The sequence below is a fragment of the Rutidosis leptorrhynchoides genome, chromosome 2 (genome assembly GCF_046630445.1).
Source record: "Rutidosis leptorrhynchoides isolate AG116_Rl617_1_P2 chromosome 2, CSIRO_AGI_Rlap_v1, whole genome shotgun sequence".
Lineage (NCBI taxonomy): Eukaryota > Viridiplantae > Streptophyta > Magnoliopsida > Asterales > Asteraceae > Rutidosis > Rutidosis leptorrhynchoides.
Window position 1 is genome coordinate 474057918 of NC_092334.1, and position 288358 is coordinate 474346275.

The 288358-nt window shown below is 33.6% G+C and overlaps 1 protein-coding gene across 1 annotated transcript; it reads right to left on the reverse strand.

Annotated features, from left to right (window-relative positions):
* Positions 1-65017: 65017 nt before the first annotated feature.
* On the reverse strand, positions 65018-70081 carry LOC139892594 (protein BONZAI 1-like). The gene is made up of 15 exons (XM_071875704.1): positions 69893-70081; positions 69183-69230; positions 68956-69104; positions 68825-68873; positions 68586-68642; positions 68237-68425; positions 67951-68147; positions 67761-67863; positions 67552-67666; positions 66801-66877; positions 66576-66713; positions 66297-66461; positions 66082-66195; positions 65865-65958; positions 65018-65626 (listed from the first exon to the last, which is right to left on the reverse strand). The coding sequence occupies exons 1-15, from the start codon at positions 70040-70042 to the stop codon at positions 65532-65534; spliced, it is 1740 nt and encodes a 579-aa protein (XP_071731805.1). The 5' UTR covers positions 70043-70081; the 3' UTR covers positions 65018-65531.
* Positions 70082-288358: the final 218277 nt, after the last annotated feature.

The window sequence follows — 288358 nt, forward strand, 5'->3', positions numbered from 1 at the left end:
TGAGAATACATGCAGTTTTGAAAATGATTTACAAAATAGACAAAAGTATTGAAACTACATTCTATGTTGAATCGTTATACCGGATATCGCCCTTGTTGAAATTAGTAGCCTAAGAATTGGTGTTTATTATAATCACTGTTGTAAACGGCGTCCGTTGTGTCCGTTGCGACGCCCGTTGCGGCGTTTTGGTGACTAAAACGTTTCAACCCCGTCCCGTTTTCTTATAAGCCGGTCAACGGTCAAACGTCAGGTCAAATGCAGGAAAAATTGGGTCAACACCGATCAAAAGTCAGAAATTCTGTTATAATCAGTCATAAGTCGGTCAAATCAATCAAAATTGACTTAGTTTTGTATTCCATTTTGTATTATATTAACGCTAATAGCAATTATAGGTACAAACTTATCAACGAAGGTTTTTTAGCTCTATAATGTGTGTAAATATATATATTTATATATATAAAAGTCAACATTAGTCAACATCCGTTTCGACCCCGTCTCGGCCCCGTTTTTTCTATTGCGACATTTTGAGGTCGCTACCGTTTCGGACCCGTCTCGCGTCTTTTTTAACCTTGATTATAATTGCCACCAATTGACGCGAATCTTAAAGATAGATCCATAGGCTTTGACACGCCCCAGTCAGAGAATTTGAACTGCTTTAGTACTTCGATATTTATAAATGGGGATATTCTAGATGCATTTGTTAATGTCGGTTACCAGGTGTTCAACCATATGAATGATTTTTATGCAGATTGCATGTTATTGAAAGATGAAATCTTGTGGTGTATTATTACAATTTGATATATAGGTTAAACCTATAACTCACCAACATTTTTATTGACATTTAAAGCATGTTTATTCTCAGGTGATTATTAAGAGCTTCCGCTGTTGCATGCTAATTTTTGGACAAGAGTTGGAGTCAGCATGCTTCTATAATATTGTTTAAAAACTGCATTCGAAGACATATATATTGTTGTGTAATATTATTGTAAACCATTATGTAATGGTCGTGTGAAAACGCTAGATTTTAGATTATCATTATTTGATAATCGTCGTAATATTTTAAAGGTTATGGTTTGTTTTAAAAATCGAATGCAGTCTTTGAAAAACGTCTCATATAGAGGTCAAAACCTCACAACGAAACAATTAATATGGAACGTTTATAATCGATATGAACGGGATATTTCAGTTGGTATCCGAGCGTTGGTCTTAGAGAACCAGAAAATTGCATTAATGTGTCTTACCGAGTTTGTTAGGATGCATTAGTGAGTCTGGACTTCGACCGTGTTTTCTTTAAAAACGATTGCTTAACACTTTTTGTTGGAAACTATATATTATAAACATGTAAATATTATGTGATATATTAACCTCTTAATGTGTTTGATATGGTGTGATAGATGTCTACCACTAGTACAAATTCCATCGACTCACCTAATAATAATGAAGAGTCGAATATACTTTGGGAAGATTCACAAATTCCCGAAGAGGAACCGGAAGAGGAGGAACCGGAATAGGAGGAACCGGAAGAAGAGGAACCGGAAGAGGAGGAACTGAAAGAAGAAGACGTTTCGGAGGAAGAAATATTGATACCTACTGTAAATCGACTAAATAAAAGAAAATCCTTAACCAACGAACCAAAGTCAATAATGGTCAATGGTGTTTCCGCCGAGGAAGCAAAATATTGGAAAGATTACCAATTTTCCGATGAATCGGATCCCGATGAGGATTCCGATGATGTTATAGAAATTACCTCGACCCAATTTAATAAAGCAAAAGAAAATAATAAGGGAAAAGGTATAAAAATAGAGAAACCTGATTCTAACCCCGATGAACTTTATATGTATCGGCAACATCCGTATTTCCTAAATTGTAACAATAACCCGAGAACCTCTAAACCACCAGGTTTTTCTAAACCATTGTGGAAAACGACGGCTCGTATTAGAGGAACACCATATATCCCTAGAAAATTAGGAAAACGAACCAAGTCCGAAGAAGAAGAAACCAGTGATTCAGATTAGAGGGTTGTAATCATGTTGTGTATTATATGTATTATAGTGTGCTTGTACTTTTATGTTCTATGTAAAAATTGCTTGTATTGTTTTTTAATTATCTTTTACAAATCTAATCTTTGTCTATTTTACAGTATAAAAACAAAATGGACGTTAAGGGTAGACAACCGAATATTTTAGAAGACCTACCAGAGGATATGATTGAGGAAATCTTGTCTAGAGTCGGTCAGAATTCATCAGCACATTTATTTATGGCGAAATTAACTTGTCAAACATTTGAAAGACTTTCCAGAAATGCCTTAATTTATAAAAGGCTTTCCTTTGATAGGTGGGGTATATCACATTGGGGAGACCGTAAGTTACGCCGTGTTTTCTTTAAAGCGTTAAATGTGGGGAACCCAAATGCAATTTTACGCTACGGGTTAAGAACCTATTTTGACTCAACATATCCCAACATAGGATTTCGTGAGTTAGAAAGAGCTTCTAACATGAAACATAAAGAAGCATGTTATACTTACGGGTTAGTGATGTTCGCTTCTTACCAAAGTGAGAAAAAGAACATCGGATTACAACTTTTAAATAAAACCTTTCCATAAGTGACGAATTCAGTAGTTGGGGGTGAGAAACAAGGTTTTTAGATTATTACGAGGCTGTTAGACATTACGAAACCCTCGTCCTTTTGACGACATTACAACATGCTGCCTAGCCAATGGTCATAACGGTTACCTTCCACAAGACCAAGGATGGGAAGTCATCTTAGTAAAACCAGAATGCATGACTTGTTTCTGGACTTATGAATTACGTGTCTTTATTTCTTTTGCTGAACAATTTGCGTATTAACTAGAATTGCCTTTATAGCTGCCGAGTAGCAAAGTTATTATGTGCTATATTTCACCCTATATGTATAATAGCGGTATTGTAAGTTTGTAAAATATTGTATAAAATTTGAACGCAAAATTTTATTATAATCAGTTTTTTCATATGGAATTGTAGTAGTTGAATTGTATATTAGCTACTAAGTATGAACTTAACGGGTAGGTACTACCCGAATTAAAACTATAAAACGTTAATATGAAGAAAGAGCTTTTATAAATGAGTTCATACTATGCTACGAAATACTATTGACTACTCTTAAAATTCTGTATGATTAACTTAATTCTTTTGGCTATTTTTGAAGGAAATGGTACCGACTACTCGTCAGAATTTGAACATGAGCGAGGAAGACTTCCGTGTTTTCCTTGCTGCGAACATAGCCGCAGTTCAGGCTGCAATGCAAAATAACAACAATAACTCTGGGTCTAGCAGTGGAACTAATTCCACAAGAAATCGTGTAGGATGCTCCTACAAAGAATTCACTGCCTACAAACCTTTGGAATTCGATGGAACCGAGGGTCCAATCGGATTAAAACGGTGGACTGAAAAGGTTGAATCGGTGTTTGCCATAAGTAAATGTACTGAAGAAGACAAAGTAAAGTACGCTACGCATACCTTCACAGGTACTGCGTTAATATGGTGGAACACCTACCTCGAGTAGGTGGGACAAGATGTTGCTTACGCACTACCGTGGTCAGCCTTCAAGCATTTGATGAACGAGCAGTACCGTCCCAGAAACGAGGTCAATAAGCTCAAAGTAGATCTTAGAGGGTTACAAACATAAGGATTTGATATTACCACGTACGAACGACGATTCACAGAGTTGTGCCTATTGTGTCCAGGAGCGTTCGAAGATGAAGAAGAGAAAATCGATGCATTTGTAAAAGGGTTACCAGAAAGGATTCAAGAAGATGTGAGTTCACACGAGCCCGTCTCCATACAAAAAGCAAATCGAATGGCTCATAAACTCATAAATCAGATTGAGGGAAGAATTAAAGAGCAGGCGGTCGAAGAAGTCAACACAAAACAAGTCAAGAGGAAGTGGGAAGAAAACAGTGACAAGAGTCACCAACAAAACAACAGTAACTATCGCCTCAACAACCAACACAGCAATCACAACTACAATCGCCCCATTTTTCGCAAAAACAAACGCAACAACAACTATCCTAACAACAACAACAACCACAATAACCGTCCTAACAACAATAACAATCGCAACAACAACCAAATCAATAACAACAATGGCAACAACAATCAAAAAAATAAATGTCTAAGGTGTGGAGGGTATCATCCAGATAAGTTCTGTGTTGTAGTGTGTACCAAGTGTAATAGAACCAGACATAGTGTAACGAAGTGTGATGTCTATGGACCAAAGGCATATAAAAATAACAGAACAAATAATTCTATTATTTGTTACGGATGCGGAAAGCCGGGCCATTTCAGCAAAGCATGCCCTAATCAAGGGAATAATAAAGGGCAAGGCCGTGGATGAGTCTTCAACATTAATTCGGCAGAAGCGCAGGAAGACCCGGAGCTTGTTACGGGTACGTTTCTTATTGACGATAAATCTACTTATGTTTTATTTGATTCGGGTGCGGATAGAAGCTATATGAGTAGAGATTTTTGTGCCAAATTAAATTGTCCATTAATGCCTTTGGATAATAAATTTTTACTCGAATTAGCAAACGGTAAACTAATTACAGCAGATAAAGTATGTTGGGATAGAGAAATTAAACTGGTTGACGAAAAATTTAAAATTGATTTAATACCAGTCGAGTTAGGGAGTTTTGATGTAATAATTGGCATGGACTGGTTGAAAAAGGTGAGAGCAGAAGTCGTTTGTTACAAAAATGCGATTCGCATTGTGCCTGAAAAGGGAAAACCTTTAATGGTGTACGGAGAAAAGAATAACGCAAAATTAAATCTTATTAGTAGTGTGAAGGCGCAAAAACTAATAAGAAAAGGTTGTCACGTCATTCTAGCACACATCGAGGAAGTTAAACCTGAAGAAAAGAACATCAGTGATGTTCCCGTCGCAAAAGAATTTCCCGATGTATTTTCGAAAGAATTACCGGGATTACCCCCACATCGATCCATTGAATTTCAAATAGACCTTGAACCAGGAGCTACACCAATAGCTCGTGCTCCATACAGACTCGCACCCAGCGAAATGAAAGAATTACAAAGTCAGTTACAAGAACTTTTAGAGCGTGGTTTCATTCGACCAAGCACATCACCGTGGGGAGCTCCTGTTTTGTTTGTCAAGAAGAAGGATGGTACATTTAGGTTGTGTATCGACTACCGAGAGTTGAACAAACTTACCATCAAGAACCGCTACCCACTACCGAGAATCGACGATTTATTTGATCAACTACAAAGCTCGTCAGTTTATTCGAAGATTGATTTACGTTCTGGGTATCATCAAATGCGGGTGAAGGAGGATGATATTCCAAAGACTGCTTTTAGGACGTGTTACGGTCATTACGAGTTTATGTTTATGCCGTTTGGATTGACTAACGCACCAGCTGTGTTCATGGACCTCATGAACCGAGTGTGTGAGCCATATCTTGACAAGTTTGTCATTGTTTTCATCGATGACATACTTATTTACTCGAAGAATGATCAAGAGCACGAAGAACATTTGAGAAAAGTGCTAGAGTTGCTAAGAAAAGAAAAACTGTACGCTAAGTTTTCAAAGTGTGCATTTTGGTTGGAAGAAGTTCAATTCGTCGGTCACATAGTGAACAAAGAAGGTATTCAGGTGGATCCAGCAAAGATTGAAACCGTTGAAAAGTGGAAAACCCCAAAAACTCCGAAGCATATACGCCAATTTTTAGGACTAGCTGGTTACTACAGAAGGTTCATCCAAGATTTTTCCAGAATAGCAAAACCCTTGACTGCATTAACGCATAAAGGGAGGAAATTTGAATGGAAGGATGAACAAGAGAAAGTGTTTCAATTGTTAATGAAAAAGTTAACTACGGCACCTATATTGTCATTACCTGAGGGGAATGATGATTTTGTGATATATTTTGACGCCTCAAAGCAAGGTCTCGGTTGTGTATTAATGCAACGAACGAAGGTAATCGCTTATGCGTCTAGACAATTGAAGATTCACAAGCAGAATTATACGACGCATGATTTGGAATTAGGCGCGGTTGTTTTTGCATTAAAGACTTGGAGGCACTACTTATATGGGGTCAAAAGTATTATATATACCGACCACAAAAGTCTTCAAAACATATTTAATCAGAAACAACTGAACATGAGGCAGCGCAGCTGGATTGATTGTTGAATAATTACGACTTTGAGATTCGTTACCACCCGGGGAAGGCAAATGTGGTAGCCCACACCTTGAGCAGAAAGGACAGAGAACCCATTCGAGTAAAAGCTATGAATATAATGATTCGCACTAACCTTACTACTCAAATAAAGGAGGCGCAACAAGGAGTTTTAAAAGAGGGAAATTTAAAGGATGAAATATCCAAAGGATCGGAGAAGCATCTTAATATTTAGGAAGACGGAACCCGGTATAGGGCTGAAAGGATTTGGGTACCAAAATTTGGAGATATGAGAGAAATGGTACTTAGAGAAGCTCATAAAACCAGATACTCAATACATCCTGGAACGGGGAAGATGTACAAGGATCTCAAGAAACATTTTTGGTGGCCGGGTATGAAATTCGATGTTGCTAAATACGTAGGGGAATGTTTGACGTGTTCTAAGGTCAAAGCGGAGCATCAGAAACCATCAGGTCTACTTCAACAACCCGAAATCCCGGAATGGAAGTGGGAAAACATTACCATGGATTTCATCACTAAATTGCCAAGGACTGCAAGTGGTTTTGATACTATTTGAGTAATAGTTGATCGTCTCACCAAATCAGCACACTTCCTACCAATAAGAGAAGATGACAAGATGGAGAAGTTAGCACGACTGTATTTGAAGGAAGTCGTCTCCAGACATGGAATACCAATCTCTATTATCTCTGATAGGGATGACAGATTTATTTCAAGATTCTGGCAGACATTACAGCAAGCATTAGGAACTCGTCTAGACATGAGTACTGCCTATCATCCACAAACTGATGGGCAGAGCGAAAGGACGATACAAACGCTTGAAGACATGCTACGAGCATGTGTTATTGATTTCGGAAACAGTTGGGATCGACATCTACCGTTAGCAGAATTTTCCTACAACAATAGCTACCATTCAAGCATTGAGATGGCGCCGTTTGAAGCACTTTATGGTAGAAAGTGCAGGTCTCCGATTTGTTGGAGTGAAGTGGGGGATAGACAGATTACGGGCCCGGAGATAATACAAGAAACTACCGAGAAGATCATCCAAATTCAACAACAGTTGAAAACCGCCCAAAGTCAACAAAAGAGCTACGCTGACATTAAAAGAAAAGATATAGAATTTGAAATTGGAGAGATGGTCATGCTTAAAGTTGCACCTTGGAAAGACGTTTTTCGATATGGTAAACGAGGGAAATTAAATCCAAGGTATATTGGACCATTCAAGATTATTGATCGTGTTGGACCAGTAGCTTACCGACTTGAGTTACCTCAATAACTCGCGGCTGTACATAACACTTTCCACGTCTCAAATTTGAAGAAATGTTTTACTAAAGAAGATCTAACTATTCCGTTAGACGAAATCCAAATCAACGAAAAACTTCAATTCATCGAAGAACTCGTTGAAATAATGGATCGTGAGGTTAAAAGACTTAAGCAAAATAAGATACCAATTGTTAAGGTTCGATGGAATGCTCGTAGAGGACCCGAGTTCACCTGGGAATGAGAAGATCAGATGAAGAAGAAATACCCGCACTTATTTCCAGAAGATACGTCAACACCTCCAACTACTTAAAATTTCGGGACGAAATTTATTTAACGTGTAGGTACTGTAGTGACCCGAACTTTTACATGTTTAAATATATTAAATGAAATTGTTATTTACATGATTAAGTGTTTCTAACATGTTAAGCAATCAAACTTGTTAAGACTTGATTAATTGAAATAAGTTTCATATAGGCAATTGACCACCCAAGTTGACCGGTGATTCACGAACGTTAAAACCTGTAAAAACTATATGATGACATATATATGGATATATATATATATATATATATATATATATATATATATATATATATATATATATAGTTAACATGTTATTATGATAAGTATGTATCTCATTAGGTATTTTAACAATGAGTTATATACACAAAAATGAGTCTATTGAATTAAGAAACTCGAAAACGATATATATAACGATTATCATTATAACAACGTCTTACTAAATACATATGAATCATATTAAGATATTGATACACTATGTTTAATCATGATAAATGATAAGTAAACATATCATTAAGTGCGTTAACAATGAACTACATATGTAAAAACAAGACTACTAACTTAAGGATTTCGAAACGAGACATATATGTAACGATTATCGTTGTAACGACATTTAAATGTATATATATCATATTAAGATATATTAATTCATAATATTATTATGATAATATAATAATTTAACATATCATTAGAGATAATAAACAATGGGTTAACAACATTTAACAAGATCGTTAACTTAAGGTTTCAAAACAACATTTACATGTAACGACTAACGATGACTTAACGACTCAGTTAAAATGTATATACATGTAGTGTTTTAATATATATTCATACACTTTTGAAAGACTTCAAGACACTTATCAAAGTACTTCTACTTAACAAAAATGCTTACAATTACATCCTCATTCATTTTCATCAACAATTCTACTCGTATGCACTCGTATTTGTACTCGTACAATACACAGCTTCTAAATGTATTTACTATTAGTATATACACTCCAATGATCAGCTATTAGCAGCCCATGCCAGTCACCTAACCATGTGGGAACCATCATTTAACATCTAGTATGAAATATCTCACAAAATAACAAACTAATGGAGCCTATATGATTCATCCATATTCACGTGAATGAGGGTGTCCACAAACACTTTCATTTTGCAACTTACATGCATCAAACTACTCTCTCTCAAGTGTTCTTCCATTTTTCTAAGTGTTCTTCATCACCTTCATCAAAATCTACATCAATCTAGTTTATAAATCCATACATAAACCAACTTACAAAACAACAACTCAAGAACACATCAAGAACACTTCCAAGTTTGCTAGCTTACTTCCAATCTTGCAAAACCATTTTGAGTGTTCATCCAATCTCTAGAAATCTTTCTTATTTATAGTAAGATATCTTTCTAATACAAGGTAATACTCATATTCAAACTTTGATTCAATTTCTATAACTTTAACAATCTTATTTCGAGTGAAAATCTTACTTGAACTTGTTTTCGTGTCATGATTCTACTTCAAGAACTTTCAAGCCATCCAAGGATCCTTTAAAGCTAGATCTATTTTTCTCATTTCCAGTAGATTTATCCACAAAACCTGAGGTAGTAATGATGTTCATAACATCATTCGATTCATATATATGAAACTATCTTATTCGAAGGTTTAAACTTGTAATCACTAGAACATAGTTTAGTTAATTCTAAACTTGTTCGCAAACAAAAGTTAATCCTTCTAACTTGACTTTTAAAATCAACTAAACACATATTCTATATCTATATGATATGCTAACTTAATGATTTAAAACCTGAAAACACGAAAAACACCGTAAAACCGGATATACGCCGTCGTAGTAACACCGCGGGCTGTTTTGGGTTAGTTAATTAAAAACTATGATAAATTTTTATTTAAAAGTTGTTCTTTTGGGAAAATGATTTTTCTTATGAACATGAAACTATATCTAAAAATCATGGTTAAACTCAAAGTGGAAGTATGTTTTCCAAAATGGTCATCTAGACGTCGTTCTTTCGACTGAAATAACTACCTTTGCAAAAATGACTTGTAACCTATATTTCTGACTATAACCTGATACTTTTTCTGTTTAGATTCATAAACTTTAGTTCAATATGAAACCATAGCAACTTGAATCACTCAAAATGGATTTAAAACGAAGAAGTTATGGGTAAAACAAGATTGGATAATTTTGCTTGTAGTAGCTACGTGAAATTTGTAACAAATCTATACAAATCATATCCTAGCTAACTTATATTGTATTATACATGTATTCTAATATAATATGTAATCTTGGGATACCATAGACACGTATGCAAATGTTTTGACATATCATATCGACCCATGTATATATATTATTTGGAACAACCATAGACACTCTATATGCAGTAATGTTTGAGTTAGCTATACAGGGTTGAGGTTGATTCCAAAAATATATATACTTTGAGTTGTGATATAGCCTGAGACGTGTATACACTGGGTTGTGGATTGATTCATGATAATATATATCGATTTAATTCTGTACATATAACTGTGGACAACTAATTGTAGGTTACTAACCAGGACATCAGATTTAATAAACTTAAAACATTAAAACGTATTAAAAAATGTTGTAAATATATTTTGAACATACTTTGATATATATGTACATATTTGTTATAGGTTCGTGAATTGACCCGTGGCCAACTCTGATTTTTCGACGAAGTGAAAATCTGTGAAAGTGAGTTATAGTCCCATTTTTACTATCTAATATTTTTGGGATGAGAATACATGCAGTTTTGAAAATGATTTACAAAATAGACACAAGTATTGAAACTACATTCTATGTTGAATCGTTATACCAGATATCGCCCTTGTTGAACTTGGTAGCCTAAGAATTGGTGTTTATTATAATTACCACCAATTGACGCGAATCCTAAAGATAGATCTATGGGCTTTGACATGCCCCAGTCAGAGAATTTGAACTGCTTTAGTACTTCGATATTTATATATGGGGATATTCTAGATGCATTTGTTAATGTCGGTTACCAGGTGTTCAACCATATGAATGATTTATATGCAGATTGCATGTTATTGAAAGATGAAATCTTGTGGTCTATTATTACAATTTGATATATAGGTTAAACCTATAACTCACCAACATTTTTGTTGACATTTAAAGCATGTTTATTCTCATGTGATTATTAAGAGCTTCCGCTGTTGCATGCTAATTTATGGACAAGAGTTGGAGTCAGCATGCTTGTATAATATTGTTTAAAAACTGCATTCGAAGACATATATATTGTTGTGTAATATTATTGTAAACCATTATGTAATGGTCGTGTGAAAAAGCTAGATTTTAGATTATCATTATTTGATAATCGTCGTAATATTTTAAAGGTTATGGTTTGTTTTAAAAATCGAATGCAGTCTTTGAAAAACGTCTCATATAGAGGTCAAAACCTCGCAACGAAATCAATTAATATGGAATGTTTATAATCGATATGAACGGGACATTTCATTTAGCAAGTTCTGAAAATGCAATAACAAACAAAATATCAGCAAAAAATTACTTAAACTCCCAAGATACAATCTAGTAAGTTGTATAGACATATATAAATTCTATATAGTTGTACATTTATTTATTTATATACAAATCGCTTTTTTTCTTTCGTTCGTTTCACAACGTAATAGAGGTAAGAAAAAGTTGATAACCAGCATGGTTTTAAAAAAAGTTCGAGAAGTACGCCTCGAGGCGCGCATCAGTGCGTTTTTCTATTTTTCTGTTTCAAAACGTACGCCTCAAAGTCTAATTAAAACGTACGGCTCAAATGAGAGAGGCGGTGCGATTTTTTACGCCTCACTGGTTACAAAAAAACGTACGCCTCATGAAAAATAGCGGGAAAATGGAAGATCAGGATGAGCTGAATAGATGGAAGAAGGACTATACTTACCGGGTTAAAATGTCAAAGAAGTTGCAGTGGAGATGAAGAAGGACGTATAGAGAAGCCATTGAAGAGATACAGATGAAAGATGAAAATAATAGATGGAAGAGATGAACCTCGTGAAAATAAAATACAAAAGTAGCGGCTGAGTTAATTTAGGGTTTTATTCCCTTTTTATCGTCACTCAACTTGCATAAAACCTCCCTCAAATTTTTATTGCCATACATTTTAACCTCTCAAGTTTAATTTGCATTTCAACCTCATTATTAAATATTCAACAAATACAACTTAACCCTTCCACTTATAAATATTTTATTTAAATAAATTAGAATATTTATTTATATATTTATATATAGTATAGTGAACTTATAATTTTTTATGTATATTTTAAACTCCGCCTCGAATGTACGCCTCGGTTCGCCTCGAGGCGTACGCCTCGCCTCAAAGATGGAAAACGCCTCGAGGCGCGTTTCTATTTTTTTAAACCTTGATAACCAGAACCCGGCTTGTCAATGCATGACCCTCGAAGACCCACGGATAGATTTTGAACTAACCAAGCCACCCTAGTACCCCACTCGCCATCTATCGCATCAAATACTTGAACTTAAATAAGTAAATGGATAAAATGTGTATAGATTATACATACATATATGGAATTATTTGAACATGTGTTGGTTAATTTTGTATTATTGCAAAACAACCTCGATCTGTATCTAGATACCAATTGGTAACCCACCTGCAAACCTAAAGATAAGATATGATATAGCTTCATCGAATACTAATATGTAACGATTATTTTTCCTACTATGCCACTAAAACCAGTAACATGATAGACTTTTGGTTATGTATTATGGCAAATTTTCACCTCTGCCGAAAACCAACTTCACCAGAACCCACTTGGACTACCAAATTTTCAACATGAATTCCAATACCAACTAATAATTATTAAAAACCACCAACTCAAAACATAGAAGAGACATAATAACCAACGATTCATAACTGAACCCACAAATACACACACCATTATACATTCTACAATCAGGCAACAAAAAAATACAATCTGTGTAGCAACAAAGAGAAAGAATGCAGCGAAAAAAACTTACTTGTAATAGAGTAGACAGCGCTGAGAATTTGTCTTCCATTTCCCAAATCGATGCCATGAAATTAAAAATCCTAGGGTTAAATGATGATTGCAAAGACTTAAATGTGTCAGTTGATCATACAAAACCCAAAACAATAGAGTTAAAACACAATCGCTGATAGGCAATCAAAATCCCTAAGGTTACATGATCACCGCGACAAAAAGTCAAAAAAAACCAAAACCCTAGGGTTAAATCGAAGCAACCGCCAGGAAGAGAATGAACCATCAGATGAAGTGATGGTTCTCACACGAAATCGATTAAACCGATGATCAGTTCGCAGGTTTTGCAGGAAGATGAAGAACCCTAGGTTTGAAGGAGAATCGCACACAGAAGAGGAGAGGAGAGGGAGCGATGGTGGGTTTTTTTTTGTTTTTTGTTTTTTTTGAGTTTAAGTAGGTAAGGGATTGTCATTTTGGGGTTGTTTGTGAAGGAAACAACAAAAAAACTGGTGGCTATTAGTATATAAGGTTAATATTTGAGATAAAGTAAAAAAAATTCCTTTGCCCCTAAAATTCGGGTTATTAATCCCCAAATTATAGCATTCGCCCTACAAAGAAAACTTCGAAATAGTAATTAATAACTATTATACTCCTGATAGCTGATCAAACCAAAATTGTTCGGCTTGAGCTCAAGTAAATAAAAAGGAGAATTTAAACTTTGGAAGGGGTTCCTTCGATTAAATGGGAAATGAATGTGGTGGTGTTGTTTGTCTTTTGCCGATCCTCCAAGGTAAACTACGAAAGAAGAATAGTATGTGCGAGTTGATCAGTAGATTGATTGATCCCCCTTCAAATGAGACCTATGAGTGCTATATATAGATTGATAATTGACGTTTATGCATGATAACCACTATAATAGCACCCACGATCCATAACTGCCACTAGAACCTTCTAACCATTCCTACAACCTACTCCACGTTCTCCATGTTCCTGAAATGTAGGGTTATAGTCCAGTTCAGCAATAACAAGTCAACCCCGTTGGTACGCTACGCTACCAGTCGCGTGGGGTTGACTTGAATACACAAGACTTCGTTTAGCTGGACATTACGTTGTTTCTCGTGCCACAGCCATACGTTCCCTACAGGCTCATGTGCTAAATGAAATGTCCCGTTCATATTGATTATAAACGTTTCATATTAATTGATTTCGTTGCGAGGTTTTGACCTCTATATGAGACGTTTTTAAAAAACTGCATTCGTTTTTAAAACAAAGCATAACCTTTATTTTATCGACAAGGTTAAAAGGACACCACCTAGATTATCAGAAATGATAATCTAAAAATATCACACTTACACAATACCAATACATATTGGTTTACAATATTAATATGTTACAACCAAGTAAATCTCGAATGCAGTTTTAAACAATATTATACAAGCATGCTGACACCAAGTCTTGTCCATATATTAGCATGCAACACCGGAAGCTCTTAATAATCACCTGAGAATAAACATGCTTTAAACGTCAACAAAAATGTTGGTGAGTTATAGGTTTAACCTATATATTATCAAATTAATATAATAGACCACAAGATTTCATTTATTCAATAATCCTACACTCGCAAGTGTATAAAAATCATTCTATGACGAACACCTGGTAACCGACATTAACATAATGCATATAGAATATTTCCCGCATACTCGCAAGTATGTCATAAATTGGCAATCACAATCACCATATACATCGAAGTATTAAAGCATTCCAAATTTCAGAATGGGGTTTGTTAGGCCCATAGATCTATCTTTAGGATTCGCGTCACTTAGGGGTCATTTCCCTAATTCTTAGGCTACCAGACTTGAAGGGGCAATATTCGGTTTAATAATCCAACCATAGAATGTAGTTTCGCGTACTTATGTCTATTTTGTAAAACATTTAGAAAGCTGCATGTATTCTCATCCTAAAAATATTAGATTTTAAAAGTGGGACTATAACTCACTTTCACAGATTTTTAGTTCGTCGGGAAGTAAGACTTGGCCACTGGTCGATACACGAACCTATAACAAATATGTACATATATATCAAAGTATGTTCAAAATATAATTAGAACATTTTTAATACGTTTTAATGTTTTAAGTTTATTAAGTCAGCTGTCTTCGTTAGTAACCTACAACTAGTTGTCCACAGTTAGATGTACAGAAATAAATTGATATAAATTATCTTGAATCAATCCACGACCAAGTGTATACACGTCTCAGGCTAGATCAAAACTCAAAGTATATATATTTTTAGAATCAACCTTAACCCTGTATAGCTAACTCAATCATTACTGCATGTAGAGTGTCTATGGTTGTTCCAAATAATATATATACATGGGTCGATATGATATGTCAAAACATTTGCATACGTGTCTATGGTATCCCAAGATTACATAATATATTATAATACATGTATAATACATTATAAGTTAGCTAGGATATGATTTATGTAGATTTGTTACAAATTTCACGTAGCTACAACAAGCAAAATTATCCAATCTTGTCTTACCCATAACTTCTTCGTTTTAAAATCCGTTTTGAGTGATTCAGGTTGCTATGGTTTCATATTGAACTTAAGTTTATGAATCTAAACAAAAAAAAGTATAAGTTTATAGTCGTAAATACAGGTTACAAGTCGTTTTTGTAAAGGTAGTCATTTTAGTCGAAAGAACGACGTCTAGATGACCATTTTGGAAAACATACTTCCACTTTGAGTTTAACCATGATTTTTGGATATAGTTTCATGTTCATAAGAAAAATCATTTTCCCATAAGAACAACTTTTAAATCAAAGTTTATCATAGTTTTTAAATTAGCTAACCCAAAACAGCCCGCGGTGTTACTACGACGGCGTATATCCGGTTTTACGGTGTTTTTCGTGTTTTCAGGTTTTAAATCATTAAGTTAGCATATCATATAGATATAGAACATGTGTTTAGTTGATTTTAAAAGTCAAGTTAGAATGATTAACTTTTATTTACGAACAAGTTTAGAATTAACTAAACTATCTTCTAGTGATTACAAGTTTAAACCTTCGAATAAGGTAGTTTTATATATATGAATCGAATGATGTTATGAACATCATTACTATCACAGGTTTTGTGGATAAACCTACTGGAATTGAGAAAAATATATCTAGCTTCAAAGGATCCTTGGATGGCTTGAAAGTTCTTGAAGCAAAATCATGACACGAAAACAATTTCAAGTAAGATTTCTACTCGAAATAAGATTGTTAAAGTTATAGAAATTGAATCAAAGTTTGAATATGAGTATTACCTTATATTAGAAAGATATCTTACTGTAAATAAGAAAGATTTCTTGAGGTTGGATGATCACTCAAAGTGGATTTGCAAGATTGGAAGTAAGTTAGTAAACTTGGAAGTGTTGTTGGTGTGTTCTTGAGTAGTTGTTTTATAACTTGGTTTATGTATGGATTTATGAACTAGATTGAGCTAGATTTTGTTGAAGATGATGAAGAACACTTAGAAAAAAGGAAGAACACTTGAGAGAGAGTATTTTGATTCAAGAAAATTGCAAAGTGAATGTGTTTATGAGGTATCTCATTCACATGAATATGGAGTCTCCATATAGGCTCCATTAGTTTGTATTTTTGTTAGATATTTCATGCTAGATGTTAAATGATGGTTCCCACATGGTTAGGTGACTCACATAGGCTGCTAAGAGCTGATCATTGGAGTATATATACCAATAGTAAATACATTTAGAAGCTTTATATTGTACAAGTACAAATACGAGTGCATACGAGTAGAATTGTTGATGAAAATGAATGAGGATGTAATCGTAAGCATTTTTTTTTTAAGTAGAAGTACTTGGATAAGTGTCTTGAAGTCTTTCAAAAATGTATGAATACATATTAAAACACTACATGTATATACATTTTAACTGAGTCGTTAAGTCATCGTTAGTCGTTACATGAAAACGTTGTTTTGAAACCTTTAAGTTAACGATCTTGTTAAATGTTGTTAACACATTGTTTATTATATCTAATAAGATGTTAAATTATTACATTATCATGATATAATGATGTATTAATATATCTTAATATGATATATATACAGTTAAATGTCGTTACAACGATAATCGTTACATATATGTCTCGTTTCGAAATCCTTAAGTTAGTAGTCTTGTTTTTACATATGTAGTTCATTGTTATTATACTTAATGATATGTTTACTTATCATTTAACATGTTTATATATAGTGTATCAATATCTTAAAATGATTCATATGTAATTAGTAAGACGTTGTTATAACGATAATCGTTATATATACCGTTTTCAAGTTTCTTAATTCAATAGTCTCATTTTTATGTATATAACTCATTGTTAAAATAATTAATGAGGTACATACCTATCATAATATCATGATAACTATATATATATCCATATGTATGTCATCATATAGTTTTTACAAGTTTTAATGTTCGTGAATCGCCGGTCAACTTGGGTGGTCAATTGTCTATATAAAATTTATTTCAATTAATCAAGTCTTAACAAGTTTGATTGTTTAACATGTTGGAAACACTTAATCATGTAAATATCAATTTCATTTAATATATAAAAACATGGAAAAGTTCGGGCCACTACCGTACCTACCCGTTAAATAAATTTCAGCTCAAAATTTTAAGCAGTTGGAGGTGTTGACGTATCTTCCGAAAATAGGTGCGAGTATTTCTTCTTCATCTGATCTTCTCATTCTCAGGTGAACTCGGGTCCTCTATGAGCATTCCATCGAATCTTAACAATTGGTATCTTGTTTTGCTTAAGTCTTTTAACCTCACGATCCATTATTTCGACGGGTTCTTCGATGAATTGAAGTTTTTCGTTGATTTGGATTTCGTCTAACGGAATAGTGAGATCTTCTTTAGTAAAACATTTCTTCAAATTCGAGATGTGGAAAGTGTTATGTACAGCCGCGAGTTGTTGAGGTAACTCAAGTCGGTAAGCTAGTGGTCGAACACGATCAATAATCTTGAATGGTCCAATATACCTTGGATTTAATTCCCACGTTTACCAAATCGAACAACGCCTTTCCAAGGTGAAACTTTAAGCATGACCGTCTCTCCAATTTCAAATTCTATATCTTTTCTTTTAATGTCAGCGTAGCTCTTTTTTCGACTTTGGGCGGTTTTCAACGGTTGTTGAATTTGGATGATCTTCTCGGTAGTTTTTTGTATTATCTCCGGGCCCGTAATCTGTCTATCCACCACTTCACTTGTAAGACCCTAATCTTCATTGTACAGCAGAGTAAATAGGGCACATGAAGTGTGGGTGACCTTGTATATTAAAACAGAGGTCAGAGGGCGAACTGAGTAGGGTGCGCTCAGCGCACACTTAGGGGTGCGCCTGGCGCACTCCTCACTGTAGCCGGGTTCTGTTTGTTTTATTCAGATATTTTGTTGGGCATTTTAGTAATTTCACTTGTGGACGAGTTGGAGGCCAGTAGGTCAGATCTTGGGGTATCATTCACTCCATTTTCAACAACCTTATCTTCTTCACTTTAATTTTGGAGAGAGAGTGTGATTTCTTGAGTGAGAAAGCTTAAATCCAAGAGGAAGAAGTTGTTCTCGGGCCAAAGTGCAGGTATTAAAGTCGTTCATCTACTCGCTAGCTACGTTGTGGTTGTAGTGGTAAGCTCTAATCTTGATTTCCTTACTTTGATTTTGTGTAGGGTTAGGGTTTGGGTAAATGAAGAACATAAAACCCATATTTGTTGATTTTGGGTGTTCTTGGGTAAGATGGAGTCATGAGGACTCAATGGTAACTAACTTAGGGTTTCAAAGTGTTAATTGATGTTATGAGTCCTAATTGGTTAGTTAATTACTAGCACACCTAGCTAATTGGTAAATGGGTGTTAGTTGGGTTAGTGGATGACCCGAAATGGGTGTGTTGATTTTAAATGAGTCAAAGGGGTTAATGATTGACCTAGTTAGGGATTATGGGTATGAATTACCCTAATTGTGTTATAATTAGTGTTGATAGACCTTAATCACTAGCTTTTAAGTGATTGACGATGGGCTTAACCCTTAAGGGGCAGTTTTGGTGAAAATTGGGCATTTAATGCATTTAAGTCATTAAATGCACTTGAGTGAATTGTTGGCGTTTAGCCCAACAAGTTTGTTTGTTGATTGAGTACTTATTGTATTAGGTACTCGGCTTTGAAGCATTCGGAAGTATAAAATCATCACCAAATCGTTGAGGTGAGTGGAATAATTATATATGTATGTATATGATTTATTTGCTTATGGGGTATGGGTTAAAGTTCGATGTTAACGATACCATATCCTAGAGTATATTGTTGGTACGTTTTGATGAGGGTTTAAGTTCGATGTTGACGATACCTCATGTATGGATTTAAAGTTCGATGTTGACGAAGCCATACCGCTATTGTAGCGAAATTCGATGAGGGTTTTAAGTTCGATGTTGACGATACCTCATATGTTGGTTTAAGTTCGATGTTGACGATACCACATTTATTGGGACGAATGGGAATTAAGTTCGATGTTGACGATACCATTCGATGAGCTAGCCTTGGGATTCGAATAATAATGGATGTTGTGAACATCAATGCTTATATATTGTGTTGTAGCATATTGTATTGTTGCGTTATATGATATTGTTATACTAGCTTGGGTTATCGAGGACTTAGCGTTATACATTATAATGGTATGCTAATTATGTTGCTAGTAGGTATACGGATTTGTTGTAAGTGTGTGCAAGTAAGTAAGTTATATATATATATATATATATATATATATATATATATATATATATATATATATATATATATAATTATTGCATTCACTAAGCTTTAGCTTACCCTCTCGTTGTTTATCTTTTTATAGGCTCGAGCGTTGACAAGGGTAAGGGCGTACGGTTGGATTAGAGATTCCCGCTTGTTTGATAGGGGACGCTTTTGGATGTGATAGCTTTTGGAGTTTGACCGAGATTTGGGTAGTTTAACCCCAAACACCATGCTCTTAGTGTCGTTTGGAATTTAAACTAATGTGGTCGAAATTCGTGTTTCGTATGAAACTCGTATAACGGCCGATGTGGGCCGCGTTTTGTAAAACTCATTTTATTATTGAAACGTGTGAGTTTTAACAATTATAACATGTTGTGAAAAGCGTTTCGTCTAAATATGTCGGGAAGTGGGAGATCTTTAATTGAAAATTGATAAAATCGGACAGAACTGATTGTGGGCCTGTACGCGTGGCGCACTCTACTGATAAAAAAAAAATTTTGTTTCGCGTATTCGGTTGGTTATTGGTTTGGGTTGTTACAAGTGGTATCAGAGCATGGACTAAGGGATTTAGGCGACTTGAGATAGGTGCCTAGACTTAGACTTATTTGTGTATGCGCTTTATGCAGGACTTGTAGGAGACGGGTCGGACCGGGAGTTGATTAGTGCTTAGGTTTATTTGAATTAACCTTGCACTAACTGTTTTGTGTTGTTTTAGCGATCATCAAGCGAGATAGGCGTTGTACTAGCAAGTTAATGCGACGTGCTCGCGTAACAATGATTAGCTACCATTGTTACGGGTTCAAATCGTGTCAAACAAGCGATGTACGACGATTGTTGAGCAAGATGGGGTAGTGTGGTGTAGATTTATATACATATGTGTTAAGTCCTTTCGTTTTGTGCTTAAGTTACTTCGTTTTATAGAATGAAGATGAGAAATGGACACGACACCAATGACGGAAGTACGAGTGAGGACGTCGAACTCACGGTCAAGGTCGAGACCATCTTTAAAAGGCTAAAAAAGGACTTTCTTGACGATGTTTGAAAGGTTTTCCAAGAGTCGGTTGATGGACAAGTGACCGAAATGATAAATGAACGAATGAAAGCCGCAATAGAGGAGGCTTTAGAAGCTAAAAACATTTATCCTCGAGGCGAAGGGGGTGAAGGTAATGGTGGGGGTGGAAGGCGGGACTTCCACTACAAAAATTTCAAGGATACTCAACCTCCGATGTTTAATGGGGTGAGGGATCCATTGAAAAGCACTTGTTGGATTTCCGATATCGATGGAGCTTTCCGTACAGCGGAATGTCCTCCCGAGAAGAAGACGAGCTATGGGTCTAGCATGTTGCGCGAAGAAGGCAAGTTGTGGTGGGACGATAAAATCAAATTATATGGTGAAGTGCAATGCATGAGCTTGACCTGGGAGGAGTTTAAGAAGGAATTTTTCCAAGAATACTGAACTTCTTCCGATCTTGATAGAATCCAGGACGAGTTGCACAATTTGCAACAAGGTTCAATGGACTTGGTCACTCTCAAGTCTACCTTCTTGGCAAAGACTCGTTTTTGTCCGGAATATGTTGGTGACGATCACAAGCTAATGAAAGATTTCTACCGTACCATGAATGATGAGAATAAGGGTAAGATTAGTCGAGGAGCGGCTAAGTCTTTTGAAGAGTTATTTGAATTGGCTCGGGGTTTTGAGCCGGAGGTTCCAAGAAAAAGCGATTTCACTTTTTCTAAAAGAAAGTTTGAAGGTTCTAGTCATTCTAACTTTTCCAACAAGAAGAACAAGAGCAAGAAGGGTTCCGAAAGTGTAAATAGTGTGAAGAAGGGAGGTTTCGGGAACTTCATCCCTACTTGCTACAATTGTAGGGTACGAGGTAATTTGGCTCGGGATTGTACCAAGCCTCCTTCAACAAACAAGCTCACTTGTTTTAATTGCAACAAAGAAGGACACCGAAGGTCAGAGTGCCCTGACTTGAACACCGATCATGTTAAACGGTTGGAGAAAGCGGCGGGCACAGCTAGGGGTTGCAACTATTTGATGACGAATGAGGAGGCCAAGCAATCCAACGAAGTCGTTTCAGGTACTTTCATGGTTAACTCTAATCCGGCACGAATCCTATTTGATAGTGGTGCCAATTTATCGTTTGTTCCTACAAGATTCGTGCCTAAGTTAAATAAACCGCTAGTTAAGTTAAGTTGTCCGGTAGAAGTTGAAATAGCGGCTGGCAAGACGGCGCTAGTGGTTGATGTGTGTAAAAATTGTAATGTTGTGTTTGGTGCCGAAAATTTTAAAATCGATCTTATTCCGATGACTTTGGGTGATTTTGATATCGTCGTTGGTATGGATTGGCTCGATCATAATAGAGCCGATATTGCATGCCATGATAAGTTTATTCGGGTAAAAACCTCAAGTGGGGGAGAGTTAATTATTCACGATGATAAACGAAGAAGACTTGTGCCGATATGCACTTTTGCACGGGCACGTCGTTTCCTTGTTAGTGGTGGCATGGCTTTTCTAGCCCATGTTGTTGATACTCGAGATGAGCCACCCTCCATTCGTGAAATTTCGGTGGTAAATGAGTTTGAAGACGTTTTTCCGGATGAGTTACCGGGTGTTCCGGCGGAAAGACAAGTTAAATTTCGCATTGAGTTGGTTCCGGGGGCTACCCCCATTGCTAAAACTCCTTATTGTTTAGCGCCGACGGAAATGCAAGATTTGTTAAATCAAACCTAAGAGTTACTTGAGAAGGGTTTCATTCGACCGAGTGCTTCACCGTGGGGTGCTCCGGTTCTATTCGTGAAGAAGAAAGATGGTAGCATGCGGATGTGCATCGATTATCGGGAGTTGAACAAAGTGACGATCAAGAATCATTATCCTTTGCCTAGGATCGACGATTTTTTTGACCAACTCCAAGGTGCAACGTATTTCTCTAAAATCGACCTATGGTCCGACTATCACCAAATGCGGGTCCGTGAGGAAGATATCAAGAAAACGGCTTTTCGAACGCGTTATGGGCATTTTGAGTTTGTGGTAATGCCTTTTGGTCTTACGAATGCACCGGCGGCATTCATGGATCTTATGAACCGAGTGTGCCAACCTATGTTAGACAAGTCGGTAATTGTGTTCATTGACGACATACTTGTCTATTCGAAGAGTATGAAAGAACATGAACTTCATTTGCGGTGTGTGTTAGAGACGTTGCGGAAGGAGAAGTTGTATGCTAAATTCTCCAAATGTGAATTTTGGCTAAGGAAAGTTCAATTCCTTGGCCATATTGTGAACGAAAATGGTATTCAAGTAGATCCGGGGAAGATAGAGACGGTAAAGAGTTGGGGGCAACCGACTACGCCTACGAAAATCCGAAGTTTTCTCGGATTGGCCGGTTATTATCGTCAGTTTATCCAAGACTTTTCTAAGATCGCTTCTCCATTGACAAAATTGACGAGGAAGAACGCGAGGTTTATTTGGGAGAACGAGCAAGAAATTGCCTTTCAATTGTTAAAAGAAAAGTTGTGTCAAGCTCCGGTGTTGGTGTTACTGGAAGGTGCGGAAGACATGATGGTTTATTGTGATGCTTCGCTAAATGGGCTCGGGTGTGTTCTAATGCAAAGAGGTAAAGTTATCGCTTACGCCTCTCAGCAATTAAAGGAACACGAGACGAGATATCCGACTCATGATCTTGAGTTAACGGCGGTTGTGCATGCGTTGAAAATTTGGCGCCATTACTTGTATGGTGTCAAGTGTACAATTTATTCGGATCACAAGAGTTTGAAACATCTTTTTGATCAAAGAGATTTGAATTATCGTCAACGTAGATGGATGGATGTGGTGAAAGATTGTGATTGTGAAATACTTTATCATCCGGGCAAGGCGAATGTGGTCCCGGATGCGTTAAGTCGAAAGAGTCACCACCCAGCGTTACGATTAGGATTGTTACGTATGATTATTACTGACGATTTTCTTGAAAAACTTGGTGTGATTCAAATTGAAGCTTACGTTCACAACAAGCATGCGGAACGAATTGTGGGACAATCGGAATTCATTACTATGGGTTCGCGTGGTTTTTTGTCTTTTCAAGGAAGAGTGTGGGTGCCTAAGATGGGGGATTATCGACGAGTGCTACTTGATGAAGCACATAAGTCAAAGTATTCCATTCATCCGGGCGCGACGAAAATGTATCTTGATTTAAGGAAAGATTATTGGTGGCCGGGCATGAAACGTGATGTTGTAAAGTATGTTGAGCAATGTGTCACGTGTTTGCAAGTTAAAGCCGAACACTAAAAGACGTATGGTAAGTTACAACCGTTGGAAATTCTAAAATGGAAATAGGAGTACATGACCATGGATTTCATTACAAAATTACCAAAGACGGCGAGAACCCAATTTGATTCGATTTGGGTGATAGTTGATCGATTGACGAAAAGTGCCTTGTTACTTCCCATTCAGGAAGCGATATCATCGGAGACTTTGGCTAAATTGTTTATCAAAGAGGTAGTCGCTCGACATGGAGTTCCTATATCTATTATTTCGGATCGAGATACTCGTTTCACATCTCGGTTTTGGGAAAAGTTTCACGAAGATATGGGTACACAATTGAAATTGAGCACGGCGTATCATCCTCAAACGGACGGTCAAACCGAACGTACGAATCAAACTTTGGAGGATATGTTACGGGCGTGTATTATTGATTTCGGTGGTAGTTGGGATGAGCACTTACCTTTGGTGGAATTCTAGTACAATAATAGTTATCATACTAGTATCAGGATGCCACTTTATGAGATGCTTTATGGGCGAAGGTGTCGAACTCCGATTTGTTGGGGGGAGATTGGTCAAAAAGAAATCGGGAGTACCGATTTGGTCTTAGAAACGAATAGCAAGATTGATATGATTCGGGATTATTTGAAAAAGGCTCAAGATAGGCAAAAGTCGTATGCCGACAAGCGTAGACGAATGATCGAATTTCAAGAAGGTGACATGGTGATGCTTAAGGTTTCGCCATGGAAAGGTGTTATTCGGTTTCGAAAACGGGGAAAGGTAGCTCCTCGATTTATTGGGCCATTTAAGGTTTTAGCTCGTGTTGGTGAAGTTGCGTATCGTTTGGAATTACACGAAGAGCTTGCGGGGATCCATAATACATTTCATGTTTCCCATCTCCGTAAGTGTCTTGCGGATGATTCATCTTGGGTACCGTTAGACGAAATTGAGCTAAACAATAAGTTATAATATATTGAGGAGCCGATTGCCATACTCGATGAGAAGGTCAAAAGATTGAGACATAAAGAGGTTAGGACTTTTAAAGTTCAATGGCGTCGTAGTAAAGGTTCCGAGTTTACTTGGGAGCCTGAAGAATTCGTGTTGGTTTATCTTCCCTCTTGTCATGTGGCTTGGATCGCAAGGACGCGCTCTGATTCAAGTGGGGGAGAGTTGTAAGACCCTAATCTTCATTGTACAACAGAGTAAATAGGGCACATGAAGTGTGGGTGACGTTGTATATTAAAACAGAGGTCAGAGGGCGAACTGAGCAGGGTGTGCTCAGCACACACTTAGGGGTGCGCCTGGTGCACTCCTCACTGTAGCCGGGTTCTATTTGTTTTATTCAGATATTTTGTTGGGCATTTTGGTAATTTCACTTGTGGACGAGTTGGAGGCCAGTAGGTCAGATCTTGGGGTATCATTCACTCCATTTTCAACAACCTTATCTTCTTCACTTTAATTTTGGAGAGAGAGTGTGATTTCTTGAGTGAGAAAGCTTAAATCCAAGAGGAAGAAGTTGTTCTCGGGCCAAAGTGCGGGTATTAAAGTCATTCATCTACTCGCTAGCTACGTTGTGGTTGTAGTGGTAAGCTCTAATCTTGATTTCCTTACTTTAATTTTGTGTAGGGTTAGGGTTTGGGTAAATGAAGAACATAAAACCCATATTTGTTGATTTTGGGTGTTCTTGGGTAAGATGGAGTCATGAAGACTCAATGGTAACTAACTTAGGGTTTCAAAGTGTTAATTGATGTTATGAGTCCTAATTGGTTAGTTAATTACTAGCACACCTAGCTAATTGGTAAATGGGTGTTAGTTGGGTTAGTGGATGACCCGAAATGGGTGTGTTGATTTTAAATGAGTCAAATGGGTTAATGAATGACCTAGTTGGGGATTATGGGTATGAATTACCCTAATTGTGTTATAGTTAGTATTGATAGACCTTAATCACTAGCTTTTAAGTGATTGACGATGGTCTTATCCCTTAAGGGGCGGTTTTGGTGAAAATGGGGCATTTAATGCATTTAAGTCATTAAATGCACTTGAGTGAATTGTTGGTGTTTAGCCCAACAAGTTTGTTTGTTGATTGAGTACTTATTGTATTAGGTACTTGGCTTTGAAGCATTCGGAAGTATAAAATCATCACCAAATCGTTGAGGTGAGTGGAATAATTATATATGTATGTATATGATTTATTTGCTTGTGGGGTATCGGTTAAAGTTCGATGTTGACGATACCATATCCTAGAGTATATTGTTGGTACGTTTTGATGAGGGTTTAAGTTCGATGTTGACGATACCTCATGTATGGATTTAAAGTTCGATGTTGACGAAGCCATACCGCTATTGTAGCGAAATTCGATTAGGGTTTTAAGTTCGATGTTGACGATACCTCATATGTGGGTTTAAGTTCGATGTTGACGATACCACATTTATTGGGACGAATGGGAATTAAGTTCGATGTTGACGATACCATTCGTTGAGCTAGCCTTGGGATTCGAATACTAATGGATGTTGTGAACATCAATGCTTATGTATTGTGTTGTAGCATATTGTATTGTTGCGCTATATGATATTGTTATACTAGCTTGGGTTATCGAGGACTTAGCATTATACATTATAATGGTATGCTAATTATGTTGCTAGTAGGTATACGGATTTGTTGTAAGTGTGTGCAAGTAAGTAAGTTATATATATATATATATATATATATATATATATATAATTATTGCATTCACTAAGCTTTAGCTTACCCTCTCGTTGTTTATCTTTTTATAGGCTCGAGCGTTGACAAGGGTAAGGGCGTACGGTTGGATTAGAGATTCCCGCTTGTTTGATAGGGGACGCTTTTGGATGTTATAGCTTTTGGAGTTTGACCGAGATTTGGGTAGTTTAACCTCAAACACCATGCTCTTAGTGTCGTTTGGAATTTAAACTAATGTGGTCGAAACTCGTGTTTTGTATGAAACTCGTAAAATGGCCGATGTGGGCCCCGTTTTGTAAAACTCATTTTATTATTCAAACGTGTGAGTTTTAACCATTATAACATGTTGTGAAAAGCATTTCCTCTAAATATGTCGGGAAGTGGGAGATCTTTAATTGAAAATTGATGAAACCGGACAGAACTGATTGTGGGCCTGTGCGCGCCGCGCACCCCTTTCGCGTATTCGGTTGATTATTGGTTTGGGTTGTTACATCACTCCAACAAATCGGAGACCTGCACTTTCTACCATAAAGTGCTTCAAACGGCGCCATCTCAATGCTTGAATGGTAGCTGTTATTGTAGGAAAATTCTGCTAACGGTAGATGTCGATCCCAACTGTTTCCGAAATCAATAACACATGCTCGTAGCATGTCTTCAAGCGTTTGTATCGTCCTTTCGCCTTGCCCATCAGTTTGTGGATGATGGGCAGTACTCATGTCTAGACGAGTTCCTAATGCTTGCTGTAATGTCTGCCAGAATCTTGAAATAAATCTGTCATCCCTATCAGAGATAATAGAGATTGGTATTCCATGTCTGGAGACGACTTCCTTCAAATACAGTCGTGCTAACTTCTCCATCTTGTCATCTTCTCTTATTGGTAGGAAGTGTGCTGATTTGGTGAGACGATCAGCTATTACCCAAATAGTATCAAAACCACTTGCAGTCCTTGACAATTTAGTGATGAAATCCATGGTAATGTTTTCCCATTTCCATTCTGGGATTTCGGGTTGTTGAAGTAGACCTGATGATTTCTGATGCTCCGCTTTGACCTTAGAACACGTCAAATATTCTCCTACGTATTTAGCAACATCGGCTTTCATACCCGGCCACCAAAAATGTTTCTTGAGATCTTTGTACATCTTTCCCGTTGCAGGATGTATTGAGTATCTGGTTTTATGAGCTTCTCTAAGTACCATTTCTCTCATATCTCCAAATTTTGGTACCCAAATTTTTTCAGCCCTATACCGGGTTCCGTCTTCCCGAATATTAAGATGCTTCTCCGATCCTTTGGGTATTTCATCCTTTAAGTTTTCCTCTTTTGAAACTCCTTGTTGCGCCTCCTTTATTTGAGTAGTAAGGTTATTGTGAATCATTATATTCATAGCTTTTACTCGAATAGGTTCTCTGTCCTTTCTGCTCAAGGCGTGAGCTATCACATTTGCCTTCCCCGGGTGGTAACGAATCTCAAAATCGTAATCATTTAATAACTCAATCCACCTACGCTGCCTCATGTTTAGTTGTTTCTGATTAAATATGTGTTGGAGACTTTTTTGATCGGTATATATAATACTTTTGACCCCATATAAGTAGTGCCTCCAAGTCTTTAATGCAAAAACAACTGCGCCTAATTCCAAATCATGCGTCGTATAATTCTGTTCGTGAATCTTCAATTGTCTAGACGCATAAGCAATTACCTTCGTTCGTTGCATTAATACACAACCGAGACCTTGCTTTGAGGCATCACAATATATCACAAAATCATCATTCCCTTCCGGTAATGACAATATAGGTGCAGTAGTTAACTTTTTCTTCAACAATTGAAATGCTTTCTCTTGCTCATCCTTTCATTCAAATTTCTTCCCTTTATGCGTTAATGCAGTCAAGGGTTTTGCTATTTTGGAAAAATCTTGGATGAATCTTCTGTAGTAACCAGCCAATCCTAAAAATTGACGTATATGCTTCGGAGTTTTCGGGGTTTCCCACTTTTCAACGATTTCAATCTTTGTCGGATCCACCTGAATACCTTCTTTGTTCACTATGTGACCGAGGAATTGAACTTCTTCCAACCAAAATGCACACTTTGAAAATTTAGCGTACAGTTTTTCTTTCCTCAACAACTCTAGCACTTTTCTCAAATGTTCTTCGTGCTCTTGATCATTCTTTGAGTAAATAAGTATGTCATCGATGAAAACAATGACAAACTTGTCAAGGTATGGTCCACACACTCGGTTCATGAGGTCCATGAACACAGCTGGTGCTTTGGTCAACCCAAACGGCATAACCATAAACTCATAATGACCGTAACTCGTTCTGAAAGCAGTCTTCGGAATATCATCCTCCTTCACCCGTATTTGATGATACCCAGAATGTAAATCAATCTTCAAATAAAATGACGAGCCTTGTAATTGATCAAATATGTTGTCGATTCTCGGTAGTGGATAACAGTTCTTGATGGTAAGTTTATTCAACTCTCGGTAGTCGATACACAACCTGAATGTACCATCCTTCTTTTTGACAAACAAAATAGAAGCTCCCCATGGTGATGTACTTGGTCGTATAAAACCACGCTCTAAAAGTTCTTGTAGTTGATTTTGGAGTTCCTTCATTTCACTGGGTGCGAGTCTGTATAGAGCACGAGCTATTGGTGCAGCTCCTGGTACAAGGTCTATTTGAAATTCAACGGATCGATGTGGGGGTAATCCCGGTAATTCTTTCGGAAATACATCGGGAAATTCTTTTGCGACAGGAACATCACTGATGTTCTTTTCTTCAGGTTTAACTTCCTCGATGTGTGCTAGAATGACGTAACAACCTTTTCTTATTAGTTTTTGCGCCTTCAAATTACTAATAAGATTTAACTTCACGTTGCTCTTTTCTCCGTACACCATTAAGGGTTTTCCTTCTTTTCGTACAATGCGAATTGCATTTTTGTAACATACGATCTCTGCTCTCTCCTTTTTCAACCAATCCATGCCAATTATCTGTAAGACCCTGATTTCTGTTTCAGACAAACGGGACGCCGTCCAAATGTTGGGAGTCCAAGAATGAAAGTTGGGATGCCGTCCAATGGTTGGGACGCCGTCCAACATAACTACGGGCCAGCTGTTATTTTATTTTAAAAAGGGGTATTTTGGTAAATTCGCATGGGTGCCGGTTTGGAGCCTTCAAGGCTGATTCATTGATCACTTTGGATCATATTTCACCAACCAAAAACACTCTCAAACTTATCTAGAGAGAGAGGAGAGTTTTAGAGAGAGAGAGAGAGGTAGATTTGGAGAAGAAGGAGTCGGATTCTCACAAAAGCTCGGGTTCTAAAGTTGTTCATCTCGCTCCTAGCTACGTTGTGGTGGTATTGGTAAGCTCAAACTCCGAATTTCATTTGTTAGATTTGATATTCAAGTTAGGGTTTTGAGCTAGATTGTTGTGAAACCCTTTTTGATGATGAAGTAGGTTCATGGTGACTAGTTATTCTTGTCACTTGGCGGGTTTTGGGTTGGTTGTCGATTTGGCCTTGATTAGGGTTTGATCTTGAGTTTAATCACTAGGTTTAGTGATTATGGAAGTGTTGAAACTCTTTTGGGTGAGTTTGGCTAACTAATTTTGAAATGGGTCAAAATTAGGGTTTTGGTGTCAAAATGGGTATGACACGTGTTTAACACTTGTGTTCGGGTTTAATTGGCGTGTTAGGACCATTTTCACTCGTGTTAGTGATTATTGGTTAGTTTGGGCGCGGTTTGTGCTTGGAAGTGCATTTGGGTCGGAATTGCACTAAGTGTCATATGGGTTGATTTGTAAGTCAACCCTAATTGTGTTGTTGTGTTTGTGATAATGGAATAGGTACTTTGCATTTGGCGCGTTGCGGATTACTTAGAAGCATTCATCAAGACGACTAGGTGAGTGTTAATATCCTATATGCATATGTATGTGTAGGATGGGTGCGGGTCGGGTGAAGTGATTCTCGGCTATAGAGCTCACTTCACATATAGGTGGATTTGATGGACTTTTGTATGAGTCCAATTGGCACGGTTGTGCGTTTTGGTTGACCACCCTTTGACGAGGTACACGTTTGTGTGTACGTTATCACACGTGGTTGTGATTTGGATGTTATAACCCCAATGGCGAAGGGTTGATATTGTCGTGATGTGGATAACCCCGACGTGGTGGATTTTATAATCCCGTGACCGTGGGTTGAGTTGGTGAAGTGAATCGCGTGTAGTTCGGATTCACGATGACGCGAGTAGTTCGGTCATCTTATCGAAATGAATCTCGTGTAGTTCGGATTCATGGTGACTCGTGTAGTTCGGTCATCTTATTGAGGTAGTAATCTCGTGTGGTTTCGGATTACTAAGGCTCGTGTAGTTCGGCCAACCTCGATGTTGTGAAGATAGTAATCACGTGTGGTTTCAGATTACTAAGGCTCGTGTAGTTCGTCCAATCTTCATTGTGGCATTTGGTATTCGGTAATGGGTTAAGGGGTTAACCTTATTCGTTTTATATTGTTATATATTAATGTATTGTTGTGTTGTAGCTAACCCTCCAGGTGTAGCTTATTGGCGTTGTTCACATCGTTGTTGGTGAACTTACACTTTGTTGATATCTTTAGCTTGTTGCTTAGAGATCGTACGGTATGCTTAGGGTAGTTGCCTTATACATGGATGCTTCGATATGCGGTATTTGATATTTGTGTGGCGTGTCCATTTTATACATATATATGTATGTAGTATACTATCATTCACTAAGCGTTAGCTTACCCTCTCGTTGTTTACATTTTTATAGATTGCAAGGATGCGGTGGCTCGGGTAAGCGCGGGGACTAGTGGACTTGCATAGTTTGCTTTAGAAGACTTGCTTTTGGATTTTGATTAGGATTGGGTAGCGTGTCCCCAATCCCATGCTCGGTCTATGTTTTTTTTGTATAAACTAATGGGTCGAAATAGTCACTTGTGGTATTTTGGGTCGATGTGGGCCAGGTGTCGTAAAACTCGGTTTTTATTGTGAAAAACTCTTAGTTTAAACTATTGTAATATATTGTGAAAGTGTTTTGGTTTAAAAGTGTCGGGAAGCGGGTTTTCGCCCGCGTGTGTTCGAAAAAACTGATCAGAATGTTTTAGTACATCTGGACGCCGTCCCAGATGGCTGGACGCCATCCCAGTCTTAAGTGATGGAGGCCGTCCAAGCTTTTGGACGCCGTCCAGATCAACTGTTCCAGAAAAAAAAATTGTGGCACATTTCCGGAAGGTTAACGGGTTGGGTTGTTACAAGTGGTATCAGAGCATGGTCTAAGGGATTTAGGCGACTTGAGATAGGTGCCTAGACTTTGACTTTTGTGTGTGCTTATTGTTACGGGACTTATAGGATTACGGGTCGGAATGGGTTTAGTTAGTGCCTTGTTTATAGGTTGACTAACGTTTATATTAGTAATGCGGATATTATTAATATATTATTTGTGTTGTGATGATAATTCTCGCGTGTGTTATATCGCGTAGAATTTTGTTTGTGTTTGTTTATAACATCGAGCGAGACGGTCGTTGTACTAACAAGTCGATACGGCGTGTGTGCGTAATAAGGACTTGTAAACCATATTACGGGTACAAATCGTATCTAACAAATGATGTACGACGAGTGTTGAGCAAGATGGGGCGGTGTTGTGCGTATGTTTTTATACGTTCGTGGACTAATCGTTTTGCATTCTTTAGAATGACGACGCGAAACGAGATCGAGACGAATGACGAGGAGTTTAACTCTAGAGTTGCGGCCGCCGTTGCGGAGCAAATGAGTGCGTTTCGAGAAGAAATGGGTAGGAAGTATTCCGAATTTCGGGGTAGTAGTGAAATGGAGCGTTGTCTTAAGAGCTTCATAAGGACTAAACCCCCGATGTATGATGGGAAACCGGATCCTTTGGTAAGCACAACTTGGATCTCGGATGTCGAAGGGTGTTTTCGTACTATTGAATGCCCTCCTGAGAAAAAGACAAGACTCGCTACTAGTTTGTTGTGGGGTAGGGCGAAGGATTGGTTGGATGGTAAGATTGATCTTGTTGGTGGTGAGCCATTTATGGCGTTATCGTGGGAGGAATTTAAGAAGGAATTCTTCAAGGAGTTCCGGACTTCAGCCGATTTGTCGGAAATGCGTAATGAGTTGCGAAATTTGCAACAGGGTTCTATGGATTTGAATACTCTCAAGACGACCTTTATGGCGAAGGCTCGTTTTTTCCCGGAGTATTTGGGGAATGATAATTTGTTGATGCAAGATTTCTATCGAACCTTGAATGATGACTTGAAGAATAAGATTAGCCGGGGTCACGGGAAATCGTTTGCGGAATTATTCGCCGTGGCTAGAGGTTTCGAGTCGTATACGCGATCAAAGATTGGTGAACCTTCAAGTGAGAGAAGGGTTGTTTTGTATGGTGCTCCGAGTAAGAGGACTAAGGGTCCGAGTTTGAGCACGGGTGGTACGCGGACGGGTATACCGGATTCTAGTGCATCTAGATGTTACAATTGTGGCATGAGGGGTCACAAGTCTTGGGAATGTTCGGTACCAAAGGGTGAAGGCACGGTGTGTTTCATTTGCCAAGAGAAAGGACATCGTAAGTCGGAATGTCCCAAGTTGGCGGGGACGGGGGCGGCAAGGAGACGTTAAGGTACGTTTCGTTTTAATAAATATGTCCTTTGATTATTTATTATGTGCCGTTGAGTTTGAGTTGATTAAATGCCTTGTGTTGTGCATATTGTTGTTATGGGTGACGTTCCTAATGGAAGTACCATATGGTGACGTTTTTGGTTATCGGGCGAAGGGCGTAAGACTTGGTGCCACAAAGCATTCCTTAGTATTTGGGAAGCGTTTCTACCAAACCATGGAAATGGGTTTTGGTGTTCGGTTGTTAAACGCGTGTTCGTTTTTTGTGTTGAAGTTGATGAACCATGAGGTTCGTTGGGTGGTTGGAACCCTTGAAATCGAGTGTTTTGAATCTCGATGTATGTTGGTAATGGAGTTTATATGACGCGACATTAGGTGCCTCTTTTATACCTACTAGCGTGGTGTTCAACTCCGATTGTGTTGCGGTTACATTGTACTTAGGGTACCGAAGTGAAACCCTTAGGTACATGAGTGACTAGGTGAAAATTGACAAACTAGAGCAATTGGATGATTGCGAGGGTGTGGTTTGTGTAATCGTGGTACATTTTTCGTTCGAAGTGTTTAAGGATTGATTGAAATCCTTCGTGTGCTCAAGGTTGGAGCAAGATGTGGTGATGGGTCGTGTGTGCCCAATCGTTTGTAAAGTCTACCCTTGGTAGCATTATACGATTGTACGAGTTGTGGAGATGGAACGTAGTTCCAAGTGGGGGAGTTACACTCCCGCACGAGGAGGCCTTAGGTGAGATTTCGGATGACGTTTTAGTAGGTCCGAAAATTGTGTTGGGACCTAGTTTGGTCGGTTTGTGGTAGGGTACAATTTCGGTTAAATTGTACTTATGATTATGGATTTGAATTATCACCGATGTGGTAATGTGGTAAACCTCGTTGAGAGATAATGGACGTGTTTGATGAGCAAGGTGAAATCCCTCGGTTAAGGGATGTGCGTATCGGATTCTCTTCTAGAGAACTTTTGTTTTGTGCCTATGTTTGATATAGGTGGTTCTTGCTCGATTGTGTGGATGGTTAGTGGTATCCGTTAGGGTTCACTATAGTGTAGCAGAGCGCGATGTTACGCTACTCGTCGTTCAAGGACAAAAGGGCGTTGATTGATGAAGCATGACTTTCGGAGTCCGCTGACTTCATCATGGTATTGGTGATTGATGAAGCATGACCTTTAGGGTCCGCTGACTTCATCATGGGAGTATGCGATTGGTGGAGCATGACCTTCGGGGTCCGCTGACTTCATCATGAGCGAGGTGTTATATCAGTGGAGCATGACCTTCGGGGTCCGCTGACTTCATCCGGTGTTGAGATTGGTGAAGCATGGTCTTCGGGTCCGCTGACTTCATCATGGTAGTGGATCGCGTGTGGTTTCGGATTCACGATGACGCGTTTGGTTTCGGTCATCTTATTGTGGAAGTGAATCTCGTGTAGTTCGGATTCACAAATGACTCGTGTGGTTTCGGTCATTGTATTGAGGAGTGGGTCTCGTGTAGTTCGGATTCACAAATGACTCGTGTAGTTCGGTCATTCCTATGGGATAGTGACTCTCGTGTAGTACGGATTCACTATGGCGCGTGTAGTTAGGCCATTCCCGATTGTTGTTGTGGTGAAGGTAGTGAGTCACGTGTGGTTCGGATTCACTAAGGCGCGTGTGTTTTCGGCCAGCCTTCGTATTGTTGGATGTATGAGCATGATGATGTAGCGTGAGGGTACGAAATAGTATTATTTTTACTAGGAAATACTACAAAATATGACACAAGTTTTATTAATTTACGGATGGGATATACCTAAACCTTGCTACAACACTATAGGCAGTGTACCTAATCGTAGAGTAGTGTAGTTTTTAGTAAGTCCGGTTCGTTCCACAGGGAGCTAGTGATTACGTACTATATTTTTATAAAACTATATTTATATAAATATATATATATATATATATATAAGTAGTAATATTATTATAAAAGGGGGGTTTTTACCGTTTAATGACCGATTTGTCGATTTTATATTTTTAAGCGTAAAGATAAATGACAATAATTAAAGTGCGTAAAATAAATAAATGACGATAAATAAAATAACAATAAATAAAATTGCGATAGAATATGAAATAAAAGGATTATGCTTATTTAAACTTCCGTAATCATGATGTTTGACGTTTTGATTTTAATTAATTGTTACTCGGGTTAATTGTCCTTTGTCATGGTTTATTTGATACCTATCTGGTTTTTATCCATAATAGTCCATTGGTCATAAATATAAAGTGCGAGTGTCCTCGTCAAATTACCCTTATACCCGAAGTCAAATATTCCAACTAATTAAGGATTTAAACTGTGACGCAGTTATCACTTCTGTCAACAATTACACCAGTTATCACTGTATGTAATCTACCCCTGTTTTGATTAGATACGAATATTAATTTACCCACTTGATCAGTTTGAATAATCAATTACCTAACCCGAATAATTAATTAAATGATTATAATAGATTCCATATGAACGTCACTAAATAGGACAACCATAATCATTATTAATTATTAGGATAATTAATTTGAAGATAGGTTCAACAGACTCCAATGAGTTGTCACTCAATTAGACAATACCCCCCATCTATTAATAGTCAATAGTCCAATTTCCACAAGTGTCGGTCTTTTGCCCAAACCTTAATTATGGTACAAAGCCTAATTACCCAATTTTAGTAATTAGCCCAACATCATGATTACTTCATTTTAAATAAGCATAATAATAACTTAGCTACGAGACATTAATATAAAAAGGTTGAACATAACTTACAATGATTAAAAATAGCGTAGCGTTACACGGACAGAATTTCGACTTACACACTCAAACGATCTCTATCATAAATCTTATTATTATCATAATTTAAAATTAAAATTAAGATTATTGTTATATCTTATTACATTAACATTATGATAGAGATTTTTAGATATTGATATTGATAATAGATTTTTAGGATAGAAAAAGGGATAAAAGGATATATAGATTTTTTTGATCCGCTTCCTTAATGTATCGATTACATAGCCTTTTATAGGCGAAATTAGAATTGAAATTTTCATTTACGACCCCTGAACTATGCTCAATTAACAACTTTTTATTATTTAATATTATTCTTATTATGAATTATTTAAATATTATATTTTATTCTTGTGCATAGTTGACTCATAATTTTTACACCGTTGCGTCGAGCGTTGAGAGTTGGTTCATGTCCCGGTTTCGGATTTTCGAACGTCCTTTCGTACAATTTTATATCGTGTACTTTGCGTTTTGTAACTTGTACTCTTGTCATTTTTAGACGTTCTTCATTAATAAATTGAACCTTTTGAATTGTATCTTGTACATTTGAGCTTTTTGGACGTTTTGGTCTTTCAAATCTTCGTTTTTGTCTTTAAATCTTCATTTTCGAGCGATTTGCGTCTTTCGTCTTCGCACTTATTTATTTAACTATTACAACTAAAAATAAGGAAATTACATTTAAAAACTTTACATATTGGAACGATATTGCTACTAAATATATGTTCATTTGGAACACTATCAAATATCCCCACACTTGAGCGTTGCTTGTCCTCAAGCAATACAGAACTTGAAATAAAAACATACATGAATCACTTTTTTATTCATCACATTTTGTACATCAGTGATTTTGATATAGCGGTATAAACAATGACAGTAATGATGGTTAAAGGTGGGTGTGTCATCCACAGTTGCCTTGGGTTTAGGTCAACGACACTTGCAATCAAATAGCCGATTTACTTTCGGTTTCCAAAGCAAAGTGCACATTTGAAAGGTGGTTTACAGTCCCACATGACTATAAAAATTTAGATCCTTTAGGAAATAGGATCTTTATGAAAACATTTGATCTTTTAAAAATTCAATCTAGCTTTTACCCTAGATAAGTTTTCTGATTTGATCCACCATTGGTGTTGCAAAATATATTTGTGGATCAATATTTTGGCTAAAAACATTTAGGTTCGTGTAATCCACTGCTATCCCGATATCGAAAAGCACACATCCAGTTTACTTGTTCCGTATATTACCTTTCGGCAAACTACCGTCCGGTTGTAAAGGAAAGCGATGAACAAGAAACTGTTAAGGCAATGTCCCGTGACATGCAGATGATTATGGTCTTTTAACGTGTCGGATGCTAGAACTATCCTTGGTAGGAGCGATAGTAAAGATCATCCTATGATTTTTCGGTCTGGCACAAGGTCCTGTCTCCGACCATGCTATGCAACCACCGTTCTTACGGTTGACACCCGATTTGGTTCAGGTGACCTAATGAATTCCAGGTGAATTCCTAGAATTTTACGTTCAATGGTAATGAACGCATTGAAAATGGTTTTTCAGAAAACAAATCGGTTTGTATTTTTGATCAAAATATTTTCTCGTTCATGCTCGAGTTTAGATATCATCGAATTCCATGAGTTTGAATTCTCAATCTTTAAGGTCAATCTCTAGGATTGAGTATTATCAGTCTTAAAAGCAGATTTTTAATCTTTAAGGAGATTATCCTTTTCTGGGGATCTGATTCATTAGTCTTATCAAGCTAATTTGCACGGTGCCCTCCCCATTTTACAAGACAGACCCTCTCATGGTTAGGATAAGTCTGACCACTTGGCGACCCTGTTTAATGCTGAGGTCCGTGGATTTCCTGCTGATTTTAGTGATGACTTTTCTAGGTTTTTCGTCAACCTACAGCTGGTCTGGACGACAACTTCATGACCTAAATCAAGAAGCGCGTTTCTTTTTCGGAAGACTTTACTTCCTTTTAATGATGGAATTGATTCATCGTGTAGATCCATCTTTCTTTCAAAAGTATTATAGTAAATCGGGTAAAACTGATTAGTATCATCCAAAACAAAAGTACCTGCAATAATCTTGTACAAAAATATGTGATAGATAGTTTTTAATTGAATAACTTGGTACATTCTCCCCACACTTAGTTTCTTTCTTTGCCTTTTTATTCTCCTTTATTCCATTTTAAATGAATTCAAGCATTTTAGGTTGTTTCTCAATTTATGTCCTTTCCGATAATTTCGGTATTATCACCTAGTTTTCACCGTTCATAAATATGTATAAACATGATTTTGACTTCATTTAATTGAAAATTTTTCAAATTTTCACAAAATTTGGCAAATAAACCAAGTATAAACCTGAGAGAATTTATAACCCTTCCCCACACTTAAGATCGTGCAATGCCCTCATTTGCATGAAATCAGACTATAATTTAAATTCATGAGGGTGATTAGCGTAGAAAAGTGATTAAAAATACCGAGTTTGTAATTACAAAGCTCGTCGAATGATAGATGGCGCCTCATCGTTCATTCCTTCATTTGTTATATCATATTTGTTGTTTTGCGTCTTGTCGTCAAAATTAGTACCTTTTGCTTAACTTTAATGACAGTCTTTGAAAGTGCGTTGTTTTACCCTATTGTTTACATGATAAAATACAAACATATATACATATTTTTAAAGTTGGGTTTATTACTCCACGTTCAAAAATTTATAAAATCAAATATTTTTTTTTTTTTTTTTTTTTTTTGCATACTTTAAATCAATAAAATTAAAAATAATGATGACAAAATTTTTCGCCCCGCCCTCGGGTAAAGTAATTTCGGCTCAACGACCTAGTCTTCAACTCACGATGAATTTTAGAAATCATTTTTTTTCAACTTAATGAAATAAAGTAAATTTTTGTTTTTAAAAACTTAAATTAAAATGCATATTAATTTCATAAAAAAACCTACAAAACAAAAATTCAGAATGGAGGGAGAAAACTAGTTCTTTAGTGTCTGCTAGCGGAAAAGACCAATCGGATTCCATTCTCGGAACTACACGAGAACAGAACAACTAACTCTAGATAGCATTTTCTTGTTAGAACATTTGAATCTCCCCACACTTAGGTAGTTGTGGTGTCGAAATTGTGATTAACTTCATTGTCAATTTCTCTTGGTCCATAATCAACTTGCATATCTGTGACTTTTTCTTTAAGCCATTGCCTAGCTTCTTCTGTGAAATCCCATAATTCAACTAGTTTCGCCTTTTCTTTAGGCGACAGATTGGATACTAACCGGTTACATAACTTAAAGTTCCCCTTACTTCTAGCATCGATAGCCCGTTTAAAAAGTTTCTTCATTGAACTGTTAATAATGGGGTCATTTAATTTCGTATCAACAACGGGGTTCTTTGTTATCAAGTCATCATTAGGTGTTACTTCATCTTCCCCACACTTAGGCGTTTTATTATTGTTAAGCACTACCGTTGGAGTTGGTAAAACAACATGGTTCTTACCAATCGTTTTTGCTGGTTCAACGATTTTGGTTGGTGGAGATTTAGACTTTCGAATCATAAAGGTGATCGATTTGTCACCACTTTTAAGTGTCATTCTTCCATTTCCTACATCAAATAACGCCCCGGTGGACGCAAAGAATGGTCGACCTAAAATTAGAGGAATGTTTGGGTCCTCTTCTATGTCAATGACAATGAATTCGACTAGAAAGGTTAAATTACCTACTTGAATGGGTAGGTTGTCAGCAATTCCAACTGGGTGCTTAATGGTTTGATCAAAGAGTCGAACACTCATATCCGTTGGAGTTAACTTACCTACACCTAATCTCTTATATAATGAAAGAGGCATAACACTTACACTCGCACCTAAATCTGCTAGTGCATCATACATGACACAATTGCTAAGTAGACAAGGAACAATAAATTCACCCGGATCACCTACCCTAGGTGGAGGTTTTGGTGGAACTGTCTTTACCGGGTTTACTTCTATGATTTTTGTTTCTTGCACTTTCTTATTCTTCTTCTTCTTCTTTCCAGAGGTATCACAAACTTTATTACCTATCACTTGCTCATACTCAACTCCTTTTATTGGAAACGGGATGGGTGGTTTATATGGTTTCACCACTGGCTTTACATACTCGGGTGGTGGTGGTGTTGTAAATTCTTCATTGTTACTCTCATCTAAAACCTTCCCATCTTCTGGAGCTGGTTTTTCAGAATTTGTTGAAACCATGTTAACATTCTCATTCCGAGGATTTGCTTCAGTATTACTCGGTAGCTTTCCTTGTTCCCTCTCACTCATCATGCTAGCAAGAGTACCTACGTGTTTTTCTAGATTCAAAATGGAAGCTTGTTGAGTTCTTAATGACTGATCAAACCTCTCGTTCGTTTGGGTTTGAGATGTAATGAATTGTGTTTGAGATTCAATCAGCTTTGCCATCATTTCTTCTAGATTTGGCTTTTTCTCTTCGGGTTGTTGTGGTGGTTTATACAAGCCAGGTCTTTGTTGATTGAAAGTGTTGTTTTGAGTTGGTTGGTTATTCGGACCTTGTTGGTTATACGAGTTATTGTCGGGTCCTTTTGGATTGTAAAGAATGTTTTGATTTCGATTGAAGTTTGGCCTTGGCGGTTGATAATTATTTTGATAATTATTTCCAGGCCTTTGGTTCATATAAGAAACATTCTCTCGTTGTTCCATCGTTGGTTCAATGTGACAATCTTTCAATAAGTGTGGTCCACCGCATTGCTCACAACTGATTCGTATTGCGTGAATATCTTTATTCATCTTTTCCATTCGTCTTTCGAAAGCATCTATTTTTGCGGAAACGGAATCAAAGTCATGGCTAGAATCGGCTCTAGCCGCTTTAGATGATCGAAAGATATCTTTTTCTTGGTGCCACTCATGCGAGTGGGAGGCTGTGTTATCAATAATTTTGTAAGCTTCAGTTGCGGTTTTCTTCATAATGGAACCACCAGCTGTTATGTCGATGTCTTTTCGTGTAGCAACGTTGACACCTTGGTAGAATATTTGTACTATTTGATAAGTGTCTAAACCGTGTTGAGGACATCCTCTCAACATCCTTCCGAATCTTGTCCACGCCTCATATAATGTTTCATTTGGCTTTTGCGCGAACGTAACAATTTCTCCTTGAAGTCTCACGGCTTTGTATGCCGGAAAGAATCTTTGAAGAAATTTTTCAACTAAGACATCCCATGTGTCAATCGCCCCTTCAGGTAACGATTCTAACCAATCTTTGGCTTCTCCCTTTAAAGTCCAGGGAAACAACATGAGATATATCTGTTCATCCTCCACTTCTCGGATTTTGAATAGTGTACAGATCCTATTAAAGGTACGAAGATGTTCGTTGGGATCTTCTTTTGGCGTACCACTATATTGGCACTGATTAGTTACCATATGTAGAATTTGTCCTTTGATTTCATAATCTGGAGCATTAACTTCTGGCTTAATAATGGCGTGACCTTGGCCCGTGCGTTTAGCTCTCATTCGATCTTCCATACTTAGAGGTTCCGTTACTTCCATAATTGAATTCGTTGAATCGGTATCACTAGATGATTCTGATTTAATGGTTCGTTCCTCAACAATCTCTGTTTGAATGATTGGTGGCTCCGGAGGAAAGTTTAGTGGTTCAGGATCTACGAACCGTTCCTGAATATTCTCTGGATTCTCAATTGTGAGGTTGGGTTCAAAAAATGGATTATCGAAAATTTGAACTGAAGTACTTGGTCGACTGGATGACGATTCTAAAGAAAAATCAACGGCGGTTATATTTGCTAAATGTCTTGATCTAGTTACAGGTGGTGAATGTATGACCGGCGGTGAACGTCTTGCTCGGTGCATTCACTGAATATCCTATTAGTTTTTAAAATGAAAGAAAAATTATAATAAGTTATCCAATCAATAGACTTTTCTGATTTTGCCCACGTTTCGAATAGCCAAAAGATGCAGCAGAGGGGCAGGATTCGTTTGGTCTCAATATAATTGAGTACTGTTTGGCTCCAATAACCCGGTCCACGTACAAATTCAACTATTACTACGAACCAGAAAATTTTGATGTCAATTAATTTAACCACTTAAAATAAATTTTCGTAATTTTAAGAAATTTAGATAAGAAGTAGAATAAAAATCTAAGTCCTAAAAACTAGAATGGCGAGAAATAAGAAAGAAATAGATTGCGCGTCGAAAAATGTCGAAAAATAAAAGGTCGAAAAATAGGCGTCGAAAAATAAAAATAAGAAAGTAGCGCGAAAAACGGCATCGCAAAATTCTAAAGCACCTAAATCTTAGTCTAAGGAATAAGCATTTAAGGGATTTTACGGCAAAGCCTAAAAATTCTAGAAGTAAAAATAACTATGGCAAAACTAAACTTAATACTAAAAGTTGTAACTATAGTCTAAAAATATAAAGGTAATAAAACTTAAAAAAAAAATTATAATTTATTATATTTTTAAAAATTTTTTTTTTTTAAAATTTTTTTTTTTAAAATTTTTTTTTTTTTTTTAAAAACGAATTTTTTTTTCTTTAAAAAAAACGTTTTTTTTTACAATTTTTTTTTTTTAATTTTTTTTTTTTTTTTTAAAACGAATTTTTTTTTTCTTAAAAAAAACGTTTTTTTTACAAATTTTTTTTTTTAAAAAAAAAAAAAAACGAATTTTTTTTACAAATTAATACTTTTTTTATAATTATTATTTTTTTTTTCAAAACTTTTTTTTTAATTCATTTACTATTCATGAATAGTAAATAAAAAGAAATTAATTAATTTACTATTCACATGAAAGCGACATGATTGAAATTATTAATTACAAGTTACATAATATACCCCTGAAGTATTTAATAAATACGACTTTTTAAAACTTTTACGATTCAAAATATATTCTAAAATATTATTATATTATTATATTCTATTTCAATATTATTATATTATTATATTTTATTTCAATATTATTATATTATTATATTTATTAAATTATTATTATAATTAAAAATATAGCGTTTTAGCGCTCCCCGGCAGCGGCGCCAAAAACTTGATGATGTAGCGTGAGGGTACGAAATAGTATTATTTTTACTAGGAAATACTACAAAATATGACACAAGTTTTATTAATTTACGGATGGGATATACCTAAACCTTGCTACAACACTATAGGCAGTGTACCTAATCGTAGAGTAGTGTAGTTTTTAGTAAGTCCGGTTCGTTCCACAGGGAGCTAGTGATTACGTACTATATTTTTATAAAACTATATTTATATAAATATATATATATAAGTAGTAATATTATTATAAAAGGGGGGTTTTTACCGTTTAATGACCGATTTGTCGATTTTATATTTTTAAGCGTAAAGATAAATGACAATAATTAAAGTGCGTAAAATAAATAAATGACGATAAATAAAATAACAATAAATAAAATTGCGATAGAATATGAAATAAAAGGATTATGCTTATTTAAACTTCCGTAATCATGATGTTTGACGTTTTGATTTTAATTAATTGTTACTCGGGTTAATTGTCCTTTGTCATGGTTTATTTGATACCTATCTGGTTTTTATCCATAATAGTCCATCGGTCATAAATATAAAGTGCGAGTGTCCTCGTCAAATTACCCTTATACCCGAAGTCAAATATTCCAACTAATTAAGGATTTAAACTGTGACGCAGTTATCACTTCTGTCAACAATTACACCAGTTATCACTGTATGTAATCTACCCCTGTTTTGATTAGATACGAATATTAATTTACCCACTTGATCAGTTTGAATAATCAATTACCTAACCCGAATAATTAATTAAATGATTATAATAGATTCCATATGAACGTCACTAAATAGGACAACCATAATCATTATTAATTATTAGGATAATTAATTTGAAGATAGGTTCAACAGACTCCAATGAGTTGTCACTCAATTAGACAATACCCCCCATCTATTAATAGTCAATAGTCCAATTTCCACAAGTGTCGGTCTTTTGCCCAAACCTTAATTATGGTACAAAGCCCAATTACCCAATTTTAGTAATTAGCCCAACATCATGATTACTTCATTTTAAATAAGCATAATAATAACTTAGCTACGAGACATTAATATAAAAAGGTTGAACATAACTTACAATGATTAAAAATAGCGTAGCGTTACACGGACAGAATTTCGACTTACGCACTCAAACGATCTCTATCATAAATCTTATTATTATCATAATTTAAAATTAAAATTAAGATTATTGTTATATCTTATTACATTAACATTATGATAGAGATTTTTAGATATTGATATTGATAATAGATTTTTAGGATAGAAAAAGGGATAAAAGGATATATAGATTTTTTTGATCCGCTTCCTTAATGTATCGATTACATAGCCTTTTATAGGCGAAATTAGAATTGAAATTTTCATTTACGACCCCTGAACTATGCTCAATTAACAACTTTTTATTATTTAATATTATTCTTATTATGAATTATTTAAATATTATATTTTATTCTTGTGCATAGTTGACTCATAATTTTTACACCGTTGCGTCGAGCGTTGAGAGTTGGTTCATGTCCCGGTTCCGGATTTTCGAACGTCCTTTCGTACAATTTTATATCGTGTACTTTGCGTTTTGTAACTTGTACTCTTGTCATTTTTAGACGTTCTTCATTAATAAATTGAACCTTTTGAATTGTATCTTGTACATTTGAGCTTTTTGGACGTTTTGGTCTTTCAAATCTTCGTTTTTGTCTTTAAATCTTCATTTTCGAGCGATTTGCGTCTTTCGTCTTCGCACTTATTTATTTAACTATTACAACTAAAAATAAGGAAATTACATTTAAAAACTTTACATATTGGAACGATATTGCTACTAAATATATGTTCATTTGGAACACTATCAGAGCACCGATGGGAAATTCGAGTACCATCTCCGTGTGCGATTGAATATGCGTTGTCCATGAGTTAGTGTTATATGTCGTTGTACACTAACGGATGTTGTTTGATCTATCGGTTATTTGATACACCGATGGTGGGGTCGTGAGGACCATGTTGTGGTATGATTAGTGATGCGATAGCCGTGTTTCGCTCACGTGTTGTTACGGGTGTGATGATCGTTGATTTTGTACACCTAGGGATCTAGAGTTGCCATGATCGTTTTGGGCGCTATCGGTTTTAACCGTTGGATTATGATGTTACGGTAGTTGCGTATTGGTCGTATTGCGCACTACAAGGGATGTTTAGTGATTGGTGTTATCCGTAAGGATTCGTTTGGATCGGTCTTCACCGTTTCGGATTGTTGACTTTAGGATTGAGACTTGGTTGCTTTTAGCATTGTACTTGGTAATGGTACGCTAGAGGTTTGATATCTCGGTTCGAGATTGGTTGAGTTTTTCTCGATGTGAGGGATGGAGCATGGTCTTGGTGCTCGAAGTGTGATTTGATAAATCGCGTGCGACGATTTCGGTTGTTAAAGGTGATTCATGGGGAAGAGTTGCCTAGGAAACTCGGATTGGGACTATGTTTGAGGACCGTTGAGTGAGGTCTGTTCGGTTACGTGTTGCAGATCGCGAGGACGCGATCGTATTTAAGTGGGGGAGAGTTGTAAGACCCTGATTTCTGTTTCAGACAAACGGGACGCCGTCCAAATGTTGGGACACCGTCCAAGAATGAAAGTTGGGACGCCGTCCAATGGTTGGGACGCCGTCCAACATAACTACGGGCCAGCTGTTATTTTATTTTAAAAAGGGGTATTTTGGTAAATTCGCATAGGTGCTGGTTTGGAGCCTTCAAGGCTGATTCATTGATCACTTTGGATCATATTTCACCAACCAAAAACACTCTCAAACTTATCTAGAGAGAGAGGAGAGTTTTAGAGAGAGAGAGAGGTGGATTTGGAGAAGAAGGAGTCGGATTCTCGCAAAAGCTCGGGTTCTAAAGTTGTTCATCTCGCTCCTAGCTACGTTGTGGTGGTATTGGTAAGCTCAAACTCCGAATTTCATTTGTTAGATTTGATATTCAAGTTAGGGTTTTGAGCTAGATTGTTGTGAAACCCTTTTTGATGATGAAGTAGGTTCATGGTGACTAGTTATTCTTGTCACTTGGTGGGTTTTGGGTTGGTTGTTGATTTGGCCTTGATTAGGGTTTGATCTTGAGTTTAATCACTAGGTTTAGTGATTATGGAAGTGTTGAAACTCTTTTGGGTGAGTTTGGCTAACTAATTTTGAAATGGGTCAAAATTAGGGTTTTGGTGTCAAAATGGGTATGACACGTGTTTAACACTTGTGTTCGGGTTTAATTGGCGTGTTAGGACCATTTTCACTCGTGTTAGTGATTATTGGTTAGTTTGGGCGCGGTTTGTGCTTGGAAGTGCATTTGGGTCGAAATTGCACTAAGTGTCATATGGGTTGATTTGTAAGTCAACCCTAATTGTGTTGTTGTGTTTGTGATAATGGAATAGGTACTTTCCATTTGGCGCGTTGCGGATTACTTGGAAGCATTCATCAAGACGACTAGGTGAGTGTTAATATCCTATATGCATATGTATGTGTAGGATGGGTGCGGTTCGGGTGAAGTGATTCTCGGTTATAGAGCTCACTTCACATATAGGTGGATTTGATGGACTTTTGTATGAGTTCAATTGGCACGGTTGTGCATTTTGATTGACCACCCTTTGGCGAGGTACACGTTTGTGTGTACGTTATCACACGTGGTTGTGATTTGGATGTTATAACCCCAATGGCAAAGGGTTGATATTGTCGTGATGTGGATAACCCCGACGTGGTGGATTTTATAATCCCGTGACCGTGGGTTGAGTTGGTGAAGTGAATCGCGTGTAGTTCGGATTCACGATGACGAGTGTAGTTCGGTCATCTTATCGAAATGAATCTCGTGTAGTTCGGATTCATGGTGACTCGTGTAGTTCGGTCATCTTATTGACGTAGTAATCTTGTGGTTTCGGATAACTAAGGCTCGTGTAGTTCGGCCAACCTCGATGTTGTGAAGATAGTAATCTCGTGTGGTTTCGGATTACTAAGGCTCGTGTAGTTCGGCCAATCTTCATTGTGGCGTTTGGTATTCGGTAATGGGTTAAGGGGTTAACCTTATTCATTTTATATTGTTATATATTAATGTATTGTTGTGTTGTAGCTAACCCTCCGGGTGTAGCTTATTGGCATTGTTCACATCGTCGTTGGTGAACTTACACTTTGTTGATATCTTTAGCTTGTTGCTTAGAGATCGTACGGTATGCTTAGGGTAGTTGCCTTATACATGGATGCTTCGGTATGCGGTATTTGATATTAGTGTGGCGTGTCCATTTTATACATATATATGTATGTAGTATATTATCATTCACTAAGCGTTAGCTTACCCTCTCGTTGTTTACATTTTTATAGATTGCAAGGATGTGGTGGCTCGGGTAAGCGCGGGGATTAGTGGACTTGCGTAGTTTGCTTTAGAAGACTTGCTTTTGGATTTTGATTAGGATTGGGTAGCGTGTCCCCAATCCCATGCTCGGTCTATGTTTTTTTTGTATAAACTAATGGGTCGAAATAGTTACTTGTGGTATTTTGGGTCGATGTGGGCCCGGTGTCGTAAAACTCAGTTTTTATTGTGAAAAACTCTTAGTTTAAACTATTGTAATATATTGTGAAAGTGTTTTGGTTAAAAAGTGTCGGGAAGCGGGTTTTCGCCCGCGTGTGTTCGAAAAAACTGATCAGAATGTTTTAGTACATCTGCACGCCGTCCCAGATGGCTGGACGCCGTCCCAGTCTTAAGTGCTGGACGCCGTCCAAGCTTTTGGACGCCGTCCAGATCAACTGTTCCAGAAAAGAAAAAAAAATTGTGGCACATTTTCGGAAGGTTAACGGGTTGGGTTGTTACATTATCTCATCAAAATTCCCTAACTCTACTGGTATCAAATCAATCTTAAACGTTTCGCTAACCAGTTTAATATCTCGATTCCGACATATTTTATCTGCCGAAATTAATTTACCGTTTGCTAATTCGAGTAAAAATTTATTATTCATAGGCGTCAATGGACCACTTAATTTAGCACAAAAATCTCTACTCATATAGCTTCTATCCGCACCTGAATCAAATAAAACATAAGCAGGTTTTTCATCAATAAGAAACGTACCCGTAACAAGCTCCGGGTCTTCTTGTGCTTCTGCCGTATTAATATTAAAAAATCTTCCGCGGCCCTGTCCATTAGTATTCCCCTTATTTGGGCATTCGTTTCTGATATGACCCGGCTTCCCACATCCATAACTAATAATGGCGATATTATTTGTTTCGACATTATTTGTTCCTTTATTCTTGTTAGCCATTAGTCCGTAAACTTCTCACTTCGTCGTACCATGACCCTTTCTATTACACTTAGTACACGATGTCGTACAAAGCCCAGTCGGATGGTATCCTTCACACCTCTGGCATGGTTTTTGCCTCTGGTTGTTATTGTTGGGATTGTTGTTGTTGCGGTTGTTGTTATTGTTGGAACGGTTATTGTAGTTGTTGTAGTTGTTGTTGGGATTTTTATTGTTGTTGCGGTTAAAGTTGCGGTTGTGGTGGTAGTTATTGCGTTTGTAATTGCGATTATTGTTGTTGTTGTTGTTGTTGTTGTTGTTGTTGTTGTTGTATTGGTGACTCTTGTCACTGTTTTCTTCCCACTTCCTCTTGACTTGTTTCGTATTGGCTTCTTCGATCGCTTGCTCTTTAATTCTCCCCTCAATCTGATTTATGAGTTTATGAGCCATTCGACTTGCCTTCTGTATGGAAGCAGGCTCGTGTGAACTCACATCTTCTTGAATCCTTACTGGTAACTCTTTTACAAACGCGTCGATCTTCTCTTCTTCATCTTCGAACACTCCTGGACACAATAGGCACAACTCTGTGAATCGTCGTTCATATGTGGTAATGTCGAACCCTTGTGTTCGTAACTCTCTAAGTTTTACCTTGAGCTTATTGACTTCGTTTCAAGGACGGTACTTCTCGTTCATCAATTGCTTGAATGCCGACCACGGTAGTGCGTAAGCAGCATTTTCTCCTACCTGTTCAAGATAGGTGTTCCACCACGTTAACGCAGTACCTGTGAAGGTATGCGTAGTGTACTTAACTTTGTCCTCTTCAGTACACTTACTTATGGCAAACACCGATTCGACTTTCTCGGTCCACCGTTTCAATCCAATTGGTCCTTCGGTTCCATCAAATTCCAAAGGTTTGCAGGCAGTGAATTCTTTGTAGGAGCATCCTACACGATTTCTTGTGGAATTAGTTCCACTGCTAGATCCAGAGTTATTGTTATTTTGCATCGCAGCCTGTACTGCGGCTATGTTTGCTGCAAGGAAAACACAGAAGTCTTCCTCGCTCATGTTCAAATTCTGACGAGTCGTCAGTGCCATTTCCTTCAAAAATAGCCCAAAAGAATTAAGTTAATCATATAGAATATTAAGAGTAGTCAATAGTATTTCGTAGCATAATATAAACTCATTTATAAAAGCTTTTTCTTTATATTAGCGTTTTATAGTTTTAATTCGGGTAGTACCTACCCGTTAAGTTCATACTTAGTAGCTAATATACAATTTAACTACTACAATTCTATATGAAAAACTGATTATAATAAAATTTCACGTTCAAACTTTTATACAATATTTTACAAACTTACAATACCGCTATTATACATATAGGATGAAATATAGGCATATAGCACATAATAACTTTGCTACTCGGCAGATATAAAGGCAATTCTAGGTAATACGCAAGTTGTTCAGCAAAAGAAATAAAGACACGTAATTCATAAGTCCAGAAACAAGTCGTGCATTCTGGTTTTACTAAGACGACTTCCCATCCTTGGTCTTGTGGGAAGTAACCGTTATGACCATTGGCTAGGCAGCATGTTGTAATGTCATCAAAAGGACGAGGGTTTCGTAATGTCCAACAGCCTCGTAATAATCTAAAAACCTTGTTTCTCACCCCAACTACTGAATCCGTCACTTGTGGAAAGGTTTTATTTAAAAGTTGTAACCCGATATTCTTTTTCTCACTTTGGTAAGAAGCGAACATCACTAACCCGTAAGTATAACATGCTTCTTTATGTTGCATGTTAGAAGCTCTTTCTAACTCACGAAACCCTATGTTGGGATATGTTGAGTCAAAATAGGTTCTTAACCCATAGCGTAAAATTGCATTTGGGTTCCCCGCCTTTAACGATTTAAAGAAAACACGGCGTAACTTACGCTCTCCCCAATGTGATATACCCCACCTATCAAAGGAAAGCCTTTTATAAACTAAGGCATTTCTGGAAAATCTTTCAAATGTTTGACAAGTTAATTTCGCCATAACTAAATGTGCTGATGAATTCTGACCGACTATAGACAAGATTTCCTCAATCATATCCTCTGGTAGGTCTTCTAAAATATTTGGTTGTCTACCCTTAACGTCCATTTTGTTTTTATACTGTAAAATAGACAAGGATTAGATTCGTAAAATATAATTAACAAACAATACAAACAATTTTTACATAGAACATAAAAGTACAAGCACACTACAATACATATAATACACAACATAATTACAACCTTCTAATCTGAATCACTGGTTTCTTCTTCTTCGGACTTGGTTCGTTTTTCTAATTTTCTAGGGATATATGGTGTTCCTCTAATACGAGCCGTTATTTTCTACAATGGTTTAGAAAAACCTGGTGGTTTAGAGGTTCCCGGGTTATTGTTACATTTTAGGAAATACGGATGTTGCCGATACATATAAAGTTCATCGGGGTTAGAATCAGGTTTCTCTATTTTTATACCTTTTCCCTTATTATTTTCTTTTGCTTTATTAAATTGGGTCGAGGTAATTTCTATAACATCATCGGAATCCTCATCGGGATCCGATTCATCGAAAAATTGGTAATCTTCCTAATATTTTGCTTCCTTGGCGGAAACACCATTGACCATTTTTAACTTTGGTCCGTTGGTTGAGGATTTTCTTTTATTTAATCGATTTACTGTAGGTATCAATATTTCTTCCTCCGGAACCTCTTCTTCTTCCAGTTCCTCCTCTTCCGGTTCCTCTTCTTTCGGTTCCTCCTCTTCCGATTCCTCTTCGGGAATTTGTGAATCTTCCCAATATATATTCGACTCTTCATTGTTATTAGGTGAGTCGATGGGATTTGTACTAGAGGTAGACATCTATCACACAATATGAAACATGTTAAGAGATTAATTTATCACATAATATTTACATGTTACAATTTGTAGTTTCCAAAAAAAAAAAATATTAAGCAATCATTTTTAAAGAAAACACGGTCGAAGTCCAGACTCACTAATGCATCCTAACAAACTCGATAAGACACACTAATACAAATTTTCTGGTTCTCTAAGACCAACTCTCGGATACCAACTGAAATGTCCCGTTCATATTGATTATAAATGTTCCATATTAATTGATTTCGTTGCGAGGTTTTAACCTCTATATGAGACGTTTTTAAAAGACTGCATTCGTTTTTAAAACAAACTATAACCTTTATTTTATCGACAAGGTTAAAAGGACACCACCTAGATTATTAGAAATGATAATCTAAAAATATCACACTTACACACTACCAATATATATTGGTTTACAATATTAATATGTTACAACCAAGTAAATCTCGAATGCAGTTTTAAACAATATTATACAAGCATGCTGACACCAAGTCTTGTCCATATATTAGCATGCAACAGCGGAAGCTCTTAATAATCACCTGAGAATAAACATGCTTTAAACGTCAACAAAAATGTTGGTGAGTTATAGGTTTAACCTATATATTATCAAATTAATATAATAGACCACAAGATTTCATTTATTCAATAATCCTACACTCGCAAGTGTATAAAAATCATTCTATGATGAACACTTGGTAACCGACATTAACATAATGCATATAGAATATTTCCCGCATACTCGCAAGTATGTCATAAATTGGCAATCGCAATCACCATATACATCCAAGTATTAAAGCATTCCAAATTTCAGAATGGGGTTTGTTAGGCCCATAGATCTATCTTTAGGATTCGCGTCAATTAGGGGTCATTTCCCTAATTCTTAGGCTACCAGACTTGAAGGGGCAATATTCGGTTTAATAATCCAACCATAGAATGTAGTTTCGCGTACTTGTGTCTATTTTGTAAAACATTTAGAAAGCTACATGTATTCTCATCCCAAAAATATTAGATTTTAAAAGTGGACTATAACTCACTTTCACAGATTTTTACTTCGTCGGGAAGTAAGACTTGGCCACTGGTCGATTCACGAACCTATAACAAATATGTACATATATATCAAAGTATGTTCAAAATATAATTACAACATTTTTAATACGTTTTAAGTTTATTAAGTCTGCTGTCCTCGTTAGTAACCTACAACTAGTTGTCCACAGTTAGATGTACAGAAATAAATTGATATAAATTATCTTGAATCAATCCACGACCCAGTGTATACACGTCTCAGGCTAGATCACAACTCAAAGTATATATATTTTTGGAATCAACCTCAACCCTGTATATCTAACTCAATCATTACTACATATACATTGTCTATGGTTGTTCCAAATAATATATATACATGGGTCTATATGATATGTCAAAACATTTGCATACGTGTCTGTGGTATCCCAAGATTACATAATATATTAGAATACATGTATAATACATTATAAGTTAGCTAGGATATGATTTGTATAGATTTGTTACAAATTTCACGTAGCTACAACAAGCAAAATTATCCAATCTTGTTTTACCCATAACTTCTTCGTTTTAAAATCCGTTTTGAGTGATTCAGGTTGCTATGGTTTCATATTGAAGTTAAGTTTATGAATCTAAATAGAAAAAGTATAAGTTTATAGTCGGAAATACAGGTTACAAGTCATTTTTGTAAAGGTAGTCATTTTAGTCGAAAGAACGACGTCTAGATGACCATTTTGGAAAACATACTTCCACTTTGAGTTTAACCATGATTTTTGGATATAGTTTCATGTTCATAAGAAAAATAATTTTCCCAGAAGAACAACTTTTAAATCAAAGTTTATCATAGTTTTTAAATTAGCTAACCCAAAACAGCCCGCGGTGTTACTACGACGGCGTATATCCGGTTTTATGGTGTTTTTCATGTTTTCGGGTTTTAAATCATTAAGTTAGCATATCATATAGATATAAAACATGTGTTTAGTTGATTTTAAAAGTCAATTTAGAAGGATTAACTTTTGTTTGCGAACAAGTTTAGAATTAACTAAACTATGTTCTAGTGATTACAAGTTTAAACCTTCGAATAAGGTAGTTTTATATATATGAATCGAATGATGTTATGAACATCATTACTACCTCAGGTTTTGTGGATAAACCTACTGGAATTGAGAAAAATAGATCTAGCTTCAAAGGATCCTTGGATGGCTTGAAAGTTCTTGAAGCAAAATCATGACACGAAAACAAGTTCAAGTAAGATTTCCACTCGAAATAAGATTGTAAAAGTTATAGAAATTGAATCAAAGTTTGAATATGAGTATTACCTTATATTAGAATGATATCTTACTGTAAATAAGAAAGATTTCTTGAGGTTGGATGATCACTCAAAGTGGATTTACAAGATTGGAAGTAAGTTAGCAAACTTGGAAGTGTTGTTGGTGTGTTCTTGAATAGTTGTTTTATAACTTGGTTTATGTATGGATTTATGAACTAGATTGAGCTAGATTTTGTTGAAGGTGATGAAGAACACTTAGAACAAAGGAAGAACACTTGAGAGAGAGTATTTTGATTCAAGAAAATTGCAAAATGAATGTGTTTGTGAGGTACCTCATTCACGTGAATATGGAGTCTCCATATAGGCTCCATTAGTTTGTATTTTTGTTAGATATTTCATGATAGATGTTAAATGATGGTTCCCACATGGTTAGGTGACTCACATGGGCTGCTATGAGCTGATCATTGGAGTGTATATACCAATAGTAAATACATTTAGAAGCTGTTTATTGTACAAGTACAAATACGAGTGCATACGAGTAGAATTGTTGATGAAAATGAATGAGGATGTAATCGTAAGCATTTTTGTTAAGTAGAAGTACTTGGATAAGTGTCTTTCAAAAGTGTATGAATACATATTAAAACACTACATGTATATACATTTTAACTGAGTCGTTAAGTCATCGTTAGTCGTTACATGAAAACGTTGTTTTGAAACCTTTAAGTTAACGATCTTGTTAAATGTTGTTAACACATTGTTTATTATATCTAATGAGATGTTAAATTATTACATTATCATGATATAATGATGTATTAATATATCTTAATATGATATATATACAGTTAAATGTCGTTACAACGATAATCGTTACATATATGTCTCGTTTCGAAATCCTTAAGTTAGTAGTCTTGTTTTTACATATGTAGTTCATTGTTATTATACTTAATGATATGTTTACTTATCATTTAACATGTTTATATATAGTGTATCAATATCTTAAAATGATTCATATGTAATTAGTAAGACGTTGTTATAACGATAATCGTTATATATACCGTTTTCAAGTTTCTTAATTCAATAGTCTCATTTTTATGTATATAACTCATTGTTAAAATACTTAATGAGGTACATACTTATCATAATATCATGATAACTATACATATATATATATATATATATATATATATATATATATATATATATATATATATATATATATATATATATATATATATATATATATATATATATATATATATATATATATATCCATATGTATGTCATCATATAGTTTTTACAAGTTTTAACGTTCGTGAATCACCGGTCAACTTGGGTGGTCAATTGTCTATATAAAACCTATTTCAATTAATCAAGTCTTAACAAGTTTGATTGCTTAACATGTTGGAAACACTTAATCATGTAAATATCAATTTCATTTAATATATAAAAACATGGAAAAGTTCGGGTCACTACACCAAACGTCATGCGTTACACGTGACTAGATACGTGACGAGACATGGCGTGACGTACGTCATTAATAGCATACATGTTTCCCTTGTAATTTTTAGTGTTTTACACTTCTTCTGAAAAGTACATTTTAACATTTTCAAACTCATTTGATCTATCTAACACCATTTGAGTTTGGATCAAACTATTCTTCGTTGTTTGTCCGCCGTTTAGATTTAGGTACTTGTGCCATTACCTTCTTTGTGTTTGGACGCCGCTTTCCGCTGCTTCTAGATGTTCTTGATTTGGCCCCGGTAGAGTAAAGATATTTGCTTGTCATGGAACTGTTGTTGTGGTTCTGGTCTTGAGAAGGTGGAAGTGGTTGCAGTTTGGACGATTTCCTAATTTAGGTTTTACTTGCGGTTTGAGGCGGTAGTCGTCGACGGTTTTTGACTTATTGTGGTTAGATTTAGGGTTTTCGGCATTGTTTGGTCAGCAATTTTACTTTCATATGGAAGTCGAGATTTACGATGAAGCGGGTTTAGTTAGTGCGTGTCAATATCACATATTGTGTTTGTTTATATCATTTGTGTAATGGTTCTAGGGTCATGGTCAACGGTCAAAGGTCAATGTTTTTTATCGGATAGATCGTATGATCTTGTAAAATAAACTAATTAGAGTCTGAATCAAGTTCTCAATCACATCTGTTAGATCTATTGTTATTATTATTTAATTTCCGTTTTTCATCAAAGAAAAATAAACAAATAAAATAAAATCTAACATCATTTTATTTACCTTTTATTTGAAAGAAAGAACAATTCATTTATCCTATTAGGAACTAGATCAAAACTGCTACCACATGTTTAAACCTTGAACGGTTTACCGATTTATCAACTCTCCAAACATTTTATACCAAAATGGCTCAACTAAGATAAATAATTTGTACATTATTAAAACTGATGTTATCAGTACTCCTAAAACTTGACTAGTTAACAATTGTGTCCCTTTAAATAATAGATAAAAAGATTTAAAAGGTTAAACCGTAAATTCAACTATTTTTTGTGGTGTAAATGAATCAATTATGTTAAATCATTGACAATATGACGTTGGGGCTTCGTAAAACTTATTAGCGTACCATTTATTAATTAAATTCGTAAAAATCAGTACAGTACTTTTTATGTCATTTATATGCAAAAATTGACACTGTGTAAATTTGACTTTGTTAAATGTTGACTTTTGCTAATTTGACTATATACAAAATAATCTAGTTTTTCATGTTTTTACTGTTAATTTTTGTGTATTTGCGAATTCATGACTTAGACCAATTTTAATGGGGCCTCACCAATTTCCGTCAGATGACATGGAATCTCATTTGGCACGCATTTGACGCCCCTGACGCCCCATTGGGGCGTCACCCCTGACGCTTAAGGGGCGTTAGTCAAGAATTTGACGGAAAAAAAGGAGGCGTCAGGGATGTGTGGACCAATCAGATTTCAGCATTAATATCTATATATTATCAATTAATATATTTTATATCCAACTACCAATAATATTTTACCACATCACTCATCACAAATTTAACACTCAAACTTAACATTCTCCATTATTTAACATTCACTTCATGACATTGCCACATCATCAAAAAGTACATCATCTGCCTTTGACATCACAGTCAGGGTTATAATTGGTCTTAAAACAAATGAGTCCTACGAAGCCAATTTCCTTGCATTTGAAAAAACAAAATTAAAATACTGCAATAAAGAGGAATTTATATATATGTATAAAATTAGCAAACTGAATTAACCGCTGGGTTATTGGAGTAAAATAATCAACATGGCTGTTTGACCTTGAGTATTTGCAGGCTCTGTCGGATTGAAAACCGTGGTTTGAAGAATTATGGTTCAGGTTTTAAAATCAAAAGAAGTATGAACCCTAACTTTTAAACAACGACCATGCCAAACACTCGAGTCTTCCGTGTCTATCTGTCTAATTTACAAAAGTCAAACTTAGACATGCTGGGTAACTAAAGCAACTCATCTTTGAATATTGGTATTTATGTCGTAGTTTTGATGTACAAAAAACATTTATGTTCATTTTATGTTATTCGATGTTCAATGTTATTCCAAACAAATTTTTTTAGAACGTCAATTTCGGAATCGAATCCTCCCATTTGTCACCCACGCACGCGTTAGGAAAAAAACTCCTCGCATCCATTGCGCAAAGCGTACCCGTAATGCTTTAGGTTAACTGTTTGGCCCAGAGTGAAGGATACCAGAGTCACAACCTTGGTGAAAACTCCCACCTCAGGATTTGAAGTTGCACCTATTTTTTCAAGGATACATGCTCACAACCAAGTCTTTTTACAACTCAACCAATAGTTCGGTGGTCCAAACAAATTGGTTCAGCAGCGGAGATAGTAGCTTTTGGTAAATTAATCAAGGTTGATTAAGTTTTTTTGTTCGTGTGTTTTCGGACGAACTTTTTTTGGTTGTTAGATGGTTCTCAATCTTCCGTTTGTTATTTAGATGGACTCCTTCCTTTGTATTGTTGAGTTAGAGTATGGCGTTCGTCTTTTAGGTTTGTTTCGATTTTGCTTGTCGTGGTGAGCTTCGGTTAGGTTGTTTTGTTCTAATATAGCTCGGTAGTTTAGTTTTGTAAGTTTAAAGGAGGTTTTCATTTTTTGATGATGATTTTCTTTTTGGTTATAAAAGCTTTTCGTTTTTTCGTCAAAAAAAGACTTAGACTACAATTACAAAAATCTGTTGTTAGTAAAAAAAATTATGAAAATTGTGAATTATCATATAAAAATGGTTGAATATGTACATATGTGAAAATTAAGATACAAAATATAAAATAACTGAATTTATCTGCATTCTAATTGATATTTTTACCATTAAATTTGATATAGTTGTCACGTTATTGAATTGAACAAATTGGATGGGAAGTATATTGAAAAGTTAAAAAAAAAAAAAAAAAAGTAGATTTTAAAAATATAAAAAAAGTAGATTTTAAAATATATATATATATATATATATATATATATATATATATATATATATATATATATATATATATATGTGTGTGTGTGAAAGGACCCGTTCATATACATTATAAACGATTCACAATAGTTGATTACATTGCGAGGTATTTGACCTCTATATGATACATTTTACAAACATTGCATTCGTTTTTAAAAGACAAACTTTCTTTACTTCGAACATTGACAGGCATGCATACCATTTCATAATATCCACTATCCAACTATAAATTGATTTAATAATAATCTTTGATGAACTCAACGACTCGAATGCAACGTCTTTTGAAATATGTCATGAATGACTCCAAGTAATATCTCTAATACGAGCAAATGCACAGCGGAAGATTTCTTTCATACCTGAGAATAAACATGCTTTAAAGTGTCAACCAAAAGGTTGGTGAGTTCATTAGTTTAACATAAATAATCATTTCATAATTTTAATAGACCACAAGATTTCATATTTCCATTTCTCGTAAACATACGTCCCATGCATAGAGACAAAAATATCATTCATATGGATTGAACATCTGGTAACCGACATTAACAAGATGCATATATAAGAATATCCCCATCATTCCGGGATCCTCCATCGGACATGATATAAATTTCGAAGTACTAAAGCATCCGGTACTTTGGATGGGGTTCGTTAGGCCCAATAGATCTATCTTTAGGATTCGCGTCAATTAGGGTGTCTGTTCCCTAATTCTTAGATTACCAGACTTAATAAAAAGGGGCATATTCGATTTCGATAATTCAACCATATAATGTAGTTTCGATTACTTGTGTCTATTTCGTAAAACATTTATAAAAATTGCGCACGTATTCTCAGCCCAAAAATATAAAGGGTAAAAAGGCAAATGAAACTCACCTAATGTATTTTGTAGTAAAAATACATATGACTATACTGAATAATGCAGGGTTGACCTCGGATTCACGAACCTATATCAATTATTTATATTAATACACATAATATCAATTAAACAAGTTTATATATTATTATTTTTATAAAAGTCTTACATAAATTTCTAGTATATACTTTGTTTGTATGTATCTTAATTTGTTTATTCAAACAGTAGTTCTATTATACTAAGTTATTATTAGTGAAAATAAATAATGATAATAACATTACTAATATACATATATTAATAAGAACCCTATTAATGATAACAACAATGTTATTAATAATAGTATTTGTAACAATATTAATTTTACTTGTTTATGGTAGTCGTGATATTACTGGTTTACTAATAATAATAATAATAATAACTTTTAAAAAATTTATATTAATAAAGATATTGTTAGTAATGATACCTTTGTTATATAATAATAATAATAATAATAATAATAATAATAATAATAATAATAATAATAATAATAATAATAATAATAATAATAATAATACTAATAGTTACAAAAGTGATATCAATACTAAAATTAATAAAAATAATGATAACTCGTATTATTTTCATAATAATAATAATAACAATAATCCTAATCATAATAATAATAATAATAATACGATTTTGTTTAGTGATAATAATAATAGTATTCGTACTTGTATTTATAATCCTAATAAATGAAAATTTGTATTATCATACTTTTATTAGTAATCATAATATTAATGATTAAATTCTTTTACAATACTTGATAATAATAATAATTCTAATACTTATTGGTAATAATAATAATAACCTTTATGATAAGTGTAATAATAACAATAAGAATATCAATCATAATAACAATACAAATAATAATAATAATAACAATAGTAGTAATAATAATCAATTTAAAACTTGGAAACTACCTCAAAATTCAGGATAAAAAGAAGTCTCAGCTGGGTCTTGAACCCGAGACCCCTCGGTCAAACACAACACCACTAAACCACTCCTGCAATCCGGTTTTTCTGTTTTAAACTCCCAACCAATTTAAATAACCCGTATTCTGTTATCATCCTCATCATTCTATAATTCAGTCGACCCAGTAACTCAACTAATTTCAATTGACGATTTACAGTTTGAGACAAAGCTTGTAATTGAATTGTAATTAATCTGTTAGGAGTACTTGTTCAATTAAACAACAGAAATCGAAATTTTAAAACAAAATTGTCGTTCGTGAACCCAAACAAAACCCAAACATCAAACTCGAATTAGAGGCTGTTTTGGACAATAAAATTAACATAGATTAGGTTTTAAATCGTTCATGAAAACTTTCTGCATCATCAATTAAACATAAAACATCACAGTATGTTCAGATTTCACGAAAAACCAATACGTTGACCTTTATTTCAAAAAGTTTGACCTAGAAATTCAGATTACATAGAAAGAATTTGAAGGTGAATTTTTGCAGGAAGATTACTCAAACGATTTATAACAGAACTACATTTTTAGATTTTGAAAAAAATATAAAATCAAGCTTTTGTGAATTGGAGTTTAAAAGCAGGGTAACCGACGGGTTCTTCCCTATTTTCTTTTTAATTGGATTCATATGAAGCAGATAGATTACTGTATGTGTTATAGTTGATGATAAAAGGTTGAAGGGATTCGTTAAAACTAAAAGGAATCAAATTATATCACAAAACAAATATTGATTAAATCAGACAAGGACAGAAAGAAGAAAAAAAAAATATAAGATATAAAATAAAAAAAATCGAATAACTCTGTTGCAGATTTGTACTGATGAGAATGATGTAAAACAATTTGAGGAAAGAACCAAAAATCAGATATAGTGTAGATAGTGATGTGAAACCGATTTTGGGTTTACTCATCTGTATTTATATACTTTATATTTTATTTATTTGATATTTATTATTAATAATAATACATAAAATGTCAATAATAATTATCTTTGTAATCATTTATAATATAAATACTGGTTTTTAATGTATATCTGCATATATATATATATATATATATATATATATATATATATATATATATATATATATATATATATATATATATATATATATATATATCATTTGTATCTTTATTTGTACATTATTTATATTTATAATTATAATTAATCATGTTAATTATTACTAATGATAATAATATTAATAGGAATAAATGAGTAGTAATAATAATAATAACAATGATAATGTTTTTAATAAGTTTTGTAATAACTAATGATAATAATAATAACAAAAGTGATAATATCAATATTATTAGTGATAATAATAAATGGTATTATTTTCTAACTATAATTGTAATGATTTTAAAATAATAACATTAATATCATAAATTACATGTATTAGATTTTATATCTATAAATAATAATAATAATATTCATAATTATGATGTTAATATTAATGCTAATATTTATTTTAGTGAAAGTAATAGTAACATTATTAATAAAATGACTATATTTTAATCTTGTAATTACTTTTAATATATTAATTATAATTTATAAATTATGTAATACTTATCTTATATAATAACATATTTGAATATATATATATATATATATATATATATATATATATATATATATATATATATATATATATATATATATATATATATATATATATATATATATATATATATTTCAATATAGTAATTTATTAATAGATATCATATATATACAAATTCATTTTAAATTATACTTATTTATTTTGTATCTTATTTTTCATACTCATCTCTAATGTTTATATTATATTTTATAAATTTTAAATTATCATACATACTTACATTATATATATATATATATATATATATATATATATATATATATATATATATATATATATATATATATATATATATACACATATATATACATATTTCATTACAATTAATTGTTCGTGAATCGTCGGAAATAGTCAGGGTCAAATGCATTCATGAAATATAGTTCAAACATTTTGAGACTCAACTTAACAGACTTTGCTTATCGTGTTGCAATCATATAAAGATCAAGTTTAAATTTGGTCAAAAATTCCCGGGTCGTCACAATATATATATATATATATATATATATATATATATATATATATATATATATATATATATATATATATATATATATATATATAGGGCAGGATCAATGGGGAAGTAACCAATCGGGGGGAAGCAGGGGGAAGCAAAAATTATTTTTTTTTTTGTTTTTTTTTTGAAATTTTTTTTTCCGGCATTAAGATCACACGAAAATATAAACATTTAGAAGAGACACCTCGTGATGAATGTTATTATTTAGGCGGGAAAACGATCGACAAAAATAACATTCAAGATAATATTGTTCGTGAATAATATGAACGTTTTTTTTTCATGTTTTGTGAAGTAAAATTTAGCTCGATTTAGAGTTTAGGGTTTAGGTTTTAGGGTTTAGGGTTTGGTGTTTTGGGTTTATTCCATAAACCCAAAACACCAAACCCTAAACCCTAAACCCTAAACCCTAAACTCTAAACCGTTCGTGTTAAAAACTCAATCTAAATCCTAAATCTAAACCCTAAATCTAAACCCTAAACCCTAAATTTCTAAACCCTAATATCTAAACCCTATAAACCCTAATATCTAATCCCCAATAGCTAAAACCTCAAAATACGCTCGAAAAACACGATAATTGTTATATATTACTTTTTCGAGCGTTTTCCCGCCAAAATAAAAACATTTATCACAAAGTGTCTCTACTAAATGTTCATATTTTCATCTCATCTATAATGTTCGTGAACAAAGTTTTTTCAAAAAACGAAAAAAAAAAAGTTTTTGCTTCCCCCCGCTTCCCCCCCCCCCCCCGAATGGTTACTTCCCTCTTGATCCTACCACTATATATATATATATATATATATATATATATATATATATATATATATATATATATATATATATATATATATATATATATATATATATATATATATATATATATATATATATATAAGGGGGCAACGGGATTCAATCCGGATACACCTGGTTCAAAGACCCACGCTTGATCAGTGTTGTAAAAAACTAGATTACTTGCCGATTAAACCCCGATTACACATTTTAGAGAGGAATCCGTTCCGTTATCGAAAATTCATTTAAGTAATTTGTCAGCGTCGATTGATGGGTCAAAATCAAATTTATTAATCAAAGTTGGTCAACACACTTTAGCTATAACATTTTTAATTCTAACAAGCTAAAAAATTCCTTAAAAAAAAAAAAAAAAAAAAAAAAAAAAAAAAAAAAACCAAGAAAGTGAAATTTAAGCCTTAATTATAAACAATAAAAATGAACCTCCAGACTCAATCCGAAGCTGGCATCCGTTGGTTGGGAGTTTTGTCTTTTGATATATAGTATAAACAAGGAAAGCAAACCCTCGCTTCACTGCGGGGTGATTTTGGTCGGTTAATGGTCTGTGATTTTGGTGATTAGGTGTCTGTTAATTAAACGTTTAAAAAATAATAAAATTAAAAAAGAAGTTAAAAAAGGTTGTGAAAAGAAGGGGAAAAAACAATTTATCAATATACCTTCGAAGTTGGGGTATTTTACAAGATTTTCATGGTGAACGATACCAACTCATGGGATTTATATTTGTATATAATATAATATAATATAATATAATATAATATAAATTTAAATATAAATATAATATACCAATTATATTATTATTATACCTACATACTAAAACACACGCCAGATTTCGTGGTTTCAGTTCTATTGAATTATCGTTTTGAGTTTGCATTCACACTAACACTACAACTAAAACACGCGCCAGATTTCGTGGTTTCAGTTCTATTGAATTATCGTTTTGAGTTTGCATTCACACTACAAACGATCCCTCAACTTTGGCTCAATTTACACAACGGTCCCTCAACTTTACACTTTTTCAGGGGTAAAAAACGTAAATATATAATTTTATTAAAATAAAATAAACTAATTCCACCCGAATTTTTAACGGGCCATATCTTCTCGCTCGGTGCGAGTTAAATTTTTCCGAGACCACCGTTTAACTCGAAAAAATCTAATGAACACAACGGGACTAACTACTCGCGAAATGGACATCGTTAAAAAAAACACTAGATAACGGGCCCTATATTCTCGCTCGGTGCGAGTTAAATTTTTCCGATACCACCGTTTAACTCGAAATAATTTTACGAACACAACGCGACTAACTATACGCGAAACAGACATCGTTAAAAAAACACTAAATATTTTCGGCTATATTACATACATATACACAGTGTTGTAAATCTCCCGAGATCTCCCCCGAGATCTCGTTTTTAGAAGGCAACCGAGACGAGATGTTCATCTCCCGAGATTTCTCGGTCAAAAGGTTTAAACTTAGTCAAAGCCAAGATTTCTCGGATTTTCTTGCTAATTTGTAAGATTTTCTGTTAAAATTCGTAATTTCTAAGATTTTCTCGCTCATTTCTCGGATATTTTTGTAAAATCTCGTAAAAACATATATAAATATACATATATCTATGTTTTTATGTATATTTTTATTAAGAAAACTATAAAGTCAACGTAAATCAACGTCCGAGATCTCCCCTAGATTATTCCGAGATGTCGAGATCTCCTTAAAAAAGTCCAAACGAGATCTCCTCGAGATCCGAATTCTCCAACCTTGCATATACATACACGTCCAACAAACAACCCTACTTACTAAATATATTAGGTACCAAACAACGTATATCCAATTTCGACCGCGCGTCGAATACAACCGCAACAACGCGCGGTCAAATTTTTTTCTAGTTAAACTTATTAATGGAAGGGAAAAGAAGAAATATATATTTTGATCCGACTAAACTCCCATTCTCCTCCGTCTATGCAACCACGACGCTCTCACGATGACACTTACCATGCCCGTCGTGACATCGTGTTGAGCATACGACCTTCCCATATAATGGCAAGAAAATGACCCCAATTAGATCGACACAGCCATCAACACGATTTGTGTATATAATAGTGCACCACATCCATGATATTTTCTTACGATACGCTCGCTAACCAATAGATGTAACCAACACAATGCCATCAACTAATCATCCTATCATCACCGAGTAAGTCGTGTAAGAAATGGCCACTATCAATAGTTACTAAGTCGTGGCATCGTGCAGATTTCAAATATAGGTCACTTGTTATCAATGGCCAATATGAAATAACAGACAGAGGTAACTAATACGATGATCACACAGTATTTAGCCTAGTATACGATTTGTGAATCAGAGAACTAGGCATATTCTGTGAAATAAATGGTATAATGCTAAAACAAAATGGAAAGAATATAGAGAAGTTTACAGCTTGATGAACATTACACAAATTCCTATTTCACAACTCTAAAGTTGTACACTCAAAAACGGATACATGATCAAATAGCTCGATGCACTTGTCGGTGGCTCATACTCGATCTTCAAACAATCACATATTGTGGCAAACGCTGAAGCACACTTTAAAATTTGTGGTTCTATCTCTTCACAGTGAAGAGATAGATTTCAAGACTTTGATGTCCTTTTCTCCCTTTTTACTACCCATGAATGATCTAGGTAGATTTGGTGGCTCCTGTTTAACGGACCCCACGAAACGAGCACCAACCAAATCTATCCAAATCGAGAGGATAAACAAAGAAGGAATGCAAAGAAATTGAAAAAATGTACAAGGAAAAATGCTGAAAAACACCAGTAAAAATATATTTACAGGTTTGTATGCAATCATGTATTGGGAAGAATATTTCTACTTCTCATGAAGGTTAAGAATTGTGAGGGTAGTTCTTCCAAAAGTGACTGAACGACAGAGATTCCTCCGCCTGCAATTGAACAACCAAAAGTCAATTATAAGAGACATGTTACCCTAAATCAAAGAAAAAGTCAACCTTCGATCGTGAAAATTCTAAATTTCCAACTGACCATCACAATTTAGCTTATATTCAAAGTAATGATTATACTCAAGATTTGTAGTGAAGTTTCAAACTCAAAAGTAGACCATTTAAGTGCATGACTTGTATATAGAAATTCTTACACTACGTGCATGGTGCGTGTTCTTACCCTGTACTTCTCTAAATGGAACAAATTGGACGATATCACGTGTGGCTACACGTCCTGTGGTACTTTCAAGTCTTTCCTTATCCGCATCTAAAACCTGCTTAACATCAAAATCAAAATCCCTTACGGTAAACACAATCATTGAGAAACTCTGCTATGAATAATAAAACCGCAAGTATAAAAACGTAAATTAAATTAAAAAAAAAAAAAATATTTGTACCTCCATCTCCTTAAAATCGGCTCCACCAACCCCAACAATAAGTATAGATAACGGCAGATCAGATGCACTCACAAGGGCGTCTTTTGTTTCTTGTAGATCTGTGATCACTCCATCCTGTCATATATCCAGATAATAAGTATTGATAGAATCAAATGATTATTTGATTAAATAACAACAATTTGTAATTTAATACCAAATGACGCATAACTTCATACCGTGATGATTAATAAAACAAAATATTTCTTTTCATTAGCAGCTAAAGACTGGCTGGCTATCGATGCTGCAGCAGCAATCACGGGACCAAATAGTGTTGGCCCTGCAAGTGTGACATTATTAAGGGCACTTGTGTATGCCACCATAATTCCGGGTATCCCTTCGACCTACAAATAAAAAATAACATGCCAAAATTACATTATAATTTTAATTTTTCAAAAAAAAAAAAAAAAAAAAAAAAAAAAAATTGTAAAATTAAAATTGCATAATAAAAGTTTCACCTCTGAGTGTCCACTGCTCCCGTTTAGGTTAAAACAGTGAGAGACGGGACCATCAATGGGCCGTGCTCCAAATCCCCATGCATGAAATTTCCTATCAGAATCATAACACTGCAATACCTCTCCGACCTCTAGTATTGCCTAAAATATCATACAAATTATCATCACTATAGTTTTTACATAGTACGCATATTTTGTGTAAAAAGTATGAGGTAATTGGACCACCACCTTCTGGTATGCATTTGGACGTCCAGAATGGTCGATATAATGTAAAGAATCTGGTAAACGAGGATTTCCATTTGAAGCTGAAAATAGAATATAGGAGTAACTGATAATTAATAATTAATAATACAGAGTTAGGCCTTCAGCTACTTAGAAATGTATACATGTAACAAGATAAGGTTTATTGATTTGGCCACAATCACCATAATTGCTTATTATGTAGAATAAAATGTGAGCTAAATAGCTTCTGCACACTCTTGCCTACTAATTATAATCTTTCACAGAAAGGAACACAAATGAATTGCTAGGGACCGTAGATTTATTACAAAAGATACCGGTATACTACTTATACCAATATCAATCTAACAATGTACTAGAACTAAATAAAACAAGACCAACAACAAAGATTCTGTTCTTTAATAAACATTGTAATTGTAATCAACTGATTTATGTAGGTGACTTGAAGGACATGTAGATTCTTATCCACCTTTTGAAGAAACCAACCAGATAAAAAGAAAACTCACAATGAGATGCAAGTGAATTTTATCAAAAACTACATAGAAAAGCTCATGTTTAATCTTCTTCATGACTTAACACTCACAATGTAATTCAAACGCAAACAGAAAATCAATCCAATAGATGTTATTGTTGTTTTATAATTGCTATAGTTATAGTTATAGTTATATTTATAATTTTCCCGTATACACACTATAAGAGTGTCCCGAAACATATAAATTTCTTGAGTAGAATCATATACCAGTGAAATCTACAGCGACCATGAAGCTCATTTCAAAGCCATTATCCAAGTAATCCAGGAAACTATGATGAACACTTTCTGAAAACTTGTCGACATATAGCTGACTCTTCAACACCTGTATACAATTTTTTAAATAATATTATTAATCAAAGAATAATAATATAATTTGCGAGGCATGGTTGTACGTTTGTAAACATGTAGGTTAGGACCTTTGTCTGATGATCTTTTCCAACAGAAACAGGTACAAACATATGCTCTCCCTGCCCATTTAACGAAATCTTTTCCAAATCAACAAGTGACTTCTGAACCTTGCTGAATTTTCCACATAATTTAAATAAATAAAAAATCAGCCTATTAGTGAAAACAAAACGAAAAACACAAAAAGAGGAAATCACTTACCCAAGCAAATCATGCCTCCCATTACTATTGAAGTTGAAACACTCGATAACTAGAGGAGTTTCCTTGCTTCCTACTTGTGAGATACTTATAGAGACGGGTTTCCAAATTGGATTTAAATCATTTTTTAACACCTCTGTTTTGCATATTGGAACAGCATGTCCACCCTCCACACATTTAGATATTACTAAAAAGGGGTCCTGCAAGAAACAAGATAAATGAATCATTGCAGTGGAATCATTATCATAATTACATTCAATAAGTGAACGATTGATCAAATGGCTCGTACACTTTTGGAAAATATTTCCTTGTTCTCAAGATCTGTGCACCTAAATGCCAACTCTGTTGTAGTTTTTGAGACAACACATTCTTCTGCATGAACTGTAAACTGCCCAAGTTTCTTTGGAGGCGTCGGGCTGGTAGAATCAACTTTCCCCACAATATCTATGGCCAATGAGCGATCTCGTCTTGTTACTATCTAGTAGTAATAAAGTCAGCATCTAACAGTTGCAATATAATATACAAATATCTCTGTGTGTGCATGTGTGTGTGTTTAACTTTGCATTTTCTCAATGGTAAAAGTTTCAAACAAGGTTCCATTGGTTACGAATTGTGACAAAACAAAATCATAATAATACCTCAGATAATAAACAGGTAGCCTCTCCCAGAAGTTGCTGTTCATCCAACTTAAGCATCTGTAGTTAACACATTAAAAAAATGGCTTTATGGTTAATTTAAGGTTATTAATAGGGTATCATATCTGTTTGACACAATTACATCGGATATTGACAACTTAATGGCTCATTTTTTTATTTTTAAAAACAAGAGCTTTGAATTCATCAAGGAAGTTATTAGAATAATGAATCATATAGTATACCTTTTCTTCTAGTCCATGAAATTGAGTGTCAACATCATACACACGGAACCTGCGATAAAAGATAATAGTATCTAAAATTCACATATATTAACATTTCAGATGAAATATACATTGACCCGACAAAAACTTACAACAAAGTCTGAACCATCTCAAAATGATATGCGATTATAACTTTCTTAATCCACCGAGGACTTAACGAGTTTAAAACAACTTCCGTTCGGCCAATCTCTTGCAATGAACCATCCCATCCTTTTGTATATATAACTGCCATTGGATCGCTCTATAAACGAAACATAAGTCCGTGAGTTAACAGGCAAACATTCACGTAAATATGTAAAAAGTCCCGCAAACAACCTACCTTGGAAAGCACGTCCCGGTCACGCAAATTTGAAGCAGATAGAGATAACTGCAACAACATTATTCGATGCATCAGAGAAACTAAATTTGACGTAATAAGTACAATTGTATTAACAACCCTAACACAATTGTTATATCAACTGTTATTTACTTTACAACATCTTAAAATACGATTACCGATAGTCAATTAATTCTTCATATACACTCATAGTTTAAACTTAAAATGAACCCTAATGTATGCAATTGAATTTGAATTGGTATACAAAACTCAATTAGCTTTGCTAATTAGCTCCCTAAACATCAATGAACATAAATGCGTATAATCATCTTCTGCTATTGTTAATCATATCGAATTACTCAATTATCTTATTAATCATTCTATATATATAGATACATATATGCAAGGTTGAAAAAGACGCGAGGCGGGGCCGAAACGGTAGCGACCTCAAAACGTAGCAACGGAAGAAACGGGGCCGGGACGGGGTCGAAACGGTTTAGTCACCAAAACGCCGCAACGGGCGCAGCGGAAGCCGTTTAGAACAGTGCATATATGTATGTACATATTCAATTAATACAATAACTTAGGCGTCACGTGAAAATTGCGCCTTCAGGAGAAAATTGACAAACAATTTATACGAAATTACAGAATCAATTAAGAGGATAAATGAAGCTATCTAAATAAGAAGGAATGAAAATTGATAAATTTAAAACCTCGATCTGCGTGTAAAGGCCGTGGTAACCTCGATACTTGAGAAAACCGTCAACGGCGTCGTTTGGACGGTTCGTATCTGGATGATTATTCGAACCGCCGATAGCAGATTGGCCACCATCACCGCCGCCGCAGTTGCAGCAATTGCCCATGGCCGCCGAGTTTTGCGTTTATGCAATTGCTTTTCGGTGTGTTTGTGGAGTGAAAGAAAAACAGAAGAGAAAAAATAAAAATAAAAAATAAATAAAATGTGAGAGTTGTTTTTTTAGTAATGGCCCACTTGTATAGTCTAATGTTGCAAGAAAGCGCGTTTTATTTTGTTTTTTTCAATCTTCAACCTCAACTAGTTTATATTCTAACTGCCATTAATTTAAAAAGTGCTTAACTAGTAACTACTGATCTAACTACTGATATTAAATTAAGATATTCCCTCTTAAAATAATAAGAACTAGAAAAAAATTGGACCGCGCGTTGCTGCAGTTGTTTTCAACGCGCGATCGAATTTGGATATACATTGTTTGGTACCTAATATATCTAGTATGTTGGGTTGTTTGTTCGACGTGTATGTATATGTATGAAATATAGCTCGAAATATTTAGTGTTTTTTAACGATGTCCGTTTCGTGTATAGTTAGTCGCGTTGTGTTTGTAAAATAATTTCTAGTTGAACGGTGGTCTCGGAAAAATTTAATTCGCACCGAGCGAGAATATAGGGCTCGTTATTTAGTTTTTTTTAACGATGTCCGTTTCGCGTATAGTTAGTCCCGTTGGGTCCGTCTGATTTTTCCGAGTTGAACGGTGGTCTCGGAAAAATTTAACTCGGACCGAGCGAGAAGATAGGGGCTGTTAAAAATGCGGGTGGAATAATTTTCTTTTATTTGAATAAAGTAATGTGTTTACATTTTTTACCCCTAAAAAGTAGAAATGTGAGGGGGCGTTGTGTAAAGTAAACCGGATTTGAGGGGCCTTTTATACTGTGAACGCAAACTCAAAACGACAATTGGGTAAAACTGAAACTACAAGTTTAGCCATGCATATTAGTAGAGACCCGTCCTAATCCATCCGGACGAAGTCCATATCGATTACAAACGATTCACAACAGTTGATTACATCGCGAGGTAATTGACCTCTATATGATACATTTTACAAACATTGCATTCGGTTTTTAAAAGACAAACTTTCGTTACATCGACAGTTGACAGGCAGGTATAGCATTTCAAAATATATCCAAATATAATTGACTTAATAATAATCTTGATGAACTCAAAGACTCGAATGCAACGTCTTTTTGAAATATGTCATGATTGACTCCAAGAAATATCTCTAATATGAGCAAATGCACAGCGGAAGATTTTCTTTCGTACCTGAGAATAAACATGCTTTCAAGTGTCAACCAAAAGGTTGGTGAGTTCATTAGTTTAACATAAATAATCATTTCCATCATTTTAATAGATCACAAGATTTCATATTTTCATTCCTCATAAATATACGTCCCATGCATAGAGACAAAAATCATTCATATGGATTGAACACCTGGTAACCGACATTCACAATATACATATAAGAATATCCCCATCATTCCGGGATCCTCCTTCGGACATGATATAAATTTCGAAGTACTAAAGCATCCGGTACTTTGGATGGGGCTTGTTGGGCCCGATAGATCTATCTTTAGGATTCGCGTCAATTAGGGTGTCTGTTCCCTAATTCTTAGATTACCAGACTATAAAGGGGCATATTCGGTTTAATAATCCAGTCATAGAATGTAGTTTTACTCACTTGTGTCTATTTCGTAAAACATCTATAAAAGCAGCGCATGTATTCTCAGTCCCAAAAATATATATTGCAAAAGCATTTAAAAAGGGAGCAAATGAAACTCACGCATATAAATATTGTAAAACAGTTAATAAAGCATTTGCATGTATTCTCAGCCCAAAAACGTAAAGAGTAAAAGGGAGCAAATGAAACTCACCTAATGTATTTTGTAGTAAAAATACATATGACTGTATTGAACAATGCAGGGTTGGCCTCGGATTCACGAACCTATATTATTCATATATATATATTAATACACATAATCGTAATCGAATACGTTTATATATATAACTTATTAATTATATCATTTTTTTATATTAATATTATATTTATGTTTCATATATTCCTTTTATATATAAAAATACTTTGTTAAGTTATATGTGTTAAATATATTTATTTATATACTCCATTTGTTTATCAAAACAGTAGTTCTAATTATACTAAGTTAATATTAGTCATGATAAATATAATGATAATAATAATAATACAACAATAATAATAATAAGAGTAATAATAATAACTACCTCACTAGAAAAAGCTCAAAAAAAAAAAATAACTGCCCATGCCCAGGTTCAAACCCGCAACCTCCTGTTTAGCCGAAACACCACAACCCGTTCCTCTGCCATACCAATTCCGTTTTTGTATTGCAATTTTAATCTATATAACTCATCACATCATTTTCTTTATTAATCCCTTCTCACATCATCTTATCATCATTAATCTTATATTGTAACGTTCAAAAAAAAAAAAAAAATCAAATGAAGTTCATCAGTAGTCCACTTCGGGATTTAGGTCCAATTATTCCAACCAACCACGGCCCACTTAAAAATAAAAACATGCGGCCCAACAAGTCCAATGTGCAGCCCGCCAATTTACTAGGTGCGTCCAAAAAAAAAATATTAAAAGAAAGAATTTCGGTATTCAAAAAGGAACAAACACAAACATGTAGCTACAGCCTGTCATGTTTATTTTTATTATCTTAATAACATCATTATCATCCTCAACAAATCACGACTTAGTAAAAGGAAAGAAAAAAAAACGTGGCCCATGAAGGAATTAAATTGGTTCTTCTTTACAGCTCATACTACTTTGATTAATCTTTTTAATTTTTTTTTTTTTTTAACAAACCTCCATATTAGGAGACCCCTTGGTCGGCCATATTTATGGAATTAGTTCCATTTGCTAACTAAAATATTCATATTAAATGTATTCAAGTTGCTAACTTTTAAAAAGCATCCATACCCACTTGATAAACAAAGGAGTGCAGAAGTACATCTCGAACAAAAAAATAAAAATAAATAAATAAATAAAAATAGAAGGGCAGTAATAGTTCGATCAGATAGGAAATACAGCAGGTTTGTGGGTTTTTGTTTACGAGATGAATCATATCATAATGCGAGAAAAGAAAGAAAGAAAAATACAGTTAAGTAGTAGCAAGGTGGTGTAATGTGGTTGATCATGTGGCGAGTGGTGGTGGGTGTTGATGGTGAGTTCACGATGAAGAGGGTGTGGTTGTAGCAAGGGTGGCGATTTAAGAAAGCAGAAAATATATAGCAGCTGCAATAATAAAAGCGAAATAGCATTTTTCATGATGTTTAGGTTGGTAACCGAAAGGAGTAGTAGTAACACAAATAGGTTTCATCGATGGTTATTTAAATAGAATAAAAGGCGTGTAGCAGTAATGTTAGTGGTGTTCAATTGTATACAGGAAATATAATTAGCTCATGAAGGTTTAAGTGGTGGTGAACGATGGGTTTAAGTGGGTGATGTTTGGAGTAATAACAGAACCAAAACAATTGCAGCCGATGGATATTTGTGACGATAGTTTTATGAATGTTGTGGGATGGTATGGTGTTCAAACGAATTAGAAAGCAGAAACTACATGGTGGAAGTTGCAGTTATGATTATAGTTTGATGATGGTGACGTTGGGTTGTTGTTTGATGACAAAGAATGGTGGTTCTCCTTGATGTATGTTTATATGCATATGTATACTCATATATATATCGATATACACTCTCTGTAACAATTTAAGGTGATGAGGAGAAGAAAGCAAGAATAGCAACTTAAATCAATAATTTGAATAGTTACTAGTTGATAGCTTGATTATCTCGACAAAAAAAAAAAAAATATCACCCTGTCAGAAATAAATAAATAAAGATGATATCTACCCCTAACAGATTTTGTTTTTGTTATAGAAAATGGGATTGAGTTGATAAATCTAGCAGACAGATTACCCAGCTTAAATAGTGATTTGTAAAAGAATTTTGTTTGGTTTATGGGTTAGGTCTTTGATTGGTACGAATGGGATTCCATTTACAGACAGGAACAAAAGAAAGAATCACAATTTGATTGTGATTAAAATAGATTGTACGAATTAATTTATTTTTAATTATCTTTAATTAATATTTAAAATTTAATTAGTAATAATAATATTGATTTTGTTATTAATGCTAAATAAAAAAAAAATACTAATAATAATAATGGTAATAATAATAACAATATCAATTTACATTCAATAACAATAAATCTAATGGTAAAAGTAATAATGAAAATAATAAAAATTTATAATTTTTAGTAATAATAATGGTAATGTAAAAATAATATGATAAGTCTTACTAATGGTAATTAATATATTTTAAATGTAAATTATAGTTTTAATTATTCCCCTAATAATTTTTATATCTATAATTATTATTTTCATTATCATAACTTTTATTATAATTTTTAATATCTATAGTATAATAATTATGTCAATAATACTAATATTGATAATAATATAAATATGATGATATTAGTGTTATTGAAACATCTATAATTTAATTCATACTTAATTTTAATGTATTAACATTATATATTGCTACTTATATATTACAATATAAGATATCTTGTATATTAATATTTATACATTTTGATTTAATATAATATAGTCAGTAATCATTTTCAGACTTCCTATATATATATATATATATATATATATATATATATATATATATATATATATATATATATATAATTAAGCTAATATAGATTTATAATTATGTTTTAAATATCGAGTAGTTAAATATATTAATCATGTATTAATACAATTATCTTATAGTATATTAACTAATACTTTGTAATTGTTTTGCAAATTGTTATATGTATGTATGCTTATCTAATCGTAAATTATTGTTCGTGAATCGTCGGAATTAGTCAAAGGTCAAATGTATGCATGAACACAGTTCAAAGTTTTTGAGACTCATCATTACAGACTTTGCTTATCGTGTCGGATACATATAAAGATTAAGTTTAAATTTGTTCGAAAATTTCCGGGTCGTCACAGTACCTACCCATTAAAGAAATTTCGTCTCGAAATTTGAGTGTGGTCGTCTAGGCTAACAATAAAAATGTTTTCATGACGAATATGAGTTGATAAATAATAAAAATCATTCATATAGTGAACACCTGCTAAACGACATTAACAAGATGCATATATAAGAATATCCCCATCATTCCGGGACACCCTTCGGATATGATATAAATTTTGAAGTACTAAAGCATCCGGTACTTTGGATGGGGTTTGTTAGGCCCAATAGATCTATCTTTAGGATTCGTGTCAATTAGGGTGTCTGTTCCCTAATTCTTAGATTACCAGAATTAATAAAAAGGGGCATATTCGATTTCGATAATTCAACCATAGAATGTAGTTTCACGTACTTGTGTCTATTTTGTAAATTATTTATAAAACATGCATGTATTCTCATCCCAAAAATATTAGATTTTAAAAGTGGGACTATAACTCACTTTCACAGATTTTTACTTCGTCGGGAAGTAAGACTTGGCCACTGGTCGATTCACGAACCTTAAACAAATATGTACATATATATCAAAGTATGTTCAAAATATATTTACAACATTTTTAATACGTTTTAATGTTTTAAGTTTATTAAGTCAGCTGTCCTCGTTAGTAACCTACAACTAGTTGTCCACAATCAGATGTACAGAAATAAATCGATATATATTATCTTGAACCAATCCACGACCCAGTGTATACACATCTCAGGCTAGATTACAACTCAAACTATATATATTTTTGGAATCAACCTCAACCCTGTATAGCTAACTCCGACATTACTGCATATAGAGTGTCTATGGTTGTTCCAAATAATATATATAGATGGGTCGATATGATATGTCAAAACATTTGCATACGTGTCTATGGTATCCCAAGATTACATAATATATTAGAATACATGTATAATACAATATAAGTTAGCTAGGATATGATTTGTATAGAATTGTTAATATTTTCCGTAGCTACTAAAATCAAAAAAATATCCAATCTTGTTTTACCTATAACTTCTTCATTTTAAATCCGTTTTGAGTGAATCAAATTGCTATGGTTTCATATTGAACTCTATTTTATGAATCTAAATAGAAAAAGTATAGGTTTATAGTCAGAAATATAAGTTACAAGTCATTTTTGTAAGAGGTAGTCATTTTAGTCGAAAGAACGACGTCTTGATGACCATTTTGAAAAACATACTTTCACTTTGAGTTTAACCATGATTTTTGGATATAGTTTCATGTTCATAAGAAAAATCATTTTCCCAGAAGAACAACTTTTAAATAAAAGTTTATCATAGTTTTTAATTATCAAACCCAAAACAGCCCGCGGTGTTACTACAACGGCGTATATCCGATTTTACGATGTTTTTCGTATTTTCCGATTTTAAATCATTAAGTTAGCATATCATATAGATATAGAACATGTGTTTAGTTGATTTTAAAAGTCAAGTTAGAAGGATTAACTTTTGTTTGCAAACAAGTTTAGAATTAACTAAACTATGTTCTAGTGATTTCAAGTTTAAACCTTCGAATAAGATAGCTTTATATGTATGAATCGAATGATGTTATGAACATCATTACTACCTCAAGTTTTCTAGATAAAACTACTGGAAATGAGATAAATGGATCTAGCTTCAAAGGATCCTTGGATGGCTTGAAAGTTCTTGAAGCAGAATCATGACACGAAAACAAGTTCAAGTAAGATTTCCACTCGAAATAAGATTGTTATAGTTATAGAAATTGAATCAAAGTTTTAATATGAGTATTACCTTGTATTAGAAAGATATCTTACTATAAATAAGAAAGATTTCTTGAGGTTGGATGATCACTCTACAAGATTGGAAGTAAGCTAGCAAACTTGGAAGTATTGTTGATTTTATGAAACTAGAACTTGTAGAATTTATGAAGAACACTTAGAACTTGAAGATAGAACTTGAGAGAGATCAATTAGATGAAGAAAATTGAAGAATGAAAGTGTTTGTAGGTGTTTTTGGTCGTTGGTGTATGGATTAGATATAAAGGATATGTAATTTTGTTTTCATGTAAATAAGTCATGAATGATTACTCATATTTTTGTAATTTTATGAGATATTTCATGCTAGTTGCCAAATGATGGTTCCCACATATGTTAGGTGACTCACATGGGCTGCTAAGAGATGATCATTGGAGTGTATATACCAATAGTACATACATCTAAAAGCTGTGTATTGTACGAGTACGAATACAGGTGCATACGAGTAGAATTGTTGATGAAACTGAACGAGGATGTAATTGTAAGCATTTTTGTTAAGTAGAAGTATTTTGATAAGTGTCTTGAAGTCTTTCAAAAGTGTATGAATAAATATTAAAACACTACATGTATATACATTTTAACTGAGTCGTTAAGTCATCGTTAGTCGTTACATGTAAGTGTTGTTTTGAAACCTTTAGGTTAACGATCTTGTTAAATGTTGTTAACCCAATGTTTATAATATCAAATTAGATTTTAAATTATTATATTATCATAATATTATGATGTACGAATATCTCTTAATATGATATATATACATTAAATGTCGTTACAACGATAATCGTTACATATATGTCTCGTTTCAAAATCATTAAGTTAGTAGTCTTGTTTTTACAAATGAAGTTCATTGTTAATATACTTAATGATATGTTTACTTATCATAATATCATGTTAACTATATATATAACCATATATATGTCATCATATAGTTTTTACAAGTTTTAACGTTCGTGAATCACCGGTCAACTTGGGTGGTCAATTGTCTATATGAAACCTATTTCAATTAATCAAGTCTTAACAAGTTTGATTGCTTAACATGTTGGAAACACTTAATCATGTAAATAACAATTTCATTTAATATATATATAAACATGGAAAAGTTCGGGTCACTACAGTACCTACCCGTTAAATAAATTTCGTCCCGAAATTTTAAGCAGTTGGAGGTGTTGACGTATCTTCTGGAAATAAATGCGGGAATTTCTTCTTCATCTGATCTTCTCATTCCCAGGTGAACTCGGGTCCTCTACGAGCATTCCATCGAACCTTAATAATTGGTATCTTGTTTTGCTTAAGTCTTTTAACCTCACGATCCATTATTTCGACGGGTTCTTCAATGAATTGAAGTTTTTCGTTGATTTAGATTTCATCTAATGGAATAGTGAGATCTTCTTTAGCAAAAAATTTCTTCAAATTCGAGACGTGGAAAGTGTTATGTACAGCCGCGAGTTGTTGAGGTAACTCAAGTCGATAAGCTACTGGTCCGACACGATCAATAATCTTGAATGGTCCGATATACCTTGGATTTAATTTCCCTCGTTTACCAAATCTAACAACGCCTTTCCAAGGTGCAACTTTAAGCATGACCATCTCTCCAATTTTAAATTCTATATCTTTTCTTTTAATGTCAGCGTAGCTCTTTTGTCGACTTTGGGCGGTTTTCAACCGTTGTTGAATTTGGATGATCTTCTCGGTAGTTTCTTGTATTATCTCCGGACCCGTAATCTGTCTATCCCCCACTTCACTCCAACAAATCAGAGACCTGCACTTTCTACCATAAAGTGCTTCAAACAGCGCCATCTCAATGCTTGAATGGTAGCTGTTGTTGTAGGAAAATTCTGCTAACGGTAGATGTCGATCCCAACTGTTTCCGAAATCAATAACACATGCTCGTAGCATGTCTTCAAGCATTTGTATCGTCCTTTCGCTCTGCCCATCAGTTTGTAGATGATAGGCAGTACCCATGTCTAGACGAGTTCATAATGCTTGCTGTAATGTCTGCCAGAATCTTGAAATAAATCTGCCATCCCTATCAGAGATAATAGAGATTGGTATTCCATGTCTGGAGATGACTTCCTTCAAATACAGTCGTGCTAACTTCTCCATCTTTTCATCTTCTCTTATTGGCAGGAAGTGTGCTGATTTGGTGAGACGATCAACTATTACCCAAATAGTATCAAAACCACTTGTAGTCCTTGGCAATTTAGTGATGAAATCCATGATAATGTTTTCCCATTTCCATTCCGGGATTTTGGGTTGTTGAAGTAGACCTGATGGTTTCTGATGCTCCGCTTTGACCTTAGAACACGTCAAACATTCCCCTACGTATTTAGCAACATCGGCTTTCATACCTGGCCACCAAAAATGTTTCTTGAGATCCTTGTACATCTTTCCCGTTCCAGGATGTATTGAGTATCTGGTTTTATGAGCTTCTCTAAGTACCATTTCTCTCATATCTCCAAATTTTGGTACCCAAATCCTTTCAGCCCTATACCGGGTTCCATCTTCCCGAATATTAAGATGCTTTTCCGATCCTTTGGGTATTTCATTCTTTAAATTTCCCTCTTTTAAAACTCCTTGTTGCGCCTCCTTTATTTGAGTAGTAAGGTTATTGTGAATCATTATACTCATAGATTTTACTCGAATGGGTTCTCTGTCCTTTCTACTCAAGGCGTCGGCTACCACATTTGCCTTCCCCGGGTGGTAACGAATCTCAAAGTCGTAATCATTCAACAATTCAATCCACCTACGCTGCCTCATATTCAGTTGTTTCTGATTAAATATGTGTTGAAGACTTTTGTGGTTGGTATATATAATACTTTTGACCCCATATAAGTAGTGCCTCCAAGTCTTTAATGCAAAAACAACCGCGCCTAATTCCAAATCATGCGTCGTATAATTTTGTTCGTGAATCTTCAATTGTCTAGACGCATAAGCAATCACCTTCGTTCGTTGCATTAATACACAACCGAGACCTTGCTTTGATGCGTCACAATAAATCACAAAATCATCATTCCCTTTAGGCAATGACAATATAGGTGCCGTAGTTAGCTTTTCCTTCAATAACTGAAACGCTTTCTCTTGTTCATCCTTCCATTCAAATTTCTTCCTTTTATGCGTTAATGCAGTCAAGGGTTTTGCTATTCTGGAAAAGTCTTGGAAGAACCTTCTGTAGTAACCAGCTAGTCCTAAAAACTGGCGTATGTGTTTTGGAGTTTTCGGGGTTTCCCACTTTTCAACAGTTTCTATCTTTGCTGGATCCACCTTAATACCTTCTTTGTTCACTATGTGACCGAGGAATTGAACTTCTTCCAATCAAAATGCACACTTTGAAAACTTAGCGTACAATTCTTCCTTCCTCAATACTTCTAACACCTTTCTCAAATGTTCGCCGTGTTCTTGGTCATTCTTTGAGTAAATAAGTATGTCATCAATGAAAAAAATGACAAACTTGTCAAGGTATGGTCCACACACTCGGTTCATAAGGTCCATGAACACAGCTGGTGCATTAGTTAAACCAAACGGCATGACCATAAATTCGTAATGACCGTAACGTGTTCTGAAAGCAGTCTTTGGAATATCATCTTCTTTCACCCGCATTTGATGATACCCGGAACGTAAGTCAATCTTTGAATAAACAGACGAGCCTTGTAGTTGATCAAATAAGTCGTCAATTCTCGGTAGTGGGTAGCGGTTCTTGATGGTAAGTTTGTTCAACTCTTGGTAGTCGATACACATCCTGAATGTACCATCTTTCTTCTTGACAAACAAAACAGGAGCTCCCCACGGTGATGTGCTTGGTCGAATGAAACTACGCTCTAAAAGTTCTTGTAATTGGCTTTGCAGTTCTTTCATCTCGCTGGGTGCGAGTCTGTAAGGAGCATGAGCTATTGGTGCAGCTCCTGGTACAAGATCTATTTGAAATTCAACGGATCGATGTAGGGGTAATCCCGGTAATTCTTTCAGAAATACATCGGGAAATTCTTTTGCGACGGGAACATCATTGATGCTTTTTTCTTCAGTTTGTACTTTCTCGACGTGTGCTAGAACAGCATAGCAACCTTTTCTTATTAGTTTTTGTGCCTTCAAATTACTAATAAGATGTAGCTTCGTGTTGCCCTTTTCTCCGTACACCATTAAGGGTTTTCCTTTTTCTCGTATAATGCGAATTGCATTTTTGTAACAAACGATCTCTGCTTTCATTTCTTTCAACCAGTCCATACCGATTATCACATCAAAACTCCCTAGCTCTACTGGTATCAAGTCAATCTTAAATGTTTCGCTAACCAGTTTAATTTTTCGATTCCGACATATATTATCTGCTGAAATTAATTTACCATTTGCTAATTCGAGTAAAAATTTACTATCCAAAGGCGTCAATGGACAACTTAATTTAGCACAAAAATCTCTACTCATATAGCTTCTATCCGCACCCGAATCAAATAAAACGTAAGCAGATTTATTGTCAATAAGAAACGTACCCGTAACAAGCTCCGAGTCTTTCTGTGCCTCTGCCACATTAATATTGAAAACTCTTTCACGGCCTTGTCCATTCGTGTTCTCCTGGTTCGGGCAATTTCTAATACTGTGGCCCAGTTTTCCACATTTATAACAAACTACATTGGCATAACTTGCTCCGACACTACTTGCTCCGCCATTACTCGTTCCGACACCATTTGTTCCTTTCGTTCTGTTAACCCCTGGTCCGTAGACCTCACACTTCACCGCGCTATGACCATTTCTTTTACACTTGTTGTAAAATTTGGTGCAGAACCCCGAGTGATACTTTTCACACCTTTGGCATAGTTGCTTCTGATTGTTGTTGTTGTTGTTGTTGTTGTTGCGGTTATTATTGTTGTTAGGATGATTGTTGTAGTTGCTGTTGCTGTTGTTGTTGTTGTTGTTGTTGTTGTTGTTGTTGTTGTTGTTGTTGTTGTTGTTGTTGTTGTTGTTGTTGTTGTTGTTGTTGTTGTTGTTGTTGTTGGGCCATTTGTTGTAATTGCGATTGATGTTGCGATTGTTGGGATAGTTGTTGCGATTATTGTTGTAATTGCTGTTGTTGTTGTATTGGTGATTCTTATCACCGTTTTCCTCCCACTTTCTTTTGACTTGCTTCACATTGGCCTCTTCAGCAGTCTGTTCTTTAATTCTTTCTTCAATCTGGTTCACTAGTTTGTGAGCCATTCTACATGCCTGTTGTATGGAGGCGGGCTCGTGTGAACTTATATCTTCTTGGATTCTTTCCGGTAATCCTTTCACCAACGTGTCGATCTTCTCTTCCTCATCTTCGAACGCTCCCGGACACAATAGGCATAATTCTGTGAATCATCTTTCGTACGTGGTAATATCAAATCCTTGGGTTCGTAACTGATAATGCTAAAAACGAACATATATTTCATAGCATTATTCCTCAAAAAAGACAATCTTTTAGTTGCAATTGTTCTATTTACAAGTGATATTCGTTTAAATAATAAAAGGTGAAGACAAAAGACAGATTCGACGAATTGAAGACGCAAACGACCAAAAAGCTCAAAAGAACAAAAGACAATCAAAGAGGTTCCAATTATTGATAAGAAACGTCTCGAAATTACAAGAGTACAAGATTCAAAACGCAAAGTACAAAATATAAAATTGTACGCAAGGACGTTCGAAAATCCGGAATCGGGACAAGAGTCAACTCTCAACGCTCGACGCAACGGACTAAAAATTACAAGTTAACTATGTATATAAATATAATATAATATATAATTAATTATATTAATTATATATATATTATATTTATAAATAAAAACCGTCGGCAGAGAAAGACTCCAAAGATGTGAGCTGTAATTTCATTCTCCGCGACTCGCGGAGTTTGAAGGCCAAAATGGCCGCGAGTCGCGGAGCCCCCAGTTTTGAAACTCCCTATAAAGCAAACCGAAATCTGATCATTTTCATCATCTTTTTTCTCCTCATTCATACGATATATTTATATTTATAATTTATATTTTAATTTTAATTTTAATTATAATTCTAATAATAAGGGTATGTTAGCGAATGTTGTAAGGGTGTAAGTCGAAATTCTGTCCGTGTAACGCTACGCTATTTTTAATCATTGTAAGTTATGTTCAACCTTTTTACATTAATGTCTCGTAGCTAAGTTATTATTATGCTTATTTAAAACGAAGTAATCATGATGTTGGGCTAATTACTAAAATTGAGTAATTGGGCTTTGTACCATAATTGGGGTTTGGACAAAAGAACGACACTTGTGGAAATTAGACTATGGGCTATTAATGGGCTTTATATTTGTTTAACTAAATGATAGTTTGTTAATGTTAATATAAAGATTTACAATTGGGCTTCCCTATAAATTACCATATACATTCAATCGGACACGATGGGCGGGGTATTTATATGTACGAATAATCGTTCATTTAACCGGACACGGGAATGGATTAATAGCCACTAGAATAATTAAAACAGGGGTGAAATTATGTACAAAGGACACTTGGTATAATTGATAACATACACTCAGTCGACATCCTGGTGTAATTATTAAACAAAGTATTAAAATCTTGTTACAGTTTAAATCCCCAATTAGTTGGAATATTTAACTTCGGGTATAAGGATAATTTGACGAGGACACTCGCACTTTATATTTATGACTGATGGACTGTTATGGACAAAAACCAGACGGACATATTAAATAATCCAGGACAAAGGACAATTAACCCATGAGCATAAAACAAAAATCAACACGTCAAACATCATGATTACGGAAGTTTAAATAAGCATAATTCTTTTATTTCATATTTAATTTCCTTTATTTTATATTTAATTGCACTTCTAATTATCGCACTTTTATTTATTGTTATTTAATCGCACTTTTAATTATCGTACTTTTTAATTATCGTAATTTTATTTTATCGCACTTTTATTGCAATTTCATTATCGTTATTTATTTTACGCTTTAAATTAAGTCTTTTATTTATTTAATATTTTACATTAGGTTTTAACTGCGACTAAAGTTTTAAAATCGACAAACCGGTCATTAAACGGTAAAAACCCCCCTTTATAATAATAATATTACTTATATATATGTTTGTATTTTTATATAGTGTTGAGCTTTGTTTAAAAAAAGATTCCCTGTGGAACGAACCGGACTTACTAAAAACTACACTACTGTACGATTAGGTACACTGCCTATAAGTGTTGTAGCAAGGTTTAAGTATATCCGTTCTCTAAATAAATAAATATCTTGTGAAAAAATGTATCGTATTTAATAGTATTTCCTGCAAAAATTTAATAGTATTTTATACCACTCCGCTACCGCATCAAGTATTTTTGGCGCCGCTGCCGGGGAAATCTCTTAAAAGCCAGAAGCGCAACACTAATATAAAAAAAAAATTTAGTTAACTTTTATTAAAATTCGTTTTTGTAAAAATACGTTTTAATTATTCGAAAATATAAAAAGAAAAACAAAAATTTATGTATTTTTAGGAGTTTGATAAATATAAGTTTTATTTTGTAAAAATATGAGTTTTATTTAATTTATTTTATAAATATATTTTATAAATATAAAAAACCGAAAAAAAAAGAAAAATATATATATATATAAATCTATTTTTTTTATTGTTATAAAGTATTTTATTTTTATCTTAGTTATTAAAGATAAGTTTTATTTAGATTACATAAATATTTTAATAAGATAATATAAACAGAAAATATAAAAACAGAAAAAAAAAAAACGTCGAGTTTTAAACTGTTCCAGGGTTGAATTTTGAAACTCTGCGACTCACGGGGTTTGTTGTTTGAAATACCGCGACTCGCGGAGTAATTCTGACACCGACAGAAACCCTACTGCAATTAATCACGGAGTAATTATTAATTAATTATTATTATAAACCCTAATTATTATTATTATTATAATTAGTTTTAGTTTAATTTAAGTTTTATTTAATTTATATTTTAGTTTATTAAGTTTAATTAAATTGTAAAATTAATAGTTTAATAAAATAAATAATATAAAAATAATATTTTTATAAAAATTGTACTTTTTACAACTTTTTGTATATTTTTATATTTTGTCCCTTTTCAATCGTTTTAACGTAATATTTGTATTTTTCGCTCATATTTAATTTTAAACTTAGTTTTTGCTATAGTCATTTTTACTCCTAGATTTTTAGGCTTTGCCGTAGAATTCCTTAAGTGCTTTTTCTTTAGACTAAGATTTAGGTACTTTAGAATTTTGCGACGTCTTTTTAAGTTTTAGTTTCTTTTTAAGTTATTTCCATTTGGGATTTAGTTTTTCTTGTAAGCTTTAATATTTTTAGACGACTTTTACCTATGTATCAATTATCATTCCAATTAGTAATTTCAATTTGCGATTATAATTTTAAGTTAGTTGTAGTAATAAGGTTAGGTTAGTCAAGTATTTTTAAGTTTTATAAGTTTCTTTTATTTTTTCGCCACCTTTTATTTTTCAACCATTTTTCTTTTTCGACCTTTTTCGACGAACTCTTTTTCTTTCTTATTTCTCGCTATTCTAGTTTTAGGACATAGATTTTTATTCTACTTCTTATCTAAATTTCTTAAAATTACGAAAATTTATTTTAAGTGGTTAAATTGATAGACATCAAAATTTTCTGGTTCGTAGTAATAGTTGGATTTGTACGTGGACCGGGTTATTGGAGCCAAACAGTCCTCAATTATATTGAGACCAAACGAATCCTGCCCCTCTGCTGCATCTTTTGGCTATTCGAAACGTGGGCAAAATCAGAAAAGTCTATTGATTGGATAACTTATTATAATTTTTCTTTCCTTTTTAAAACTAATAGGATATTCAGTGAATGCACCGAGCAAGACATTCACCACCTTTTGTACGTTCACCACCTGTAACTAGATCAAGACGTTTAACAAATATCGCCGCCGTTGATTTTTCTTTAGAATCGTCATCCAGTAGACCAAGTACTTCAGTTCAAATTTCCGATAATCCATTTTTTGAACCCGACCTCACAATTGAGAATCCGAAAAATATTCAGGAACGGTTCGTAGATCCTGAACCATTAAACTTTCCTCCGGAGCCACCAATTATTCAAACAGAGATTGTTGAGGAACGAACCATTAAATCAGAATCATCTAGTGATACCGATTCAACAAATTCAATTATGGAGAATCTGGAACCTTTAAGTATGGAAGACCGAATGAGAGCTAAACGCACTGGCCAAGGTCACGCAATTACTCATCCAGACATTAATGCGCCAGATTATGAAATCAAAGGACAAATTCTACACATGGTGACTAATCAATGCCAATTTAGTGGTGCGCCGAAGGAAGATCCAAATGAACATCTACGTACCTTTAATAGGATCTGCACACTATTTAAAATCCGAGAAGTGGAGGATGAACAGATATATCTCATGTTATTTCCCTGGACTTTAAAGGGAGAAGCCAAAGATTGGTTGGAATCGTTACCTGAAGGGGCGATTGATACATGGGATGTTTTAGTTGACAAATTTCTTATTCAATTCTTTCCTGCATCTAAAGCCGTAAGACTTCAAGCAGAAATTGTTACGTTCACACAGAAACCAAATGAAACTCTATATGAGGCGTGGACTAGATATGGAAAGTTGTTAAGAGGATGTCCGCAACATGGTTTAGACACCTGTCAAATAGTACAAATATTCTACCAAGGATGCGACATCACTACAAGGAAAGACATAGATATAGCAGCTGGTGGTTCTATTATGAAGAAAACCGAAACTGATGCTTACAAAATTATTGATAATACTGCTTTCCACTCACATGAGTGGCACCAAGAAAAAGACATCGTTAGATCATCTAAAGCAGCTAGAGCCGATTCTAGCCATGACTTAGATTCCATTTCCGCAAAGATAGATGCTGTGGAGAGACGAATGGAGAAGATGACTAAAGATATTCACTCAATACGAATTAGTTGTGAGCAGTGTGGAGGACCACATTTGACAAAAGATTGTCTCAGTATTGAATTAACAATGGAACAAAGAGAGAATATTTCATACATAAACCAAAGGCCTGGAAATAATTATCAGAATAATTATCAACCGCCAAGACCGATTTACAATCAAAACCAAAATTATAACCGAAATATTCCATACAACAACCAACAAGGTCCTAGCAATCAACAAGTATCCAATAATACTTATAATCAGCAAAGACCTAATTTTCAAAACAAACCACCATAACAAACCGATGATAAAAAGCCGAATTTAGAAGATATGATGACGAAGCTAGTTGAAACTCAAACGCAGTTTTTCACATCTCAGAAACAAACCAATGAACAAAATGCTCAAGCATTTAGAAATCAACAAGCTTCTATTCAAAATCTGGAACAAGAAGTGAGTAACCTAGCAAGGTTAATAGGTGAAAGAAAACCGGGAAGTCTACCTAGTGATACAAATGCTAACCCCCGAAGTGAAACAGCTAAAGCCATTACCACAAGAAGTGGCACAACACTTAAACCACCTGAAATACCTGTAACTTCTGATGAAGCCATTCCTACTCCACAAGAACCACAACCTGATCAAGATAAGGAAAAAGAACCGGTAGTTGAAAAGGTTAATGAAGATAACACAGTTAAGGATAAACCTTATGTTAAACCATACCAACCACCACTTCCTTACCCAAGTAAAATGAAGAAAGAGAAACTTGAAGCCGAGCAATCCAAATTCTTGGATATGTTTAAACAGATAAATGTTGTGACGACCCGGAAATTTCCGACTAAATTTAAACTTTATCTTTATATTATTCTGACACGATAAGCAATGTTTGTTAAGTTAAACCTCAAGGATTTTAAACTATGTTTATACATTCATTTAAACCTCGACCAAATTCCAATGATTCACGAACCATTAAATGAACATATATGAATATGTATGTATATGTGTATATGTTATAAATTAAAAATGTCAACAAAGTATTTAAACGTATAATGCTTTATATGAACGTATTTATTTCAATATGATTATCGACGAAATAAAAAAAATATATATATATTAAATGGTTGAATTATCAGAAACATTGAATTATGATTACAAGTCTCTGTTGAGAGGTCCACTATGATTTGAGAAAATCTATTCCTCTTAACGATATTCGAAATAATTTGTAAAGCTATTTATAAATAAAAATAAAAAGTGTCATTTACGAAAGTTAGACAAAAGCTAGTGGAAAATTGGTTTCCATAATATTCTATTAATCTATTTTCAAACGTACAAAAACATTTTCAGTTTAAAAAGAACTTTATTATTAAAACGTATATAACTTTTATAAATATCTAGAATCACTTTTGACAACTCATTACTTAACCAGTATAATAAATATAACGATATTTATATTTTATTTCATTAAAAATATATAACGATTTAAATTAATATTATATATATTTATACGCGTATTATACATACATAGTTTTTATACTTTTACTATACTTTAACTTTACCTTTACTTTACTTTTACTTTACTTTAACTTTAATAATTCATACTTTAATAATTCACTTTAATAATTCATACTTTAATAATTCACTTTAATAATTTATACTTTAATAATTCACTTTAATAATTCATACTTTAATAATTCACTTTAATAATTCAAAAATCTATTATAAATAGAATTCAATAGGTTTCATTATTTCATAGAAACTTGAAAATATATTCCTCTAAACTCTCTCAATCGATTTATATATATATATATATATATATATATATATATATATATATATATATATATATATATATATATATATATATATATATTTGCTCTGTATTATTTCAAGATATTATTAGTATACATAAAATATTACGACGGAGTAATGTCCGAGTGATTTCAAAATAGTTTTTTGAATGAGTCGAAGCTAAGGAAATTATGGGTTATAGCTATGGAGGTGATGGGTATGGTTCATGGGTATGCTCGTGAGGTCAATCTAGTGTTTATCATCTCCGTTGCGTCTACGTACTTTCCTGCAATATTGAATCTCAATATTGATACGTGAGCACTCATAACTTAACTTTTATATATCAATAGTGTATCCCTGACTAGTGCTCGAGTATATAGGATTATGCATGCTTGTACATTCGATATTGTCTTTAGATAGGTTTGTTGAATCCTGAATTAGATACATATGCTACTGAGATATGGTATATGATATGCATGTCATTGGAAAGCTAGCGAAAAATTAAGAACTTTTCATTTAGATATCGAATGGTTTCGATGAACGGATTAGAAGTTATAGTCAACTGAATTTTAGTATTATTGTTAAAATGATTATTATTACTATCGTCGTTATTATTTTAATAGAAATATCATTGTTATTATAATATATCATTATTACTATTATGTTAGTATTATCATTTTATCATAATACCATTTTTAGTAAATATAAATATTGTTATAGAATAATAATAATTATTATTACAAAATAATACAACTTTTACTTATTATTATTATGATCAATATTATTTTATCAAATAAATAGGGGATACAAAGATATTTTTCACCACGCGTAATATAATTACATTAATAATACTTACCACTATAGTTTTACGATATTAAGTGAACTTTATAAATTTTACTACTTAAGATATATAAAAGTATATATTATATATAAAGGTTAATATAAATTTTTATTAATAAATGACTTTTATTATTATAAAATCTAATAAATATATTTAAATATATAAAGCGACTATAGTTAAGTTATATAATAAACACGTATAAATTTTAGAAGTCATTTTGGGTCAAGTTGACTTTTGTTGACTTTTGCGTATTAGTCTCGAGCATTAGGATTGTGGTATACTATGACTTGACCAAAAATTGTTAGACAAATATTGACCAACATATAAATATATATAATTAATATAGGTTCGTGAATCCGAGGCCAACCTTGCACTTGTTAAATGACGTTATATGTATTTTTACTACGAAATACAGTATGGTGAGTTTCATTTGCTCCCTTTTTAATTGCTTTTGCAATATATATTTTTGGGCTGAGAATACATGCGCTGTTTTATAAATGTTTTACGAAGTAGGCACAAGTACTAAAACTAATTCTATGTGGGTTTAAACCAGAAATATACCCTTAGCTTGGTAACATTAAACTACTTGTCTATGTACGGTAGGCGCGAATCCTAAAGATAGATCTATTGGGCCTGATAAACCCCATCCTGACTATAGGATGCTTTAGTACTTTGAGGTTATTTTAAACACACCTGATCTGGTGTACTTCAGAGGGTAAAACATGAACGTTAAGGCTTGTTACCGGGTGCCTACAACTTATAGAATACTTTTAAACACTTGCGAGTGTACGGATATTTATGGAAACTGAAATCTTGTGGTCTATTACTATTACGGAAATGATTGATTATGATAAACTAATGAACTCACCAATCTTTTGGTTGACACTTTAAAGCATGTTTATTCTCAGGTATTAAAGAAATCTTCCGCTGTGCATTAGCTCATTTTAAGGATATTACCTGGAGTCATTCATAACATACTTTGAAAGACGTTGCATTCGAGTCATTGAGTTCATCAAGATTAATATTAAGTCAATTATAGTTGGATGTAATATGAAATGGTATGCATGACGTCAATTTTTGATGTAAAGAAAGTTTGTCTTTTAAAAATGAATGCAATGTTTGTAAAACGTATCATATAGAGGTCAAATACCTGGCGATGTAATCAACTATTGTGAATCGTTTATAATGTATATGAACGGGTCCTTTCAGTTGGTATCAGAGCGGTGGTCTTAGCGAACCAGGTCTTGCATTAGTGTGTCTAACTGATAGTTGTTAAGATGCATTAGTGAGTCTGGACTTCGACCGTGTCTGCATGTCAAAAGTTTTGTTTATCATTTTTAGTCGGAAATCATCTACTTACCATCCTTAGGAAATTACCTGCTTATCATTCTTAGTCTAGACACGTCTTACTGCATTGATTGCATGAATAGTGTATAGACAAAATTCATATCTTAGCGTATCTGCTAAATCATATCTTATCGTATCTATTAAGGTAAACTTTGCCTGACATATTCCGTAAATTCCTCCGTAATCTATGAAATCTTTTGATCTATATATATAGATATTCTATGTAGTTAGAATACCACCCGATAGCCGGAAAATCATTTCGTATCGAAAAATCCTTTATCAAATCGTCCGAAATGGAATTCGTCATCAGTTCAAGTTCCTCGGATTCCGAAATGGAATCCCACTCAAGCTCCGAAAGCAGTGTGACTGGAATGGATCAACCAATTAGCCATCATCTATTCTGGATGAATTGGGGATGGGTTCGTAGCCTCCTTAATCATTGGAGACAAGAAGAAGGCGATCCTTTCCATCCACCACATTGCCCTCTTGGCGATGAACCTGAAGCACTTACCGGCGAACCGGTCCGAAACACCATTTTCTCTCTCATTTCTAGAGTATCTCGTCACGATTATATACTACATTAAATTCTAGATTTTATTTATCCACTCGTCCGAACCGACAATCACACCGGTGTAATAGAAGAAGTCAACGAGCTTCGCGCTCGAGTAGTGGCTTTAGAGAATATGGTGCAAGGGTTACAAACACCAACAAATAACGAAGTATTAATTCATAATTTCAATTTTATTGAATAAATACTCCGTAAAAGTTATGTAATTTCTAAAGTCTTTAGGGATTATTCAGTTCTAGTTTCAACCGTAAATCAAATGAGTTTAATTTAATATTAACTCATTAAATCTATGTTACATCTGAAGAAATATACACATATATTTCCATAAAGACTGTAATAAAATTCTTTTGTACAAAATATTAATTGTGAAATTTTTTTTAACGGGTAGGTAATACCCGAGAGATATATAAATTCAAAATTAATATGTTACATTTTTCGAATCTGATTAAGCAAATCATCAACTATACTCCCAAAATCTCACAACAATATACATTCTTGTATAGTAATCAAAACAACCATTCTCACCCAAATTTGATTACGCATTCTGATTTTGACAAATCAAAATCCAAGTCATGATTTAACAGAAGACATTACTCTTAGATTCCTACATCTTTCAAAGCTATACTTTGGCTTCAAAACTGTGTTAGAACATCATATGTATATTAACGATTACAAACTGTGTTCAAACTCTCTGAAGTTTTTGAAGACACTTCAAACAATGAACAATCGAGATGATGATCCAACCACATATTACCCACATTTATGTACCTAAAAAGCTCTCGAAGCCAAAGTCATAGTTCGACGCGTATCCGTGTCAGACCCTTTGGCATTTATTAGCTAAAATGACTTTTCAATTCCTTTTCAAAGTAGACAGTTTTGTCACAGCTCCAGCAAGTCAACTTCGACTTTTCAGTCGGACTAGTCTTATTATAACCTCGATAGATACGTTGCCCTTTCGTCATCGTTACTGGGGACCTTTCATATCTCGCCACCTTAGCAATAAACTTACCAACAACTTCAATTATCTTTGACTTTTTGAATAATCATTATATTTATTGAAATCACATCATTTACTCATTCGCATCTTGTAACGAGAATTGTCATACGAATCATCGGAAAACAGTAACCAGTATTTTGAAATCTCGCAGCATGTCTACGCCAACAGTTATATGTGTACGTAAAACGTCTATCTCCTGGACTTACATACTTTGAATGTGAAGTTCTGAAAAATATTTTGAACTGCAAACTAGTTCTTGAAATGCTGACGAAGCATCAAAAACTGTAAACGATCTTAACAGTAAAAAAAAGTTTGATGACAAAGAATAGTAAGGTGGTAAAGCTGAGAAAAAGAGAAGGTTTGAAACTGGAAAACGGATTGAACAGACTATGAAGGAGGCTGTGGACAAATCACAAAGACTAAATCTGCCTTCAAAGAATCCAAATGATTCAGTGCCTGCTAAAGTCATTAACGAATACCTTACTCTTTATCCGAAGTCATTTATCTCTTTGCGCTATCAGTGTTACATCATATAAGAAACTATTAGTTTCTATATTCTATAAACTTTCGAGTTTAAATTATGAATGTTTTAAAGTAGTGTTGGGAACTGAAGCATGAGTTAGTATAATATAATGACACTTGATCAACGTGATTATATTACAGTAAGTCATGCTGAGTTTCTAATGGGACATGATGATTCACAGACCATGCCGTCATCATGTTCCATGTTACACGACTCTTGTATTCTATTTAATCTCTAAAAAAAATATCAAGAATATATTTTCTTGATGATTTGGTCTTTTCAGGGTATTCTGGTAAATTAATAATCAAGATCGTGCCATTACCATTTCCTTCTTAGAACATTAACTATGTTCATTCTGAAATTCATATCTGCGAATACTGGACCATTACAAACGTTGCTTAATCGCAAGAAGAAGAAACGAAAGGACAAAACTCCAAAATAGAAATTGGAGTATAAATCGTAGCAAATAGAAGGGAGCATTAACTGTGGATGTCAATGATTATAGAAGACAAAAGCAGGGGCTTTGAAATATAAGGGAAGATATAAAACCCAACAACCACCCAAAAATTATAAACCGTATATATCGATGCATATAGCAATATAAAGACACTGAAGAACTAAAAACACTATAAAACCGAGAGTATAGTAGAAGTAAATAGATTCTTCCGGAGGCAGATGAAAAAGAAAAACGACATATATGAAAGTGAGGAGTATATCGAGAATCAGTACTGGATGAAGCATATTGACAAATACTTTAAAATATGAGTTGAGGGAGAAAGAATAGAAGGTGTGAGTTGTAAGAAAACGAAGGAGGTGGATTTATAATGAAATACCCGACAGAGAAATCAAGATGGATTATCGTATTAATTTGAAGAGAATCATAATCTCCTTAATCACCGAAGCATCAAATCCAACATAGATTACAAAGATTTTCTTTAAATTCGGAGATCAATTGTGATGATGTCAAAAGATATGACAAATCACTATAATCTTATTTCCTTCATTTACGATAACTTCCCTCATACGCTTCGAGTAATCGAATTATTTTATCCATACTTCTTAGACATGATAAAATTTCATAATCGTTACGTCATAATAACATTCTCATTGTTAGCCATAACGACCTCTATCAAATTTCGGGGACGAAATTTCTTTAACGGGTAGGTACTGTGACGACCCGGAAATTTCCGACTAAATTTAAACTTTATCTTTATATTATTCTGACACGATAAGCAATGTTTGTTAAGTTAAACCTCAAGGATTTTAAACTATGTTTATACATTCATTTAAACCTCGACCAAATTCCAATGATTCACGAACCATTAAATGAACATATATGAATATGTATGTATATGTGTATATGTTATAAATTGAAAATGTCAACAAAGTATTTAAACGTATAATGCTTTATATGAACGTATTTGTTTCAATATGATTATCGACGAAATTAAAAAAAAAATATATTAAATGATTGAATTATCAGAAACATTGAATTATGATTACAAGTCTCTGTTGAGAGGTCCACTATGATTTGAGAAAATCTATTCCTCTTAACGATATTCGGAATAATTTGTAAAGCTATTTATAAATAAAAATAAAAAGTGTCATTTACGAAAGTTAGACAAAAGCTATTGGAAAATTGGTTTCCATAATATTCTATTAATCTATTTTCAAACGTACAAAAACATTTTCAGTTTAAAAAGAACTTTATTATTAAAACGTATATAACTTTTATAAATATCTAGAATCACTTTTGACAACTCATTACTTAACCAGTATAATAAATATAACGATATTTATATTTTATTTCATTAAAAATATATAACGATTTAAATTAATATTATATATATTTATACGCGTATTATACATACATAGTTTTTATACTTTTACTATACTTTAACTTTACCTTTACTTTACTTTTACTTTACTTTAACTTTAATAATTCATACTTTAATAATTCACTTTAATAATTCATACTTTAATAATTCACTTTAATAATTTATACTTTAATAATTCACTTTAATAATTCATACTTTAATAATTCACTTTAATAATTCAAAAATCTATTATAAATAGAATTCAATAGGTTTCATTATTTCATAGAAACTTGAAAATATATTCCTCTAAACTCTCTCAATCGATTTACATATATATATATATATATATATATATATATATATATATATATATATATATATATATATATATATATATATTGCTCTGTATTATTTCAAGATATTATTAGTATACATAAAATATTACGACGGAGTAATGTCCGAGTGATTTCAAAATAGTTTTTTGAATGAGTCGAAGCTAAGGAAATTATGGGTTATAGCTATGGAGGTGATGGGTATGGTTCATGGGTATGCTCGTGAGGTCAATCTAGTGTTTATCATCTCCGTTGCGTCTATGTACTTTCCTGCAATATTGAATCTCAATATTGATACGTGAGCACTCATAACTTAACTTTTATATATCAATAGTGTATCCCTGACTAGTGCTCGAGTATATAGGATTATGCATGCTTGTACATTCGATATTGTCTTTAGATAGGTTTGTTGAATCCTGAATTAGATACATATGCTACTGAGATATGGTATATGATATGCATGTCATTGGAAAGCTAGCGAAAAATTAAGAACTTTTCATTTAGATATCGAATGGTTTCGATGAACGGATTAGAAGTTATAGTCAACTGAATTTTAGTATTATTGTTAAAATGATTATTATTACTATCGTCGTTATTATTTTAATAGAAATATCATTGTTATTATAATATATCATTATTACTATTATGTTAGTATTATCATTTTATCATAATACCATTTTTAGTAAATATAAATATTGTTATAGAATAATAATAATTATTATTACAAAATAATACAACTTTTACTTATTATTATTATGATCAATATTATTTTATCAAATAAATAGGGGATACAAAGATATTTTTCACCACGCGTAATATAATTACATTAATAATACTTACCACTATAGTTTTACGATATTAAGTGAACTTTATAAATTTTACTACTTAAGATATATAAAAGTATATATTATATATAAAGGTTAATATAAATTTTTATTAATAAATGACTTTTATTATTATAAAATCTAATAAATATATTTAAATATATAAAGCGACTATAGTTAAGTTATATAATAAACACGTATAAATTTTAGAAGTCATTTTGGGTCAAGTTGACTTTTGTTGACTTTTGCGTATTAGTCTCGAGCATTAGGATTGTGGTACACTATGACTTGATCAAAACTTGTTAGACAAATATTGACCAACATATAAATATATATAATTAATATAGGTTCGTGAATCCGAGGCCAACCTTGCACTTGTTAAATGACGTTATATGTATTTTTACTAAGAAATACAGTATGGTGAGTTTCATTTGCTCCCTTTTTAATTGCTTTTGCAATATATATTTTTGGGCTGAGAATACATGCGCTGTTTTATAAATGTTTTACGAAGTAGGCACAAGTACTAAAACTAATTCTATGTGGGTTTAAACCAGAAATATACCCTTAGCTTGGTAACATTAAACTACTTGTCTATGTACGGTAGGCGCGAATCCTAAAGATAGATCTATTGGGCCTGACAAACCCCATCCTGACTATAGGATGCTTTAGTACTTCGAGGTTATTTTAAACACACCTGTCTGGTGTACTTCAGAGGGTAAAACATGAACGTTAAGGCTTGTTACCGGGTGCCTACAACTTATAGAATACTTTTAAACACTTGCGAGTGTACGGATATTTATGGAAACTGAAATCTTGTGGTCTATTACTATTATGGAAATGATTGATTATGATAAACTAATGAACTCACCAACCTTTTGGTTGACACTTTAAAGCATGTTTATTCTCAGGTATTAAAGAAATCTTCCGCTGTGCATTAGCTCATTTTAAGGATATTACCTGGAGTCATTCATAACATACTTTGAAAGACGTTGCATTCGAGTCGTTGAGTTCATCAAGATTAATATTAAGTCAATTATAGTTGGATGTAATATGAAATGGTATGCATGACGTCAATTTTTGATGTAAAGAAAGTTTGTCTTTTAAAAATGAATGCAATGTTTGTAAAACGTATCATATAGAGGTCAAATACCTGGCGATGTAATCAACTATTGTGAATCGTTTATAATGTATATGAACGGGTCCTTTCAGTTGGTATCAGAGCGGTGGTCTTAGCGAACCAGGTCTTGCATTAGTGTGTCTAACTGATAGTTGTTAAGATGCATTAGTGAGTCTGGACTTCGACCGTGTCTGCATGTCAAAAGTTTTGTTTATCATTTTTAGTCGGAAATCATCTACTTACCATCCTTAGGAAATTACCTGCTTATCATTCTTAGTCTAGACACGTCTTGCTGCATTGATTGCATGAATAGTGTATAGACAAAATTGATATCTTAGCGTATCTGCTAAATCATATCTTATCGTATCTATTAAGGTAAACTTTGCCTGACATATTCCGTAAATTCCTCCGTAATCTATGAAATCTTTTGATCTATATATATAGATATTCTATGTAGTTAGAATACCACCCGATAGCCGGAAAATCATTTCGTATCGAAAAATCCTTTATCAAATCGTCCGAAATGGAATTCGTCATCAGTTCAAGTTCCTCGGATTCCGAAATGGAATCCCACTCAAGCTCTGAAAGCAGTGTGACTGGAATGGATCAACCAATTAGCCATCATCTATTCTGGATGAATTGGGGATGGGTTCGTAGCCTCCTTAATCATTGGAGACAAGAAGAAGGCGATCCTTTCCATCCACCACATTGCCCTCTTGGCGATGAACCTGAAGCACTTACCGGCGAACCGGTCCGAAACACCATTTTCTCTCTCATTTCTAGAGTATCTCGTCACGATTATATACTACATTAAATTCTAGATTTTATTTATCCACTCGTCCGAACCGACAATCACACCGGTGTAATAGAAGAAGTCAACGAGCTTCGCGCTCGAGTAGTGGCTTTAGAGAATATGGTGCAAGGGTTACAAACACCAATAAATAACGAAGTATTAATTCATAATTTCAATTTTATTGAATAAATACTCCGTAAGAGTTATGTAATTTCTAAAGTCTTTAGGGATTATTCAGTTCTAGTTTCAACCGTAAATCAAATGAGTTTAATTTAATATTAACTCATTAAATCTATGTTACATCTGAAGAAATATACACATATATTTCCATAAAGACTGTAATAAAATTCTTTTGTACAAAATATTAATTGTGAAAATTTTTTTAACGGGTAGGTAATACCCGAGAGATATATAAATTCAAAATTAATATGTTACATTTTTCGAATCTGATTAAGCAAATCATCAACTATACTCCCAAAATCTCACAACAATATACATTCTTGTATAGTAATCAAAACAACCATTCTCACCCAAATTTGATTACGCATTCTGATTTTGACAAATCAAAATCCAAGTCATGATTTAACAGAAGACATTACTCTTAGATTCCTACATCTTTCAAAGCTATACTTTGGCTTCAAAACTGTGTTAGAACATCATATGTATATTAACGATTACGCCTATGTAGCCATGGAAGACCAATTAAACCGACTATCTTATGAATGGGATAGATCATATAACTAAGAAATTTATCTCACAGGTATGTCTGTACAGTTTTTATTTTTATTTTTATTTTTAACCTTTTGATAATAAACGCTAATTTGTTCGCTAAAAAGTATTAAATTGGAATTGAATAAAATTAGGTTTGGCGACCGAAATTATTGATATCATTCAAAAATTTATTACATCACTGCGAAATTTAACGTTTATTCTTAAGGTATAAATATCTTTAATCAATCAACCCAAAATATTTCAAAAATTCGTCATGAGTTAAATTAAGTTTTAGAACCGAAATTACTTTACCCAAAAGTGGGGCGCATATTTTTGATAATATTTGATTGATTAAAGTGGGATAAAAAGACAAAAAGATTTTTAATTTTATTTTTACCATGTTTTTAAAATTAATATTTAAATCTTAAATTAATATTGTAAACTTTGTAAAAAAAATATATATTTAAAATTGTAAATATTTGAAAAAATTAATATAAGTTTGGTATGAATTTATAAATTTTTAAATTAAGTTTGGTGTGAATTTTTAATTTTTAAAAATATGAATTTTTAATTTTATGCATTTCAAATTTTAAGTTTGGTGTGAATTTTTAATATTAATTTTGAATTTTATATTTAAGTTGTGTGAATTTAAAAACAAAAATTTACTTTATCTCATTAAGTTAAGAATATGATTTTTAAAATTCGTCGTAAGTTGAAGACTAGGTCTTTGAACCGAAATTGCTTTAACCGAGGGAGGGACGAGAACTTTTATTATCATTGTTTTTAATCTTATTGAATTAAAGTATGCCAAAAACATTAAAAAACCCAAAAATCTTAGCTTTTAAAACAATCGCTACAAAAAGACAAATTTTAAAATTTTGTCGAGGGACGGACTAGGACATCGATCCGAAACGACCTCATCCTGAATAACAAGGGAAACAAAATTTTAAAATTAAGTACTTAATTGTTTTATAAGTTAATGATTATAAAAAAAAAAAAAAATATCAAACTCCGCGACTCGCGGAGTTTGAAGAGTAATTCACCGCGAGTCGCGGAGGGATCAAAATACAGAAAAAAAAATATAAACGCATAACAGATCAGTCCCAACCCAAAACAAAAAGATACTGCGAATTCTGCACGAAAAAACCCGAGAAAAAACCCCCAAAATCACAATTTTTAACCGTTAATCATCAAATCTTTTGCTAAAATCATGTTGAGAAGGATACTATCTAGGAATTACTCAAGAAAAACGGTAAATTTCTACACCTAAACACCATTTAATCCTAAATTTGGTGTTCTTGAGTCATTTTTTTTCCAATTTGATTTTGATGCTTTTTAGTGTAATTAGGCTTAAATTGTTTATGTATTATGCTTGTATAACCTAGATTGATGCTGTTTAACATGATTAGAAGCCTTAAACTTCAAATTTTGAGTAATCTAGGGTTTGTGTTCTTGAGCAAATTTGGGGCTTTTTGATATAAACAGGTTATGGCCGATTTTTGTCATGAATTGTTGCTAAATTGAGTAGTGTAACATGTCTAGGTAGTTAAATGATCCAAACTTTGAGCCTAAACATGATTTTGAGAATTAAAGTGGACTTTTTCAAGTCTAAAATTCATGAACTTGATTTTTGAAAGATAATGCCATTTGAGACTTGTTTAATTGCTAGTAATGATTATTTTGACATGTTATTTGAGTTAAATGCTTATGAACTTGGCGAACATTTTCGTATATGCTTATTTGAAAAAGTGTAGATTTGATAAAAATATGAAAATAAGCTTAAGTTTGATATAAATTGATCATGTCATTGTAATTATTTTGATTGATGATTTTGCTGACACTAATGCATATTTGGATGCACAAAAAATTGTGTTTGATGTGTTTTGCAGACTGAAAGGGGTGAATCTTCATCCCAAGCCCGCAATGCTCCTGCTGAGAATGTGGAACAACAGGAGGTGGATAACTACTACAAGCAGGATATACCTCATCCAGTCATGACCTTTTCCGATATGCACTTGGAAGAGTTGCACCCGAACCTGAGATTTGACAGACTTTGGATAGATTATCCAAAATACCAAAGGGGTTTGCATACTCTTCATTCTAAGGTTGTTGAGGTACCGAGGGTCATAGAATGGGGACCCTTAGAAGCTGTAGAATTGGCCGGGCCAATTAGGGAATTACTTGTACAGAGGTATGGTAATTCTTCTTTTAATGACTGGGTACGTTTATTCACCATGCGTAGACCTGTATATAAAGTATGGTGTGAAGAATTGTTATGTAGTATAGAGTTGAATGATCGGGTAGCTAGTTTAACCGATCGTTCTTTTATTAGATTTTTGTTAGGCAGTTCGATGCGCCACATGTCTTTACTAGACATGGCTCAGGCTTTACGTATATATACGCCTGAGGAGTTAGCATCTGCCGATTGTAGAGGGTTGATACTAAACGGTAGAAAGATAGATGAAAATTTTGATACACACGGTGTGTGGAGTCAAATGACAAGCCATCACCGTTTCAAAGGGGGAAACTACTCTTATTTGGATATAGATAGAGCCGAATTAAGAGTGATACATAGGTTTTTAGCTAATTCGATTACATAAAGGGGTAAGAACAAGGAAAAAGTAAATGAACAGGATTTGTTTTACCATATGTGTATTCGAGACCCACAAAGCGCTGTAAGTATACCGTATTGTGTGGGTTATTATTTATCAGCCATGGTTCGGGGGATGCGACCGCATAGCATAATAGGAGGTAGTATTTTTATTACTTTGATTGGTGAATATCTCGGTGTGGATATAAGTCGGGGGGGGGGGATTATTAGTAGAAAAACCAGAACCCCGCGATACTATAGGTTTAAATGTATACCATGGTGCGAAAGTTTTGAAGAGGCGAAATAACGCCGCAGTACGATACCATGGTAGACATCCTCAGGTGGAGAGAAACCAACAGCAAGGTAATGTAGGAGGGGGGAATGAGATGCAAGAAATGCAAAGGTTTATAGCTTCTCAGGAATATGAAAATGCTAGACAGAGAGCATTTGAAGATTGGCAAGTTCATCAGAACCAAATCATAGCTCATTGCCAACATATAGGTAGAAACTATATTCCTACACCGAAACCCATCTTCCCTCCCTGGTCTATAGAGATGCAGCCACCATATCCTACGTATAACCCTGCCGAAGCATTCTATAGCACCTATGGTTATGACTGGAACCCCTATTGGTACCAGTATCATCCCTAGTATACTTAGTTTTATTTATTTTGTAATTTGTAATTATTGATACGTTTAATACTTTTGTTAATATTGTAATCATTTTTATAATTATCTAACTTTTATTCTTAGATTTTAATAATTTTTGAATGTGGGGTAATATACCAAACTTCAAAAATATGTATATATGTTTGCAGTTTATCTTATGTACACAACAGGGTAAAACAACGCATTTTCAAAGACTGGCATTAAGTTCAGCAAAAGCAACTAATTTTGACGACAAGATGCAAAATATATGTGAAATAACAACAAGACGGAATGAACAAATGATGTGCACCATTTATCATTCAGCAAACAAACGCCAATATATTTGGAAACTTTGGTAAAATTTAATCATTTTCACACAAATCACCCTCAATAATTTAAATTGTTACTGATTTCTTGCAAATGAGGGCATTGCAAGATCTTAAGTGTGGGGAGGGGTTAAATTCTTTCGGATTTTAAAATTTTTATCTTAAACACTTGGTTACCATTAAAAATACTAGTAAAGCAGTAGTTGTATTAGAATCTAGTGCTCTCTGATAAAAAAGAACAGCCCTAGTCTTATATACTAACTACCCAATTCTAGTAAAATTTTTCAAAATTTTCAATTAAATGAACTCAAAATCATGTTTATACATATTTATGAACGATAAAACTAGGTTTTAACACCGAAATTATTGTTACCTCGGAAAGGACATAAATTGAGAAACAAACTAAAATGTTAAAATTTATTTAAAATGGAATAGAGGACGATAAAAAGGAGAATAAAAGCCAAGTGTGGGAAAATTTACCAAGTTATCTTAAACATATGTCACATATATCTGTAACAAATAACTGAAAATACTTTTGCTTTAGACTAAACTAAACTATTTTACCCGATGAAAGAAAAGAAGAGATGGATCTACACGATGAATCAATTCCATCATTAAAAGGAAGTAAAGTCTTCCGAAAAAGACACGCGCTTCTTGATTTAGGTCATGAAGTTGTCGTCCAGACCAGCTGTAGGTTGACGAAAAATCTAGAAAAGTCATCACTAAAATCAGCAGGAAATCCACGGACCTCAGCATTAAACAGGGTCGCCAAGTGGTCAGATTTATCCTAACCATGAGAAGGATTTATCTCGTACAATGGGGGGGGGGGCACCATGCAAATTAGCTGGATAAGACTAATGAATCAGATCCCCAGAAAGGATAATCTCCTTAAAGATTAAAAATCAGCTTTTAAGACTGATGTCACTCAATCCTTGAGATTGACCTTAAAGATTGAGAATTACAAACTCATGGAATTCAATGATATCTAAACTCGAGCTTGAACGAGAAAATATTTTGATCAAAATTTCAAACCGATTTGTTTTCTGAAAACCCTATTTTCAATGCGTTCATTACCATTGAACGTAAAATCCTAGGAATTCACCTGGAATTCATTAGGTCACCTGAACTAAATCGGGTGTCAACCGTAAGAACGGTGGTTGCATAGTGGTAAAAGACAGGACCTTGTGCCAGACCGAAAAATTATAAGGGTGAGCTTTACTATTGCTCCTACCAAGGATAGTAATTGCGTCCAACACGTTATAGACCATAATTAAAAGCATGTCAGGAGACATTGCCTTAACAGTTGCTTGTTCAACGCTTTCCTTTCAACCGGACGGTAGTTTACCGAAAGGTAATATACGGGACAAGTAAACTGGACGTGTTGCTTTCCAAATACAAGGTTAGCAAGTGGGTGACACAAAACCGCAAGTTTTGAGCTAAAATTTTCAAATCTGAAACCCACCAAACCCACAAAAATATTTTGCAAACACCGGTAAAGGGTTATTCCGGAAAACTTATCTAGGGTAAAAACTAGATTTAATTTTCAAAAGATCAAATGTTTTCATAAAAATCCAATTTCCTTAATGGATCTAAATTTTTATAGTCATGTGGGACTGTAAACCATATCGTTACTACCATTGTTTATACCGTCATATAGAAAATCACTGATGTACAAAGTGTGAAGAATAAAGAAGTGATTCTAGTATTTCAAGACGATATTGCTTGAGGACAAGCAACGCTCAAGTGTGGGAATATTTGATAATGCTAAAAACGAACATATATTTCATAGCATTATTCCTCAAGAAAGACAAGCTTTTAGTTGCAATTGTTCTATTTACAAGTGATATTCGTTTAAATAATAAAAGGTGAAGACAAAAGACAGATTCGACGAATTGAAGACGCAAACGACCAAAAAGCTCAAAAGAACAAAAGACAATCAAAGAGGTTCCAATTATTGATAAGAAACGTCTCGAAATTACAAGAGTACAAGATTCAAAACGCAAAGTACAAAATATAAAATTGTACGCAAGGACGTTCGAAAATCCGGAACCGGGACCAGAGTCAACTCTCAACGCTCGACGCAACGGACTAAAAATTACAAGTTAACTATGTATATAAATATAATATAATATATAATTAATTATATTAATTATATATATATTATATTTATAAATAAAAACCGTCGGCAGAGAAAGACTCCAAAGATGTGAGCTGTAATTTCATTCTCCACGACTCGCGGAGTTTGAAGGCCAAAATGGCCGCGAGTCGCGGAGCCCCCAGTTTTGAAACTCCCTATAAAGCAAACCGAAATCTGATCATTTTCATCATCTTTTTTCTCCTCACTCATACGATATATTTATATTTATAATTTATATTTTAATTTTAATTTTAATTATAATTCTAATAATAAGGGTATGTTAGCGAATGTTGTAAGGGTGTAAGTCGAAATTCTGTCCGTGTAACGCTACGCTATTTTTAATCATTGTAAGTTATGTTCAACCTTTTTACATTAATGTCTCGTAGCTAAGTTATTATTATGCTTATTTAAAACGAAGTAATCATGATGTTGGGCTAATTACTAAAATTGGGTAATTGGGCTTTGTACCATAATTGGGGTTTGGACAAAAGAACGACACTTGTGGAAATTAGACTATGGGCTATTAATGGGCTTTATATTTGTTTAACTAAATGATAGTTTGTTAATGTTAATATAAAGATTTACAATTGGGCGTCCCTATAAATTACCATATACATTCAATCGGACACGATGGGCGGGGTATTTATATGTACGAATAATCGTTCATTTAACCGGACACGGGAATGGATTAATAGCCACTAGAATAATTAAAACAGGGGTGAAATTATGTACAAAGGACACTTGGTATAATTGATAACAAAATATTAAAACCTTGGGTTACACTCAGTCGACATCCTGGTGTAATTATTAAACAAAGTATTAAAATCTTGTTACAGTTTAAATCCCCAATTAGTTGAAATATTTAACTTCGGGTATAAGGATAATTTGACGAGGACACTCGCACTTTATATTTATGACTGATGGACTGTTATGGACAAAAACCAGACGGACATATTAAATAATCCAGGACAAAGGACAATTAACCCATGAGCATAAAACAAAAATCAACACGTCAAACATCATGATTACGGAAGTTTAAATAAGCATAATTCTTTTATTTCATATTTAATTTCCTTTATTTTATATTTAATTGCACTTCTAATTATCGCACTTTTATTTATTGTTATTTAATCGCACTTTTAATTATCGTACTTTTTAATTATCGCAATTTTATTTTATCGCACTTTTATTGCAATTTCATTATCGTTATTTATTTTACGCTTTAAATTAAGTCTTTTATTTATTTAATATTTTACATTAGGTTTTAACTGCGACTAAAGTTTTAAAATCGACAAACCGGTCATTAAACGGTAAAAACCCCCCTTTATAATAATAATATTACTTATATATATGTTTGTATTTTTATATAGTGTTGAGCTTTGTTTAAAAAAAGATTCCCTGTGGAACGAACCGGACTTACTAAAAACTACACTACTGTACGATTAGGTACACTGCCTATAAGTGTTGTAGCAAGGTTTAAGTATATCCGTTCTCTAAATAAATAAATATCTTGTGAAAAAATGTATCGTATTTAATAGTATTTCCTGCAAAAATTTAATAGTATTTTATACCACTCCGCTACCGCATCAGTAACCCTCTAAGTTCTGTCTTGAGCTTATTGACCTCGGTTCTGGGACGGTACTTCTCGTTCATCAAGTGCTTGAATGCTGACCACGGTAGTGCGTAAGCATCATCTTGTCCCACTTGCTCTAGATAGGTATTCCACCATGTTAACGCAGAACCTGTGAAGGTATGCGTAGCGTACTTCATTTTGTCCTCTTCAGTACACTTACTTATGGCAAAAACCGATTCGACCTTCTCGGTCCAACGTTTCAATCCAATCGGTCCTTCGGTTCCATCAAATTCCAAAGGTTTGCAGGCAGTGAATTCTTTGTAGGTGCATCCTACACGATTTCCTGTACTGCTAGATCCAAGGTTATTGTTGGTATGTAGCGCAGCCTGTACTGCGGCTATATTTGAAGCAAGAAAGGCACGAAATTCCTCTTCGCTCATATTCAAGGTGTGTCGAGTAGTTGGTGCCATTTCCTTCAAAATAGTCAAATGAAACAAGTTAATCATACAGAATATTAAGAGTAGTCAATAGTATCTCGTAGCATAATATGAACTCATTTATAAAAGCTTTTTCTTCATATTAGCGTTTTATAAGTTTAAATTTGGGTAGTACCTACCCGTTAAGTTCATACTTAGTAGCTAATATACAATTCAACTACTACAATTCTATATGAAAAACTGATTATAATAATATTTCGCGTTCAAACTTTTACACAATATTTTACAAACTTACAATACCGCTTATTTTACACATAGCATGAAATATAGCACACAATAAATTTGATACAAGATGGTTGTGAAGATAATTCTAGCTAGTACACAAGTCGTTCAGCAAAGGCAATAAAGACACGTAATTCATACGTCCAGAAACAAGTCATGCATTCTGGTTTTACTAATACCACTTCCTATCCTTGGTTTTGTGGAACATAACCGTTGTGACCGATAGTAAGACAATGTGTTTTAACGTCGTCAAAAGGATGAAGGTTACGTAATGACCAACAGTCTCGTAATAACCTAAAAACCTCATTTCTTACCCCAATTACCGACTCCGTCACTTGTGGGAACGTTTTGTTTAATAGTTGTAGCCCGATGTTCTTATTCTCACTTTGGTGAGAAGCGAACATTACTAACCCGTAAGCATAACATGCTTCTTTATGTTACATGTTAGCCGCTTTTTTTAAATCACGAAGTCCTATATTTGGATATATTGAGTCAAAATAATTTCTTAACCCATTGCGTAAAATAGCATTTGGGTTCCCCGCAAAATATGCGTCAAAGTAAACACATCGTAACTTATGGATTTCCCAATGTGATATCCCCCATCTTTCGAACGAAAGCCTACGAACCCAAGGATTTGATATTACCACGTACGAAAGACGATTCACAGAATTATGCCTATTGTGTCCGGGAGCGTTCGAAGATGAGGAAGAGAAGATCGACGCATTTGTGAAAGGATTACCGGAAAGAATCCAAGAAGATATAAGTTCACACGAGCCCGCCTCCATACAACAGGCATGTAGAATGGCTCACAAACTAGTGAACCAGATTGAAGAAAGAATTAAAGAACAGACTGCTGAAGAGGCCAATGTGAATCAAGTCAAAAGAAAGTGGGAGGAAAACGGTGATAAGAATCACCAATACAACAACAACAACAATTACAACAATAATCGCAACAACTATCCCAACAATCGCAACATCAATCGCAACTACAACAAACGGCCCAACAACAACAACAGCAACAACAACAACAACAACAACAACAACAACAACAACAACAGCAACTACAACAATCATCCCAACAACAATAATAACCGCAACAACAACAACAATCAGAAGCAGATATGCCAAAGGTGTGAAAAGTATCACTCGGGGTTCTTGATGATGTAGCGTGGGGGTACGAAATAGTACTATATTTTACTACGAAATACGTTACAAATTACACAAGTTTTAATTATTTATTTACAAAATGGATATACCTAAACCTTGCTACAACACTATAGGCAGTGTACCTAATCGTAGAGTAGTATAGTTTTTAGTAAGTCCGGTTCGTTCCACAGGGAGCGGGCTTATTGCACACTATATTTTTAAACAACTATATTTGTACAAAATATATATAATTATATATAATAATATATAAAAGGGGGTTTACCGTTTAATGACCGGTTCGTCGATTCTATATTTTAAGCGTAAAGATAAATGACGATAATTAAAGTGCGTAAAATAATGACAATAAATAAAATGACAGTAAATAAAATTGCGAGTAATAAAATGACAGTAAATAAAGATACGATGAGAAATATAATAAAAGAATTATGCTTATTTAAACTTCCGTAATCATGATGTTTGACGTGTTGATTTTAGTTTTATGCCCATGGGTTAATTGTCCTTTGTCCTGGATTATTTAATATGTCCGTCTGGTTTTTGTCCATAACAGTCCATCAGTCATAAATATAAAGTGCGAGTGTCCTCATCAAATTATTCTTATACCCGAAGTTAAATATTCCAACTAATTGGGGATTCGAATTGTAACAAGGTTTTAATACTTTGTTTAATGAATACACCAGGTTATCGACTGCGTGTAAACCAAGGTTTTACTACTTTGTTAACAATTACATCAATTACCCTTGAATGTAATTTCACCCCTGTTTTAATTATTCTAGTGGCTATTAATCCATTCCCGTGTCCGGTTAAATGAACGATTATTCGTACATATAAATACCCCGCCCATCGTGTCCGATCGAGTGTATATGGTAATTTATAGGGACGCCCAATTGTAAATCTTTATATTAACATTAACAAACTTTCATTTAGTTAAACAAATATAAAGCCCATTAATAGCCCATAGTCTAATTTCCACAAGTGTCGTTCTTTTGTCCAAACCCCAATTATGGTACAAAGCCCAATTACCCAATTTTAGTAATTAGCCCAACATCATGATTACTTTGTTTTAAATAAGCATAATAACGGCTTAGCTACGAGACATAAATTTAAAAAGGAAGAACATAGCTTACATTGAGTATTTATCGCGTAGTGTTACATGGACAGAGTTCCGACTTTAAAACCCGAAAAATAACATTTACATAACCCAATCTAATCTAATATACCACTAATCTATATATATATAATATATATATATATATATATATTTGTTTATTATTATTATTATTACACACGGAGTATTATTATTATTTTTATTATATTTTGCATGCAGAACTCGAGAGCTTTTATAGCCAGAACTGAAATTCATTGCTCCGCGAGTTGCGGCCATTTTGGCCTTCCAGCTCCGCAAGTCGCGGAGGTTCCAAAACCAGCCCACAAGTTCAAGATCCAAGGCTGCCGACGGTTTTTATTTAAATATATATAATATATAAATAATTTTTATAATTATTTATATATTATATTATATTTATATACATAGTAGACTCGTAATTTTTTTTCCGTTGCGTCGAGCGTTGAGAGTTGGTTCATGTACCGGTTCCGGATTTTCGAACGTCCTTGCGTACGCTGAGATATTTTGTACTTTGCGTTTCGTAACTTGTACTCTTGTCATTTTTAGACGTTCCTTATCAATAAATTGAACCTTTTTAATTGTATCTTGTACTTTTGAGCTTTTTGGACCTTTGCGTCTTCAATTCGTTGTTTTTGCCTTTTGTCTTCGCACTTATTTAATATAAATGAATATTACATGAAAATGGAACAATTGCAACTGAAATCTTTACATATCGGAGGGATATTGATACTAAATATATGTTCATTTGGAGCACTATCAAATATCCCCACACTTGAACGTTGCTTGTCCTCAAGCAATACAGTCTTGAAATAAAACACACTAGAATCACTTCTTTATTCTTCACACTTTGTACATCAGTGATTTTGATACGGCGGTATAAACAATGATAGTAGCATTTGTGGTTTACAGTCCCACATGACTATGAAAATTTAGATCCGTTAGGAAATTGGATCTTTATAAAAACATTTGATCTTTTGAAAATTCATGCTAGATTTTACCCTAGACAGGTTTTCCGGAATAACCCTTCACCGGTGTTTGCAAAATATTTTTGTGGGTTGGTGGGTTTCAGATTTGAAAATTTTAGCTCAAAACTTATGGTTTTGTGTCACCCACTTGCTAACGTTGTATTAGGAAAGCAACACGTCCAGTTTACTTGTCCCATATATTACCTTTCGGTAAACTACCGTCCAGTTGTAAAGGAAAGCGATGAACAAGCAACTGTTAAGGCAATGTCCCGTGACATGCTTTTGATTATGGTCTTTAACGTGTCGGATGCAATACTATCCTTTGTAGGAGCAATAGTAAAGATCATCCTATGATTTTTCGGTCTGGCACAAGGTCCTGTCTCTGACCATGCTATGCAACCACCGTTCTTACGGTTGACACCCGATTTGGTTCAGGTGACCTAATGAATTCCAGGTGAATTCCTAGGATTTTACGTTCAATGAACGCATTGAAAATGGGTTTTCAGAAAACAAATCGGTTTTATTTTTTATCAAAATATTTTCTCGTTCAAGCTCGAGTTTAGATATCATCGAATTCCATGAGTTGTAATTCTCAATCTTTAAAGTCAATCTCAAGGATTGAGTAATATCAGGCTTAAAAGCTGATTTTTAATCTTTAAGGAGATTATCCTTTCTGGGGATCTGATTCATTAGTCTTATCAAGCTAATTTGCACGGTGCCCCCCATTGTACGAGATAAATCCTTCTCATGGTTAGGATAAATCTGACCACTTGGCGACCCTGTTTGATGCTGAGGTCCGTGGATTTCCTGCTGATTTTAGAGATGACTTTTCTAGATTTTTCGTCAACCTACAGCTGGTCTGGACGACAACTTCCTGACCTAAATCAAGAAGCGCGTGTCTTTTTCGGAAGACTTTACTTCCTTTTAATGATGGAATTGATTCATCGTGTAGATCCATCTTTTCTTTCAAATATATTATAGTAAATCGGGTAAAACTGATTAAAATCGTCCAAAACAAAAGTACCTGCAATAACTTTACAGAAACATGTGATAGATAGTTTTTAATTGAATAACTTAGTACATTCTCCCCACACTTAGTTTCTTTCTTTGCCTTTTTATTCTCCTTTAATCCGTTTTAAATGAATTCAATCGTTTTAGGGTGTTTCTCAATTTATGTCCCTTCCGAGGTAACGATAATTTCGGTATTAACACCTAGTTTTCATCGTTCATAAATATGTATAAACATGATTTTGACTTCATTCAGTTGAAAATTTTTTCATATTTTCACAAAATTTGGTAAATAAACTAAGTGCAAACCCGAGAGAATTTATAACCCTTCCCCACACTTAAGATCATGCAATGCCCTCATTTGCATGAAATCAGACTCTAATTGTAAATTCATGAGGGTGATTAGTGTAGAAAAGTGATTGAAAATACTCAGTTTGTAATTACAAAGCTCGTCGAATGATAGATGGCGCGCCTCATCGTTCATTCCTTCTTTTGTTATTTCACACATGTTTTTCTTCAAAAACGGTTGCTTTTCTGAACTGTTTGCTAATATTTGAAAATGCGTCTTTTACCCTAATTGTACATTTTTATTAATGAGTTATGCACTAAACCGAACCTCTAATTTAACGTTAAGTGGGGTTAGACTTCCCCACACTTAGCTGACGATATGTGAAGTCGGTGGAATAAGTTCCACGAATTAAAATAGTGAGCCAGTTATTTATATCTCGGGTGGTGTATAATATATCAATGGGTTTAAAGTTTAGACTCACCCGAACGTTACTACTTAATTCTTTTTTAAGTGTAGCTTTTAGTAAATGGATATGTCTCTTTTTTGTTTCTTGGTCAAATGGATCGATATACACCGACATACATTCTATAGGGCGGACAATTCCTAATATTTTCTTCCTTTTATTCTCGGGATCAAAGTTTTCACCTCTATTACCCAATTGGGTGAAATCCGAAGTGTCATTATCTATTACAGCTCGTAGTTCATTTCCGGTGGATGACTCGTCTATTGAGAATATTGGGTTGGAAGGTTGTGGAATGGTGAAGTTCGGTTTGGCCTCTGGGGTAAAATTTTCAACGTTATCGTATTCCCAAGGGTACCAATTTGTCACCCTTACTTCTTCTTTATCCATTGATGGATCGATGATTTCGTCGGTAGAGGCTATTGTGTCGATATGTTGTGAAATTGGTAAGACTGAATAAAAAGTATCATCGGGATAGTTGGTGATTTCGGAGCTCTCGAATTCATCAAAATTCGATGATATGAGATTTTCTTGCACACGACTCCTCAGATCAACAGGTGTGTAGTCTGATAGAGTTTCAGCTTGCCGGTTTACAAATTCGCTCATTTGTTCATTTTGAGCATCGAGTTCTTCGAGTTTGATTTTCATATGATCTAAAGAATTTTCGGACACGTAATTTTCCTCGTCTTCTGGTTGTTGACTTTGGATATATTCTTGGGAATAATCCCAATTTGAATTGTGTTCTTCGTAATCGTTCCATTCAGGTTCCGTGGGTGCGTAATTTTCCATAGGAACGTAATAGTAACATTCCCATGTTGAGTGATAATCTCCACAGATTTCACAACCAGTTATTGTTTCGTCGTTCGCGATCCAAGATTGACCGAATGAATTGTTATCAACACTCGTTTGAGGGTATTGATTTAATTGATTTTGGAGTTCAAAAAGAGTTTCCAATGCCCTGTTTTCAAAATTTTCCATTTTATTGCGATGGACAAATTTTTAGCTACAATGTGGTGCGTTCACTAATTATCCTATTAGTTATAAAAATAGAAAAACTTATATAAGTTGTCCAATTAATAGACTTTTCTGCTTTTGCCCACGTTTCGAATAGCCAAAAGATGTAGCAGGGAGCCAGGCACCTTTAAATCGGAAAAGCCACAACTCAGCTACTAACAAATCCAACTATTACTACGAAGCAGAAAAATGTCAACGTCCATTAATTTAACCGCTTAAATAATTTTTCTTTCCGTTTGAGATATTAGATAAGAAATAGAGAAAATTCTAAGTCCTAAAAACTAGAGCGTCGAGAAATAAGAAAGAAATAGATTGCATGTCGAAAAACGTCGAAAAATAAAAAGGTAGAAAAATAGGCGTCGAAAAATAAAAATAAGAAAGTAGCACAAAAAACGGCGTCGCAAAATTCTAAAGCACCTAAATCTTAGTCTAAGGAATATGCACTTAAAGGATTTTACGGCAAGACCTAAAAATCTAGAATTAAAAATAAACTACGGCAAAAACTATGTCTTAAAACTAGCTACGAACGAAAAATATACAAGTATTACGCTAAAACAAATGAAAAGATACAAAATATAAAAATAAACTTGAAGTTATAAAAATTATTTATTTTTATAAAAATATTATTTTTATATTATTTATTTTATAAAAGTATTAATTTATATATATATATTTAATAATACTAATTAATATTTAAAATACAAATTAAATTAAAAACTTAAAACTAATTATAATAATAATAAGTAAATAGGGTTAATAATAATAATAAATAATAAATTACCCTTAATAAATGCTGATTAGGGTTTCTGTCGGTGTCAGGGTGGCTCCGCGAGTCGCGGTTCCCGAAGCTGCAAACCCCGCGAGTCGCGGGATTCCAGTTTTCAACTCTGGAACAGGAAATTTACGCGTTTTTTTTCTTTTTTAATTTTTTTTTTTTTTTTTTATATTTTTCTGTTTTAAAATCTAAATATTTATATAATAAAAACTTATATTTAAAAATTAAAATAAAAATAGAACTACTTTATAATTTTATAAATAAAAATCGTAAAACTAGATTTATATATATTTTTTATTTTTTTATTTTTTTTTCGGTTTTTATTTTATTTTTTTTTTAAAATTTGATATTGTTTTTCTAAAAATATATTTATACAAATATATATTACAAATATAGCGTTTCGCCAAGTCCCCGGCAGCGGCGCCAAAAACTTGATGATGTAGCGTGGGGGTACGAAATAGTACTATATTTTACTACGAAATACGTTACAAATTACACAAGTTTTAATTATTTATTTACAAAATGGATATACCTAAACCTTGCTACAACACTATAGGCAGTGTACCTAATCGTAGAGTAGTATAGTTTTTAGTAAGTCCGGTTCGTTCCACAGGGAGCGGGCTTATTGCACACTATATTTTTAAACAACTATATTTGTACAAAATATATATAATTATATATAATAATATATAAAAGGGGGTTTACCGTTTAATGACCGGTTCGTCGATTCTATATTTTAAGCGTAAAGATAAATGACGATAATTAAAGTGCGTAAAATAATGACAATAAATAAAATGACAGTAAATAAAATTGCGAGTAATAAAATGACAGTAAATAAAGATACGATGAGAAATATAATAAAAGAATTATGCTTATTTAAACTTCCGTAATCATGATGTTTGACGTGTTGATTTTAGTTTTATGCCCATGGGTTAATTGTCCTTTGTCCTGGATTATTTAATATGTCCGTCTGGTTTTTGTCCATAACAGTCCATCAGTCATAAATATAAAGTGCGAGTGTCCTCATCAAATTATTCTTATACCCGAAGTTAAATATTCCAACTAATTGGGGATTCGAATTGTAACAAGGTTTTAATACTTTGTTTAATGAATACACCAGGTTATCGACTGCGTGTAAACCAAGGTTTTACTACTTTGTTAACAATTACATCAATTACCCTTGAATGTAATTTCACCCCTGTTTTAATTATTCTAGTGGCTATTAATCCATTCCCGTGTCCGGTTAAATGAACGATTATTCGTACATATAAATACCCCGCCCATCGTGTCCGATCGAGTGTATATGGTAATTTATAGGGACGCCCAATTGTAAATCTTTATATTAACATTAACAAACTTTCATTTAGTTAAACAAATATAAAGCCCATTAATAGCCCATAGTCTAATTTCCACAAGTGTCGTTCTTTTGTCCAAACCCCAATTATGGTACAAAGCCCAATTACCCAATTTTAGTAATTAGCCCAACATCATGATTACTTTGTTTTAAATAAGCATAATAACGGCTTAGCTACGAGACATAAATTTAAAAAGGAAGAACATAGCTTACATTGAGTATTTATCGCGTAGTGTTACATGGACAGAGTTCCGACTTTAAAACCCGAAAAATAACATTTACATAACCCAATCTAATCTAATATACCACTAATCTATATATATATAATATATATATATATATATATATATATTTGTTTATTATTATTATTATTACACACGGAGTATTATTATTATTTTTATTATATTTTGCATGCAGAACTCGAGAGCTTTTATAGCCAGAACTGAAATTCATTGCTCCGCGAGTTGCGGCCATTTTGGCCTTCCAGCTCCGCAAGTCGCGGAGGTTCCAAAACCAGCCCACAAGTTCAAGATCCAAGGCTGCCGACGGTTTTTATTTAAATATATATAATATATAAATAATTTTTATAATTATTTATATATTATATTATATTTATATACATAGTAGACTCGTAATTTTTTTTCCGTTGCGTCGAGCGTTGAGAGTTGGTTCATGTACCGGTTCCGGATTTTCGAACGTCCTTGCGTACGCTGAGATATTTTGTACTTTGCGTTTCGTAACTTGTACTCTTGTCATTTTTAGACGTTCCTTATCAATAAATTGAACCTTTTTAATTGTATCTTGTACTTTTGAGCTTTTTGGACCTTTGCGTCTTCAATTCGTTGTTTTTGCCTTTTGTCTTCGCACTTATTTAATATAAATGAATATTACATGAAAATGGAACAATTGCAACTGAAATCTTTACATATCGGAGGGATATTGATACTAAATATATGTTCATTTGGAGCACTATCAGTTCTGCAACAAATTTTGCAACAAGTGTAAAATAAATGGTCATAGCGCGGCGAAGTGTGAGGTCTACGGACCAGGGGTTAACAGAACGAAAGGAACAAATGGTTTCGGAACGAGTAATGGCGGAGCAAGTAGTGTCGGAGCAAGTTATGCCAATGTAGTTTGTTATAAATGTGGAAAACCGGGCCACATTATTAGAAATTACCCGAACCAGGAGAACACGAATGGACAAGGCCGCGGAAGAGTTTTCAATATTAATGCGGCAGAGGCACAGGAAGACTCGGAGCTTGTTACGAGTACGTTTCTTATTGACAATAAATCTGCTTACGTTTTATTTGATTCGGGTGCGGATAGAAGCTATATGAGTAGAGATTTTTGTGCTAAATTAAGTTATCCATTGACGCCTTTGGATAGTAAATTTTTACTCGAATTAGCAAATGGTAAATTAATTTCAGCAGATAATATATGTCGGAATCGAGAAATTAAACTGGTTAATGAAACATTTAAGATTGACTTGATACCAGTAGAGTTAGGGAGTTTTGATGTGATAATCGGTATGGACTGGTTGAAAGAAGAGAAAGCAGAGATCGTTTGTTACAAAAATGCAATTCGCATTATACGAGAAAAAGGAAAACCCTTAATGGTGTACGGAGAAAAGGGCAACACGAAGCTACATCTTATTAGTAATTTGAAGGCACAAAAACTAATAAGAAAAGGTTGCTATGCTGTTCTAGCACACATCGAGAAAGTACAAACTGAAGAAAAGAGCATCAATGATGTTCCCGTCGCAAAAGAATTTCCCGATGTATTTCCGAAAGAATTACCGGGATTACCCCCACATCGATCCGTTGAATTTCAAATAGATCTTGTACCAGGAGCTGCACCAATAGCTCGTGCTCCTTACAGACTCGCACCCAGCGAGATGAAAGAACTGCAAAGCCAATTACAAGAACTTTTAGAGCGTGGTTTCATTCGACCAAGCACATCACCGTCGGGAGCTCCTGTTTTGTTTGTCAAGAAGAAAGATGGTACATTCAGGTTGTGTATCGACTACCGAGAGTTGAACAAACTTACCATCAAGAACCGCTACCCACTACCGAGAATCGACGACTTATTTGATCAACTACAAGGCTCGTCTGTTTATTCAAAGATTGACTTACGTTCCGGGTATCATCAAATGCGGGTGAAAGAAGATGATATTCCAAAGACTGCTTTCAGAACACGTTACGGTCATTACGAGTTTATGGTCATGCCGTTTGGTTTAACTAATGCACCAGCTGTGTTCATGGACCTTATGAACCGAGTGTGTGGACCATACCTTGACAAGTTTGTCATTGTTTTCATTGATGACATACTTATTTACTCAAAGAATGACCAAGAACACGGTGAACATTTGAGAAAGGTGTTAGAAGTATTGAGGAAGGAAGAATTGTACGCTAAGTTTTCAAAGTGTGCATTTTGGTTGGAAGAAGTTCAATTTCTATTTCACATAGTGAACAAAGAAGGTATTAAGGTGGATCCGACAAAGATAGAAACTGTTGAAAAGTGGGAAACCCCGAAAACTCCGAAACACATACGCCAGTTTTTAGGACTAGCTGGTTACTACAGAAGGTTCATCCAAGACTTTTCCAGAATAGCAAAACCCTTGACTGCATTAACGCATAAAAGGAAGAAATTTGAATGGAAGGATGAACAAGAGAAAGCGTTTCTGTTATTGAAGAAAAAGCTAACTACGGCACCTATATTGTCATTGCCTGAAGGGAATGATGATTTTGTGATTTATTGTGACGCATCAAAGCAAGGTCTCGGTTGTGTATTAATGCAACGAACGAAGGTGATTGCTTATGCGTCTAGACAATTGAAGATTCACGAACAAAATTATACAACGCATGATTTGGAATTAGGCGCGGTTGTTTTTGCATTAAAGACTTGGAGGTACTACTTATATGGGGTCAAAAGTATTATATATACCGACCACAAAAGTCTTCAACACATATTTAATCAGAAACAACTGAATATGAGGCAGCGTAGGTGGATTGAATTGTTGAATGATTACGACTTTGAGATTCGTTACCACCCGGGGAAGGCAAATGTGGTAGCCGACGCCTTGAGCAGGAAGGACAGAGAACCCATTCGAGTAAAATCTATGAATATAATGATTCACAATAACCTTACTACTCAAATAAAGGAGGCGCAACAAGGAGTTCTAAAAGAGGGAAATTTAAAGAATGAAATACCCAAAGGATCGGAGAAGCATCTTAATATTCGGGAAGATGGAACCCGGTATAGGGCTGAAAGGATTTGGGTACCAAAATTTAGAGATATGAGAGAAATGGTACTTAGAGAAGCTCATAAAACCAGATACTCAATACATCCTGGAACGGGGAAGATGTACAAGGATCTCAAGAAACATTTTTGGTGGCCAGGTATGAAAGCCGATGTTGCTAAATACGTAGGAGAATGTTTGACGTGTTCTAAGGTCAAAGCTGAGCATCAGAAACCATCAGGTCTACTTCAACAACCCGAAATCCAGGAATGGAAATGGGAAAATATTACCATGGATTTCATCACTAAATTGCCAAGGACTGCAAGTGGTTTTGATACTATTTGGGTAATAGTTGATCGTCTCACCAAATCAGCACACTTCCTGCCAATAAGAGAAGATGAAAAGATGGAGAAGTTAGCACGACTGTATTTGAAGGAAGTCGTCTCCAGACATGGAATACCAATCTCTATTATCTCTGATAGGGATGACAGATTTATTTCAAGATTCTGGCAGACATTACAGCAAGCATTAGGAACTCGTCTAGACATGAGTACTGCCTATCATCCACAAACTGATGGGCAGAGCGAAAGGATGATACAAACGCTTGAAGACATGCTACGAGCATGTGTTATTGATTTCGGAAACAGTTGGGATCGATATCTACCGTTAGCAGAATTTTCCTACAACAACAGCTACCATTCAAGCATTTTAGATGGCGCCGTTTGAAGCACTTTATGGTAGAAAGTGCAGGTCTCTGATTTGTTGGAGTGAAGTGGGGGATAGACAGATTACGGGTCCGGAGATAATACAAGAAACTACCGAGAAGATCATCCAAATTCAACAACGATTGAAAACCGCCCAAAGTCGACAAAAGAGCTACGCTGACATTAAAAGAAAAGATATAGAATTTGAAATTGGAGAGATGGTCATGCTTAAAGTTGCACCTTGGAAAGGCGTTGTTCGATTTGGTAAACGAGGGAAATTAAATCCAAGGTATATCGGACCATTCAAGATTATTGATCGTGTCGGACCAGTAGCTTACCGAATTGTGTTACCTCAACAACTCGCGGCTGTACATAACACTTTCCACGTCTCGAATTTGAAGAAATGTTTTGCTAAAGAAGATCTCACTATTCCGTTAGATGAAATCCAAATCAACGAAAAACTTCAATTCATCGAAGAACCCGTCGAAATAATGGATCGTGAGGTTAAAAGACTTAAGCAAAACAAGATACCAATTGTTAAGGTTCGATGGAATGCTCGTAGAGGACCCGAGTTCACCTGGAGCGTGAAGATCAGATGAAGAAGAAATACTCGCATCTATTTCTAGAAGATTCGTCAACACTTTCAACAGCTTAAAATTTCGGGACGAAATTTATTTAACGGGTAGGTACTGTAGTGACCCGAACTTTTCCATGTTTATATATATTAAATGAAATTGATATTTACCTGATTAAGTGTTTCCAACATGTTAAGCAATCAAACTTATTAAGACTTGATTAATTGGAATATGTTTCATATAGACAAATGACCACCCAAGTTGACCGGTGATTCACGAACGTTAAAACTTGTAAAAACTATACGATGACATATATATGGTTATATATATAGTTAAAATGATTTTATTATAAGTATGTATCTCATTAGGTATTTTAACAATGAGTTATATACATAAAAATGAGACTATTAAATTAAGAAACTCGAAAACGATATATATAACGATTATCGTTATAACGTCTTACTAGGTACATATGAATCATATTAAGATATTGATACACTTGGTTAATTATGTTAAATGATAAGTAAACATATCATTAAGTGTATTAACAATGAACTACATATGTAAAAATAAGACTACTAACTTAATGATTTTGAAATGAGACATATATGTAATGATTATCGTTGTAACGACATTTAATGTATATAGATCATATTAAGAGATATTCGTACATCATAATATCATGATAATATAATAATTTAAAATCTCATTTGATATTATAAACATTGGGTTAAAAACATTTAACAAGACCGTTAACCTAACGGTTTTAAAACAACATTTACATGTAACGACTAACGATGACTTAACGACTCAGTTAAAATGTATATACATGTAGTGTTTTAATATGTATTCATACACTTTTGAAAGACTTCAAGACACTTATCAAAATACTTCTACTTAACAAAAATGCTTACAATTACATCCTCGTTCAGTTTCATCAACAAATCTACTCGTATACACCCGTATTCGTATTCGTACAATACACAGCTTTTAGATGTATGTACTATTGGTATATACACTCCAATGATCAGCTCTTAGCAGCCCATGTGAGTCACCTAACACATATGGGAACCATCATTTGGCAACTAGCATGAAATATCTCATAAAATTACAAAAATATGAGTAATCATTCATGACTTATTTACATGAAAACAAGAATACTTCCAAGTAATCATCCAAGATCAAGAAACCTTTGTTACTTACAGTAGGTTATCTTTCTAATACAAGGTAATAATCATATTCAAACTTTAATTCAATTTCTATAACTATAACAATCTTATTTCTAGTGGAAATCTTACTTGAAATTGTTTTCGTGTCATGATTCTGCTTCAAGAACTTTCAAGCCATCCAAGGATCCTTTGAAGCTAGATCCATTTTTCTCATTTCCAGTAGGTTTATCCAAGGAACTTGAGGTAGTAATGATGTTCATAACATCATTCGATTTATACATAAAAAGCTGTCTTATTCAACGTTATAAACTTGTAATCACTAGAACATAGTTTAGTTAATTCTAAACTTGTTCGCAAATAAAATTAATCCTTCTAACTAGACTTTTAAAATCAACTAAACACATGTTCTATATCTATATGATATGCTAACTTAATGATTTAAAACCCGAAAACACGATAAACACCATAAAACTGGATATACGCCGCCGTAGTAAAACCGGGGGCTGTTTTGGTTGGGATAATTAAAAGCTAAGAAGAACTTTGATTTAAAAGCTATACTTTTGGAAAAATGATTTTTCTTATGAACATGAAACTATATCCAAAAATCATGGTTAAACTCAAAGTGAAAGTATGTTTTTCAAAATGGTCATCAAGATGTCGTTCTTTCGACGGAAATGACTACCTCTTTCAAAAATGACTTATAACTTGTATTTCTGACTATAAACTTATACTTTTTATATTTAGATTCATAAAGTTAAGTTCAATACGAAACCGTGGCCACTGGAATCACTCAAAACGGATTAGAAACGAAGAAATGGCGAGTAAAACAAGATTGATAAAAACTACTCATTTTACCTACGTGAAAGTTAGTAATAAATCTATTCCAACCATAACCTAATCAACTTATATTGTATATTATGTAATCTTGAGATACCATAGACACGTATACAATGTATCGACCTATCATGTCGACCCATATATATATATATATATATATATATATATATATATATATATATATATATATATATATATATATATATATATATATATATATATATATATATATATATATATATATATATATATATATATATATATATATTGCGGAACAACCATAGACACTCTATATGTGAATGTTGGAGTTAGCTATACAGGGTTGAGGTTGATTCCAAAATATATATATATAGTTTGAGTTGTGATCAATACTGAGATACGTATACACTGGGTCGTGGATTGATTCAAGATAATATTTATCGATTTATTTCTGTACATCTAACTGTGGACAACTAGTTGTAGGTTACTAACGAGGACAGCTGACCTAATAAACTTAAAACATCAAAATGTATTAAAAGTATTGTAAATATATTTTGAACATACTTTGATATATATGTATATATTGTCATAGGTTCGTGAATCAACCAGTGGTCAAGTCTTACTTCCCGACGAAGTAAAAAATCTGTGAAAGTGAGTTATAGTCCCACTTTTAAAATCTAATATTTTTGGGATGAGAATACATGCAGGTTTTATAAATGATTTACAAAATAGACACAAGTACGTGAAACTACATTCTATGGTTGAATTATCGAAATCGAATATGCCCTTTTTTATTAAGTCTGGTAATCTAAGAATTAGGGAACATACACCCTAATTGACGCGAATCCTAAAGATAAATCTATTGGGCCTAACAAACCCCATCCAAAGTACCGGATGCTTTAGTACTTCGAAATTTATATCATATCCGAAGGGTGTCCCAGAATGATGGGGATATTCTTATATATGCATCTTGTTAATGTCGGTTACCAGGTGTTCAACATATGAATGATTTTTATCTCTATGTATGGGATGTGTATTGAAATATGAAATCTTGTGGTCTATTGTTACGATTTGATATATATATAGGTTAAACCTATAACTCACCAACATTTTTTGTTGACGTTTAAAGCATGTTTATTCTCAGGTGAATACTAAGAGCTTCTGCTGTTGCATACTAAAATAAGGACAAGACTTGGAGTCCATGTTTGTATGATATTGTGTAAAAACTGCATTCAAGAAACTGATTTCGATGTAACATATTTGTATTGTAAACCATTATGTAATGGTCGTGTGTAAACATGATATTTTAGATTATCATTATTTGATAATCTACGTAAAGCTTTTTAAACCTTTATTTATGAAATAAAGGTTATGGTTTGTTTTAAAAATGAATGCAGTCTTTGAAAAAACGTCTCATATATATTGATTTCATTTTTAAAACAAAACATAGACAATATAAGAATTCATTGAAGAACCCGTCGAAATAATGGATCGTGAGGTTAAGAGACTTAAACAAAACAAGATACTGATTGTTAAGATTTGATGGAATTCTCGTAGAGGACCCGAGTTCACCTGGGAGCGTGAAGATCAGATGAATAAGAAATGCCCGCATCTATTTCTAGAAGATTCGTCAACACTTTCAACAGCTTAAAATTTCGGGACGAAATTTATTTAACGGGTAGGTACTGTAGTGACCCGAACTTTTCCATGTTTATATATATTAAATGAAATTGATATTTACATGATTAAGTGTTTCCAACATGTTAAGCAATCAAACTTATTAAGACTTGATTAATTGGAATAGGTTTCATATAGACAAATGACCACCCAAGTTGACCGGTGATTCACGAACGTTAAAACTTGTAAAAACTATACGATGACATATATATGGTTATGTATATAGTTAACATGATTTTATTATAAGTATGTATCTCATTAGGTATTTTAACAATGAGTTATATACATAAAAATGAGACTATTAAATTAAGAAACTCGAAAACGATATATATAACGATTATCGTTATAACGTCTTAATAGGTACATATGAATCATATTAAGATATTGATACACTTGGTTAATTATGTTAAATGATAAGTAAATATATCATTAAGTGTATTAACAATGAACTACATATGTAAAAATAAGACTACTAACTTAATGATTTTGAAACGAGACATATATGTAACGATTATCATTGTAACGACATTTAATGTATATAGATCATATTAAGAGATATTTGTACATCATAATATCATGATAATATAATAATTTAAAATCTAATTTGATATTATAAACATTGGGTTAACAACATTTAACAAGATCGTTAACCTAACGGTTTCAAAACAACATTTACATGTAACGACTAACGATGACTTAACGACTCAGTTAAAATGTATATACATGTAGTGTTTTAATATGTATTCATACACTTTTGAAAGACTTCAAGACACTTATCAAAATACTTCTACTTAACAAAAATGCTTACAATTACATCCTCGTTCAGTTTCATCAACAAATCTACTCGTATGCACCCGTATTCGTACTCGTACAATACACAGCTTTTAGATGTATGTACTATTGATATATACACTCCAATGATCAGATCTTAGCAGCCCATGTGAGTCACCTAACACATGTGGGAACCATCATTTGGCAACTAGCATGAAATATCTCATAAAATTACAAAAATATGAGTAATCATTCATGACTTATTTACATGAAAACAAAATTACATATCCTTTATATCTAATCCATACACCAACGACCAAAAACACCTACAAACACTTTCATTCTTCAATTTTCTTCATCTAATTGATCTCTCTCAAGTTCTATCTTCAAGTTCTAAGTGTTCTTCATAAATTCCAAAAGTTCTAGTTTCATAAAATCAAGAATACTTCCAAGATTGCAAGTTTACTTCCAAGTTTTCTAAATCCATTCCAAGTAATCATCCAAGATCAAGAAACCTTTGTTACTTACAGTAGGTTATCTTTCTAATGCAAGGTAATAATCATATTCAACTTTAATTCAATTTCTATAACTATAACAATCTTATTTCGAGTGGAAATCTTACTTGAAATTGTTTTCGTGTCATGATTCTGCTTCAAGAACTTTCAAGCCATCCAAGGATCCTTTGAAGCTAGATCCATTTTTCTCATTTCCAGTAGGTTTATCCAAGGAACTTGAGGTAGTAATTATGTTCATAACATCATTCGATTCATACATAAAAAGCTGTCTTATTCAACGTTATAAACTTGTAATCACTAGAACATAGTTTAGTTAATTCTAAACTTGTTCGCAAATAAAATTAATCCTTCTAACTAGACTTTTAAAATCAACTAAACACATGTTCTATATCTATATGATATGCTAACTTAATGATTTAAAACCCGAAAACACGATAAACACCATAAAACTGGATATACGCCGTCGTAGTAAAACCGAGTGCTGTTTTGGTTGGGATAATTAAAAGCTAAGAAGAACTTTGATTTAAAAGCTATACTTCTGGAAAAATGATTTTTCTTATGAACATGAAACTATATCTAAAAATCATGGTTAAACTTAAAGTGAAAGTATGTTTTTCAAAATGGTCATCAAGATGTCGTTCTTTCGACAGAAATGACTACCTCTTTCAAAAACGACTTGTAACTTGTATTTTTGACTATAAACTTATACTTTTTATATTTAGATTCATAAAGTTAAGTTCAATACGAAACCGTGGCCACTGAAATCACTCAAAACGGATTAGAAACGAAGAAATGGCGAGTAAAACAAGATTGATAAAAACTACTCATTTTACCTACGTGAAAGTTAGTAATAAATCTATTCCAACCATAACCTAATCAACTTATATTGTATATTATGTAATCTTGAGATACCATAGACACGTATATAATGTTTCGACCTATCATGTCGACCCATCTATATATATATATATATATATATATATATATATATATATATATATATATATATATATATATATATATATATATATTGCGGAACAACCATAGACACTCTATATGTGAATGTTGGAGTTAGCTATACATGGTTGAGGTTGATTCCAAAATATATATATAGTTTGAGTTGTGATCAATACTGAGATACGTATACACTGGGTCGTGGATTGATTCAAGATAATATTTATCGATTTATTTCTGTACATCTAACTGTGGACAACTAGTTGTAGGTTACTAACGAGGACAGCTGACTTAATAAACTTAAAACATCAAAATGTATTAAAAGTATTGTAAATATATTTTGAACATACTTTGATATATATGTATATATTGTCATAGGTTCGTGAATCAACCAGTGGTCAAGTCTTACTTCCCGACGAAGTAAAAAATCTGTGAAAGTGAGTTATAGTCCCACTTTTAAAATCTAATATTTTTGGGATGAGAATACATGCAGGTTTTATAAATGATTTACAAAATAGACACAAGTACGTGAAACTACATTCTATGGTTGAATTATCGAAATCGAATATGCCCTTTTTTATTAAGTCTGGTAATCTAAGAATTAGGGAACATACACCCTAATTGACGCGAATCCTAAAGATAAATCTATTGGGCCTAACAAACCCCATCCAAAGTACCGGATGCTTTAGTACTTCGAAATTTATATCATATCCGAAGGGTGTCCCAGAATGATGGGGATATTCTTATATATGCATCTTGTTAATGTCGGTTACCAGGTGTTCAACATATGAATGATTTTTATCTCTATGTATGGGATGTGTATTGAAATATAAAATCTTGTGGTCTATTGTTACGATTTGATATATATAGGTTAAACCTATAACTCACCAACATTTTTTGTTGACGTTTAAAGCATGTTTATTCTCAGGTGAATACTAAGAGCTTCTGCTGTTGCATACTAAAATAAGGACAAGACTTGGAGTCCATGTTTGTATGATATTGTGTAAAAACTGCATTCAAGAAACTGATTTCGATGTAACATATTTGTATTGTAAACCATTATGTAATGGTCTTGTGTAAACCGGATATTTTAGATTATCATTATTTGATAATCTACGTAAAGCTTTTTAAACCTTTATTTATGAAATAAAGGTTATGATTTGTTTTAAAAATGAATGCAGTCTTTGAAAAAACGTCTCATATAGAGGTCAAAACCTCGCAACGAAATCAATTAATATGGAACGTTTTTAATCAATAAGAACGGGACATTTCAGTTAAAAACGTTCCATATTAATTGATTTCGTTGCGAGGTTTTGACCTCTATATGAGACGTTTTTTCAAAGACTGGATTCATTTTTAAAACAAACCATAACCTTTATTTCATAAATAAAGGTTTAAAAAGCTTTACGTAGATTGATGTCGAACGAGGTGTATATAAAATAGCTTATATTTTACTAGGAAAAACTATTAAATACGATACAATTTTACACAAGATATTTATTTATTTATAGAATGGATATACTTAAACCTTGCTACAACACTTATAGGCAGTGTACCTAATCGTACAGTAGTGTAGTTTTTAGTAAGTCCGGTTCGTTCCACAGGGAAATCTTTAAACAAAGCTCAACGCTATATTAGTTTATTTTTATAAAAATACAAATATATATATAGGTAATATTATTATTATAAAGGGGGGTTTTTACCGTTTAATGACCGGTTTGTCGATTTTAAAACTTTAGTCGCAGTTAAAACCTAATGTAAAATATAAAATAAATACAAGACTTTAAATTAAAGCGTAAAGTAAATAACGATAATGAAATTGCGAATAATAAAAATGCGATAAAATTAAATTGCGATAATTAAAAGTACGATAATTAAAAGTGCGATTAAATAACAATAAAAGTGCGATAATTAGAAGTGCAATTAAATATAAAATAAAGGAAATTAAATATGAAATAAAAGAATTATGCTTATTTAAACTTCCGTAATCATGATGTTTGACGTGTTGATTTTAGTTTTATGCCCATGGGTTAATTGTCCTTTGTCCTGGATTATTCAATATGTCCGTCTGGTTTTTGTCCATAACAGTCCATCAGTCATAAATATAAATTGCAAGTGTCCTTGTCAAATTATTATTATACCCGAAGATAAATATTCCAACTAATTGGGGATTCGAATTGTAACAAGGTTTTAATACTTTGTTTAATGAATATACCAGGTTATCGACTGCGTATAAACCAAGGTTTTACTACTTTGTTAACAATTACACCAATTACCCTTGAATGTAATTTCACCCCTGTTTTGATTATTCTAGTGGCTATTAATCCATTCCCGTGTCCGGTTAAATGAACGATTATTCGTACATATAAATACCCCGCCCATCGTGTCCGATCGAGTGTATATGGTAATTTATAGGGACGCCCAATTGTAAATCTTTATATTAACATTAACAAACTTTCATTTAGTTAAACAAATATAAAGCCCATTAATAGCCCATAGTCTAGTTTCCACAAGTGTCGTTCTTTTGTCCAAACCCCAATTATGGTACAAAGCCCAATTACCCAATTTTAGTAATTAGCCCAACATCATGATTACTTCGTTTTAAATAAGCATAATAATAACTTAGCTACGAGACATTAATATAAAAAGGTTGAACATAACTTACAATGATTAAAAATAGCGTAGCGTTACACGGACAGAATTTCGACTTACACCCTTACAACATTCGCTAACATACCCTTATTATTAGAATTATAATTAAAATTAAAATATAAATTATAAATATAAATATATTTACGTATGAAGAGGAAGAGAAAAAGATGTGTAGTTTTTTTGATCAGAATTCGGTTGGCTTTATAGCCAGACTTGATTTTTGGGGCTCCGCGACTCGCGGCAAAATGCCCTTAAAACTCCGCGAGTCGCGGAGAGGTATTTACAGCTCACACCCTTGGAGTTTCTTGCTGCCGACGGTTTTTATTATATATATATAATATATATATAATTAATATAATTAATTATATATTATATTATATTTATATACATAGTTAACTTGTAATTTTTAGTCCGTTGCGTCGAGCGTTAAGAGTTGACTCTAGTCCCGGTTCCGGATTTTCGAACGTCCTCGCGTACAATTTAATATCTTGTACTTTGCGTTTTGAATCTTGTACTTTTGTAATTTCGAGACGTTTCTTATCAATAATTGGAACCTTTTTGATTGTCTTTTATTCTTTTGAGCTTTTTGGTCGTTTGCGTCTTCAATTCGTCGAATCTGTCTTTTGTCTTCACCTTTTATTATTTAAACGAATATCTCTTGTAAATAGAACAATTGCAACTAAAAGCTTGTCTTTCTTGAGGAATAATGCTATGAAATATATGTTCGTTTTTAGCATTATCAAATATTCCCACACTTGAGCGTTGCTTGTCCTCAAGCAATATCGTCTTGAAATACTAGAATCACTTCTTTATTCTTCACACTTTGTACATCAGTGATTTCTATACGGCGGTATAAACAATGGTAGTAACGATATGGTTTACAGTCCCACATGACTATAAAAATTTAGATCCATTAAGGAAATTGGATCTTTATGAAAACATTTGATCTTTTGAAAATTAAATCTAGTTTTTACCCTAGATAAGTTTTCCGGAATAACCCTTTACCGGTGTTTGCAAAATATTTTTGTGGGTTTGGTGGGTTTCAGATTTGAAAATTTTAGCTCAAAACTTGCAGGTTTGTGTCACCCACTTGCTAACCTTGTATTTGGAAAGCAACACGTCCAGTTTACTTGTTCCGTATATTACCTTTCGGCAAACTACCGTCCGGTTGTAAAGGAAAGCGTTGAACAAGCAACTGTTAAGGCAATGTCCCGTGACATGCTTTTGATTATGGTCTATAACGTGTCGGACGCAATTACTATCCTTGGTAGGAGCAATAGTAAAGCTCACCCTTATAATTTTTCGGTATGGCACAAGGTCCTGTCTTTGACCATGCTATGCAACCACCGTTCTTACGGTTGACACCCGATTTAGTTCAGGTGACCTAATGAATTCCAGGTGAATTCCTAGGATTTTACGTTCAATGGTAATGAACGCATTGAAAATAGGGTTTTCAGAAAACAAATCGGTTTATATTTTTGATCAAAATATTTTCTCGTTCAAGCTCGAGTTTAGATATCATTGAATTCCATGAGTTTGTAATTCTCAATCTTTAAGGTCAATCTCTAGGATTGAGTAATATCAGTCTTAAAAGCTGATTTTTAATCTTTAAGGAGATTATCCTTTCTGGGGATCTGATTCATTAGTCTTATCCAGCTAATTTGCACGGTGCCCCCCATTGTACGAGATAAATCCTTCTCATGGTTAGGATAAATCTGACCACTTGGCGACCCTGTTTAATGCTGAGGTCCGTGGATTTCCTGCTGATTTTAGTGATGACTTTTCTAGATTTTTCGTCAACCTACAGCTGGTCTGGACGACAACTTCATGACCTAAATCAAGAAGCGCGTGTCTTTTTCGGAAGACTTTACTTCCTTTTAATGATGGAATTGATTCATCGTGTAGATCCATCTCTTCTTTTCTTTCATTGGGTAAAACAGTTTAGTTTAGTTCAAAGCAAAAGTATTTTCAGTTATTTGTTACAAATATATGTGACATATGTTTAAAATAACTTGGTAAATTTTCCCACACTTGGCTTTTTATTTTTCTTTTTATCGTCCTCTATTCCATTTTAAATGAATTTTAACATTTTAGTTTGTTTCTCAATTTATGTCCTTTCCGAGGTAACAATAATTTCGGTGTTAAAACCTAGTTTTATCGTTCATAAATATGTATAAACATGATTTTGAATTCATTTAATTGAAAATTTTGAAAAATTTTACTAGAATTGGGTAGTCAGTATATAAGACTAGGGCTGTTCTTTTTTATCAGAGAGCACTAGATTCTAATACAACTACTGCTTTACTAGTATTTTTAATGGTAACCAAGTGTTTAATATAAAAATTTTAAAATCCGAAAGAATTTAATCCCTTCCCACACTTAAGATCTTGCAATGCCCTCATTTGCAAGAAATCAGTAACAATTTATATTATTGAGGGTGATTTGTGTGAAAATGATTAAATTTTTACCAAAGTTTCCAAATATATTGGCGTTTGTTTGCTGAATGCTAAATGGTGCACATCATTTGTTCATTCCGTCTTGTTGTTATTTCACATATATTTTGCATCTTGTCGTCAAAATTACTTGCTTTTGCTGAACTTAATGCCAGTCTTTGAAAATGCGTTGTTTTACCCTGTTGTATACATAAGATAAACTGCAAACATATATACATATTTTTGAAGTTTGGTTTATTACCCCACATTCAAAAATTTTTAAAATCTAAGAATAAAAGTTAGAAATTATAAAAATGATTACAATATTAACAAAAATATTAAATGTATAAATAATTACAAATTACAAAATAATAAAAAATAATAAGTAAACTAAGGATGATATTGGTACCAATAGGGGTTCCACGCATAACCATAAGTGCTATAGAATGCTTCGGCAGGGTCATACGTAGGATATGGTGGCTGCATCTCTATCGACCAAGGAGGGAAGACGGGTTTCGGTGTAGGAATATAGTTTCTACCTATATGTTGGCAATGCGCTATGATCTGGTTCTGATGAACTTGCCAATCTTCAAATGCTCTCTGTCTAGCATTTTCGTATTCCTGAGAAGCTATAAACCTATGCATTTCTTGCATCTCATTCCCCCCTCCTACATTACCTTGTTCCTGGTTTCTCTCTACCTGTGGATGTCTACCATTGTATCGTACTGCGGCGTTATTTCGCCGCTTCAAAACTTTCGCACCATGGTATACATTTAAACCTATAGTGTCGCGGGGTTCCGGCTCTTCTACTAATAATCCCCCCCGACTTATATCCACACCGAGATATTCACCAATCAAAGTAATAAAAATACCACCTCCTATTATGCTATGTGGACGCATCCCTCGAACCATAGCTGATAAATAATAACCCACACAATATGGTATACTTACAGCGCTGTGTGGGTCTCGAATACACATATGGTAAAACAAATCTTGTTCATTTACCTTTTCTTTGTTTTTACCCCTTTGTGTAATCGAATTAGCTAAAAACCTATGTATTACTCTTAATTCGGCTCTATCTATATCCAAATAAGAGTAGTTTCCCCCTTTGAAACAGTGATGGCTTGTCATTTGACTCCACACACCGTGTGTATCAAAATTTTCATCTATTTTCCTACCGTTTAGTATCAATCCTCTACAATCGGCAGACGCTAATTCCTCAGGCGTATATATACGTAAAGCCTGAGCCATGTCCAGTAAAGACATGTGGCGCATCGAACCGCCTAACAAAAATCTAATAAAAGAACGATCGGTTAAACTAGCTACCCGATCATTCAACTCTATACTACATAACAACTCTTCACACCATACTTTATATACAGGTCTGCGTATGGTGAATAAACATATCCAGTCATTAAAAGAAGAATTACCATACCTCTGTACCAGTAATTCCCTAATTGGCCCGGCCAATTCTACAGCTTCTAAGGGTCCCCATTCTATGACCCTCGGTACCTCAACAACCTTGGAATGAAGAGTATGCAAACCCCGTTGATATTTTGGATAATCTATCCAAAGTCTGTCAAATCTCAGGTTCGGGTGCAACTGTTCCAAGTGCATATCTGAAAAGGTCATGACTGGATGAGGTACATCCTGCTTGTAGTAGTTATCTACCTCCTGTTGTTCCAAGTTCTCAGCAGGAGCATGGCGGGCTTGGGATGAAGATTCACCCCTTTCATTCTGCAAAACACATCAAACACAAATTTTGTGCATCCAAATATGCATTAGTGTCAGCAAAATCATCAATCAAAATAATTACAATGACATTATCAATTTATATCAAACTTAAGCTTATTTTCACATTTTTATCAAATCTACACTTTTTCAAATAAGCATATACGAAAATTTTCGCCAAGTTCATAAGCATTCAACTCAAATAACATGTCAAAATAATCATTACTAGCAAATAAACAAGTCTCAAATGGCATTATCTTTCAAAAATCAAGTTCATGAATTTTGGACTTGAAAAAGTCCACTTTAATTCTCAAAATCATGTTTAGGCTCAAAGTTTGGATCATTTAACTACCTAGACATGTTATACTACTTAATTTAGCAACAATTCATGACAAAAATCGGCCATAACCTGTTTATATCAAAAAGCCCCAAATTGCTCAAGAACACAAACCCTAGATTATTCAAAATTTGAAGTTTAAGGCTTCTAATTATGTTAAACAGCATCAATCTAGGTTATACAAGCATAATACATAAACAATTTAAGTCTAATTACACTAAAAAGCATCAAAATCAAATTGGGTAAAAATTAGCTCAAGAACACTAAAATTCGAATTAAATGGTGTTTAGGTGTAGAAATTTACCGTTTTTCTTGAGTAGTTCTTAGATATCATCCTTCTCAACATGATTTTAGCAAAAAATTTGGTGATTAACGGTTAAAAATTGGGATTTTTGGGGTGTTTTTGGGTGTATTTTCGTGGGTTTTCGCAGCAGAATTCGGGTTGTTTTTGTGTGTGGGAGTATACTGATCGTTCAGCTATTTTTATTTTTTTTCTGGGTTTTGATCCCTCCGCGAGTCGCGGAGGTTTGCACTGCAAACTCCGCGAGTCGCGGAGTTTACCCTTTTTTTTTTTTTTTTTTTTAATTTTTAACTTATAAAACAATTAAGAAATTAATTTTAAAATTTTGTTTCCCTTGTTATTTAGGACGAGGTCGTTTCGGATCGATGTCCTAGTCCGTCCCTCGACAAAATTTTTAAAATTTGTCTTTTTGTAGCGATTGTTTTAAAAGCTAAGATTTTTGGGTTTTTTCAATGTTTTTGGCATACTTTAAATCAATAAGATTAAAAATAATGATAATAAAAGTTCTCGTCCCTTCCTCGGGTAAAGCAATTTCGGTTCAAAGACCTAGTCTTCAACTTACGACGAATTTTAAAAATCATATTTTTAACTTAATGAGATAAAGTAAATTTTTGTTTTTAAATTCACACAACTTAAATATAAAATTCAAAATTAATATTAAAAATTCAAAATTCACACCAAACTTAAAATTTGAAATGCATAAAATTAAAATTTCATATTTTAAAAATTAAAAATTCACACCAAACTTAATTTAAAAATTCATAAATTCATACCAAACTTATATTAATTTTTTCAAATATTTACAATTTTAAATATATTGTTTTTACAAAATTTACAATATTAATTTAAGATTTAAATATTAAGATTAAAAACATGGTAAAAATAAAATTAAAAATCTTTTTGTCTTTTTATCCCACTTTAATCAATCAAATATTATCAAAAATATGCGCCCCTCTTTTCGGTAAAGTAATTTCGGTTCCAAGACCTAATTTAACTCATGACGAATTTTTGAAATATTTTGGTTTGATTGATTAAAGATATTTATACCTTAAGAATAAACGTTAAATTTCGCAGTGATGTAATAAATTTTTGAATGATATCAATAATTTCGGTCGCCAAACCTAATTTTATTTAATACCAATTTAATACTTTTTAGCGAACAAATTAGCGTTTATTATCAAAAGGTTAAAAATAAAAATAAAAATAAAAACTGTACAGACATACCTGTGAAATAGATTTCTTAGTTATATGATCTATTATATTCATAAGATAGTCGGTTTAATTGGTTTTCCATGGCTGCATAGGCGTAACCTCGAGCATTCATTGTCTTTTCTTCTAAACATATGAACGGTCCGTCTCTGCATAAAGTAACAAATTCGGTATTTGAATAGGTTTGATTATTTGAACATTTACCTCCATGTGACCATTTTCCGCATTTGTGACATCGTTCTAAGTGTCGTGCTCTTCTTTTCGCTGCGGATTTTGATTTTCCTTTACCAAATTGTAACTTATTATCTTCGCATCTGGATCCTTTTCTAACTCCGTCCATTCTTTCTCTGATTACTGATACTATTTCACTCGGGAGTATGTCATTATTACGTTTAGTGATCAAAGCGTGTAGCATTAGACCATGGTTTAGTTCACAGGCAGTCTTCATTTCGTAAAAACCTAAAAAAAATAAAAATTCAGAATGGGGGGAGAAGACTAGTTCTTTAGGGTCTGCTAGGGAAAGACCATACGTGTTCCATTTTCGAGAACTACACGAAAACATACAATCTAACTCTAATAGAAATACATATTATCCTTTAAAGACTTGATTCTCCCCACACTTAGTTAGCTGTGGTATCGAAATTGTGATTAACTTCGTTGTCGACTTCCATCGGACCATGTATGTAATGTTTAACTCTGTGACCATTAACTTTAAATTCAATCCCATTTGAATTTATTAATTCTATCGTTCCGTATGGGAAAACTCTTTTGACTATGAATGGTCCAGACCATCTTGATTTCAATTTTCCAGGAAATAGCTTGAATCGTGAATTGAAAAGAAGAACTCTGTCTCCTTCTTTGAATTCTTTTGAACTTCTGATTCTTTTATCATGCCATTTCTTCGTTCTTTCTTTATAGATTAACGAATTTTCGTATGCTTCATGTCTTAATTCTTCTAATTCGTTTAGTTGACTTAATCGTAGACGTCCGGCTTCATGTAAATCAAGATTACATGTCTTCAAAGCCCAAAATGCTTTGTGTTCAATTTCTACTGGAAGATGACATGCTTTTCCATACACAAGTCTAAAAGGTGTGGTTCCAATTGGAGTTTTGTAGGCTGTTCTAAAAGCCCAGAGTGCATCCTCCAATTTAATGGACCATTCCTTTGGATTTGATCCTACGGTTTTCTCTAGAATACGTTTTAAAGCTCGGTTTGTATTTTCAACTTGTCCACTTGTTTGTGGATGATATGCGGTGGAGATTTTATGAGTTACTCCATATCTTTTAAGAACTTTCTCAAGTTGATTATTACAGAAATGAGTACCCCGATCACTTATTAAAGCTTTCGGTGTTCCAAACCTTGCAAAAAGACGTTTTAAAAAGTTGACTACAACTCGTGCATCGTTAGTTGGGAGAGCTTGTGCTTCCGCCCATTTAGATACATAATCAATGGCTACGAGTATATATAGATTATTATGAGATTTTGGAAATGGACCCATAAAGTCAATACCCCAAATGTCAAATACTTCACATACTTGGATGACATTTTGTGGCATTTCATCGCGTTGACTTATTTTTCCGGCCCTTTGACATGCATCACAGGATTTGCAAAGAAGGTGTGAGTCTTTGTAAATTGTAGGCCAATAGAATCCAGCTTCATAAACTTTTCTTGCTGTTAGTTGAGGCCCATAATGCCCTCCTGTTGGTCCTGTGTGACAATGGTTTAAAATTTTACTAGCTTCATCTCCAAATACACATCGGCGTATTATTCCATCGGGACAACTTTTAAACAGATGTGGATCTTCCCAGAAATAGTGTTTTATATCACTGAAGAATTTCTTTCGTCTTTGGTACGATAATCCTTTTTCAAGGAATCCACAAACTAAGTAGTTTGCATAGTCTGCAAACCATGGGATTTCTTTATAATCTATCTTCAATAGATATTCATCAGGAAAGTTGTCTTGTATGGCCGATTCATTCAGAACTTCTAATTCGGGATTTTCAAGACGAGAAAGATGATCAGCGGCGAGATTTTCTGCTCCTTTTTTATCTCGGATTTCAATATCAAACTCTTGTAAGAGTAAGATCCAACGGATTAATCTTGGTTTAGCATCTTGTTTTGAAAATAGGTATCTAAGAGCAGAATGGTCGGTATAGACCACCGTTTTTGCTAGAACGAGATATGATCGAAATTTGTCAAAAGCAAAGACAATAGCAAGGAGTTCTTTTTCAGTAGTTGTATAGTTCGTTTGTGCTCCTTGTAATGTCTTACTAGCATAATATATAGGTTGAAATCGTTTTTCAATCCTTTGTCCTAAAACGGCTCCCATTGCAAAATCACTTGCATCGCACATTAGTTCAAATGGTAGATTCCAATTTGGTGTTATCATGATCGGTGCATTAGTGAGTTTTTCTTTAAGAATATTAAAAGATTTGATACATTCATCTGAAAAGATGAATGGCGCATCCTTTTCTAGGAGTTTATTCATAGGAGTGGCAATTTTAGAAAAATCTTTTATGAAACGTCGGTAAAAACCGGCATGCCCTAGAAAACTCCTAACTCCTCTAACATTGGTGGGATGTGGAAGTTTAGCAATTACATCTACTTTAGCTCTATCCACTTCAATTCCTTCTTTTGAAATTTTATGTCCAAGAACGATGCCTTCTTTAACCATGAAATGGCATTTCTCCCAATTAAGTACTAGATTTGATTTTTCGCATCTAATTAGCATTCGTTCCAAATTAACTAGACATGATTTAAATGTATCACCGAAGACTGAAAAGTCATCCATGAATACTTCCATGCATTCTTCTATCATGTCATGAAAAATCGCCATCATACACCTTTGAAAGGTTGCAGGGGCGTTACAAAGTCCAAATGGCATGCGTTTGTAAGCAAAAGTACCATAAGGGCACGTGAATGTGGTTTTCTCTTGGTCTTCGGGTGCTATTGGAATTTGAAAATATCCGGAAAATCCATCTAGAAAACAGTAGTAACTATTTCCGGCTAATCTTTCCAACATTTGATCAATGAAAGGTAAGGGAAAGTGATCTTTTCTGGTGGCGTCATTTAATTTTCTATAATCAATACATACACGCCATCCTGTTACAGTCCTAGTAGGAATAAGCTCATTTTTCTCATTTGTGATGACAGTCATGCCACCCTTCTTAGGTACGCATTGAACTGGGCTTACCCATGGACTATCAGAAATTGGATATATCAAACCTGCATCTAGCAGTTTAATAATCTCTTTCTTAACTACATCTTGCATATTAGGATTTAGTCTTCGTTGGCGTTGCACATACGTTTTATGACCTTCTTCCATAAGGATTTTATGTGTGCAATACGAAGGACTTATTCCTTTAATATCATGAATCTTCCATGCAATGGCTGGTTTATGAGCTTTCAACACAGAAATGAGTTGTGATTTCTCATTTTCAGTAAGAGAAGACGATATTATTACAGGTAATTCAGATTCACCATGTAAATAAGCGTATTCCAAATGGTTTGGAAGTGGCTTTAACTCTAATTTCGGAGGTTCTTCTATCGATGATTTATATCGATATCTGTCTTCTTCTTTTAGCATTTGAATTTCTTCTGTTGTTGGTTCATATCCATTAGCTATAAGTGTAGCTAACATTTCAGCTTCATCAATTGGTTCATTACCTTCTCCTAAAGAACATTCTCCCGTTCCTTGTAATTCTGGAAATTCTTCTAATAATTCTGCATGTGCATCTATAGTTTGAATATAATAACATGTATCATCTGCAGATTGTGGTTGTTGCATTGCTTTATCAACTGAAAAGGTAACACTCTCATCCTCTATACTTAGGGTCAATTTCTTACCGAACACGTCTATCATTGCTTTAGCCGTGTTTAAGAATGGTCTTCCTAATATGAGAGGAACTTGAGAATCTTCTTCCATGTCCAAAACAACAAAATCTACTGGAAATACTAAAGTACCAACTTTAACTAGCATGTTTTCCATTATCCCTCTAGGATATTTTATTGATCTATCGGCTAGTTGTATGCTTATTCTGGTTGGTTTCAATTCTCCAAGGTCTAGTTTAGCGTATAGTGAATACGGCATTAAATTTATACTAGCACCTAAGTCTGCCAATGCTTCTATTGAACTAAGACTACCCAGAAAACATGGAATTGTGAAACTTCCTGGATCAGATAGTTTTTCTGGTATCTTATTCAACAGCACTGCTGAACAATTAGCATTCATAGTAACAGCCGAGAGTTCTTCCATTTTCTTTCTATTCGTGATTAGATCTTTCAAGAATTTAGCATATCTTGGCATTCCTGAAATCACATCAATGAAAGGAAGATTTACATTTATCTGTTTAAACATATCCAAGAATTTGGATTGCTCGGCTTCAAGTTTCTCTTTCTTCATTTTACTCGGATAAGGAAGTGGTGGTTGGTATGGTTTAACATAAGGTTTATCCTTAACTGTGCTATCTTCATTAACCTTTTCAACTACCGGTTCTTTTTCCTTATCTTGATCAGGTTGTGGTTCTTGTGGAGTAGGAATAGTTTCATCAGAAGTTACAGGTATTTCAGGTGGTTTAAGTGTTGTACCACTTCTTGTGGTAATAGCTTTAGCTGTTTCATTCCGGGGGTTAGCATTTGTATCACTAGGTAGACTTCCCGGTTTTCTTTCACCTATTAACCTTGCTAGGTTACTTACTTCTTGTTCCAGATTTTGAATAGAAGCTTGTTGATTTCTAAATGCTTGAGCATTTTGTTCATTTGTTTGTTTTTGAGATGTGAAAAACTGCGTTTGAGTTTCAACTAGCTTCGTCATCATATCTTCTAAATTCGGCTTTTTATCATCGGTTTGTTGTGGTGGTTTGTTTTGAAAATTCGGTCTTTGCTGATTGTAAGTATTGTTGGATACTTGTTGATTGCTAGGACCTTGTTGGTTGTTGTATGGAATATTTCGGTTATAATTCTGGTTTTGATTGTAAATCGGTCTTGGCGGTTGATAATTATTCTGATAATTATTTCCAGGCCTTTGGTTTATGTATGAAATATTCTCTCTTTGTTCCATTGTTAATTCAATACTGAGACAATCTTTTGTCAAATGTGGTCCTCCACACTGCTCACAACTAATTCGTATTGAGTGAATATCCTTAGTCATCTTTTCCATTCGTCTCTCGAAAGCATCTATCTTTGCGGAAATGGAATCTAAGTCATGGCTAGAATCGGCTCTAGCTGCTTTAGATGATCTAATGATATCTTTTTCTTGGTGCCACTCATGTGAGTGGGAAGCAGTATTATCAATAATTTTGTACGCATCAGTTTCGGTTTTCTTCATAATAGAACCACCAGCTGCTATATCTATGTCTTTTCTTGTAGTGATGTCGCATCCTCGGTAAAATATTTGTACTATTTGACAGGTGTCTAAACCATGTTGCGGACATCCTCTTAGTAACTTTCCATATCTTGTCCACGCCTCATATAGAGTTTCATTTGGCTTCTGTGTGAACGTAACAATTTCTGCTTGAAGTCTTACGGCTTTAGATGCAGGAAAGAATTGTTTAAGAAATTTATCAATTAAAACGTCCCATGTATCGATCGCCCCTTCAGGTAACGATTCCAACCAATCTTTGGCTTCTCCCTTTAAAGTCCAGGGAAATAACATGAGATATATCTGTTCATCCTCCACTTCTCGTATTTTAAATAGTGTGCAGATTCTATTAAAGGTACGTAGATGTTCATTTGGATCTTCCTTCGGCGCACCACTAAATTGGCATTGATTAGTCACCATGTGTAGAATTTGTCCTTTGATTTCATAATCTGGCGCATTAATGTCTGGATGAGTAATTGCGTGACCTTGGCCAGTACGTTTAGCTCTCATTCGGTCTTCCATACTTAAAGGTTCCAGATTCTCCATAATTGAATTTGTTGAATCGGTATCACTAGATGATTCTGATTTAATAGTTCGTTCCTCAACAATCTCTGTTTGAATGATTGGTGGTTCCGGAGGAAAGTTTAATGGTTCAGGATCTATGAACCGTTCCTGAATATTCTCTGGATTCTCAATTGTGAGGTTGGGTTCAAAAAATGGATTATCGGAAATTTGAACTGAAGTACTTGGTTGACTGGATGACGATTCTAAAGAAAAATCAACGGCGGTTATATTTGTTAAACGATGTCTTGATCGAGTTACAGGTGGTGAACGTACAAAAGGTGATGAACGTCTTGCTCGGTGCATTCACTGAATATCCTATTAGTTTTTAAAAGGAAAGAAAAATTATAATAAGTTATCCAATCAATAGACTTTTCTGATTTTGCCCACGTTTCGAATAGCCAAAAGATGCAGCAGAGGGGCAGGATTCGTTTGGTCTCAATATAATTGAGGACTGTTTGGCTCCAATAACCCGGTCCACGTACAAATCCAACTATTACTACGAACCAGAAAATTTTGATGTCTATCAATTTAACCACTTAAAATAAATTTTCGTAATTTTAAGAAATTTAGATAAGAAGTAGAATAAAATTCTAAGTCCTAAAAACTAGAATGGCGAGAAATAAGAAAGACAAAGAGTTCGTCGCAAAAGGTCGAAAAAAAAAATATTTGAAAAATAAAAGGTGACGGAAAAATAAAAGAAACTTATAAAAACTTAAAAATACTTAACTAACCTAACCTTATTACTACAACTAACTTAAAATTATAATCACAAATTGAAATTACTAATTGGAATGATAATTGATACATAGTAAAAGGTCTAAAAATATTAAAGCTTACAAGGAAAAACTAAATCCCAAATGGAAATAACTTAAAAAGAAACTAAAACTTAAAAAGGCGTCGCAAAATTCTAAAGCACCTAAATCTTAGTCTAAAGAAAAAGCACTTAAGGAATTCTACGGCAAAGCCTAAAAATATAGGAGTAAAAATAACTATAGCAAAAACTAAGTTTAAAATTAAATATGAGCTAAAAAATACAAATATTACACTACAACGATTAAAAAGGTACAAAATATAAAAATATACAAAAAGTTGTAAAAAGTACAATTTTTATAAAAATATTATTTTTATATTATTTATTTTATAAAACTATTAATTTTACAATTTTATAAAACTAATTTAACTAAAATATATAAATAAAAAGTAAAAGTAAAATTAAAACTAATAATAATAATAATAATAATTAGGTTTTAATAATAATAATTAAAAATACCCGTAATCAATGCTTGATTAGGGTTTTTGTCCGTGTGTCAGAAGGTCTCCGCGAGTTGCGGTGATTAATGAGGAAAACCCCGCGAGTCGCGGGGTTCAGGAATTCGGCTGACAGGGTTGAGTTTTTACGCGTTTTCTTTATTTTTTTTTTTTTATTTTATGTTTTCTGTTTTTTATATTTAAATAAACGATTTTAAAATAAACTTATATTTTTATAAACTAAAATAAAAATAAAGAAACTTATAAAACTTAAATATTTAACAAAATCTTAAAAATACATATATTTTTGTTTTTCTTTTTATATTTTTGAATATTTAAAACGTATTTTTACAAAAACGACTTTTAATAAAAGTAACTAAATTTTTTTTTTTTTTTTTTTATATTAGCGTTGCGCTTCCGGTTTTTAAGATAAATCCCCGGCAGCGGCGCCAAAAATACTTGATGTCGAACGAGGTGTATATAAAATAGCTTATATTTTACTAGGAAAAACTATTAAATACGATACAATTTTACACAAGATATTTATTTATTTATAGAATGGATATACTTAAACCTTGCTACAACACTTATAGGCAGTGTACCTAATCGTACAGTAGTGTAGTTTTTAGTAAGTCCGGTTCGTTCCACAGGGAAATCTTTAAACAAAGCTCAACGCTATATTAGTTTATTTTTATAAAAATACAAATATATATATAGGTAATATTATTATTATAAAGGGGGGTTTTTACCGTTTAATGACCGGTTTGTCGATTTTAAAACTTTAGTCGCAGTTAAAACCTAATGTAAAATATAAAATAAATACAAGACTTTAAATTAAAGCGTAAAGTAAATAACGATAATGAAATTGCGAATAATAAAAATGCGATAAAATTAAATTGCGATAATTAAAAGTACGATAATTAAAAGTGCGATTAAATAACAATAAAAGTGCGATAATTAGAAGTGCAATTAAATATAAAATAAAGGAAATTAAATATGAAATAAAAGAATTATGCTTATTTAAACTTCCGTAATCATGATGTTTGACGTGTTGATTTTAGTTTTATGCCCATGGGTTAATTGTCCTTTGTCCTGGATTATTCAATATGTCCGTCTGGTTTTTGTCCATAACAGTCCATCAGTCATAAATATAAATTGCAAGTGTCCTTGTCAAATTATTATTATACCCGAAGATAAATATTCCAACTAATTGGGGATTCGAATTGTAACAAGGTTTTAATACTTTGTTTAATGAATATACCAGGTTATCGACTGCGTATAAACCAAGGTTTTACTACTTTGTTAACAATTACACCAATTACCCTTGAATGTAATTTCACCCCTGTTTTGATTATTCTAGTGGCTATTAATCCATTCCCGTGTCCGGTTAAATGAACGATTATTCGTACATATAAATACCCCGCCCATCGTGTCCGATCGAGTGTATATGGTAATTTATAGGGACGCCCAATTGTAAATCTTTATATTAACATTAACAAACTTTCATTTAGTTAAACAAATATAAAGCCCATTAATAGCCCATAGTCTAGTTTCCACAAGTGTCGTTCTTTTGTCCAAACCCCAATTATGGTACAAAGCCCAATTACCCAATTTTAGTAATTAGCCCAACATCATGATTACTTCGTTTTAAATAAGCATAATAATAACTTAGCTACGAGACATTAATATAAAAAGGTTGAACATAACTTACAATGATTAAAAATAGCGTAGCGTTACACGGACAGAATTTCGACTTACACCCTTACAACATTCGCTAACATACCCTTATTATTAGAATTATAATTAAAATTAAAATATAAATTATAAATATAAATATATTTACGTATGAAGAGGAAGAGAAAAAGATGTGTAGTTTTTTTGATCAGAATTCGGTTGGCTTTATAGCCAGACTTGATTTTTGGGGCTCCGCGACTCGCGGCAAAATGCCCTTAAAACTCCGCGAGTCGCGGAGAGGTATTTACAGCTCACACCCTTGGAGTTTCTTGCTGCCGACAGTTTTTATTATATATATATAATATATATATAATTAATATAATTAATTATATATTATATTATATTTATATACATAGTTAACTTGTAATTTTTAGTCCGTTGCGTCGAGCGTTAAGAGTTGACTCTAGTCCCGGTTCCGGATTTTCGAACGTCCTCGCGTACAATTTAATATCTTGTACTTTGCGTTTTGAATCTTGTACTTTTGTAATTTCGAGACGTTTCTTATCAATAATTGGAACCTTTTTGATTGTCTTTTATTCTTTTGAGCTTTTTGGTCGTTTGCGTCTTCAATTCGTCGAATCTGTCTTTTGTCTTCACCTTTTATTATTTAAACGAATATCTCTTGTAAATAGAACAATTGCAACTAAAAGCTTGTCTTTCTTGAGGAATAATGCTATGAAATATATGTTCGTTTTTAGCATTATCATAGATTATCAAATAATGATAATCTAAAATATCCTGTTTACACACGACCATTACATAATGGTTTACAATACAAATATGTTACATCGAAATCAGTTTCTTGAATGCAGTTTTTACACAATATCATACAAACATGGACTCCAAGTCTTGTCCTTATTTTAGTATGCAACAGCGGAAGCTCTTAGTATTCACCTGAGAATAAACATGCTTTAAACGTCAACAAAAAATGTTGGTGAGTTATAGGTTTAATCTATATATATCAAATCGTAACAATAGACCACAAGATTTCATATTTCAATACACATCCCATACATAGAGATAAAAATCATTCATATGGTGAACACCTGGTAACCGACATTAACAAGATGCATATATAAGAATATCCCCATCATTCTGGGACACCCTTCGGATATGATATAAATTTCGAAGTACTAAAGCATCCGGTACTTTGGATGGGGTTTGTTAAGCCCAATAGATCTATCTTTAGGATTCGCGTCAATTAGGGTGTCTGTTCCCTAATTCTTAGATTATCAGACTTAATAAAAAGGGGCATATTCGATTTTGATAATTCAACCATAGAATGTAGTTTCACGTACTTGTGTCTATTTTGTAAATCATTTATAAAACCTGCATGTATTCTCATCCCAAAAATATTAGATTTTAAAAGTGGGACTATAACTCACTTTCACAGATTTTTACTTCGTCGGGAAGTAAGACTTGGCCACTGGTTTCATATTGAACTCTATTTTATGAATCTAAACAGAAAAAGTATAGGTTTGTAGTCGGAAATATAAGTTACAAGTCGTTTTTGTAAAGGTAGTCATTTCAGTCGAAAGAACGACGTCTAGATGACCATTTTAGAAAACATACTTCCACTTTGAGTTTAACCATGATTTTTGGATATAGTTTCATGTTCATAAGAAAAATCATTTTCCCAGAAGAACAACTTTTAAATCAAAGTTTATCATAGTTTTTAATTAACTAACCCAAAACAGCCCGCGGTGTTACTACGACGGCGTATGTCCGGTTTTACTGTGTTCTTCGTTTTTCCAGGTTTTAAATCATTAAGTTAGCATATCATATAGATATAGAACATGTGTTTAGTTGATTTTAAAAGTCAAGTTAGAAGGATTAACTTTTGTTTGCGAACAAGTTTAGAATTAACTAAACTATGTTCTAGTGATTACAAGTTTAAACCTTCGAATAAGATAGCTTTATATGTATGAATCGAATGATGTTATGAACATCATTACTACCTCAAGTTTTCTGGATAAAGCTAATGGAAATGAGAAAAATGGATCTAGCTTCAAAGGATCCTTGGATGGCTTGAAAGTTCTTGAAGCAGAATCATGACACGAAAACAAGTTCAAGTAAGATTTCCACTCGAAATAAGATTGCTATAGTTATAGAAATTGAATCAAAGTTTGAATATGAGTATTACCTTGTATTAGAAAGATATATTACTGTAAATAATAAAGATTTCTTGAGGTTGGATGATCACTCTACAAGATTGGAAGTAAGCTAGCAAACTTGGAAGTATTCTTGATTTTATGAAACTAGAACTTGTAGAATTTATGAAGAACACTTAGAACTTGAAGATAGAACTTGAGAGAGATTAATTAAATGAATAAAATTGAATAATTAAAGTGTTTGTAGGTGTTTTTGGTCGTTGGGGTATGGATTAGATATAAAGGATATGTAATTTTGTTTTCATGTAAATAAGTCATGAATAATTACTCATATTTTTGTAATTTTATGAGATATTTCATGCTAGTTGCCAAATGATGGTTCCCACATGTGTTAGGTGACTCACATGGGCTACTAAGAGCTGATAATTGGAGTGTATATACCAATATTACATACATCTAAAGCTGTGTATTGTACGAGTACGAATACAGGTGCATACGAGTAGAATTGTTGATGAAACTGAACGAGGATGTAATTGTAAGAATTTTTGTTAAGTAGAAGTATTTTGATAAGTGTCTTGAAGTCTTTCAAAAGTGTATGAATACATATCAAAACACTACATGTATATATATTTTAACTGAGTCGTTAAGTCATCGTTAGCCGTTACACGTAAGTGTTGTTTTGAAATCTTTAGATTAACGATCTTGTTAAATGTTGTTAACCCAATGTTTATAATATCAAATGAGATTTTAAATTATTATATTATCATGATATTATGATGTACGAATATCTCTTAATATGATATATATACATTAAATGTCGTTACAACGATAATCGTTACATATATGTCTCGTTTCAAAATCATTAAGTTAGTAGTCTTGTTTTTACATATGTAGTTCATTATTAATATACTTAATGATATGTTTACTTATCATAATATCATGTTAACTATATATATAACCATATATATGTCATCATATAGTTTTTACAAGTTTTAACGTTCGTGAATCACCGGTCAACTTGGGTGGTCAATTGTCTATATGAAACCTATTTCAATTAGTCAAGTCTTAACAAGTTTGATTGCTTAATATGTTAGAAACACTTAATCATGTTAATAAACATTTCATTTAATATATATATATATATAAACCTGGAAAAGTTCGGGTCACTACAGTACCTACCAGTTAAATAAATTTCGTCCCGAAATTTTAAGCAGTTGGAGGTGTTGACGTATCTTCTGGAAATAAATGCGGGTATTTCTTCTTCATCTGATCTTCTCGTTCCCAGGTGAACTCGGGTCCTCTACGAGCATTCCATTGAACCTTAACAATCGGCATCTTATTTTGTTTAAGTCTCTTAACCTCACGATCCATTATTTCGACGGGTTCTTCAATGAATTGAAGTTTTTCATTGATTTGGATTTCGTCCAACTGAATAGTGAGATCTTCTTTAGCAAAACATTTCTTCAAATTCGAGACATGGAAAGTGTTATGTATATTCGCAAGTTGTTGAGGTAACTCAAGTCGGTAAGCTACTGGTTCGACACGATCTATAATCTTGAATGGTCCAATGTACCTTGGATTTAATTTCCCCCGTTTACCAAATCGAACAACACCTTTCCAAGGTGCAACCTTAAGCATGACCATTTCTCCAATTTCAAATTCTATGTCTTTTCTTTTAATGTCGGCGTAGCTCTTTTGTCGACTTTGGGCGGTTTTCAACCGTTGTTGAATTTGGATGATCTTCTCGGTAGTTTCTTGTATTATCTCCGGACCCGTAATCTGTCTATCCCCCACTTCTACCATAAAGTGCCTCAAACGGCGCCATCTCAATACTAGAATGATAACTGTTGTTGTAGTTGGTATCAGAGCGGTGGTCTTAGCGAACCATGTCTGCATTAGTGTGTCTAACTGATAAATCGTTAGGATGCATTATTGAGTTTGGACTTCGACCGTGTCTGCATATCAAAAGTTTTGCTTATCATTTTGTGTCAAAAAAAAAATTTACCTGCTTATCATTCTTAGAGAATCACTTACTTATCATTCTTAGTCTAGACACGTTTTACTGCATTGACTGCATGAATAGTGTATAGACAAAATTCATATCTTAGCGTATCTGCTACTTCATATCTTAGCGTATCTGTTACTGTAACTTTGCCTGACAACTTCCGTAGATTCCTCCGTAACTTATGGGATTTTAGTATTATATATGCATATATAAATTATGTATTACAGGGTATTAATCTACATCCTATAATCTATTTCTTATCGAAAATCCTTCGTCTGATCGTACGAGATGAATCTTGCAACCAGTTCGAGTCCCTCAGATTCTGATAGCTATTCCAATAGTTATTCCGACAGCTATTCCGACATAGATGTTCACCTAAGCTCCGAAAACAGCGTCATCGGCATGAATCAACCAATCAGCCATTATCAATTCATCTGATGGGTTTGTAGTTGACTTAATTAATGGAAACGCGCAGAAGGTAATCCCTTCCACCAACTGAATTCACCTCTTGACCATGAACCTGAAGCGTTTATCGGCGAACCTGTTCGAGACACCATTTTCAGTCCCATTTCCAGGGTAACTCGACAAGATCATATTCTATCCACAATTCTGAACCTTATTCATCCGCTCGTTCCGACCGACAATCATCCTGGAGTAATAAGTCAACGAACTTCGCGCTCGAATAATCAATTCGGAAAATATGGTGCAAAATGTACCAGCTTCAGCAACATCACCGGCACCAAGAGAACAATCAATAACAGCACCAGTACCATCAACAATCCATGCTTCAATATCATCATATGTACTTTGAGTATGATCTTCGTTCTACGTATCGTTCTACCTCATTTATCTTCGTTCGACATGGCGAATATGTAATCTCTAAAGTTTTAGAGATTATTTATTCTAGTTTCAACCGAAAAGCAAATGAGTTTAATATCATATTAACTCATTAAATCCATGAATACATCTGAAGAAAATATATATGTATATATGTTTTCATAAAGATTTTAATTAAAAATTCTCTTGTACAAACTGTTAATGGTGAAAATATTTTAACGGGTAGGTAATACCCGAGGACTATTTAAATTTCACATTAATAAGTTACATTGTACGTTCTTCGAATCTGATTCAACATTCATTTACTATCCTACTTACATCCACCTATATACGAATCCGTTCATCACAAAATAACCATTTTCATTCAATTTCATATTTGAATTTTGACCTATCAGAATTCGACAAGTGGCATAATGAAGAAAACATTGGACAAAATAAAATTTGTTAGAAACAAACAAATTAACTATGAGAAATTTTGTTAAGAATCCACGCTAACAAAATCCTAGCTAACTGTTCCTAGCTAACTGATTACATTTTGTTTATCGCAATTTATTTTATCGCAATTTACATTCTCGCAATTTTATTTATCGTCATTTAATTTCTGTATTTATTTTACGCACTTTAAACATCGGGACACGTATACAAGGTTTTGACATATCATATCGACGCATATATATATATATATATATATTATTTGGAATAACCATAGACACTCTATATGCAGTAATGATCGAGTTCTCTATACAGGGTTGAGGTTGATTCTATAATAATATATATACTTTGAGTTGTGATCGAGTCTGGGACATGTACACGGGTCACGATACGTATTAATTAATTCGAATATTATATATTAAACTATATATGAATTATTGGACTGTCAACTGTGGACTATCGACTGTGGACTAAAAATATTGGACAATTAAAATGAATTAAAATATCGATTATAGCATATGAAACTAAACAATTCTTCAAGTTTGCCACTTGATTTCGTCTTAAACATCATTTGTATCTTCATGATTACAATCTGCATTCCAACCTTTCGTAATTCTTGAAAACACCTCAATCGGGAGGATGAACCAGCCGCACTTCATTTACGGAAGAAAAGATTGATGCGTATAGTTATGCACCCGAAAATTCTCAGAACCTGTATAAATGTTTAACACGTATCCGTGCTAGCTTCTTTGGCATTGTTATTTCCAAAAATAACAACGCAACTTTTTTTCAAATTAGCCAATTTTGTCACAGCTCCAGCAAGTCAACTTCGATTTTTCGTTTGAAACAACCTTATTATAACCTTAATATTTATATGTGTACTCTTTATTGTTACCGGGGAACCTTTTATATTCCACCATATTACCATCAGCGTTTAATCATCTAAAAACACCATTCTTCTGAAACCACCTCGGATTGATAACCAACGATACAAATATGGCTGCATTAAATGCAGAGGAAACAGTAAAATTGTAGATGGCCTAAATGGCCAAGAGTTTGATGATAAAGAATGGAGTGTTGGGAACGCTCGATAGAAAATTTGGTATTGAAAAACGAATTGAGTTAACCGTGAAGGAGACCAAGGATAAATGCAAGGACCAAACCCTATAATCAAAGAATCCAGGTAATTCTGGATCCGATGAAATCTTTAGAGAATATCTTGCTCCGAAGTCATGTGAAAATCTTGCGGAAAATCTTTCTCCAACAAACATCGAACTTAGAAATTCCAAAATATCATCATCAATATCTTCGATATTTCTGAGGATATTTTCATAAATATTCTCATCCAAAATTATATACCTCTTCGTGCTTCCTGTGTATCATTATATTGGAAACATTCAATAGAAAATTTAGTACCGAAAAGCAGATTATGCGAAACTATGAAGAAAGCCGTGGACAAATCACAAAGAATAAGTTTGACTTCAAAGAATCCAAATGATTCAATGTCTGCTAAAGTCTTCAGTGAATATCTTGCTCCTTACTCTAAACCCTTACAGACAATAGTTTCTATCATCCTCTAATCTTAGATATTCCGAGATATTATCGTATCTTTCATTATAAATATCCTCCATATTTCTGGAGATAATTTTTATAACTATTCTTATCTTAAATCATTAATCTCTTTGTGCTATCAGTGTTACATCATATAGAAACTGTTAGTTTCTATATTCTGTAAACTTTCGAGCTTAAAATATGAATGTTATTGAAGTAATGTTGGAAACTGATGCATGAGTTAGTATAATATAATGACACTTGATCAACGTGATTATATTACAGTAAGTCATGCTGAGTTTCTAATGGGACGCGATGATTCACAGATCCTAACGTCATCACGTGCCATTTAACATAACTCTTTCATTCTGATGAACTTCTGAACATATCAAGAAAATATATTCTTGATAGTTCTGTTCTCAGTGATTCTGGTAATTTGACAAATCCAATCATGCTAGTACGTTCTTTCTTGTTTAGAACTTTAAACTCATTCGAAACTCCACACTTATGAATTCTGGATCGATACTTACGAAAAGAAAACCAAAGCATGAAGTTCCAAAATAGAAAGGGGGTATAAATTGCAGCAAATAAAAGAGAGTATTAACTGTGGATGACAATGATTATAGAAAACAGAAGCAAGGACTTCGAGGTATAAGGGAAGATATAAAGTCCGATAACAACATATAAATTACAAACCGTGTATATCAATGTTTATAGCAACATAACGACATGGGAGGATTAAAAGCACTAGCACCCCAAGATAATAGTAGAAGTAAATAGATTTTTCTGGTGGAAGATTGAAAAGAAGGATGACAGAAATGATAATTACGAAAATATCAAGGATTAGAACTAGATTAAGCATTTTCACAATCCTTTGGATGTACGAACTAAGAAAGAAAGTATTGGAATGGTGAAAATAATGGAACGGAAGAAGTTTATTTATAATGGAAATACCTGACAGAGCAATCGAGACAAATGATCGCATTTAATTAAAAAGATCTTAATTTCCATAAATCCTGAAGAATCAAATCTTTAGATTTCGAAGATTTTCTTTAAATCCCTTGAATTCCGGAATTCAACCCTGACTCTATCAAAAGTTAAGATGAATCTTTACTTTCCTATTTCACTCTTTGGTGATAGCTTCATTCGTACTCTTCGAATAATCGAATTATTTTTATCCATATTACTCAATAATGATAAAACTCAAGTTATCAACTCATATTCGTCATGAAAACATTTTTATTGTTAGCCATGACCACCTCACTCAAATTTCGGGACGAAATTTCTTTAACGGGTAGGTACTGTGATGACCCGGGAATTTCCGACCAAATTTTAAACATAATCTTTATATGATCTCGACACGATAAGCAAAGTCTGTAATATCGAAAACTCAAAAACTTTGAACTATGTTCCTATAATCAAAATTACCCGTTGACTGGACCGACGATTCACTAACACTTGTTTGTAAATATATATATATATATATATATATATATATATATATATATATATATATATATATATATATATATATATATATATATAATTTGGTATGAACAAGTTAATATATTATTATTAATGTTACTATTATCATTAATAAAAATTAATAAGATCATTATTATCATTTTTATTATCATTACTAGTAATTAAAATCATTAAAATTATTATCATTGTTAATAATAAGATTATTATTTGTCATATTATTACTAAGTTCTTTATTAATAATATTATTGATAATATAAATATTAGTATTATTAATAACCTTAATATATTTATACTTATTAAATATCAAAATTTAAGAAATTGATATATATACATATATATAAAAAGTTATATAACTACAGATTTATATATAAATATATATACATGTACAAAATAATAGATTTATGTATGCAAATACATATGCAAACATAGATATAGATATACATATAAAACTATGGATATAGATACTTGCAGAGATAGAAAAATGACGTATTTGATGTTCATAACATCCAAAAACCGTTTCACATCCCCATCCATACTATGTCTGATTTTTGTTTCCGTCTTGAGTTTGTTACACATTTACATCAATCGTACAAATCAAAAATCAAGCACAGTAGCAATCCAAAATCTGTTACAAATCCTTTTCCACTTTAATTATATTGTTCTTCTATTCATCTAGGAATAATTTATGTCGACACCTCATCTATATCCTCTTCTCTTTCTATATTTTTTTAAAACACCACGAAAACCACCATCATCCTTGCTTTCTGCTACAATGTTGCTTTCGTTTTAATTCTAGATTGAACAGACCATCAAAACTACCATTATTCTATTTCAAATAAGCTAAAACCGAAATTATAACACAATTTGATTACCTACTGTTACTTGAGCTTGCCTACTTATTTTTCTGAAATGTGTTCGACCTAAATCACTACCATAGAACACGTATACCACCTCCATATATCACCTTTGTGAGCCACTCTAAATCACCTACTCGGTATCTCCTGTGTAAACCATAACCCACAAGCCACCTTTGAAATCAAGAACCACTCATGAAAACAATCTTATTCTTCTTTGTGAACCATGTCCTCTACCACCTCCTTAGCTAACCATCACCATCCTTCTGCCTGGAGGTCACGACTGCAGCAATTGTTGCTGTTTTCCTTATCTGTTTTTTGTATAAACAAGCACGAAGTAGAAGTAATAAAGATAATGATTATTGAACGATACAGATGATGATTGAACTACAACTTACCCTATTTCTTTTCCTGCTTTGATGAAACCCCATGATCATCTTCTTCAACTAAATCCTTATTACTGTAAGATGTTGAAAACCCTAAAAACACAAAACCGTTATAAATTGAATAGGGGAAAACAAGATTATATATCCATAGTGATTTGGCGTGTTTTGTTTTGTGGCCGACATATCAATCAGATAAACCACTTATTAAAGGTATCCAAGAAAAACACGTGAAGCCAATTCATCAATTATTTATTTTTTAACCGAAAGTTTTAGCTGGTCGATGATTGAGTTGTTGGACTGAGATTCAGTCAAATCGATGGGCTCCAAAAGTCTAATCAGGCTTCTATAGATGTAGGTTGTTATAGGGCCTGCTTAGAGTTCCTGTTGGGCCATAGCCAACTCCATACGCTTCCTATTCTTGAAGTCCAATTACATGTTGCTGTAATCAACTTGCTTTTTCTACTGATAGTTCGTTCCTTTCTGTTCTAAAAGGTGGCGAACAAGTGACTCATTAAAGCACATGGTCCCAATTTAAATCGTGATAAATGATGATGAAAGATAACGATGATGCAGTAGGATAAAATGAATATTAGATGATAATTATAATTCACGAAAGGTATATGTATTTGATGATGATTACGGAATATATGTTATGATCATGATAGAGGATATGAGTGATGATGTTTGATTATGATTAAAGGAGAAGAAAGATACAGAAGAAGATAGGGTAAATCAATTTTTGGGGTAATCAATTCAGAAATAGGTAATGGATGGATGGATGGTTTGATGTTGAGTTTGGCGATCGAGAGGTCACGAGTTCAAAACCAATTCATGACATTATTTTTTTTGTTAATAACAACAGAACCTGTTGGGCTTCACCTGGGCCTGGCTTGTAGTTGGGCTCAATATTACAAACAGAAATACGGGTTAAATATAATTGATACGGGTATCGAAACAGAAAAATGGTATGGAGCTGATGGTTTAAAGGCAGTGTTGGGTAGCGAAAGGTCATGGGTTCGAGTCCCGTCTGGAGCATTTATTTTTAGAAAAACAATTAAAAAGGGTATACACTTTTATCCTCTTTTCCATTATTATTATTATTATTATTATTTTTATTATTATTATTATTATTATTATTATTATTATTATTATTATTATTATTATTATTATTATTATTATTATTATTATTATTATTATTATTATTATTATTATTATTATTATTATTGTTATTATTATCACTATTATTATTATTATGGTTATAATTACAAATAAACATATATATAAAAACACCTTAGCATTATGTTAATATTACTTAATACTATATTTTGTTATTAATTAAGCTATATTAAATTTTAATAAGATAAGTATTAATTATATACAAAGCATGAATCAAATATATTAAGTTTATCTATATAACATAATATAACAAGTATATTAATAATAATAATAATAAATAAATTCGTCCGATTACAAGAACATGTTTTAATAAATATACAAATGATATAGGTTCGTGAATCTGAGACCAACCCTGCATTGTTCAATGTGGTCATGTGTATTTTTACTACAAAATACAGTATTGTGAGTTCATTTTCTCCCTTTTTTTTTACTCATTACATTTTTGGGCTGAGAATACATGCAATGTTTAAATAACTGTTTTTGCAATATTTATATGCGTGAGTTTCATTTGCTCCCTTTTTAAATGCTTTTGCAATATATATTTTTGGGACTGAGAATACATGCGCTTCTTTATAAATGTTTGACGAAATAGACATAAGTACTTAAAACTACATTATATGGCTGGATTATTAAACCGAATATGCCCCTTTTTAGTCTGGTAATCTAAGAATTAGGGAACAGACACACTAATTGACGCGAATCCTAAAGATAGATCTATCGAGCCCAACAAGCCCCATCCAAAGTACCGGATGCTTTAGTACTTCGAATTTATCATGTCCGAAGGAAGTCCCGGAATGATGGGGATATTCTATATGCATATTGTGAATGTCGGTTACCAGGTGTTCAATCCATATGAATGATATTTTTGTCTCTATGCATGGGACGTATGTTTATGAGAAATGGAAATATGGAATCTTGTGGTCTATTAAATTTATGAAATGAATATATATGTTAAACTAATGAACTCACCAACCTTTTGGTTGACACTTTAAAGCATGTTTATTCTCAGGTACGAAAGAGATCTTCCGCTGTGCATTTGATCATTTTAAAGATATTAATTGGAGTTATTCATGACATATTTCAAAAGACGTTGCATTCGAGTCGTTAAGTTTATCAAGATCATTATTAAGTCAATTATAGTTGGATATATTATGAAATGGTATGCATGTCTGTCAACTTTAGATGTAATGAAAGACAAATGAGACGTTTTTCAAAGACTGCATTCATTTTAAAACAAACCATAACCTTTATTTCATCAATAAAGGTTTAAAAAGCTTTACGTAGATTATCAAATAATGATAATCTAAAATATCCTGTTTACACACGACTATTACATAATGGTTTACAATACAAATATGTTACAACGAAATAAGTTTCTTGAATGCAGTTTTTACACAATATCATACAAGCATGGACTCCAAATCTTGTCCTTATTTAAGTATGCGACAGCGGAAGCTCTTAATAATCACCTGAGAATAAACATGCTTAAAACGTCAACAAAAATGTTGGTGAGTTATAGGTTTAACCTATATATATCAAATCGTAACAATAGACCACAAGATTTCATATTTCAATATATATCCCATACATAGAGATAAAAATCATTCATATGGTGAACACCTGGTAACCGACATTAACAAGATGCATATATTAGAATATCCCCATCATTCCGGGACACCCTTCGGATATGATATAAATTTTGAAGTACTAAAGCATCCGGTACTTTGGATGGGGTTTGTTAGGCCCAATAGATCTATCTTTAGGATTCGTGTCAATTAGGGTGGAAAGGGTTTGTGTACCAAAATTTGGAGATATGAGAAAAATGGTACTTAGAGAAGCTCATAAAACCAGATACTCAATACATCCTGGAACGGGGAAGATGTACAAGGATCTCAAGAAACATTTTTGGTGGCCAGGTATGAAAGCCGATGTTGCTAAATACGTAGGAGAATGTTTGACGTGTTCTAAGGTCAAAGCTGAGCATCAGAAACCATCAGGTCTACTTCAACAACCCGAAATCCCGGAATGGAAATGGGAAAACATTACCATGGATTTCATCACTAAATTGCCAAGGACTGTAAGTGGTTTTGATACTATTTGGGTAATAGTTGATCGTCTCACCAAATCAGTACACTTCCTGCCAATGAGAGAAGATGAAAAGTTGGAGAAGTTAGCACGACTGTATTTGAAGGAAGTCGTCTCCAGACATGGAATACCAATCTCTATTATCTCTGATAGGGATGGCAGATTTATTTCAAGATTCTGGCAGACATTACAGCAAGCATTAGGAACTCTTCTAGACATGAGTACTGCCTATCATCCACAAAATGATGGGCAGAGCGAATGGACGATACAAACGCTTGAAGACATGCTACGAGCATGTGTTATTGATTTCGGAAACAGTTAGGATCGACATCTACCGTTAGCAGAATTTTCCTACAACAACAGCTACCATTCAAGCATTAAGATGGCGCCGTTTGAGGCACTATATGGTAGAAGTGGGGGATAGACAGATTACGGGTCCAGAGATAATACAAGAAACTACCGAGAAAATCATCCAAATTCAACAAAGATTGAAAACCGCCCAGAGTCGACAAAAGAGCTACGCGGACAGTAAAAGAAAAGATATAGAGTTTGAAATTAGAGAAATGGTCATGCTTAAGGTTTCACCTTGGAAAGGCGTTGTTCGATTTAGTAAACGGGGGAAACTAAATCCAAGGTACATTGGACCATTCAAGATTATAGATCGTGTCGGACCAGTAGCTTACCAACTGGAGCTACCTCAACAACTCGCAGCTGTACATAACACTTTCCACGTCTCAAATTTGAAGAAATGTTTTGCTAAAGAAGATCTCACTATTCCGTTGGACGAAATCCAAATCAATGAAAAACTTCAATTCATTGAAGAACCCGTCGAAATAATGGATCGTGAGGTTAAGAGACTTAAACAAAACAAGATACTGATTGTTAAGATTCAAAGGAATGCTCGTAGAGGACCCGAGTTCACCTGGGAGCGTGAAGATCAGATGAAGAAGAAATACCCGCATCTATTTCTAGAAGATTCGTCAACACTTTCAATAGCTTAAAATTTCGGGACGAAATTTATTTAACGGGTAGGTACTGTAGTGACCCGAACTTTTCCATGTTTATATATATTAAATGAAATTGATATTTACATGATTAAGTGTTTCCAACATGTTAAGCAATCAAACTTGTTAAGACTTGATTAATTGAAATAGGTTTCATATAGACAATTGACCACCCAAGTTGACCGGTGATTCACGAACGTTAAAACTTGTAAAAACTATACGATGACATATATATGGTTATATATATAGTTAACATGATTTTATTATAAGTATGTATCTCATTAGGTATTTTAACAATGAGTTATATACATAAAAATGAGACTATTAAATTAAGAAACTCTAAATCGATATATATAACGATTATCGTTATAACATCTTACTAGCTAAATATGAATCATATTAAGATATTGATACACTTGGTTAATTATGTTAAATGATAAGTAAACATATCATTAAGTATATTAACAATGAACTTCATTTGTAAAAACAAGACTACTAACTTAATGATTTTGAAACGAGACATATATGTAACGATTATCGTTGTAACGACATTTAATGTATATATATATATATATATATATATATATATATATATATATATATATATATATATATATATATCATATTAAGAGATATTCGTACATCATAATATCATGATAATATAATAATTTAAAATCTCATTTGATATTATAAACATTGGGTTAATAACATTTAACAAGATCGTTAACCTAAAGGTTTCAAAACAACACTTACATGTAACGACTAACGATGACTTAACGACTCAGTTAAAATGTATATACATGTAGTGTTTTAATATGTATTCATACACTTTTGAAAGACTTCAATACACTTATCAAAATACTTCTACTTAACAAAGATACTTACAATTACATCCTCGTTCAGTTTCATCAACAATTCTACTCGTATGCACCCGTATTCGTACTCGTACAATACACAGCTTTTAGATGTATGTACTATTGGTATATACACTCCAATGATCAGCTCTTAGCAGCCCATGTGAGTCACCTAACACATGTGGGAACCATCATTTGGCAACTAGCATGAAATATCTCATAAAATTACAAAAATATGAGTAATCATTCATGACTTATTTACATGAAAACAAAATTACATATCCTTTATATCTAATCCATACACCAACGACCAAAAACACCTACAAACACTTTAATTCTTCAATTTTCTTCATCTAATTGATCTCTCTCAAGTTCTATCTTCAAGTTCTAAGTGTTCTTCATAAATTCTACAAGTTCTAGTTTCATAAAATCAAGAATACTTCCAAGTTTGCTAGCTTACTTCCAATCTTGTAGAGTGATCATCCAACTCAAGAAATCTTTCTTATTTATAGTAAGATATCTTTCTAATACAAGGTAATACTCATATTAAAACTTTGATTCAATTTCTATAACTATAACAATCTTATTTCGAGTGGAAATCTTACTTGAACTTGTTTTCGTGTCATGATTCTGCTTCAAGAACTTTCAAGCCATCCAAGGATCCTTTGAAGCTAGATCCATTTTTCTCATTTCCAGTAGTTTTATCCAGAAAACTTGAGGTAGTAATGATGTTCATAACATCATTCGATTCATACATATAGAGCTATCTTATTCGAAGGTTTAAACTTGAAATCACTAGAACATAGTTTAGTTAATTCTAAACTTGTTTGCAAACAAAAGTTAATCCTTCTAACTTGAATTTTAAAATCAACTAAACACATGTTATATATCTATATGATATGCTAACTTAATGATTTAAAACCGAAAAATACGAAAAACACCGTAAAATCGAATATACGCCGTTGTAGTAACACCGCGGGCTGTTTTGGGTTTGATAATTAAAAACTATGATAAACTTTGATTTAAAAGTTGTTCTTCTGGGAAAATGATTTTTCTTATGAACATGAAACTATATCCAAAAATCATGGTTAAACTCAAAGTGGAAGTATGTTTTTCAAAATGGTCATCAAGACGTCGTTCTTTCGACTGAAATGACTACCTCTTACAAAAAAGACTTGTAACTTATATTTCCGACTATAAACCTATACGTTTTCTGTTTAGATTCATAAAATAGAGTTCAATATGAAACCATAGCAATTTGATTCACTCAAAACGGATTTAAAATGAAGAAGTTATGGGTAAAACAAGATTGGATATTTTTTTGATTTTAGTAGCTACGGGAAATATTAACAATTCTATACAAATCATATCCTAGCTAACTTATATTGTATTATACATGTATTCTAATATATTATGTAATCTTGGGATACCATAGACACGTATGCAAATATTTTGACATATCATATCGACCCATCTATATATATTATTTGGAACAACCATAGACACTCTATATGCAGTAATGTCAGAGTTAGCTATACAGGGTTGAGGTTGATTCCAAATATATATATAGTTTGAGTTGTAATCTAGCCTGAGATGTGTATACACTGGGTCGTGGATTGATTCAAGATAATATATATCGATTTATTTCTGTATATCTAATTGTGGACAACTAGTTGTAGGTTACTAACGAGGACAGCTGACTTAATAAACTTAAAACATCAAAATGTATTAAAAGTATTGTAAATATATTTTGAACATACTTTGATATATATGTATATATTGTTATAGATTCGTGAATCAACCAGTGGCCAAGTCTTACTTCCCGACGAAGTAAAAATTTGTGAAAGTGAGTTATAGTCCCACTTTTAAAATCTAATATTTTTGGGATGAGAATACATGCAGGTTTTATAAATGATTTACAAAATAGACACAAGTACGTGAAACTACATTCTATGGTTGAATTATCGAAATCGAATATGCCCTTTTTTATTAAGTCTGGTAATCTAAGAATTAGGGAACAGACACCCTAATTGACGCGAATCCTAAAGATAGATCTATTGGGCCAAATAAACCCCATCCAAAGTACCGGATGCTTTAGTACTTCGAAATTTATATCATATCCGAAGGGTGTCCCAGAATGATGGGGATATTCTAATATATGCATTTTGTTAATGTCGGTTACCAGGTGTTCACCATATGAATGATTTTTATCTCTATGTATTGGATGTGTATTGAAATATGAAATCTTGTGGTCTATTGTTACGATTTGATATATATAGGTTAAACCTATAACTCACCAACATTTTTTGTTGACGTTTAAAGCATGTTTACTCTCAGGTGAATACTAAGAGCTTCCGCTGTTGCATACTAAAATAAGGACAAGACTTGGAGTCCATGTTTGTATGATATTGTGTAAAAACTGCATTCAAGAAACTGATTTCGATGTAACATATTTGTATTGTAAACCATTATGTAATGGTCGTGTGTAAACCGGATATTTTAGATTATCATTATTTGATAATCTACGTAAAGCTTTTTAAACCTTTATTTATTAAATAAAGGTTATGGTTTGTTTTAAAAATGAATGCAGTCTTTGAAAAAACGTCTCATATAGAGGTCAAAACCTCGCAACGAAATCAATTAATATGGAACGTTTTTAATCAATAAGAACGGGACATTTCAGTTAAAAACGTTCCATATTAATTGATTTCGTTGCGAGGTTTTGACCTCTATATGAGACGTTTTTTCAAAGACTGCATTCATTTTTAAAACAAACCATAACCTTTATTTCATAAATAAAGGTTTAAAAAGCTTTAAGTAGATTATCAAATAATGATAATCTAAAATATCCTGTTTACACACGACCATTACATAATTGTTTACAATACAAATATGTTACATCGAAATTAGTTTCTTGAATGCAGTTTTTACACAATATCATACAAACATGGACTCCAAGTCTTGTCCTTATTTTAGTATGCAACAGCGGAAGCTCTTAGTATTCACCTGAGAATAAACATGCTTTAAACGTCAACAAAAAATGTTGGTGAGTTATAGGTTTAACCTATATATATCAAATCGTAACAATAGACCACAAGATTTCATATTTCAATACACATCCCATACATAGAGATAAAAATCATTCATATGGTGAACACCTGGTAACCGACATTAACAAAATGCATATATTAGAATATCCCCATCATTCCGGGACACCCTTCGGATATGATATAAATTTCGAAGTACTAAAGCATCCGGTACTTTGGATGGGGTTTGTTAGGCCCAATAGATCCATCTTTAGGATTCGCGTCAATTAGGGTGTCTGTTCTCTAATTCTTAGATTACCAGACTTAATAAAAAAGGGCATATTCGATTTCGATAATTCAACCATAGAATGTAGTTTCACGTACTTGTGTCTATTTTGTAAATCATTTATAAAACCTGCATGTATTCTCATCCCAAAAATATTAGATTTTAAAAGTGGGACTATAACTCACTTTCACAGATTTTTACTTCATCGGGAAGTAAGACTTGGCCACTGGTTGATTCACGAATCTATAACAATATATACATATATATATATCAAAGTATGTTCAAAATATATTTACAATACTTTTAATACATTTTGATGTTTTAAGTTTATTAAGTCAGCTGTCCTCGTTAGTAACCTACAACTAGTTGTCCACAATTAGATGTACAGAAATAAATCGATATATATTATCTTGAATCAATCCACGACCCAGTGTATACACATCTCAGGCTAGATTACAACTCAAACTATATATATTTTTGGAATCAACCTCAACCCTGTATAGCTAACTCCAACATTCACATATAGAGTGTCTATGGTTGTTTCGCAATATATATATATATATATATATATATATATATATATATATATATATATATATATATATATATATATATATATATATATATATATATATATATATATATATATATATATATATATATATATATATATAGATGGGTCGACATGATATGTCGAAACATTGTATACGTGTCTATGGTATCTCAAGATTACATAATATACAATATAAGTTGATTAGGTTATGGTTGGAATAGATTTATTACTAACTTTCACGTAGGTAAAATGAGTAGTTTTTATCAATCTTGTTTTACTCGCCATTTCTTCGTTTCTAATCCGTTTTGAGTGATTCCAGTGGCCACGGTTTTGTATTGAACTTAAATTTATGAATCTAAATATAAAAAGTATAAGTTTATAGTCGAAAATACAAGTTACAAGTCGTTTTTGAAAGAGGTAGTCATTTTCGTCGAAAGAACGACATCTTGATGACCATTTTGAAAAACATACTTTCACTTTGAGTTTAACCATGATTTTTGGATATAGTTTCATGTTCATAAGAAAAATCATTTTTCCAGAAGTATAGCTTTTAAATCAAAGTTCTTCTTAGCTTTTAATTATCCCAACCAAAACAGCTCCCGGTTTTACTACGACGGCGTATATCCAGTTTTATGGTGTTTATCGTGTTTTCGGGTTTTAAATCATTAAGTTAGCATATCATATAGATATAGAGCATGTGTTTAGTTGATTTTAAAAGTCTAGTTAGAAGGATTAATTTTATTTGCGAACAAGTTTAGAATTAACTAAACTGTGTTCTAGTGATTACAAGTTTATAACGTTGAATAAGACAGCTTTTTATGTATGAATCGAATGATGTTATGAACATCATTACTACCTCAAGTTCCTTGGATAAACCTACTGGAAATGAGAAAAATGGATCTAGCTTTAAAGGATCCTTGGATGGCTTGAAAGTTCTTGAAGCAGAATCATGACACGAAAACAATTTCAAGTAAGATTTCCACTCGAAATAAGATTGTTATAGTTATAGAAATTGAATTAAAGTTTGAATATGATTATTACCTTGTATTAGAAAGATAACCTACTGTAAGTAACAAAGGTTTCTTGATCTTGGATGATTACTTGGAATGGATTTAGAAAACTTGGAAGTAAACTTGCAATCTTGGAAGTATTCTTGATTTTATGAAACTAGAACTTTTGGAATTTATGAAGAACACTTAGAACTTGAAGATAGAACTTGAGAGAGATCAATTAGATGAAGAAAATTGAAGAATGAAAGTGTTTGTAGGTGTTTTTGGTCGTTGGTGTATGGATTAGATATAAAGGATATGTAATTTTGTTTTCATGTAAATAAGTCATGAATGATTACTCATATTTTTGTAATTTTATGAGATATTTGATGCTAGTTGCCAAATGATGGTTCCCATATGTGTTAGGTGACTCACATGGGCGGCTAAGAGCTGATCATTAAAGTATATATACCAATAGTACATACATCTAAAAGCTGTGTATTGTACGAGTACGAATACGGGTGCATACGAGTAGATTTGTTGATGAAACTGAACGAGGATGTAATTGTAAGCATTTTTGTTAAGTAGAAGTATTTTGATAAGTGTCTTTAAGTCTTTCAAAAGTGTATGAATACATATTTAAACATTACATGTATATACATTTTAACTGAGTCGTTAAGTCATCATTAGTCGTTACATGTAAATGTTGTTTTGAAACCGTTAGGTTAACGATCTTGTTAAATGTTGTTAACCCAATGTTTATAATATTAAATGAGATTTTAAATTATTATATTATCATGATATTATGATGTACGAATATCTCTTAATATGATCTATATACATTAAATGTCGTTACAACGATAATCGTTACATATATGTCTCGTTTCAAAATCATTAAGTTAGTAGTCTTATTTTTACATATGTAGTTCATTGTTAATACACTTAATGATATATTTACTTATCATTTAACATAATTAACCAAGTGTATCAATATCTTAATATGATTCATATGTACCTAGTAAGACGTTATAACGATAATCGTTATATATATCGTTTTCGAGTTTCTTAATTTAATAGTCTCATTTTTATGTATATAACTCATTGTTAAAATACCTAATGAGATACATACTTATAATAAAATCATGTTAACTATATATATAACCATATATATGTTATCGTATAGTTTTTACAAGTTTTAACGTTCGTGAATCACCGGTCAACTTGGGTGGTCATTTGTCTATATGAAACCTATTCCAATTAATCAAGCCTTAATAAGTTTGATTGCTTAACATGTTGGAAACACTTAATCATGTAAATATCAATTTCATTTAATATATATAAACATGGAAAAGTTCGGGTCACTACAATACCTACCCGTTAAATAAATTTCGTCCCGAAATTTTAAGCTTTTGAAAGTGTTGACGAATCTTCTAGAAATAGATGCGGGTATTTCTTCTTCATCTGATCTTCACACTCCCAGGTGAACTCGGGTCCTCTACGACCATTCCATCGAATCTTAACAATCGGTATCTTGTTTTGTTTAAGTCTCTTAACCTCACGATCCATTATTTCGACGGGTTCTTCAATGAATTGAAGTTTTTCATTGATTTGGATTTCGTCCAACGGAATAGTGAGATCTTCTTTACAAAAACATTTCTTCAAATTTGAGACGTGAAAAGTGTTATGTACAGCTGCGAGTTGTTGAGGTAGCTCCAGTTGGTAAGCTACTGGTCCGACACGATCTATAATCTTGAATGGTCCAATGTACCTTGGATTTAGTTTCCCCCGTTTACTAAATCAAACAACGCCTTTCCAAGGTGAAACCTTAAGCATGACCATTTCTCCAATTTCAAACTCTATATCTTTTCTTTTACTGTCCGCGTAGCTCTTTTATCGACTCTGGGCGGTTTTCAATCTTTGTTGAATTTGGATGATTTTCTCGGTAGTTTCTTGTATTATCTCCGGACCCGTAATCTGTCTATCCCCCACTTCTACCATAAAGTGCCTCAAATGGCGCCATCTCAATACTAGAATGATAACTGTTGTTGTAGGAAAATTCTGCTAACGGTAGGTGTCGATCCCAACTGTTTCCGAAATCAATAACACATGCTCGTAGCATATCTTCAAGCGTTTGTATCGTAATTTCGCTCTGCCCATCAGTTTGTGGATGACAGGCAGTACTCATGTCTAGACGAGATCCTAATGCTTGCTGTAATGTCTGCCAGAATCTTGAAATAAATCTGCCATCCCTATCAGAGATAATAGAGATTGGTATTCCATGTCTGGAGATGACTTCCTTCAAATACGGTCGTGCTAACTTATCCATCTTGTCATCTTCTCTTATTGGCAGGAAGTGTGCTGATTTGGTGAGACGATCAACTATTACCCAAATAGTATCAAAACCACTTGCAGTCCTTGGCAATTTAGTGATGAAATCCATGGTAATGTTTTCCCATTTCATTACAGGATTTCGGGTTGTTGAAGTAGATCTGATGGTTTCTGATGCTCAGCTTTGACCTTAGAACACGTCAAACATTCTCCTACGTATTTAGCAACATCAGCTTTCATACCTGGCCACCAAAAATGTTTCTTGAGATACTTGTACATCTTCCCCGTTCCAGGATGTATTGAGTATCTGGTTTTATGAGCTTCTCTAAGTACCATTTCTCTCATATCTCCAAATTTTGGTACCCAAATCCTTTCAGCCCTATACCGGGTTCCATCTTCCCGAATATTAAGATGCTTCTCCGATCCTTTGGGTATTTCATTCTTTAAATTTCCCTCTTTTAGAACTCCTTGTTGCGCCTCCTTTATTTGAGTAGTAAGGTTATTGTGAATCATTATATTCATAGATTTTACTCGAATGGGTTCTCTGTCCTTCCTGCTCAAGGTGTCGGCTACCACATTTGCCTTCCCCGGGTGGTAACGAATCTCAAAGTCGTAATCATTCAACAATTCAATCCACCTACGCTGCCTCATATTCAGTTGTTTCTGATTAAATATGTGTCGAAGACTTTTGTGGTCGGTACATATAATACTTTTGACCCCATATAAGTAGTGCCTCCAAGTCTTTAATGCAAAAACAACCGCGCCTAATTCCAAATCATGCGTCGTATAATTTTGTTCGTGAATCTTCAATTGTCTAGACGCATAAGCAATCACATTCGTTCGTTGCATTAATACACAACCGAGACCTTGCTTTGATGCGTCACAATAAATCACAAAATCATCATTCCTTTCAGGCAATGACAATATAGGTGCCGTAGTTAGCTTTTTCTTCAATAACTGAAACGCTTTCTCTTGTTCATCCTTCCATTCAAATTTCTTCCTTTTATGCGTTAATGCAGTCAAGGGTTTTGCTATTCTGGAAAAGTCTTGGATGAACCTTCTGTAGTAACCAGCTAGTCCTAAAAATTGACGTATATGCTTCGGAGTTTTTGGGGTTTCCCACTTTTCAACGGTTTCGATCTTTTCCGGGTCCACCTGGATACCTTCTTTGTTCATTATGTGACCGAGGAATTGAACTTCTTCCAACCAAAATGCACACTTTGAAAATTTAGCGTTCAGTTTTTCTTTCCTCAATACTTCTAGCACTTTTCTCAAATGTTCTTCGTGCTCTTGATCATTCTTTGAGTAAATAAGTATGTCATCGATGAAAACAATGACAGACTTGTCAAGATATGGCCCACACACTCGGTTCATAAGGTCCATGAACACAGCTGGTGCGTTAGTCAATCCAAACGGCATAACCATAAACTCGTAATGACCATAACGCGTCCTAAAAGCAATTTTTGGAATATCATCCTCCTTTACTTGCATTTGATGATATCCAGAACATAAATCGATTTTTGAATAAACCGACGAGCCTTGTAGTTGATCAAATAAGTCGTCAATTCTCGGCAGTGGATAACGGTTTTTTGATGGTAAGTTTATTCAACTCTCTGTAGTCAATACACAACCTAAATGTACCATCCTTCTTCTTTATAAACAAAACAGGAGCTCCCCATGGTGATGTGCTTGGTCGAATGAAACCACATTCTAATAGTTCTTGCAGTTGGCTTTGCAGTTCTTTCATCTCGCTGGGTGCGAGTCTGTAAGGAGCACGAGCTATTGGTGCAGCTCCTGGTACAAGATCTATTTGAAATTCAACAGATCGATGTGGAGGTAGTCCCAGTAATTCTTTCGGAAATACATCAAGAAATTCTTTTGCGACGAGAACATCATTGATGCTCTTTTCTTCAGTTTGTACTTTCTCGACTTGTGCTAGAACAGCATAGCAACCTTTTCTTATTAGTTTTTGTGCCTTCAAATTACTAATAAGATGTAGCTTCGTGTTGCCCTTTTCTCCGTACACCATTAAGGGTTTTCCTTTTTCTCGTATAATGCGAATTGCATTTTTGTAACAAACGATCTCTGCTTTCACTTCTTTCAACCAGTCCATACCGATTATCACATCAAAACTCCCTAACTCTACTGGTATCAAGTCAATCTTAAATGTTTCGCTAACCAGTTTAATTTCTCGATTCCGACATATATAATCTGCTGAAATTAATTTACCATTTGCTAATTCGAGTAAAAATTTACTATCCAAAGGCGTCAATGGACAACTTAATTTAGCACAAAAATCTCTACTCATATAGCTTCTATCCGCACCCGAATCAAATAAAACGTAAGCAGATTTATTGTCAATAAGAAACGTACCCGTAACAAGCTCCGGGTCTTCCTTTGCCTCTGCCGCATTAATATTGAAAACTCTTCCGCGGCCTTGTCCATTCGTTTTCTCCTGGTTCGGACAATTTCTAATAATGTGGCCCGGTTTTCCACATTTATAACAAACTACATTGGCATAACTTGCTCCGACACTACTTGCTCCGCCATTACTCGTTCCGACACCATTTGTTCCTTTCGTTCTGTTAACCCCTGGTCTGTAGACCTCACACTTCGCCATGCTATGACCATTTCTTTTACACTTGTTGCAAAATTTGGTGCAGAACCCCGAGTGATACTTTTCACACCTTTGGCATAGCTGCTTCTGATTGTTGTTGTTGTTGTTGCGGTTATTATTGTTGTTAAGATGATTGTTGTGGTTGTTGTTGTTGTTGTTGTTGTTGGGCCGTTTGTTGTAGTTGCGATTGATGTTGCGATTGTTAGGATAGTTGTTGCGATTATTGTTGTAATTGCTGTTGTTTTTGTATTGGTGATTCTTATCACCGTTTTCCTCCCACTTTCTTTTGACTTGCTTCACATTGGCCTCTTCAGCAGTCTGTTCTTTAATTCTTTCTTCAATCTGGTTCACTAGTTTGTGAGCCATTCTACATGCCTGTTGTATGGAGGCGGGCTCGTGTGAACTTATATCTTCTTGGATTCTTTCCGGTAATCCTTTCACAAATGCGTCGATCTTCTCTTCCTCATCTTCGAACGCTCCCGGACACAATAGGCATAATTCTGTGAATCGTCTTTCGTACGTGGTAATATCAAATCCTTGGGTTCGTAACCCTCTAAGTTCTGTCTTGAGCTTATTGACCTCGGTTCTGGGACGGTACTTCTCGTTCATCAAGTGCTTGAATGCTGACCACGGTAGTGTGTAAGCATCATCTTGTCCCACTTGCTCTAGATAGGTATTCCACCATGTTAATGCAGAACCTGTGAAGGTATGCGTAGCGTACTTCACTTTGTCCTCTTCAGTACACTTACTTATGGCAAACACCGATTCAACTTTCTCGGTCCACCGTTTCAATCCGATTGGTCCTTCGGTCCCATCAAATTCTGAAGGTTTGCAGGCAGTGAATTCTTTGTAGGTGCATCCTACACGATTTTCTGTACTGCTAGATCCAAGGTTATTGTTGGTATGTAGCGCAACCTGTACTGCGGCTATGTTTGAAGCAAGAAAGGCACGAAATTCCTCTTCACTCATATTCAAGGTGTGTCGAGTAGTCGGTGCCATTTCCTTCAAAATAGTCAAATGAAACGAGTTAATCATATAGAATATCAAGAGTAGTCAATAGTATTTTGTAGCGTAATATGAACTTATTTATAAAAGCTCTTTCTTCATATTAGCGTTTTATACTCTTTAATTCGGGTAGTACTTACCCGTTAAGTTCATACTTAGTAGCTAACATACCATTTCAACTACTACAATTCTATATGAAAAACTGATTATAATAATATTTCGCGTTCAAACTTTTACACAATATTTTACAAACTTACAATACCGCTTATTTTACATATAGCATGAAATATAGCACACAATAAATTTGATACAAGATGGTTGTGAAGATAATTCTAGCTAGTACACAAGTTGTTCAGCAAAGGCAATAAAGACACGTAATTCATACGTCCAGAAACAAGTCATGCATTCTGGTTTTACTAGGACTACTTCCAATCCTTGGTCTTGTGGAACATAACCGTTATGGCCGTTGATAAGACAGCGTGTTGTAACATCGTCAAAGGGACGAGGGTTACGTAATGTCCAACAGTCCTGTAACAATCTAAAAACCTCATTTCTTACCCCAATTACCAACTCCGTCACTTGTGGGAACGTTTTGTTTAATAGTTATAGCACGATGTTCTTGTTCTCACTTTGGTGAGAAGCGAACATTACTAACCCGTAAGCATAACATGCTTCTTTATGTTGCATGTTAGCTGCTTTTTCTAAATCACGAAGTCCTATATTCGGATATATTGAGTCAAAATAATTTCTTAACCCGTTGCGTAAAATAGCATTTGGGTTCCCCGCAATATATGCGTCAAAGTAAACACATCGTAACTTATGGATTTCCCAATGTGATATCCCCCATCTTTCGAACGAAGGCCTTTTATAAACCAAGGCATTCTTGGAACGTTCTTCGAATGTCTTACAAACTGATCTCGCCTTAAATAGTTGTGCCAAGGAATTCTGACCGACTCTAGACAAGATTTCATCAATCATGTCTCCGGGTAGGTCTCTTAAAATATTAGGTTGTCTATCCATTTTGTGTTTTTATACTGTAAAATAGACAAGAGTTAGATTCATAAAAAAAAATACTTATTAATACAAGCAATTTTTACATATATCATAAAGCATAAGCACACTATATTACATATATTACACCACACGAATACAAATATCTTATTCCGACTCGTTCATTTCTTCTTCTTCGGTTTTGGTTCGTTTTGCCAAGTTTATAGGGATATATGATGTTCCCCTAATATGAGCCGTCGTTTTCCACATTAGTTTAGAAAAACCTGGTGGTTTAGAGGTTCCCGGGTTATTGTCACAACTTAAGAAATACGGGTGTTGACGATACATATAAAGTTCATCGGGTTTGGAATCAAATTTCTCTATTTTTATGCCCTTTCTCTTATTATTTTATTTTGCCTCATTAAATTGGATCGGGGTAATTTCTATAACATCATCGGAATCCTCATCAGGATCCGATTCATTGGAAAATTGGTAATTTTCCCAATATTTTGCTTCCTTAGCGGAAACACCATTGACCATTATTAACTTTAGTCCATTGGTTGAGGATTTTCTTTTATTTGACCAGTTTTCTGTGGTTCCTACTATTCCCCCCTCCAGAACCTCTTCTTCTTCCGGTTCCTCTTCTTCCGGTTCCGTTTCCTCTTCTTCCGGTTCTTCGGGAACTTGTGAATCTTGCCAATATATATTCGACTCTTCGTTATTATTAGGTGAGTCAATGGGATTTGTGCTAGAGGTAGACATCTATCACACAATATCAAACATGTTAAGAGATTAATATATCACATAATATTTACATGTTAATAATATAAGTAAGTGTACTGAAGAGGACAAAGTGAAGTACGCTACGCATACCTTCACAGGTTCTGCGTTAACATGGTGGAATACCTATCTAGAGCAAGTGGGACAAGATGATGCTTACGCACTACCGTGGTCAGCATTCAAGCACTTGATGAACGAGAAGTACCATCCCAGAACCGAGGTCAATAAGCTCAAGACAGAACTTAGAGGGTTACGAACCCAACGATTTGATATTACCACGTACGAAAGACGATTCACAGAATTATGCCTATTGTGTCCGGGAGCGTTCGAAGATGAGGAAGAGAAGATCGATGCGTTTGTGAAAGGATTACCGGAAAGAATCCAAGAAGATATAAGTTCACACGAGCCCGCCTCCATACAACAGGCATGTAGAATGGCTCACAAACTAGTGAACCAGATTGAAGAAAGAATTAAAGAACAGACTGCTGAAGAGGCCAATGTGAAGCAAGTCAAAAGAAAGTGGGAGGAAAACGGTGATAAGAATCACCAATACAACAACAACAGCAATTACAACAATAATTGCAACAACTATCCCAACAATCGCAACATCAATCGCAACTACAGCAAACGGCCCAACAACAACAACAACAACAACAGCAACTACAACAATCATCCCAACAACAATAATAACCGCAATAACAACAACAATCAAAAGCAGCTATGCCAAAGGTGTGAAAAGTATCACTCGGGGTTCTGCACCAAATTTTGCAACAAGTGTAAAAGAAATGGTCATAGTTCGGTGAAGTGTGAGGTCTACAGACCAGGAGTTAACAGAACGAAAGGAACAAATGGTGTCGGAACGAGTAATGGCGGAGCAAGTAGTGTCGGAGCAAGTTATGCCAATGTAGTTTGTTATAAATGTGGAAAACCGGGCCACATTATTAAAAATTTCCCGAACCAGGAGAACACGAATGGACAAGGACGCGAAAGAGTTTTCAATATTAATGCGGCAGAGAAACAGGAAGACCCGGAGCTTGTTACGGGTACGTTTCTTATTGACAATAAATCTGCTTACGTTTTATTTGATTCGGGTGCAGATAGAAGCTATATGAGTAGAGATTTTTGTGCTAAATTAAGTTGTCCATTGACGCCTTTCGATAGTAAATTTTTACTCGAATTAGCAAATGGTAAATTAATTTCAGCAGATAATATATGTCGGAATCGAGAAATTAAACTGGTTAGCGAAACATTTAAGATTGACTTGATACCAGTAGAGTTAGGGAGTTTTGATGTGATAATCGGTATGGACTGGTTGAAAGAAGTGAAAGCAGAGATTGTTTGTTACAAAAATGCAATTCGCATTATACGAGAAAAAGGAAAACCCTTAATGGTGTACGGAGAAAGGGCAACACGAAGCTACATCTTATTAGTAATTTGAAGGCACAAAAACTAATAAGAAAAGGTTGCTATGCTGTTCTAGCACACGTTGAGAAAGTACAAACTGAAGAAAAGAGCATCAATGATGTTCCCGTCGCAAAAGAATTTCCCGATGTATTTCCGAAAGAATTACCGGGATTACCCCCACATCGATCCGTTGAATTTCAAATAGATCTTGTACCAGGAGCTGCACCAATAGCTCGTGCTCCTTACAGACTCGCACCCAGCGAGATGAAAGAACTGCAAAGCCAATTACAAGAACTTTTAGAGCGTGGTTTCATTCGACCAAGCACATCACCGTGGGGAGCTCCTGTTTTGTTTGTCAAGAAGAAAGATGGTACATTCAGGTTGTGTATCGACTACTGAGAGTTGAACAAACTTACCATCAAGAACCGCTACCTACTACCGAGGATCGACGACTTATTTGATCAACTACAAGGCTCCTCTGTTTATTCAAAGATTGACTTACGTTCTGGGTATCATCAAATGCGGGTGAAAGAAGATGATATTCCAAAGCCTGCTTTCAGAACACGTTACGGTCATTACAAGTTTATGGTCATGCCGTTTGGTTTAACTAATGCACCAGCTGTGTTCATGGACCTTATGAACCGGGTGTGTGGACCATACCTTGACAAGTTTGTCATTGTTTTCATTGATGACATACTTATTTACTCAAAGAATGACCAAGAACACGGTGAACATTTGAGAAAGGTGTTAGAAGTATTGAGGAAGGAAGAATTGTACGCTAAGTTTTCAAAGTGTGCATTTTGGTTGGAAGAAGTTCAATTCCTCGGTCACATAGTGAACAAAGAAGGTATTAAGGTGGATCTGGCAAAGATAGAAACTGTTGAAAAGTGGGAAACCCCAAAAACTCTGAAACACATACGCCAGTTTTTAGGACTAGCTGGTTACTACAGAAGGTTCATCCAAGACTTTTCCAGAATAGCAAAACCCTTGACTGCATTAACGCATAAAGGGAAGAAATTTGAATGGAAGGATGAACAAGAGAAAGCGTTTCAGTTATTGAAGAAAAAGCTAACTACGGTACCTATATTGTCATTGCCTGAAGGGAATGATGATTTTGTGATTTATTGTGACGCATCTAAGCAAGGTCTCGGTTGTGTATTAATGCAATGAACGAAGGTGATTGCTTATGCATCTAGACAATTGAATATTCACGAACAAAATTATACGACGCATGATTTGGAATTAGGCGCGGTTATTTTTGCATTAAAGACTTGGAGGCACTACTTATATGGGGTCAAAAGTATTATATATACCGACCACAAAAATCTTCAACACATATTTAATCAGAAACAACTGAATATGAGGCAGCGTAGGTGGATTGAATTGTTGAATGATTACGACTTTAAAATTCGTTACCACCCGGAGAAGGCAAATGTGGTAGCCGACGCCTTGAGCAGGAAGGACAGAGAACCCATTCGAGTAAAATCTATGAATATAATGATTCACAATAACCTTACTACTCAAATAAAGGAGGCGCAACAAGGAGTTTTAAAAGAGGGAAATTTAAAGGATGAAATACCCAAAGGATCGGAGAAGCATCTTAATATTCGGGAAGACGAAACCCGGTATAGGGCTGAAAGGATTTGGGTACCAAAATTTGGAGATATGAGAGAAATGGTACTTAGAGAAGCTCATAAAACCAGATACTCAATACATCCTGGAACGGGAAAGATGTACAAGGATCTCAAGAAACATTTTTGGTGGCCGGGTATGAAAGCCGATGTTGCTATATACGTAGGAGAATGTTTGACGTGTTCTAAGGTCAAAGCTGAGCATCAGAAACCATCAGGTCTACTTCAACAACCTGAAATCCCAGAATGGAAATGGGAAAATATTACCATGGATTTCATCACTAAATTGCCAAGGACTGCAAGTGGTTTTATTACTATTTGGGTAATAGTTGATCGTCTCACCAAATCAGCACACTTCCTGCCAATAAGAGAAGATGAAAAGATGGAGAAGTTAGCACGATTGTATTTGAAGGAAGTCGTCTCCAGACATGGAATACCAATCTCTATTATCTCTGATAGGGATGGCAGATTTATTTCAAGATTCTGGCAGATATTACAGCAAGCATTAGGAACTCGTCTAGACATGAGTACTGCCTATCATCCACAAACTGATGGGCAGAGCGAAAGGACGATACAAACATTTGAAGACATGCTACGAGCATGTGTTATTGATTTCGGAAACAGTTGGGATCGACATCTACCGTTAGCAGAATTTTCCTACAACAACAGCTACCATTCAAGCATTGAGATGGTGCCGTTTAAAGCACTTTATGGTAGAAAGTGCAGGTCTTCGATTTGTTGGAGTGAAGTGGGGGATAGACAGATTACGGGTCTGAAGATAATACAAGAAACTACCGAGAAGATCATCCAAATTCAACAACGGTTGAAAACCGCCCAAAGTCGACAAAAGAGCTACGCTGACATTAAAAGAAAAGATATAGAATTTGAAATTGGAGAGATGGTCATGCTTAAAGTTGCACCTTGGAAAGGCGTTGTTCGATTTGGTAAGCGAGGGAAATTAAATCCAAGGTATATCGGACCATTCAAGATTATTGATCGTGTCAGACCAGTAGCTTACCGACTTGAGTTACCTCAACAACTCGCGGCTGTACATAACACTTTCCACGTCTCGAATTTAAAGAAATGTTTTGCTAAAGAAGATCTCACTATTCCGTTAGATGAAATCCAAATCAACGAAAAACTTCAATTCATCGAAGAACCCGTCGAAATAATGGATCGTGAGGTTAAAAGACTTAAGCAAAACAAGATACCAATTGTTAAGGTTCGATGGAATGCTCGTAGAGGACCTGAGTTCACCTGGGAACGAGAAGATCAGATGAAGAAGAAATACCCGCATTTATTTCCAGAAGATACGTCAACACCTCCAACTGCTTAAAATTTCGGGACGAAATTTATTTAACGGGTAGGTACTGTAGTGACCCGAACTTTTGCATGTTTATAAATATATTAAATGAAATTGTTATTTACATGATTAAGTGTTTCCAACATGTTAAGCAATCAAACTTGTTAAGACTTGATTAATTGAAATAGGTTTCATATAGACAATTGACCACCCAAGTTGACCGGTGATTCACGAACGTTAAAACTTATAAAAACTATATGATGACATATATATGGTTATATATATAGTTAACATGATATTATGATAAGTAAACATATCATTAAGTATATTAACAATGAACTTCATTTGTAAAAACAAGACTACTAACTTAATGATTTTGAAACGAGACATATATGTAACAATTATCGTTGTAACGACATTTAATGTATATATATATATATCATATTAAGAGATATTCGTACATCATAATATCATGATAATATAATAATTTAAAATCTCATTTGATATTATAAACATTGGGTTAATAACATTTAACAAGATCGTTAACCTAAAGGTTTCAAAACAACACTTACATGTAACGACTAACGATGACATAACGACTCAGTTAAAATGTATATACATGTAGTGTTTTAATATGTATTCTGTGATGACCCGGAAAATTCTGACTAAATTTAAACTTAATATTTACATAATAATACTATTCCGACATGATAAACAATGAATTTTAACAAGTTTTAAAACTTTTAAAAAGAGTTTCATACAAACAATTGACCACCCATTTATCCGACGATTCACGAGCTACGTTGTTGTTAAATATGTGTGTGTGTGTGTGTATGTGTGTGTATGTGTATATATATATATATATATATATATATATATATATATTTATGATAACTTGATGTATGTTAATGAACGATTATCTGATTTAATTGTTATGTAAAATAATATACGATATAATAAAACTTGTTGTTAAAACATATCTATATATATAAAAAGTATATCGAATATAATTATTAAATGATTGTAATACTCGTATGTCGTCTCGATTGTTATTGAACAAGTTTAATATGAACTTTGGGGAGAACTCGGATGTTGACTGGCGTTGACCTTTCAAATATAATATATATTTTCTAATATATATAGATATATAATGTATATATATTAGCTAAAATAAACTTTTTATAAATATATATGTTAAATATAATATAAATTTTGGTTACATGTAATAATTATCTTTAACTAGAGGGGTTGTTGTTATACATATGTATCAAGTTTGTTCATGTTATTAAATTTTGGTATAATATCGGGGGGTGTTATTGTAATTTCGTAAAAGAAAACAAAATGGGGGCGGCTAGATGTTATCCCACGTTTTCATTTGATTTTTATTATTTAATTATTATATTATTAAGATTCGTCAATGCAGTCATAAATTGATATTATGAAATCTTTTGATATGCCAAATCCTTGACTTTCTTTCACCCATATCTCTTCTCGCGAAAATGGATTATAAGAACATCTTCACTCACACGTTATTCATCATTCAAAAATTTTAAAAATTTCAATCACATAATAAATTTTTGTAACTCATTCGGAGAAGAGTCATAATAATCAAAAGCAACAATGAGAAGTTACGTGTTGTAGACGGTGTTAACTCACTTCCTTCTTGAAGGTATAACTTTATTCTAAGTAAAATACTAAATTATCTTTAAACTATATGAGGTGTAAATAAATTTCTATGGCGTAAGTTATTACTTTTGATTAAATTATATATGGTTATAACTCAATAATTAAGTAGTAAGTAATTAAATTAGAGAATCAAAGCGAGTCAAAACCAAACTTTTAATGTTGTTCATTTACTAAATTTTAAGATGTCAAACCTAATAATGTAGCTAATAAATTATAGTGAAATTGGGCATGTAAATTTATTTGTTTAACGATTACATGAATTATAGTAAATATTATTTTTTTTAAACTACACATATAAGTGTCAAGGAATATTCATTATTTAAGAAGTTACAACTTAAGTAAAATTTGGTAACGTTAATCAACGAATATTTAACATCGATTCTTAATTTATTTCGAAAACTAAATATAAGCATATGTCATTTGTAAATTTATGGAGAAAAAAAAAAAGAAAGAGTTGGTGAAGTTTTCTGTACATTTACGAGAAAGATGACATGATTTTTAACAAATTATATTTTCGGTCCCTGAAGCATTTACAATGTTACGATATAAATTATAAGAATGTTAAACATACATGTACACCCCTTGAAGTACCTTTGTCTTGCGAAAATAATTACCAACTTTTGTAAAATTATACTTTAAGCACAATGAAATGAAATTTATTTCAAAACAAGTTCTAAATCGTTAGTTATGTAAAACATGATTAAAATAATTTGTAAACCTCAGCTAGTAGAATTATATTTATACATATACAAGACTAATAATATGTGGAAATCTTAAAAAGTTCAATATTTTAAACCGCAGATACCTAATTAGTTTAAGGTAACTTATATAAGAATTTATACAATTATACAGGACATATCCATTTTGGACCAATTTCTCGTTTTACCCATTAGCTTTCATTACTCGTACCAAGGTGAGTTTCATAAGATCCCTTTTACTCTCTACATTTTTGGGCTGAGAATACATGCAAATGTTTTATTAACCGATATACAATATTTATATGTGTGAGTTTCATATGATCCCTTTTACTCTCTATATTTTTGGGCTGAGAATACATGTACTTTATTTTAAACACAATGGATACAAGTACATACTAAATTCTACAACGAGTTTGAACCGAAATTCCCTTAGCTTTGGTAACTAGTAACTGCCAGTTATAAGAACTGGTGGACGCGAGTAGTTGTATATGGATCCATAGGGCTTGACATCCCCGTCCGAGCTAGAGCACTAGCCTTTTAACGGACGTATGCTATTTGAGAAGCGTACACGTTGGTTTGCGTGTATTATTAAGATGATTATACAAAGGGTACAAATTATATAAACGTTAAAGTTTAGTTACCAGGGTGCTCAATTTCGTAGAATATTTTGATAAACGTTTCTGGATGAAACAACTGAAATCTTGTGATCCATCATTATATACAGATTATGCGAAACATACAAACTATGAACTCACCAACCTTTGTGTTGACACTTGTTAGCATGTTTATTCTCAGGTTCCCTAGAAGTCTTCCGCTGTTTGCTTATATGATAGACAAGCTATGTGCATGGAGTCTTATATGGCATATTTTTCAAGAAAACGTTGCATTCACCAATTCATCATCATGTACCTTATTTTGACTGCATTGTCAACGGAAGTACTATTGTAAACTATTATATACGGTGATTGTCTATATGTAGAAATCATCAAATGTCGAAAACCTTTGATTTAAATATTCATTTATGGTGTGCCTTTTCAAAAGAATGCAATGTTTACAAAACGTATCATATAGAGGTCAAATACCTCGCAATGAAATCAATGAATGACGTGTTCGTCCATATGGATTTGGAGCAATCGTCACAGTTGGTATCAGAGCGTTGGTCCTAGCGAACCAGGTCTTGCATGAGTGTGTCTAACTGATAGTTGTTAGGATGCATTAGTAAGTCTGGACTTCGACCGTGTTTGCATGTCAAAAGTTTTGCTTATCATTTTTGTCGGAAATTACCTGCTTATCATTCCTAGTCTAGACACATTTTACAGCATTGATTGCATGAATAGTGTATAGACAAAATTCATATCTTAGCGTATCTGTTACTGTAAACTTTTCCTGACATCTTCTGAAAATTTCTCCGTGATTTATGGAATTTGGTATTATATATACATATGTAAATTATGTATTGAAGAATACCAAACTAAATTCTATAATCTAATTCATATAAAAAAAAATTATCTCCCTAATTATACAAGATGGATCCCGTATCTAGTTCAAACTCTGACAGCTATTCCGATATGGATATTCACCTGAATTTCGAAGACAGTGTAACCAGAATGGATCAACCAATTAGCCATCATCTATTCTGGATGAATTGGGGATGGGTTCGTAGCCTACTTAATTATTGGAGATAAGAAGAAGGCGATCCCTTTCACCCACCACATTGCCCTCTTGGCGAAGAACCTGAAGCACTTACCATCGAACCTGTTCGAGACACCATTTTCTCTCTCATTTCCAGAGTATCTCGTCACGATAATATACTATCTCAAATTCTGGATCTTATTCATCCGCTCGTCCGAACCGCCAATCATCCCGGTGTAGTAGAAGAAGTCAACGAGCTTCGTGCTCGGGTAGTGGCTTTGGAGAATATGGTGCAAAGGTTGCAAACACCAGCAGCATCACCGACATCAACAGTACCACCGACAACAACACCAACAATACCATTACCACCACCAACAACATCTGCATCGCAAACTTCAACTTCACAATCTGTTCCACGAGCATCAACGTCATACGCACCGTAGTTACCAAGAAATACCAGAAACAATAATCGATGAAGTATTAACTCATTTCCCCTGAAGAAATTTTATGTATATTTAATATATATGAATTTTGAAATCAAAATAAATATTTTCGTACTAAGCTATTACGTGTGAATCTTAACTGGCAGGTACTACTCGGTTAGTTCATATTACTAATATGCAATGATGTACATCCTTCGTTAACGGCTTAATCATCGATAACTACAATCTCTGTTTCAATTCAATGAATTTCATTTCATAATAAACCAAGTGTATTATTCAATAACATGGTTGATTTTACACTTTCATCTTCGATGCACTCGAAACTTTCTAGAAAACATCATTTGCACCTTGCGAAGTTTGGAAGAATTCCACGAATATCAACACCCTTCACCAAGGAATATCAATAAGAATAAATAATGAAGTATTGATTTCATTAGTGAAATACTCCGCGAAGATTATGTAATCTCTAATGTTTTAGAGATTATTCATTTCTAATTCAAGTTAAAAATCAAATGAGCTTAATATGATATTAACTCATTAAATCTGTATTACATCTGAAGAAATATACATACATATATTTTCATAAAGACTGTAATTAAAATTCTTTTGTACAAAATATTAATTGTGAAATCTTTAACGGGTAGGTAATACTCGGGAATATATAAGTTCACAATTAATATGTTACAATGTACATTCTTCAACTTTGATTCAAAAATCATTAACTATACTCACTATCTTCACAATGATACACAATCATTCTCATACAAAATCAATTACATATTCTGATATTGACAGATCAGAATCCAAGTCATAACTCTGAATCAGTGACATCATCCATAGATCTCTACATCTTTCAAAGCTATACTTTGACTTCAAAACTGTGCAAGATCCTTTAGCGTTGTTAATATCGAAAATAATCTTGCCATCCTTTTCAAAGTATCCAGTTTTATCACACTTTCAACCAGTCAACTTCGACTTTTCAGATTAACCTTATTGTAACCTTGACATATACGTTTTTGTTACCGGGGAACCTTTTATGTTCCATCACATTAGCAGTAAATTTACCAACAACTTCATTAATCCTTGACCTTCTGAAAAATCATTATACTCATTAAAACCCTATCATGTACTCATCCACATCTTGTAACAATAATTGCCATACCAACTACCGGGAATTAGCAACCAGTATTTTGAATTTCGCAGCAATTCTACGCCAACAGTTATATATATATATATATATACATATAATGTCTAGCTTCTAGACTTACATACTTCGAATGTGAAGTTTCTGAAAAACACCCCAAACTACGAAACTAGTTCTACGAATTTTGGAAAAATGCTGATGAAGCAGCAAAAACTATAAACGACTTAAACAGTCAAAAGTTTGATGATAAAGAGTAGTGTGTTGGAAAAGCACAGAAAAAGAGAAGGTTTGAAACTGGAAAACGGGTTGAGCAAAGTATGAAGGAAGCTGTAGACAAATCACAAGGACGAAATCTACCTTCAAAGAATCCAAATGATTCAGTGTCTGCTGAAACCATTAGTAAGAATCTTACTTCTTATTCTAAACCTTCACAGACAGATTTTCCGCATCATTCTCTGATATTAGAAATTCTAAGATATCATCGTATCTTCCATTATAAATATCCTCCATATTTCTGAAGATATTTTCATAACTATTCTTATCTGAAATCATTTATCTCTTCACGCTATCTGTGTTACATCATAAAAGAAACTATTTTAGTTTCTAATTTCTGAAAATTTCAAAAAATGGATGTTTTTGAAGTAGTGTTAGGAATTGAAGCATGAGTTAGTATAATATAATGACACTTGATCAACGTGATTATATTACAGTAAGTCATGCTGAGTTTCTAATGGAACGTGATAAAGGTTCACAGATCATACCCTCATCATGAACCATGTTACATAACTCTTTCATTCTATATAATCTCTAAAAATATCAAGAAAATATTTTTCTTGATGATTCGGTCTTTTCTAGATATTATGATAATTTGACAAATCAAATCTTGTTATTACCTTTCCTTTCTACTTTGTATATTATGATCATTCGAAACTCCATACCTACGAATTCTGGACCAATATTCGCTTGACTTGAAGTCGGGAAGAGAAAACGAAAACATGAAGCTCCAAAATATAAAGGAGAATATAGGCCCGATAACAACCCCGAAATTTACAAACCGTGTATATCAATACGTATTGCAACATAAAGACACGGGAAAATTAATAACACTATAACCCCAAGATAAAAGTAAAAGTAAATAAAATCCTCCGGTGGTAAACGAAAGAGAAGAATGACAGATATGAAGGTTAGGAGTATATCAAGAATCAAAACTGGATGAAGCATTTCACAATCTTTTGGAAGTATGAAATAAGGAAGAAGATGTGGGAGTGGTGAAAATAATGAAACGGAAGTGGGCAATTTATAGCAAAATATCAGACATAACAATCGAGGCAGATTACCCAATTAATCAAAGGAAATCTTAATTTCCTTAATTCCCGAAGAATCAAATCTTATTTAGATTATGAAGATTTCCTATTTCTTAAATTCCGGAAATCAATCGTTACTACGTCAAGAGATAAGATGCATCTCTATTCTCCATTTCACTTTATTACGATGGCTTCTCTCATAAGCTTCAAGTAATTGGATTGTTTTATCCATATTATTCAACGGTGATAAAACTCTATTTATCGACTCATATTCGTCATAAAAACATTTTTATTGTTAGCCATGACAACCTCACTCAAATTTCGGGACGAAATTTCTTTAACGGGTAGGTACTGTGATGACCCGGAAAATTCTGACTAAATTTAAACTTAATATTTACATAATAATACTATTCCGACATGATAAACAATGAATTTTAACAAGTTTAAAAACTTTTAAAAAGAGTTTCATACAAACAATTGACCACCCATTTATCCGACGATTCACGAGCTACGTTGTTGTTAAATATGTGTGTGTGTGTGTATGTGTGTGTATGTGTGTATATATATATATATATATATATATATATATATATATATATTTATGATAACTTGATGTATGTTAATGAACGATTATCTGATTTAATTGTTATATAAAATAATATACGATATAATAAAACTTGTTGTTAAAACATATCTATATATATATATAAAGTATATCGAATATAATTATTAAATGATTGTAATACTCGTATGTCGTCTCGATTGTTATTGAACAAGTTTAATATGAACTTTGGGGAGAACTCGGATGTTGACTGGCGTTGACCTTTCAAATATAATATATATTTTCTAATATATATAGATATATAATGTATATATATTAGCTAAAATAAACTTTTTATAAATATATATGTTAAATATAATATAAATTTTGGTTACATGTAATAATTATCTTTAACTAGAGGGGTTGTTGTTATACATATGTATCAAGTTTGTTCATGTTATTAAATTTTGGTATAATATCGGGGGGTGTTATTGTAATTTGGTAAAAGAAAACAAAATGGGGGGGCTAGATGTTATCCCACGTTTTCATTTGATTTTTATTATTTAATTATTATATTATTAAGATTCGTCAATGCAGTCATAAATTGATATTATGAAATCTTTTGATATGCCAAATCCTTGACTTTCTTTCACCCATATCTCTTCTCGCGAAAATGGATTATAAGAACATCTTCACTCACACGTTATTCATCATTCAAAAATTTTAAAAATTTCAATCACATAATAAATTTTTGTAACTCATTCGGAGAAGAGTCATAATAATCAAAAGCAACAACGAGAAGTTACGTGTTGTAGACGGTGTTAACTCACTTCCTTCTTGAAGGTATAACTTTATTCTAAGTAAAATACTAAATTATCTTTAAACTATATGAGGTGTAAATAAATTTCTATGGCGTAAGTTATTACTTCTGATTAAATTATATATGGTTATAACTCAATAATTAAGTAGTAAGTAATTAAATTAGAGAATCAAAGCGAGTCAAAACCAAACTTTTAATGTTGTTCATTTACTAAATTTTAAGATGTCAAACCTAATAATGTAGCTAATAAATTATAGTGAAATTGGGCATGTAAATTTATTTGTTTAACGATTACATGAATTATAGTAAATATTATTTTTTTTAAACTACACATATAAGTGTCAAGGAATATTCATTATTTAAGAAGTTACAACTTAAGTAAAATTTGGTAACGTTAATCAACGAATATTTAACATCGATTCTTAATTTATTTCGAAAACTAAATATAAGCATATGTCATTTGTAAATTTATGGAGAAAAAAAAAAAAGAAAGAGTTGGTGAAGTTTTCTGTACATTTACGAGAAAGATGACATGATTTTTAACAAATTATATTTTCGGTCCCTGAAGCATTTACAATGTTACGATATAAATTATAAGAATGTTAAACATACATGTACACCCCTTGAAGTACCTTTGTCTTGCGAAAATAATTACCATCTTTTGTAAAATTATACTTCAAGCACAATGAAATGAAATTTATTTCAAAACAAGTTCTAAATCGTTAGTTATGTAAAACATGATTAAAATAATTTGTAAACCTCAGCTAGTAGAATTATATTTATACATATACAAGACTAATAATATGTGGAAATCTTAAAAAGTTCAATATTTTAAACCGCAGATACCTAATTAGTTTAAGGTAACTTATATAAGAATTTATACAATTATACAGGACATATCCATTTTGGACCAATTTCTCGTTTTACCCATTAGCTTTCATTACTCGTACCAAGGTGAGTTTCATAAGATCCCTTTTACTCTCTACATTTTTGGGCTGAGAATACATGCAAATGTTTTATTAACCGATATACAATATTTATATGTGTGAGTTTCATATGATCCCTTTTACTCTCTATATTTTTGGGCTGAGAATACATGTACTTTATTTTAAACACAATGGATACAAGTACATACTAAATTCTACAACGAGTTTGAACCGAAATTCCCTTAGCTTTGGTAACTAGTAACTGCCAGTTATAAGAACTGGTGGACGCGAGGGGTTGTATATGGATCCATAGGGCTTGACATCCCCGTCCGAGCTAGAGCACTAGCCTTTTAACGGACGTATGCTATTTGAGAAGCGTACACGTTGGTTTGCGTGTATTATTAAGATGATTATACAAAGGGTACAAATTATATAAACGTTAAAGTTTAGTTACCAGGGTGCTCAATTTCGTAGAATATTTTGATAAACGTTTCTGGATGAAACAACTGAAATCTTGTGATCCATCATTATATAGAGATTATGCGAAACATACAAACTATGAACTCACCAACCTTTGTGTTAACACTTGTTAGCATGTTTATTCTCAGGTTCCCTAGAAGTCTTCCGCTGTTTGCTTATATGATAGACAAGCTATGTGCATGGAGTCTTATATGGCATATTTTTCAAGAAAACGTTGCATTCACCAATTCATCATCATGTACCTTATTTTGACTGCTTTGTCAACGGAAGTACTATTGTAAACTATTATATACGGTGATTGTCTATATGTAGAAATCATCAAATGTCGAAAACCTTTGATTTAAATATTCATTTATGGTGTGCCTTTTCAAAAGAATGCAATGTTTACAAAACGTATCATATAGAGGTCAAATACCTCGCAATGAAATCAATGAATGACGTGTTCGTCCATATGGATTTGGAGCAATCGTCACATATTCATACACTTTTGAAAGACTTCAAGACACTTATCAAAATACTTCTACTTAACAAAAATGCTTACAATTACATCCTCGTTCAGTTTCATCAACAATTCTACTCGTATGCACCCGTATTCGTACTCGTACAATACACAGCTTTTAGATGTATGTACTATTGGTATATACACTCTAATGATCAGATCTTAGCAGCCCATGATTCACCTAACACATGTGGGAACCATCATTTGGCAACTAGCATGAAATATCTCATAAAATTACAAAAATATGAGTAATCATTCATGACTTATTTACATGAAAATAAAATTACATATCCTTTATATCTAATCCATACACCAACGACCAAAAACACCTACAAACACTTTCATTCTTCAATTTTCTTCATCTAATTGATCTCTCTCAAGTTCTATCTTCAAGTTCTAAGTGTTCTTCATAAATTCTACAAGTTTTAGTTTCATAAAATCAAGAATACTTCCAAGTTTGCTAGCTTACTTTCAATCTTGTAGAGTGATCATCCAACCTCAAGAAATCTTTCTTATTTACAGTAAGATATCTTTCTAATACAAGGTAATACTCATATTAAAACTTTGATTCAATTTCTATAACTATAACAATCTTATTTCGAGTGGAAATCTTACTTGAACTTGTTTTCGTGTCATGATTCTGCTTCAAGAACTTTCAAGCCATCCAAGGATCCTTTGAAGCTAGATCCATTTTTCTCATTTCCAGTAGTTTTATCCAGAAAACTTGAGGTAGTAATGATGTTCATAACATCATTCGATTCATACATATAGAGCTATCTTATTCGAAGGTTTAAACTTGAAATCACTAGAACATAGTTTAGTTAATTCTAAACTTGTTTGCAAACAAAAGTTAATCCTTCTAACTTGACTTTTAAAATCAACTAAACACATGTTCTATATCTATATGATATGCTAACTTAATGATTTAAAACCGAAAAACACAAAAAACACCGTAAAATCGAATATACGCCGTTGTAGTAACACCGCGGGCTGTTTTGGGTTTGATAATTAAAAACTATGATAAACTTTGATTTAAAAGTTGTTCTTATGGGAAAATGATTTTTCTTATGAACATGAAACTATATCCAAAAATCATGGTTAAACTCAAAGTGGAAGTATGTTTTTCAAAATGGTCATCAAGACGTCGTTCTTTCGACTGAAATGACTACCTCTTACAAAAAAGACTTGTAACTTATATTTCCGACTATAAACCTATACTTTTTCTGTTTAGATTCATAAAATAGAGTTCAATATGAAACCATAGCAATTTGATTCACTCAAAACGGATTTAAAATGAAGAAGTTATGGGTAAAACAAGATTGGATATTTTTTTGATTTTAGTAGCTACGGGAAATATTAACAATTCTATACAAATCATATCCTAGCTAACTTATATTGTATTATAAATGTATTCTAATATATTATGTAATCTTGGGATACCATAGACACGTATGCAAATGTTTTGACATATCATATCGACCCATCTATATATATTATTTGGAACAACCATAGACACTCTATATGCAGTAATGTCAGAGTTAGCTATACAGGGTTGAGGTTGAGTCCAAAAATATATAAAGTTTGAGTTGTAATCTAGCCTGAGATGTGTATACACTGGGTCGTAGATTGATTCAAGATAATAAATCTATTCCAACCATAACCTAATCAACTTATATTGTATATTATGTAATCTTGAGATACCATAGACACGTATACAATGTTTCGACATATCATGTCGACCCATCTATATATATATATATATATATATATATATATATATATATATATATATTGCGAAACAACCATAGACACTCTATATGTGAATGTTGGAGTTAGCTATACAGGGTTGAGGTTGATTCCAAAAATATATATAGTTTGAGTTGTAATCTAGCCTGAGATGTGTATACACTGGGTCGTGGATTGATTCAAGATAATATATATCGATTTATTTCTGTACATCTAATTGTGGACAACTAGTTGTAGGTTACTAACGAGGACAGCTGACTTAATAAACTGAAAACATTAAAACGTATTAAAAATGTTGTAAATATATTTTGAACATAGTTTGATATATATGTACATATTTGTTTAAGGTTCGTGAATCGACCAGTGGCCAAGTCTTACTTCCCGACGAAGTAAAAATCTGTGAAAGTCAGTTATAGTCTCACTTTTAAAATCTAATATTTTTGGGATGAGAATACATGCAGGTTTTATAAATGATTTACAAAATAGACACAAGTACGTGAAACTACATTCTATGGTTGAATTATCGAAATCGAATATGCCCCTTTTTATTAAGTCTGGTAATCTAAGAATTAGGGAACAGACACCCTAATTGACGCGAATCCTAAAGATAGATCTATTGGGCCTAACAAACCCCATCCAAAGTACCGGATGCTTTAGTACTTCGAAATTTATATCATATCCGAAGGGTGTCCCGGAATGATGGGGATATTCTAATATATGCATTTTGTTAATGTCGGTTACCAGGTGTTCACCATATGAATGATTTTTATCTCTATGTATGGGATGTATATTGAAATATGAAATCTTGTGGTCTATTGTTACGATTTGATATATATAGGTTAAACCTATAACTCACCAACATTTTTGTTGACGTTTTAAGCATGTTTATTCTCAGGTGATTATTAAGAGCTTCTGCTGTCGCATACTTAAATAAGGACAAGATTTGGAGTCCATGCTTATATGATATTGTATAAAAACTGCATTCAAGAAACTTATTTCGTTGTAACATATTTGCATTGTAAACCATTATGTAATAGTCGTGTATAAACAAGATATTTTAGATTATCATTATTTGATATTAGGCCTAACAAACCCCATCCAAAGTACCGGATGCTTTAGTACTTCGAAATTTATATCATATCCGAAGGGTGTCCCGGAATGATGGGGATATTCTAATATATGCATCTTGTTAATGTCGGTTACCAGGTGTTCACCATATGAATGATTTTTATCTCTATGTATGGGATGTATATTGAAATATGAAATCTTGTGGTCTATTGTTACGATTTGATATATATAGGTTAAACCTATAACTCACCAACATTTTTGTTGACATTTTAAGCATGTTTATTCTCAGGTGATTATTAAGAGCTTCCGCTGTCGCATACTTAAATAAGGACAAGATTTGGAGTCCATGCTTATATGATATTGTGTAAAAACTGCATTCAAGAAACTTTTTTCTTTGTAACATATTTGTATTGTAAACCATTATGTAATAGTCGTGTGTAAATAGGATATTTTAGATTATCATTATTTGATAATCTACGTAAAGCTTTTTAAACCTTTATTGATGAAATAAAGGTTATGGTTTGTTTTAAAATGAATGCAGTCTTTGAAAAACGTCTCATATAGAGGTCAAAACCTCGCAACGAAATCAATTAATATGGAACGTTTTTAATCAATAAGAACGGGACATCTCCGAAGTCATGTTAAAATCTTGCGAAAAATCTTTCTCCATCAACCATTGAACTTAGAAACTCCAAAATATCATCATCAATACCTTCGATATTTCTGAGGATATTTTCATAAATATTCTCGTCCAAAATTATATACCTCTTCGTACTTCCTGTGTATCATTATATTGGAAACATTCAATAGAAAATTTAGTACCAAAAAGCAGATTATGCGAAATTATGAAGAAAGCCGTGGACAAATCACAAAGAATAAGTTTGACTTCAAAGAATCCAAATGATTCAATGTCTGCTAAAGTCTTTAGTGAATATCTTGCTCCTTACTCTAAACCCTTGCGAACAATAGTTTCTATCATCCTCTGATCTTAGATATTCCGAGATATTATCGTATCTTTCATAATAAATATCCTCGATATTTCTGAATATATTTTCAGAACTATTCTTATCTGAAATCATTAATCTCTTCGTGCTATCAGTGTTACATCATATAGAAACTGTTAGTTTCTATATTCTGTAAACTTTCGAGCTCAAAATATGAATGTTATTGAAGTAAAGTTGGGAACTGAAGCATGAGTTAGTATAATATAATGACACTTGATCAACGTGATTATATTACAGTAAGTTATGCTGAGTTTCTAAATGAGACATGATAATTCACAGATTATAACGTCATCATGTGCCATATGAAAAGACTCTTACATTTTATCTAATATATGAACATATCAAGAACATATTTTCTTGATAGTTCTATCTTTCTCGGATATTCTGGTAATTTGACAAATCAAAGTCGTGCTATTACCATTTCTTTCTTAGAAGATTAACTATGTTCATTTCAAAATTAATATCTATGAATTATGGACCGTGCTCGCCTTACTAGGAATCGAGAGGAGAATAAAAAGGCAAAGAGCTCCAAAATATAAGAGAAAATATAAAGCCCAATAACAACACGGAGATTACAAACCGTGGATATTAATACGGATAGCAATATAAAGACACTGTATAATTAAGAATAGTATCACCCCAAGGAAATAGTAGAAGTAAATAGATTCTTCTGGTGGAAGATTGAAAAGAAGGATGACAGAAATGATAACTAGAAAAATATCAAGGATTAGAACTGGATTAAGCATTATCACAATCTTTTGGATGTATGAACTAAGAAAGAAAGTATAAGAATGGTGAAAATTATGGAACAGAAAATGTTTAATTTATAATGGAAATATCAGGTAGAGTAATCGAGCCAGATCACCGTATTTAATTATAGAGATCTTAATTTCCTTATTCGCCGAAGAATCAAATCTTTTAGATTTCGAAGATTTTCTTCAAATCCTTTGAATTCCGGAATTCAACCAAGACAACGTCAAAAGCTAAGACGCACCTTATTTTTCTAAATTCAACCCTATCTGCATCAAAAGATATGACGAAACTTTATTTTTCTCGTTGTACTCTCTTGTGATAGCTTCACTTATACGCTTCATATAATCAAATTGTTTTATCTATACTACTCAGTGATGATAAAACTCTATTTACCACCTCATATTCGCCAGGAAAACATTTTTATAGTTAGCCATGACGACCTCACTCAAATTTCGGGACGAAATTTCTTTAACGGGTAGGTACTATGATGACCCGGAGATTTCCGACCAAATTCAAACTTTAATCTTTATATGATTTCGACACGATAAGCAAAGTCTGTTAAACTAAATCTCAAAAACTTTGAATTTGTTAACATGAATGCATTTGTCCTTCGACTATTCACGACGATTCACGAACAACTATATAAATAGATGCATATAGATATTATTGAAATAATATATGATTAAACTGTTAGAATCAAATATGTAAAATAACATGCGAAGTAATGGAAACTATATTTATAAATATATAGATATATATAATTATGTATATAAATATTATGTGTAAATATATAAAGTTATATTAAATCTAATTGTTTAAAAAAAATATATAATACATTTGTTTTAGTAATTAAACATACTACTTTTTTTAAAAACTGTTTTTATATAGAATGTGAATATATTAAAAATAAATGATTTTGAGCTTAATTAGTAAACGTTAGTAACACTCGGTTGACGTTTTGTTAATTTTAATATAGATATAGTACTTGTTCATGACGGATTGAAATAAAAGTTGAACTGTAAATTGATTTCGAAGATCTTAGATTTGTTGAATATATTTTTACCCTTTTAAGTTTGAATATTAGTACTCCGTACATATAAATTGGAACAGAAATTAAATATTTTTAGAACCTTTTTGATCAGATTTCAATCAGTTAATGAGTGAAATAATTAATTACATTTAATCTAAAAATTTGGGATTTTTCGGAACACTTTTATATTTTAACTGATTAGCAATGGACACGAGATAATAGTCCGAGTAAGAGTGTCGGTAGTATCAGACAAAGTTAATTCACATGATGGCACTTGATTACTATTGGTCACTGTTTCCCTCTTTGATTTTCTTCACTAACCCACTTATATAAATATAAATATATATTACATATATATAAAGAGCACATACATAAACATATGTATAACCTTATCATCTGTTCGATCACACCATCCTCGTTTATCATTAAGAGCCACCCTTCTCTCAACCATCCTCCATTGTTAACACTTACAACCACCGCTAAACCGCCATCCAACATAATGAACACCACTTAAAACCATCGTGGCCATCCTCAAACACCCATATCACCACCACCATTTGAATCCTCTCTCTCCTCCCTCTCTCATCAAAAAAAAAAACCGTCACCCTTACCAACCATTAAACTGTTACCATCACCGATTACCATTTTCACCCCACCATGACAACCCCTATCACCGTGAATCACTGCAACTCATTGCTCGTTTTCTGTTTCAGTTGCAAACAGACCACACAATCGAAAACCATAGAACCTGCTACCACTAATCCTACTTGTATTTACGGTTACAACGAAGGACTAGATTGATGATGCCATAGCTGGATGAAGACTGTTGCATCGGTATATTTTTTATTTTTTTCTTTTTCTCTCGCTAACAGTACCCAACACCAAGACCTTTTATATGATGAATAAGATGAATTGATTCAAAGATGTTACATAAAATGATAATAATGAATATGATAATCACGGTAATGATAGATATAGGATACGGGTTAATGATTTTATGCTATGTTAAGATGATAATGAAGATGGTTGAGAACGATGATGGTCACGGTGATGTTAGTATGATAATGATAATTAGGTTAATGATATTAATAACGATACCATAAGATGATGATATGTAATAGATGATCGATAATGATGATAACAAGGTATGATGATGATGATGTTGTAATGGTAACGATGATGATGGTGGTGTACAGTATGATGGTGATGGCAAACCGAAATGATGAAGATAATACAACGATGATGATGACGTTGAAGATGTGGCGATGATGATACATGAAGTAGGATAAAGATGATGATGGTAGTAAGATTATAATCGAGCATGATTATGATGAAAGTTACATTTATGTATAATGATGATGATAATCTTCGATAATGATAAAGAAGATGATACAGAGAACAGGAAGGATGTGTTAAATAAACGATGAAGGTGATGGTTACGATGAAGAAGACGATGAATAGTGTCGAAGATAAAATGAAAACGATCTCATGGTGATACGATCATGAGATAGATCCTGCGTATTATTCTATTTCTATGACTGCAATTGCCGTTCGAATGTTATCAAATCAAACCCATATACACGCTGTTAGATCAAAACAAATATAGGAAACAAGGAACACGTTTTTTTTTATATTCTTGGGCCGAAGTCTGTCTGGGTGTCGAGCAAGAAGGAGATAAAAAACTTTCATTGCTACAGCTGCACGTCATCTATTTTTGGTCCCGGTTTAATCAAAGGCGAACACCACAATTGGGCTTTGTGAATCCAGTAACAACACAAATGGACTAGGCTTTAATAGGTTTAACTATTTGGGCTTATTATAGAATCAAACTAGGCCATTAACATGGAATGGGCTTCGTGATCATTCGGGCTGATAATGGACTGAACTCTGGCCCAAACATATTTAAGGAAGAAGAAGGATTGACGGTTAAACAGATTATATAACTTTAATTCGGGGGTAATTCAGAAAAAAACGAAGTAGCTCAGTGGGTTGGGAGGGTTTGTGCAAACGAGAGGTCATGGGTTCGAGCCCTATCTGAGGCGTTTACTTTTAGGAAAAGGTAGTTTACTTATTAGTATTATTACTATTATTAACATTATTTTAGTGTTATCATAATTATTATTTTTACAAACTAGAAGACATTTATATAAAAGTGTATTTTACATCTATATTAATATTAGATACTATTTTGTTTTAATAAAATGATTATTATAATTAAGTTACAAATAATATATAAAGATATTTTAAATTGAATCATATATATAAATATTAATTCAAATTTATTTTAAGCATTTATATATAATATTTATAATATGTAACATATATTATATCCTAATTAAAATACCTTAATAGGAATCTATTATATAAGTATTAAATTATAATTTATGTAACAATATAACATATAAATTATTAATATAAGAAATATATCAATAATATTAATATATAACCTTGTTAATTGTTATTATGTGTTTTAATATATATAATTGATATAGGTTCGTGAATCCGATGCCAACCTTACACTTGTTCAATGTCGTTCTATGTATTTTTACTACAAAATACATTAGGTGAGTTTCATTATTCCCTTTTTGCATATATTTTTGGGCTGAGAATACATGCAAATGCGTTATTAACTATTTTACAATATTTATATGTGTGAGTTTCATTATTCCCTTTTTGCATATATTTTTGGGCTGAGAATACATGCAAATGCGTTATTAACTATTTTACAATATTTATATGTGTGAGTTTCATTACTCCCTTTTTATATATATTTTTGGGACTGAGAATACATGCGCTGCTTTTATAAATGTTTTACGATATAGACACAAGTAATCGAAACTACATTCTATGGTTGAATTATCGAAGTCGAATATGCCCCTTTTTAGTCTGGTAATCTAAGAATTAGGGAACAGACACCCTAATTGATGCGAATCCTAAAGATAGATCTATCGGGCCCAACAAACCCCATCCAAAGTACCGGATGCTTTAGTACTTCGAAATTTATATCATTTCTGAAGGAGGATCCTGGAATGATGGGGATATTCTTATATGTATATTGTAAATGTCGGTTACCAGGTGTTCAATCCATTTGAATGATATTTTTGTCTCTATGCATGGGACGTATGTTTATGAGAAATGAAAATATGAAATCTTGTGGTCTATTAAAAATTATGAAATGATTATTTATGTTAAATTAATGAACTCACCAACCTTTTGGTTGACACTTTAAAGCATGTTTATTCTCAGGTACGAAAGAAATCTTCCGGTGTGCATTTGCTCATTTTAGGGATATTACTTGGAGTCATTCATGACATATTTCAAAAGACGTTGCATTCGAGTCGTTGAGTTCATCAAGATTATTATTAAGTCAATTATATTTAGATATATTATGAAATGCTATATATGTCTGTCAACTGTCGATGTAACGAAAGTTTGTCTTTTAAAAACGAATGCAATGTTTGTAAAATGTATCATATAGAGGTCAAGTACCTCGCGATGTAATCAACTGTTGTGAATCGTTTATAATCGATATGGACTTCGTCCGGATGGTAGAGACCCGTCCTAATCCATCCGGAAGAAGTCCATATCGATTACAAACGATTCACAACAGTTGATTACATCGCGAGGTAATTGACCTCTATATGACACATTTTACAAACATTGTAGTCGTTTTTTAAAAGACAAACTTTCTTTACATCGACAGTTGATAGGCAGGTATAGCATTTCAAAATATATCCAAATATAATTGACTTAATAATAATCTTGATGAACTCAAAGACTCGAATGCAACGTCTTTTTGAAATATGTCATGATTGACTCCAAGAAATATCTCTAATATGAGCAAATGCACAGCGGAAGATTTTCTTTCGTACCTGAGAATAAACATGCTTTCAAGTGTCAACCAAAAGGTTGGTGAGTTCATTAGTTTAACATAAATAATCATTTCCATCATTTTAATAGACCACAAGATTTCATATTTTCATTCCTCATAAATATACGTCCCATGCATAGAGACAAAAATCATTCATATGGATTGAACACCTGGTAACCGACATTCACAATATACATATAAGAATATCCCCATCATTCCGGGATCCTTCTTCAGACATGATATAAATTTCGAAGTACTAAAGCATCCGGTACTTTGGATGGGGCTTGTTGGGCCCGACAGATCTATCTTTAGGATTCGTGTCAATTAGGGTGTCTGTTCCCTAATTCTTAGATTACCAGACTATAAAGGGGCATATTCAGTTTAATAATCCAGCCATAGAATGTAGTTTTACTCACTTGTGTCTATTTCGTAAAATATTTATAAAAGCAGCGCATGTATTCTCAGTCCCAAAAATATATATTGCAAAAGCATTTAAAAAGGGAGCAAATGAAACTCACACATATAAATATTGTAAAACAGTTAATAAAGCATTTGCATGTATTCTCAGCCCAAAAACGTAAAGAGTAAAAGGGAGCAAATGAAACTCACCTAATGTATTTTGTAGTAAAAATACATATGACTGTATTGAACAATGCAGGGTTGGCCTCGGATTCACGAACCTATATTATTCATATATATATTAATACACATAATCGTAATCGAATACGTTTATATATATAACTTATTAATTATATCATTTTTTATATTAATATTATATTTATGTTTCATATATTCCTTTTATATATAAAAATACTTTGTTAAGTTATATGTGTTAAATATATTTATTTATATACTCCATTTGTTTATCAAAACAGTAGTTCTAATTATACTAAGTTAATATTAGTCATGATAAATATAATGATAATAATAATATTAGTCATGATAAATATAATAATAATAATAATAAGAGTAATAATAATAACTACCTCACTAGAAAAAGCTCCAAAAAAAAATAACTGCCCATGCCCAGGTTCGAACCCGCAACCTCCTGTTTAGCCGAAACACCACAACCCATTCCTCTGCCATACCAATTCCGTTTTTGTATTGCGATTTTAATCTATATAACTCATCACATCATTTTCTTTATTAATCCCTTCTCACATCATCTTATCATCATTAATCTTATATTGTAACGTTCCAAAAAAAAAAATCAAATGAAGTTCATCAGTAGTCCACATCGGGATTTAGGTCCAATCATTCCAACCAACCACGGCCCACTTAAAAATAAAAACATGCGGCCCAACAAGTCCAATGTGCAGCCCGCCAGTTTACTAGGTGCGTCCAAAAAAAATATTAAAAGAAAGAATTTCGGTATTCAAAAAGGAACAAACACAAACATGTAGCTACAGCCTGTCATGTTTATTTTTATTATCTTAATAACATCATTATCATCCTCAACAAATCACGACTTAGTAAAAGGAAAGAAAAAAAAACGTGGCCCATGAAGGAATTAAATTGGTTCTTCTTTACAGCTCATACTACTTTGAATCAAAGTTGAAGAACGTACAGTATAACATATTAATTGTGAACTTATATATTTTCCGGGAATTACCTACCCGTTAAAGATTTCACAAGTAATATTTTGTATAAAAGAATTTTTATTACAGTCTTTATGAAAATATATGTATGTATATTTCTTCAGATGTAATACGGATTTAATGAGTTAATATCATATTAAGCTCATTTGATTTTTGGCTTGACTTAGAAATGATTAATCTCTAAAACATTAAAGATTACATAATCTTTGTGAAGTTTTTCACTAATGAAATCAACACTTTATTATTTATTCTTATTGATATTCCTCGGTGAAGGATGTTGGTGCTCGTGGAATTTTTGTGAACCTTACAAGACACAGATGATGTTTTCTAGAAAGTTTCAAGTATATCGAAATTGAAAATGTAAAATCAATCATGTAATTGATTAATACACTTGGTTTATTATGAAATGAAATTCATTGGGTTGAAACAGAGATTGTAGTTAACGAAGGTTAAGTTGTTAACGAAGGATGTACATCATAGCATATTAGTAATATGAATTTAACCGAGTAGTATTTACCCTTTTTCAATTCATACTTAATAGCTTAGTACGAAAAGATTTATGATGGTTTTAAAATATATATAAGATATACATATAAATTCTTCAGAGGGAATGAGTTAATATTTCATAACTCGTTGATACAGATATACGCGTTGTTGACTTGTAATAATATCCACGGTGCTTTCTTGAACTGGCGGAGCTTGTGATGTTAGAGGTGCTGATGATTCTAATGATGTTGACAGCACTGACTGTGCTGGTGAGGCTAAGGGTACTATTGATGCTGTTGGTAAAACAAGTCTAACTTGTACCTTACGCATCATTCTTGTCAGGGTTTCTATTTGTCATAACCCGTCCTTAACCATAAGAACGAGTTAGATAACGTATGATTTCATTGCGAGGTATTGACCTCTATATGCGACATTTTTAAAAGAACAACTGCATTTATTTTACATTACAAACCATAACTCTTATTTTAATACAAGCTTTAGACAATAAAAAGATGATTATCGTTTAGCGATAATCTTAGACTTACAAACTTTACATATGATGATAACAACACGATTTCTAGCATATTTTACAATACAAATCCTCGGATATGCAGTTTTGTTTTTGACACAAATATGAGTACGCAAGATCCTGCTTAAATTCAACATGTTGCAGCGGAAGCTTTTAGTTATCACCTGAGAATAGACATGCTTAAAACGTCAACATAAAGTTGGTGAGATATAGGTTTAATGCCGGCAGCGATATAAATATATAGACCACAAGATTTCATATATAAACATTTTAATAAAAATATTCTAAGTGGTTGAGCACTTGATAACCATACTTAACATTTAATCACGTCGCATATTCCCTTTATTATGAAATCTTACTACACCGTACCAAGTGTAGTCACGAAACGAAGTACTGTGCAACCGTTGAATACTGGTCGTCCAGTCCGGTTGGGGTTGTCAGGCCCGATAGATCTATCAACAGGATTCGCGTTTACAATACCGCTGTAAATAATAGTTACCAAGCTACAGGGAAGTATGCCAGTGGTACAACTCAACGTAGAATATATTTTTCAATTACTTGTGTCCATATCGTAAAACATAAAATACATGTATTCTCATCCCGAAATACTTAGAGTTTAAAAGTGGGACTATATACTCACTTTTGTCTTGAAGATATGTAATTTCGACTTGGTCTCCGATTGATATCACGAACCTATCCATATATAGTTTATCAATATATTTCCATTTTAAACACTCGTCACATATATATACTTATTATACTTTTAATAGTTTTAATAATTTCTTAGTCCGTAGTTAGCAGTCCGATGTTAGTAATTCAATTTTAATGGTTCATATTTAGGTGTTTAATAAATAAAACCCCCATCGAAATAAATAAAATCCCATCGTATTTGTATTGGTCGGGATTAATCTTGACCCATGGTACCGGTGTTGTCAAATGACGTGTTGCGTACATAAAGTACCGGTGTTGTCAAATGACGTGTTGCGTACAATCATGGGATCTTATGATTAATCTTCTCGTATTGTTTACGGGTGATCCTGAACCATATAAAATTAAATTATGAGTACATATATATAAAATATCATGTTATTTTAAAAAGATGTGATTTATTTAATTTTTCTCCAATTATTTTCGTGACTAAACAAGTCTTGGATATCCGATTTTGTTTTGGTCATAGTTTCTTCGTTACAACTCCGTTTTCGTTGGTTCAACTTGCCACTTCCTTGGATCGAGTCCCTCTTTAAGAATATGAACTGTAAATACCTTAGTTTGTATTCGAAATCACAGGTCAAAGGTCAAACTTTAGTGAAACCTATGAAGTTAATCATTTTTGTTACAAAAATATCATTTAATGACCATTTTTCTAAAAATACTTATACTTTGAATTAAATCATGAAATTTTTATGTGTTATCATATTCATAGAAAATATCATTTTTCCAGAAAATAAACCTCCAATTCAAGGTTCAAAATAGTTTTTAATTATCCAACCCAAAACAGCCCCCGGTTACACTCCGACGTCGTAAAAACAGTTTTTAAGGTGTTCTTTGAAAAACCAAATTATACCTTGTTAAATTAGCATATATTTAAGTTATATTACAGGTCTTGAAGTATTTTAAAAGTTAAGTTAGAAGGATCTATTTAGTTTGCAAACAAGTTTGAAAACATTCAAACTATGTTCTTGTTGTTAAAATTTTATACCACAAAATAAGATAGCTATATATATATGAATCGAATAAGGTTATGAACAAAGTTACTACCTCAAGTTACTTGGACAAGATTGCTGTAAAAGAGGAGTAAGAACCTAGAACCAAAAGGGTGATGGAATTGGATGAAAGATTGGAAGTAAGTTTGTGTTCTTGGAAGGATTCTTGAAGTGTTTTTGTAAGAGTTTTCTTATGGTGATTAAGTGATGTTTTTATGGCTAGATCTTCATGGATATTAGCTGAATGGTTATGGAGTTTAAGACTCTTAAAAGTGTGTGTGTTTTTAGCTAGAGGTTTGAGGTAAAAATGAATCAAAAATTGAAAATGGATGGAGTATAAATGGTGATGTAAAAGGTGTATAAGTTTGTAATTTTGTGAAAAAATCTTTTAATCATGTGAAATTGTCATACTAGATAACAAAAGTAGTTACCTTATACATAAGGCATTGAACAAGGGCTGGTTGGTGGTGATTTGATGTGTATATACCAATAGTAAATACGTATAGAAGCTAGGTATGATACGAGTACATGTACTCTAGATATACGTATAGAAATTTTGTGAAAAATGGAATGAGAATTCAAATATAGCTATCTTTTGTGAATACACTTATATTGTTTTATGTATTTAAGTCCTTAAAAAGTGATTAAATACATTACTTATACGATATATGTATAAACATTATAGGTCATAAGTAGTTATGTCAAATAACGTTACGTATGGTTATCGTTTTGAAAACTTAAGTTAGTAGTTTCAAAATATACTTATAACTTATTGTTATTAATACAAAATGAGATATTAAAACATTCTTGGATCATGTTAAATATGTATATATACATATATATACACAAACGTATAATTATCATATATTGTATAGTTCATGATATCATCGGTCAAACTAGACGGTCAAACGTTGTGTAAAACTCATTTCAAAAACATAAGTCTCAACAATTGGATTGCTTATCATGTTGGTAAGGTTTAATTTATGCAAATATTAATCTTATAAGTATAGATCGATCGAAAAAGTCCGGGTCATTACAGTACCTACCCGTTAAATAAATTTCGTCCCGAAATTTTAAAATTGTACCTATTTTGCGTCATCGGGAAACAAGTGTGGATACTTTTGTTTCATTTGATCCTCTCATTCCCAAGTAAACTCGGGACCCCTTCGAGCATTCCAACGAACCTTAACGATCGGTATGTTGCTCTGCTTGAGCCGTTTAACTTCACGATCCATGATTTCGATTGGTTCTTCGATGAATTGTAGTTTCTCGTCGACATGGATTTCTTCAAGAGGAATGGTGAGGTCTTCCTTTGCAAGACACTTCTTAAGGTTTGAGACGTGAAAGGTATTATGTACTCCGGCGAGTTGTTGCGGTAACTCGAGTCGATAAGCTACCGGTCCAATGCGTTCGATGATCTTGAACGGGCCTACATATCTTGGGTTCAGTTTACCTCTTTTATCGAAACGTATTACACCTTTCCAAGGTGACACCTTTAGCATAACCATGTCACCGATCTGAAACTCTAATGGTTTCCTTCGGACATCGGCGTAGCTCTTTTGGCGACTACGGGCTGTTTTCAATCTCTCCTTGATTTGTACTATCTTTTCAGTAGTTTCATGTATGATCTCGGGACCAGTTAATTGTCGATCTCCTACTTCATTCCAACAAATAGGAGATCTACACTTCCTTCCGTACAATGCTTCGAATGGCGCAGCTTTAATGCTCGCATGATAACTATTATTATACGAGAATTCTGCTAATGGTAGATACTTATCCCATCCGTTTCCAAAATCGATCACACATGCCCTGAGCATGTCTTCGAGAGTCTGAATTGTTCTTTCACTCTGCCCGTCGGTTTGCGGATGATATGCGGTACTCATATCCAAACGAGTTCCTAGTGCCTCCTGTAGTGATTGCCAGAACTTTGAGGTAAATCTACTATCACGATCAGATATAATGGAAATAGGTATTCCATGCCTTGAAACTATTTCCTTTATATATAATCGTAATAATTTCTCCATTCTATCTGTTTCCTTTATAGGCAAGAAATGTGCAGATTTGGTAAGACGATCAACAATTACCCAAATGGTGTCGTATCCCCAGGCAGTCTTTGGTAACTTCGTGATGAAATCCATGGTAATACCGTCCCATTTCCATTCTGGGATTTCTGGTTGTTGAAGTAACCCTGACGGCTTCTGGTGTTCTGCTTTGACTTTGGAACAAGTTAAACACTCCCCAACATATGTTGCAACGTCTGTCTTTAAATTAGGCCACCAATAATGTGTCTTAAGATCTTGGTACATCTTTCCAACTCCAGGATGTATCGAATATCTTGTCTTATGTGCCTCGTTCAATATCAACTTCCTTAATCCACCCAACTTCGGTACCCAAATACGATTTGCAAAATATCGAATTCCATCTTCCCGCATAACGAGTTGCTTCTCATACTTCTTCATTATTTCATTTCCTATATTTTCTTTAGTAAGTGCTTCTCGTTGAACTTCTTTGATTTGTGAGTTGAGATTCATGCGAATTTTTATGTTCATCGCTCGTACTCGAATTGGTTCTCATTCCTTTCTGCTTAGTGCGTCAGCCACCACATTCGCTTTCCCGGGATGATAACGAATTTCACAATCATAGTCGTTTATTAACTCGACCCACCTACGTTGCCTCATGTTCAGCTGTTTCTGATCAAAAATATGTTGAAGGCTTTTATGATCAGTAAACACAGTGCATTTAACCCCATACAAGTAGTGTCTCCATATCTTCAATGCAAACACGACTGCTCCCAGTTCTAGATCATGCGTCGTATAATTCCGCTCGTGAATCTTTAATTATCGGGATGCGTATGCAATAACTTTCTTCCGTTGCATAAGAACGCAACCAAAACCTTGTCGCGAAGCGTCACAATATATTTCAAAATCATCGTTCCCTTCTGGTAACGATAAAATAGGCGCCGTAGTTAACTTCTTCTTTAGTAATTGAAATGCACTCTCCTGCTCAGAGGTCCATTCATATTTCTTCCCTTTTTGCGTTAACGCTGTCAAAGGCTTAGCTATTCGGGAAAAATCTTGAATAAACCTTCTGTAATAACCGGCTAAACTCAAAAATTGGCGTATCTGCATTGGTGTCTTAGGAGTCTCCCATTTTTCAATAGCTTCAGTTTTTGCTGGATCAACCTGAATTCCTTTGCTACTAACAACGTGGCCAAGAAATTGCACTTCTTTCAACCAAAAAGCACACTTAGAAAATTTAGCATATAGCTGTTCTTTTCTCAACAACTCTAATATCAACCTTAAATACTGCTCATGCTCTTGCTCACTCTTGGAATAGATAAGAATATCATCAATGAAAACGATAACAAACTTATCTAAATATGGACTACAAACTCGATTCATGAGGTCCATGAATACAGCTGGCGCATTCGTCAATCCAAACGGCATGACCAAAAATTCGTAATGACCATAACGTGTCCGAAAAGCAGTTTTCGGTATATCTTCTTCTTTGACACGTAATTGATGATAGCCCGATCTTAGGTCAATTTTCGAGTACACACATGATCCTTGGAGTTGATCAAATAAGTCGTCAATTCTCGGTAGTGGATACCGATTCTTGATAGTTAACTTATTTAATTCACGATAATCTATACACATTCGGAAAGATCCGTCTTTCTTCTTGACGAATAAAATTGGAGCTCCCCACGGTGAAGTACTTGGTCATATGAATCCACGATCCAGTAATTCTTTTAACTGACTCTGAAGTTCTTTTAACTCGGACGGTGCAAGTCTATATGGAGCACGGGCAACTGGTGCAGCTCCTGGTACTAAATCTATTTGAAATTCTACAGATCTAAATGGAGGTAATCCCGGCAACTCTTCAGGAAAAACTTCAGGAAAATCTCTTGCCACAGGCACGTCGTTGATGCACTTCTCTTTTTCTTTCTTTTCGACTTTATTAACATGTGCTAGAATAGCATAACATCCCTTTTCTAAACACTTCTTGGCTTTCAAACAGCTAATGAGTTTTAGCTTTGAGTTACCCTTCTCTCCATAAATCATCACCGGCATTTTATCCTTACAAGGAATGCGAATTGCCTTCTTGGCACACACAACTTCAGCTCCTACTTTGGACATCCAGTCCATGCCGACTATTACATCAAAACTTCCTAATTCTACGGGTATTAAGTCAATTTTAAATGTTTCTCCGGCTAAATTTATTTTACAATCACGGCAAATTTTATCGGCTTTAATTAGTTTACCATTAGCTAACTCAATCATGTACTTAGCATCTAGAGGTAATGATGAACAATTCAATTTAGCGTGAAAGTCTCTACACACGTAACTTCTATCAGCACCAGTATCAAATATAATAGATGCGGATAAGTTATTAATGGTAAACGTACCCGTAACAAGCTCCGGGTCTTCACACGCCTCTCTAGCATTAATAACAAATGCTCTTCCTCGTGCAGATCCATTATTCTTCTCTGGATTCGGACACTGGCTCTTATAATGACCCTGTTTTCCACACCCATAACAAGTAATGGTAGCCAAAGCAGTTCTATTTGCATTGGTGGCAGGAGTCTTGATACCATTTGTATTTGTAACGAGAGCCCTACAATCTTCAGCAAGATGACCCTTTCGATTACATTTGTTGCATACCACATTACAGTAGCCAGAGTGATGTTTGTGGCATCGGTTACATAAAGGATTTTGTCCTTTGTAACCAAAGCTTAAACCACTACCCGCACCTTGCGTGATTTCTTGTTTCTTAAAAGATTGTTGTTGGTTACCTCGATCATAATTTCCATTCCACTTTCTTTTGTTACCTGATACCTTCACATCAGTATTGGATGCTTTCTTATCCATGATGACCTGATCCATTAGCTCGTTTGCCATGGTTATAGCTTCATGAATTGTCTTAGGTTTCGATGCTGTAACATTTGCCTTGACCTTTTTGGGCAAACCATCTTTGTACATTTCAATCTTCCGTTCTTCGGTTGGAACCAATTCAGGACATAGCAAAACTAATTCCATGAATCGCTGATTGTAGTTGGTGATTTCAGTACCAACAACCTTCAGGCTTCGTAATTCATCTTCCAACTTCCTAACCTCGTTCCTTGGACAATACTCGTTGATTAACATTGTTTTGAATTCTTCCCATGGAGTATCATAAGCTACATCTCCTCCTACAGCCTTCACAAAATTTTTCCACCACGTGAGTGCACTATCTTGTAAAGTGCACGATGCATACTTGGTCATGTACTTTTCAACACAACCACTAATTTTAAACACAGTCTCCATCTTTTCTATCCACCGGGTTAAACCGATCGGTTCTTCTGTTCCACTGAATGATGAGGGCTTGCAAGCTTGAAAAGTTTTGTAGGTGCATCCTACACGAGGATTTGGGTTAACTGCAGCAGCTCTTGCAGCTTCGACCCATAACATTCTGTCGTTCACTCGCTGGTTGATGAATTCCTCGACTTCTTGTTCCGTCATTCGATTCAATCGCGCCATTTCCTAATGAAAGAAAATAATTATTCACATGGAATATTATAGATGTAGTGTGTATTTATAGTACATTATAGCTTGTTAATAATATGAACCAGGTATTATTATAAAAGCCTTTTCTTCTTATTAGCATTTTATAATTATATCTAGGGTAGTACCTACCCGTTAATGTTCATACTTAATAGCTTAGTACAGAACCAATTACTACAATCTAAATAATACTTAACCATGGAAAATTATTGCATTTCATACTTCATTTCATACTTCACTATTTTACATATGCTTATCTTACATCGAATATTAAGCACACCACACTAATAATATTATACAAAACATTATATGATCCCATGGTTTAATACGGCAGTTCACCGTTTGGTCTATTTTCTAGGACGTTTAGGTTCAAGGAATGGCCTAACGCTTATCCTAGCTGTCTGCCTATATTTTGGCGGTGGGGCTGAAGAACTGGATGCCGGGATAGAACGAATAGGAATAGCGGGAATAGGGGTGGTAGTGTCTAGTGGAGTTGGTGCCACATCATCCTTACTAAACTCAGGATTTGAATTTTCTAATTTATTAGCCTTTCGTTTCTTTCCTAGTTCGAACTTGTCTTTTGTAATTTCCTGTATTTCTTCCTCGGGTTCACTTTCCTCCTCGGGTTCACTTTCCTCCTCGGGTTCACTTTCCCGGTTCTCTATAGTCGGTTCATCCGGAATTTGTGAGTCTTCCCCAAAGATATTATTTTCGTCATCGGATAGGTTAATGACTGGAACACCATCTGAAGATTCTGGTTCGGAGTCGCTGAATGTGATAATAAGTTTCGAGCCCGACATCTATCACACAACAACTAACCCATTAGTACTACATAATATTTACATATAAATTTTAACCAACAATGATAAGCAATGGTTTTTAAATCAGACCCGGTCAAAGTCCAGACTTACTAATGTATCCTAACGACTTATCAGTTAGACACACTAATGCAAACCTGGTTCGCTAAGACCACCGCTCTGATACCACATGTCATAACCCGTCCTTAACCATAAGAACGAGTTAGATAACGTATGATTTCATTGCGAGGTATTGAACTCTATATGCGACATTTTTAAAAGAACAACTGCATTTATTTTACATTACAAACCATAACTCTTATTTTAATACAAGCTTTAGACAATAAAAAGATGATTATCGTTTAGCGATAATCTTAGACTTACAAACTTTACATATGATGATAACAACACGATTTCTAGCATATTTTACAATACAAATCCTCGGATATGCAGTTTTGTTTTTGACACAAATATGAGTACGCAAGATCCTGCTTAAATTCAACATGTTGCAGCAGAAGCTTTTAGTTATCACCTGAGAATTGACATGCTTAAAACGTCAACATAAAGTTGGTGAGATATAGGTTTAATGCCGGCAGCGATATAAATATATAGACCACAAGATTTCATATATAAACATTTTAATAAAAATATTCTAAGTGGTTGAGCACTTGATAACCATACTTAACATTTAATCACGTCGCATATTCCCTTTATTATGAAATCTTACTACACCGTACCAAGTGTAGTCACGAAACGAAGTACTGTGCAACCGTTGAATACTGGTCGTCCAGTCCGGTTGGGGTTGTCAGGCCCGATAGATCTATCAACAGGATTCGCGTTTACAATACCGCTGTAAATAATAGTTACCAAGCTACAGGGAAGTATGCCAGTGGTACAACTCAACGTAGAATATATTTTTCAGTTACTTGTGTCCATATCGTAAAACATAAAATACATGTATTCTCATCCCGAAATACTTAGAGTTTAAAAGTGGGACTATATACTCACTTTTGTCTTGAAGATATGTAATTTCGACTTGGTCTCCGATTGATATCACGAACCTATCCATATATAGTTTATCAATATATTTCCATTTTAAACACTCGTCACATATATATACTTATTATACTTTTAATAGTTTTAATAATTTCTTAGTCCGTAGTTAGCAGTCCGATGTTAGTAATTCAATTTTAATGGTTCATATTTAGGTGTTTAATAAATAAAACCCCCATCGAAATAAATAAAATCCCATCGTATTTGTATTGGTCGGGATTAATCTTGACCCATGGTACCGGTGTTGTCAAATGACGTGTTGCGTACATAAAGTACCGGTGTTGTCAAATGACGTGTTGCGTACAATCATGGGATCTTATGATTAATCTTCTCGTATTGTTTACGGGTGATCCTGAACCATATAAAATTAAATTATGAGTACATATATATAAAATATCATGTTATTTTAAAAAGATGTGATTTATTTAATTTTTCTCCAATTATTTTCGTGACTAAACAAGTCTTGGATATCCGATTTTGTTTTGGTCATAGTTTCTTCGTTACAACTCCGTTTTCGTTGGTTCAACTTGACACTTCCTTGGATCGAGTCCCTCTTTAAGAATATGAACTGTAAATACCTTAGTTTGTATTCGAAATCACAGGTCAAAGGTCAAACTTTAGTGAAACCTATGAAGTTAATCATTTTTGTTACAAAAATATCATTTAATGACCATTTTTCTAAAAATACTTATACTTTGAATTAAATCATGAAATTTTTATGTGTTATCATATTCATAGAAAATATCATTTTTCCAGAAAATAAACCTCCAATTCAAGGTTCAAAATAGTTTTTAATTATCCAACCCAAAACAGCCCCCGGTTACACTCCGACGTCGTAAAAACAGTTTTTAAGGTGTTCTTTGAAAAACCAAATTATACCTTGTTAAATTAGCATATATTTAAGTTATATTACAGGTCTTGAAGTATTTTAAAAGTTAAGTTAGAAGGATCTATTTAGTTTGCAAACAAGTTTGAAAACATTCAAACTATGTTCTTGTTGTTAAAATTTTATACCACAAAATAAGATAGCTATATATATATGAATCGAATAAGGTTATGAACAAAGTTACTACCTCAAGTTACTTGGACAAGATTGCTGTAAAAGAGGAGTAAGAACCTAGAACCAAAAGGGTGATGGAATTGGATGAAAGATTGGAAGTAAGTTTGTGTTCTTGGAAGGATTCTTGAAGTGTTTTTGTAAGAGTTTTCTTATGGTGATTAAGTGATGTTTTTATGGCTAGATCTTCATGGATATTAGCTGAATGGTTATGGAGTTTAAGACTCTTAAAAGTGTGTGTGTTTTTAGCTAGAGGTTTGAGGTAAAAATGAATCAAAAATTGAAAATGGATGGAGTATAAATGGTGATGTAAAAGGTGTATAAGTTTGTAATTTTGTGAAAAAATCTTTTAATCATGTGAAATTGTCATACTAGATAACAAAAGTAGTTACCTTATATATAAGGCATTGAACAAGGGCTGGTTGGTGGTGATTTGATGTGTATATACCAATAGTAAATACGTATAGAAGTTAGGTATGATACGAGTACATGTACTCTAGATATACGTATAGAAATTTTGTGAAAAATGGAATGAGAATTCAAATATAGCTATCTTTTGTGAATACACTTATATTGTTTTATGTATTTAAGTCCTTAAAAAGTGATTAAATACATTACTTATACGATATATGTATAAACATTATAGGTCATAAGTATTTATGTCAAATAACGTTACGTATGGTTATCGTTTTGAAAACTTAAGTTAGTAGTTTCAAAATATACTTATAACTTATTGTTATTAATACAAAATGAGATATTAAAACATTCTTGGATCATGTTAAATATGTATATATACATATATATACACAAACGTATAATTATCATATATTGTATAGTTCATGATATCATCGGTCAAACTAGACGGTCAAACGTTGTGTAAAACTCATTTCAAAAACATAAGTCTCAACAATTTGGATTGCTTATCATGTTGGTAAGGTTTAATTTATGCAAATATTAATCTTATAAGTATAGATCGATCGAAAAAGTCCGGGTCATTACACTATTCTTCCTTCTATTCATCTGATTTACGGTTAGAACTGGGATAAATAATCTCTAAGATTTTAGAGATTACATAATCGCCGTAGAATATTTCTTCGATGAAGTTATGAATCAATACTTCATCATTTATTGTTGTTGGCACTCCTTGGTATCTACGGTGCGTATGATGGTGATATCCGAAGTACAGTTTTTAGATGTGATATTGAGGTGTGGGATGCGGATGTGGTTGTTGGTGGTGGTAATGGTACTGTTGTTGTTGATGATGGTGGTACTGGTTATGCTGCTGGTGCTGCTGCTGGTGTTTGTAACCTTCGCACCATATTCTCCAAAGCCACTACCCGAGCGCGAAGCTCGTTGACTTCTTCTATTATACCGGGATGATCGGTGGTTCGGACGAGCGGACGAATAAGATTCAGAATTTGAGATAGTATATTATCGTGACGAGATACTCTGGAAATGAGAGAGAAAATGGTATTACGAACAAGTTCGCCGGTAAGTGCTTCAGGTTCTTCGCCAAGAGGGCAATGTGGTGGATGGAAGGGATCGCCTTCTTCTTGTCTCCAATGACTAAGTAAGCTACGAACCCATCCCCAATTCATCCAGAATAGATGATGGCTAATTGGTTGATCCATTCCGGTTACACTGTCTTCAGAGTTCAGGTGAATATCCATATCGGAATAGCTGTCGGAATTTAAGGAATTTGAACTAGATACATGATCCATCTTGTATAATCAGGGAATTGATTTTTGATATGAATTAGATTATAGAATTTAGTTTGGTATTCTTCAATACATAATTTACATATGTATATATAATGCCAAATTCCATAAATCACGGAGAAATTTTCGGAAGATGTCAGGAAAAGTTTACAGTAACAGATACGCTAAGATATGAATTTTTGTCTATACACTATTTATGCAATAAATGCAAGAAAACGTGTCTAGACTTAAGAATGATAAGCATGTAATTTCCGACAAGAAATGATAAGCAAAACTTTTAACATGCAGACACGGTCGAAGTCCAGACTTACTGATGCATCGTAACAACTATCAGTTAGACACACTCATGCAAGACCTGGTTCACTAGGACCAACGCTCTGATACCAACTGTGACGATCACTCCAAATCCATATGGACGAACACGTCATTCATTGATTTCATTGCGAGGTATTTGACCTCTATATGATACGTTTTGTAAACATTGCATTCTTTTGAAAAGGCACACCATAAATGAATATTTAAATCAAAGGTTTTCGACATCTGATGATTTCTACATATAGACAATCACCATAAATAATAGTTTACAACAGTACTTCCGTTGACAATACAGTCAAAATAAGATACATGGTGATGATTTGGTGAATGTAACGTTTCCTTGAAAAATATGTCATGTAAGACTCCATGCACATAGCTTGTCTAACATCTAAGCAAACAGCGGAAGACTTCTAGGAAACCTGAGAATAAACATGCTAACAAGTGTCAACACAAAGGTTGGTGAGTTCATAGTTTTAATGTTTCGTATAATCTGTATATAAAGGTGGATCACAAGATTTCAGTTGTTTCATCCAGAAACGTTTATCAAAATATTCTACGAAATTGAGCACCCTGGTAACTAAACTTAACGTATATATAATTTGTACCCTTTGTATAATCATCTTAATAATACATGCAAACCAACGTGTACGCTTCTCAAATAGCATACGTCCGTTAAAAGGCTAGTGCTCTAGCTCAGACGGGGATATCAAGCCCTATGGATCCATATACTACTACTCGCACCCACCAGTTCTTATAACTGGCAGTTACTAGTTACCAAAGCTAAGGGATTTTCGCTTCAAACTCAGTGTAGAATTTAGAATGTACTTGTATCCATTGCGTTTAAAATAAAGTGCATGTATTCTCAGCCCAAAAATATAGATTGCAAAAGCAATTAAAAAGGGAGCAAATGAAACTCACCTTAGCAGCATATAAAGTCGTTCACCAAAATGTGACCGAAACTCGGATTACCAAATAACCGTAGATCTCAACGTATCAATATTGTGATTTAATATTTTAGAAAAGTACGTAGACGCAACAGAGATGATAAACACTAGGTTTGACTTGAGAACAATACCCTTGAACATTACCCATAACCTCCTTGGCAATAACTCATAGTTTCCTTAGCTCTAACCCGTTCAAAACTCATTTTGAAAGTGACACTCTCATGACCTCGTTGTAGTATTTTATGTCTAATACTAATATTACTAATAATAATATTAAGATAAATAATAATATTAATCTTAATAATATTAATAATAATAATAATAATAATAATAATAATAATAATAATAATAATAATAATAATAATAATAATAATAATAATAATAATAATAATAATAATAATAATAATAATAATATATTTATACGGAGGAATATAAGAGAGAAGTGAATGAGCAAACAAAAACAGAATTCGATCGAATTTATAGCACTTGGCCTGAAATCCACTGCCATGCGATCGCATGGCTTGGTAGAAGGATTCCCATGCGATCGCATGGGGTCCTTTTCCAGCTCACAAAGCTTTTGTCCAAACGTTTGATAACATAATTTTTATATTAATATATAATATATATAATTTATATAATTAATTATATATTATATTAAATTCATGTGCATAGTTGACTTGTAATTTTTGTTCCGATATGTCGTACGTCGTCACTCGATTTATGTCCCGGTTCCGGTTTTTCGAATGTCCTTTCGTACGCTGAGAAAACTTGTACATTACATTTTGGGACACGTACCTTAGTCAAAATATAGCCTTAAATTATCCCTAAATTATATCACTCGAAATATAACTTATACATTTGAGTGTTTTGGTCATTTACTTCTATAAATCATCGTCTCGCTATTTGTTAAAATACATTTTAAAATAGTGTTTTACTGTAGCAATTCACTGTAGCAAAGTGGTGGTGGGTGTTGATGGTGAGTTCACGATGAAGAGGGTGTGGTTGTAGCAAGGGTGGCAATTTAAGAAAGCAAAAAATATATAGCAGCTGCAATAATAAAAGCGAAATAGCATTTTTCATGATGTTTAGGTTGGTAACCGAAAGGAGTAGCAGTAACGCAAATAGGTTTCATCGATGGTTATTTAAATAGAATAAAAGGTGTGTAGCAGTAATGTTAGTGGTGTTCAATTGTATACAGGAAATATAATTAGCTCATGAAGGTTTAAGTGGTGGTGAACGATGGGTTTAAGTGGGTGATGTTTGGAGTAATAACAGAACCAAAACAATTGCAGCCGATGGATATTTGTGACGATAGTTTTATGAATGTTGTGGGATGGTATGGTGTTCAAACGAATAAGAAAGCAGAAACTACATGGTAGAAGTTGCAGTTATGATTATAGTTTGATGATGGTGACGTTGGGTTGTTGTTTGATGACAAAGAATGGTGGTTCTCCTTGATGTATGTTTATATGCATATGTATACTCATATATATATCGATATACACTCTCTGTAACAATTTAAGGTGATGAGGAGAAGAAAGCAAGAATTGCAACTTAAATCAATAATTTGAATAGTTACTAGTTGATAGCTTGATTCTCTCGACAAAAAAAAATATCACCCTGTCAGAATTAAATAAATAAAGATGATATCTACCCCTAACAGATTTTGTTTTTGTTATAGAAAATGGGATTGAGTTGATAAATCTAGCAGACAGATTACCCAGCTTAAATAGTGATTTGTAAAAGAATTTTGTTTGGTTTATGGGTTAGGTCTTTGATTGGTACGAATGGGATTCCATTTACAGACAGGAACAAAAGAAAGAATCACAATTTGATTGTGATTAAAATAGATTGTACGAATTAATTTATTTTTAATTATCTTTAATTAATATTTAAAATTTAATTAGTAATAATAATATTGATTTTGTTATTAATGCTAAATAAAAAAAATACTAATAATAATAATGGTAATAATAATAACAATATCAATTTACATTCAATAACAATAAATCTAATGGTAAAAGTAATAATGAAAATAATAAAAATTTATAATTTTTAGTAATAATAATGGTAATGTAAAAATAATATGATAAGTCTTACTAATGGTAATTAAAATATTTTTTGTTCCTAAATTATAGTTTTAATTATTCCCCTAATAATGTTTATATCTATAATTATTATTTTCATTATCATAACTTTTATTAGAATTTTTAATATCTATAGTATAATAATTATGTCAATAATACTAATATTGATAATAATATAAATATGATGATATTAGTGTTATTGAAACATCTATAATTTAATTCATACTTAATTTTAATGTATTAACATTATATATTGCTACTTATATATTACAATATAAGATATCTTGTATATTAATATTTATACATTTTGATTTAATATAATATAGTCAGTAATCATTTTCAGACTTCCTATATATATATATATATATATATATATATATATATATATATATATATATATATATATATATATATATATATATATATATATATATATATATATATATATATATATATATATATATATATATATAATTAAGCTAATATAGATTTATAATTATGTTTTAAATATCGAGTAGTTAAATATATTAATCATGTATTAATACAATTATCTTATAGTATATTAACTAATACTTTGTAATTGTTTTGCAAATTGTTATATGTATGTATGCTTATCTAATCGTAAATTATTGTTCGTGAATCGTCGGAATTTGTCAAAGGTCAAATGTATGCATGAACATAGTTCAAAGTTTTTGAGACTCATCATTACAGACTTTGCTTATCGTGTCGGATACATATAAAGATTAAGTTTAAATTTGTTCGAAAATTTCCGGGTCGTCACAGTACCTACCCGTTAAAGAAATTTCGTCCCGAAATTTGAGTGTGGTCGTCTTGGCTAACAATAAAAATGTTTTCATGACGAATATGAGTTGATAAATAGGATTTTATCAATATTGAGTAATATAGATAAAATAATTCGATCATTCAAAGCATACGAATGAAGCTATCACACAAGAGTGGAATGAGTAAAGGGAGATTCGTTTTTAACTTTTGACTTAGTCAGGATTGAATTTAGAAAATAATATGCGTCTTAACTTTTGACGTTGTCTTGGTGGAATTCCGGAATTCAAGGGGTTTAAAGAAAATCTTCGAAATCTAAAAGATTTGATTCTTCGGCGAATAAGGAAATTAAGATCTCTATAATTAAATACGATGATCTGTCTCGATTATTCTGTCTGATATTTCCATTATAAATTCAGCTCTTCCGTTCCATTATTCTCACCATTCCTATACTTTCTTTCTTAGTTCATACATTCAAAAGATTGTGAAAATGCTTAATCCAGTTCTAAGCCTTGATATTTTCCTAATTATCATTTTCTGTCATCCTTTTTTTCAATCTTCCACCAGAAAAATCTGTTTACTTTTACTATTACCTTGGAATAATACTATTCTTAATTCTACCGTGTTTTTATATTGCTATTCATATTAATATTCACAGTTTGTAATTTCTGGGTTATTATTGGGTTTTATATCTTCCCTTATATTTCGATGTCCCTGCTCCTATTTCCTATAATCATTGTCATCCACAGTTAATACTTCCCCCCTATTTGCTGCGATTTATACTCCAATTTCTATTTCGGAGCTTTGTCCCTTCATTTCTTCTTCTTCTTGCGATTGGGCATCTCTTGTAATGGTCCAGAATTCGCAGATATAAGTTTCAGAATGAACATTGTTAATGTCCTAAGAAATAAACGGTAATAGCATAATTTGACTTGTCAAATTATCAGAATTCAAGGAAAGATAGGACTATCAAGAAAAATATGTCCTTGATATGTTTATAGATTAGACAGAACGTAAGAGTCATGTAACATGGCACATGATGACGTTATGATCTGTGAATCATCACATTCCATTTAGAAACTCAGCATGACTTACTGTAATATAATCACGTTGATCAAGTGTCATTATATTATACTAACTCATGCATCAATTTCCAACACTACTTCAAAATCATTCATAATTCAAACTCGAATTTTAAAGAAATTTAGAAACTAAAGTAGTTTCCTTTATGATGTAATATAGATAGCACAAAGAGATAAATAATTTCGGACGAGAATATTTATGAAAATATCTTCAGAAATATCGAAGATATTTATGATGATATTTTGGAATTTCTAAGTTCGATGGTTGCTGAAGAAAGATTTTCCGCAAGATTTTAATATCAAGATATTCTCTAAAGATTTCAACGGATCCAGAATTACCTGGATTATTTGAATATAGGGTATGGTCCTTGTATTTGTCCTTGGTCTCCTTCATGGGTAGCTCAATTTGTTTTTCAATACCCAATTTTCTATCGAGCGTTCCTAACACTCCTTTCTTTATCATCAAACTTTTGGCCGTTTAGACCACCTATCATTTTTCTGTTTCCTCTGCATTTAATGCTATGATATCTGAATCATCGGTTATTAATCCAAGGTGGTTTCAGAAAAATTGTGTTTTTAGATGATTAAACGCTGATGGTAATATGGTGGAATACGAAAGGTTCCCCGATAACAATAAAATTGCACGCATATATATCAAGGTTATAATTAGGTTGTTTCGAACGAAAAATTGAAGTTGACTTGTTGGAGCTGTGACAAAATTTGGCTAATTTGGAAAGAGATTGCAAAGTTATTTTCGGTAATAATAACGCTAAAGGAATTAGCACAGCTACACGTTAAACGTTTATTCAGTTTCTGAGAGTTTTTCAGGTATACTACTATATGCATAAATTTTTCCTTCCGTAGATGAAGTGCGGTTGGTTCATCCTATCGATTGAAGTGTTTTCAAGAATCATGAAAGGTTTGAACGCAGAATGTAATCGTGAAGACACAAATGATGTTTAAGACGAAATCAAGTGGCAACTTGAAGAATTGTTTAGTTTCATATGTTATAATCAATATTTTAATTCATTTTAACTGTCCAATGTTATTAGTCCACAGTCGATAGTCCACAATTGACAGTCCAATAATTCATATATAGTTTAATATATAATATTCGAATTAATTAATACATGTCGTGACCCGTATACGTCTCAGACTCGATCACAACTCAAATTATATATATTATTGTAGAATAAACCTCAACCCTGTATAGAGAACTCGATCATTACTGCATATAGAGTGTCTATGGTTATTCCAAATAATATATATATATATATATATGCGTCGATATGATATGTCAAAACCTTGTATACGTGTCCCGATATTTAAAGTGCGTAAAATAAATACAGAAATTAAATGACAATAAATAAAATGCGTAAAGTAAATAATAGAAATTAATTAACGATAAATAAAATTGCGAGAATGTAAATTTCGATAATTAAATTGCGATAAATAAAGTGTAATCAGTTAGCTAGGAACAATTAGCTAGTAACAGTTAGCGTGGATTCTTAACACAATTTCTCATAGTTAATTAGTCTGTTTCTAATAAATTTTATTTTGTCATATGTTTTCTTCATTATGCCACTTGTTGGATTCTGATAGGTCAAAATTCGAATATGAAATTGAATAAAAATGGTTATTCTGTGATGAACGGATACGTATATCGGTGGTTGTAAGTAAAATAGTAAATGACTGTTGAATCAGATTCGAAGAATGTACAATATAACTTATTAATGTGAAATCTAAATATTCCTCGGGTATTACCTACCCGTTAAAATATTTTCACCATTAACAGTTTGTACGAAAGAATTTTTAATTACAATCTTTATGAAAATATATATACATGTATATTTTCTTCAGATGTAATTATGGATTTAATGAGTCAATATGATATTAAACTCATTTGATTTATTGTTAGAACAAGAATATATAATCTCTAAAACATTAGAGATTACATAATCGCCATACTGAACGAAGATAATTGATGTAGAACGATACGTAGAATGATGATTAGGCTCGAGGTATAGATTGTGATGTTGAGGCATGGATTGTTGATACTTGGGTTGTTGGTGGTACTGTTGATGCTATTGATGTTGCTGAAGCTGGTACGCTTTGCACCATATTTTCCAAGGCTACAGCTCAGGCGCGAAACTCGTTTGACTTTTATTACTCCGGGATGATTGTCGGTAGGAACGAGCGAATGAATAAGGTTTAGAATTGTGGATAGAATATAATTGTGACGAGCTACTCTGGAAATGAGGCTGAAAATGGTGTTTCAGATAGGTTAGCCGGTAAGTGCTTCAGGTTCTTTGCCAATCGGTATTCGGTTGGTGGAAGGGATCGCCTTCTGCGCGTCTCCATTGATTAAGTCGACTACGAACCCATCAGATGAATTGGGGATGGATGATTGGTTGATTCATTCTGGTTATACTGCTTTCGGAGTTCGAGTGGAAATTCTTGTCGGAATAGCTGTCAGAATAACTAGCGTAATAGCTATCGGAATCTGAGGGACTCGAACTGGTTGAGGGATTCATCTCGTACGATCAGATGAAGGATTTTCGATAAGAAATAGATTATATGATGTAGATTAGTACCCTGTAATACATAATTTACATATGCATATATAATACTAAAATCCCATAAGTTACGGAGGAATCTACGGAAGTTGTCAGGCAAAGTCTACAGTAACAGATATGCTAAGATATTAATTAGCAGATAAGCTAAGATACGAATTTTGTCTATACACTATTCATGCAATCATTCCAGTAAGATGTGTCTAGACTAAGAATGATAAGCAGGTAATTTCCTAAAGATGATAAACAGATGATTCCCGACAAAAATGATAAGCACGACTTTTGACATGCAGACACGGTCGAAGTCCAGACTCACTAATGCATCCTAACGACTTATCAGCTAGACACACTAATGCAAAACCTGGTTACGTTTTTTACCCCTAAAAAAGTAGAAATGTGAGGGGGCGTTGTGTAAAGTAAACCGAATTTGAGGGGCCTTTTATACTGTGAACGCAAACTCAAAACGACAATTGGGTAAAACTGAAACTACAAGTTTGGCCATGCATATTAGTATATAGGAGTAATAAAGTTAATGATGTATGTGGTGTCATATGAGTTTGTATCGCGAGTCAAAACACAATGCTTCTCTAGGACAGGGGGGAAAATTTTGATTTAAGAGTCAGTTATTTGAATATGTTAAGTTAATTGATAAGGAGTCACGCTACATTATGATCGTTTTCTTTTTGTTTATTCTTTTAAAAATTTTACACAGAGCACATAGATATTAAATACTGTATTGATTCTTTCCTTTGTAGATAGTACGAATTCTTTTGAGTGCGTTGGAATTATTCCCTATATTGTAATGTGCTCTTGTGTTTAAGTTTTAATAAAATTATTGTCTTTCAAAACAAAAAAAAACATACATATTAGATACTGTATTAATCAAGACTCTAAAGTCTAAAGACCATACTTAATAGCGAGCTTAAGTGGATTTCTTTGTTGAATCAAGATTCTAGACTTTAATACATTTTTTTTACTTTAAACGTGTTTGCTCTTCCCTAGACAACGTAATCAAACACTATTCCTATTGGTTTTTACCTATATGACTTTTTCTCTAGTGTTGTCGATCGGCGCATGTAGTCGTACTTTCGAGATCTTTATCTCAACTAGGGTTGGTTTTGATAATTAAAGAGGAGAATTAAATCCGTTGATCGGATTGACCTAAGGGATTTTGGTATCTAATGATATGCTCATATGCTTGATCAATATATATATATATATATATATATATATATATATATATATATATATATATATAAGGCAAGCAGAAAATTTATTTTATTACTCCGTATAACTTAAAAGACAATACAAGGGTAGGGGCGGAACATTGTGGAGACGGGGCGGGGCACCCGCCCCAGCTGTATTTTTTTAAAAAAAATAAAAAATTATACTAACAAAAATAAAAAATTTACTAAAAACTAAGGTTTATTTAGTGTTCGCCCCAGCTGCCACTGGAAAATTTAATAAAATATTAAATCCGCCTCATCTGTGGTCGGGTTCTAAGTTCCGCCACTGTACAAGGATGCATAAACATGCTAGAGAAAAGCATGTACAAGCAATATATGCATAAATAATTAATAACATTTTTTAATTCAAATCAAAGGATTAAAGTGGATCACTAAACTAGGGGTGTTCATTTTCGGATATCCGAAAATTCGGATAGTGAAAAACCCCATCCGAATCCGAAATTTCGGATATCCGATTTTCGGATATCCGAAATTTCGGATTCGGATATCGGATTATCCGAATATCCGATATTTTTTAAGAACTTCCAATATTTTCGGATAATTCGGATATTTTTCGGATATTTCGGATATTTTTTCGGATATTTCGGATAGTTTTCGAATATTTCGGATAATTTTCAAATAATTTTCGGATTTTTTCGGATTTTTTTTCGGAATTTCGGATATCCGAATATCCAAAAATTTTGAAAACTCCATCCGAATCCGAATCCGAAAAATCGGATATCCGATTTTCGGATATCCGAATTTTCGGATATCCGATTTTTCGGATATTTTCGGATTCGGATTTCGGATAATTCGGATTCGGATTTCGGATTCGGATATTTTGAACACCCCTACACTAAACGTCAAGTAAAGTTAGTGCCTTCCTGGAGAAATGAAGAAACACAAATCCTGAACGTGGTTAATGGTCATGTTGTGTCTAAAATTAGAATAATAAAAGAAATAAAGTTATATATCCGCGTCACAAAATCTTTTAAATTTCTATCATGGTATCCAAAATATTGAGTTGAATTTGGGACAAAAGAATCCGGTCCCCTGTCTTTCTTAGGTAACCCCCATTTAGTATCATGTCTTGAGCCTTTTTCTTATTTTAGCAACTTGTTCATCATTCTACTCAACTTTTGACCTTGACTTGTTGCTTTCTTTCTAAAAAACATAGTTGTAGATTTTAGTGGGCATTTGAAAGCAACATAAATCAATACCTAAAAATAGTGGCGATTCTAGGATGAAAATCTAATAGAATCCCAAAAAACTTATTCGATAACTTACTTGCACAAATATTGAATGTCTCGGGTCAAATCGGGTCGGGTTAAATTGGGTCGGGTCGAGATATTGGATAGTACTCACAAAAGGTTGTTCATATTTTTTTACTATTGTCATTACAACAATCACCATACAAAATGATATCATTTATACGAAAAGGGAATTGATATTTCCACAAATATTAATCCATATTCAAAAATATCATATATTTAATACAATCAACTCTAAAAGTAAGTTTTTACTTTTCTCTACGAGATTTCATACGATAAAATTCATTAATAATTGCATCATTGGTAATATAATCTAACACATATTTCTCAATATATGCAAGTAGATAATCATTCACAAATCGAAGTATCTTAACATGTTAATAATAGTTGGCAAATTCAAAACCAAAAGGCAATTTTATTGATACATCAGTACCAAAAAATTACAGAACGAAAAGACAATTTTATTGATTACATTAGTATCAAAAAAGATCAATTATCTAGAAAACTAGAAGTTGTGATGTGGTCCAGCAGTTGGTGTTCTGCCTCCTTTAGGGGAGCTCATGAGTTCGACCCCCGTTGGCTACATATTAAAAATACAATTTCATCCCTGCCATGAAGTATCCACCCATGGCACATTTCCCATATCGTTTAGGGAGGTAAAGGGGAGCGGCGTTTTACTTGGCCGTGCCCTTGGATCGGTTCCAAGGTTTCCTCTCGGGCAGCGATGGGGGCGGGGTTATTATCACTGCATCGGCATAGTCGAAACAGGAGATGATCGCAACGGGTGATTTAGTCCCCCTCGGGTGATCCCAATCGCTGTTAAAAAAAAATTATCTAGAAAACTAATTACAAACATATATACATGATACACCAATAAAATTAAAATATATACATGATACATTATTACTAAAAAATTGCAATTATAAACATATATACTTAAATGAAAGATCAGTACTAAAAAGTTAAAATTATAAACATAAACTAAACATATATACTTAAATGAAAATCAATCATTTGAGAAACTAATTATAAAGATGTATACATGATACATCATTAGCAAAAAAGCTCAACTAAGTTACTTTTTTAGAAAGACAATTTTATTGATATTAATTAGTAATATATATATATATATATATATATATATATATATATATATATATATATATATATATATATATATATATATATATATATATATATATATATATATATATCCATACAAAAGGAGTAGTGCAATATTATGAATGTACAAATACTTACATAATAATGGATGACTCGGATGAAGAGGGAAAGACACGAAATTAGGAATGACGGAATGAAATCACATATGATCATCGATGGTCCTAAGATACAAAGGAAATAGGAAATTGGATAACAACAATAACAAAATACAATTCCACAAAAGTGAGGTATGAAGGAGGTAAGATGTAGACAATCCTTCTCCTATCCTAGAATAAAGACAAGTCATTTTTCTACCTAGAGTGAAACACCCCAAGAGTAATAAAAGTCATCCATCTCAATGTTCTATGGATAGAGAGATTGCTTACAAAAGCACTTCCAATCCATAACTAGGAAAACTTTAAAATAATAAAATAAAATTAAAATGGGACGCCATGGAAATAGTAGAATTAAATTTCCATTGGTTTTAAAACCTGTCTGAAATTAAATTTAGGCTCTAAGCGGCAGTTAAGTCGCCAATAAATCGACACTTAATGTTCGACTCACTTAATAGAGTCAATTGAAAATTGGATAAGGCTAAGTTTATTTTTGTTTAAATATATAAAGTGCCCATATTATAATATTATAAGCGGGCTAATTTCAAATATTTTAATAGTTCAAACTATGAATTTTTAAAATATAAAATATATGGGGTCACATTATTATATTTAGTGGTGTCTTATACAGAAAAAAATATTTTTTGTAATAATTTTCGAAAAACTAGTGGTGTCACAGGACTCCGTAGGAGTACTCCTACACTCGCCACTGCCTAAAAGAATATATACAATTGGATATTTCCCTTAGGTGTTGAATGTCTTCCGTGTTTGATTCGCATTTAGCATTGAATGTCTTAGTCTTGGTTTGATTCTCTATTGGACAGTTGGACACCATAAGCATCGTCTAGTCTCTTTTTTCATCTTTGCGAGACGGAGAAATGGGCTAACAAACTTCTTTTTTTAGAATTTACGTATATAATAAAGGTATAGTGATAAATTTGTTGTTCATAAAAGTCCAATCATATTGTCATCATAGACAATGATCAGTCTTATTGATATGACAGTAAAGTGATAGTTAAAAAGTTCATATTTAGTATTATAAAAATGGGTAGTGATATATTCAACATCCAATTTGTTACATCCACCAAACATTATGCGGTATTTGGTTATACAGTAACACTTATCAATGCATGATTTTAGTGGATTAAGTAATTTGAATGTTGGATTTATCAACTCCCACTATAAAAATGAGTGATCTTAGCGTATGAACTCAAAATTGTTACAAGTGGTTGATCTAACATTAGTTGTCATAGATAACATATTGGATTTGGGTAACTAGCTAACTAGGCTAGGTGGCACCATTATGCGTTTGAAACTACTATAGGTTTCAAACATTCTATTGTTGTTAACTAATATGTGTACTACTCACTAGTTAAAACTTCTAATTATAACGGGAAACAAATATATCTAAAATGAGCCGTAAGATGCTCTCCATACCATCACGTACCCTTCCCCATTTAATTTAGAATTTTTTTCACTCTTCTCTACCACCAACCACCACCAATATATCACCACCTTCCTCCTCCTACCACCACCTTCCTTCTCTTACCACCACCTTCCTCCACCATTACACAACCATAAACTTTCATTTCCTTTCCTAACACCACCATTAAACCACCTACAGGAATTAATTCTTCTCATCAACCAACATTTAAACTTTTAAATGGCTCATTCTCCTAACCAAACATTACCCCATTCTCCATTTTCCTTTCCACGATATCCCATACTCACATAAGTACCTTTTTTGGCCGTCGGATCCACCTCCAGCAACTGAACATACACTCTACTCTACCGCTGCTCCGCTATCTTCCTCTTTCTCTTTTTACCTCAGGCCGAAAGATGAGGTGAAACATCGAGTTCTTCCTCTGCTGCTACTGGTTTGTTCAATGCCGGCAATGGATTGCCGAACTCCTCAACTATGGCCGTTACAGGTGAAGGTTCCTCTATTTTTATTGGTAGACTTGACAAATCCATTTCTAGGCACATGATCGAGTCCACGTTTGGTAAGATCGGTCCTTTATCGAAAATCAAAATTTGGCCAAGTAGGAGGTATTAGTTCGCTACCTTTGCCAATTTAACCTCAGCTATTGCTGCCGTGAACTCAATGAATGGTTCTCGAGTTTTTGGTTACCCCATTTTCGTGGACTGGTCGGTCCGGCGCACTAATTGGGTTCCCGTTCATCTATTGGAAGTCACCGATTTTTTTATGTTAAGCTACAGTGCAAGATTGGTATGAATCATCTTGTAACTGATCATTCGGAATTTGGCATTTTGGTTGTTGATTCGGTACCGTTAGTAGATTTGAAGCTCCAAGATTTCTTGATCAAGAAGAAGGTTACTACTAGCAAGATTTCGAAAGTGCGTATCTTCGGTGCCGTTATTATTTGTGATAATGTCTCTGGTTTTGAAGCTTTATTGGAAGCACACTCGGACGACTTTGTTCTCGTCACCCCGTGAAGAATTTGGCTAAAAAAATATTTTAGATTCACTTTGTTGGAACTCGAGGGTATCCCGTTTTCTTATGCTTCGGCCGAGAGTGCTATCTCTGTTAGATATCGGGGTTGTAGAACCTTCGTGCCTGAAACGGTAATGACTCCGGATTGATCTTTGAATCGTGTGAACACTTTCCTAATCGAATATTTCGACCCTATTAGCCACGGGTTACACGAAGTTTCGATTGGGATAAGACAAAGACAAGATTGTCGTCTTGGCTAAAAGATAATAATCACACAATTGCAGAGATGTATCTTCTAATTGCTTGAAGTTGAAAGTGTGTAAAAAGAACAAAAATCTAGAACCTTTTGCAAATACACAAAGAGTGTATTTATAATGGGTCAAAAGACTTCTTGAAAAGTCACAATCTTTGATTCACACCCATTGGTGACTTGGAAGTTTTCATTCATGTATTTAGACTTAAAATGGTCTAAAAACATGAAAAAATGCAGTTAAAATGCCCTGGAACAACCCCAAAACGATTGTGGTTCGAATGTGCCTTTTGGGTTGAAAAAGCACCTTTTCAGCAAGCCCTTTATTAAGCCGCGCCGCGGGCCCAAGAGCCGCGCCGCGGGCTCAAGAGCCGCGCCGCGGGCTAACAAAGAAAAATACTTGAAAAGTTTAAAAATCCTCGACCTGAATTTTGTGCTTTAAGCCGCGCCGCGGGTGGCTGAGCCGCGCCGCGGGCTAAGCCTATCCAGCACTCCAAAATTCGATCTCAAGGTTTTTCACTCGTATGGCCTTTTCAAGTCTCGTTTCGCATTCTATAAGTTCCAAATATCATTTCCAAGTCCAAAGGAAGCCTCAAACCACCTCACGTTTTACGAACGTGTACTCCACACTCTCCGAATTCGTGTAACGTATCAATGGTTCGAAAACACTTTCAACATAGTAATCCAATCAACTAAAATGACGTTGGATCATGCTAAAATCACCAACAATTCCCCCCCCCCCAATTTTAGTATGATCCTTGATTACTAAAATACCAACAATTAGAAACTAATGCATAAGTGTAAATGTCACATGGATTGAATTTACACATAGTATATTACACGTGCAAGAATTCGAAAATCAGGGTGCTCTAATAGTTTGAACCCATCAATTCATTTGAAAACCTGTCGATAATATACACATTAGTTCCATACTCTCTAACAATTAACCCCGACACTATTATAAGCCATGTGTCCCAATCCTCTCATGAACATATCAAAAGCTAAGTCCCAAGCTTTCTTGAGGCGGCTTAACCTCACGTTCACGTAGGTAGTTTCTTTTAATCTTGCTCCCGCGATGCAAATTTTCAAGACAAATATTAAGAAGTTTCAAACTTCAACCTACTTTCTCTCACGGGTCCGAACACATACCTTAGGATCATATATTAAATGTGTTCCAATCTTCAGATAGTAGGCTTTCCTCATTGAATTCAGCTCCTAGCGTTGTACTAGAAGGGAATTGGGTATCCCACTATGGAAGATCTAAATGGACTTCAATCTCACAACATTAGCCAACTTTTGCGCGCTTTCGGCTAATGCTTTAGTCAAGTGATTTAGTCAAACTTTGTTGTAGCACAACAAAATTCACATACATCACTTCATTCGTGTTAAACCTCACGAAACACTATTTGTCTAAGGCATAAGTGTCTAGACTTTTACTTGTTTTAAATACATGCCTTAGTCAAAGACATCCCATCACTAGGGATCACCATGAACTTTCATCTCATTCTTTTTGACTTCAATCAATTTCCTTTTCTTTGCAATCCTTTAAACAAAGGATTTACCAAGTCCTTATTTTACCATAAGAAACTTGTGAGTACTCAAACCAATTGATTGATTAGTCCTTGCATATGTCCACCTCTCACAAGTAATCAATGTAACCTATAATTCATATACCCTTGATAATGTATCCCCATTATCCTTGTGTACACAATTATTACCATTACATTAGATAGTGAGATTATAATCATAAACATACCTTTGTCAATCCACTTCTAGAACCAAGAAGTAATGACAGTAAGTTTATAATTTTCGTAATCAAAACATCAACCTTTTTGATACAAGATACCTCATCTATACCAAGTGTAGATCTAACAATTTGTAGATGAATAATCCTCTTGATCAATAGTAAACTCAATATAATTTAATATGCCTTAAGGATTTCACATTGTGAATTAAACCATAGTCCATGGTTGGCTTTTACAAGTATGTTAGTACTAAAGCCCCATCGCAATAAATTCCATTAGACCATGCTTAATCTAACACCATGCTAAATTGGTCACTAGATGTAATCACATACATCATACCACCAATTTCTATAGCATACCGGTATTTTGAAACAATTAAGCAACATCTCATCCTTGTTCCATATTAAACATATTAGTTTCACTAATTTGTACTATGTTGATAAACATCAAAAGATTTATGGACATGTCTCACCAATGAATTAAGATTCCATGATTATTTATTGTTACTTCACAACCATACAATGTTGTCTTGTAACTTCTCCAACGGATTATTACCACCCGTTAAATTAACATAACAATTGTCATCAATTAATCCATTGTCTTACCAACGATCATAAATATTAACACTCATGAGGGGATTTCATGTCAATATACAAAGAATATATAAACAATTTCTTTTATTGACATCACTCATGCACTAAATGAAAAAGCAGAACAAAACAAAACGTAACAAAACGTTTGTTCTCTATTTATTTCTGGGAATTACTTACCACAAAAGCAACCAGGCAATTAAATAACTATTTAAGCAAAGCATACACATGCTTGTGATTTTCCCAATAGGATAATGAATACCATGAATTAAAATTATTATCCTCTCATTTTGATGATAAGCCCCAAAACAATCACCGAATCAAAAGTCTTAGTTCCTTTTCCATAAAACAACCGTTTTATTACCCGCCAAAATTAAATAACGGTTGCAACGTATCATTTGGAATTATAAGATCTTTTGATAAGTCAAACATGGACACTAGACTTAAATTTCCAACATGCAAGTAACCGTACATCCAAAATAATAGTGGTGGGATTATGTTCAACATGCAAGTAACTTTCAGTATGATATCCTCATGAAATCATATAATCAAGGAATATATTTTAACATATTCCAAAAACATGTAACTTCCATGTTACAAATTTATTTCAAGTTATATCATACAATACTTGTGAGGAACCAAAGCACCGAAAGTTCGATATTTTCCTTGATTAAATCATCATAATCCATTTGCTTTTGAAAATAATGAAAATAGTACCGTAAACTTCCATTGAAGTTTACTAATGATTTACATTGATTACCACATAAAACCACATAATATATATCAAACATCCTTCAGTAACAATTCACCATTGAATCAGAATATTCTTATTCCTAACAAGTGTCATGCAAGTCTTAATAATGATCATAAAGGATATGAATAGAATATGTGTACCATTCACCATTGATGTTGTAATCCCACACGTGCACATCCAGAAGCATAAATCATCATCATTTTCACCATGAGATTCATCACTCGAATCTTCAACCCATCTACTTGATGATTAAGATCCCTTATGCACATCAAATTGGAAGTCATTTCTTCCACCGTTTCTCCGGGCATAGAAATCACACTATTCGATTAGATTGTTAGATATCGAGGTTGTAGAACCTTCGTGCCTGAAACGGTAATGACTCCGGATTGATCTTTGAATCGTGTGAACACTTTCCTAATCGAATATTTCGACCCTATTAGCCACGGGTTACACGAAGTTTCGATTGGGATAAGACAAAGATAAGATTGTCGTATTGGCTAAAAGATAATAATCACACAATTGCAGAGATGTATCTTCTAATTGCTTGAAGTTGAAAGTGTGTAAAAAGAACAAAAATCTAGAACCTTTTGCAAATACACAAAGAATGTATTTATAATGGGTCAAAAGACTTCTTGAAAAGTCACAATCTTTGATTCACACCCATTGGTGACTTGGAAGTTTTCATTCATGTATTTAGACTTAAAATGGTCTAAAAACATGAAAAAACGCAGTTAAAATGCCCTGGAACAACCCCAAAACGATTGGGGTTCGAATGTGCCTTTTGGGTTGAAAAAGCACCTTTTCAGCAAGCCCTTTGTTAAGCCACGCCGCGGGCCCAAGATCCGCGCCGCGGGCTAACAAAGAAAAATACTTGAAAAGTTTAAAAATCCTCGACCTGAATTTTGTGCTTTAAACCGCGCCGCGGATGGCTGAGCCGCGCCGCGGGCTAAGCCTATCCAGCACTCCAAAATTCGATCTCAAGGTTTTTCACTCGTATGGCCTTTTCAAGTCTCGTTTCGCATTCTATAAGTTCCAAATATCATTTCCAAGTCCAAAGGAAGCCTCAAACCACCTCACGTTTTACGAACGTGTACTCCACACTCTCCGAATTCGTGTAACGTATCAATGGTTCGAAAACACTTTCAACATAGTAATCCAATCAACTAAAATGATGTTGGATCATGCTAAAATCACCAACAATCTCGATTGCGAGTCTTTTCAGTGATGTACTAAATATTGCAGATGGTTCTAAGAATTTGCGCAATGTTGGGTCGTTTTTTGCCTTTGTTAAAACCGAGAATCTGAAACATATACATGATTTGGTTGAGGCGGATCTTGAAGATGAATTGTTTTCGTCTTGCAACCTATGGGTTAACGAGACTACTGTTTCGTCGAAGTTTAATTTGTTTGACTTTCTTGTCGATTTGCCTGCTATTACTAACCGCATTGTCATCGTGGGGCACCCTGTTTATGGTGTTCAAACCGAGATTTTGTTTGAAGCTTTGAACGTTAGTGTTGTTACTGGGTCTCAAGGGGTTGATGTTGTTTGTGTTCGTCATGAGACCGAGTGATTTAGCAGTTAATGATGCGGTCGATGATGATTCCAGGGACGCAGCTACGAATGGTGAAGATATTATTTTCAGTACTTTAGGTGTTTTGGAAGTTACGAGGGTGGTTGGTGTTTCGGTTTCGAAGACGGTGATTGATTCGGTTCGTTTTAACTTGAAATCGGTACCGGGCTTGGTTGAAGATCTTCCTAATTTCGTGTCTTCGGGTGTTGATGTTGATGAGTTTGGTAATCAACCCATTGTTTCTATTTGTGCACAACTTATTATTAATAATAATATTATTATTATTAATAGTATTAATAACATTTATAATGATTATTATTGTCATTATTATAAATTATAATTAATATTATCATTTTTATTAATATTGTCATTACTAACATTGTTATCATTACAAATATTATTATTAGTAATATTATTATTGTTACTAATATTATCATTATTAACATTTGTATTAATTTTTATTATTGTAAAAGTAATAATATTATTATCATTAATAATATTATAATTATAATCAATATCATTATTATTAATGATACATATTAGTAACATAATTATTATTAATAGTATTATTATTATTATTAATATTATTATTAATTCTATTATTATTATTATTATTAGTATTATTATTATTAATAATAATATCAATTAAACATAAAATTAAAAAGTCAAAAACAATGCATCAATCTTATATATATATATATATATATATATATATATATATATATATATATATATATATATATATATATATATATTTACTCTGCCTTTATGTATTTTTATATTAAAATCGTGATCAGCATGTAAATTTCTTTAAACAGATCAGATCTGCTTCCATTTTTTTCTACTTTTACGTATTAAAACAAGATCTGCTTTTATTTATTTTTTTATTGCCATTTTTATTTATTTATTCAAATTGTGATTTATTTTTTTTAATTATATACTGGTTTTTATTTTGGATTCATATCAATCTTTTCACTAATATAAATCAATACCAGTGGATTTCTCACCATCATTATCAGTTACAATCGAAATTAAACAGAAAAATATTTTTTTTTTTGTCGACCCTGTTTAGTTCCATTTTTTCAAAAGCTTTAATTTCGAATCAATCTTCAAAATGTAATATTGCATTTATGTTAGGAATCTCTTATCTTAACTATCTGCAAAATTTCAAAAGCCAATTCCAAAAATTGAATTCTAATTTCGAAGTCAAAGTTTCAAACTCAAAAAGTCAACCTAGTGTTCATAGAGAAATTCAGGTTCGTTTTAATGTTTCCGTTTCAATTGAGGTTTCATAAAGTTTATAATGAAGTTTTAGAGTAGACTTCATGTTATGATCATAAGCTAAAAACAATTGAAAATCAAAAATCAATTTTTTTTATTTCAAGTCGTAACAGTAGCAAGCACTCCGAATTATATTTTTTTTTCGTTTTTCTTTTATTTTTTATTTTTGATTAATCAAGAACACATTTCATAGTTTTCTGATTGTTTACAAGGTCCTAAACAAAACCACAAAAATCGTTTTTAAGCTTTTCTGGTTGACTAGTTAGTTGTTGAAGAAGATGAAGATAACACAAATAAAAGGAATAAATATAAACAGGTTCCTGTTATAACAGAAAAACAGACACAGATCAATGGTTAAGCAGTTATTTGGGTGAGTGAAAGGTCACGGGTTCGAGCCCGGACATTGGCGTCTATATTTTTAAAAGCTTGTTTTGAAGGTAGTCTATCTTTATTATTATTTTATTATTACTAATTATTGTTATTATAATGATAATTATTATTATTCCTAATATTTAGAAGTATGATTATTATTATTATTATTATTATCATTAATCTAATTAATAATATTATCATTACTAGTATTATTATTAATTATTATTATTATTACTAAAATAAGTATTAGTTATCATTCATTATTATTATCATGATTATAATTACAAGTAAGATTATTATTATTATTATTATTATTATTATTATTATTATTATTATTATTATTATTATTATTATTATATTATTATTATTATTATTATTATTATTATTATTATTATTATTATTATTATTATTATTATTATTATTATTATTACTAATATTATGTTCATAACTATCACTAGTAGTAGAATTATTATTTTAGTTATTATTATTATTTTAGTATTATTATCATTATTATTAAGACTATTGTTATTATCAAAATTTTCATTAATAATTAGTACTGTTATATCATTATTACTAGAAATTATCATTAGCAGTTTTATTAAAAATCTATAAATCTTAAAATTATCATTTTATTAAAAATAACAATTTTATTATTATTATTATTATTATTATTACTATTATCATTTTTACTAACAAAGTGACTAATGATAATTATTTTCAACGACATTATTAAATCTAATTAATAGTATTGTTATTGTTATTACAAAATAATACAACTCTTTATTCATTAACATTATTAATATCAGTTTATCAAATAAATATTTATATATAGAATATATATATATATATATATATATATATGTATATATATATATATATATATATATATATATATATATATATATATATATATATATATATATATATATATGCAGAAATATATAACAATTGAAATAACAAATATAAACTTATCCGATTACGAGTATATGTGTTAATATATATACTTGATATAGGTTCGTGAATCCGAGGACAACTCTGCACTTGTTCAGTGCCATCATACTCGTAAAATAAGAAATACAGTATCGTGCGTTTTCATAGCTCCTTTTTATGTATATTTTTGGGCTGAGAATACATGCGCAACTTTTATAACTGTTTTACGTTTAGACACAAGTACTCAAACTTTTATGCTATATACATGCTTTGTCATGCTAAATCCCTGCCGTAATGTCGTTAATTGCTGAGGTATAAGATGCAAACTTAGTTATTGTGAGTAGCGCTACTGAGAGTGACGTCTCTAGTCAGTTGACCGTTGGTCTTTGACTACATAATAATGATTCAACGACACAAATAACAAGTGTCACGGGGTAACTTTGTTTAGTCGCGATATTACAAACTCAGCATTACTTTTAGATTGGTATTTCTATATCAATCAACACTTTATATTGATATTTCTATATCAAATTTATTAAATCTTGTGGTCTAACACTATTATTGAAATTATTATTTATGATAAACCTATGAACTCACCAACCTTTTGGTTGACACTATTTAGCATGTTTATTCTCAGGTCCTACATAATGCTTCCGCTGTGTGTTTGCTAATTGAAAGCAACATTTCAACGAGTCATTCATGGATAATTTGAAGGACTTGTATTTGCTAATTTGATGATGATTGCTTGCTATGTTTGGAGTCTTCATTACATATCATATCAATTAAAGACATTTAATGCGTTGTTTATTAAATACAATGTAATCTATTTATCTTCCGCTGCAAAACTCAATAAAATGTCTCATATAGAGTCGTTCTCGTTTATACAACTGTGATTTGATATAATTAGTCACAAATATCCCAGGCCCTATTTGGGGGTGTGACATTTAGTGACAGAAAGAGAGATCAACTTGAGTGATTGTGGGGATGGGGAATGGGTAGAAGTGAGGAAAAAATGCACGAACTCTGGCATGATTAGGGATAGGAATCATCATAACGGTAACAACGGGATCGACAACAACGCGCGTCTAATCCGAAATCGTCTTAAATCATTTATATTGTACAATGTTCCGGACGAGTGGAACGTGGTGGAGCTATGGAGAATGTTCAAAAACTATGGCAATGTACGAGATGTTTATATTGCCAAGAAGAAGCTGCAAAACGGCAAAAGATTTGCGTTCGTAAGATTTGGCAATTTGGTGGATCAAGATAAACTTTTGCTAAAATTAAGGGAGATAAGAATTGATGGTCACATGTTGTTAGCCTACAAGGCTAAAGAGAAGAATGAGAATAAGGTCAGTGAAGAAATTGTTCATGACTATAGTAGCAAGGAGAAGCAGAGGGTCTGTCCAAATCAAGCACGTTCATCTCAAGCTCTCAGAGATGACAGAAAATTCACTGAAGTTCTAAATAATCACAGAAGGGAACGATCAAAAGATTTCCCGGATTTAAGGGAAACAATCCTGAACAAAAAACGTGTCTTTCCAGACTTAAGGGAAACCATTATTAACAAAAGAAGTGGTTTAAATGGGGTTAAAAATAATGTTGTAGCAGATGAATTCGTTAAAGCAGTCTACAAAGAACGTTAAGTAACTCTTGAAGAGACTGAAGATAATAATAAAGTAATGGAAAAATCGCTTATCGGTGAAGTTAACAAGCTAGAGTACCTGAACAACTTTCGATCAATTTGTGATGGCGAAGGGTTGAATAATTACCAGATCAAATATCTGGGGGGATAGAACTAATGGTCATTCTTGGGTCACGAACTGCGGCAGAAGGTATAATGAACCAAGAAGACCATTTTATCAAAAAATGGCTCAACAACATCCGGCTAGGTGTCAATCCATTCTCCACGGCTGGCAGACTTACCTGGCTCAATATAATGGTTGTGCCGGTCAGATTATGGAAAGAATTCACATTTCGAAAAATCGCTCAGTGGTATGGAAGATTCCAAGAAACGTATAATTGTTGTTTTGAGGGAGATCAAAGCCTTAAAATCACGTACTGGTGAGTGTGCATTGGGAATCAACAACAATAATGATGTCTCTCCATTCAATTCAAAAGAAGGTATGGGAAAGGTAAACGACACCAAACACGAGCAAGTTAACCCTAACGGCCTGCATCGGTCAAATAAATGTAATGATGATATATCCAGCCATATTGAAACTAGGGCAAATAATTTCACGACTAGTGGATTTAACGTTGGGCCAATCGAAACAACAAAGCCCACTAAAGTATTAAATGAAACATGTACCACACCTGTAAAGGCTTGCCTAGGTAGTCCACCCCACTCAGCCCAAAACTCAAACCAATCTCCAAAAAACATTACAAACCCAAGCCCAAATCAAATCTTTAAACATAAGCCCAATTGCCATAACAAACCCATATCGCCTACTCCTATCCCCAAAGCAGTAAACGGTGACAAATCCCAGAAACCAATTACCCCTATTAATCCTACACCAACGTATAAACCTACTAATCCCATTAACCCACCCCAACAGAAGACATACAGTAAACCTTCTCAACCAAAATCTACACCTAATGACATAGACAAATCGATTCCAAACACCTTCGATACCTTCGATAAATCGACTGTTATAAAAACACCTACCCAATCGAAAACCAGCGCTAAAATCAACCCTACTTTCACTGCCACAAATAATACAAATCACAAGGCTGACAACACTGTTTCAATTGAATCGGATGATGATGTTGATGTGGATGATGTGTGCGAAGACGGGATTAATATTAGAGTTGTTAACAAAAGGAGATAAAAAAACAGTGTTAGTTGAAATTTGAGGGCGTCATCATTGATTATGAAGGGTAAATGCCTAGCAAGAGCAAATCATAAAAATCGATCGTAAATCTGACTCAATACACAGTCAATCTTCCTTGAAGGGAAAGAAAGCGAAAAGTAGCGAATCAAATCAAAGTGTATCCTCAAACATGAAGTTCAAAAACAAAAAAAAAAAAGACAACATAAATCAAAAAACCTGGCAGGGTGTGGTGATACAGGTAGCTGTGAGATCAGTGAAGACCAAGGCGCGTTTGCAAATCAAATCGACCTTGAATGGGTTGTCAACCCACCGAAGGTCTAACCTTTTTCTCCTTTACCTCGCTTTTATCTGTTTTATCATGAAGGTTTTATTAATAAACATCAGGGGGTTTGGGTCGGGTAAAGATAGTAAGGTGGGAGACTTTAGAAAACTTATTTTTCGTGAAAAACCGTGTGTGGTTGCCATTCAAGAAACAAAGTGTAACACCGTAGATAGTAAATGGATCAATCGTTTATGGGGGTCAAATGAAGTCGAGTTTATTAAAAAAAAAATTGGAAAGTCGGGTGGGATTATGTTGCTATGGGATCTAAAGGAGTTTACTACCGAACAAAATTTTTGTAGTGATTTTTACATAGCAATTAAAGGGAAATGGAGGGGTACGGATGAAACTTCGTTTATAGTAAATGTTTATGGTCCCCATGATGATTCTAACAAAAAGAAAATGTGGGCGAGTCTTAAGAATTTTGTAGGTCAAAACGATGGTGCATGAGTTCTTTGTTGTAGAGACCCGTCCTAATCCATATGGACGAATACAGTACATTTGGTTACATCGCGAGGTACTTGACCTCTATATGATACATTTTACAAATATTGCATTCATTTTTAAAAGACAAACTTTCATTTACATCGAAAGTTGACGGCATGCATACCCTTTCATAATATATCCATCTATAATTGACTTAATAATAATCTTGATGAACGCGACGACTCGAATGAAACGTCTTTTGAAATATGTCATGAATGACTCCAAGTAATGTCTCTAATATGAGCTAATGCACAGCGGAAGATTTCTTTCATACCTGAGAATAAACATGCTTTCAAGTGTCAACCAAAAGGTCGGTGAGTTCATAGGTTTATCATAAAACAATAAAATTCATCATTTTGATAGACCACAAGATTTAAATGCTGCATGGTACAAATGGGCCCAAATCCTACACCCACATGTAATGTACATGCGATATCTTTTAAATACAGTACACCTTTCTCGTGTACGAAATCATCTTTAATAAATCTTAGTAACCGTACACATATCTCGTGCATAAAAATAACATACACATAACCTGTGTATAAAATCATTCTCTCGATACATAACATTCAATTTTCATTTCTTTCATAGCTTGGCTTGGTAACCGACCTTAACATATAATGCGCATAATAATATCCCCAAAACAGAACATCTCGTCTGTATAATAATCATATAAACTTCGAATTACTAAACACCACGCCCACTAGCCCTTCCGTCTAGTGAACATTCTGGGTGGGGGTGTTAAACTCGGTAGCTACCTTTAGGATTCGCGTCAGTTAGGCGTGCACTAATTCTCAAAATTAGCGATGTTCCCTAATTCTTAGGTTACCAAGCAATAATAATCAGGGGAAAAATATTCATATCAATGGTGGCAATTATCACGTCCACATAATTCAATGGTGACAATTATCACGTCCACATAATTCATTCGAGGAATGTTTTGCTTGTGTCTATCTCATCAAACATTTATAAAAGCATTTCATGTATTCGCAGTTCAAAATGTATTTCAAAAGCATTTAATAAAGCAGTTTTAAAAGTAGCGCATGTATTCTCAGTCCCAAATATGTAAAGAGTAAAAGGGAATCAAATGAACTCACCATAATATATTTTGTAGTAAAAATACATATGACGACATTAAACAAGTGTAGGGTTGGCCTCAGATTCACGAACCTATATCATTTGTATATTTATTAATATTCATAGTTGTAATTGAACACACACACACACACACACACACACACACACATATATATATATATATATATATATATATATATATATATATATATATATATATATATATATATATATAATGTATTAGTTATATCACTTTTATGTTAATAATATATATAAGTTTTATATGTTCATTTTGTATATAAAAATATTAAATTTTGTTATGTTATATGTGTAAAATATATATATTTATTTATTTCATTTGTTTATCAAAACAGTAGTTCTAATTATACTAAGTTACTATTAGTAAAAAAATAATGATAATAACATTAATAATATACTTATGTTAATAATAACTCTATTATTTAAAAATATTAATTTTACTATTTATGATAGTTATGATATTAATGATTTACTATTAATAATAATAATAACTTTATTAAAAATGATAATATTAATAATAATAATGATATTGTTAATAATGCTATTTTTTGTTTAATAATAATAATAATACTAATAGTTACAAAAGTGATAGTAATACTAATATTAATGAGATTAATGATAACTTGTATAATTTTCGTGATAATAATAATAATAATAATAATCCTAATCATCATAATAATAATAATAATAATAATAATAATAATAATAATAATAATAATAATAATAATAATAATAATAATAATAATAATAATAATAATAATAATAATAATGTATACCCTTTCAAAAGCCATCCTAAAAAGAATTGCCGCATACAAGACTCGAACCCATGACCTCTCGCACACCCGACAACACCCCAGACCACTCCTCTGCTCCGTTTTATCTGATTTAAACCCAGAATTAATTTCATTTAACCTATATTTTTCTGTTTCCCCTTTTTCATCTTCTTCTTCACTAATCAATATTAATTCGGGTTATCATCAATTACATCATAACCTGTTACCTTCTTTATTAACATAACGTAATCATCATCATTATTATCATGTTATTAACATCACTTCATCATAATTAACCATCATCTGGTCATCATATCATTTTCATCACGAATCAACAAAACCTAATGCCATCGTCATCATCTTGTATTATTATTATTAATGAATCTCGAATGGAAAACAGGAAATTTTCAAGCAGTAGAAACGATAATAGGAGAAGTTATTCAGGTCACCGATGAGAAGAAAATGAATACGAGTGTGGTAGTTGCTAAACTTATTGGGCCAAGAAAATACTTGGACTTGAATACCTCTTGTTGGGCCATGTTAACTTTACAATTTAACATTTACAGCAAATGGCCCGCTGGTTTGGTATGTGGATTTTCGAACGGTAGGCTCAAATCAAAATAAAACGTAATCACTCCTCAATATCTCATCATCATTACCTCAGTATCCATAATTGTATTCCCAGCTGTAACATATTACTCATCATTCTTTAATATACTTTTAATATCATAATCATATAAGACATTACCAACACCTTCTTTTATTAATTCTATTACCAACAAGTGGTAGTGTTCGGCCCACCATGGAAAGCATAACTTGTATATTACTAACGCATTATATCATTATATATTATCATAAATATCTTCACTATGAACGTTCTCTTTTGCATCGACAATATAATAGAAACTATCGGTGCAGTTGTAGTGACCCGAACTTTTCCATGTTTATATATATATATTAAATGAAATTGTTATTTACATGATTAAGTGTTTCCAACATGTTAAGCAATCAAACTTGTTAAGACTTGATTAATTGAAATAGGTTTCATATAGACAATTGATCACCCAAGTTGACCGGTGATTCACGAACGTTATAACTTGTAAAAACTATATGATGACATATATATGGATATATATATATATATATATATATATATATATATATATATATATATATATATATATATATATATATATATATATATATATATATATATATATATATATATATATATATATATATATATATATATATATATATATATAGTTAACATGATATTATGATAAGTAAACATATCATTAAGTATATTAACAATGAACTACATATGTAAAAACAAGACTACTAACTTAATGATTTTGAAACGAGACATATATGTAACGATTATCGTTGTAACGACATTTAATGTATATATATCATATTAAGAGATATTTATACATCATAATATCATGATAATATAATAATTTAAAATCTCATTTGATATTATAAACATTGGGTTAACAACACTTAACAAGATCGTTAACCTAAAGGTTTCAAAACAACACTTACATGTAACGACTAACGATGACTTAACGACTCAGTTAAAATGTATATACATGTAGTGTTTTAATATGTATTCATACAATTTTGAAAGACTTCAAGACACTTATCAAAATACTTCTACTTAACAAAAATGCTTACAATTACATCCTCGTTCAGTTTCATCAACAATTCTACTCGTATGCACCCGTATTCGTACTCGTACAATACACAGCTTTTAGATGTATGTACTATTAGTATATACACTCCAATGATTAGCTCTTAGCAGCCCATGCGAGTCACCTAAAACATGTGGGAACCATCATTTGGCAACTAGCATGAAATATCTCATAAAATTACAAAAATATGAGTAATCATTCATGACTTATTTACATGAAAACAAAATTACATATCCTTTATATCTAATCCATACACCAACGACCAAAAACACCTACAAACACTTTCATTCTTCAATTTTCTTCATCTAATTAATCTCTCTCAAGTTCTATCTTCAAGTTCTAAGTGTTCTTCATAAATTCCAAAAGTTCTAGTTTCATAAAATCAAGAATACTTCCAAGATTGCAAGTTTACTTCCAAGTTTTCTAAATCCATTCCAAGTAATCATCCAAGATCAAGAAATCTTTGTTACTTATAGTAGGTTATCTTTCTAATACAAGGTAATAATCATATTCAAACTTTAATTCAATTTCTATAACTATAACAATCTTATTTCGAGTGGAAATCTTACTTGAAACTGTTTTCGTGTCATGATTCTGCTTCAAGAACTTTCAAGCCATCCAAGGATCTTTTGAAGCTAGATCCATTTTTCTCATTTCCAGTAGGTTTATCCAAAGAACTTGAGGTAGTAATGATGTTCATAACATCATTCGATTTATACATAAAAAGCTGTCTTATTCAACGTTATAAACTTGCAATCACTAGAACATAGTTTAGTTAATTCTAAACTTGTTCGCAAATAAAGTTAATTCTTCTAACTAGACTTTTAAAATCAACTAAACACATGTTCTATATCTATATGATATGCAAACTTAATGATTTAAAACCCGGAAACACGATAAACACCATAAAACTGGATATACATCGTCGTAGTAAAACCGGGGGCTGTTTTGGTTGGGATAATTAAAAGCTAAGAGGAACTTTGATTTAAAAGCTATACTTCTGGGAAAATGATTTTTATTATTTACATGAAACTATATCCAAAAATTATGGTTAAACTCAAAGTGGAAGTATGTTTTCTAAAATGGTCATCTAGACGTCGTTCTTTCGACTGAAATGACTACCTTTACAAAAACGACTTGTAACTTATTTTTCCGACTATAAACCTGATGTTAAAGCTAAGGGGTATAAAATACAATTAAATTTTACAAGAAAATACTATTAAATACGATACAATTTTACACAAGATATTTATTTATTTATTGAATGGATATACTTAAACCTTGCTACAACACTTATAGGCAGTGTACCTAATCGTACAGTAGTGTAGTTTTTAGTAAGTCCGGTTCGTTCCACAGGGAATCTTTTTCACAAAGCTTAACGCTATATTAGTTTAAATTTATAAAAATACAAATATATATAATATTATTATTATAAAGGGGGTTTTTACCGTTTAATGACCGGTTTGTCGATTTTAAAAACTTTAGTTGCAGTTAAAACAAAATGTAAAATATTAAATAAATAAAAGACTTAATTTAAAGCGTAAAGTAAATAACGATAATGAAATTGCGAATAATAAAAGTGCGATAAAATAAACTTGCGATAATTAAAAAGTACGATAATTAAAAGTGCAATTAAATACAATAACAATAAATAAAAATGCGATAATTAGAAGTGCAATTAAATATAAAATAAAGGAAATTAAATATAAAATAAAAGAATTATGCTTATTTAAACTTCCGTAATCATGATGTTTGACGTGTTGATTTTAGTTTTATGCCCATGGGTTAATTGTCCTTTGTCCTGGATTATTTAATATGTCCGTCTGGTTTTTGTCCATAACAGTCCGTCAGTCATAAATATAAAGTGCGAGTGTCCTCGTCAAATTATCCTTATACCCGAAGTTTAAATATTCCAACTAATTGGGGACTTAAACTGTAACAAGATTTTAATACTTTGTTTAATAATTACACCAGGATGTCGACTGAGTGTAACCCAAGGTTTTAATACTTTGTTATCAATTATGCCAAGTGTCCTTGTACATAATTTTACCCCTGTTTTAATAATTCTAGTGGCTATTAATCCATTCCAGTGTCCGGTTAAATGAACGATTATTCGTACATATAAATACCCCGCCCATCGTGTCCGATCGAGTGTATATGGTTATTTATAGGTACGTCCAATTGTAAATCTTTATATTAAAATTAACAAACTATCATTTAGTTAAACAAATATAAAGCACATTAATAGCCCATAGTCTAATTTCCACAAGTGTCGTTCTTTTGTCCAAACCCCAATTATGGTACAAAGCCCAATTACCCAATTTTAATATTTTTAGCCCAACATCATGATTACTTCGGATTAAATAAGCATAATAATAACTTAGCTACGAGACATTAAATTAAAAAGGTTGAACATAACTTACAATGATTAAAAATAGCGCAGCGTTACACGGACAGAATTTCGACTTACACCCTTACAACATTCGCTAACATACCCTTATTATTAGGATTTAAAATTAAAATTAAAATATAAATATAAATATAAATATATACGTTTACATATAGATAGAGAGATTGATGGATGGATTTTACGTTCACCAAACTGCGAATTTATAGGCCTGTGAACTGAAAAAGGAGCTCATGCGATCGCATGAGCTTTGCTCTTCAAGGCCATGCGATCGCATGGCCAGCTAGGGAGGCTCACATTTGGTTGTTTTCTTCTGCCGACGGTTTTATAATATAATATAATATATATATTAATTTTAAGAATTAATTATATATTATATTATATTTATGTGCATAGTTGACTTGTAATTTTTAGTCCGTTGCGTCGAGCGTTGAGAGTTGACTCTGGTCCCTGTTCCGGATTTTCGAACGTCCTTGCGTACAATTTAATATCTTGTACTTTGCGTTCTGAATCTTGTACTCTTGTAATTTTGAGACGTTTCTTATCAATAATTGGAACCTCATTGATTGTATTTTGTACTTTTGAGCTTTTTGGTCGTTTGCGTCTTCAATTCGTCGAATCTGTCTTTTGTCTTCACCTTTTATTATTTAAACGAATATCACTTGTAAATAGAACAGTTGCAACTAAAAGCTTGTCTTTCTTGAGGAATAATGCTATGAAATATATGTTCGTTTTTAGCATTATCAAATATTCCCACACTTGAGCGTTGCTTGTCCTCAAGCAATATAGTCTTGAAATACAAGAATCATTTCTTTATTCTTCGCACTTTGTACATCGGTGATTTCTTTACGGCAGTATAAACAATGGTAGTAACGATGTGGTTTACAGTCCCACATAACTATAAAATTTAGATCCATTAAGGAAATTGGATCTTTATGAAAACATTTGATCTTTTAAAAATTAAATCTAGTTTTTACCCTAGATAAGTTTTCCGGAATAACCCTTCACCGGTGTTTGCAAAATATTTTTGTGGGCTTGGTGGGTTTCAGATTTGAAAATTTTAGCTCAAAACTTGTGGTTTTGTGTCACCCACTTGTTAACCTTGTATTAGGAAAGCAACACATCCAGTATACTTGCTCCGTATATTACCTTTCGGTAAACTACCGTCCGGTTGTAAAGGAAAGCGTTGAACAAGCAACTGTTAAGGCAATGTCCCCTGACATGCTTTTAATTATGGTATATAACGTGTCGGACGCAATTACTATCCTTTGTAGGAGCAATAGTAAAGCTCACCCTTATAATTTGTCGGTCTGGCACAAGGTCTTGTCTTTAACCATGCTATGCAACCACCGTTCTTACGGTTGACACCCAATTTGGTTCAGATGACCTAATGAATTCCAGGTGAATTCCTAGGATTTTACGTTCAATGGTAATGAACGCATTGAAAATGGGTTTTCAGAAAATAAATCGGTTTATAATTTGATCAAAATATTTTCTCGTTCAAGCTCGAGTTTAGATATCATTGAATTCCATGAGTTTGAATTTTCAATCTTTAAGGTCAATCTCTAGGATTGAGTAATATCAGGCTTAAAAGCTGATTTTTGATCTTTTAAGGAGATTATCCTTTCTGGGGATCTGATTCATTAGTCTTATCCAGCTAATTTGCACTGTGCCCCCCCATTTTACGAGATAAATCCTTCTCATGGTTAGGATAAATCTGACCACTTGGCGACCCTGTTTAATGCTGAGGTCCGTGGATTTCCTGCTGATTTTAGTGATGACTTTTCTAGGTTTTTCGTCAACCTACAGCTGGTCTGGACGACAACTTCATGACCTAAATCAAGAAGCGCGTTTCTTTTTCGGAAGACTTTACATCCTTTTAATGATGGAATTGATTCATCGTGTAGATCCATCTCTTCTTTTCTTTTATCGGGTAAAATAGTTTAGTTTAGTCCAAAGCAAAAGTATTTTCAGTTCAGTTATTTGTTACAGAAATATGTGACATATGTTTAAGATAACTTGGTAATTTTTCCCACACTTGGCTTTTATTTTCCTTTTTATTGTCCTCTATTCCATTTTAAATGAATTTTAACATTTTGGTTTGTTTCTCAATTTATGTCCTTTCTGAGGTAACATTAATTTCGGTGTTAACACCTAGTTTTATTGTTCATAAATATGTATAAACATGATTTTGAGTTCATTTAATTGAAAATTTTGTAAAATTTTACTAGAATTGGGTAGTCAGTATATAAGACTAGGGCTGTTCTTTATCATCAGAGAGCACTAGATTCTAATACAACTACTACGTTACTAGTATTTTTAATGGTAACCAAGTGTTTAAGATAAAAATTTTAAAAATCCGAAAGAATTTAACCCCTTCCCACACTTAAGATCTTGCAATGCCCTCATTTGCAAGAAATCAGTAACAATTTAAATTATTGAGGGTGATTAGCGTAAAAATGATTAAATTTTACCAAAGTTTCCAAACATATTGGCGTTTGGTTGCTGAATGATAAATGGTGCATATCATTTGTTCATTTCGTCTGTTGTTACATCACATTTATTTGTCATCTTGTCGTCAAAATTAGTAGCTTTTGCTGAACTTAATGCCAGTCTTTGAAAATGCGCTGTTTTACCCTGTTTTGTACAATTTACAATATACATACATACAAATATAAACATGCATGGCAATTTGAAATGGGACTTAATATCCCACTTTCAAATCCTAAATGTGAAATATTAGTACACAATAATAATAAAAATGATAAAGATTACATAAGTATATTCAATAACATAAGTTTAAACATGAATAAGTAAAAAGATAAAAACATAAAAATCATATAAATAACCAAATGGAACTAAATCAGTCTGGATATGGGTTCCAGTTCATCTCGTCAGGTGGGTTCCATTGTTGGTTATAGGTGTTTTGATAGGCTTGGTTATAGTCATACCGGTTAAAGGGTGGTCGGATATCGGGGCTATGTGGCGGAAAATGAGCAGGTCGAGTAGGTACGTAATTATTTGGTACCTGATATGATAGCTGGCTCATGATTTGGTGCTGATGAACTAACCAGCTATCGTGTTGGCATCGCCTATAATCCTCGTATACTCGCTCGGAGTTCCACTGCTCATACATATTATGTCTGGCCGTGTTCGTCATTGCTTCCTCATCTATACGAATGTGGACGTCAAGAATAGCATCTCGAAAGACATCCCTAATGTCTTCCGCCTCCTCCATTTCCTCGTCTGAGCCTCTCTCTACCTGAGGATGAGATCCCTCATAGGGTACTGCCTGGTTACGTCTACTTTTCAATACCTTAGCACCCACATAAACTTTCAATCCTAAGGGCTCAACCTGTTCTCTACAAAGCTGTAATGGAACCCCTTGGTTCCTATCAACACCTAAATACTCTCCAATGAGAGTAACAAAAATACCTCCTCCTATTATACTCCCGTCCTGCATTCCCTCTACCATTTTAGATAAATAAAAAGCAACACAGTAAGGGATATTGACAAAGCTTCTAGGATCCCGAATACACTTTAGGTAGAATAAATCATGTAAGGTAATTTTTTCTTTATTATGACCTCTCTGTGTAATCGAGTTAGCCAAAAATCTATGAATAATATGAAGCTCGGTGTTGAGTCCCCAAAATAATTAAGGATTTAATTATGACAAAACAATATTTATTTGCACTAAAGTGTTATGTGCAGCCAGCACACGTTTGTTTATGTGTAGTCAGCTAATATAGCTGTGTCGAGTGTTTAGTATGCTGCCTAGTCTATCAGCACAAGGTAGAAATGTATTCTTTGAATCAGCACAGGATGTGCACCCAGCAAATCAAGAATATCAAGTGACTCAGCATATGAAGGACCAGTAAGTATGGATATCAGCATACAACACAAGACAGCCATGCTCCATTACAAGCATGGTAGTTTCCCAGAGTGGTCTACATCAACGCACTATTCAACAGAAGTCGAAGACAAAGTTGAACAGAAAAGGACAGGAGTCGGCGGCTGACAAGTGACCTTACAAGACCACGTGGGAATGCAGAAGTGGAACGCATGTGCAGACATGTGTTATACTTTATTCATACCTAGGGAACACAACATTCCATTTGTTTAAATCAAATGGTAGTGCCAAACCGAATTGGTGTGTTCCTGCAAATAGCTACCTAAGAGGAAAGAAGGAGAGCACGCCTTCTGACACAATTGTCCCTACAAGTACAAAGGCATCCAATGTACTAGTGGACAATAGATTAATTACACGGTTAATAGAACTACTATATATATTGTTGTATCCACTATTGTAAAAACTAGTGGTGTGGATTTATCTGTTAGAGTCCAAACCGTGTAATAGCTTTAGTTTATCTCTTAGCTATAATCTAGGTAATCTGTATCAACCAACTATCATTTCTGCCAAGGATAGTTGTGATTCTTTCTGATTTAATCAATAAAGAATAACCGTTGAAAATTACCTGTGACTCTATCTTATTTACTACAGAATACTAAACGTGTTTAACTGACTAGTTAATTAAGAAAAGAATTGTATTCACCCCCCCTCTACAATACTCCTGTTGTTATTAATGGACCAACAACTGGTATCAGAGCTTCAGTCTTGATAATTAATATCTTGGATCTGAATTCTCTTATGGCTTCGTATTCAAACTCAGCTTACCTTGAGAATGGCTCGTCTAACAGACCACCTAAGTTTGATGAAGATGAGTATGAAACCTGGAAGGCAAGGTTCATGCTCCATCTTGAGTCTGTGGATTCACTCATGCCTGGAATTGCCAAAGATGGCCCTTTTGTTCCCACTGAGACAGTTGGTAGTGCACCAGCAACAGCTGACACTCCTGCCATCCCTGGCAGAGAGGTTATTCTTACTCCCTCGAGATGGGATGATGAGGATAAACGTTGAGTTGGTCTTGACCCTAAAATCAGAACCCTGTTAGCCATAACTTTGCCTAACCCACTGTTCAAACTGATCAAGGGAAAAGAAAATGCTAAGCTTATGCTTGACTACCTAGATGTCACCTATGAGGGTATGGGAGAAGTTAGGCAGAACAGGATGATTGCTCTTAAAAGAGAATATGAAATGTTCTTTGCCTATAAGAATGAAACCCTTAAGCAAACCTTCATTAGGTTTAACTCTTTGATAGCAGACCTGACCACTTTAAATGTGACCTACACTGAATTTGAACAAGTGAACAAATTCATTGATGCACTGCCATGTAAATGGAAACCTGTTACTGACCCATTAAGAACCACACAGACCCTAAAGAACTTTAACCTGTCTTCTCTCTACAGTTCCCTTTGGAATCATGAGAAGGCAGAAGCCAAGTTTGAACTTAACATGAAAGAAAACTTTAGGTCTGCCCCCACCACTTCAAAATCATCTAAAAATGATGATGCTGCTCTTATTGCTGCTGCTAAATGGAAGAAAGCTCAAAAAGCTTTACTGGTTCAAAAGTTACTGGCAGAACAAGAGTCAGCTGATAGTGTTGAGGAAAGTGGTACTGGGTCTGAAGAAAGCAGTACTGATGAAAGTGATGTAGAAGGGTTTGCTGAAGGCATGGATCTGCTGGCTAGGCAGTTCAAAAGGTTCAATCATAGTAGAACCAGCAAGTCATACAAAGGGAGCAAAAAGCCAAATGCTAGGTACAACAGCAAGTCAGTCAAGGGTCCTAAATCTGAGTGCTTTAATTGTGGGAAGGTTGGACATTTTGCTGCTGAATGCATGTCCAAGAAACCTTCCACGCCACATGCTAACTCTTTCTCAAAAGCTGATAAGTACAAAAACAAGTACAAAGCTATGAAAGCTCAGATGAAGGAAAGTGCAAAGACTGACAAGAAGGGTAAATAGCCAGAAAAGGTTCTAGTTGCTGAACATCATGACTGGGATGAAGCCAGCACGTCCTCATCTTCTGATAGTGATACTGATGATGATGGTGCTGGTTATGCTACTGGTAAAAAGCTGTGTTTAATGGCCAAAGAGGTCGAGGAGTCTGATGAGGATGATGGTGGTAGTACGTTTTTGGCTGATATGAGGGAAGCTGATCAAAACAGAGATTCTCCTCAATGGAAAACTAAAATGATGTATAAGGTTGATAATTTTCGAACTTATACTGATGATGAAAAAGCTGAAATGTTTGACTACCTAAGAATTGATTTATGCAGAAGCTGCAAACGTGAAGAGAGTTTGAAATCTAATAACAAATCTTTAAATGAAAAACTCAAAGGCAAAAATGATGAAATTAAGATCTTAAAAGATACAATTTCCAAACTTGAAAAACAAAACTTTGCTTTAGAAACTCTTCACGTTGAGGCAGCAGAAGTCAAGACCCAGCTGGACAATCTCAAAAGAGTTGTTGCTTCATGGTGCACATCTGCTCAACGCACAGCTAAATGTGTTAACGAGCAGGTGCCTGCCCAAGTTCAAGCCTTCTTTGCTGGTGACTATGCTGCTGCTGCTGCTATTGCAGAAGTTACTTTCATGGACCCGATTCTTGAAACTGATCCTGAAGCTGTCTTGCCAAATACTTTTGCCAAGATAGTTGAAGGTAAAAAGGTTGTGACAAACAAATTTGTTAGACCAACTGTGTCCCCACCACCTGCCATGAAAGAAATTTTGGAGGATGAAGTTAGAGCAAGAGAAGCCAGTAACTCAATTGATGAGACTACTGACCCCTCAAGCATCCACTACATGACTCCGAAAGAAAGACGTATTAAAAGGGAAATCACTGAAAACAATTTGAGAAAAGTTAAACCAACTGATTCCCCTTCGTGTTCGAGTTCTACCAGTGCTAAGCCTGCTGATGACCAATATACTGGTCACCCAGTAGCTGCAGACAAGCCAGTGAAACGAAATACTGGCAAATCTAAGGCAGCAGTTAAGATACCTACTGGTTCATCAGCATCAGAAGACAAGCCAGTAACTTCCCACGCTAACTTGTCAAATGATAAAGGAAAGACAGTTCGCCATGGTCATGGTACTGGTTCCAAAAGGAAAGCTGCCCATAAGGGAAAAGCAAAAATTGACTCGACTGATGAGCTGTCTATCACTGAGATAATGACAGCCAAGCTTGACCAGCTAATTGAGGCAGTAACCAAAAGTCGACCCGATCCTACTGCCCCTATTAGATCTGTGCATGACCAGCCACAAAAGCCAAAAGTGAGAAAATGCTACAAATGTGGCAGCAAAGCTCACTTGGCTAACCAGTGTACTCAAACCCAAACCCCATCTGCTGCTTCTTCTAGCAAGCCAGTAGAAAAGAAGAAGTCATCAAAGGTGACTCCTTCAGAACCTATCCTTGGATGGGTTCCCAAAAAGAACTAATCTCTAAGTTATTGTGCAGGGCATTCAAAACAAGCAAATCTGGTATCTCGACAGTGGTTGTTCGAGACATATGACCGAAAGTAAGTCCCTGCTGATGGACTATCAGGAAAAGGATGGTCCAGTTGTTTCGTATGGAGATAATTCGTTGGGTTACACAAAGGGTTTTGGTACTTTGACAAATGGGAATGTCACGTTCTCAAATGTTGCATATGTAGTTGGGCTTAAACATAACTTACTCAGCATAAGCCAACTGACAAGCAAGAATAAGATAGTCCAATTCAGAAAGAAAATTGGTACTATTTTTGATAAGACAGGGAAGCCACTGCTGACTGCAAAACGTCATGAAAACATGTATCAAATTGACATGAACACAGCAGTCACAACAACTGATACTTGTTTCTATTCGAAGGCAGCAGACAACCTGAAGTGGTTATGGCACAAGAGACTCTCACATCTCAACTTCAAAGATATTCACAAATTATCCAGTAGAAGTTTGGTGTCTTGGCTACCCACAATGTCTTATGTGAAGGACAGATTGTGTCCTGGTTGTGAAAAAGGGAAACATCACCATGCCTCGTTCAAATCAAAGCAAATCTCATATGTTGAGAAACCATTTCACTTACTTCATATGGATCTATTTGGTCCAGTGAATGTGGCCAGCTGTAGTGGGAAGAAGTATACACTGGTTATTGTTGATGAATACTCGAGATACACTTGGGTGTTCTTTTTGAGGCAAAAGAGTGAAGCTGCTAATGAAATCATCAATTTTATCAAAAGAATGGAGCTTTTGAATGGGTAACTGGTGAAGCAACTAAGAAGTGATCATGGTACAGAATTCAGAAATGCTACATTGGAAGAATTTTGTGCTGACAAAGGTATTTCCCAAAATTTCTCTGCTGTGAGAACACCTCAGCAAAATGGTGTTGCAGAAAGAAGAAACAGAACTCTCATTGAAGCAGCAAGATCTATGTTGGCTGAGTCTGGGTTGAAGAATTCCTACTGGGCAGAAGCTGTGAATACTGCCTGTTTTACCCAGAATAGATCTCTTATTGTGAAAAGACATCAGAAAACTGCTTATGAAGTTCTCAAAGGAAGAAGACCCTCAATTTCATTTCTCCATGTATTTGGCACTCCCTGTTACATTCTAAATAATAGGGATCAGCTGGGCAAATTCGATGCTAAAGCTGATGAAGGTATATTCCTTGGATATTCCAACATGTCAAAGGCATATAGGGTCTACAACAAAAGAAGGGGTTGTTTTGAAGAATCCATTAATGTTACATTGGATGAAACTGCCTCTGCTTCATCTACTGATCGTGAAGATGAAGTGTTACTGTTTGAAGAGCCTACTCAGCAAGCTCTTGATGATGAAGAGCCAGCAGCACAACCCTCACCAATCCATGCTGCTGGGTTCTCTGATGATGAAATGGAACATTCTGTTCCATCTGTGTCTAAACCAAGTGGACTTACTGGCTCTACTGAAGTGCTGCAACTTGAGCCTAGGTCTGCTGGTTCGGAGAGATCACAAGCTGGTACTGATTCTACTGATATTGATCAGCAACCTTCTGTTGCTGCTCACTCATCTGAACCAGCTGATGTTCAAGATGCTGTTTGTTCTACAACCAGCTCACCTGTTCATAACACCAAATGGACAAGGGAGCATCCGATTGAGCAGATTATTGGTAATCTTGCGAGTGGTGTTAAAACACGGAGGCATGCAACCAGCAACTTTTGTATGCATGTTAATTTTGTGTCTACCATTGAGCCCACGTGTCCTGAGGAAGCACTTCAAGATCCTAGCTGGGTTGGTTCAATGCAAGAAGAAATTACTCAGTTTGATAGGAACAAAGTGTGGACATTGGTACCTGAACCTGAGGATAAGACAAAGAAGATCATTGGTACTAAGTGGGTGTTTAAAAACAAGATGGATGAAGATGGTGTCGTTATCAGAAACAAAGCAAGATTGGTTGCTCAAGGGTTTAGACCGGAAGAAGGATTGGATTATGGGGAAACTTATGCACCAGTGGCTAGGATGGAAGCTATCAGATTGTTCTTAGCATATGCTGCTAGGATGAACTTTAGAGTATTTCAGATGGATGTTAAATCTGCATTTCTGAATGGGAAGCTGCAAGAAGAAGTTTATGTCAAACAGCCTCCTGGTTTTGTAAGCAGTAAATATCCAGACCATGTCTACAAGTTAGACAAAGCTCTTTATGGCCTTAAACAGGCTCCAAGAGCATGGTATGAGACACTTCATGTGTATCTCACTGGTATAGGTTTTAAAGTTGGAACAATTGATACCACTCTATTCTCAAAAGAGATAGATGGTGATCTCTTGTTGGTACAGATATATGTGGATGATATTATTTATGGTTCTAAAAATGAAAAACATTGTCAAGATTTTTCAAAACGTATGTCGACGGCATATGAAATGAGTTTACAAAGAGATCTTCAATACTTTTTAGGATTGCAGATCAAACAACTTGATGATGGAATATTCATAAGTCAAGATAAATATATCAAAGATATGTTAAAGAAATTTGGTCTGACCTGTTTAAAAGACATAGGGACTCCAATGGTAGCATCCATTAAAATAGATGCTGATCCAAATGGTGAACCAGTCAATATCACTGAATATAGAGGTATGATTGGATCCTTACTTTATCTCACAGCCAGCAGACCAGATATTATGTTCGCCACATGTCTCTGTGCCAGATATCAAGCTGATCCTAAAGAGTCACACTTGCTGGCAGTAAAAAGAATATTCAGATACCTAAAAGGTACTGCTAAACGTGGTCTTTGGTATCCCAAAGACCAGGATTTTGAACTAATTGGGTATTCAGATGCTGACTTTGCAGGGTGTAAAATAGACAGGAAAAGTACTACTAGTGGGTACCAGTTACTGGGTAGTAGGCTAGTCGGCTGGACAAGCAAAAAGCAAAATACTGTGTCCACATCTACTGCTAAGGCAGAATATGTCTCTGCTGGTAGTTGTACTGCTCAAGTACTGTGGATGCAAAGCCAGCTAAAGGACTATGGTGTTCATGTTACAAAAACTCCAATCTACTGTGACAACACCAGTGCAATTGCTATCACCAACAATCCTGTGATGCACTCAAGGACTAAGCACATCGATGTTCGGTATCATTTCATAAGGGATCATGTTCAAAAGGGTGATGTTGAGTTACATTTTATTTCTACAGACCAGCAATTAGCAGACCTATTTACAAAGCCATTAGATGAGAAATGTTTTAACTATCTCATCTCTGAGCTGGGTATGCTTGAACTTTAAATAAAAGATGATGTGCTGGATCGAGACCTTTATTTATGAACGGATTTGAGTTGTTTTGTTACACGAATTGATTTATTGTATATGTGGTATTTTATTGATTTTAGGTTGATTTCACACATATATATAGGCAACTAGTCCTATCCGTGTAGTTTAGTTTGTTGGTAAATCCGATTCGTTCCACAGGGAGATGGAGTGTTTAATGGTTTTTAATAGTCTTTGATGTCAAACTTAATTAAAGGGGGTTTTAGATTAGGAATTTATAGTATAACAGTAAAAGAAAATAACTTAACTAATTTACTAAATAAAATTACAAGATTACAATAATTAACTTAAAAAGAAACTAAATGAATTATGCTAATTATGATGCGATAATTATATTACTAGATGGTAATTAGTAAAATAGTAATTTTCAATAAAACTATATATTTAGAATTTTATTTTAAGTAATTATTATATAAACTTATTTAACTTAACTAAATGACATTTTTAATTAAACTAATACAAATTAAAAGGAAATTAATTAATTTACTAATTATTAACTAATTACAATTTATGAACTTATAATAGTTAATGCTAATTTTAGGATTAAAACATATATTTAAGCATTTTATACTAATTAAAACTAATTATATAATAAAAATAACTAATAACCTAATTATAAATAATTAATTAATCAAAACCCTAATTTTTGACCTAGATGATACTGTAGCCGCGTCAAGCCTTACACGATTCGTGTGAGGCTACACGATTCGTGTAAGTGAAAAATATGTGACAAATACTGTTACGAACATTAAATGTTTTATTTATAGATTTTTATATATTTTAAACTTATAATTCGTAAATAAAGATGATAATAATTTTATAAGAAATATAAATGAGGTAAATGGGAGTGTTTACTTAATTGTGTCACCCCTAGGTCCATGGATTGTTTCAAGTTTTTACGCCCTATTAAAATGTTCTAGTATCAAACTTTACATTTTTCTCTCGAATAAATATAAAGTTACAACTTAGCTAAATAAAATCTAATTTTCATTGGATTCTTTTTTAGAAAGCTACTATTCCCTAAGTATTTAAATTGAGACCTAGCCTAGTTTTGACCCTCGTCAATACCCAAATTATAACGGTTTCCCTTTTTATAATTTCACCTTCATATAACTTATTGATATCACCCAAACCACCGAAGTTTATTTCCAAATTGGTGTCAATAACTTATCCATAAATTCGTCTAGATCATTTTTAATGTTGAAGCTTAATTTAGGTAAATAAATATAGCTCTCGTTATTTAAATTTACTAAATTAAGTGGCAAGGGTTAAATACCTAATTACATAAAAATGGTTCTTTTAACTAGGCTCAATATTAAAAATACTAAAGTTACATTTTAACTTTACTAATGGTAACAATCCATTTCACTAGGGGCTCTACATTTAAGCAAACACTAGGGAAATTTAGCTATCCATTACACTAGGGGAGACATAAAAATATAGATATGCAAGCATAATAATAACACTAATTTTAACAGAGTAAACTTACTAAAATATCTTCACTTGCATTAACTTCAAATGGTAGAAAAATTACAATAATAACACCCCTTTCACGCGTATAATAACACCCTTTATCACGAACAATACCCCCTTAATAACTGAAACTATTTTTACAGCGTAATAAAATTAACAATAATTTTAACTATAGTAATTGAAATATAAATTTGTGTTGTAATTTTTGTGTTGTTGATATCTTCTGTGTATTTAAACTGATCCAAGTAGTAGTAGTTGAGTTCAAAAATTCGTTGAAATCCTTGCTGTCTTCAATTTGAGAGAAAGTATTGTTTTTAAAATAATAAAGCAGCCGACCTTCTGGAATCTGTAATAGTGCTGTGGCCTAACATTACCCGAATCGAGTATATATACACGAATCGTGTATGACCAGAGATATTACACGATTCGTGTAATAGTACACGATTCGTGTAAGGCAAATTTCCAGTTTTCTTGATTTTTCTTCTTCATTTGTTCTTTGTTGATCTCGTGTTGACGTGTACTGTCTTGGTACTATACATTTGAACTCTTTTCTTCATCAATCTTGTACTTTCATTCAGATAAACGTTTCTTGATATAAATCTGGTTAAAATTATCGTTTTATCGTCGTTTCTTCTAACTTCACTCTTTTGTTGTTTTTCTCGTGAAATGCGCATTGAATGTCTTTGTAGATGATAAAAACCTATGAAATATGAGTGATATTGCGTCGAATAATATGTATGTTTAGAGCAATATCAAAATACCCCACACTAGAACGTTGCTTGTCCTCAAGCAATTACATCTTTTAACAGAGTTAGAACATTATATATCTTTCTTATCGAACATTTAGATCACACAACACACACTACACGAAATGAAACACACGCTATATGAAATATATTACACAACACAGTATTTATTGGATCACACGCACACCACACGAAATGAAATTCTGACAACAGAAACAAACATGAAACTCGTGATTAGGGTTTAAAAATTTGGATCCTTAGGGAAAATTGGACCTTGTGAAAACGTTTTATGATTTTATAAAATGTCATGCTAGTTTTTACACTAGACACGTTTTCCGGTTTTAACCTCAAATTCTGGTTGAGGGTAACTGAAAACCGAAGTCTCAGTCGGCGATTAGCAAGCTATTCGCCCCCATGATTGTAGTATCATGGAACTTGAAGCCAAATGTCCAAAAATAGTTTTACACAAATATAATTCATAAAATAGCATAAGTTTTAGAACAAAATTATATCGTGTCCAAATATCATCGGTGAACCATGAGTTTGCACACCTCAATTTGTTATGGTATATGTATGTTGACCGCGGTCAAACATAGATGCAGTTGATCTTTACGGAGATCATCCATCTGGGGATTAGATTCATTAGTCTTAAAAGCTAATTTGCATTGTGGCCCCCCATTGTACGAGACAGATCCATCTCATGGTTAGGATAAGTCTGACCACCAAAAACCCTGTTTGATGCTGAGGTTAGGTGGATTTCCAGCCGATTTTAGGGATGACTTTTCAAGATTTTTCGTCAACCTACAGCTGTTCTGGACTACATCTTCTAACATAAGTTAGCAAGTGTGTCAATTCGGAAGACTTTACTTCCTTACGGGATGGACTTGATTCATCCTCTATTACTCGTGATAATGGAATATTCAGGTTTATACGTTCCTTAGCAATGATATCTGCAATAAACTTCAAAGAAAAATGTGATAAATGGTTCTCAATATAAGGATTTATAAATTCTTGTTATAGATGGTTTTCTTTTATAAGTTTTAAACAAATAAACTTATGTATTTTTAATGTATGGAGACAACAATTTCGGTTTTTACACCTGATCTTTAATTGCTCGTAGTTACCTTAAAAATTGATTAGATACATTTGTTTAAAAATTTTCAAATTTTCATAAAAACCAATAACTTATAAGTTCTCGAGAATTTATATATTCCCACCCCACACTTAAGATTATGTAATGCCCTCATTACATAAAATCAGATAATAATGTATAAATTTGAGAGGACAAAAAATGTAGAGTATTTGGAACTTCCTTTGTTAACCGATTTGGATTTTCAAATTGTTTTACCTATGATCATATCCAATGTTTGTATCACAATGTAATTTGATGTTTCGTTTCGTCTAATTGCATTTTCGTCTGTACCTGTCAAAACCATGTTAAAAACACACAAAATATGGGGTTTTAATTCAATCGTACAACACATTTTTTTACCCCACACTATATTTTCTTGCTAATATATAAAAAATAAAAATATAATAAGTTTCAATACACACCAAAAAATTATGTTATTACAAACTAATTTTTTTTTTCTTTTTATATATTTTTATATTTTTTTTATATAACTTATAATCAATTAAATTTAAAATATCTTTTATAGATTTATATTTGTAACGGAAATTCGGTTGTTATACCTGATCTTAATCCGTTTATACATTTTTAATTTCAATTTATAAAATTTAATCCATTAAAAGTTAAAGTTTTTAATGTTTTTCGAAAACAAATTTAAAATAAAATAAAAACACTCTATTTTTGTGTTAAAAAGATTAACATTTTTAAATTTTAAAACAAGTATATGAAGAATACAAATAAAAAGGAATTTAAAATAAAAACGAGACACACGAATGGGACTATTTACAATGTGTGAAGTTTATTAGCGAGTCGTTCACGCGACTCCATCCCAATTTTAACTAACGTCGGGGTGATAAACATCACCCTTCTTTACTCCAATAGAACCATTACCGCAACCATTCTCGCCATTAATTTTTGACAATAACCAAGAGTCCGAAAATCTTGACTCTTTAACCAATTTTTTCAACTTATATTTCTCAAGTTTCGATAAGTTTGACACCAATCTCTCTCTCAAATGTTCATCTTTTTTCGACATAGCATTTCTAACCCTACCATATAACTTTTTCATGGTTTTCTCAACAACACTATCATTGGGCGGTTTACTATCTAGTTTCTCCTCATCACCCTCCCCACACTTAGCTTGTTGACTAATGGGTTTGACATTGTCAATAATATTCACTGAAACTATCGGTGTGGGTGGTGGGTTCATACTAAACTCAGTTTGATAGGTTGCACTCTTGCCTCTATCCTTCAAAACTAGTTTTCCTGTTTTCCAATCTGTTAAAGCACATGCAGTTGCTAAGAATGGTCTACCTAAAATAATAGGTACAAACTTATCTTCCTTCATGTCTACAACTACAAAGTCAGCTAGAAACTCAAGTTCACCTGTTTTTACTACTAAGTTTTCAGCAATCCCTATAGGTTTATTAACCGACTGATCAATGAATCTAATGCCTGAATTGGTGGGTTTAAGTTCACCTAAGTTCAAATGCGAATAAATGGAATAAGGCATGAGATTTATACTTGCACCTGAGTCAGCTAATGATCTAAGAATTTCAGATTCATTAAGCTTACAAGGTACTATGAACGGTCCAGGATCACCTAACTTAGGTGGCAATTCATTCTTTTTCACAATAGCAGCACATTCTGCTTTAAGAAACGCAGATGATGCCTGCTCACACACTCCTTCTTTTGCCTTCAAATCATTCAAGAATTTCCCATAGTTTGGCATACCTGCAATAACATCAACCAAAGGTACATTTACACAAATATTATCCGTATTTAAAGGCTTACAATGAGTCTCCTTTGGTTTTTCGGATAAAAGTGCATGCGGGTATGGAATGGGTTCTTTATAGTCTTCCACTTTAGGTGCTTGCTTCACCGTATCTTTCACTTCTTCTTTGATCATCTTCAAATCATCATCAACCCTAAATTCGGAAGGCTCGGTGATTTCCATTTTCTTTACTTCCACATGATTTCCCGACATCAACCTCATCAAATAGTCACCATACTCGGGAGTTATTGCACCAACTCGGATCCCTTCATCTTCATATGTTATACTCTTCACACTTTCAACTCGAATACCATCAATCTCTTGATAAGGAGTGTAATCATCCATCTTGGATAAATCAGAAAATATAAACTCCTCACACTCTTCATCATCATCTTCACACCCAAGAGTAAAAATAGGACTATGCTCCGGTGTTTTGAAACTTGCTTCATCCTCACAGAAACTATAAATAGCATTCACTTGTGAATATGCTGGAGCTTGAGGATCCTTCTTCTTTAGTATAACCGGAGGATTACTTGCACTTGGTGTTATCTCTGCTAGTAACTGTGAGATCCTTCCAACATCTCTTTCTAAAATCTGAATCGTGGCTTGTTGATTTCGAATTTGCTGAGTTTGGAGCTCTGCATTTTGCTCGTGATTAACCATAAAATCTCTTAAGAGATCTTCTAAACCAGATTTCCTCTCGGGTTGAGGTTGCATAATTGCTAATGGTTGTGGTTGCATGAGTGCTAGTGGTTGTGGTTGATTGTGTTGGAAATTATTTTGATAATTTCGTTGAGGTTGATTTCGGTTATTATAACCTGGTGGTGGATTTCTTTGATTTTGATTTGGGAAATTCCGGTTATTTTGGTAACCTGGATTTCCTCCTTGATAGTTATTATTCTGATAGTTATTATTATTAAATCCTGAAGGTCCTCCTACTTGATAGCTGTTTATAGGAGGATATTTTCGGTTGTTTGCTTCTATAGCTGGAAAATCGCTAAAGTTTATTTCACCTTTTCGTAAGTAACCTAAAAAATTTGCTTGCTCTTCCATTGTACTTTGATCACAATCTCTAGTAAGATGGGGACCTTGGCATAGTTCACATCCTACTCTAATAGAATGCATTTCCTTGGTTACTTTCTCGATTTGCCTTGCTTGATTTGCTATTTGAACTTTTAAAGAAGCAATTTCATCATTGCTTTCGATACTAGCAACATTTGATGATCTAGAGAATTCTATTTCTTGATGCCAGTTATGAGAATGGGACGCTAAATCAGCAATGATTGTATGAGCGTCTTCAGGTGTTTTCTTCATAACCGAACCTCCGGCTGCAACATCTATATCTTTTCGAGTTGCTACATTGACTCCTTTATAGAATATACAAACTTTTTGGAATGTACTCAACCCGTGTTGAGGACATATTCGAAGCATTTTATTGAATCGAGTCCAAGCTTCATAAAGAGTTTCATTAGGCTTTTGTTTAAAGTGATTTATATCACTTTGTAATTTTGCTGCTTTTGAAGCAGGAAAGAATTCTGACAAAAATTTGTCCATCATATCATTCCAGTCTTCAATATAGCCTTCAGGTAATGAGTCTAGCCAATCTCTAGCTTCATCTTTTAATGACCATGGAAAGATTTTTAAACATGCGACATCATCGGTGACATCCTTAATTTTGAATAGTTTGCAAATGCTTACAAACTTACGAAGATGCTCGTTAGCATCCTCATGTGGAGCTCCACCGAATTGGCATGTATTAGTTACCATGTGTAAAAATTGACCTTTTATTTCAAAGCCATCAGTCATCGTGGGTTGGATGATTGCGTGGCCTTGACCTTTTCTTGTGGCCTTCATTAATACTTCCATCGTTTGATTTGTATCAGCCATTTCTTCTTCTTCTTTAATAATCGGCTCTATGATTGGTTGAATTATTGGTTCAGAGTCGGATTCTAAGAAAAGTGACTCTAAATTTTTAGCAAGAGATTCTACTTCTTGAGCTCTTAAGCGTTCGTGGAATTTCCTTTCGGGTTCAGGATGTGAGGGAGTTAATTCAGCGTTGGAGGAACGTAAGTTCATACATTAATTTCTATTATGAGATCACTTCACTAAAGGTTTATCTAGGGTTACCTATTTGTTTCTCTTTTTTTTTTAGTGTTTTTCGGTGTTTTAAAAGTACTTCCTATTTCTTTTTGTTGTTTTTGTCCTTTATTAATTCTTTGAGGTTCTGGATTAAGTTTAACGAGTTTAGGATTGAACGGATCATACAATTTGGGAAATTGTACAAAGAATTAAAGGATTTATTCAAAAACTTTGAACTTTCTTGGAAATGAATTTCCTCGAGAGGATCGAATAACATAAAAACAATGATAAAAACCTTTAAACAAACAGATTATCCTTCTGATTTTTGCCCACGTTTCGAATAGCCAAAAGATGCAGCAGAGGGGCAGGATCCTTCAAAGACCAATAAAATTGGTGATCCAACAACCCGGTCCACGTACAAATCCAACTACTACTACGAACCAGAAAAATTATCTCTTTATTTAACTGCCAACTCCCCGGCAGCGGCGCCAAAAAGTTGATGTGCTGGATCGAGACCTTTATTTATGAACGGATTTGAGTTGTTTTGTTACACGAATTGATTTATTGTATATGTGGTATTTTATTGATTTTAGGTTGATTTCACACATATATATAGGCAACTAGTCCTATCCGTGTAGTTTAGTTAGTTGGTAAATCCGATTCGTTCCACAGGGAGATGGAGTGTTTAATGGTTTTTAATAGTCTTTGATGTCAAACTTAATTAAAGGGGGTTTTAGATTAGGAATTTATAGTATAACAGTAAAAGAAAATAACTTAACTAATTTACTAAATAAAATTACAAGATTACAATAATTAACTTAAAAAGAAACTAAATGAATTATGCTAATTATGATGCGATAATTATATTACTAGATGGTAATTAGTAAAATAGTAATTTTCAATAAAACTATATATTTAGAATTTTATTTTAAGTAATTATTATATAAACTTATTTAACTTAACTAAATGACATTTTTAATTAAACTAATACAAATTAAAAGGAAATTAATTAATTTACTAATTATTAACTAATTACAATTTATGAACTTATAATAGTTAATGCTAATTTTAGGATTAAAACATATATTTAAGCATTTTATACTAATTAAAACTAATTATATAATAAAAATAACTAATAACCTAATTATAAATAATTAATTAATCAAAACCCTAATTTTTGACCTAGATGATACTGTAGCCGCGTCAAGCCTTACACGATTCGTGTGAGGCTACACGATTCGTGTAAGTGAAAAATATGTGACAAATACTGTTACGAACATTAAATGTTTTATTTATAGATTTTTATATATTTTAAACTTATAATTCGTAAATAAAGATGATAATAATTTTATAAGAAATATAAATGAGGTAAATGGGAGTGTTTACTTAATTGTGTCACCCCTAGGTCCATGGATTGTTTCAAGTTTTTACGCCCTATTAAAATGTTCTAGTATCAAACTTTACATTTTTCTCTCGAATAAATATAAAGTTACAACTTAGCTAAATAAAATCTAATTTTCATTGGATTCTTTTTTAGAAAGCTACTATTCCCTAAGTATTTAAATTGAGACCTAGCCTAGTTTTGACCCTCGTCAATACCCAAATTATAACGGTTTCCCTTTTTATAATTTCACCTTCATATAACTTATTGATATCACCCAAACCACCGAAGTTTATTTCCAAATTGGTGTCAATAACTTATCCATAAATTCGTCTAGATCATTTTTAATGTTGAAGCTTAATTTAGGTAAATAAATATAGCTCTCGTTATTTAAATTTACTAAATTAAGTGGCAAGGGTTAAATACCTAATTACATAAAAATGGTTCTTTTAACTAGGCTCAATATTAAAAATACTAAAGTTACATTTTAACTTTACTAATGGTAACAATCCATTTCACTAGGGGCTCTACATTTAAGCAAACACTAGGGAAATTTAACAATCCATAACACTAATTTTAACAGAGTAAACTTACTAAAATATCTTCACTTGCATTAACTTCAAATGGTAGAAAAATTACAATAATAACACCCCTTTCACGCGTATAATAACACCCTTTATCACGAACAATACCCCCTTAATAACTGAAACTATTTTTACAGCGTAATAAAATTAACAATAATTTTAACTATAGTAATTGAAATATAAATTTGTGTTGTAATTTTTGTGTTGTTGATATCTTCTCTGTATTTAAACTGATCCAAGTAGTAGTAGTTGAGTTCAAAAATTCGTTGAAATCCTTGCTGTCTTCAATTTGAGAGAAAGTATTGTTTTTAAAATAATAAAGCAGCCGACCTTCTGGAATCTGTAATAGTGCTGTGGCCTAACATTACCCGAATCGGGTATATATACACGAATCGTGTATGACCAGAGATATTACACGATTCGTGTAATAGTACACGATTCGTGTAAGGCAAATTTCCAGTTTTCTTGATTTTTCTTCTTCATTTGTTCTTTGTTGATCTCGTGTTGACGTGTACTGTCTTGGTACTATACATTTGAACTCTTTTCTTCATCAATCTTGTACTTTCATTCAGATAAACGTTTCTTGATATAAATCTGGTTAAAATTATCGTTTTATCGTCGTTTCTTCTAACTTCACTCTTTTGTTGTTTTTCTCGTGAAATGCGCATTGAATGTCTTTGTAGATGATAAAAACCTATGAAATATGAGTGATATTGCGTCGAATAATATGTATGTTTAGAGCAATATCAAAAGACAACTTTTGTTGGTGTGCTGGCTCTACAACGTGTAGGGCAAACCAGTAAGTCACATTTATTTACTTACTGCCTACATGTCAAATAACCAGCACATCAAGGTCTTTTATATTTTGGTTACTTAAATGTTTTCAATGAAATAATAAATAGCTCTCCAAATTTAATGATTCCTTAAAACTGGAAACTCATTTACTTCCAATGATTTAAATTAAATTCATGACATATTAAATGTAACAAAAGTATTTTGTATTTAATACAAAAATTATTTTTGAGGTTTTAAATCAATTTGTTTGAAATGAAATCTGATGCATTTAATGCTAAATGGGAGGAATGAGTGTTTAAGCCGTATAAATGTCATGTCAACAGTCTGTCTCCCCTTGAAAACGTGCCAGTCTGTCACATCTGCCCACGCGCCTGCAGATGATAGTAATTTTCTCTCTCCTGCACTTTTTCACCCAATCACAACGGATAAAAGTGTGTTTCATCTTACATAATAACCTTCGGTTATTCATTATTCAAAACACACACACTTTTACTCTCAAAACTTTTTCAATCTTCAATCTTCAAATCTTCATCCTACACTCATCAATGGCAGAACAACAACAGCAATCACCACGTGCTGCAAGCCAGCAAGAGGAACAACAGCAACAACCACAACAGCAACCACAACCTGCCCCACAACCGGCACCGGCACCGGAGGAACCGGTGGTTCAAGAACACGTCGTTCAAGGACCACTGTTCAATCTCCACCCCAACCTGATTAGGGCTCCCAATGCACCTGATCACTCACTGATTCGCCTATCTAGAGGCAATGCTGCACATGCCCTCTCTATCCCCAAATCGAAGGTTAACAAAGGGTATGAGGCCCTCATCGATTACATTCGTCAATCACCTCTGGCAAGAGCCATCACCGGTGTACCTTCCCGATTCTATGCTGCCTGTTTGGCATGATTTTGGTATACTGCCACTGTTGCCACCACTCCCGGCAACGTTCCATGTATTCGTGGCATGGTGACTGAAACCCTAAATTGCTCTGTCACCGTCGAAGCTATTAGACGTGCTCTTCAATTGCCCGGTGGACCATTTGTTGCTTCACCTACTAGTGACGAATTAAGAAGGGAGGTGTTGGAGACCATTGGGTTTGCTGGACCAGTGGCACATACACCGTTGAGAAAGCATATGCCACCTCTGTGGTACTACTTCTTTGGGTTGATGACTCAGTGCATGAGTCAAAAGTCAGGAAGCTTTGACCAATGCTCAGATTTTGAGCTCAAGCTTGGTCATGGGTTGTTGTTCAACAGGAACATCGATTACGCCCTTGAAATTTATTTGAGGCTAAGGGAAATGGTGACTGCTAGAGTAAGAACCAACTTGATTCCATTTCCACGATTCTTAAGCCTGGTATTTGAAAGTGAACTAGGTGAAGCTTATCAGCAAATTGCTGATCAATCATTTGAGGTCCCAGTAAAACAAGGGGGTATGCCAAAGGATGTACCTGCTGCTCCATATGCTGAGTTGACACCAGCAATGAACGAGTATCTTGCTGCTCGTCGTGGAGCCACCCAATCGACTGCCTCTGGTTCTGCACCAGCTGAGGGGGAGGGTCCTCAGCGAAAGCCAGCAACACGAAGGAAGCAGCCAGCTACCTCAACTAGTACAGCCACCGTCTCATATACTGGTAAAGCAGTAGTTGTATTAGAATCTAGTGCTCTCTGATCATAAAGAACAGCCCTAGTCTTATATACTGACTACCCAATTCTAGTGTTGGAATCTGTTGCTCATCTATTTCTTGGTAACAGGCAAACCTAAGCGTGCTAAAGCTGGCTCTAAGCGAACCACAGGGGAGATTGCACCAGTCTCAGCTGCTGCTCCTGCAAAGGATGTAGCTATGGAACCTGGTACGTTTCTAGACCAAACAGCAGAACAATCTAACTTAATTGAAAAATTTTTAACTGCTGAATTGAAAAATGTTGAGGGAGTTAAAGGTATAACCCTGGCTCCCAAGCTGACTGGTTTTAAAACAGGTGTCAAGAAGAGTAGCAACCCATACTCTTCTAACCAGGCACTTCCACATTTTTCTGAAATAAACTTAATGCAATACTCTCTGCTGACAGTACAACCAACAGAGAACATAACTGACCCCCAAAGCAGGCTTGAGCTGGGTCTTCATCGTGTTGAACCAGCTCAGGTGACTGCACAGCCAGTATGTTACTCGGATACTGATAAGAGTCACACTCCTACATCATTACCAGCCAGATCTCTTACACTATCTGGGTCAACATGTGTTGCCAATGAGTCAGCAGAGTCACCGCTGTACTTACAGACACCTTCTTCTGTCTCATTCGAAGGGCTGACCAAATCACAAGTCTGTCCCCAGAGACCAAAAACAGATGCAATTGTTGAGTCAAATTTATTTGGTTCTACAGTTGCTAACATAACTTGTTCTATTGTTTCAGTTCTTAGCAGGGTAGATGAACAGGCAGAGGGGGAGCAAAATAAAGATGTTGTTATTCCTACTGGTGATATTGCTGCCTCTGCTACTGGTGTTGGTGCCACTGATTCTGTTACTGGTGGTGCTGATGCTGGTACTGTTGATTCTGCTACTGCTGGTGTGGAAGATGTTATCATGGAAGAACCTCCTGTTCTTGAGAAGGTTATTGACAATATTGTCAAGGATGTTCTTCTTGATGAACCTGTCACCCAGCCAAGAGTGGACTCTGCATTAATTTCTGATGAGCCTGCTGATTCTTCTGATTCTTCTACTATGGAACGTCAAGTTCTTACAGAATCTGCAGTTCGTCATCCTATTGGTCCAATTTTGGTTGCTACTGAACCAACTGCTGAGATGGAGTTTGAAACCATTCAGCCGAATGCAGCTAATGTTATTGTCATTCCTGGTTCTGATTCTGGTATTGTTACAGCTGATGCTAGTGCTAGTGCTACGTTTCCATCTGATTCTGCTATGGATGCTGGTACTAGTGCTACTTTTCCTTCTGATACTGGTGCACAGGTTGCTGATGTTAAGGATGCTGGTACCTCTGCTGACACAACTACTGATTCGACTAAGGCTTCTGTTACTGAGGAAACAAAGCCATATGTTGTGCAGGTACCAGATCCAGATGAAGTTGTTCCTAACTTCATTTTCAAGGGAGCTTCAATCTCTCCCAAGATTTCTATGCTGGTCGATCAGCTGACCATTGATCCCGAATCTGCAATAGTCTCAGCCAGCAGATTACCTCGTGAAGAGATGGTTGAGCTATTATCTCAGCTTGATAGACCAGCTAGAGAAGAAATTTATGAGAGGATAGCCCTGCTGGAGCAAATCAATGAACAGCCTTACTATCATGTTTTTGGTATGGCTCCAGCTGCTTCGCCATTTCCTGGTACATGGAGGCCTCTCAAGTTTGTCATCGATCCTACTACTGGTAAGTGTGTTATGCAAAATGTCCCTGATTCGCCAGTACCTTCTTCTTCCTCAGCTTCTTCCTCCTCATCTCCTTCTGATGAGGATGTTGATGAAGGTACTGGTAAGGGCGAACCAGTCATTCATGATAACGTGACTGGTTCGAAAGACAAACCAGTGGATCTTACTGATGACAATGCTGATAATAATGCTGACAAGGATATCAGTGGTTCTAAGCCTTTGGGCGAAGGTAAAAACGATGGTGATCATGGTGATGAGTCAGCTCCTGACCTTCCATCTCCAGCTCCTGACCTTAAAGTTCAATGCAGATGAGGTTGCTGATATTTCCACCTTTGCTGTCTATAAGACACTGCAAGGGATCACACCAAATTTGGAGGAAACTATTCGCAGAGCTATTGTTGATAGTGTCTCTGCTGCTGTCAGATCTACTTGAGAGGCTGTTACAACTCCTATTGATCTTAAACTCCAGCAGGTGTGTGCTTTTGCTGATGTGGCAGTCGAAGCAATCACAAAGCACCACGAAGATGAAGAAGAGCTTGAAAGGCGAATTATCTCTCACAATGAGTACTGTGAAAATATCACCCGACTCCAAGCTGATTTGGATGCTGCTAACCGCAGAAATACTTTCTTAAATGAGGAGAACCGGGTGTTACATGAGAGATTGAAATCGCAGGAAGCTCAAATGGCTAACATGATTCCTGCTGCTGCCTATGTTCAGATGGTTGAAAACATGCAACGAATGGCTGCTTTGCAAGGTGATGTTCGAGCCATCGTTGAACAAATGGCTATGGGTGTAGCCAGGAATGAAGTTAGATCCTCCAATCTTCTGCTAAGACAATTTGGTGTGGATCCTGGTGCCCATCTTACTCCAGAGGTTGCTGAGTGGAACAATTTTGCCTTCTCTGCTCCTCAGTCAGACAGTGATCTTGATGCTACTGTCTCCCCTTCTATTCACCCTACTGCCCGTGCTGATGACAAAAAGGGGGAGAAAAAGTCCAAAAAGAGAAAACAGTCTGAGGGGGAGCATGAACATGAAAAGGCTCCTAAACAACCCAGGAGAGATGGAGATGGTGATGGTGATGGTCAAGACACTGGCCCTAAGCCCAGCAACGCTCATACTGAAGCTGGTGGTGCACAGGCAACTGGTGGTACTCAACCCAGTGTGTCTGCCACACCAGTGGATGATATTGGTTCTGGCAGTAAGCCCAGTGATGTTTCTGATATGGCTGTAGCTGAAGCTTTTGTGCTGTCTCAATCTATTGAACGTAAAATGAAGAGGAAGTTAGAGAGACATCAAAAGCGACAGCAGGAACTAGATGATGCCTTCAATGCCAAGTTTGAGGCCTTTGCTGAACTTAAATGTCGTAAGATTATGCACAGAAGATGGCTGAGTCCAAAAGCAATGGAAATCGATGATGACCTGACTGCCTTTGATAAACACAGAAAAGAGGCAAGAAAAAGAAATGCCAAGTTCATGGTCAAATACGACAAACAGAGGGCAAAGCTGTATGCACAGAGAGCAGAAAGAATCAGGAACATGACTCCTGCTGAGATGAAGGATTACCTTGATTCTACTGAGTCAACTGGTGGAGTTAGAGCTGATATTTTCATGAAATGGGTTGATGCTATGTTAGAAGCCAGCTCTACTCCTCAACCAGCATCTGCTGCTCAGCCAGCTACACAACAAACACAGCCAACAGAAATAATCATCCTTAATGATGATGATGTTATTAGTCAGGGGGAGCATCTTGCTATTGTTCCTTACCTGCCTCCTATTCAACCAGTATCGACACAAGAACCATCAGCTAAACCCAGGCCTATTGACAAATACAGGGTGAAATCTGCTCCTAGGGACAATCAGCCCCTGAGGAAAGGACCCCTATTCGAGGCAGCTGATGAAGGTACTAAAGTGGTTGAGCCAGCTGATACTAATCAGTCAGCTGGCATTGATGACACAGCAAGGAGTGCTGTGATAGAAGACCCAGCCAGAAGTGTGCTGCTGGGTAGTACAAGTGTTGAAGACCCAGCAAAGTCGGTTGAGCTGGGTGCTAAACAAGTAGATGATGAAACGGTTGATCCTGCTGACTTCACAGTCTGGGGAAGAGACGGCCAAACATTTGTTCTATCTTCTCTTCCTTCCCAGATTCAAGTTTACTTTGACAGAACACAGGATAACCGGGTCAATCAGCATCCAGTTAGTTCATCTGGCAGCTATGAATCATCTATGTATCCTCCATCTTCCCCAAGGGTTCATGACAAACATATCACTTGGGAAGATGACTCAGTAACCCATGGTGAGCCGGACATCAGAAAAATGAACCCAGATGAAAGAGAAGCCTACAGACTTCAGATCACTGTTCCAGAGCTGCTTGAACAAAGACAAATTGAGCTTAATGAAAGAATTCGTCAAGTCAGGCTGCTGCATCATCCTCTTGATCAACCACACTATATTGCTGCACTAACCCATGGCATTGACATTAGGGTGTACTTGAATAACAGTGGTCTCAGGCTCTCCACTACTGATGAAAGAATTCATTTTGAAGATGCTCTCCAGCTGGGTATGGATATAAGGGAGTATTGTGCTGCCCTTAGTACTGAAGAGGGTAGAAAGATGGTTGAAGCAGTAAGATCCCTGAACATTTCTTATGATGATTATCTGATGGGTTTAGCTGCTGAAAGGGAAGCCAGAGAAGCTGCTGATGCTGAACTTGCTGAACGATCAAGGCTTCAGGATATTGAAGACAGATTGGCTGCTGACAGAAAGCAACAGGCTGAGTCCCTCAAACTAGCCAGAGCCATTGTCAAAGAACAGGATAAGGTTTTTGATAAGATAGAAGCTGCTGAGAAAGTACCTACCACTGCTCCTGTAGTACCTGATCACAATATTGAGTTTCCTGATACTTATTATAAGAGCAGGTATGGTAATGTGATGAATAGAAGATCTAATCCCTGCAGAATTATCAAGGTAAACAGAGGGACAAAAAGGGCTTTCAATGTTGTCAGGGATAACAATGTTCAAGAAAGGATTAGTTTTGATGACTTAAGAACTCTTGGATTCAGTGAATGGATAGAAATCTTGGAGTATTTCATTGGTAAAGGTGAGAGTGCTATCAAGAGTGCTCTTAAGACTGAACTCCAACAGCTGTTCAAGAAGGCAACTAAGTTTGGGAATGCACCAGTAGTTGATGTTGATGAATTTCTTGCTCAAAAGCCTAAAGGAAAGCAACCTACTGGTGAAGGACCAACTGGGAGAAGCTGAATTGTTCTACCTCCTTTCATCCCTGTTTTTGACCCTGCTGATTTACCTCTCCTGTTCCCTGAAGCCTGGAAGATTAAACAAGAGGAGCTATCTGATGAAGAAAGAGAAAGAGAAAGGGATAAAGATAGATAGTCTCCTATGTGCTTAACTTGTATCTTTTGTAATTTACTTTTTATTACGAATTATCTTGTAATTATTGTATATATCTGATGTAATGTAAGTAAAGTGAGTTTATCTTCAAAATCATATCAAATTATAAGATATAGATAACTCATCAAAAGATCCCAAAACAAACTTAAAGGGATGAATTTACTGTCTACTCTCACTAGGTCCCTAAGTGCTGGCTTTAGTGTTTTCTCTTCAAGTCATAGGTTTTGTCATCATCAAATAGGGGGAGATTGTTGAGTCCCCAAAATAATTAAGGATTTAATTATGACAAAACAATATTTATTTGCACTAAAGTGTTATGTGCAGCCAGCACACGTTTGTTTATGTATAGTCAGCTAATATAGCTGTGTCGAGTGTTTAGTATGCTGCCTAGTCTATCAGCACAAGGTAGAAATGTATTCTTCGAATCAGCACAGGATGTACACCCAGCAAATCAAGAATATCAAGTGACTCATCATATGAAGGACCAGTAAGTCTGGATATCAGCATACAACACAAGACAGCCATGCTCCATTACAAGCATGGTAGTTTCCCAGAGTGGTCTACATCAACGCACTATTCAACAGAAGTCGAAGACAAAGTTGAACAGAAAAGGACAGGAGTCGGCGGCTGACAAGTGACCTTACAAGACCACGTGGGAATGCAGAAGTGGAACGCATGTGCAGACATGTGTTATACTTTATTCATACCTAGGGAACACAACATTCCATTTGTTTAAATCAAATTGTAGTGCCAAACCGAATTGGTGTGTTCCTGCAAATAGCTACCTAAGAGGAAAGAAGGAGAGCACGCCTTCTGACACAATTGTCCCCACAAGTACAAAGGCATCCAATGTACTAATGGACAATAGATTAATTACACGGTTAATAGAACTACTATATATATTGTTGTATCCAGTATTGTAAAAACTAGTGGTGTGGGTTTATCTGTTAGAGTCCAAACCGTGTAATAGCTTTAGTTTATCTCTTAGCTATAATCTAGGTAATCTGTATCAACCAACTATCATTTCCGCCAAGGATAGTTGTGATTCTTTCTGATTTAATCAATAAAGAATAACCGTTGAAAATTACCTGTGACTCTATCTTATTTACTACAGAATACTAAACGTGTTTAACTGACTAGTTAATTAAGAAAAGAATTGTATTCACCCCCCCTCTACAATACTCCTGTTGTTATTAAGGGACCAACACTCGGCTCTATCAATATGTGTATAGGAGTGTCCTCCTGCTCGTGTAAAAACATCAAAATGTGACATACGCCTCCAAATGGCGTCAGCGTCAAAGTTACTATCTACCCTTTCACCACAATGAATCAAATTTGTACAATCGGGTAATAGCAACTCACCAGGAGTATATATCTGTAAGGCCCTGGCCATGTCCAGCATGGACATTCTGTACATCCTACCGCCAATGATAAACCTAAGAAATCTTCTATCATCTATTCTAACTATATTTGTATCAAGTGATACAGTACTCATCAACTCAACACACCATTCCTTATATATAGGTCTACGAATGGTGAAAAGACGTTCCCAATCTGTAAAAGAAGAACTGCCATACCTTTGAACTAAAAGCTGTCTAACACGGTCAGCTAGATGGACCGTTTCCAAAGGGGCCCAATCGATTACCCTTGGCACCTCTACATTTTTTGTTACCAATTTGAATTTGTTCCTTTGATATGTCTCGTAATCTCTCCATCTCCTATCAAATCTCAGATTAGGATGCAGAGTGTGCTCAGGAATTGTTGGGAATTCTACTGGCGGCCTCATTGGGAATACTATGAATTCATCAACAAACTGTACCGGATCATAATAAGGTATGTGCTGATCAGGCTGTTGTTGTGGTTCTTGTTCGTGTTGCATTTCTGGTTCTGGTGCTGGTGCTGGTCGTCTAGATGATGATGCTCCTGAACCTCCAGTATCGGCTTTCTGCAAAACACATTAAACACAAAATTTGTGCATCCAAATATGCATTAGTGTTAGCAAAATAACAACTTAAAACAATCACTATAACATGTTAAATCAAAATTAAACTTATACACATTTTCACAATTTTTCACAATTCTACACTTTTCAAATAAGCACATATGAAAATGTATATAAAGTTCATAAGCATTTAACTCAAATAACATGTCAAAATAGTCATTACTAATAATTAAACAAGTCTCAAATGGCAATTACATCAAATTAATCAAGTTCATGAATTTTGGACTTAAAAAGTCCACTTTAATCTCCAAAAATGATGTTTAGGATCAATGTTTGGATCATTTAACTATCTAAACGTGTTACACTACATCAATTTAGCAATAATTCATGACAAAAATCGGCCATAACCTGTTTATATCAAAAAGCCCCAAATTGCTGAAGAACACAAACCCTAGATTTCTAAAAATTTTGAAGTTTTTGGCTTCAAATCATGTTAAATAGCATCAATCTAGGTTATACATGCATAAAATACTAACAATTTAACACTAATTACACTAGAAATTAACAAAATTGCATTAGGTAAAAAATTGGTACTTATCACAAAAACTAGGAATTTATAGAGTTTAGGGGTGTAATTTTTACCATTTTGCTGAAGAATGAGAATCTAGGCATGATTAGAGCAAGAAAAATGACGAATTACGGTGGAAAAATGATGAAATTTGGTGAAGATTTGAGGTATTTTTCGTGTATGTGTGTGTGAAGTGGTAAAGAACACAGCTCGCTGGCTGTTTTGAGTCTGGCCAGATTTTTGCCTCCATGCGATCGCATGGAGGTATAGGGAGAATCCCATGCGATCGCATGGGTGCCCGGCTACAGTGATTTCAGCTTTTTTTTTATATATCTTATACTAATTAAAACAATTAAGTAATTAATTTTAAAATTTTGTTTCCCTTGTTATTTAGGACGAGGTCGTTTCGGATCGATGTCCTAGTCCGTCCTTTGACAAAATTTTAAAATTTGTCTTTTTGTAGCGATTGTTTTAAAAGCTAAGATTTTTAGGGTTTTTTTTTATTGTTTTTGGCATACTTTAATTCAATAAGATTAAAAATAATGATAATAAAAATTCTCGTCCCTCCCTCGGGTAAAGCAATTTCGGTTCAATGACCTAGTCTTCAACTTACGATGAATTTTAAAAATCATATTTTTAACTTAATGAGATAAAGTAAATTTTTGTTTTTAAATTCACACCAATCTTAAAATTTGAAATGCATAAAATTAAAAATTCTTATTTTAAAAATTAAAAATTCACACCAAACTTAATTTAAAAATTCATATTATAAAATCACACCAAACTTATATTATATTTTTCAAATATTTACAATTTTAAATATATTGTTTTTACAAAGTTTACAATATTAATTTAAGATTTATATATTAATTTTAAAAACATGGTAAAAATAAAATTAAAAATCTTTTTGGCTTTTTATCCCACTTTAATCAATCAAATATTATCAAAAATATACGCCCCTCTTTTCGGTAAAGTAATTTCGGTTCCATGACCTAATTTAACTCATGACGAATTTTTGAAATATTTTGGGTTGATTGATTAAAGATATTTATACCTTAAGAATAAACGTTAAATTTCGCAGTGATGTAATAAATTTTTGAATGATATCAATAATTTCGGTCGCCAAACCTAATTTTATTTAATACCAATTTAATACTTTATAGCGAACAAATTAGCGTTTATTATCAAAAGGTTAAAAATAAAAATAAAAAAATAAAAACTGTACAGACTTACCTGTGAGATAGTATTCTTAGTTATATGATCTATCCCATTCACAAGATAGTCGGTTTAATTGGTTTTCCATAGCTACATAGGCGTAACCTCGAGCATTCAGTGTTTTTTCTTCTAAACATATGAACGGTTCGTCTCTGCATAAAGTAACAAATTCGGTATTTGAATAGGTTTGATTATTTGAACATTTACCTCCATGTGACCATTTTCCGCATTTGTGACATCTTTCAAGGTGTCGTGCTCTTCTTTTCGCTGCGGATTTTGATTTTTCTTTACCAAATTGTAACTTATTATCTTCGCATCTGGATTCTTTTCTTACTCCGTCCAATCTTTCTCTGATTACTGATACTATTTCACTCAGAAGTGTGTCATTATTACGTTTAGTGATCAAAGCGTGTAGCATTAGACCATGGTTTAGTTCACAGGCAGTCTTCATTTCGTAAAAACCTAAAAAAAAAAAAAAATTTCAGAATGGGGGGAGAAGACTAGTTCTTTAGGGTCTGCTAGGGAAAGACCATTCGGGTTCCATTTTCGAGAACTACACGAAAACAGACAATCTAACTCTAACAGAAATCCATATTATCCTTTAAAGACTTGATTCTCCCCACACTTAGTTAGCTGTGGTATCAAAATTGTGATTAACTTCATTGTCGAATTCCATCGGACTATCTATGTAGTGTTTAACTCTGTGACCATTAACTTTAAATTCAATCCCATTTGAATTTATTAATTCTATCATTCCGTATGGGAAAACTCTTTTGACTATGAATGGTCCAGACCATCTTGATTTCAATTTTCCAGGAAATAGCTTGAATCGTGAATTGAAAATAAGAACTCTGTCTCCTTCTTTAAATTCTTTTAAACTTCTAATTCTTTTATCATGCCATTTCTTCGTTCTTTCCTTATAGATTAACGAATTTTCGTATGCTTCATGTCTTAATTCTTCTAATTCGTTTAGTTGACTTAATCGTAGACGTCCAGCTTCATGCATATCAAGATTACATGTCTTCAAAGCCCAAAATGCTTTGTGTTCAATTTCTACTGGAAGATGACATGCTTTTCCATAAACAAGTCTAAAAGGTGTGGTTCCAATTGGAGTTTTGTAGGCTGTTCTAAAAGCCCGGAGTGCATCCTCCAATTTAATGGACCATTCCTTCGGATTTGATCCTACGGTTTTCTCTAGAATACATTTTAAAGCTCGGTTGGTATTTTCAACTTGTCCACTTGTTTGTGGATGATAAGCAGTGGAGATTTTATGAGTTACTCCATATCTTTTAAGAACTTTTTCAAGTTGATTATTACAGAAATGAGTACCCCGATCACTTATTAAATCTTTCGGTGTTCCAAAAAAAGTTGACTACAACTCGTGCATCATTAGTTGGGAGAGCTTGTGCTTCCGCCCATTTAGATACATAATCAATGGCAACGAGAATGTAGAGATTATTATGAGATTTTGGAAATGGACCCATAAAGTCAATACCCCAAATTTCAAATACTTCACATACTTGTATGACATTTTGTGGCATTTCATCACGTTGACTTATTTTTCCGGCCCTTTGACAAGCATCACAGGATTTGCAAAGAAGGTGTGCGTCTTTGTAAATTGTAGGACAATAGAATCCAGCATCGTAAACTTTTCTTGCTGTTTGTTGAGGCCTATAATGCCCTCCTGTTGGTCCTGTGTGACAATGGTTTAAAATTTTACTAGCTTCATCTTCGAATACACATCGGCGTATTATTCCATCTGGATAACTTTTAAACAGATGTGGATCTTCCCAAAAATAGTGTTTTATATCACTGAAGAATTTCTTTCGTTTTTGGTACGATAATCCTTTTTCAAGGAATCCACATACTAAATAATTTGCATAGTCTGCAAACCATGGAATTTCATTATAATCTATCTTCAATAGATATTCACCAGGAAAGTTGTCTTGTATGGCCGATTCATTTAGAACTTCTAATTCGGGATTTTCAAGACGAGAAAGATGATCAGCGGTGAGATTTTCTGCTCCTCTTTTATCTCGGATTTCAATATCAAACTCTTGTAAGAGTAAGATCCAACGGATTAATCTTGGTTTAGCATCTTGTTTTGAAAATAGGTATCTAAGAGCAGAATGGTCGGTATAGACCACCGTTTTTGCTAGAACGAGATATGAACGAAATTTGTCAAAAGCAAAGACAATAGCAAGGAGTTCTTTTTCAGTAGTTGTGTAATTTGTTTGTGCTCCTTGTAACGTCTTACTAGCATAATATATAGGTTGAAATCGTTTTTCAATCCTTTGTCCTAAAACGGCTCCCATTGCAAAATCACTTGCATCGCACATTAGTTCAAATGGTAGATTCCAATTTGGTGTTATCATGATCGGCGCATTAGTGAGTTTCTCTTTAAGAATATTAAAAGATTTGATACATTCATCTGAAAAGATGAATGGAGCATCCTTTTCTAGGAGTTTATTCATAGGAGTGGCAATTTTAGAAAAATCTTTTATGAAACGTCGGTAAAAACCGGCATGCCCTATGAAACGTCGTGCTCTTCTTTTCGCTACGGATTTTGATTTTCCTTTACCAAATTGTAACTTATTATCTTCGCATCTGGATTCTTTTCTTACTCCGTCCAATTTTTCTCTGATTACTAATACCAGTTCACTCGGAAGTGTGTCATTATTACGTTTAGTAATCAAAGCGTGTAGCATTAGACCATGATTTAGTTCACATGAAGTCTTCATTTCGTAAAAACCTAAAAAAAAAAAAAAAATTCAGAATGGGGGGAGAAGACTAGTTCTTTAGGGTCTGCTAGGGAAAGACCATTCGGGTTCCATTTTCGAAAACTACACGAAAACAGAAAATCTAACTCAAACAGAAATACATATTATCCTTTAAAAGACTTGATTCTCCCCACACTTAGTTAGCTGTGGTGTTGAAATTGTGATTAACATCGTTGTCGACTTCCATCGGACTATCTATGTAGTGTTTAACTCTGTGACCATTAACTTTAAATTCAATCTCATTTGAATTTATTAATTCTACTGTTCCGTATGGGAAAACTCTTTTGACTATGAATGGTCCAGACCATCTTGATTTCAATTTTTCAGGAAATAGCTTGAATCGTGAATTAAAAAGAAGAACTCTATCTCCTTCTTTAAATTCTTTTGAACTTTTGATTCTTTTATCATGCCATTTCTTCGTTCTTTCCTTATAGATTAACGAATTTTCGTATGCTTCTTGTCTTAATTCTTCTAATTCTTTTAGTTGACTTAACCGTAGACGTCCGGCTTCATGTAAATCAAGATTACATGTCTTCAAAGCCCAAAATGCTTTGTGTTCAATTTCTACTGGAAGATGACATGCTTTTCTGTAAACGAGTTTGAAAGGTGTGGTTCCAATTGGAGTTTTGTAGGCTGTTCTAAAAGCCCAGAGTGCATCCTCCAATTTAATGGACCATTCCTTCGGATTTGATCCTACGATTTTTTCTAGAATACGTTTTAAAGCTCGGTTGGTATTTTCAACTTGTCCACTCGTCTGTGGATGATAAGTGGTGGAGATTTTATGAGTTACTCCATATCGTTTAAGAACTTTCTCAAGTTGATTATTACAAAAATGAGTTCCCCGATCACTTATTAAAGCTTTCGGTGTTCCAAACCTTGCAAAAAGACATTTTAAAAAGTTGACTACAAATCGTGCATCCTTAGTTGGGAGAGCTTGTGCTTCCGCCCATTTAGTCACATAATCAATGGCTACGAGAATGTAGAGATTATTATGAGATTTCGGAAATGGACCCATAAAGTCAATACCCCAAATGTCAAATACTTCACATACTTGAATGACATTTTGTGGCATTTCATCACGTTGACTTATTTTTCCGGCCCTTTGACAAGCATCACAGGATTTGCAAAGAAGGTGTGCGTCTTTGTAAATTGTAGGCCAATAGAATCCAGCATCAAAAACTTTTCTTGCTGTGAGTTGAGGCCCATAATGCCCTCCTGTTGGTCCTGTGTGACAATGGTTTAAGATTTGATTGGCTTCATCTCCGAATACACATCGGCGTATTATTCCATATGGACAACTTTTAAACAAATGTGGATCTTCCCAGAAATAGTGTTTTATATCACTGAAGAATTTCTTTCGTTTTTGGTACGATAATCCTTTTTCAAGGAATCCACATACTAAGTAGTTTGCATAGTCTGCAAACCATAGAATTTTATTATAATCTATCTTCAATAGATATTCATCAGGAAAGTTGTCTTGTATGACTAATTCATTTAGAACTTCTAATTCGGGATTTTCAAGACGAGAAAGATGATCAGCGGCGAGATTTTCTGCTCCTCTTTTATCTTGGATTTCAATATCGAACTCTTGTAAGAGTAAGATCCAACGGATTAATCTTGTTTTAGCATCTTGTTTCGAAAATAGGTATCTAAGAGCAGAATGGTCGGTATAGACCACCGTTTTAGCAAGAACGAGATATGAACGAAATTTGTCAAAAGCAAAGACAATAGCAAGGAGTTCTTTTTCAGTAGTTGTGTAATTTGTTTGTGCTCCTTGTAACGTCTTACTAGCATAATAAATAGGTTGAAATCGTTTTTCAATCCTTTATCCTAAAACGGCTCCCATTGCAAAATCACTTGCATCGTACATTAGTTCAAACGGTAAATTCCAATTTGGAGTTATCATGATCGGAGCATTAGTGAGTTTCTCTTTAAGAATATTAAAAGATTTGATACATTCATCTGAAAAGATGAATGGAGCATCCTTTTCTAGGAGTTTATTCATAGGAGTGGCAATTTTAGAAAAATCTTTAATGAAACGTCGGTAAAAACCGACATGCCCTAGAAAACTCCTAAGTCCTCTAACATTGGTGGGATGTGGAAGTTTAGCAATTACATCTACTTTAGCTCTATCCACTTCAATTCCTTCCTTCGAAATTTTATGACCAAGAACGATGCCTTCTTTAACCATGAAATTGCATTTCTCCCAATTAAGTACTAGATTTGATTGTTCGCATCTAATAAGCATTCGTTTCAGATTAACTAGACATGATTCAAATGTATCACCGAAGACTGAAAAGTCATCCATGAAAACTTCCATGCATTCTTCTATCATGTCGTGAAAAATCGCCATCATGCACCTTTGAAAGGTTGCAGGGGCGTTGCAAAGTCCAAATGGCATGCGTTTGTAAGCAAAAGTACCATAAGGGCACGTGAATGTGGTTTTCTCTTGATCTTCAGGTGCTATTGGAATTTAAAAATATCCGGAAAATCCATCTAGAAAACAATAGTAACTATTTCCGGCTAGCCTTTCCAACATTTGATCAATGAAAGGTAAGGGAAAGTGATCTTTTCTGGTGGCGTCATTTAATTTTCTATAATCAATACATACACGCCATCCTGTTACAGTCCTAGTAGGAATAAGCTCATTTTTTTCATTTGTAATGACAGTCATGCCACCCTTCTTAGGTACGCATTGAACTGGGCTTACCCATGGACTATCAGAAATTAGATAAATTAGACCTGCGTCTAGCAGTTTAATAATCTCTTTCTTAACTACATCTTGCATATTAGGATTTAGTCTTCGTTGGCATTGCACATACGTTTTATGACCTTCTTCCATAAGGATTTTATGTGTGCAATACGAAGGACTTATTCCTTTAATATCATGAATCTTCCATGCAATGGCTGGTTTATGAGCTTTCAACACAGAAATGAGTTGTGATTTCTCATTTTCAGTAAGAGAAGACGATATTATTACAGGTAATTCAGATTCACCATGTAAATAAGCGTATTCCAAATGGTTTGGAAGTGGCTTTAACTCTAATTTCGGAGGTTCTTCTATCGATGATTTGTATCGATATTTGTCTTCTTCTTTTAGCATTTAAATTTCTTCTGTTGTTGGTTCATATCTATTAGCTATAAGTGTAGCTAATATTTCAACTTCATTAATTGGTTCATTACCTTTTCCTAAAGAACATTCTCCTGTTCCTTGTAATTCTGGAAATTCTTCTAATAATTCTGCATGTGAATCTATAGTTTGAATATAATAACATGTATCATCTGCAGATTGAGGTTGTTGCATTGCTTTATCAACTGAAAAAGTAACACTCTCGTCCTCTATACTTAGGGTCAATTTCTTACCGAACACGTCTATCATTGCTTTAGCCGTGTTTAAGAATGGTCTTCCTAATATGAGAGGAACTTGAGAATCTTCTTCCATGTCCAGAACAACAAAATCTACTGGAAATACTAAAGTACCAACTTTAACTAGCATGTTCTCCATTATCCCTCTAGGATATTTTATTGATCGATCGGCTAGTTGTATGCTTATTCTTGTTGGTTTCAATTCTCTAAGGTCTAGTTTAGTGTATAGTGAAAACGGCATTAAATTTATACTAGCACCTAAGTCTGCCAATGCTTCTATTGAACTAAGACTACCAGAAAACATGGAATTGTGAAACTTCATGGATCAGATAGTTTTTCTGGTATCTTATTCAACAGCACTGCTGAACAATTAGCGTTCATAGTAACAGCCGAGAGTTCTTCCATTTTCTTTCTATTCGTGATCAGATCTTTCAAGAATTTAGCATATCTAGGCATTCCTGAAATCACATCAATGAAAGGAAGATTTACATTTATTTGTTTAAACATATCCAAGAATTTGGATTGCTCGGCTTCAAGTTTCTCTTTCTTCATTTTACTCGGGTAAGGAAGTGGTGGTTGGTATGGTTTAACATAAGGTTTAGCCTTAACTGTGTTATCTTCATTAACCTTTTCAACTACCGGTTCTTTTTCCTTATCTTGATCAGGTTGTGGTTCTTGTGGAGTAGGAATAGCTTCATCAGAAATTACAGGTATTTCAGGTGGTTTAAGTGTTGTACCACTTCTTGTGGTAATGGCTTTAGCTGTTTCATTCCGGGGGTTAGCATTTGTATCACTAGGTAGACTTCCCGGTTTTCTTTCACCTATTAATATTGCTAGGTTACTTACTTCTTGTTCCAGATTTTGAATAGAAGCTTGTTGATTTCTAAATGCTTGAGCATTTTGTTCATTGGTTTGTTTTTGAGATGTGAAAAACTGCGTTTGAGTTTCAACTAGCTTCGTCATCATATCTTCTAAATTCGGCTTTTTATCATCGGTTTGTTGTGGTGGTTTGTTTTGAAAATTAGGTCTTTGCTGGTTGTAAGTATTATTGGATACTTGTTGATTGCTAGGACCTTGTTGGTTGTTGTATGGAATTTTTCTGTTATAATTCTGGTTTTGATTGTAAATCGGTCTTGGTGGTTGATAATTATTCTGATAATTATTTCCAGGCCTTTGGTTTATGTATGAAATATTCTCTCTTTGTTCCATTGTTAATTCAATACTGAGACAATCTTTTTTCAAATGTGGTCCTCCACACTGCTCACAACTAATTCGTATTGAGTGTATATCTTTAGTCATCTTTTCCATTCGTCTCTCGACAGCATCTATCTTTGCGGAAATGGAATCTAAGTCATGGCTAGAATCGGCTCTAGCTGCTTTAGATGATCTAACGATATCTTTTTCTTGGTGCCACTCATGTGAGTGGGAAGCAGTGTTATCAATAATTTTATAAGCATCAGTTTTGGTTTTCTTTATAATGGAACCACCAGCTGCTATATCTATGTCTTTCCTTGTAGTGATGTCACATCCTTGGTAGAATATTTGTACTATTTGACAGGTATCTAAACCATGTTGCGGACATCCTCTTAATAACTTTCCAAATCTTGTCCACGCCTCATATAGAGTTTCATTCGGTTTCTGTGTGAACGTAACAATTTCTCCTTGAAGTCTTACGGCTTTAGATGCAGGAAAGAATTGTTTAAGAAATTTTTCAACTAAAACGTCCCATGTATCAATCGCCCCTTCAGGTAACGATTCCAACCAATCTTTGGCTTCTCCCTTTAAAGTCCAGGGAAATAACATGAGATATATCTGTTCATCCTCCACTTCTCGGATTTTAAATAGTGTGCAGATCCTATTAAAGGTACGAAGATGTTCATTTGGATCTTCCTTTGGCGCACCACTAAATTGGCATTGATTAGTCACCATGTGTAGAATTTGTCCTTTGATTTCATAATCTGGCGCATTAATGTCTGGATGAGTAATTGCGTGACCTTGGCCAGTGCGTTTAGCTCTCATTCGGTCTTCCATACTTAAAGGTTCCAGATTCTCCATAATTGAATTTGTTGAATCCGAATCACTAGAGGATTCTGATTTAATGGTTCGTTCCTTAACAATCTCTGTTTGAATGATTGGTGGTTTCGGAGGAAAGTTTAGTGGTTCAGGATCTATGAATCGTCCCTGAATATTCTCCGGATTCTCAATTGTGAGGTCGGGTTTAAAAAATGGATTATCGAAAATTTGAATTGGAGTACTTGGTCGACTGGATGAAGATTCTAAAGAAAAATCAACGGCGATAATATTTGCTAAATGTCTTGATCTAGTTACAGGTGGTGAGCGTACAAAAGGTGGTGTACGTCTTGCTCGGTGCATTCACTGAATATCCTATTAGTTTTTAAAAAGAAAAGAAAAATTATATAAGTTATCCAATCAATAGACTTTTCTGATTTTGCCCACGTTTCGAATAGCCAAAAAATGCAGCAGAGGGGCAGGATTCGTTTGGTCTCAATATAATTGAGGACTGTTTGGCTCCAATAACCCGGTCCACGTACAAATCCAACTATTACTACGAACCAGAAAATTTTGATGTCTATCAATTTAACCACTTAAAATAAATTTTCGTAATTTTAAGAAATTTAGATAAGAAGTAGAATAAAAATCTATGTCTTAAAAACAAGAATATCGAGAAATAAGAAAGAAAAAGAGTGCGTCAGAAAAAATCGAAAAATAAAAATAAGAAAGAAAAAGAGTGACTTATAGAACTTAAAAACACTCGACTAACCCAACCTTATTACTATCACTAACTTAAAATTATAATCGCAAATTGAGATTACTAATTGGAATGATAATTGATACATAGGTAAAAGGCGTCGAGAAATAAGAAAATAGAGCGTCTAAACTTAAAAAGGAACTAAAAATTTAAAACTAAAAGTTGCGTCTTAAAGCTTACAAATAAACTATATCCCAAATGGAAATAACTTAAAAAGGTACTAAAACTTAAAAAGGCGTCGCAAAATTCTAAAGCACCTAAATCTTAGTCTAAAGAAAAAGCACTTAAGGGATTTTATGGCAAGGCCTAAAAATCTAGAAATAAAAATAACTATGGCAAAAACTATGAATTAAAAATAAATACGAGCGAAAAATACAAAAATTACGCTAAAACTATTAAAAAGGTACAAAATATAAAAATATATAAAAAGTTGTAAAAATTACAATTTTTATAAAAATATTATTTTTATATTATTTATTTTATAAAACAATTAATTTTATAAATTATTAAAACTAATTTAGACTTAAAATACAAATTATAAATAAACTAAACTAAATAATAAAATAATTATAACCTAATTAGGGTTATTAATTAATAATAATTATTATTATAAACCTTAATTTCGTACAGCTTATGTTTCAGACGAGTCAAATCACTCCATGCGATCGCATGGAGTGTATGCTATATATTCATGCGATCGCATGAAGTAGAAAATCGGGCCAGATGAGTTGGGCTGCTACAGTGTAGCCCGTAAACTTTTATATATATTTTTTTTTCTGTTTTGCTGTTTTGATGTTTTATAAAAAAAACACAATATTTAAATAAAATGTATATTTTTAAATACTAAAAATAAAAATAAAGAAACTTTATAAAACTTATATATTTAACAAACTCTTAAAAATATATAAATTTTTGTTTTTCTTTTTATATTTTTGAATTTTTAAAACGTATTTTTACAAAAACGTATTTTTATAAAAGTAAACTAAAAATAACAATCTTTTTTTTTTATATAGCGTTGCGCTTCCGGCTTTTAAGCTAAATTTTTTCGATCCCCGGCAGCGGCGCCAAAAATACTTGATGTTAAAGCTAAGGGGTATAAAATACTATTAAATTTTACAAGAAAATACTATTAAATACGATACAATTTTACACAAGATATTTATTTATTTATTGAATGGATATACTTAAACCTTGCTACAACACTTATAGGCAGTGTACCTAATCGTACAGTAGTGTAGTTTTTAGTAAGTCCGGTTCGTTCCACAGGGAATCTTTTTCACAAAGCTTAACGCTATATTAGTTTAAATTTATAAAAATACAAATATATATAATATTATTATTATAAAGGGGGTTTTTACCGTTTAATGACCGGTTTGTCGATTTTAAAAACTTTAGTTGCAGTTAAAACAAAATGTAAAATATTAAATAAATAAAAGACTTAATTTAAAGCGTAAAGTAAATAACGATAATAAAATTGCGAATAATAAAAGTGCGATAAAATAAAATTTCGATAATTAAAAAGTACGATAATTAAAAGTGCAATTAAATACAATAACAATAAATAAAAATGCGATAATTAGAAGTGCAATTAAATATAAAATAAAGGAAATTAAATATAAAATAAAAGAATTATGCTTATTTAAACTTCCGTAATCATGATGTTTGACGTGTTGATTTTAGTTTTATGCCCATGGGTTAATTGTCCTTTGTCCTGGATTATTTAATATGTCCGTCTGGTTTTTGTCCATAACAGTCCGTCAGTCATAAATATAAAGTGCGAGTGTCCTCGTCAAATTATCCTTATACCCGAAGTTTAAATATTCCAACTAATTGGGGACTTAAACTGTAACAAGATTTTAATACTTTGTTTAATAATTACACCAGGATGTCGACTGAGTGTAACCCAAGGTTTTAATACTTTGTTATCAATTATGCCAAGTGTCCTTGTACATAATTTCACCCCTGTTTTAATAATTCTAGTGGCTATTAATCCATTCCCGTGTCCGGTTAAATGAACGTTATTCGTACATATAAATACCCAGCCCATCGTGTCCGATCGAGTGTATATGGTTATTTATAGGTACGTCCAATTGTAAATCTTTATATTAAAATTAACAAACTATCATTTAGTTAAACAAATATAAAGCCCATTAATAGCCCATAGTCTAATTTCCACAAGTGTCGTTCTTTTGTCCAAACCCCAATTATGGTACAAAGCCCAATTACCCAATTTTAATAGTTTTAGCCTAACATCATGATTACTTCGGATTAAATAAGCATAATAATAACTTAGCTACGAGACATTAAATTAAAAAGGTTGAACATAACTTACAATGATTAAAAATAGCGTAGCGTTACACGGACAGAATTTCGACTTACACCCTTACAACATTCGCTAACATACCCTTATTATTAGGATTTAAAATTAAAATTAAAATTAAAATTAAAATTAAAATTAAAATATAAATATATACGTTTACATATGGATAGAGAGATTGATGGATGGATTTTACGTTCACCAAACTGCGAATTTATAGGCCTGTGAACTGAAAAAGGAGCTCATGCGATCGCATGAGCTTTGCTCTTCAAGGCCATGCGATTGCATGGCCAGCTGAGGAGGCTCACATTTGATTGTTTTCTTCTGCCGACGATTTTATAATATAATATAATATATATATTAATTTTAAGAATTAATTATATATTATATTATATTTATGTGCATAGTTGACTTGTAATTTTTAGTCCGTTGCGTCGAGCGTTGAGAGTTGACTCTGGTCCCGGTTCCGAATTTTCGAACGTCCTTGCGTACAATTTAATATCTTGTACTTTGCGTTTTGAATCTTGTACTCTTGTAATTTTGAGACGTTTCTTATCAATAATTGGAACCTCATTGATTGTATTTTGTACTTTTGAGCTTTTTGGTCGTTTGCGTCTTCAATTCGTCGAATCTGTCTTTTGTCTTCACCTTTTATTATTTAAACGAATATCACTTGTAAATAGAACAGTTGCAACTAAAAGCTTGTTTTTCTTGAGAAATAATGCTATGAAATATATGTTCGTTTTTAGCATTATCAAAACCTATACTTTTTCTGTTTAGATTCATAAAATAGAGTTCAATATGAAACCATTGCAATTTCATTCACTCAAAACGGATTTAAAATGAAGAAGTTATGGGTAAAACAAGATTGGATAATTTTTCTCATTTTAGCTACGTGAAAATTGGTAACAAATCTATTCCAACCATAACTTAATCAACTTATATTGTATATTATGTAATCTTGAGATACCATAGACACGTATACAATGTTTCAACCTATCATGTCGACACATCTATATATATTTCGGAACAACCATAGACACTCTATATGTGAATGTTGGAGTTAGCTATACAGGGTTGAGGTTGATTCCAAAATATATATAGTTTGAGTTGTGATCAATACTGAGATACGTATACACTGGGTCGTGGATTGATTCAAGATAATATTTATCGATTTATTTCTGTACATCTAACTGTGGACAACTAGTTGTAGGTTACTAACGAGGACAGCTGACTTAATAAACTTAAAACATCAAAATATATTAAAAGTATTGTAAATATATTTTGAACATACTTTGATATATATGTATATATTGTTATAGGTTCGTGAATCAACCAGTGGTCAAGTCTTACTTCCCGACGAAGTAAAAATCTGTGAAAGTGAGTTATAGTCCCACTTTTAAAATCTAATATTTTTGGGATGAGAATACATGCAGGTTTTATAAATGATTTACAAAATAGACACAAGTACGTGAAACTACATTCTATGGTTGAATTATTGAAATCGAATATGCCCCTTTTTATTAAGTCTGGTAATCTAAGAATTAGGGAACAGACACCCTAATTGACGCGAATCCTAAAGATAGATCTATTGGGCCTAACAAACCCCATCCAAAGTACCGGATGCTTTAGTACTTTGAAATTTATATCATATCCGAAGGGTGTCCCGGAATGATGGGGATATTATTATATATGCATCTTGTTAATGTCGGTTACCAGGTGTTCACCATATGAATGATTTTTATCTCTATGTATGGGATGTGTATTGAAATATGAAATCTTGTGGTCTATTGTTACGATTTGATATATATAGGTTAAACCTATAACTCACCAACATTTTTGTTGACGTTTAAAGCATGTTTATTCTCAGGTGAATACCAAGAGCTTCCGCTGTTGCATACTAAAATAAGGACAAGATTTGGAGTCCATGTTTGTATGATATTGTGTAAAAACTGCATTCAAGAAACTGATTTCGATGTAACATATATGTATTGTAAACCATTATGTAATGGTCGTGTGTAAACATGATATTTTAGATTATCATTATTTGATAATCTACGTAAAGCTTTTTAAACCTTTATTTATGAAATAAAGGTTATGGTTTCTTTTAAAAATGAATGCAGTCTTTGAAAAACGTCTCATATAGAGGTCAAAACCTCGCAACGAAATCAATTAATATGGAACGTTTTTAATCAATAAGAACGGGACATTTCAGTTGGTATCCGGGCGTTGGTCTTAGAGAACCAGAAAATTTTCATTAGTGTGTCTTATCGAGTTTGTTAGGATGCATTAGTGAGTCTGGACTTCGACCGTGTTTTCTTTAAAAATGATTGCTTAACATTTTTGTTGGAAACTATATATTATTAACATGTATATATTATGTGATATATTAATCTCTTAACATGTTTGATATTGTGTGATAGATGTCTACCTCTAGCACAAATCCCATTGACTCACCTAATAATAACGAGGAGTCGAATATATATTGGACTGATTCACAAGTTCCCAAAGAAAAACCGGAAGAAGAATCAGAACCGGAAGAAGAATCAGAACCGGAAGAGGAGGAACCGGAGGAGGAAATAGAACCGGTGGGGGAAATAATAAAACGGTTAAGTAAAAGAAAATCCTCAACCAACCGACCAAGGTTAATTATGGTCAATGGTGTTTCCGCCAAGGAAGCAAAATATTGGGAGGATTACCAATTCTCCGATGAATCGGATTCCGACGAGAATTCCGATGATATTATAGAAATTACCCCAACTGAATTTAAAAAGGCAAAAGAAAATAATAAGGGAAAGGGCATAAAAATAGAGAAATCTAATTCCAACCCCGATGAACTTTATATGTATCGTCAACCCCCAAAGCCCTTAAGTTGTAACAATGACCCGGGAACCTCTAAACCACCAGGTTTTTCTAAACCGTTGTGGAAAACGACAGCTCGTATTAGGGGAACATCATATATCCCTAGAAACTTGGCAAAACGAACCAAAACCGAAGAAGAAGAAATGAGCGAGTCGGAATAAGATAGTTGTATTCGTGTGGTGTAATATATGTAATATAGTGTGCTTATGCTTTATGATATATGTAAAAATTGCTTGTATTAATAAGTATTTTTTTTTATGAATCTAACTCTTGTCTATTTTACAGTATAAAAACACAAAATGGATAGACAACCCAATATTTTAAGAGACCTACCCGGAGACATGATTGATGAAATCTTGTCTAGAGCCGGTCAGAATTCTTCGGCACAACTATTTACGGCAAAATCAGTTTGTAAGACATTCGAAGAACGTTCCAAGAATGTCTTGGTTTATAAGAGACTTTCGTTTGAAAGATGGGGGATATCACATTGGGAAACCCATAAGTTACGATGTGTTTACTTTGACGCATATATTGCGGGGAACCCAAATGCTATTTTACGCAACGGGTTAAGAAATTATTTTGACTCAATGTATCCGAATATAGGACTTCATGATTTAGAAAAAGCGGCTAACATGCAACATAAAGAAGCATGCTATGCTTACGGGTTAGTAATGTTCGCTTCTCACCAAAGTGAGAAAAAGAACATCGGGCTACAACTATTAAACAAAACTTTCCCACAAGTGACGGAGTCGGTAATTGGGGTAAGAAATTAGGTTTTTAGGTTATTACGAGACTGTTGGTCATTACGTAACCCTCGTCCCTTTGACGACGTTACAACACGCTGTCTTATCAACGGCCATAACGGTTATGTTCCACAAGACCAAGGATGGGAAGTAGTCCTAGTAAAACCAGAATGCATGACTTGTTTCTGGACGTATGAATTACGTGTCTTTATTGCCTTTGCTGAACGACTTGTGTACTAGCTAGAATTATCTTCACAATATCTTGTATCAAAGTTATTGTGTGCTATATTTCATGCTTTATGTAAAATAAGCGGTATTGTAAGTTTGTAAAATATTGTATAAAAGTTTGAACGTGAAATATTATTATAATCAGTTTTTCATATAGAATTGTAGTAGTTGAATTGTATATTAGCTACTAAGTATGAACTTAACGGGTAGGTACTACCCGAATTTAAACTTATAAAATGCTAATATGAAGAAAAAGCTTTTATAAATGAGTTCATATTATGCTACGAAATACTATTAACTACTCTTAATATTCTGTATGATTAACTTGTTCCATTTGACTATTTTGAAGGAAATGGCACCGACTACTCGACACACCGTGAATATGAATGAAGAGGAATTCCGTACTTTTCTAGCTTCAAACATAGCCGCAGTATAGGCTGCGCTACATACCAACAATAACCTTGGATCTAGCAGTACAGGAAATCGTGTAGGATGCACCTACAAAGAATTCACTGCCTGCAAACCTTTGGAATTTGATGGAACCGAAGGACCGATCGGATTGAAACGGTGGACCGAGAAGGTCGAATCGGTGTTTACCATAAGTAAGTGTACTGAAGAGGACAAAGTGAAGTACGCTACGCATACCTTCACAGGTTCTGCGTTAACATGGTGGAATACCTATCTAGAGCAAGTGGGACAAGATGATGCGTACACACCACCGTGGTCAGCATTCAAGCACTTGATGAACAAGAAGTACCGTCCCAGAACCGAGGTCAATAAGCTCAAGACAGAACTTAGAGGGTTACGAACCCAAGGATTTGATATTACCACGTACGAAAGATGATTCACAGAATTGTGCCTATTGTGTCCGGGAGCGTTCGAAGATGAGGAAGAGAAGATCGACGCGTTTGTGAAAGGATTACCGGAAAGAATCCAAGAAGATATAAGTTCACACGAGCCCGCCTCCATACAACAGGCATGTAGAATGGCTCACAAACTAGTGAACCAGATTGAAGAAAGAATTAAAGAACAGACTGCTGAAGAGGCCAATGTGAAGCAAGTCAAAAGAAAGTGGGAGGAAAACGGTGATAAGAATCACCAATACAACAACAACAGCAATTACAACAATAATCGCAACAATTATCCCAACAATCGCAACATCAATCGCAACTACAACAAACGGCCCAACAACAACAACAACAACAGCAACTACAACAATCATCCCAACAACAATAACAACTGCAACAACAACAACAATCAGAAGCAGCTATGCCAAAGGTGTGAAAAGTATCACTCGGGGTTCTGCACCAAATTTTGCAACAAGTGTAAAAGAAATGGTCATAGCGCGGCGAAGTGTGAGGTCTACGGACCAGGGGTTAACAGAATGAAAGGAACAAATGGTGTCGGAACGAGTAATGGCGAAGCAAGTAGTGTCGGAGCAAGTTATGCCAATGTAGTTTGTTATAAATGTGGAAAACCGGGCCACATTATTAGAAATTGCCCGAACCAGGAGAACACGAATGGACAAGGTCACGGAAGAGTTTTCAATATTAATGCGGCAGAGGCACAGGAAGACCCGGAGCTTGTTACGGGTACGTTTCTTATTGACAATAAATCTGCTTACGTTTTATTTGATTTGGGTACGGATAGAAGCTATATGAGTAGAGATTTTTGTGCTAAATTAAGTTGTCCATTGACACCGTTGGATAGTAAATTTTTACTCGAATTAGCAAACGGTAAATTAATTTCAGCAGATAATATATGCTGGAATCGAGAAATTAAACTGGGTAGCAAAATATTTAAGATTGACTTGATACCAGTAGAGTTAGGGAGTTTTGATGTGATAATCGGTATGGACTGGTTGAAAGAAGTGAAAGCAGAGATCGTTTGTTACAAAAATGCAATTCGCATTATACGAGAAAAAGGAAAACCCTTAATGGTGTACGGAGAAAAGGGCAACACGAAGCTACATCTTATTAGTAATTTGAAGGCACAAAAACTAATAAGAAAAGGTTGCTATGCTGTTCTAGCACACGTTGAGAAAGTACAAACTGAAGAAAAGAGCATCAATGATGTTCCCGTCGCAAAAGAATTTCCCGATGTATTTCTGAAAGAATTACCGGGATTACCCCCACATCGATCCGTTGAATTTCAAATAGATCTTGTACCAGGAGCTACACCAATAGCTCGTGCTCCTTACAGACTCGCACCCAGCGAGATGAAAGAACTACAAAGTCAATTACAAGAACTTTTAGAGCGTGGTTTCATTCGACCAAGCACATCACTGTGGGGAGCTCCTATTTTGTTTGTCAAGAAGAAAGATGGAGCATTCAGGTTGTGTATCGACTACCGAGAGTTGAACAAACTTACCATCAAGAACCGCTACCCACTACCGAGAATCGACGACTTATTTGATCAACTACAAGGCTCGTCTGTTTATTCAAAGATTGACTTACGTTCCGGGTATCATCAAATGCGGGTGAAAGAAGATGATATTCCAAAGACTGCTTTCAGAACACGTTATGGTCATTACGAGTTTATGGTCATACCGTTTGGATTAACTAATGCACTAGCTGTGTTCATGGACCTTATGAACCGAGTGTGTGGACCATACCTTGACAAGTTTGTCATTGTTTTCATTGATGACATACTTATTTACTCGAAGAATGACCAAAGAACACGGTGAA

Bases quoted from the DNA above. Each gene is read 5' to 3' on its own strand.
- LOC139892594 (XM_071875704.1), bottom strand. From the start codon at position 70,042: ATGGGCAATTGCTGCAACTGCGGCGGCGGTGATGGTGGCCAATCTGCT. The intron at 69,105-69,182 runs GTAGGTTGTTTG...TTTCGTTTATAG, and splicing joins ACCGGGACGTGCTTTCCAAG to AGCGATCCAATGGCAGTTAT. The intron at 65,959-66,081 runs GTACAAATATTT...GATGTTAAGCAG, and splicing joins CCGATTTTAAGGAGATGGAG to GTTTTAGATGCGGATAAGGA.